Source organism: Lissotriton helveticus, chromosome 5_1 (assembly GCF_964261635.1).
Source record: "Lissotriton helveticus chromosome 5_1, aLisHel1.1, whole genome shotgun sequence".
In the NCBI taxonomy this organism is placed as follows: Eukaryota; Metazoa; Chordata; class Amphibia; order Caudata; family Salamandridae; genus Lissotriton; species Lissotriton helveticus.
The window spans coordinates 579,355,345-579,643,702 of record NC_136065.1 but is presented as its reverse complement, the minus strand read 5'-3'; the positions used below and the strand labels follow the sequence as shown (position 1 = coordinate 579,643,702).

General features: G+C 45.3%; 1 protein-coding gene across 2 annotated transcripts; it reads right to left on the bottom strand.

The window, feature by feature from the left end:
- Positions 1-103,089: 103,089 nt before the first annotated feature.
- Positions 103,090-256,636, bottom strand: PANK1 (pantothenate kinase 1). Of its 2 annotated transcripts, none has more exons than XM_078642922.1 (7): positions 256,168-256,636; positions 205,739-206,091; positions 129,106-129,359; positions 122,438-122,614; positions 111,711-111,834; positions 106,400-106,525; positions 103,090-103,703 (listed from the first exon to the last, which is right to left on the bottom strand). In XM_078642922.1, exons 1-7 carry the CDS (start codon positions 256,400-256,402, stop codon positions 103,644-103,646), a joined length of 1,329 nt encoding a protein of 442 aa, XP_078499048.1. In that variant the 5' UTR covers positions 256,403-256,636; the 3' UTR covers positions 103,090-103,643. The 2 variants fall into 2 exon arrangements, with proteins under 2 accessions (XP_078499048.1, XP_078499049.1); XM_078642923.1 differs by lacking the exon at positions 256,168-256,636 and adding an exon at positions 254,998-255,210.
- Positions 256,637-288,358: the final 31,722 nt, after the last annotated feature.

Genomic DNA, 288,358 nt, shown 5'->3' with positions numbered 1-288,358 from the left:
TGTCTAACCCAGGGTGGTGTGGAGTGCAAAAAAACGATGGATTTAGGCCCAGATCCTTGTACTGGGATGAATGTATGACACTGTTCTACATTCTGTCCTTCAAGTGTGTTTTTTGCAATTTTCACCCCGAGTGGGCTGGGTATGCTCAGACGTGAGTCCCAGGCTCTCCACACCACTGGAGTCAAGCTATCCAGGCTGATGAAGGCTGATAGCTAGAAACCGGTCCTTGGATGCTTGATTCTGGTCTGGGAAAGACATGGCTTGGTAGTTCAGACTGGACTGTTCCCATGAGGCACAGGGTCAGAGCTGATTTGCATATAGCCAGTGTCTAACCCAGGTTGGTGTGGAGTGCAAAAAAACGATGGATGTAGGCCCAGATCCTTGTACTGGGATGAATGTATGACATTGTTCTACATTCTGTCCAACAACTGTGTTTTTTGCAATTTTCACCCCGAGTGGGCTGGGTATGCTCAGACGTGAGTCCCAGGCTCTCCACACCACTGGAGTCAAGCTATCCAGGCTGATGAAGGCTGATAGCCAGAAACCGGTCCTTGGATGCTTGATTCCGGTCTGGGAAAGACATGGCTTGGTAGTTCGGACTGGACTGTTCCCATGAGGCACAGGGTCAGAGCTGATTTGCATATAGCCAGTGTCTAACCCAGGGTGGTGTGGAGTGCAGAAAAACAATGGATTTAGGCCCAGATCCTTGTACTGGGATGAATGTATGACATTGTTCTACATTCTGTCCATCAACTGTGTTTTTTGCAATTTTCACCCCGAGTGGGCTGGGTATGCTCAGACGTGAGTCCCAGGCTCTCCACACCACTGGAGTCAAGCTATCCAGGCTGATGAAGGCTGATAGCCAGAAACCGGTCCTTGGATGCTTGATTCCGTTCTGGGAAAGACATGGCTTGGTAGTTCGGACTGGACTGTTCCCATGAGGCACAGGGTCAGAGCTGATTTGCATATAGCCAGTGTCTAACCCAGGGTGGTGTGGAGTGCAAAAAAACTATGGATTTAGGCCCAGATCCTTGTACTGGGATGAATGTATGACATTGTTCCACATTCTGTCCATCAACTGTGTTTTTTGCAATTTTCACCCCGAGTGGGCTGGGTATGCTCAGACGTGAGTCCCAGGCTCTCCACTCCACTGGAGTCAAGCTATCCAGACTGATGAAGGCTGATAGCCAGAAACTGGTCCTTGGCTGCTTGATTCCGGTCTGGGAAAGACATGGCTTGGTAGTTCGGACTGGACTGTTCCCATGAGGCACAGGGTCAGAGCTGATTTGCATATAGCCAGTGTCTAACCCAGGTTGGTGTGGAGTGCAAAAAAACGATGGATGTAGGCCCAGATCCTTGTACTGGGATGAATGTATGACATTGTTCTACATTCTGTCCAACAACTGTGTTTTTTGCAATTTTCACCCCGAGTGGGCTGGGTATGCTCAGACGTGAGTCCCAGGCTCTCCACACCACTGGAGTCAAGCTATCCAGGCTGATGAAGGCTGATAGCCAGAAACCGGTCCTTGGATGCTTGATTCCGTTCTGGGAAAGACATGGCTTGGTAGTTCGGACTGGACTGTTCCCATGAGGCACAAGGTCAGAGCTGATTTGCATATAGCCAGTGTCTAACCCAGGGTGGTGTGGAGTGCAAAAAAAACGATGGATTTAGGCCCAGATCCTTGTACTGGGATGAATGTATGACATTGTTCCACATTCTGTCCATCAACTGTGTTTTTTGCAATTTTCACCCCGAGTGGGCTGGGTATGCTCAGACGTGAGTCCCAGGCTCTCCACTCCACTGGAGTCAAGCTATCCAGACTGATGAAGGCTGATAGCCAGAAACCGGTCCTTGGATGCTTGATTCCGGTCTGGGAAAGACATGGCGTGATAGTTCGGACTGGACTGTTCCCATGAGGCACAGGGTCAGAGCTGATTAGCATACAGCCAGTGTCTAACCCAGGGTGGTGTGGAGTGCAAAAAAACAATGGATTTAGGCCCAGATCCTTGTACTGGGATGAATGTATGACATTGTTCTACATTCTGTCCATCAACTGTGTTTTTTGCAATTTTCACCCCGAGTGGGCTGGGTATGCTCAGAGGTGAGTCCCAGGCTCTCCACACCACTGGAGTCAAGCTATCCAGGCTGATGAAGGCTGATAGCCAGAAACCGGTCCTTGGATGCTTGATTCCGGTCTGGGAAAGACATGGCTTGGTAGTTCGGACTGGACTGTTCCCATGAGGCACAGGGTCAGGGCTGATTTGCATATAGCCAGTGTCTAACCCAGGGTGGTGTGGAGTGCAAAAAAACGATGGATTTAGGCCCAGATCCTTGTACTGGGATGAATGTATGACATTGTTCTACATTCTGTCCATCAACTGTGTTTTTTGCAATTTTAACCCCGAGTGGGCTGGGTATGCTCAGACGTGAGTCCCAGGCTCTCCACACCACTGGAGTCAAGCTATCCAGGCTGATGAAGGCTGATAGCCAGAAACCGGTCCTTGGATTCTTGATTCCGGTCTGGGAAAGACATGGCTTGGTAGTTCGGACTGGACTGTTCCCATAACGCACGGGGTCAGAGCTGATTTGCATATAGCCAGTGTCTAACCCAGGGTGGTGTGGAGTGCAAAAAAACGATGGATTTAGGCCCAGACCCTTGTACTGGGATGAATGTATGACATTGTTCTACATTCTGTCCATCAACTGTGTTTTTTGCAATTTTCACCCCAAGTGGGCTGGGTATGCTCAGACGTGAGTCCCAGGCTCTCCACACCACTGGAGTCAAGCTATCCAGGCTGATGAAGGCTGATAGCCAGAAACCGGTCCTTGGATGCTTGATTCTGGTCTGGGAAAGACATGGCTTGGTAGTTCGGACTGGACTGTTCCCATGAGGCACAGGGTCAGAGCTGATTTGCATATAGCCAGTGTCTAACCCAGGGTGGTGTGGAGTGCAAAAAAACGATGGATTTAGGCCCAGATCCTTGTACTGGGATGAATGTATGACATTGTTCTACATTCTGTCCTTCAACTGTGTTTTTTGCAATTTTCACCCCGAGAGGGCTGGGTATGCTCAGACGTGAGTCCCAGGCTCTCCACACTACTGGAGTCAAGCTATCCAGGCTGATGAAGGCTGATAGCCAGAAACCGGTCCTTGGATGCTTGATTCTGGTCTGGGAAAGACATGGCTTGGTAGTTCGGACTGGACTGTTCCCATGAGGCACAGGGTCAGAGCTGATTTGCATATAGCCAATGTCTAACCCAGGGTGGTGTGGAGTGCAAAAAAACAATGGATTTAGGCACAGATCCTTGTACTGGGATGAATGTATGACATTGTTCTACATTCTGTCCATCAACTGTGTTTTTTGCAATTTTTACCCCGAGTTGGCTGGGTATGCTCAGACGTGAGTCCCAGGCTCTCCACACCACTGGAGTCAAGCTATCCAGGCTGATGAAGGCTGATAGCCAGAAACCGGTCCTTGGATGCTTGATTCCGGTCTGGGAAAGACATGGCTTGGTAGTTCGGACTGGACTGTTCCCATGAGGCACAGGGTCAGAGCTGATTTGCATATAGCCAGTGTCTAACCCAGGGTGGTGTGGAGTGCAAAAAAACGATGGATTTAGGCCCAGATCCTTGTACTGGGATGAATGTATGACATTGTTCTACATTCTGTCCTTCAAGTGTGTTTTTTGCAATTTTGACCCCGAGTGGGCTGGGTATGCTCAGACGTGAGTCCCAGGCTCTCCACACCACTGGAGTCAAGCTTTCCAGGCTGATGAAGGCTGATAGCCAGAAACCGGTCCTTGGATGCTTGATTCTGGTCTGGGAAAGACATGGCTTGGTAGTTCGGACTGGACTGTTCCCATGAGGCACAGGGTCAGAGCTGATTTGCATATAGCCAGTGTCTAACCCAGGATGGTGTGGAGTGTAAAAAAACAATGGATTTAGGCACAGATCCTTGTACTGGGATGAATGTATGACATTGTTCTACATTCTGTCCATCAACTGTGTTTTTTGCAATTTTTACCCCGAGTGGGCTGGGTATGCTCAGACGTGAGTCCCAGGCTCTCCACACCACTGGAGTCAAGCTATCCAGGCTGATGAAGGCTGATAGCTAGAAACCGGTCCTTGGATGCTTGATTCTGGTCTGGGAAAGACATGGCTTGGTAGTTCGGACTGGACTGTTCCCATGAGGCACAGGGTCAGAGCTGATTTGCATATAGCCAGTGTCTAACCCAGGTTGGTGTGGAGTGCAAAAAAACGATGGATGTAGGCCCAGATCCTTGTACTGGGATGAATGTATGACATTGTTCTACATTCTGTCCAACAACTGTGTTTTTTGCAATTTTCACCCCGAGTGGGCTGGGTATGCTCAGACGTGAGTCCCAGGCTCTCCACACCACTGGAGTCAAGCTATCCAGGCTGATGAAGGCTGATAGCCAGAAACCGGTCCTTGGATGCTTGATTCCGGTCTGGGAAAGACATGGCTTGGTAGTTCGGACTGGACTGTTCCCATGAGGCACAGGGTCAGAGCTGATTTGCATATAGCCAGTGTCTAACCCAGGGTGGTGTGGAGTGCAGAAAAACAATGGATTTAGGCCCAGATCCTTGTACTGGGATGAATGTATGACATTGTTCTACATTCTGTCCATCAACTGTGTTTTTTGCAATTTTCACCCCGAGTGGGCTGGGTATGCTCAGACGTGAGTCCCAGGCTCTCCACACCACTGGAGTCAAGCTATCCAGGCTGATGAAGGCTGATAGCCAGAAACCGGTCCTTGGATGCTTGATTCCGTTCTGGGAAAGACATGGCTTGGTAGTTCGGACTGGACTGTTCCCATGAGGCACAGGGTCAGAGCTGATTTGCATATAGCCAGTGTCTAACCCAGGGTGGTGTGGAGTGCAAAAAAACTATGGATTTAGGCCCAGATCCTTGTACTGGGATGAATGTATGACATTGTTCCACATTCTGTCCATCAACTGTGTTTTTTGCAATTTTCACCCCGAGTGGGCTGGGTATGCTCAGACGTGAGTCCCAGGCTCTCCACTCCACTGGAGTCAAGCTATCCAGACTGATGAAGGCTGATAGCCAGAAACTGGTCCTTGGCTGCTTGATTCCGGTCTGGGAAAGACATGGCTTGGTAGTTCGGACTGGACTGTTCCCATGAGGCACAGGGTCAGAGCTGATTTGCATATAGCCAGTGTCTAACCCAGGTTGGTGTGGAGTGCAAAAAAACGATGGATGTAGGCCCAGATCCTTGTACTGGGATGAATGTATGACATTGTTCTACATTCTGTCCAACAACTGTGTTTTTTGCAATTTTCACCCCGAGTGGGCTGGGTATGCTCAGACGTGAGTCCCAGGCTCTCCACACCACTGGAGTCAAGCTATCCAGGCTGATGAAGGCTGATAGCCAGAAACCGGTCCTTGGATGCTTGATTCCGTTCTGGGAAAGACATGGCTTGGTAGTTCGGACTGGACTGTTCCCATGAGGCACAAGGTCAGAGCTGATTTGCATATAGCCAGTGTCTAACCCAGGGTGGTGTGGAGTGCAAAAAAAACGATGGATTTAGGCCCAGATCCTTGTACTGGGATGAATGTATGACATTGTTCCACATTCTGTCCATCAACTGTGTTTTTTGCAATTTTCACCCCGAGTGGGCTGGGTATGCTCAGACGTGAGTCCCAGGCTCTCCACTCCACTGGAGTCAAGCTATCCAGACTGATGAAGGCTGATAGCCAGAAACCGGTCCTTGGATGCTTGATTCCGGTCTGGGAAAGACATGGCGTGATAGTTCGGACTGGACTGTTCCCATGAGGCACAGGGTCAGAGCTGATTTGCATACAGCCAGTGTCTAACCCAGGGTGGTGTGGAGTGCAAAAAAACAATGGATTTAGGCCCAGATCCTTGTACTGGGATGAATGTATGACATTGTTCTACATTCTGTCCATCAACTGTGTTTTTTGCAATTTTCACCCCGAGTGGGCTGGGTATGCTCAGAGGTGAGTCCCAGGCTCTCCACACCACTGGAGTCAAGCTATCCAGGCTGATGAAGGCTGATAGCCAGAAACCGGTCCTTGGATGCTTGATTCCGGTCTGGGAAAGACATGGCTTGGTAGTTCGGACTGGACTGTTCCCATGAGGCACAGGGTCAGGGCTGATTTGCATATAGCCAGTGTCTAACCCAGGGTGGTGTGGAGTGCAAAAAAACGATGGATTTAGGCCCAGATCCTTGTACTGGGATGAATGTATGACATTGTTCTACATTCTGTCCATCAACTGTGTTTTTTGCAATTTTAACCCCGAGTGGGCTGGGTATGCTCAGACGTGAGTCCCAGGCTCTCCACACCACTGGAGTCAAGCTATCCAGGCTGATGAAGGCTGATAGCCAGAAACCGGTCCTTGGATTCTTGATTCCGGTCTGGGAAAGACATGGCTTGGTAGTTCGGACTGGACTGTTCCCATAACGCACGGGGTCAGAGCTGATTTGCATATAGCCAGTGTCTAACCCAGGGTGGTGTGGAGTGCAAAAAAACGATGGATTTAGGCCCAGACCCTTGTACTGGGATGAATGTATGACATTGTTCTACATTCTGTCCATCAACTGTGTTTTTTGCAATTTTCACCCCGAGTGGGCTGGGTATGCTCAGACGTGAGTCCCAGGCTCTCCACACCACTGGAGTCAAGCTATCCAGGCTGATGAAGGCTGATAGCCAGAAACCGGTCCTTGGATGCTTGATTCTGGTCTGGGAAAGACATGGCTTGGTAGTTCGGACTGGACTGTTCCCATGAGGCACAGGGTCAGAGCTGATTTGCATATAGCCAGTGTCTAACCCAGGGTGGTGTGGAGTGCAAAAAAACGATGGATTTAGGCCCAGATCCTTGTACTGGGATGAATGTATGACATTGTTCTACATTCTGTCCTTCAACTGTGTTTTTTGCAATTTTCACCCCGAGAGGGCTGGGTATGCTCAGACGTGAGTCCCAGGCTCTCCACACTACTGGAGTCAAGCTATCCAGGCTGATGAAGGCTGATAGCCAGAAACCGGTCCTTGGATGCTTGATTCTGGTCTGGGAAAGACATGGCTTGGTAGTTCGGACTGGACTGTTCCCATGAGGCACAGGGTCAGAGCTGATTTGCATATAGCCAATGTCTAACCCAGGGTGGTGTGGAGTGCAAAAAAACAATGGATTTAGGCACAGATCCTTGTACTGGGATGAATGTATGACATTGTTCTACATTCTGTCCATCAACTGTGTTTTTTGCAATTTTTACCCCGAGTTGGCTGGGTATGCTCAGACGTGAGTCCCAGGCTCTCCACACCACTGGAGTCAAGCTATCCAGGCTGATGAAGGCTGATAGCCAGAAACCGGTCCTTGGATGCTTGATTCCGGTCTGGGAAAGACATGGCTTGGTAGTTCGGACTGGACTGTTCCCATGAGGCACAGGGTCAGAGCTGATTTGCATATAGCCAGTGTCTAACCCAGGGTGGTGTGGAGTGCAAAAAAACGATGGATTTAGGCCCAGATCCTTGTACTGGGATGAATGTATGACATTGTTCTACATTCTGTCCTTCAAGTGTGTTTTTTGCAATTTTGACCCCGAGTGGGCTGGGTATGCTCAGACGTGAGTCCCAGGCTCTCCACACCACTGGAGTCAAGCTTTCCAGGCTGATGAAGGCTGATAGCCAGAAACCGGTCCTTGGATGCTTGATTCTGGTCTGGGAAAGACATGGCTTGGTAGTTCAGACTGGACTGTTCCCATGAGGCACAGGGTCAGAGCTGATTTGCATATAGCCAGTGTCTAACCCAGGATGGTGTGGAGTGTAAAAAAACAATGGATTTAGGCACAGATCCTTGTACTGGGATGAATGTATGACATTGTTCTACATTCTGTCCATCAACTGTGTTTTTTGCAATTTTTACCCCGAGTGGGCTGGGTATGCTCAGACGTGAGTCCCAGGCTCTCCACACCACTGGAGTCAAGCTATCCAGGCTGATGAAGGCTGATAGCTAGAAACCGGTCCTTGGATGCTTGATTCTGGTCTGGGAAAGACATGGCTTGGTAGTTCGGACTGGACTGTTCCCATGAGGCACAGGGTCAGAGCTGATTTGCATATAGCCAGTGTCTAACCCAGGTTGGTGTGGAGTGCAAAAAAACGATGGATGTAGGCCCAGATCCTTGTACTGGGATGAATGTATGACATTGTTCTACATTCTGTCCATCAACTGTGTTTTTTGCAATTTTCACCCCGAGTGGGCTGGGTATGCTCAGACGTGAGTCCCAGGCTCTCCACACCACTGGAGTCAAGCTTTCCAGGCTGATGAAGGCTGATAGCCAGAAACCGGTCCTTGGATGCTTGATTCTGGTCTGGGAAAGACATGGCTTGGTAGTTCAGACTGGACTGTTCCCATGAGGCACAGGGTCAGAGCTGATTTGCATATAGCCAGTGTCTAACCCAGGATGGTGTGGAGTGTAAAAAAACAATGGATTTAGGCACAGATCCTTGTACTGGGATGAATGTATGACATTGTTCTACATTCTGTCCATCAACTGTGTTTTTTGCAATTTTTACCCCGAGTGGGCTGGGTATGCTCAGACGTGAGTCCCAGGCTCTCCACACCACTGGAGTCAAGCTATCCAGGCTGATGAAGGCTGATAGCTAGAAACCGGTCCTTGGATGCTTGATTCTGGTCTGGGAAAGACATGGCTTGGTAGTTCGGACTGGACTGTTCCCATGAGGCACAGGGTCAGAGCTGATTTGCATATAGCCAGTGTCTAGCCCAGGGTGGTGTGGAGTGCAAAAAAACGATGGATTTAGGCCCAGATCCTTGTACTGGGATGAATGTATGACATTGTTCTACATTCTGTCCTTCAACTGTGTTTTTTGCAATTTTCACCCCGAGAGGGCTGGGTATGCTCAGACGTGAGTCCCAGGCTCTCCACACTACTGGAGTCAAGCTATCCAGGCTGATGAAGGCTGATAGCCAGAAACCGGTCCTTGGATGCTTGATTCTGGTCTGGGAAAGACATGGCTTGGTAGTTCGGACTGGACTGTTCCCATGAGGCACAGGGTCAGAGCTGATTTGCATATAGCCAATGTCTAACCCAGGGTGGTGTGGAGTGCAAAAAAACAATGGATTTAGGCACAGATCCTTGTACTGGGATGAATGTATGACATTGTTCTACATTCTGTCCATCAACTGTGTTTTTTGCAATTTTTACCCCGAGTTGGCTGGGTATGCTCAGACGTGAGTCCCAGGCTCTCCACACCACTGGAGTCAAGCTATCCAGGCTGATGAAGGCTGATAGCCAGAAACCGGTCCTTGGATGCTTGATTCCGGTCTGGGAAAGACATGGCTTGGTAGTTCGGACTGGACTGTTCCCATGAGGCACAGGGTCAGAGCTGATTTGCATATAGCCAGTGTCTAACCCAGGGTGGTGTGGAGTGCAAAAAAACGATGGATTTAGGCCCAGATCCTTGTACTGGGATGAATGTATGACATTGTTCTACATTCTGTCCTTCAAGTGTGTTTTTTGCAATTTTCACCCCGAGTGGGCTGGGTATGCTCAGACGTGAGTCCCAGGCTCTCCACACCACTGGAGTCAAGCTTTCCAGGCTGATGAAGGCTGATAGCCAGAAACCGGTCCTTGGATGCTTGATTCTGGTCTGGGAAAGACATGGCTTGGTAGTTCAGACTGGACTGTTCCCATGAGGCACAGGGTCAGAGCTGATTTGCATATAGCCAGTGTCTAACCCAGGATGGTGTGGAGTGTAAAAAAACAATGGATTTAGGCACAGATCCTTGTACTGGGATGAATGTATGACATTGTTCTACATTCTGTCCATCAACTGTGTTTTTTGCAATTTTTACCCCGAGTGGGCTGGGTATGCTCAGACGTGAGTCCCAGGCTCTCCACACCACTGGAGTCAAGCTATCCAGGCTGATGAAGGCTGATAGCTAGAAACCGGTCCTTGGATGCTTGATTCTGGTCTGGGAAAGACATGGCTTGGTAGTTCGGACTGGACTGTTCCCATGAGGCACAGGGTCAGAGCTGATTTGCATATAGCCAGTGTCTAACCCAGGTTGGTGTGGAGTGCAAAAAAACGATGGATGTAGGCCCAGATCCTTGTACTGGGATGAATGTATGACATTGTTCTACATTCTGTCCATCAACTGTGTTTTTTGCAATTTTCACCCCGAGTGGGCTGGGTATGCTCAGACGTGAGTCCCAGGCTCTCCACACCACTGGAGTCAAGCTTTCCAGGCTGATGAAGGCTGATAGCCAGAAACCGGTCCTTGGATGCTTGATTCTGGTCTGGGAAAGACATGGCTTGGTAGTTCAGACTGGACTGTTCCCATGAGGCACAGGGTCAGAGCTGATTTGCATATAGCCAGTGTCTAACCCAGGATGGTGTGGAGTGTAAAAAAACAATGGATTTAGGCACAGATCCTTGTACTGGGATGAATGTATGACATTGTTCTACATTCTGTCCATCAACTGTGTTTTTTGCAATTTTTACCCCGAGTGGGCTGGGTATGCTCAGACGTGAGTCCCAGGCTCTCCACACCACTGGAGTCAAGCTATCCAGGCTGATGAAGGCTGATAGCTAGAAACCGGTCCTTGGATGCTTGATTCTGGTCTGGGAAAGACATGGCTTGGTAGTTCGGACTGGACTGTTCCCATGAGGCACAGGGTCAGAGCTGATTTGCATATAGCCAGTGTCTAACCCAGGTTGGTGTGGAGTGCAAAAAAACGATGGATGTAGGCCCAGATCCTTGTACTGGGATGAATGTATGACATTGTTCTACATTCTGTCCAACAACTGTGTTTTTTGCAATTTTCACCCCGAGTGGGCTGGGTATGCTCAGACGTGAGTCCCAGGCTCTCCACACCACTGGAGTCAAGCTATCCAGGCTGATGAAGGCTGATAGCCAGAAACCGGTCCTTGGATGCTTGATTCCGGTCTGGGAAAGACATGGCTTGGTAGTTCGGACTGGACTGTTCCCATGAGGCACAGGGTCAGAGCTGATTTGCATTTAGCCAGTGTCTAACCCAGGGTGGTGTGGAGTGCAGAAAAACAATGGATTTAGGCCCAGATCCTTGTACTGGGATGAATGTATGACATTGTTCTACATTCTGTCCATCAACTGTGTTTTTTGCAATTTTCACCCCGAGTGGGCTGGGTATGCTCAGAGGTGTGTCCCAGGCTCTCCACACCACTGGAGTCAAGCTATCCAGGCTGATGAAGGCTGATAGCCAGAAACCGGTCCTTGGATGCTTGATTCCGGTCTGGGAAAGACATGGCTTGGTAGTTCGGACTGGACTGTTCCCATGAGGCACAGGGTCAGGGCTGATTTGCATATAGCCAGTGTCTAACCCAGGGTGGTGTGGAGTGCAAAAAAACGATGGATTTAGGCCCAGATCCTTGTACTGGGATGAATGTATGACATTGTTCTACATTCTGTCCATCAACTGTGTTTTTTGCAATTTTAACCCCGAGTGGGCTGGGTATGCTCAGACGTGAGTCCCAGGCTCTCCACACCACTGGAGTCAAGCTATCCAGGCTGATGAAGGCTGATAGCCAGAAACCGGTCCTTGGATGCTTGATTCCGGTCTGGGAAAGACATGGCTTGGTAGTTCGGACTGGACTGTTCCCATAACGCACGGGGTCAGAGCTGATTTGCATATAGCCAGTGTCTAACCCAGGGTGGTGTGGAGTGCAAAAAAAAGATGGATTTAGGCCCAGATCCTTGTACTGGGATGAATGTATGACATTGTTCTACATTCTGTCCTTCAACTGTGTTTTTTGCAATTTTCACCCCGAGAGGGCTGGGTATGCTCAGACGTGAGTCCCAGGCTCTCCACACTACTGGAGTCAAGCTATACAGGCTGATGAAGGCTGATAGCCAGAAACCGGTCCTTGGATGCTTGATTCTGGTCTGGGAAAGACATGGCTTGGTAGTTCGGACTGGACTGTTCCCATGAGGCACAGGGTCAGAGCTGATTTGCATATAGCCAATGTCTAACCCATGGTGGTGTGGAGTGCAAAAAAACAATGGATTTAGGCACAGATCCTTGTACTGGGATGAATGTATGACATTGTTCTACATTCTGTCCATCAACTGTGTTTTTTGCAATTTTTACCCCGAGTTGGCTGGGTATGCTCAGACGTGAGTCCCAGGTTCTCCACACCACTGGAGTCAAGCTATCCAGGCTGATGAAGGCTGATAGCCAGAAACCGGTCCTTGGATGCTTGATTCCGGTCTGGGAAAGACATGGCTTGGTAGTTCGGACTGGACTGTTCCCATGAGGCACAGGGTCAGAGCTGATTTGCATATAGCCAGTGTCTAACCCAGGGTGGTGTGGAGTGCAAAAAAACGATGGATTTAGGCCCAGATCCTTGTACTGGGATGAATGTATGACATTGTTCTACATTCTGTCCATCAACTGTGTTTTTTGCAATTTTCACCCCGAGTGGGCTGGGTATGCTCAGACGTGAGTCCCAGGCTCTCCACACCGCTGGAGTCAAGATATCCAGGCTGATGAAGGCCGATAGCCAGAAACCGGTCCTTGGATGCTTGATTCCGTTCTGGGAAAGACATGGCTTGGTAGTTCGGACTGGACTGTTCCCATGAGGCACAGGGTCAGAGCTGATTTGCATATAGCCAGTGTCTAACCCAGGGTGGTGTGGAGTGCAAAAAAACTATGGATTTAGGCCCAGATCCTTGTACTGGGATGAATGTATGACATTGTTCCACATTCTGTCCATCAACTGTGTTTTTTGCAATTTTCACCCCGAGTGGGCTGGGTATGCTCAGACGTGAGTCCCAGGCTCTCCACTCCACTGGAGTCAAGCTATCCAGACTGATGAAGGCTGATAGCCAGAAACCGGTCCTTGGATGCTTGATTCCGGTCTGGGAAAGACATGGCGTGATAGTTCGGACTGGACTGTTCCCATGAGGCACAGGGTCAGAGCTGATTTGCATACAGCCAGTGTCTAACCCAGGGTGGTGTGGAGTGCAAAAAAACGATGGATTTAGGCCCAGATCCTTGTACTGGGATGAATGTATGACATTGTTCTACATTCTGTCCATCAACTGTGTTTTTTGCAATTTTCACCCCGAGTGGGCTGGGTATGCTCAGAGGTGAGTCCCAGGCTCTCCACACCACTGGAGTCAAGCTATCCAGGCTGATGAAGGCTGATAGCCAGAAACCGGTCCTTGGATGCTTGATTCCGGTCTGGGAAAGACATGGCTTGGTAGTTCGGACTGGACTGTTCCCATGAGGCACAGGGTCAGGGCTGATTTGCATATAGCCAGTGTCTAACCCAGGGTGGTGTGGAGTGCAGAAAAACAATGGATTTAGGCCCAGATCCTTGTACTGGGATGAATGTATGACATTGTTCTACATTCTGTCCATCAACTGTGTTTTTTGCAATTTTCACCCCGAGTGGGCTGGTTATGCTCAGATTTGAGTCCCAGGCTCTCCACACCACTGGAGCCAAGCTATCCAGGCTGATGAAGGCTGATAGCCAGAAACCGGTCCTTGGATGCTTGATTCCGGTCTGGGAAAGACATGGCTTGGTAGTTCGGACTGGACTGTTCCCATGAGGCACAGGGTCAGAGCTGATTTGCATATAGCCAGTGTCTAACCCAGGGTGGTGTGGAGTGCAAACAAACGATGGATTTAGGCCCAGATACTTGTACTGGGATGAATGTATGACATTTTTCTACATTCTGTCCATCAACTGTGTTTTTTGCAATTTTCACCCCGAGTGGGCTGGGTATGCTCAGACGTGAGTCCCAGGCTCTCCACACCACTGGAGTCAAGCTATCCAGGCTGATGAAGGCTGATAGCCAGAAACCGGTCCTTGGATGCTTGATTCCGGTCTGGGAAAGACATGGCTTGGTAGTTCAGACTGGACTGTTCCCATGAGGCACAGGGTCAGAGCTGATTTGAATATAGCCAGTGTCTAACCCAGGGTGGTGTGGAGTGCAAAAAAACGATGGATTTAGGCCCAGATCCTTGTACTGGGATGAATGTATGAAATTGTTCTACATTCTATCCATCAACTGTGTTTTTTTCCCAATGAAAATGTGGCATAACTATTCATGGCATTATTCGCTTTTCTAAGTAGCCTAAACAACTCATTTCAGGGTTCAATCCCATCAGTGCATTGGTTATGACTATGTATCATTAAAACTCAAATCATCCAAAAATATGTTTCACACAATATTTACACATTATGCATATTTTGGAAAAACTCTACAACAAAATCTACCTCAACCTGAAAGCATTAGCGCACCCAGTGGTGACTCAGTTCACAGTATGCACTATACAGCAGTAATATGTTGAATGAAAAAATACAGAAACAGAACAGCTGAAAAAGCGAAAACGCCTAGGGAATGTATATGAAGTAAAACATGGGAAATTTAAATGCAAGTTGGAGTAAACATTTGAAAAGAAAATAGACTGAATCGCTAACATGGATTTCCTTAAAGAGCTTTTACCATTATTGTTGAGCAATTGAGCAGTGTGTTTGCCTGCAGAATTAAGGACAATAAAATAGGACCAGACAGGGGCCCATTTCCAAGTCAGTTTTTATTTACTGCTGGGTCTGAAACACGGCAGGACCCATCCCACTTGTTTTGCATACATTGGAAGTAATTAGGATCAATAACCAGATTGAAATCTGGTATTCACTACCATGTGTTAACACCAGTGCGAAAAAAAACTGTTGTGATGTCACCAGGGCAAGCCCTCGCTTCTCTCGAGATCCAAGCTAGTGGCAAAATTGTGACTAGCAGTCTAACCTCCTTTGTTCAGCCTCTCTCTAGACCCACCCACCAACTCTCTAACCACCCAGCAACCACTTGGCGGACCAACACTCACATAGGAAAAAGATGCTGTGCAGCCTACAGTGGTGGCTCCTCCGCTATAGCAGACGAGCGTCACCCCCCCCCCCCCCTTCCCCCTACCAACAGGGTTAAGCAGAAGACATAGAAAATTATAATAAACCCTAGTTTAATATTGTTTTTTTTTGTTTCCAGGCCGAGCCATGGAGGTGGGGCTGATGGGGTTATAGGCACAGAAGCGAGTGGGGCTCCCGTCAATCCTGAAGCTGCTCTCATGCATGAGAGCAGCTTTAGGATTGGCCGCAGGAGAGGCTTGGAGCCTGTGCCAGCAATGGAGCCATGAGTGTAGCAGAAGACCGGTGATGTGGCAGGCTGCAGGTGAGTTCTTTTTTTCTCCCTTTTGGTTGTTGTCATCATCTCTCCCCCTCCCACACCCCCTGCCCCACCCCTCTCCTCCTATACCGTCCGCCCTCCACTCTCAATGTGAGAGCAAAGAGTGCAGCATTGGGCCTAAAGGATGAAAGACAGCACAGATGGCACTGGGTGTTGGCGGCAAAAGGCCAAGTATTTCTTTTTATATTTGGATGAGGGGTATTAAAATATAGAGGTTGTAGTGTTGCGCTCCAGTCGTTACGTGTGAGCGTGATGACATGGAGCGCAGCCGCCCGTTTGTACGGGCATTGAGCGCCGATATCGGAGCGATCCAGATGCGTTTCCCGGCCCTCTTCTACATTAATTAATAAATGCACTTGTGAACACCAGTACAGTGTGTGCCTCATCATAGGGATATACTAGCACCATTACACAGGTGTGGGTGACAAGAGTCCACATTTTGTTTTGTTTTTTTATTTGGGCAGGGGTAGGGAAGGTAAATGTAATGGGTGGGGAAGGTAAATGTAAGGGGTAGGGAAGGTAAATATAGAAGTTAGAGGTCGCTGGCAGGAGCCAAGTATTCCTTTTTTAACTTTCAAAGAAAAAGCTATGCTTGGTATGGCCCTCCATTACTTCTCTGCCCCTGTGTAGATGCTGAAAATAGGGGAGAGGATGATTTGGGGAGCCAAAAGTGCATGACATGCATATTTTTCACTACAGGAATCTAAAGGACATCATAGACAACTCAAGATTCGCTCTTGTTATCTCTTCGATATCACTTGGTGAAATAATTCCCATTATCCACCACTTCCCTCCGTTAATTCCAAATGTTCATGTTCTTTTTTTTTATTAAAGTTTCAGAAAAAACTTTATTAAGGTAATTTCAGACAATAAACACAATGTATCACAAAAGATGTTACATAAGATCAAGCAGTAATACAATAACATTGGATAGAGGTCATAAAGAAAGGGGGAAATAAAAAGTAAACAATTGAAATTAAGTCATAACCCGTAAGCATGACTAAAGAGTCGTAAAATGTATATCATTAAAACATTCAAGGAGTTGAGATCAATAATATGAATTACATAATGTATAAAAAATACAAGAGGAAAATGAGACATAAATGGTATGTAGTAATATGGAACAGTCAAGAGGCAGTTTTATGGAGGTTTAGGGACTTCCTGCTGCAAAGGAGATAAAGGCAAAGAGCGTCTAGCGCTGTCATTAAACATTGAGGTAACAGGATCCCACATTTCTTTTCTTTTTGCAGCCAGGGTTGGTGGGTAAACAAAAGTCGTGTCTAACCTATGATTATAGCATACAGCATACCACCAAGCCTGATATGATATTTTGGTGAAGTCTTTCCAGTTTTTGGTAATTTGTTGAAAAGCAACCGCTAACAATAAATCAATTATTTGTGTATGCAATGTGCATTGACTCCAAATGTGGGAGACACTCCCCTAAAAAATGTGTGAAACAGAAAAGGGATGCGTGGAAAAGAAAATTCTATTTATCTGGGACCACACCTGTACCCAAAAAGTATGGATTAGGGAGCAATCAAAAAGCATGTGGAAAAGATCTGCATGTGGCATGAAGCAGGACCAACATAAATCTGTGGAATTTGAGAACGGTTTGCTGAGAATTAGTGGTGAAAGTAATAAGCGATTATAGATAAAATATAATGTTTGAGTAGCATTAGCAGCTCTAGACGATTTGCGCAGCTTCAACCAAATTTTATCCCAAATATCAATGGGCCAAGAGACCTGTAAATCCTCTTCCCATTGCTCCTCCGTCTTAGTTTTAATGCGAGAAGAAGATGAGGTTAAAAGAGAAGCATAGCTTTTGGAAGCTCTGGCTGTTTTAAGGAGAAGTGAATATAATAAAGGTATACTAGAGGGTACTGGATAAACAAGAGAAGGAGAAGCAAGGTATGCAGCATGGGCATCTTGAAGTGCAATGAGTAACAAGGCATATTTAGTACGAAACGAAGGAGGACGATGAAAGGAGGAGACAGCTGAAGCAAAGGAAAGAAAATGGCCATGATGGTATAGTTGGTGAACCCAGATAAGGCCGCGAGATCTCCATGCTTTCCAGAAAATAGGTCTGTTATTAATAAGGATAGAATCATTGTGCCAAATAGGTTGTTCAAAAAAGGATGAGATGGGCAAACTTGGAAGAATTTTGTACGTATGCTTAATAATAGGGGTAGTGGAAATAGTAAAAAGGACGATAGGTGAGAGCATCATCTTGATCGTATCCAATCTTCCCCACCAGGATAAATAAAGGGGGTGCCATTTGGACGTAAGGGCAGTTAATTTTTGAATACAGTCATCTAGACAACGAGCAACTGTACCTGCAAGAGACGTCGTGAAATTAAGTCCCAAATATTTAATAGACTCGGTGGTCCACGTAAAGCCTGAAACAGAGAAATCATTTTTAAGAGTAAATTTCGTAAGGGGCAAAATCTCGCACTTGTCCCTATTTAATTTGTAACCTGATACGTGAGCAAAGGAATCCATCTCATTTAAAAATGCAGGAAGAGAAGATCTGGGTTGAGACAAGAACAGTAGGACATCATCGGCATATGCAGCCATCTTGATGTTTGATTGTCAAAAAGTGAAACCATGGATGTCATTATTCTGACGAATACGTATTAGGAAAGGTTCCAGAGCAAGGTTGAACAAGAAAGGGGAGAGAGGACAACCTTGTCTAACCCCTCTGTGAAGAGAAAAGTAAGAGGATAAGCCGCCATTTGCCGATATGGCCGCCCTTGGGTGAGAGTATAAGAGCGAAATCAATGTGGATATTTTTGATCCAAAGCCAAACCATTTCAGGGTCTGAAAAAGATATAACCATTCGACCCTATCAAAAGCTTTCTCAGCATCAAGAGCTATGGGTGCAAGAGACTGAGATGAATGTGAAGTTTTGGAAAGGATATCAAAGAACAATCTAGTGTTGTCTGCAAGAACTCAGCCTTTAACAAAACCAGACTGCTCCTTGCCCAGAAGTTCAGGTAAATGGGACTCCAAACGTAGAGCCAGCGCTTTCGAGAACATTTTATAGTCAACATTCACCAGAGATATTGGGCGGTAGTTTTTACAATGCTGCGGATCCTTGCCTGGCTTGGGGAGGATACAAATAAGGGCATCAGAAAAAGTACCAGAAGCGGAACCTGAAGCAAGGAATGTGGATATTAGAAAATGTACTTTGGGAATAAGTAATTTGAAAAAGTGAGAAAAGATTCAACTGTGAAACGATCTGGTCCTGGGGCCTTCCCATGTTTCAGAGTTTTCAATGCTCGAGAGAGAGCTCTGTTTGTGATACATCTAATTCCAATGGCGAGAGATCTGGAGGTGAAACAAAGGGAGAGTGAATCTTAGAGAAAAAAAACAAGATATAGAGTCTGCAGAGGCAGTTGATTCAGAGGAATAGAGTGATTCGTAAAAATGATGAAACTCCTGTAAGATATCGTTATCTTTATGTTTAAGTGAACCATCTCTGCCCTGAATGGTTTCTATATTAACCCTATTTTGTTTAGCTTTTAAGTAATTTGCTAATAATTTCCCGGCTCTATTCTGACCGCCGTAAAATTTAGCACTAGACTTGAGCAAAAAATTAGAAGCATTGTTCGTGGTGTCTTTATTAAATTGAAGTTTAACAGCAATAAGTTCACTTAAGCACTCTTTGGATCTTGAAGTGTAATAAGCGTGTTCTAAACTTTTAATTTTAGAAAAGAGATCCTTGGTAATTTGCTGCGCCTTTTTTTGTTTGCGAGAGACATATCGAATTATGAAATCCCTGGCTGAAGCTTTAAAAGCGTCCCAAATTACCGGAAATTTAATTTCGTCAGAATGATTTATCAAGAAGTATTCGTGAAAAAAGGAAGTGAAAGAAGAGACAAAGTCAGAGTCAAGGAGGAGAGAATTGTTGAAGCACCACTTCTTGGCAGATTTAGGTTTACAAAGAACATCCAAATAAATGGAAACTGGCGCGTGATCAGAGATTAAAATAGAACCTATATCAGAAGAAATAAGGAATTGAGAAAGGTGGTGTGAAACAAAAAAATAATCCAGTCTTGATTGAGTGTGATGAGGCGGGGAGAAAAATGAATATTCTTGTAAAGAAGGATTACATAATCTCCATGCATCGATTAGTTTAAATTGGTGAATGAGTTGTGTGAGAGACTTGTGGGATTTGTGGGGAATATAAGCAGTGGATGATTTTCTATCTAGAAATGGGTCAAGAACTTCATTGAAATCCCCAGCCAAGATGAAGTTGTCAGCATAGTGTTGTGTGATGTGTGGAGCCAGGGAGGTCCAAAAGGAGGCGTCACCAGTCACTGGGGCATAAATATTTAATATGGAAACGGGAGCTTTATCTAAAGTAAAATTCACCAGGACCCATCTACCTGATTGATCAGTGCTGCTTGTAATAACTTTAACAGAAAGAGATTTATGAAACAGAATCATGACACCGTTGCGCTTACCGTCTCCTGGGGAAAAATAAACCTCACCCACCCAACCTCTTTTTAGTTTAATAGATTCTTCGGCTGAAAGATGGGATTCCTGTATACATGCTATATCAGCATTAAGTTTAGCAAGGTGGGATAAGACTCTTTGCCGTTTAATTGGTGAATGCAGGCCTCTAACATTCCATGAAACAATTGTCAGAGGCATACAGTAGCGATAAAGATATTAATCATTAAAATCCAGTCACAAAATACAGCAAAATACCATGGAAGGGTCATGCAAACGTAATTTAAAGAGGAATACATAAAAAACCAAGCGTAATATAACAATGATAAATAATAAGCAATCTGCAAAAAATGCCTGTTAACAAATGTTCGGAAGAGGAATATGAAAGGAAACCAAAAAGATAGATAGGAGAGAGAGGGAATGAGACTTAAGAGAAAAAGAAAAAGAGAAAGAAAAAAAAATAGATAACTGGTAAGAATGAAGCTTGGAAATTGAAAAGTCCAATGAGATAGAATGAGAGAATGGCATAGAAAAAAGTGTGGATATAGATAAAACCAGAAAGAGAAACAAATGACAAAAACACTGGGATAAAGGGAAAAACAAAAAACGTACATAACATCTGGAACACACAAAGGGTGGAAGGGTGGATGCGACGTGAATAATGGCGCGATCACAGCTCAAGGGGAGGACGAAGGAAGGGAGAGGACCCGATGAACCTGAAGAAGAAAGGGAAGGAACTTGACGGAGAGGAGGTGATCTGTATGAGAGAATAGGACAAAAAGATTAAACGTAACAAACAAGTAAATAACATATTATAAATGCTACAAAATAGAAGCAACCATCACAGAAAGGAACTTCTCAACAATAAAGCAGATTTGCTGCTCTGATAAAGATTACTTAGAACCAGAAGTAGAAGCGACATCCATTTTGTCGTAAGAGTGTGAATAGAGAAAACTTTTTAACTTCAACGGGTCATCATATACAGTGGTTTTGTTATTGAGAGTTACTTTAAAAAGGCAGGGATGGAACAATCCATATTGTGCTCCCATGGATCGCAGTTGTGGCCGAAGAGCCAAGAACTCTTTACGTCGATCTGCTGTTGACTTAGCGTAATCCTGTGAAAAAAATAAAGGATGCCCGGACCATTTGATTCGGTTCAAAGCTCTCGCTGCGGATAAGACTTTTAGTAAGTCAGTGTATTTAAGGAAGTACTTAATAACTCCTCTCGGTTTCTTCATTGTTGCGGAAGAGGACATACCTCTAATTGGGCCCAGACAATGTGCCCTTTGAATATTGAGACTGGTTCCTTCCGGCAGATGAAGGAGCTTCGGCAAAAAGGATTTGAAGTAAGCAATGGGATCAGACCCCTCCAAACCTTCCTCAAGGCCGTATAGGCGAAGGTTATTCCGCCTACTCCTGTTCTCTAAATTTTCAATCTGCTTATGTAAAATCGAAACCTGTGCGCATACTGGATCAAGTTTGGATACAGAGGACTCCATTGAGGCAACATGTTGCTCGAGTACATTGATCCTTTCATCCACAGAAAGCCATTTATCCGAGAGTTGTTGGAGTGTAGATTGAATCTCTTCAATAAAAGGACGCAAGGCCCTTTTTTCATCTAATAATAAGTCAATTGTAGTAGATGAAGACGCCTGTGAAGAAGGCGAAGGAGGATCCTTCTTTAATCTTTTGGTGGTGCCTTTTTTTGTGATGGGCTTTAAAGATGTTGAGGATGTAGAACCTTTTGAAGACATGGAATCAGGTGAATCCTCCATCTCTAAACACTGGTAATGAGAGCCTGTGTGAGTTAAGGACTTCTTTGCAATGGGGGAGAATTTACGCAGGTCTTTAGAGAACCCCCTCATGTAGAAGGTGAAAAGTCCAAAATTATGAGATGCAGGGGTTCAATGCGACTAAGTCTGATTATAATAGTCAGCAGGAGCACAAATTGTGTATGTGAGTGGTTGAAATTTTAGAAACGCACTCGAAAGACAACCCAATCAAATTGAGAATATATAACCTCATAGCGCAAAAAGTGGAAATGCTAGGTTACATAGAGCCAAGTTTACAAGAATAAGCATGCAGAAAGCACAGGTAAATATATTCAACAAACGTAATGGCAACAAATCATACTAGCATCACATCAACCTAGAACACAGATGAGATAAAATATGAGCTCAGTACTTATATGCAAATAGTAACATAAATCTTGTAAAATAAGTAATGCTTGCTGAGCTTAAGCGCATGAAAACCACTTAGAGATAGTAATGAGATCCAACATGCGCACGAGAAATAATGAAATATAACTTCAGTACTGTAAAAGGTTACTACATAAAGCATAGCGTCAATAAGAAAGCAGGCATAAGATAAACAAATTCAAAACAGCGCACTTGAATAACTTGGGGAAATAAACATGCCTGTATTATTAAAATGTCAGTCTTGTGTGGTGAAAAGTCACTTCATGAATAAGGAGGCAGCTTATGGCACATACCGGACAAAAATGGCGGCGTTCTGTTATGAGGAGCAAGTATGAAATTAAAGGCACAATAAATTAACATCCCACAAAGTAAAATGAAGATAAGTAAAGATTTGAGCAGAGCAAGCCTCCAGTAGCGCTGTTATATGAAGCAGAAAGAGCTGCACAGATCCGCGTAGAATACCGCTAGGAGCCTCACTCCGTCCGCGGAAATCATAAAATGGCGGCCATTGAGTCGGCAGCGCCACAGCCACTCACTTGCGGTTTTTTAGGCAAAATTCGCTCAGCAAGGTCCCAAGTCCAGAAGAGAAGGCAGCAGGGAACCTTCTTACATCATGACCTTGTCTTACAAGTGCCCTCAGTAGCAGGAGGAAGAACTCCGGGTCCGTCTCAACCTCCGTCCCGTGGAGAGCTACGAAAACGCGGCCATCACCATCGGGCGTAAGCCACGCCCCATTCATGTTCTTTACAGTTCACAAACATGGTCATTTGAAAGGATTTTGATAAGTTGTCCCTCAGCCATGAAGAGGGGCCAGCACAAGCCAGACCACACACAGGCCCAGGGCGAGATAATGCGGGTTGTATCATATGAGCTCACTGTGACACACTGCCGACTGTTTGGGAGTTTGAGTTGTCATTTTTTCTTTTGCTTTTCAGTTCCTTTTTCTCTATCTCTTTCTCCCCCTGGTTTTCCCTGCTGCATATACTGCTCTCTCACGCCGAGCATGCTCGCCTGTGGTGACGTCTAATACTTGTACTCCTAGTTAAGTGATGCTCTTTCCTCCTTGTTTCTTGGACTGCCCAATGGATAACTGTGGTGTGAAACCTCATGCAGGAGGAGGTTAGCCTCAGAACTTAGCAAGAGAACTCTGGCGTTTGAAGAACCCAGGCGGTGTGTGTAGGAGAGTAGGGTCTGCTATCCTATGGTCACCCCAAATTTTTGCTTTTTGCTTCACTGGTTTTAGACTACTGAGGCTGTGGGCCTGCTAATCAGACCCCAAGCCTGCTGTTCTCTCTCTAAATTATTAATACATGTGCTATAGGTACATACCACAATTGGAAATGGACTCCTTGTCAGCCCCTGTACCATGCACTATAGGTGCTCAGGGCATAGGTGCCACCAAGGCCTACCAGGGGCTGCAGCATATCTTTTGCCACCCCTGGCTGGTTCTTAAATTGACACAACTGGCTGATCACTCAGCTGGGGCAAGGTGGTGTAATCACCTCTTGCTTAGATATAGTATACCTATATCTAAACCTATATCTGGACACATATAAACCTGTGAGTCACTCCTATGGAAGGCCTTATCAATCCTGGAGGCAGAGTGCGTGGTTTAATGTGAGATGGAACTCTAGCATGAGCTGAGCCTGTCTGCAGCCATCGGGAACAAATCCCTAAGCTGTTTCAGGATAATGCCATACCATATACTCTTAAGTGCATTATAATCCTCGCGGTTATATAGCAACTTTGGTTTGGCTTTATCAAAACATGTCGTGTAAGGTGTCATACGATTTGGAATACTATCCCCTCGCCAGTTCTGGCGACGGGGATAGCATTCCACCCCTCTAGAGGGGTGAGACATGTTACTTTACTTAAATGCGGTTAATATCTGAAAGGGCCAGAGATCCACAAAATGGATGCTTCTGCCACAGACACAAGTCTGACCCCCTGAAGGTGACCGAAACTCAGCCAAAGGGGCCTGGACAAAGGGTTTCCCGTCGCAGGGAGGTGTTACACCCCCCCAGACAGGAGATAGTGGATTGTAGCAGGGAGGTTTGAAAGAAACCAGACACTGCCTGGGGAGCACAAGGCTGCCCCTTGCATAATCCGGCCAAACCGGTTCTGGGGCACTCCAGCCCTCGTGCCAGCGCGGCCTGGATCAAAGGAAGGGGGTGTATCCACCCACTTCCTGGGTCCCACCCATAGGAGGGGACCTAGCAGGTAATCCAGCCCCCCAGATTCGAATAAGAGTGGGAGCAGTGCCAATGCACTTCAGATTATCCTGATGAAACATAAGAAACGAAACTCTGGACCCTTCGACATCCTACTCAACGTAGAAGACTGAAGAATCTCCCTTGTGGTCAAGGAGTGACCACCCTGTGCAAACAGGCACCATCCAGCCCTCGACGTCTGCTTTGTTGCAGTTCCCGCCGGAACTCAAGCAACAGAGATCAACAAGATCAAGCTTGCCTGCCTTTTAACAGCCCGATCCACAGTCCCTGCAGAGCTGAGACCCGTGGATGCGACCGGAAGCGTGGGGCATGCCATCTTGGAAAGACCACGAGACACTGACCGTGAAGCCCACGAGTGACCCTCGAAGCTGTACAACAGGGTTTGAGAAGCCCCAACCCTGAGCCACTTTTGCACCGAAGTTCAGCCCTCCACACTCGACGAGTGCTGCGTGGGGCCCTTCTGCTTCTTTTGGCTCAACGCGTTGGTCTGGTCCGTTGCCAGCTGGCTTGTGGCCCCTGTACCAACAAAACTTGAAATTCGCCCCCACTCTGACCCTCCTGGTTCGAGTGAGAAGCAATCTCCCGGTTTCGCGTGGATTGCTTTTGGCAAGTGTTGTTTGCTCCAATCTTGAAGCCGACAGCGCCGACGGCGAGAACCTGCGTGGGACAGATCGTGACCCGCTCCTGGACGTCGTAGATGCCCCAGAGCCCACGTGACAGCGGAGAGAAGCTCCTCGACAACCACCTGATTGCGCCCGACATTGCCTGGTACGGTCCTGGTTCCACCCTGGTCACTGCTGAGTGACCCAGACTCTGTCCCCTCTGCTTTCAGGTACTTTTCGACTTGAGTCCACCCTTGGACTCCACCAGACACTTCTCTTTCACCCCGCCTGCAGCCCTTTCAGCTCCAAGCACCAAGAGCCTGCGTGACGAAACCCGACTCAACTTCGACCCTGTGCACCCACTTCCTGTGGGTGAGGTAACATTGCAACGCCAGTGTTCCCACACTGGTACACACATCTAGGGTCTGTGTCTTAAGTTTTGTTCCTCTAGGTTCAGCGGAAGTGTCCTTAAACTTTAACTTTGTAACTTTTACGCACCATTGGTTAACATTGATGCATGCGTGCACTTTCTGCACTGCACCCGAATCCCGCGGGCTTTTCCCGACTTCAGCATTGCTTGTCCCGACTGCTCCAGCGATTCCCTAGGCCTAACCACTGATCGAATGGTCTCTCTTATACCATTTTTTTAGTATATGGTTTGAGTGGCCCCTTGGCCTCATCCAAAATTGTGCAACTTTGTATGTTATACTGTGCTTTTGATTTAACGCTTGTGCCCCTTTATTCATAAAGAATACTGGGGATTGTTTTTAGTAATAAATACATATATTTTTATAATATATACTTGTGTGGTGTCCTTTCATTTGATATTACAGGATTGTATGTGGTAAAACAGCTCGCTTAACACGACCTCTTAAGTTAAGCCTTTAGGCTGCTTAGTCCATGCTACCCCTAGGATAGCTTGTCAGGTTGACTTACAACCAGACACCATAAGGGTTGTTTGGACTGATACAAGGTGGTTCCAGAATTGGAAACATCATATATCAGGCCAACTTCTCACATTGGTGAGCAGCGGTGCGGATTTGAGCTTGCTGTTTGTTTTACCATTGCAATCTTTTTATCAAATTGAAAGATCACATCAAGTACCTCTAGGTACATATAAATCAAAAGCTTAGCATATTTAAGTTCTACTGAACTTAGTAGGTGGAGATTAAAGGGATTAGCACACCCTGACTACAACTCACTAGCAAGGTACAGTAGGGAAACACTTAGTGTAGGTAGGTGCATCACTTACACCACACTAGAGTCATGTCTGACACAGGAAAAGCCTCAGGGTCTGTTCCTGTGACAGTTGACCTTACCCAGGCAACTTCCAGCTATGACAAACTAACCCACAAAGACTTGGTTGCCTTGTGCATCTCAAGAGGGTTAAAAAGGGGCAGAAGTCCCACCAGTCCTTCCCTGATAGCCATTCTAGAACAGGATGACTTGGAAAAGGCAAATGCAGTTCCCTTAGAATCAGGAGATGGAGTGAACCCCCCAGCCACTGATACCACCCCAGAGGAGGAAGATGAGGAGGTAGAAGAGGAGGAGGACTCAGAGGTAGACGACCCTGAAGATGAGGATCAAGGGGTTAACCAGGTTGTAGTTGCCAGGCTTAACCAGGCCAACTTAAACCTACTGGGAAATGGAGAGGGCCAGCACCTCCCCAGATCCCACCAGAGCATTCTCCCAGGCAACAGAAGAGTGAGATCTCCATCAGGGGACTCTCATATTTCTAGTGCCTCAAGAGAATCTCAGAGAGGTATGACTGCCTCTCAGAAGATAGAGCATAAGGCCAGGATGAGAGCTGTCAAACTCCAAATAGAGAGGGAGGAGGTAGCCCTGGCTCAAGCTAGACTTGCCTTGGCAAGAGAGCAGAAATTGTGTGGCTTAGATGTCACTGGTGGCAGCAATATTCCTAGAGAAAAAGACAGGAGCTATGATAATAGAAACCTGACAAAAATTGTGGCCCCCTACAAGGAAGGGGATGACATCCACAAATGGATGACTGCTCTTGAGAGAGCCTGCATGGTACAGCAGGTTCCTCAGGATCAGTGGGCTGCAATTTTATGGTACTCCTTTTCAGAGAAAGGGAGGGACAGGCTCCTCACAGTTAGACCTGAGGATGCCAAAAACTACTCTGTCTTGAAGAGTGCTCTTATTGAAGGGTTTGGCATAACCACTGAGCAATACAGGTTGTTGTTCAGAGACACCCAAAAAGCACAGACTCAAGACTGGACTGATTTTGTAGATTGTGCCACTAAGGCTCTGGAGGGTTGGTTGCAGGGAAGTTAAGTTTCAGACTATACAGGATTGTACAATCTTATCATGAGAGAACAGATCCTTAATAACTGTACAAACCAGCTGTTGCATCAATACCTTATTGACTCTGATCTGACCTCTCCCCAAGAATTGGGAAAGAAGGCAGACAAATGGGTCAGAACAAGGATTAAGTAGAAACCCCAGAACCAAGGTGGTGACCAGAAGAAAACAGACCAGAAGGGTGGAAATCAGAAAGATAAAGAAAAGGACCGGAAGTCTTCAGGCCCCCAAAATAGTAATAAGGAGGGTGTTTCCCAAAATGGAAACAAGAAAAAGAAGAATAATGGCCCAAAGAAACCTTGGTGTAATACCTACAAATCAGTTTCACACTGGGGCAGTGAATGCACCAAGACAAATCCAGTCCCCACCACTGCAGCTCCTAAAGCACCTGCACCCCCTAGTTCAGTAAGCAGTGGTGGAACACAGCCAAAGGGTGTAGTAGGGTTGACCCTGGGTACTGAAGTAGGATCTGGCCTAGTCAGAATCCCTACTCAGGCAGTTCTCCTATTTGATGTGGACTTAGCTTTGTCCACTACAGTGAGTCCCAGTAACCTGGGCAAATATAGGCAGACGCCTTTAATCAATGAGAAACTGGCTCAGGCCTACAGTGACACATGTGCCAGTGTCACAATGGTGACACCTGACTTTGTGGACCCTGGACAGATTGCACTAGGTGAAAGTTACCTAGTGACCAATGCAAGCAACGCCACTACTTCCCATAGTGTGGCAGTTGTGAACTTCTCCTGGGGAGGGGTAGATGGCCTAAAGAAAGTTGTTGTGAGTGCAGACCTCCCAGTAGACTGTCTGTTAGGCAATGATCTTGAAAGCTCAGTTTGGTCAGAAGTGGAGTACAGGACTCATGCAGAAATGCTAGGGATTTCAGCTCATGTCCTTGCAGTGACAAGGTCTCAGGCTAAGAAGTGCCTTTCTGAACCAGTGGTGGATCTTGAAACAATAGACCAACCACAACCCAAGAGAAGGAGCAAGAGAGGAAAGGCTGAGCCTTCCACCTTGCCCCAGGTTGAGGATCAGGTTTCACAGGAAACTGATTCTGCAGTCCAAGAGGAGACTGTCTCTGAGGAACTTGAACCTGACCAGGTTGAGTTTCTGGGGACAGGGGGACCCTCAAGGGCAGACCTGAGGCAGGCTCAATTAGATTGCCCTTCACTTGAACCCCTCAGACAGCAGGCTGCTGCTGAGGCTGCAGGGGATGCCCAAGGTACCCATACTGTGTATTGGGATGATGGACTCCTTTACTCAGAGGCTAGAGACCCCAAGCCTGGTACATTCAGGAGGTTGGTCATACCTCTGAAGTTTAGGGGTTTCCTTTTTACCTTGGCCAATGATATTCCCCTTGCAGGACACTTAGGCCAGAACAAAACGTGGGACAGGCTTGTTTCACACTTTCACTAGCCTCACATGTCAGAAAATGTCAAGGAGTTTTGTCGCTCCTGTGTCACTTGCCAAGCCAGTGGTAAGTCAGGTGGCACAACAAAGGCCCCCCTCATACCACTACCTGTGGTGGGGGTACCCTTTGAAAGAGTTGGAATAGATATTGTGGGTCCCATGGATCCTCAAACAGCATCTGGGAACAGATTTATACTGGTGGTAGTGGATCATGCCACCAGGTATCCAGAAGCTATTCCCCTGAGGACCACCACAGCACCTGTGGTGGCAAAAGCCCTAATTGCAGTTTTCTCAAGAGTGGGCTTCCCAAAGGAGGTATTATCAGACAGAAGTACTAACTTCATGTCTAGCTATTTGAAAGCAATGTGGAAGGAATGTGGAGTAAACTACAAGTTTACCACACCCTATCACCCACAGTGCAATGGGCTTGTGGAGAGATTCAACAAGACCCTCAAGGGAATGATAAAAGGGTTACCAGAGAAGCTTAGGCGGAAATGGGACATTCTTTTACCCTGCTTGCTCTTTGCTTACAGAGAGGTCCCACAGAAGGGGGTTGGCTACAGCCCTTTTGAACTTTTGTTTGGCCACCCTGTGAGGGGTCCACTATGCTTGGTGAAGGAAGGATGGGAGTTACCTCTAAAAAAGCCTAAGCTAGATGTAGTGGACTATGTACTTGGTCTCCGCTCCAGGATGGCTGAGTATATGGAGAGAGCATCCAAAAACCTGGAGGCCAGTCAAGAATTACAGAAAGCTTGGCATGACCAAAAGGCTGTTCTGGTTGAGTTCCAGCCAGGGCAGAAGGTGTGGGTGTTGGAGCCAGTGGCCCCAGCAGCACTCCAGGACAAATGGACTGGACCCTACCCTATCATTGAGAAAAAGGGAGAAGTCACCTACCTGGTTGACTTTGGAACCCCTAGGAGCCCCCACAGGGTGCTCCATGTGAATCGTTTGAAAGCATTTGTGGACAGGGAGGACATGAGCTTGCTCATGGCCACAGATGGGGAACAGGAGGAAGAGAGTGACCCTCTCCCAGACCTGCTTTCTTAGAACCCTGATGATGGTTCAGTTGATGGAGTAGCCTTGGCAGGCAGCCTCACTGACCAGTACAGATGGACTGCAGACAGATTTTGCAAGCCCACAGACACTTGTTTGCACTCACACCCAGCCAGACAAACTGGTGCACCCATGAGGTGGACACTGGTGACAGTCTGCCTGTCAAGAATAAGATCTACAGGCAACCTGACCATGTCAGGGATTGTATCAAGGCTGAAGTGCAAAAGATGTTGGAGCTTGGAGTGATTGAGCCATCAGAGAGCCCATGGGCCAGCCCAGTAGTCCTTGTGCCAAAACCTCATACCCAAGATGGAAAGAGAGAAATTAGGTTTTGTGTGGACTACAGAGGTCTCAATGCTGTCACTAGGACAGATGCACATCCCATTCCAAGAGCAGATGAGCTCATTGACAGATTGGCTTCTGCCAAGTTTCTGAGCACATTTGATTTGACAGCTGGCTACTGGCAAATCAGACTAGCTGAGGAGTCAAAAGCCAAGACAGCATTCTCTACCCCCAGTGGACATTATCAGTTTGTGGTGATGCCCTTTGGTTTGAAGAATGCACCTGCCACCTTCCAAAGGTTGGTGAATCAAGTCTTTGCTGGGTTGGATGACTTTTGTGCAGCATATCTAGATGATATTGCTGTCTTTAGCTCCACCTGGGAGAATCACCTGATCCACCTGAAGAAGGTTCTGGAGGCCCTGCAAAAGGCAGGCCTGACTATCAAGGCTACAAAGTGCCAGATAGGGCAGAGTAAGGTTGTGTACCTGGGCCACCTAGTAGGTGGAGGTCAGGTTCAACCACTGGAGAGCAAAATCCAGACCATACAGGACTGGGCTCCTCCAGTTACCCAGACACAAGTCAGAGCCTTCTTGGGCCTGACTGGGTATTACAGAAAGTTTGTGAAAAACTATGGGTCCATTGTGACACCATTAAATGACTTGACATCCAAGAAGATGCCAAAAAAGGTTCAGTGGACAGTTAGCTGTCAGAAGGCATTTGATGACCTGAAGAAGGCCATGTGCTCTGCACCTATCCTGAAGAGTCCTGACTACTCCAAACAGTTCATTGTACAGACAGATGCTTCTGAGTTGGGGGTGGGAGCTGTGCTCTCACAACTTAATCAAGATGGTCAAGACCAGCCCATTGCTTTTATTAGCAGAAGGCTGACCCCCAGGGAGAAACGTTGGTCAGCCATTGAGAGGTAGGCCTTTGCTGTGGTTTGGGCCCTGAAGAAGTTGAGGTCCTACTTGTTTGGAACTCACTTCCTAGTTCAGACAGACCATAAGCCCCTCTTGTGGCTCAATCAGATGAAGGGTGAAAATCCCAAACTGCTCAGGTGGTCCATTTCCCTACAGGGGATGGACTTTACAGTGGAGCACCGTCCAGGGACTGACCATGGTAATGCATATGGTCTCTCCAGGTACTTCCACTTAGAACATGAAGACGTATCTGGTCAAGGTTAGTTTAATGTCCCTGCGTTGGGGGGGGGGGCTGTGTAGGAGAGTAGGGTCTGCTATCCTATGGTCACCCCAAATTTTTGCTTTTTGCTTCACTGGTTTTAGACTACTGAGGCTGTGGGCCTGCTAATCAGACCCCCAGCCTGCTGTTCTCTCTCTAAATTATTAATACATGTGCTATAGGTACATACCACAATTGGAAATGGACTCCTTGTCAGCCCCTGTACCATGCACTATAGGTGCTCAGGGCATAGGTGCCACCAAGGCCTACCAGGGGCTGCAGCATATCTTTTGCCACCCCTGGCTGGTTCTTAAATTGACACAACTGGCTGATCACTCAGCTGGGGCAAGGTGGTGTAATCACCTCTTGCTTAGATATAGTATACCTATATCTAAACCTATATCTGGACACATATAAACCTGTGAGTCACTCCTATGGAAGGCCTTATCAATCCTGGAGGCAGAGTGCGTGGTTTAATGTGAGATGGAACTCTAGCATGAGCTGAGCCTGTCTGCAGCCGTCGGGAACAAATCCCTAAGCTGTTTCAGGATAATGCCATACCATATACTCTTAAGTGCATTATAATCCTCGCGGTTATATAGTAACTTTGGTTTGGCTTTATCAAAACATGTCGTGTAAGGTGTCATACGATTTGGAATACTATCCCCTCGCCAGTTCTGGCGACGGGGATAGCATTCCACCCCTCTAGAGGGGTAAGACATGTTACTTTACTTAAATGCGGTTAATTTCTAAAAGGGCCTCAGATCCACAAAATGGATGCTTCTGCCACAGACACAAGTCTGACCCCCTGAAGCTGACCGAAACTCAGCCAAAGGGGCCTGGACAATGGGTTTCCTGTCGCAGGGAGGTGTTACACCCCCCCAGACAGGAGATAGTGGATTGTAGCAGGGAGGTTTGAAAGAAACCAGACACTGCCTGGGGAGCACAAGGCTGCCCCTTGCATAATCCGGCCAAACCGGTTCTGGGGCACTCCAGCCCTCGTGCCAGCGCGGCCTGGATCAAAGGAAGGGGGTGTATCCACCCACTTCCTGGGTCCCACCCATAGGAGGGGACCTAGCAGGTAATCCAGCCCCCCAGATTCGAATAAAAGTGGGAGCAGTGCCAATGCACTTCAGATTATCCTGATGAAACATGAAACAAAACTCTGGACCCTTCGACATCCTACTCAACGTAGAAGACTGAAGAATCTCCCTTGTGGTCAAGGAGTGACCACCCTGTGCAAACAGGCACCATCCAGCCCTCAACGTCTGCTTTGTTGCAGTTCCCGCCGGAACTCGAGCGACAGAGATCGACGAGATCAAGCTTGCCTGCCTTCTAACAGCCCGATCCACAGTCCCTGCAGAGCTGACACCCGTGGATGCGACCGGAAGCGTGGAGCACGCCATCTTGGAAAGACCACGAGACACTGACCGTGCAGCCCATGAGTGACCCTCGAAGCTGTACAACAAGGTTTGAGAAGCCCCAACCCTGAGCCACTCTTGCACCGAAGTTCAGCCCTCCACACTCGACGAGTGCTGCGTGGGGCCCTTCTGCTTCTTTTGGCTCAACGCGTTGGTCCAGTCCCTTGCCAGCTGGCTTGTGGCCCCTGTACCAACAAAACTTGAAATTCGACTTGCGATTCTGGTTGCTCCAGATTTGCACCAGCTCCCCTGAAAAGGAGCCCCCACTCTGACCCTCCTGGTTTGAGTGAGAAGCAATCTCTCGGTTTCGCGTGGATTGCATTTGCCAAGTGTTGGTTGCTCCAATCTTGAAGCTGACAGCTCCGACGGCGAGAGCCTGCGTGGGACAGATCGTGACCCACTCCTGGACATCGTAGATGCCCCAGAGCCCACGTGACAGCAGAGAGAAGCTCCTCGACAACCACCTGATTGCGCCCGACATTGCCTGGTTCCGTCCTGGTTCCACCCTGGTCACTGCTGAGTGACCCAGACTCTGTCCCCTCTGCTATCAGGTACTTTTCGACTTGAGTCCACCCTTGGACTCCACCGGACACTTCTCTTTCACCCCGCCTGCAGCCCTTTCAGCTCCAAGCACCAAGAGCCTGCGTGACGAAACCTGACTCAACTTCGACCCTGTGCACCCACTTCCTGTGGGTGAGGTAACATTGCAACGCCGGTGTTCCCACACTGGTACACACCTCTAGGGTCTGTGTCTTAAGTTTTGTTCCTCTAGGTTCAGCGGAAGCGTCCTTAAACTTTAACTTTGTAACTTTTACGCACCATTGGTTAACATTGATGCATGCGTGCACTTTCTGCACTGCACCCGAATCCCGCGGGCTTTTCCCGACTTCAGCATTGCTTGTCCCGACTGCTCCCAGCGATTCCCTAGGCCCTAGGCCTAACCACTGATCGAATGGTCTCTCTTATACCATTTTTTTAGTATATGGTTTGAGTGGCCCCTTGGCCTCATCCAAAATTGTGCAACTTTGTATGTTATACTGTGCTTTTGATTTAACGCTTGTGCCCCTTTATTCATAAAGAATACTGGGGATTGTTTTTAGTAATAAATACATATATTTTTATAATATATACTTGTGTGGTGTCCTTTCATTTGATATTACAGGATTGTATGTGGTAAAACAGCTCGCTTAACACGACCTCTTAAGTTAAGCCTTTAGGCTGCTTAGTCCATGCTACCCCTAGGATAGCTTGTCTAATAAGGTTGACTTACAACCAGACACCATAAGGGTTGTTTGGACTGATACAAGGTGGTTCCAGAATTGGAAACATCATATATCAGGCCAACTTCTCACAGTGTGACAGTTGAAACCTCTTGCCGTTGGATGAGGTGCCAAGAAATAAACACAATCTTAACTTCGATGTCGTATTGTCTTACCATGCGCAAACACCACAATTCTGGTGATGCAGGACGGGATGCGATGTGGGGCACCGCAACAAGACGAGTAGCTGCGGATCTGTGGTAATGCACGGAAGTTACTATGGACGGATCTGCTGCCGGATCGATTGTCAGCGGAGTGCTGTTTCTTCAAGAACGCGGTAGAGGGAGTCTCCGACCCAAGAAGATGCTCCATGTGCGGTGCTGTGTTGAAGAGCTCTAGCGGAAGTGGGGTATGAGATCGTATGAGTCCATGCAGAAGGTTCAGTTAAGACTGCAAGTGTACTGTTGCAGTGCGCGTTCTTCTTTAGCCTAAGGTATGTGCTGTCTGCTTTTTCGGTGCTCAGAGGAACGTCTGTTTCGCCCTCTAGCACCGATTGCATATCCTGTATTGTTGAGCACATAAAGAGCCCAGAGGAACGTCCCTTCGCCCTCTGGCTCATATGTCTTTTTGAAATGCAGTGCGCATGCGCTAAGTTATATTGCAGAGGTTGGCTTCAGCACGCTAATCAAGTTTAAAAAAAAAAAGAATAGCAGCTGAACCGCATACTTTCAATCACCTCTCAAGTGCCTCAGAGGTCTTCATTTTAGATGTAGAAATCATGGAGGAAGGCCTGTTTCACCCTCCAGTTTCCGTTTCTTTTATGTACAAGGGCTTAAAACTGTAACTGTGTCCGGAGACTAAAGCCTACGTCCTTCATTATTTTGTCACAGGTTTTGTGTTCTTACTGTGAATGTAAACAGCACGCCATGAGGTGAAACCTTAAATGACAAATGAAAGGTACTGTTTTTTTCATTTGTTTTCAATACAGTTAAAGAGTTCTGTATTTAGAACTGAGCTTTTGACGTGATAGACCCGCTTGTACTATTGTGCAAGTTTGAAGAATTGTTGCTGAAACTATTTTTAAATTTTTTTGTTTAATTCATTCTTGCTGACGCACTCAGCTCCGGTGTATATTTTGAAAGTGTGCATGATCAATTTGAATTTACTTTCATTACTCATCAGATTCTTTTCTATGGTTGTTCAGTGTTTACACTATTGCTGCTGTGACCATTTTTATCTGTTCTCTCTGACTCACCCACCCGGCGCAAGTATACGTTTTTGAAAGTGTGAGTGGTCTAAAGGGCTCAATCTTACTGTTATAATGCAGAACATTACTGCACCACCTTTCTTCTTATCTTCTCCTGGTGTGCCTATAATTAAGTGGACAAAATTGAAGAAAGTTTTTTTCAATTATGTATGTGTGTGTGGAACAAATCTGAGTGCGAAAAGGAAGCATGCATTGTTACATTGTCTAGGTGCTGAGGGGCAAGATGTTTTGGAAGATCTCCCTGAATTACCACTAACGAAGGCTCGTGATCTGAATGAATTTGTGATCACCATAGCTAGATTAGATCGTCACTATCGTCCAAAAGTTAGTACCATTTTGGAAAGATATAATTTTGGTTTACGCACTCAAGAACAAAATGAGTTGGTAGAAGAATTCATCACTAGTATGAGGAAGCTAGCTTCCAATTGTAAATTTGGTTCAGCAATTGAAGATAGAATTAGGGATCATATCCTATTGCGTTGCAACAGCGACAAGATTTGTGAGGAGCTGTGGATGAAAGATGAACCGCCTTTAGAAGAAGCTCTTATTGTTGCAAAACGTGTTCAGCATATGTTGAACTTAAAACTGATAAGGTTCCGAAAGTAACGGAAAAAGAAGAGGTGACTGATGTGTGCTAAGTCAGAACTCAGAAGTATAGTGGTAAGGAGGTAGACGCTGATGTGAAAGGTCAGAACAAATCAGTCCCTGGGTTTAATGGAACTTGTTTCAGGTGTCGGATGGTAGGTCACATGGCTAATGATAGATGTAGTCCTGCCTGGTCACAAACCTGCAACCACTGTGGCAACAAGGGACATTTTAGCAGATGCTGTTGTAACAAGAGTAGAAGAGGATTTAAAACTAAGACTCAAGAAATATGTCAAGAAGTGGTGATTCAAGTGGAGAGGAATTGTTTCCCTCTGAGGTGGTTGGCACAAATGGTAAGCAGATTTATGTGAAGTTTAACTCCTGCTCTCGTATTACCATCATCTCCAAACAAACATTGCTAGAATTGTTTGCGGGTGGATAGGAATTGTTGCCCATGGACATACAGACTGGAGATTATGGAGAAACAAAGATAGAGAGGCTTGGGTATTTTGAGGCAGACATAAGGATAGGTGTTAAGGTAAAGTCAGGGCAGATTTACGTATCCTGCAAAAGTGATAACCTCTTGGGGTGGGTTCACCCACCAGAGTGAAGTAGGGGTAAATTTACATCACAACAAAGTTCCCCAGGTCCAAGTTGATGAGGTATGTCTCAGTAAAGACAAATTTATAAAGGAATTTGAAAGTCTTTTTCAAAGAAATTAGGGAAGTTACTAGGGTACAAGCATAAGATCAAGCTTAGACTAAATGCTTACCCAACAGGAGGTAAAGTTCGTAGAGTTCCCCTTCAAATGCAAGCTGCAGTGGAGGAAGAGTTGAGGAGATTGTGTGACTGTGGAGTGATTGAACCGGAGGAGGCGATTGAGGGGTTGGCTCCTATTGTTGTTGCACACAAAGGCAATGGTGACATTCGTGTTTGCGTGGACTTACGTGCCCTAAACCAGGAGGTGATAGTGGACAAGTTTCTGTTTCCCAATATTGAGGAAATGGTAACGACTTTCGTTGGGGCCCGGATTTTCTCAACTCTAGATTTGGAGTTGTCCTGCCACCAGATTGAACTTCACAAAGATTTGCAAAACATCACTGTGTTTATTATCCCCGCTGGAACTTATCGTTCAAGAGAATGCCTTTTGGACTGATTTCAGCTGCAGCAGTGTTTCAGAGGATCATGGGTAGGATCCTGAAGGGCTTGCCCGGGGTGAAGTGCTATCAAGATGACATTCTCATATTTGGAGCATCCGCTAGTGAACATTATCACTGGGTGAAGAATGTTTTGAGGAAGTTGCAGGAAGCAGGTTTAACCCTCAAGATAGAAAAGTGTGAATTCAGCGTTTCAGAGGTCAGTTATCTGGGATACAAAATCTCAGAGTTTGGAATCAAACCATGCCCGAAACTTGTGGAGACTATCAAATCATTAGAGGCTCCCATGTCAAGGGAGGAACTTGCTTCTTTCCGTGGCATGGCTGAATATTATAGCAGGTTCATCAGAGAATTTGCCAGTAAGACCTTTTGTATGAGAAAACAGTTAAAGAAAAATGTGGAATTTGTATGGGACACACAATGTATCAATGAGTTCACTGTTGTGAAATGAGAATTGAATGATGCAACTTGTTTGAAAGCCTTCGATCCCCTGGGTGACACAAGAGTGGTATGTGATGCCAGTTCCAAAGGTTAGGGGCCTCTATTATTTCAGATCAAGGTTGGAAAGGATATTGTGATAACCTGCTTGTCACAGACTTCGAGGGATGCAGAATGCAATTATTCTGTCATAGAGAGGGAATCTCTTGCTGTACATTGGGCTATTAACAGGTTCAGACCGTTTTTGTGGGGCATCAGATTCACTGTCCATGCTGATCACAAGCCTTTAGTTGAGATAATTTCCAAGACGGGGCTCAACTCAATCTCCGCACGTATCAGGAGATGGGTAGTTAGCTTGCTGGAATCCAGTTTTGATGTACAGTATGTTCCAGGAGCGAGCAATCACTCTGCTGATTGCTTGTCCAGGTTGGTGAATGTCACCATGACTGAATTGATCAAGAGAGATGACATGGATGAGAAAGAGGTGGTGAGTGTGTGTTACTGACTGAACTATTTCTGAAAAAGAATGGCTGGAGGAATTACAACTAGATGAAGAGATGGCTCAAGTTATCCAAGTTGTGTTATCAAGTAAACCAAGCACTACTGAGTTGGGATGCCACAAAGGGAAAAGGGGTAAGATTCTGGAAGAATTGGCTGTTGACATGAGGGTTTTTGCTGGGAGGGATGAGATTAATCCCACCCATGAATCTGAGAGAGAGAGTGTTACAACTTGCTCGTCACAACTTGCTCATCAGGGTCACATGTGCATTGTGAAAACCAAGGGGAGACTTCAGAGAGATTTTTTGGTGGCCCTCTCTTGACCATGATGTTGAGGGTATATTAAGGGATTGTATGGAGTGTGTACCTCGTGACAAAGGTCTAAAAACCAATCAGTTACCCATGGTTTGTAGCGTCCTTCCAAAATATCCTTGCGATGAGGTTGCAATGGACATTTTGGGCCCTACGAAGGGAGAACTTGTAACTCCGTACATTATTGTCTTAATGGACCTGTATTCCAGGTGGGTCAAAGTGTCGTGTGTGCAACACATTTCATCCTCAGCAGTGATCAGATTTCTCAAGGATGTATTCAAAAGAGAGAGTTTTCCCAGATATTTACTCACAGATAATGGGGTACAATTTTGTTTACATGAGACTGAATGTTATTTAAAGAAGTTTGGTACTGAGCACAAGAAATGGGCTTTGTATCATTCTGAAACAAATGGTGCCATAGAAAGGCTGATTAAGACATTGAAAGAGGACATACAGCTGGCAAGGGTCAATTATCTGGATTGGAAGAAAGAGTTGTCTAATAGGTTAGCTGGCTATCATTTCTCTCGCATGGTTCCTCTGGTAAATCTCCTTTTGAATTTTTCAAGGGAAGAACTCCTTCACCAAGTATGTGTCCTGGTTTGATGTTCCGGAACAAGGCTGTGTTGATAATACACCAGGAGAATGGAGGGAGAAGAAGATTACTGCCCAACAGAAGACAAACATTTTGACTCTAGCAAATGTGTGAAAAATGTGGTGGTTAATGTGGGTGATTTTGTGAAAGTTAGAGCGCCAAAAGGGTGTTCAAATTGGTCCAAGTGTACAAGGAAGTTGCAAGTGATCAAATGTTTCAACAATGCTGTGCAGACACATGATGGTCGCATATGGAAGAAGTCCAGAGTTGCTGTTTTTAGGCAACCACTTGTACCTTCACTTCCTAAATCATCCAATCCACAACAGGTTGGAAGTGGGTAGGGTAGTTCAGACTTGCAGGTTGCTTGCAGTAATGTTCCGACAACACACAGGAGGAGTGTTGGAGAGATCAGGAAACTGCCCTATCTCAAGGATTTTGTAGTGTAATTCTTTGGTTGGAAATTCTCACACTTCCTAGTTTATACATATTACATGTTATTCTCATGTGTTATAAGGCTATATTGTTCTAGTATGTTTGAGGGTGGGTGTTAGGATTTTGTTCATGTTTTGTATAATTCTGCCTTGTTTTGTATGGAAGGGAGAAGTGTGGCGTGTAACCTTCATAAAGGATGAGGGCAGCCACAGAACTTAGGCAGAGAACTCTGGCGTTTGAAGAACCCGTGCGGTGTGGCAGTTGGATACCACTCGCTATTGGCTGAGGTGCAAAGTAATAAACACAATGTTAACTTCGAATTTGTATTGTCTTAGCTTGCGCAAACACCACAATACCCTTTACTGTATTTTACCAATTCTCCGTTATCACTGATAGTATTTCTGATGTGAGCTTACAATTTGTATGTGTTCACTCATGCTGTACAAATGCATAGATTTACAAAACCTTTAAAAAATGTGTTGCAAAAAAAGTTGTTCCTCAGCCAAATGTTCAGTCATGTTGGAGATCTTGTATCAGAATAAAGGATGCTGTTACTTGGGCCACTGCATGTACAATACAGTTCTTCCTTAATAATGGCTAACCATTGGTTGAATTCAAGAATCTTGCAGCTTATACCCCTTTGAGGGGTAATGACCTAAACCCATAGACTTCAGTATCTTCATCTTGGTAGGTTTTAGGCAAAATCAAATGGCTAGGATTGCTCAAATGATAAATAAGTACAAATGACTATGTATTTAATATGGCAAGCTAAAAATCAAATACACCTTTGTTAGGGTAAAGCATGTGGTAGAAGTATAGCTTGACTAGAAAAAAGCACAAGGAATTGCAATTTTAGAATTTTTTGAAGATGGTGTTTATTCTTCTTCAGTACATTTCTGGTTCAATGGTTGTTACATTTTCAACAGTTGAAGACTGTCCGACAGTTCAAGGCAGCCAACATGTGCTTTGCTTTGTAAGGAGGTGGCCACCAGCAGCGGGTTGGGCACAGGCCTGCAACCAACCAACTAAGCATGGGCGTAAAATCCGTTCCACTCGCGGATTTTCAGCAAATTCGCAATCCGGGAACTCTCGCAAACTTGCCGAAAATTCGTAAATCCGTGCGAAGCGGATTTTTTGCTTGGTCGCACTTGCCAACTAGAATACTATACAATTTCGCGGGAGTAAACACTTGCGAACACGTAGATGCGGCGGGCAGCGACAATCTCGCAATTGCGAGATTGCAAAATTTGCAATTTCGCACAAGAAATCCACCAGCAGGCAGCATAAACCTTGAAAATTATGATTTTTATCAGAATAACTCCTCAGGTTGACATTTGCCTGCACTTTTCTTTTGCAAGGAGTCCATTTTTTTGGGGGGGGGGAGGAAGGAAGTGCCCCACAGTCTCCAACTTCCTGTTCCTGTCCAGCAGGCTCCCCCCAGTGCTTTCTTCATGTGCTGGTCACTTTGATTTGGATCTTGACCTGGAAGGATTACTTTTTGTGGATGCTGCTGGATATTTGGATTTTTGCAAAACTGAAAGCACTCAGCAGGTGCAAAAGTTCAATCTTATCATTAGTAACCATTCCCTGTAGTGCTTCCTGAGGGGCCCCTTCAGAGTTCAGTTGCCTACTTGCAACTATTCTATGACCCTGCTCTGACCCTCACAGCAGGCTCAGAGAATAGCTACAAGTATACAACAAAGGTCCTGATAAAAAAATTACACTGCAACAGAAAGCAATTACAGATAAGGAAGCAGGTGCCAGCCTGGAAGTTCAAATTCAGTGACACATTAATCAGCCCCTAATTCATTCATGTCAGTTGAGGCAGGGCAGGTGTGCTTTTCCCCCCATAATGTACAGTGATGAACTAGAGGGTGGCATGGGTGAGCCATAGGGTGGCATGGGTGAGCCAGAGGGTGGCAGTGGTGAAACAGAGGGTGGCAGTGGTGAAACAGAGGGTGCTGTGTTGAACCAGACGTAGAAACAACATGGTCGCGACCGTTGCTACCCGACAAGTAAGTTCGCGTTTGCAAACTGGTAAAAAACCCTTGCGAAATGGCAGAAACACTTGCGAACACACAAAAAAAAGGAATCCGTGAAATTGGCGAGAGTTTGCGGATTTTGCAGATTGCGAATCCATAAATACGCAATTTCGCAGATTGTCAATTCGCAAAATCCACCCATGCTTACAACCAACTCCCACTGCACATACAAATGGCACTGGAAAAGGCAATCAAGCAAGAATCAAACATGACGGGTGACGTAAATGATGGGGTGTGTTGTGTGCTGTATTATGTGGAAGTTTGACAGTGGTGTCAGAAGTGGAATACTCTTTTTTTATTTATTTATTTACAAGAGTTTTATATAGCGCTGGCTAGAGCCGAAGGTATCAGAGCGCTTTACATGAGAATCAATAATGTAACAGAAAAAGTTAAACAAATACACAATAAATCAAAAAATAGGCAATACAATTAGAAGAGGAGAGAAAGGAGAGAGAAAATTAATGGAGGGGCGGTGAGAAAGGGTCGGATGAGGGAAGAGACAACAAGGAGAGACGAAAGGAAGTGTGTCTCAAGACCGACTGGGTAGGTGACGACCAAGGAGGGAATCCCCGGCCCATCTCCCCTATAGCTAAACCAGGTAGCTCCATCAGGCATCAGACAAAATAGTTCAGCATCAGTACATTGAGAGAGGGTAGGAGGAAAGACATAAATAGAGGGAGGGTGAGGGAGGAGACGACAGGAGAGATGAAAGGAAGTTCAAAATGTCGTTCAACAGAATAACAGAAAAAGATCAACAGTTACACATTACATCCAATAATCAGCAATACATTAGCAGAGGAGGGAAAGGAGAGAGAAAAGTAGTGGGGGGTACGGGAGGTGAGAAAGTGAAGATGAGGGAGGAGACAACCGTAGAGACAAAAGGAAGTCTGTCTAAAGACCGACTGGGTAGGTGATGGCCAAGAAGGGAATCCACGGCCCATCTCCCTTATAGCTAAACCAGGTAGCTCAATCGGGCATCAGACAAAATAGTACAGTTCGCTGAAGTACATTAGGGGGTTAAGTATCGGTTCCGCTGAGTGAAGAATCCCTTAACACTGTGGACTCTCTCAGAAGGGTATCTGGGACTCCAAGGCATGAAAGCTAGGATCTCTCCCCAACAAGGGGAGAAGGAGTGCATTGGCAAGGGGCACAATACAGGAGGCCAATTAAGGCCTTTTTCTGCTATGTGTAAAACCCTTAACACTGTGGACTCTCTCAGAGGGAAATCTGAGACTCCGGGGCAAAAATGCTGGATCCCTCCCCAACAAGGGGAGAAGGAGTGCTTTGGCAAGGGGCACAATCATTGAGGCCGTTTAGGGACAGATGGGCGGTAGAGGAGGACCTATACAGCAGACAGGTGGAAATGAGAATAGGTACGTTAGTACAGATGCCTACTGCCCTAGAGCAGCTAGCGATGAAGGTAGAAGGGAAAAACCATAAAATAAAATAAGTAGTCTGCCGAACTGAACATAGCTAAACCAAAGTCAATAACCCTCATGTTCAAAGATGGGAGGGCTAGTAAAAGAACTGAGTTAAAGGGTGAAAGAGTGTAGGCAGAATAAGGAGCACATAGAAACATTAGAAACAGATGATAGCAGAGGGGAAGGGAGGGTGTAGCCAGGGGGGAAGTTCAGCTGCCATTATAATGTCAGGCCGGTGCAGGCAGTCTTCAAAGGGATGGTCGGGGGGGGTTGGAAAGACCTATAGGATTCAGCGTGTTAACAAGGGAATAAGTAAGGAACAAAGTTACACAGAGTAAACAAAGGATAGATGCAGTATTGCACAATACAAATCATGTAGTTCAATCAATCAATCAATCAATCCATTTATAGAGCGTGCTACTCACCCGTGAGGGTATCAAGGCCCTGGGAGGGGGGGGGGTGGCTACTGCTCGAAAAGCCAGGTCTTGAGGTGCTTCCTGAAGGAGAGATGGTCCTGGGTCAGTCATAGGTGGGTGGGGAGGGTGTTCCACGTCTTGGCCGCCAAGTAGGTGAAGGATCTTCCTCCGGTGGTGGTTCTGTGGATTCGTGGAACGGTGGCGAGGGCGAGGCTGGCGGAGCGGAGCTGGCGGGTAGGTGTGTAGAACGTGAGGCGGTTGTTGAGGTATTCCGGACCCATGCCGGAGCGCCAAGAAACCAATTGGTGTATGTGCGCGGTACCAAATACCTTTAACATAACATAACATAACATGTCGTGGAGATCCTTGTGTGCGTGGGTGAGGAGCCTGAACGTGATCCTCTTGTTGACGGGGAGCCAGTGCAGATCTCTCAGGTGGGCGGAGATGTGGCTGTGTCGGGGGATGTCCAGGACGAGTCATGCGGATGTGTCCTGTATGCGTTGAAGTTGTTTCTGTAGTTTGGCAGTGGTCCCAGCGTAGAGAGCGTTCCCGTAGTCCAGTCGGCTGGTGACGAGGGCCTGGGTGACAGTCTTTCTGGTTCCAGTGGGGATCCAACGGAAGATCTTTCGGAGCATGCAGAGGGTATTGAAGCAGGAAGAAGTAACGGCGTTGACTTGCTGGCCATCGTGAGGGAGGAGTCGAGGATGAATCCCAGGTTGCGTGCTTGGTCCGTGGGCTTGGGGGGGGGGTGCCCAGAGCCAGGGGGCCACCAGGAGTCGTCCCAGGTGGAGATGGATGGGCCGAAGATGAGGATTTCCGTCTTGTCTGAGTTCAGTTTCAGACGGCTGAGCTTCATCCATTCTGCGACGTCTTTCATGCCTTCTTGGAAGCTTGCTTTGGCGGTGGCGGGGTCGTTGGTGAGGGAGAGGATAAGTTGGGTGTCATCGGTGTAGGAGATGATGTTGAGGTTGTGCTTGCGTGCGATGGCTGAGAGGGGGCTCATGTAGACATTGAAGAGGGTGGGGCTGAGCGAGGAGCCTTGGGGTACGCCGCAGATGATCTTGGTGGCCGCTGCGCGGAAGGGCGGGAGACTGACTCTTTGGGTTCTGTCGGAGAGGAAGGAGGTGATCCATTCCAGGGCTTTACCTTGGACTCCGGCGTGGTGGAGGCGGGTTGTCAGGGTGCGGTGGCAGACTGTGTCGAAAGCAGCCGATAGGTCGAGGAGGATGAGGGCGGCAGTTTCCCCGTTGTCCAGCAGGGTCCTGATGTCGTCGGTGGCTGCGATGAGGGCGGTCTCGGTGCTGTGGTTCGCTCGGAATCCAGACTGCGATGGGTCGAGGGAGACGTTAGTCTCGAGGAAAGCGGTCAGCTGCTTGTTGACGGTTTTCTCGATGACTTTTGCGGGGAAGGGGAGGAGCGAGATGGGGCGGAAGTTCTTGAGGTCTGTGGGGTCTGTGGTGGGTTTCTTCAGGAGGGTGCTGATCTCCGAATGCGAATAAACAGGGGTGTTGAACATGACGTAAAAAGGGAGGGAGGAACAGCGGTTACAGCAATATTCTTGGGCGGTGCGTGATTCAGTGGAGGGGAGAGAAGATCAAAAGTAGTCCAGGTGGAGTCCAGTGGGGCCGGAGATCCGGATCAGGTCATAAGATGGCGGACCGGGACAGTAGTGACCCTTGGGGATGGTCGCAAAATGGAGGGGAGCAGAAGCGACGAAGACAAAAAGTCTAGATGAAGTAGATTCTTACCTCCGATCAAAACTTCCAGGTTGTCCCAGACGTCTTACGGGAAGCCAGTCAGGCAGAATGGTACTAGGAGAAGCAGTCAAGTCAGGACCCGGACACCATGAACAACCTTATCCAGCAGCTGGTGGAGAGCCAACAACGGTTGCACCAAGCACTACAAATACAAAAGTAAGACCAGGCTGATCAGTACGAATTTCAACAAATGATCCAGGTACAAGGTTCCCAATGGGTATCGACCCAGAGAAAAATCAAGAGGCTTTTCTACAACCCAGTATGTTCAACCTCCATTCAGATGATTTTTTACGGTATTTGGGGGAGATGAGCATAATGCTGCTGGGCTCATGAATATTAGGGGCATAGCCCCTATAGTTATAGGAGAGATATAGGGCACATACTAATCCACAAATTGTGATGGAAATAGCTTGTATGGTGAAATCAAGAAAGCAATTAGAGAGCCCATATAATACAGTTCTGAAATCTACACCTTGTACCCTCAGAAACACCAAGAGAATATTATTACTGCATGAAAAGGTTGTGTATATATGGCTACATACAATTTGGTTGGGGCCTACTTCTGAGAACAACACAGTAGCCACCCTTATTCTCAAGGATGGGTTAGAGGTTGTAGTCAATAGTGGGTGCTTGTAAACCAAAAAATATGTCCTGCCCACCTGAGGGGGACCCATTAAATATGTCCTCATCCACCTGACGGTGACTCAAACATGTATACATGGGGTTAAAAAAACCTACCCCACCACTGAACTGGGTTATAGATAGGAAGTGAACTGATTCCCTTAGCTGTTGTTTTCCTTCCAACTTTACCAGAAACCAGTGGTCTTGGGAACGACATTTCTGATTTTTTCCATCTTTTTATGGAAGCACTGAGAAATCAGCCTGGTGAAAAAAACCTGAACGTGCCCAGTGACAAAGGGGAACAAGCATTTACAATGCAATAGGTCTCCCAGTATTAAAGTTTGAGCTATTGGCATTGTATATTACAATGTGTTACATTAATTTGTTATCAAACTCTGAACTGTTGTATAAAGATGATTTGTGTCATGTGACTTCCCTACCATCTCCTGCATGGCCTGCTGCCTGCAATGTCGTAATGCAAGAGGATGTTCCTGAAAGAACTTTACAATCTACTTCAGCAAAGACAATCAGACACTGTCAGACACAGAGACGAACCAACACTGTCAACAAACCATAGACAAACGGACACTATCAGAGACACCCAGAGAACAACCAACACTGTCAACTAACCATAGACAAACAGACACTATCAGAGACACCCAGAGAACAACCAACACTGCCAACTAACCATAGACAAACAGACACTGTCAGACACCCAGAGACGAACCAACACTGTCAACTAACCATAGACAGACACTGTAAGACACCAAGAGACGAAGCAACACTGTCAAATAACCATAGACAGACACTGTATTACTCAGAGATAAACCATCACTATCTAATACACATAGACAAACAGACACTGTCAGACACCCAGAGACGAACCAACACTGTCAACTAACCATGGACAATCAGACACTGTCAGACACCCAGAGACGAACCAACACTGTCAACTATCCATAGACAAACAGACACTGTCAGACACCCAGAGACGAACCAACACTGTCAACTAACCATAGACAAACAGACGCAGTCAGACACCCAGAGATTTCAAATTACATTCAGTATCCCTCGAATAATAATGAATGCGTTAATAAAGCGGATTTATTTCGAGTCAGATCGGTAAAACATTTCGGTATAAACAAACACTAGAGCTTTCTACCAACTTCCACTGTAAGAGAATTCTTAGCGCAGAGATACTCCCATGTGGAGTCGATTCTAGCCGCTTTACAAACCCGCTAATAATACACTTGTTACGGGCATAAAAAAAAACCTGGCCAAACGGTGTATCTTCTAACAGTAATACAAGTCAAACAACACTCAGTATGCTGGAGAGAGGAAATTGTGGTGCGCTTTCTGTGTTGAACTAAAGATGATAAAAACGTCTTCGTCAATTAGTACTCACTTCCATCAGAGCTGCACTAGGGAGGTAGCAGTCAGACAAAAAACAAGTTTCACTTTCAGTTCGCCACTAAATTGGAAATAAAACTGAATGTCCAGATTAGGCTGCCAAAAGTTAAATGGTGAGCCTTGATCTCTTGCTTTTGCATTATGTGTAGTAAACAGAACTTCCAAAGTGTTCACATCATATGCGATCTGAAGCATGCGAGCAGAGTGCCACCGTAAAATAACGCCTGTGTTAAAAACCAGAAAAGCTCATGCTTCCCTAACTCTGAGCACTAAAATACGGTCCCTACTCAAAACGGACCTACGGAAAATGCAGAGCACATCCAGATTAATAATTTGCCCGTGCCGATGGAGGAAACTGATTACTCTATATTAACTATAGAGTGTATACACAGCATGCTGACCATTTGACAAATTAGAGGTGCGACAACCCCACTAATACCAGGGGTATGTTTTGACAGGCAGCGTGCATTGCGCCCCCCTCATGTACTAGACGAGAAAACAAACTGCATATATTGTTAGGACAATGACACAAGGTACCTTTTGTCTTTGATATTAAATTCAATGCGGCGTTTTCTGAGGCTGCAAATTGTATTTGAAGTCAGAGACGGTTCTAAACAGATGCGCTACAAAACATAGTAAACATTATAACTAGATGTTGCATCACGACCCTGCGGATCTACCGTAGCATTGGACTACAAACTCTGAGAAGCATTAGTAGCAAATGACGTAACACCACTCTCACGCCATTAGGTTCCACTATGCTCGGTTTGTGCCATGTAATTGAAACTACCTGCAAGGCTTTAAGTTTTGAAACAGATCTGCGACAGTTTGAAAGGCAAACTCCAAACTACATGTTGCGCCCATACAGAAGCAGTGTGTTGAATGCTAGACACTATACATAGCGTACTCGTGCACCGAGTGCTGACAGGCTAAAAGGCAACACGTCCCCTCCCACTATGCACAGAAGTTAGGATGGTATGGCTCTCACGTCATACCTACTTGCTATAAACAACACCTATAGGGCAGAAAAAACACAAGGCTCGTGCACCGCACAGATTCGAGTAGAACATCTACTAAAGGTCACAACACCCCTGTCCCCCCCGCCCCCAGAACGGACTCAGTGGATGACGTCGTACTGCACCCTCCCGGCATACATTGAACTCGGGCCGTGACGTCACAACGTGGCTACTGTCACCTTCTACAAGCCAAGAGCGCAGCTGCGACCCTCTCAGCGAATTCCCAGCCTGCACACAGACCAGGGACGCGTATGACGCCATACCCAGCAACGCCTGCAGACCATAAACAAAAGACAAGGCCCGTGACGTCACATCAGTCGGACTGCACAGGGGCTGAGGGGTCCGAGGTCAGGCCCTCCTGCGGGGGCACAGTGACGTACCGAGAGGGGGCTCGGCCGCCTGCAGCACTGAGCCTTCCCAGACATCAGAAAGTGAACCGAACACCCGTTCCCCTACACCAGCACAAAAGCTGCGCAGGCCCCGGAGCCCCCGTACCTTGGTGCGAGTAGGGTGCGGATCCAGGGGGAAGGAGGGGGGTCGGTCTAATGGTGTCTTTGTGTGTGGGGGGGAAGGGGGTAACTAATTGGACGAGACGCAGCCGCTCCGCCCCGCTGCTACCGCACCGAGCGAATGAGAGCGACAGACAGGAACTGGGGGGATTTACAGATCAAATAGGGCCTCCCGGTAGGGCTGTCCTGCGCAAATGCCTGAGTCAAGTGACGGCGTCAGGCACGGGCTGTAGATCATGGGTCCACAGCGGCGTCGTAGGGTAGCGCCTTGAAGTGCGGCGGAGGTGGAGAAAAATACCTCTTCGCACGAGGTCAGTTTAACGGCGTACTCTATATGAAGGGGTCTTTCAGGCGACATCTAACAACAACTAAATGGCCCAGCGGAGGCGGGCGGCCATGAAACACAACGGTCTGCCACACTTTGAGGACCCCAAACGTGAGACGAAATCGGCCATGAAAAGAATAGGAGGTGCCTGCCCAGGAGAGGAGCGGTGGCGGCTGAAGTCCGGAGTGGCGGTAAGTGGGGGTGGGGGGGCGCTCGGTGCACTTGTGGGTGTGTGTATGCGACAGCGGGGGTAGGTTCTCTGTATGTGTGGGTGCGTGCGTGCATGGGCGCTTGTGTGTGTGTGTGTCTGTGTATGCGTCTGTGTATGCGCATGCGTGTTTGGTGAAAGAGCTTCCCGGGAGACAGCAGCTGAGCGCGTTCGCGAGCGCGTGCCCCGCTCAAATAGCCTCCTTGAAGAGGCAATGCGCGCGGCCAGCCCTGTCTCCTGGGAAGCATAGTCACTGACAAAAGATCTCCTGGCGGACACAGCGCTGACGCGCTGTTAAACGCCAGGAGACCTAAAAAAGCCATAATCAGGTCTGAAAATAGAGGGGAAAAGCCCACCAGCTCCTGGCAACCAAATATCAGGCAACTCAGGTAGACTAGGTTCTTGAGAATGTGTATACTTATCATAAAAACAAGTACAGCACAACATGCTGCAGTATCCCTTATCACCAGCCAAACAAGAGGATGAGGATATTAGGCCTGGGCGAAATTTACATTTCAGGTATTTCATGCTACACTTACTACACAAAATTCCCAAAGTTACACCATTATGCCACTTCATGTAATTCCACACCATTCGCAGTAAAAATGTACAGCAAAAAAAGCTGTTCACAGTAAACATTTAGGACAAATGTTTGAGAACAACAGTGAGCAGCTGTCATTTGTGGTGCTTTCTTTGCACTATTGTTTTAGAGCAAAATACAATCTCTCATAAACATTGACACAAGGGCACTTTTCGCACTAAAATATTGCCCTAAATACCATGTTTTACTTTGTGTAATTACCTGTAAATGTGTGTGATTACACAAAAACAAATTATGTGAATTTCACACACCCCTAGATACACCAACCCCTTCAAGTCCCTAGATTCAGAAATAAAGAGGATTGGTCTATCACATAGTACGAATGGAAAATGCTACCCAGTTTTCAGATGCTTTTCCCTTGCAAGGAACTACTATCTTTAATACTCTTCACTCTATAAGAGCATTCATAGTCTTCAATAGGATTTAGTCTATTTGAATTACTATTAGCGTGGCAACTACAAACCTTGTTCCATATAGCCCAGGAAAAATGGGAGGATTGAGAATAGGCTACATTTTCCCTGGTTGATACTTTTTAAATCTTTGGGAATGTTTGCAGTCTGTCAGGGAGCAGCTGCTGTCAACCTTCAAAAAGCTTAGACACTACAAGAGAAACAGTACAACCAAGGAACTTATGTAGATATGCATGCTTCACCCTGGAATAAAAGTTCTGGTCTGGTTTTCTACCTCAAAGCGTGAATTGCTAGCTCAGTGGAATGAACCATCATTGACTGGTCTTCACCAGTCATGATAGATCCAAACTGAAGGCTCTGTCCGACTTAGTATAAACTTCCCTACGATTATGGATCACAGAGCCGTACAACGCAATCCCCTGCGCGCAGAGGTATTGCTCAAAAGGCTCCGGATCCAGCCTGGCACCTGGGGAGAATTCCGAAGTTAAGGAATCTGCAGCTAGATGTCTCTTCCAGATTGACATGGCTGGAGTTTCCGCAACTGCTTGGATGTTAAGAACCCCTGGGGGAAGCCTTACACAGTTGGCATGCAATATATGTATTATATAAAGCCATAAGAGACAACATCCCTGGGCAGGATTAGGATCAAAATGGAAGAGGAATGGAAGAGCCACCTCACGATGGAGATGCAAACATGTTAAAAATTCTACGATTAACTTAAACTAGTACAGCTTAAGATCCTGCATAGTATCTACATGGCCAACAATAAAACCCACAGGGTATATCCCTCCTGACAGGCGAAGTGGCCCATGTGCCTTGGGGAAGATGCAACTTTTACATGCATTCTATGGCCATGCCCAATAATGGGAAACTACTATTCTTTAGCTCACTTCGCCACCCCAGTTCAGACACAGCTATAAGCAAATCAGTCTTGGCCCTGTGCCTCATGGGAACAGTTCGGCCCGAACACATGTCTTCCCTGGACCGGAAACAAGCATCCTGGTACTGGTTTCGGGGTAACACCCTTCTTCAGCCAGGCTAGCTTGAATCCAGTGGCAAAGTGAGCAAGGGACCCACGTCTGGGCATACCCTGCCAACTTAGGGTGAACAAAGCAAACACAAGGAGATGGTCTGGGCATACCCTGACAACTTAGGGCAAACAAACCAAACATAAGGAGATGATGGACGGAGCGCTGAATCTTTTCAGACACACCCCCAGTCACAGATCTGGGTTGAATCCATCATCATTCTTTAGCACACTTCGCCACCCCAATTCAGACACAGCTATATGCAATCAGTCTTGGCCCTGTGCCTCATGGGAACAGTCCAGTCCGAACTGCCAAGCCATGTGTTCCCTGGACCGGAAACAAGCATCCTGGGACCGGTTTCGGGGTAACACCCATCTTCAGCCAGGCTAGCTTGAATCCAGTGGCAATGTGAGCAAGGGACCCAGGTCTGGGCATACCCTGCCAACTTAGGGTGAACAAAGCAAACACATGGAGATGATGGACGGAGTGCTGAAACCTTTCAGAAACTCACCCCCATTCACAGATCTGGGTTGAATTCATCATCATGTTTTAGCTGACTTCGCCACCCCAGTTCAGACACAGCTATATGCAAATCACTCTTGGCCCTGTGCCTCATGGGAACAGTCCAGCCCAAAATGCCAAGCCATGTCTTCCCTGGACCAGAAACAAGCATCCTGGGACAAGTTTCGGGGTAACACCCCTCTTCAGCCAGGCTAGCTTGAATCCAGTGGCAAAGTGAGCAAGGGACCCACGTCTGGGCATACCCTGCCAACTTAGGGTGAACAAAGCAAACACAAGGAGATGATGGTCTGGGCATACCCTGCCAATTCAGGGCAAACAAAGCAAACACAAAGAGATGATGGACGGAGCGCTGAAACATTTCAGACACTCACCCCCAGTCACAGATCTGGGTTGAATCCATCATTATTCTTTAGCACACTTTGCCACCCCAATTCAGACACAGCTATATGCAATCGGTCTTGGCCCTGTGCCTCATGGGAACAGTCCTCAAAGTGAGCAAGGGACCCACGTCTGGGCATACCGTTCCAACTTAGGGCGAACAAAGCAAACACAAGGAGATGATGGACGGAGCACTGAAACGTCTCTGACACTAACCGCCAGTCACAGATCTGGGTTGAATCCATCATCATTCTTTAGCTCACTTCGCCACCCCAGTTCAGACACAGCTATATGCAGGAGGCGCCTGAAAACATGTGCAGGGCTCCCGCTGCGTGGGACGCTTGTTCTGGTTGCTACTGACGCCGGGGACACCGGAGGGTGCCAGGACTCCCCTATCCAGCCTGCTTTACGGCTTGTTGCCGCCACCCTCATCTGGCTACTCCGGGAAGCACTTCAAATCCCGGCACGGCTCCCACAGCGCCGGACGCCCGTTCTGGTTGCTGCTGATGCTGGGGACACCGAATGAGGCCAGGACTACCCTAGCCAGTCTGCTTTGCGGCACGTTACCGCACTGTCAAATGGCAGCGGCAGGGGGCACTTCAAAACCGGCACAGGGCTCCGGCAGCGTGGGACGTGCGCGGGCCTGCCCTGGCTAAGCCCGGGTCAAGAGGGGGCCTTTCTGCACCCATCAGCAGCCAGAAGAAGCTGGGATGGATGTATGACATTACAACGCATGCTTTTACCACGCATGCCTTTACAACACGGTATTTACAACGCATGCCTTTACAACGCATAGCGCTTTGGGGTGCTGGATAGTGAATAGTTTAATTTACTATTCCAACTCCAGTCCCCGTGGATAGTAGGGAAGGTGTTGGATAGTAAATTAAATCTATTCCCTATCCTAGAGCGACCCCCAGCGCAATGCGTTGTAATGGTTTGCGTTGTAAATACCGCGTTGTAAAGGCACTACGTTGTAAAAGTTGCATTGTAAAGGTTGTTCACCGGCTGGGATGGGTCAGGTCCCTTGGTTTCAGCTCGTAATCCCTCGGCTTGGGGCCCACCTGAACAGGGCTTCTTTGACTGCATTATCAAGGTCAAGAATAAGGTACTTTGCATATTTCTCTTTTAATTGGGGGCCTAAATTCCCTGATATTTTGTTTCTCAGCTCCCCTAAGAACTTTGACTAGGAAATGTGCCACGCATTTCCCCAGACCCCCTAAGAGGCCGTGCCCGTACTGCGTATTGTGGCATATATAAGATCAGTGACTCTAGCCCACGCAGCAATGGGCAAAAGGAAAATGACAGTTGGTCAAGGGGGGCCCCCAAGAAGCAATACGGTGGTGACCATAGATTCTTTTTTGACTAGAGCGGTAAATGTTAAAGGAGATAGCATTGACCAAGAGAAGGCTTTCTATGGAGACAGAAATTTGCACTGGGCTCTAATGTGGTCAAGAATGGAGAGGCACTGGAGACAATAGAGGATACAGTCGGGGACAAGTGCCCCCCTGTTTTTGTGCCCGCATCAAAGGAGGCCCCTCCTGCTGAGCTGGCCATTCCTACATGTATTCCCACACCCAAACTGCCAGTGAGCGATGACTTAATCTTGGATTGTCCCCCTACCAAGAGGGAGGGAACTGGCTGCAATAGAGTCATGAGGAAGTCTCCGCGGACAAAATCTCCACCACCAGCCAAACCCAACCTCTAACTGTTGTTGAATACCCTCTTTGTAAGACTGGAGACAATGACTAAAGATCTTTTAGCACCTATAATATCAAAGTTGGAAGGGATTGACACGAGACTCAACTCTTTTGTTCCCACTTGTAATAATAGTCTCATAGGGCCAGAGTATTCTTGACCTGCCCACTGAATCTTCTCCCCTAGTTGCTGTTTTAATGGGGGTTCCATCACTAACACAAGGCATAAAGCAAACTTCTCTGGACCTTATTCACAAGACCACCCACTGGTGGAATAACAATGTGATCAATGGTCCTATATATCCTCTGACATTATTATGGCCGGAAGAGTGGGTAGGAACAGGAAAAATATAGAGGGGGACTGCGTAATTGTGAATTTCAAACACTCTGCGCAGGCTAAAGCGTTAACTGGATGCCATTATAGGAATAGCACTAAAACTACAATTAGAACTGCTGCTTTAGTCTTTTTATCATTTTAAGCAATCTTCAATGGCAGTTGCCCTTTTAGTTGGTTATTTTATAGAAAGGGGGTTATACCCAGACAGAGTCACTGGGACCTGGGTTCGATTAGTACTGAGAGGAAGGGGTCCCAGTGTGTACAAGAAGCAATTAAATACAATTCAAGTGAGTTAATCAACAAAAATTACTTTGATCCGCAAAGTTTAATTCACAATGGGATGCAGTATATTGAATATACATCGCATAGAATACAATCAGCTGTATTGAAAGTCATACAGTGCCCCGAGGAGGGAAGTGATAGTGAGTAGGTAAGGGAAGTGATGGGATTGTGTGACAGTAAAATCAATCCTTCAAACACTTATTCATGCTATAATAGGTATAGCAACAACTGCCATTAAGTCTGGCGACATTATTTGAAAAAGGGCATACGACACAAGGTACAGTGTATATACAGAATATTGGCGTGAAGTTGCCGCAATTGAAGCAAACAGTCGACGTTTCGACCCTCTGAGGTTGCAGGATCGTTTAACCTTGCCGTGGGGTCTTCATCAGGACCAGGGGGGGGGGCAAAGGACCAAAGGGTCAGTAATCCACTTGGTAATCTCGGATGAGGAATGGAAGACAGTGGTGCTGCATCGATTGCTGGCGTCCTGTTTGGTCTCAGGATTCGGTAAGTTACGACATCAAAAGGAATGAATCCATGATTTGTTCGGTCACGATGAATCTAAGAAATCGGAGCTCTTAGATTCATCGTGACCGAACAAATCACGGATTCATTCCTTTTGATGTCGTAACTTACCGAATCCTGAGACCAAACAGGACGCCAGCAATCGATGCAGCACCACTGTCTTCCATTCCTCATCCGAGATTACCAAGTGGATTACTGACCCTTTGGTCCTTTGCCCCCCCCCCTGGTCCTGATGAAGACCCCACGGCAAGGTTAAACGATCCTGCAACCTCAGAGGGTCGAAACGTTGAATGTTTGCTTCAATTGCGGCAACTTCACGCCAATATTCTGTATATACACTGTACCTTGTGTCGTATGCCCTTTTTCAAATAATGTCGCCAGACTTAATGACAGTTGTTGCTATACCTATTATAGCATGAATAAGTGTTTGAAGGATTGATTTTACTGTCACACAATCCCATCACTTCCCTTACCTACTCACTATCACTTCCCTCCTCCCTCCATGGGGCACTGTATGACTTTCAATACAGCTGATTGTATTCTATGCGATGTACATTCAATATACTGCATCCCATTGTGAATTAAACTTTGCGGATCAAAGTAATTTTTGTTGATTAACTCACTTGAATTGTATTTAATTGATTCTTGTACACACTGGGACCCCTTCCTCTCAGTACTTTTAGTTGGTTAAGCATGCCCAAAACATAAACGTGGACACGATTCTATCTATGACTAACAGTTTCCAACCCTTAGGTAGCTCACAGGGCCTGATGAAAACGATTGACTAATTCCGGTGGCAGAAAAGATGCAGGGCAATAAATTGCCATTCAAGGCCACCAATAACTTAAACCCACCTGCATCTATGAAATGAAATGAAAATAATTTTTATAGAGCGCACATAGTTGCCCTGGGGCGTCCAAGCGCTAAGACTAAGGGTGTTATCTAACAAGGCGTAGAGCAGAGGAGGGCTTTACTTATTAAATAGAATGTTTTTAATTGTTTTCGGAAGGATGTCAGTTCCGGATTGGACCTTAAGTGAAAGGGGAGAGCATTCCATAACTTAGCAACATTAAAAGAGAAGGAGCGACCTCCCGCTCTAGTTCTTCTGATCTTGGGCACCGCAGCCAAAAAAAGCATTGGATGATCGTAGTTGTCTTCTGGGATGATACGGGGTGATTAGTGAAATGTTAATTGCTGGACCGGTTTCCCAGAAGGCCTGATGGGCAATACATAGGGACTTGAAACTAATTCTGTCCTTAACGGGAAGCCAGTGCAACTTTTTCAGGCCAGGTTTGGCAGACGTCCTACGAGGGATTTGCATTAGCGTACGGGCGGCACAGTTTTGGATTATCTGCAGTTTTCGCAGAGTAGAGTCAGGAGCTCCCAGATAGAGGGCATTACCGAAATCCAAACGAGATTGGATCAAACCCTGTATCACCGTTTGTCTGGCTTCGAAAGGTAGTAGTGGAAGAATTTTCTTAAGAATTCTGAGAAGGCCAAAGCAGGTAGCGGCTAACATGGTTGCTTGATAGTCGAATGTTAGAGGCCTATCGAGCCAGATACCTAGACTCTTGATAGCATTCTTAGGTATGGGTGGCGGGCCTAGATTAAAGGGCCAGATGGAACTGATTGATGCTGGAGCTGCATTACCCAGCAGCATGAGCTCTGTCTTGTCTCCATTCAACTTGAGAGAAGACAGAGTCATCCAGCTTTTTACTTTCTCCAAGCAGCCCACCAGGTCCACCTTGGCCGAGGGGTCATATTCCTGTTCCAGGGAGACCACCAGCTGAGTATCGTCCGCGTAGGTGATGATCTTGACACCATACGGACAGACAATCTCAGCTAGTGGTCTCATGTAGACGTTAAACAAGGCGGGCTCAAAGAGGAACCCTGTGGGACTCCGAAGCCCAGGGGTTTGCTGGGGGAGATATTGTTTCCTTCATATACCTGAAAGGTTCTATCGCTAAGAAAGGACTTGAACCATTCCAGCGCCCTACCTAATATTCCAATATCACAGAGGCGCTGCAGTAGGGTTTTATGATTTACGGTGTCAAAAGCAGCGCTTAGATCGAGGAGGAGGATGACTGCCACTGATTCTCCTCGATCCAAGATTTTTCTAGTTTCCTCCATGACTGCCAGCAGGGCTGTCTCCGTTCCATGTTTGGGGCGGAAACCTGTCTGCGACGGGGCAAACAGCTGATTACTCTCAAGGAAATTTGTTAAGAGTCCATTTATGTATTTCTCTACAATTTTGCTAGCCCATGGGAGGAGGGAGATAGGGCGGTAGTTGCTGAGATTGTCAGTATTCATATTGGGCTTCTTTACAAGCGCCCGCACCATAGCCTGTTTCCATGCAGGTGGAACCGTGCTAGTAGCAATCGAAGCGCTAAGGGCAGATTTATGAGTTCTGGCGCATCTCTGCAAATCAGCAGGGATGCGCCAGAACTGATGCGTCACGCAATTCCCTCCTTGCGGCATCACAGATGCGCCGCATTTACAATGCGGCGCACCATGGTGCAAGGAAGGGCAGATGCGTGACGCATCTTGTGGTGTACGGGCGGCGCATTGCTGGAGTAGCATCGCAAGTGCGACGCAACTCCTGCAATGTACAGAGGCCACCCATACATAAAGTGGTGCGTCAGGATGTTACCCAGCAGCGTCGTAAAACTGACTCAGTGAAATCTTGTAGATTTCACTGCGTCAGTTTTACGGGGCTTTCCTATGAGGGAACGCCCACCCTGCGACAGAACGCCCACATGAAACCTGACGCAGGTTTCATGTGGCGCAGGGCTTTACAACGTGACGCATCTGCCTAGATGCGTCACGTTGTAAATAGGTCGCAGGGATGCGCCACGTTTCCGCGCCGTTGCGTGACGCAACGGCGGCGTAAACGTGGCGCAAGTCCGACATAAATCTGCCCCTAAGTACTTCTAGCAGGATGGGAAGAATGGTCTGAATAGCGGCCACCAGTATGCGTGGGGGGGCAGGGTCGCTAGGGGATCCTGATTTTACTTGCATCATTAGGGTGGCAAGTGATTCTGGTTACATCAGGGGATCTCATCTAGCAAGGGTGACCGGCTACATATGGTGCCCTGTACAAAACTCGACGGGGTAACCACTGAGCTATTTAAATCACTGTCCGGGAAGGATGAGTAGATGATATCGATTTTATGGAAAAAGTATTATGTAGTATGTATGTAGTATGCTTGAACTAACGCCATACAACCCCCCAATTCTCTCCCTACATCTGTCACCTCTGCTGTCCCCTGCATGAAGGTACTCTTGTGGAACATAGGTCAAAAAGGGGCAATATATCCTGGGAAAATGTTCTTGTAACACACCACATTATTGCCCTGTTAGAAACTTGGGGGTCTAAAAACAGATTTTTTCTGGATGGCTTTATCTCATTTTGTAAATATGTTACCCCCACGAATATGGGAAGAGCAAGGGGGGGGAGGGGGTCTTCTTTTAATGTTCTCACTTAAACTTTCCTATAAAGCCACATTGATAGATTGGTGATCACCCCATGTGCTAGCAGTGGAATTGTCATGTAAGAATCTTCCCACCCTGCTAGTTGTTAATTTGTATAATTCCTTCTCTAGAAGTCACAAGACAAAACATCTTCTAGCTTTAGAGGAATTCCTGGAACATTATGGGGAAGGCAAACAAGCCTACCATGACACGCTAATTCTAGGGGATTTTAATACTCACCAATGCTGTCTTACTTGCATTTCCATGATGGAGCAGGGGGGTCGTTTACCACCAACAAACCACTTTGAACATACACCATCAGGCATCTTTTTAGAAGGTCTCCTCTCAGCCTATAATTTACATTGCTTACAGCAAACAGATGTGTCCTCTTTGGTCCCTTCCTATGCAGGAAGTGGCAGCCCAAGTATAATTGACTACATCAGGCTCTCAGCACCATTAACCTCGGCTGTGGAAAACGTGAGCATTTCTTGGAACTGCCATAGTGACCGTAGCCCTCCAACATTGGATCTATCCTTTCTGGCCACTCCAAAACGGGTGGCCGCTAGCCACATCTCCAACACAAACATTAGCACTAAAGATCAAGCACGCAGGCTGAAGTGGGAAATTATTACCCCAGAAAGCTTCCTAGACAACCTGTATGCCGCTTGTGCCACAGAGATCCAAGCATGCATGGATTTCACTTTACATGATAGAACTAATCTAGAGGCTTTTGACAAAAATACCAAGCAGATAGCATCCAACCTAACCATTGAGAGCAGGGTAAGATGCCGGAAAGTCAAAAGGTGGTCTGACGGCACATGTTCAGCGGCTCACAAGGAGCTAATGCAGGCTCTAAAGCAAAACCAGAGGGATGTAGCATCAGTTAGGGGTTGTAGGAAGGCTTACAAGTTCACAGTTCTGGAGAGGAAGAAGCAGATAAGAGAGCAGGCCCTTGGCCAACAAGTGTCTTGGCCGACAGCTCTAGATTTTGTTCCGTATCAATAGCCCTTTTTTTCTTCGACATGCCAAATTCTAACAGAGACTGTACAATATCTGCTAACCACTGGGTCCTGCACTTTGGAAATATTTACAAAGGCACCCATTTAGAAGAGACTGCAGGACAGATGGCTACTGGCTTAGCCAGTACTCCTCTCCACTTCAGCATAGATGAGGTCTATAAAGCCATCAACGCAACATCTGGAGGCAAAGCTCCTGGTCCAGACGGGGTACCTGTGGACCTATATAATGCCAACATCACAGTTTGGACAAACACATTAGCTCATGTATTGCAGCCTGCTCCTGTGGCTTTCCCCCTATTAGATTTGGGGGTCTCTAGCTGGCAGAGGTAGGTACCTTTGACCAAATAGGGACCCTTATGTCTAGTCAGGGTAAGGGTGTACACTCCTAAAATAACCCCTGCTCACCCCCTTGGTAGCTTGGCACGAGCAGACAGGCTTATCTCAGAGGCAGTGTGTAAAGCATTTGTGAACACATACAGTAAACCAGTGACAACACTACGGATGGATACCACACAAGTTGGAGTATAAAAATAAGTATTTTTACATAGACTTAACACAAGACCTCAAACGACAAAAATCCACAATACTGTATTTTAAAAATGGTAGAATTAGCTTAGTTCTCTTTAGATGGTAAATGGGACACTTTAAGTTCAATGTACCTTTGGAAGTGCGACGCTAAACAACAAAAGTGTTGCAGGGAAGGTGATGCATCGGTTCCTTCCACGCAAGAACGGTGATGCGTTGGGCCCCTACTGATGCATAGGGGATGTGTTGGTTCTTCTCAGTGTGGGGAGATGATGGGTCGGTTTCTTACTGCGCTTCCATGGAGATGCGACCAGCAGTGCCATGATGCGATGAAGATCCGTTCCAATGAACAAAATGGCGTCTTCTTCTTGATGCAACACGATGCATGCACGCCCGACGGCCGTGCAGCGACTCAACGATTCTTCTGAGCCGCAACGGGCCCTGCGACACGCTTCTCCGGTGATGCAGCGGCATCTGATGCAACGTCGATCTTCTTCTCTGGTTGATGCGAGGGGCTTTGGCGATGCGATGCGACAGCTGCAGCGGCAAAACCCTTCTTCAGTGATGCTACGACAGCGGCTGCAACACGCTTCTCTGATGATGCGGCGGCGTCTGATGTGACATCGATCCTCTTCTCCGGCGATGCGAGGTGCTTCTGCGTTGCAAAGCAACAGCAGCGGTGGCGGCGACACCCTTCTTCAGTGATGCGACGGCAGCGGCTGCAGCGGCGACACACTTCTCCTTCGTGAGTCGCACTTCCAGCTCCTTGCAACACGTAGTTCCTCAGAAGGCCCAACACAACAGCAGGCACTTCAAAAGAACTCTTGGGGAGCTGGTTGGTGAAGTCTGTTGTCCCTGAGACTTCAGCAGGAGGCAAGCTATATCTAAAGCCCTTGGAGATCCTTCACAAGTTGAATGAAAGTACTAAAAAAGTTCTTTCTCCTTTCTTTGGCAGTCAGGCAACCACTGCAGGCCAATCACCCAAACAGCCCCCAGCTTAGGGATAGTCTCCTCTTCAGTCTCTCTGGTTTCTCTCCTCAGCAAAGGTTTCTTCTTGTTTCCCAAAAGTGATCTATAGTCCTGGGGTCTAGGTCCCCTCTTTTATACTCTTTTTCCCTTTGTTCTCTGAAGGCAGAGAGGCCTTTGCCTAGTCCAAACCAGTTCTGGTCAATCCTGGAGCACTTTGTTGACAAGACTCCTTCTTTCCTTTCACATTGTAGGGCAGGGACATCAGACGCACCACAGGAGGTGGAGCCGGCATTGTGGATGGAAGGCACAGCCCTATTCAGGTCTCAGGTGCAACTCCTCCCACCCAATTACATGCAGATCTCTCTATTCAGCCCTGTGCTGACTCGCCCTGTCTCCTGGAATCCCCCAGCCCCTGTCACTCAAATTCCAGACAAGGAATTCACAACCTAGCAGAGGCAGGCTTGGATAGTCAGGTAAGGAAATACCTACTTTCTATTAATTAGTGTTTTCAAACACAGAATGTTAAAACCAACTTTACTAAAAGATGTGTTTTATCATTCTGAGTTCAGGCATACTAAACTCAAATTTCTACCTAGTTCCCTGAGTCAGTTAGGATTATAAGATGTTATAATCAAACTGCCCATTCTGGCCTATGGGGAAAAGGTAGCCTTGCAATAGTGAAAAATGGAAATGGCTGTAATTCACTATTAGTGCATGCCACACACATCAGGGCATGTCCTACCTTCTACCTACAATGCACCCTGCCCTTGGACCTACCATAGGGGTAACTAATATGCAGAAAATGGAAGGTTTAGGGACTGGCAAGTGGGTGCACTTGCCCAGTCAACATGGCAGTACCAGACTGCACACAGGCTCTGCAATTGCAGACATGAGACACACTTTACAGGCTGCTTCTGTGGGTGGCACAACCAGTGCTGCAAGCCCACTAGCAGCATTTGATTTACAAGCCCTGGGCACACTCAGTGCACTGTACTAGGGTCTGACAAGTAAACCAAACCAGTCAATCATGGAGTCACTAATCCATACATCAATTTACAATAGGGAGAGCATATGCACTTTAGCACTGATCAGCAGTGGTAAACTAACAAAAACAGGTCAGACAAAATACAGGAGGAAGGCAAAAAGTTCATGGATAACCCTGAAAAAAGGGCTAAGTCCAACACCCCCCTCGTGGACAATGGCGGTTATCATCCCCATTTTCAAAAAGGGTGCACAGGATGACCAAGCATTTTATAGACCAATCTGGCTTTTAGACTGCTGCTAAAATTATGGGGAAAGTGATACTGGATCCTCTAACAGAGTGGCTTGATCATTTTAATGTTATCTCTGACTTACAGTATGGTTTTAGGGAGGGTAAAGGGAAGCTGGACCAATGCCTTAACCTTAATTTAGTGATTGGGAAGTATACTATTGCTAAGAAGGGAGTTTTACATATGGCTTTTATGGATCTAACGTCAGCTTTTGATTGTGTAAATAGGACTAAGTTATGGCTGATTTTATGTGATTTGGGTGTAGATACAGAGTTGGTGGCTTTTTTATACACTGCCCATGAAAATACTACGGCTGCGGTTAGATATAATGAAGATGGCGGTATGATGGATTCCTGGGCATTCAGGAGAGGGGCCCGGCAGGGGTGCATCCTGGCCCCCTTTCTGTTTACACTTTATATTAACAAGTTAGGAGATTTTCTAATATCCAGCTGCAAAGACAACCCCAGGGCTGGCACCAAGATGATCCCTAAATCCTGTATGCAGATGACACGGTCCTACTTGCCAGAACCGTCTTGGGCTTCCAACAACTTTTAAATGGTTTTATAGCTTTTATGGACGCATTAGACCAGACTACAAATTTTACGAAATCACACACTATGTCTATAGGCTCCTGAAAGGCTGCCAAGTTTCGGTTTTTCTGCTAGGGGGCTGAGTTAACTAAAGTGCCCATTTTTCCATATCTAGGGGTACTATTTGATGAACAAAGGTCCTGGTGTGCACAAAGAACACACAAAAAAAATGTTTTAGCTAGAGCGGCAGGGGCTACTTTGAACTTTGCAAAAAGATCGGGGTCAAATTCCCTTCCCTGCTAAAGATCTGTAAGTAAAAATGTATTCCCATGGCAACATATGGGTGTGATGTCTGGGGCTACAAGAACGTAAAGGGTATTCAGGGGGCTGAGAACAAATTAATGCGTAAACTCCTTGCAGTCCAGCCAGCAACTCCGGCATTTATTTTACACGAGGAACTGGGGGTGGGGTACATCTCGGACCAGATAGCGGTAGCCCCACTGTTGCGCTGGCTTAGAATCTGGGCCTGTCCGACTCCAGATTTAAATCAACTCATAATCACAGACTGCACTGCATTTGAGGGGGTTTACACATTCCATGGCTAAAATATATAATGGAACAGACAAAATGGCTTGGATGTCCCGACCTGTACCTGAGCCATGGGCCCTTGGGCCAAGCTGCTTTCAGAGATATTAAACACCAGTTCCTGGACAAACGGCAGGGACTCAGGAAAGAGGAGTTAGCCAAGCCCTCCGTGAAAAAGTTTGCCACACTGAGCCTGAGCCAACAGATAGAACCGTACCTATTCTTTGTTAGCAAAGCATATTATCACTTTGTGCTGACTAGATTCCGCTTGAATTTGGTTCCCTGGCTATTGGCAGTTCCTCAAGGATATGCAAAACCTGGCACACTAACCGCCACATGCATCAACCTATTTAGGAAATGCAAACGGTGCGAATCGGTAAATTCGGCCGTTTGCGCTTCCTAAATACGTTTTTGGGATGCATGAAACAATTTTTCAAAATTCGTTTTTTTTTGCATTTCCTAAAAATGCGAAATCATTTAAGGAATCGCATTTGTGCGATTCCTTAAATGCAATGCATCAATTTTTTTTAAAATGCGAATTTTGAAATAGGAAGTGCAAATTAACACGAGGTTGACCCTCGTGTTAATTTGCGAAATTCTTTAAAAAAGCACAAAAATGCATTTTGGAAAGTGTCATCTTACAGACACACATGTCCTTAAGACATGTGTGTGTGAAACATGCACTTTAAAATACATTTCAGGGGTGCGGGGGGGGGTCCTTTGGACCCCCCTCTGCACCCTTGCAATGCATCAACAAATTGCGAATTCCCAAAAAAAGAAATGCAAAACGGCATTGATTCCTTTGGGCCTCTAGGCCCATAGGAATCAATGTAATGCCATTCCTTAATTGCGATTCGCAATTAAGGAATCGCAAATTCCGAAAATTAAGAAATCCTAAAAAAAATTAGGATTTCTTGATGCATAGGATTTTGCAATTCCTAAATTGCGATTCCTTAATTTTCGCAATTTAGGAAATGCAAAATCCTACAATGATGCATGTGGCCGCAAACCCCTGCCCATTTGACAATTTCTCAGAGCAAGACACTCTACATTTAATCTTTTTTTGTGACTACTATGACCCCTTGCGAAGATAGTACATACTTCTGCTGCTCAGAGATTGTCAGTCAGTCAGAATAACTTTATTCGGCTTACTCAAAAGCCATACAAAGCAGGAAAAATAAAATACATTTCATATAAAGTTATCATAATCACACAAAAAACATTAAATGAATAGCAATTTAACATACAATTAAAAAGTATATCATTTACACATGGGTATAAAGAAGAAAAAAAAAACATTTGACTCTAAAACTAATCTTGGCAAACAGCTTTCGCCCTTGAGGCGGCTACCAGAAAACTAGCAATGCAGAAAGTAACATGGGGGTTGGGTAATAATTGTAAATAAAACAAAGCCGGTCTTACTTGGGTGAAGCCGGCCTTTTTGAGAATGGGCAGCAAATATTTTTTCCGGGGTTCTGAAAACAGCCCGCAAAACATAACAAAATGCATCGTGTCCTGCACTGAGAACTGGTCACAGCTACAGGGCGGAGCTAATTCTGGTTTCTGCCAGTTTTTAAAAGAACCTAGATAAAAATGTAACAAATTAAATCTAAATTTGGTTAAAAGAAACCTATGGAAGGGGATTGTTACAAAACCAAGGTAGGGTGCAAGTGATAATGAGTTGACCAGTAAACAGTGGTCCCTCACTGCCGGTTTTACCAATTCGCGTTCTTCACGGCATGCTTCCTTCCTTTCCAGAAATGACTTTTTTACAAATTCAATATCTTGGATCTTAATATCCTCGGGGGAGGAAAAAAGATCCGGACGACCAAGATCTGAAAATGCCCTACTCAAGTAAGCCACCCAAGGGATCTTTTTGGATCTGTCCAAGGACAGTACGTCAGACATAATCTTGTGGTTCAGTGGGAGTTCTTCATTCATCCACATTTTCAGCCAAAGTATCAGGGGGGCCATGCTCAGTTTATCAGAGAGAAACTGTAGGCCCACTTCCTTATGGATCGAATACGTTGGGGTCGACTGGGGAACAGAGAGTAGGGTTCTGATAAATCTATTTTCCGCTTTTTGGATTGGTTCCACATTTACATAACCCCACAATGCGGACCCATATAAGGCAATGGCTACGGGTTTACTGTTATAGATTTTTAATAAAGCTTCCATGGGCCTAGCCCCTAGCCTGCCGGCGAAGCCCAGAAGCGCTGATGATGATCTGATAACAGCCAACCTCTTAGCTCTTACCTGCGGACCCCAGGACCCTTTCTGGTCGAACAGTACACCTAAATAGGGGAATGTAGATACCCTAGAAACTGTGTCCCCCCTGCATGTGAATGTTTTATTTCTCTTCTTACGACATTCTCGGCCCACCACCATTGTGTGTGACTTGGTTACGTTTATCTTAAGATCTAATTGCTCCATAAACGAACCAAAGGCGTTCAAAAGGCACTGGAGGCCAACACCCGTGCGGGCAATCAGCACGGCGTCATCCGCGTATAGGAGCGCCGGGATCTTAATTGCTCCCACACGCGGGACGTCGGCTTCCTGTCCCCCCAGGTGTGCGCCCAGGCCATTAATATAGATGGTGAAGAGCAGGGGGGGCTAAGATACAGCCTTGCCGCACCCCCCTTAATGATCTAAGGGGAGTGGTACACCTGCCCTCATTTGTCACGCGTACACTGGAAGAGAGTTCTTGATGCAGGGTAGCTATAAAAGTGACCAAGGCCTCGTCAATCCCCATCTCCAGTAAGATGGCCCACAACTTCGACCTGTTGACTAGGTCAAAAGCCGAGGAGAGGTCCATAAATGCAAGATATACGGACCCCTCCTTGGCCACAGTATATTTGGAGATGAGCAGATGTAAATTTACGCACTGTTCAATGGTGCCCTTTCTTTCCCTAAAGCCATATTGAATTTCAGCCAACCCCCCACAGTACTCAACATTCTCCCTCAACCTGGTTAGAAGAACTCTACCTAAAATTTTTACTGACGAATCCAGGAGGGATATAGGCCTATAACAGGCTGGATCATCCCGCAAACCCTTTTTAAAAATTGGAACAATAGTAGAGGTATCCCAAGAAGCGGGTGCAGAATTACCATTAACGGCATTAAACACGTTTGCCAGAACTTCAGCCCATAGTTTAGGTGAGTACAAGAAAAAGTCAGCGGGCACACCGTCAGGGCCAGGTGCCTTATGCTTTTTAGTAGCCAAAATAGCTTTTTCCACCTCATTTCGATTAAAAAAGATGGGGTGGATGACTGAGGTATTCAACGGAACATCATTAGCCGCATCAACAGTGTCCCCATAGACATTTTTAAAGTGTAACAGCCATTTATCATCGGAGACGACACAGTCCATAGATTCATTGCTGTCGTACGAAAAAAAGGGCTGTTCAATGGTCTCCCAAATTTTTTTACTATCTTTCAGGACTGCCACCGAAAGGAGACTGTCCCATGCTTCTTGTTTAATAGTGTCCTTTCGTTTTTTGACAGCTAGCTTGTAGATCTTCCTCAATCTGGTGATCTCACTTTTTACCCTAGGGGTATTTTTTAGGGCTACCAGCAGTGATCTATGTGCTTTAGAGCAAGCTGAATCAAACCAACGCTTAATTCCTGGGGTACCTTTTTTTGTCTTTGCTATAAGATCCTGTGATACCTGTCCGCATATTCCTTCAAATGCCTTGACAATTTCTTGACCCTGGGCACATGGATTTTTACAAATCTCAACCTGGTCCTTAATTTTAACATAATTTTCTGCGTAAAATTTCTCCGGTACCACCTTGGCCCATTTCAAGCGTCTACCTTGATCTGAAATCTTCAGAGGATGGGCAGGCCTGATTATCAACGGGGATGAACCCATGTGGCCTCCCCACGCTACTTCTAATTCTACCGGGTTATGATCGCTAAAGTGTGATTGTACTGTGCGATAAGAAATCGCCCGGTTTAAGATTCCCAAGGATATACATATGTAATCTATGATTGTACCTTGGGAAATGCCAGTAAAGGTTGGCAATCTAGTGCCCCCATCTGGTTCGTACAGATCAAAGTTAGCGAGAAGATCTTCCAATTCCTCTCCCTCTGCAGTGTGTTCGAAATGGGGTCCCTCTAAACCATCATCCCGTTCCATACTGCTTTTCGTACAAATTAGGTTACACGGATGAATATTAAAATCACCTAGTAAAATGTATTCAGTATCAAATTTAGTATTCTGACTGACCAAATTTAAGATATTGTCTAAATCAGTGATGTTTTGACCTCTGTGGTCGCAGTTCCCTGAGTTATAAAAATTTATAAAAATAGTCCTGCTAATGTTATTAGTCACTCTTTCAACCATCAAAATGTTTGGCGAGTTGGTGCTAATCTGCCTACAGCTACCCTTTAAGTCTAATGAGAACAAAATCAGCAGGCCTCCCTTTGCCCTCCCCATACGACTAGGGACAGCTGGTTTAGTGAAGCTAATAAGCCCGTCCCACCAAAGGTTGGCAGAGATGTCCCAGGTTTCCTGGAGGGCAATAATATGGTGACCTAAAACAAAGTTTAACCATAACTTATCCTGTCGCTTACTGCTTAACCCTGCTATATTCCAACTTATCAACTTGCACGAGTCTCTGGATAACTTAGGTTCAGAGTACCCCACCAATACCCCTGCATTGCTATGTGGTGGTTGAGTTAAATCATTTGAACCTGCTTTCACTAGGCTCTGTGGCTTGTCTCCGGCAATGCGCTGATTCACGCGGTGCTCGGGCTGATGTGACATAGGAGGGTGGACATGTCTAGGTCTGATTTGGTCTCCCTGCCCCGTCTGAGGGATGAACTCGTCAGGATATAATCCCTTAATATGTGGACTATTCCTATCTAATTGTTGGTTTAAATCATTATTTCCCAGATTAGTGAGCTCTATATGTCAGTCGCAGTCGTTTAAGTTGGACAGGACTCCGTACCTGTTCCCTGTTCCAAAGCCCCAATCAAATGGGGTAGCTGGCTGACCCCAACCATTCACTACTGTGTTCCACATAGGCTGTGCAGTGTTGGGGCGCATCAAAAACTGTTCGTTTCCCGGCCTAGCCATAAAGCCATGTCCATATCCTCTGTTATCAAATCCCGGGGTGCTTACTCCCCACCTATTTGTGTTTGTGTTGGGCCAATTTGGCCCCGGGGTTCTGGCCATTTGCCCAGTCGGGAAGTTATATTGCCCTGTCCCATGGCTAATCATCGGGTGTGAACGGTCGTTGTTGAATCTAGATTTGTTTTCCCCACCCCAATAAGTGGCTCTTACGTGCCTTCTAGGCCTGGGAATATTAGGGGAAATGACATTATGATTTCTATTAAGAAAGAATTTCAGGGTAAGCGGAATTATTGAGCCGCTTCTACGTTGAGGTGGGAAGATGTTAGCAAGGATATTTGGGAGTACTTCTGCGCTGGCAAAATTTAAAACTACGCAGTCCCCTTTAAATTTCTTTTGTTTATTCCCAATCCATGGTACCCTCCTTGACGTGACAATTTCCCCTGCTAGCTGATCAACTCCCTGGGATGCCATATACATATTATTGGAAAGCCAATGTAGGGCTTTGTCTTTTAATCCTTGAGGGGTTTCTTTTTGCTCGGGGGATAGGACAGGAACGTTCGCTAATACTAGGACTAGGGGTGAGGCTGCCATAATAAATTGTGTTGAATCCTCCCCTAAGTTCAATAGTGCTGGCACAGCAGGTACTAAAGTTGGCGACTCTCTCATTACAACCTGGCTGGGCTCAGATAATGTTAACTGCCCTGCTATAGTGGGCTGTACTTGGCCTTCCATGAGGCATGTATCAGGACCCGTACCCACCTCTGCTGTGACTACTGGTTTAATAACATGGGTGGCTAAATTTTCCAAATCGTTGACCACCTTAGTTTGCGACCCACCCATCTTTTTCACTTCAGCTGTTAGTTTATCTATTTTCCCAATGAGTGGCTTAATGATGGTCCTAATTTTAATGTCTATCATTTCCGAGATCCTATTAAATAGGTCATCGTCAATGATTTGCCTAAGCTCTTCTGGGTCTGCATGCCCCACATTTTTCACTTTATGTCTAGGTGGCGGGGTAGCCTTTTTCTTTCCTGTCTGCTTGGCCCCACGTTTAGCTTGTGACTTTCTACAGTTTCTCACTGGCCGGGCAACAGGCGACGGAGGTGGCAGGGCTTCCGCTGTGATATTGTGCTGTTGCTCGGAATCAGACACTACATGTAGTGAGAGATCAATTAACAAATCAGAATTTTCTATCACGTTGCTAATAGCTTGGGAATTTATATCAGGAATCAAGATTGTGGGATCAGGAGAACGAGTCCCAGACAATTGTGCATCAGGGGCAGGACTTAGTGGACGCAAAATTGGGGATTGACTCAAGCCTAGGGATTCCCTTCTTTCGTTATTTTTTTTCTTCACCAGTTGAACTAGGAAGGAATCTAAAGTATTAAGTGGTTCTGACGACACAGGGGCCGATTTTCTAGGCATGTTTATAAAGCTCAAGAATACTAGCAAGGGTCAAATATGGCACTCGATAGTGTGGAAGGTATGGTAAAACTAGGACACAATATTAGCAGGGCTATTATGTAAAGTAAATCATAACAAAGCTATACAGCATAAAACAGATTCAATTAGTCAGCAAGAACCTGCGTTAATTGAAATAAGCAAGGTCTAACCCCTTTCCTGTGTCGGAGAAATCAGTAACAGTCAGTGTCAATAAAAACGAATGTCCTCGTTCAACACAGTACCTTAGTTTGTTCAAAGTGAGATGTAAGAGAGGTGGCCCGGCCCGGCCTCCTTCGGCCCCGGACGGCCACAGACGGTCCCGCCCTTGTCCCGGGCTTCTCCCGGGCTTCTCCCGGGCTTCTCCCGGCGCTCCCGCGCGCTCTCGCGCAGCGGGACACTCACATCAGAATTAAGCTGCCTGCAAAGGAAGGGGAGGAGCCTGCAGGGAGAGCGTCCCAGGTGTTGGCAATTGGGAGTTGTGGGCGCTCCTGGGACTTGGAGTCCTGCGCCCACAACACGCTCGCAGCCCTGCAGGTCTCAGTGCCCAAAAGATAATTTACAGCAGTAGCGCTGTGCAGGAAAGGCCTCCGGCGAAGCGGGACCCGCGCAGCGGGTACCGCGAGCTGTAGAACAAAGGAGGCAGAAAAGCCCAGCAAATGCGGCAACGCAGCAGCCCAGCGTCTGGTCAGCAGGAAATGAGGCAAGGAATCCGTCAAAGCCGGTGAGGAGGCGACTTTTCTCCGTGTTCAGAAGCCAGGGGAGGAGCCTGCAGGGAGAGCGTCCCAGGTGTTGGCAATTGGGAGTTGTGGGCGCTCCTGGGACTTGGAGTCGTGCGCCCACAACACGCTCGCAGCCCTGCAGGTCTCAGTGCCCAAAAGATAATTTACAGCAGTAGCGCTGTGCAGGAAAGGCCTCCGGCGAAGCGGGACCCGCGCAGCGGGTACCGCGAGCTGTAGAACAAAGGAGGCAGATAAGCCCAGCAAATGCGGCAACGCAGCAGCCCAGCGTCTGGTCAGCAGGAAATGAGGCAAGGAATCCGTCAAAGCCGGTGAGGAGGCGACTTTTCTCCGTGTTCAGAAGCCAGGGGAGGAGCCTGCAGGGAGAGCGTCCCAGGTGTTGGCAATTGGGAGTTGTGGGCGCTCCTGGGACTTGGAGTCCTGCGCCCACAACATGCTCGCAGCCCTGCAGGTCTCAGTGCCCAAAAGATAATTTACAGCAGTAGCGCTGTGCAGGAAAGGCCTCCGGCGAAGCGGGACCCGCGCAGCGGGTACCGCGAGCTGTAGAACAAAGGAGGCAGAAAAGCCCAGCAAATGCGGCAACGCAGCAGCCCAGCGTCTGGTCAGCAGGAAATGAGGCAAGGAATCCGTCAAAGCCAGTGAGGAGGCGACTTTTCTCCGTGTTCAGAAGCCAGGGGAGGAGCCTGCAGGGAGAGCGTCCCAGGTGTTGGCAATTGGGAGTTGTGGGCGCTCCTGGGACTTGAAGTCCTGCGCCCACAACACGCTCGCAGCCCTGCAGGTCTCAGTGCCCAAGAGATAATTTACAGCAGTAGTGCTGTGCAGGAAAGGCCTCCGGCGAAGCGGGACCCGCGCAGCGGGTACCGCGAGCTGTAGAACAAAGGAGGCAGAAAAGCCCAGCAAATGCGGCAACGCAGCAGCCCAGCGTCTGGTCAGCAGGAAATGAGGCAAGGAATCCCAGGCTATCCCCCTGGCTATTGGCAGTTCCTCAAGGATATGCAAAACCTGGCACACTAACCGCCACATGCATCAACCTATTTAGGAAATGCAAACGGTGCGAATCGGTAAATTCGGCCGTTTGCGCTTCCTAAATACGTTTTTGGGATGCATGAAACAATTTTTCAAAATTCGTTTTTTTTTGCATTTCCTAAAAATGCGAAAGCATTTAAGGAATCGCATTTGTGCGATTCCTTAAATGCAATGCATCAATTTTTTAAAAAATGCGAATTTTGAAATAGGAAGTGCAAATTAACACGAGGTTGACCCTCGTGTTAATTTGCGAAATTCTTTAAAAAAGCACAAAAATGCATTTTGGAAAGTGTCATCTTACAGACACACATGTCCTTAAGACATGTGTGTGTGAAACATGCACTTTAAAATACATTTCAGGGGTGCAGGGGGGGGGGTCCTTTGGACCCCCCTCTGCACCCTTGCAATGCATCAACAAATTGCGAATTCCCAAAAAAAGAAATGCAAAACGGCATTGATTCCTTTGGGCCTCTAGGCCCATAGGCATCAATGTAATGCCATTCCTTAATTGCGATTCGCAATTAAGGAATCGCAAATTCCGAAAATTAAGAAATCCTAAAAAAAATTAGGATTTCTTGATGCATAGGATTTTGCAATTCCTAAATTGCGATTCCTTAATTTTCGCAATTTAGGAAATGCAAAATCCTACAATGATGCATGTGGCCGCAAACCCCTGCCCATTTGACAATTTCTCAGAGCAAGACACTCTACATTTAATCTTTTTTTGTGACTACTATGACCCCTTGCGAAGATAGTACATACTTCTGCTGCTCAGAGATTGTCAATTTGCCCAAGTCAGGTCTGCACTGTTATATCTTCAAATGTTATCTGCTCCCATGGTCTGCTTTGGAGTGTTGAGCTTCCTAACAGGGGCCAATAGACACAGGAAAAAGTTGCTGTTGCAGTAGCCACCCTGTCTCTCCAGATTGTGCTAAGGGCCTTATTACACGACATTATGTGCACATTATGATATAATACCTATAGCTCCTGGTTTTATGCTTAGCACTGTTGCACTTAACATGATGTATCCCCCGTGTTCTAAAACATGATGCTTGAAATAATGCTTGTCGCTTTTTTTTATTGACCTGCAAAGCTCTTTTTTAATGTTTATTTATGTGATTTAAGTGTTATTTACAGAATGTACCCTGATGAAATGTGTTCTTTTTAAAAATTGTTTGCTTTTATGGCTCTTAGTTACCGAATAAAGTACCTTTTGACTTTGGCATAACCTCAATAAACCAGCATTTAAAACTGGATTACAAAAGAAGAGAAGATCAAGTTTAAAGTCCTCTGTACAGCTCATAAAGCCCACTGGACAAAACGCCAGGGGAACATGAACATTTGTGTACACCCTGCATCCCAACCATAAATCACAAACCAGCTGCATAGCATTAGATCTCTCTGTAACTGTGCAAGTGGACAAAACACGGAGGCAGACTCTGAAGAATTTCCGGGCCAATGCTCTGGAACACTTTGAAATCACCTTGAGTGCAGTATACAACCATCTGCAACTCATAAAACCCCTTACAACATACAGGTTAGCCTCTTACTAGACATCAGATCTAATAGGAGTGCAAGGAATATCGAACAAGAGGTTGTGCCCTGCCGAAGAAAAGATTCTTGCTACTGCACGATGTGGAACGTTCACTTTAAACTGTAACACACAATGAAGTAAACCTGAGGTGATCCACAGCGGTATTTAAGTCGCCTAAAAATAGAGCATACTAGATGGTGAACAATAAATAACTGAGAGGATTCGGAGAGGTATTAAATAGAAAATGAGAGTGAAGCGTAATTTGAAATAGCTACAATTTTAAATAGTGGGTTTGACCGCCATATTGGGAAAATACTGCAACTCATACTTTCATACAAGATGGAAAAAAGAAAGAGGGCGAGGCAGAGATATTGAGGAAAGAGACAGACAGAGTTCATACAGCCTGGACTGTGGCCATATCCTGAGCATAACTTGCCACCAGTGGCCAGTCCCACTGCTACCCATGGCCTTTAGTTGTGTGCACAAGAAAACGGGCACAGGGCCTAACCTATGCAGGTGAACAAAATTACACCAAATTTGGCATAAAGCTAGATCTTTACGCAGAAAGTGTGCTTTTTGTGATTTGTTGGAAATCTGTTCAGCCATTTTGTGAATTTAAGACTCCTCCCTGGCCCTCCTGGGCTCAAAATAAAAATTAAAACAAGTTTTTGGTGCACCATTCCCATGGAAGCTTTTGACACCTCCTGCGGGTATCACACTACAGCCAGTGAGGTCCCTGTGCAGTGCCGCGGAAGCGTTAAACAGAAACAAATAAGAAAAGGAAAAATGTGTGGTGAGGTCTGTGGCCGATTGGGTGCTCGCTGGGTTTTGCCCACTTGCAGGGGTTGAGCAAAGACCATGAGCAGAAGGGGTTGGCTGCACATGGATGGCTTGGTGCAGCAGTGCTTAATTTGAGCCGGGGCTTTCCGTTGCTAAGCACCGGCACTTATTTAGTTTCCGGTGCTCAGCACCGGCACCTAATTGTCAACACCATACATAGAACAGTCCACCACGTGGTGGTGCTGCTCACCTAATTTAGAGCTGAGCAGAACAACGGTAGTTTAGGAATACAATATACATTGCATTTGCTAATACCTGCCTCCTCAGCCACTCCTTTAGCTTTGGGGACCTGGAATAATCTGAACTGTCGCATTTACATGCGGCAGAGATTGTTAGTAGTTGTTTTGGCAGCGAGGATAAGGTCGATCGGTGGTGCAAGCTGCAGTGGCCTCCTGGTCAGAGCCCTGCCACTTAATATTTTACATATTAGGCACTGGTGCAGGGCCATGCAGGTCAGGCCCTGTGGACAACCCCATGATGCGCATGGCTAAAGGTTGTACAAGGTGAGGAATTGGCCGCAGGCATATGGTTATATGATCTTACTTTATGTTACAAAAATATCACATTGAATTTGAAATTCACTGAAAAAACACAAAGGTTAAAGTGGAGTTATACATAAGTATTCGTAATAGATTTAAACTTATGGTAACAAAAATGTTAAAAACTTTAGACATGTGCTGGAAAAAACAAAGGTTAAGGAGAAGTTATACATAGGTTTTCTAATAAGAAAAAACTTAAATTAAAAAAACTACGAAATTCACCAGTTTCACATAGCTGAAATTACATAGTCAGAATTTCACATATTGAACCCTCGAACCCACAAAGAATATTATAGAGAAAATTAATTGTTCATTTTTCATTTTACACATCCATAAAAATGAGCAATGTTTTAGTTCTTACATTGAAAACAAAGCACCTTGCAGTAACATTCGTTCACAGACATGTTGTGTATAGCTCACTCTAAACCTCCTTAGCAAGTATCTGTTCAGTCAGATTTTATGTCAGGCACTCGGGCCCATGTAAGACCAGCAGTCAAACTAGATTGACTCCTCTATAAGATAAATAATGCTGAGGAAGAGTACGTCGTATTCTAGATGCAACAATGAGTCCCCTATGTAAGGAACATCTGTGTATATATCTCAACACAAAAAAATAAATGTTTTAAACTTAGAAGTGATTAATTTACTTTTGTGGTGTAATGGTACTCTCAATATAGTGGTTGCAGCGCTGGGAATCAAGATTCTGCTATGTTATGTATATTTGTAAAGCACACTATCACCCACAAGGGTATCCTGGGGCTGAGCAGGTGTGTGTGCCTTGCCCAGCCTATGGTAGGTTGGTTCATTGAATAGAGAGGTCTTCAGCTTCTAGTAGAATAACAGATTTAGGGAGAGAATACTAAAATCATCTGCCTCCGCATTCAGAGTGGCCACCGTACCCGCTGAAATTCAGCTTCTCTTAAGATGCTTGAACTCGTCTGTCTGCAGAGGGATGAGCCAACAAGAATTAAACCACAGCGCTGCGGCGGCTATTCCGCAGCAGCGCTAAGGGGGCGGGGCGGTCGCACGGCGGCCGCATGCTGGTGATGGAACCGCTTCGTCATCAGCCGCGGTTGGGCTGTGCTCATGACGGAGGAGTTCCGTCATGGCCCCGCCCGCTCAATAGAACGCCCAGCAAAGGCGCGGAATCCACGCCGCGCAGGCGCGGCGGCCGGGCCATGACGGAACCGCTCCGTCATCAGCACAGCGCCACCGCAGCTGATGACGGAGCGGTTCCGTCATCAGCATAAAAAGGGTTAAAGTCGGAGAGAGAGGGTATGTGAAGCCAAGCTATATGTCGGAGGACTCCAGGAACCAGAAAGATTTCTTTAACATGCACTCAGCACTGGTTTCAGTAGAGCTTTCTCATAAGGCAGAAGACCGAATATAGCAATGGCATTTCTGTCAAAACTTTGATTTTGGGAACCGCAGTTGGGAGATGCAAATCATATGCCTTCAACTGCCTTATGCAGAACGCACATGAAAAATTAAACTTCATCTGACAGGGGGCCTGAAAGTCAAGGAATATTTCCCTCTGCAGATATATCAAGAACACTTGGATTTTGAAGGCCAAATTATATCCAAGCATCTGTAACTAAGAAGAGAGTAGGCATCAACACCAGAATCATCTTGCTCCCTGCGTCTGAAATCCAGGTTGGGGATATCAAATGTATCTGAATCTGAGCAAAGAGTTCTTCCATCCTTACGAACCCTAGGGCTCTAGGAATAGGGTCAGCAAGTGGCTGGTCTTCAAAAGACCCTTTTAACTTCTCTTTAGCCGGAGCCCCTGTAGTTATTGAGCAATGAGGCATCATGGCTTGGACGAATCTGGCTTGCAACTCCTCTATGGATTGTAGTCCCTCAGCCCTATGCTAACTGGGCTCCCTTGGGCCTATTTCTTTTGATTGCAGAGAATCACATATTTTGTATACAAATAAACTCAAGAATGCTCCAATTGCAAATGTATCTTCCTTCTTTAATTATATATATTTCTTTTTTTTTGGTATGATTGAGCAAAACATCTTGATTTCTTTAATTACATCCAAAAGTCATGTGGCACCGAAGAGCTATTTTACAAAAGCTTCATGATCCAGTCTGGAGCCTGTGAATATTCGTAAAGCGTGAAATCTGCAGGAAGAAGTTTCCATCAGAAAAGTCCATAGGATGTGAAGAACTCCTCTATTTTGCATCCTTCGATTGCAGGATCAAGACAAAATACCTCAGGCAAAACAATTCTTAAAAGGTCTGTTCTAAGGGATTCTTGGATTAGAGTAAGTTTCTATCGGATCTAACTAGGGGATTCATTTTGTTCCATGATTTATTTCCATTACATCCAAAATACGTCCACTGTGTTTCTGACATTTGAAGTGAAATGAGATATGAGATGTAGAGATGCTAGTCGAACGTTCCTAGAAGACATGTAATGTAAAGGTAATCTTTGTAAATATCCCAGACCTTTGTTTTAGTAGGCCTTATGGATAATACAGAGCATTTTGATTTTAGATATAGGCTTTCTCCCTCCATCAGAGTTGAGCTGAGTGGAAACCGAGAGATTTGAATCTAATGATTCACAGGTTCGTATTTTATTTCTGAGGTTAATTGAGCAGGTCCTAGAATTGAGAGCGAATTAAATGGGAAAGACTACACTGTCTGAGAAAACTTTAATATGAAAAAATATTGACCTCCTACAAATCACTGAAAAAAAGTTTACAAACGGAAATTGATAGTACTGACCCACCTGCGTAGAAATATGTACGCCCATTGATTGGGCACCATGCCACGCTTTATAGGAAAGGCTCACATATCCACCCAAGGCAATGGTTTCTCCAGGCAGTGCTAGGATATGCTGGAAGGCCATGTAGAAGATCAGGACATCCTCCCAGAAATCGATGTCAGAGCCAGGAAAGAAACGTGGTTTCTTGTAAAATGACATTCAACGTCCTTCACAGCAAGACAAGTCTCTTCAAACAAGTTGGGATGGGCCCAACTGTGAGGCCTGGACGTAACCAGGGAAGCAGGCACCAGGCAAGAAACCCTCAGTTCCTCTAACTTTGCCAGGCCCACCAGCGAAAACAACAGGCATTAAGCAGGGAGAGGCAACCAGAGTTGTTTGTTACACAAGGAACATTATGCTTGCCAGGACTCAATCCTTCAAGCACAAGAATCACCAACAGGCCTTTATCAGAAGAAGATAGCAAAAGAGGCACAAAGAGCAAGATACACTATAATGGTTACTCTGCTCACAGTTGTTGGTAACTGGGTGAAGAGTGCTATCTACCAGTATGGTTGAACATTCTACCTGAGCATTGGATGGCCTCTATAGAGCATCTAGAAAACCTGAAGAACTGAGGGTAACAAAAGATTACCATCTTTTGAGGACCCCACAAATAAGAGAGGATTGTAATTATTGAGGCTATGGAGCCTTTCGTGGTAACAGTTCAGATACTGGCAACTAGCTCAAAGAAAGGAAAAACACATGGATGACCAACCAAGTTAAAACAAAGCCTGCAATAAGAGAGTCCATGAAGCCAGGGAAGAATGAAAAGCAGAGAAAAAAGAAACTGTAGTGAAGCTAGAACCCAAATGTGATGCTGAGGAGCTTATTAATCACACAGAGGTTTCACAAAATAAAGTGACAACAGACAAAGTACCCACAGAGGACTTTGAATCTGGTGTTTACCCTTCACCACGGGTGAGGTTTAAAAAGAGCAATAATAGGAAACAGAAAAAGGGGTGGGTGTCAAGTTTGCAGTGGAAATCACGCGAGCAGACAGGATGCAATAGGAAAGATAGATGGTGCCTGTAAGGCTAGAATGGGGTGATAAAACTAATTTCTGGGTGTTGATTGACTGGATTTTGTGATGAGTTGGTCAGTACAGAACAGCCAGAAGACTGGAAACTAAGTGCACAATAATTTTTATTTAACTTTTAAAAGTGCTGTTGTTCTTCAGTCTGTACTTGTGGAATAGATGTACCTCACCACATGTGATTTCATCATGATCATGATGTTATTTCTGTAGGCTCCTGAGGAGACCTATTGGCTTCCCAGGATTTGATACACGCTTGGAGGAACACAGATAAAGTGGCAGGTAAATATGAGAGATTTTTTCCATTATACATTGTGACCTCTAGCTCCGAGTGGGTTACCTAATGGAGGTGCTAATCTTGAGGCCCTTTTGCTGTTGATAGATATCTATTTAATCAACAACGCCTAATCTCGTTCAAGTCAAGGCAAGAGAAACCCCCTCAACGATCTTCTGCTGCTTGAAAAGAAAAGAACCATTAACTCACCAGTAATTCTCAGAAGTGCCAAAAGGTGCTCCACTCTTGCCCACAAAATCGAAGCAAACCTCCCGGCTTCCCTTATAAGTTCTAAGTCTCCACATTAGACCTTCCGTTAACACTGTCAGTTCCCACAGGGTCCGAAGAAGCACCTAGGCAGGCTGTGCATTTGCTGAGTTGTGGCTTGTGCAGTGCAATGCAGGGGGGCATCTCCTTCCCTCTCCCCTAGACTGTCTCCACTGGCAAGCGTTGAGGCTGGCTTCCCCTCACTGTATGGGTGATCCATCAAACGAGTTTTCTTCTGCTGGCTCCAGATAAGCGCATTCCACCCTCCTGCTGTCTTGAAGTTCTTGTATTTCACTCATGGCTGTTGGCATCCCTGGTTCTCGTTCCAGTTTCCTCTTCCTTAGTAGTCTGTCTAGCTTCACCCGCATCCTGTAGGAGAGGATCAATGAAAAGCTGTCTTTGCCTTTTATGGCATAATCTCCTCTTTCTTCCTGTCCCCTTTCTCTTACCACTCCCCTCGTAGTCCTGCCTACTTCTTTCTCTGATTTTCTTTCTACATGAGGTTGCTGGGAGCACGATAGCGGTCAGGAGCTGCATGGCAAGCAAAGCTCAGGTATTTGTCTCTTTCTCAACATATGGCATCCCATAGAGTCTTCCATTCAATAAGTAAGACTAATGGATATTGGGAGATGTAAAACTTGAATTAGTATTACAATGGTAAACATTTATAAAAAAAAGTGACTTACCTTTGGTCACGCTCTTTCTGGTGGATTATCTATCTAACGACAGACTCCTTACCTTGTGAATACCCAAGGCTTCAGACTGGATCCGGAGAGGTTTCTCAGCACTTCCCTCGGGCATCATGCACTTCTGCTTGGGGACAGTCCCACCCCAGATGTGATGTCAGGACTCCTACATACCCACCACTTCTATGTGCTAATGTTAGTTTATTTCTGATCTACGTCCACGCTGTCTAGTGCTGCGTCATTGGAAATCAGATTGTAACAGTGTGCCAATCTTTAGGTCTGAATCTTATAAAGATAGGCTAGATGAGTCCATTCCACAGAAAAGGGAAAGAGGTTGGGTCGGTGAGGAATCTGCAGTTCAAAAATCCATCAGAAAGAGCATTACCAAAAGTAAGGAACTTTTTTCTTCTGACGGATACTTCTAACCACAGATTCCTCACCTTGTGAATAGATACCAAAGCAGTACTTCCACAGATGGTAGGTTTATGGAATAGCTCAGACAGGAAATCCTGCAGGACAGACTGAACAAATTGCCCATCTCATGAACGTGCAAACTGATGCCTACTTACTGCCTATCAGATATCAAAGTTTGAAACGCCATGCAGCAGCGCAGTGCTACCAGCTTTTGCTCTGGTGGAATGAGCAAGAATACCTTCTGGAAGTTTTTGCATGTACAGCCTATAACAGGCCTGAATGTATAAGACAATCCATCTGGAGATCGATCTCTTCTTATACTTTTTAAGACCCAGAGAGACGCACAAAGAGCTGATCGCCCACCCAATTTTTCTTGGTGCGATCGAAATAGCAGCTCAAGAAAGCTGGCAGGGTGATATTCTGCTCTATGTGGAAGGGTGTGATGACAATGGGTAGGCATTTGTCCTGAGTGGGAGGAAGGTCGTAAGGCATTGTCAGTCAATTCCCACACACAGAGGTGTACGTTGTGCAGGTTTCGGGTGAAGCAGGACCCTGCCTGACTGCTGCGACAGGACATCCTCCTGAAAGGAGGACAGATGCTCATGGTCAGTAATTCAAGGTACCACATTCTCTTCGCTAAGTCCAGAGCCACTAGGATGACTTGAGCCCAGTCCTTCCTGATCTTCATCAAAACCTTGGCAGGAGTCCCGGTCTCCAACTGAAGTATAAGACCTCTCAGAACGAGAACTGCCTTGGGAACTCCAATGCACAAACATGTAGACCCTGCATCTGCTCTTCGGTGGCGATTAAGTTAATCCCAGAGTTCTACATCATTGTTGAAAGATCCCCTGTGCCACCTCAGCTGCCATTCATGATGTACTATGCAATGTCGACTGAGGTAATTTGTCTTGGCTTTTAAAGATCCTGCCAGGTGCTGTGCGACTAGGGAGATGCCCTGGCTCTTCAGCCACTTCCAGAGGCTCAGGGCCTCCTACAACTCCACTCCACCTTGTTGGTTGTAGTACTACAATGCAACTGTGTGGTCAGTAAGAATCTGCACCCGATCCCCCCCTTGACGGCCGGGAGAAACTCTTTCAATGCCAAGTGAATTGCCCTAAACCCCAGTAAGCTGATGTAGAGACAACCTTCGCTGGAGACCAGGTCTTCTAATCTCAACTTCTCCCAGATGAACCACCCAACACAGAAAAAATGAATCCCTTCTGATCATTAGCTCAGGGTGGGCCAGGGAGAGGAGACTACCACCGGTCCACTGCAGGTCTTTTGCAGTATTTTCCAACACCTGGATAGAATCCGAAAGGTTCCCTTGGTGCAGACCGCTGAGACTTCAGATCATTCTGCAGAGCACGCAGGTGCTACCTGGAATGATACACCAGCGGGATGCAGGAGGCAAAGAGGTCAAGAAGCATCAGAGCTGCTCTCACTGAGATGCAGGTCAAGGGTTGCAACATCGGGATCAGAACCTGAAAGTTCTTAACAAGTTGAGGTGCAGGAAAGGCTCGGAAGAGCAGGATGCCCGGGATGGCTCCAACGAAGATGAGCCATTGTGAAGGAAACAAGTGTGGCTTTGGCACATTGATAGAAATACCCACCATTGTCTACACGGCAGCAGTTGTCTGGAGCTGGTCTGCGACTGTTGGAGGCAAGCCCACTTTCAGCAGAAAGTTGTCAAGGTGTGGAAGGCGAGTATTCCCAACCTCTGCAGATGAGCAGCAATTACCACCAACACCTTTGTGAACACCTGAGGTGCACTGTTATGGCAAGAATGGACCACTTAGAGCTGAAAGTGCTCTTGGCCTACCTGAAACCGAAGGTGACATCTGTGGGACTGAAAATAAGCATTCTGCAAATCCAATGCCAATGACACCTTCCAATCGCCTGGGTCCAGGGCAGACAGAACTTGGGTCTGTGAAGGCATTTTAAACCTAACCTTCCAGGGGAAGAAGTTTAGAGGAAAAGATCTATGATAGGGCAAAGGTCTCCATCCTCCTCCTGCACTATAAAACAAGAAATCTCAATCTCGGAAGTCAGAACCCTCTTAGTCACTCCCTTGGCCAAGAGAGCTTGAACTTCTTCTTGGAGTATAGACAAATAGTCTTCCGGGAAGTGTTGTTGTGTGGGAGGCATGTTGGAGGGTTGTGACAGAAAAGGGAGGGAGTAACTGCTCTGCACTATTTTGGGTCACCCACTGGCCAGATGTGATGCTCTTCTACAAGGGGAGTTAAAAAGTAATGTGGCCTTCCACCTGGTGATCATGTGGTGTCGAGAGTGGCTTCAAGCAGTTTTGATGCAGCTGTGGGGGAGGGGCGGGGGATTGGGTAGATTGCTGCTTATTGGGGTCTGGAAACTGGCAGCTGGATCCTCGGCCTTTGCCTTGAAAGGCTTGTTCCTGTCAAGGCATGATTTGATGTTGCCTCTGCTGGTACAGTCTTCCGAAGCCTCGAAAGGGTCGAGACTGCAGGGGAACTGCTGAACAATCAGCATATTGTAGCTCTGCTGCCCTTAAAATGCTTTCGTTAGGGCTGAACCAGCGTTGCCTCTTTAGATACATGTGCCATCGAATGGATTGTTTATGAGTGACTGACATCACTCAAAATTTCATTGGAGTGGTTCTACGCATGGCACTGACCACCACAAGGGGCTCGACTGCTTTACCCAGGCAGTTGGTAGTGTCCAGCCTTGACCTTTTGGATTACTTCACAGCATCTTGGCCGTCTTATATGATGCGCTGAATAGGAGGTTGAACATCCTTTCGTACAATTGACAAGTTGTTCGTCACCATGTCCCACAATGCATGTATCACCCCATGAGACAGCAGGTATTAACTGATGATAGAGCAAGACAAGCCGAGGAGAATATCCTATATTTTTAAACATAAAAATATATTTATTAAGTTTTGTATTGAGAAAGACAATACAATAAGGTGGTGTCAATACAGTAGCTAAGTACGCCACTGAAATCTTAACAGAGGCAGTAGAGAACGGAAACCCAAGAGTAGCAAACCAGGGAAAAAAGGGGAACGGAAGGGGGGATGGGTGTAAAATGACAACAGAGCATGCTGTCTGGGCGTGCGCTTAAAGCCGGAGGGAATGAATACAGCATCCATGTTCCCATCATCAGAAGTTAGAGTCAAAGAGTAAGCCAGGCATACACTTGAATCAACTTGCATGTTTGTGGGAAAGAACCCCTTCTTGGTTATTGTTAGACCTGTCCGCTCTTTGGGTAGTCCCTCCTAATTAATTATTTATTTTTGTCCCCTTTTTGCCCCTCAAAACCTTTAATTTTTATGTCCGCTGGGTTTTCAGGTGTTGACCTAGGGGTTAGGTGCTCTTTGACCTCATAGTCATTTCTTGAGGCATTGGCACCTTTCTGACTAGATTCACTAGACCCACAAAATGGTGGCCAGTAACTGCCACAACTGCCAACTCAGAGACTGGACCCATAGGGTAGAATAGGAACATTCCGGAACCTCCTGGACCCTTCTGGATCTTCTGAGGTCAGCCTATAAAAGGCCAGGGAAGCCATTTTGTGTAATGACCAGAGAGCTTGAGGAGTGAGGCAGTGGCCTGGGGAGGTGGGCGCGCAAGCAGTGGTTAGTTCATTACTAAAGTCGACAGCCTCTTCCTGAGGACGTCCCCCCCCTAGCCTTTGACCGAGCCCTGACGTTGGTTCATGGTCTTTATTTGCCAAAGTTCCTAAAATGATCCCTGAGGGAACCGACCTTGAATTTCCTGCTGGCCCTCTTGATCCCCCCTCCCTCCCCCCCGCTTTTTAGGACATCGCCTGCTTGTGGTAAATAAATAATTAATTACCGGTACTATTTTTGAATACATTGAATAAAACAGATAGCTCAATAAATAAGAGACAGGATTCGAGGTATCTGAGTCTAACAGGCTTTAATCATGCATAAGGGGAGGGACAGGAACGGGATAGCCTGCACGGAAATAGAATGGATGGCAGCTGCTCTGCCTCATCGACAGTGCAGCATTTATATAGTATAATACATTACATTACATTACATACAGTAGGCGTAGCAGTAGGCATAACTCGTAGCAGTCGCGAAAGATAAGAACAAAATGGGTGTAACAAGAAGGCGTGTACAGGGCGTATACATAGACATGTGATGTGAAACGTCATAGAGATGTCATGAATGGGCGGAAACATGGAGGGGGCTACCTGAGAGCAGCTGGGACCTTTAACCTAGTGGTGCGCGCAAACGGGCAATGACGTGTTACCAGGGAGAACTGGGGGCTATGACTTCTGCACTAGAAGAGGAGACTAAAGTCTGCGGTGTCAGGACGACATGTACCTATGGCATATCTGGTATCTTGTGTTTGGAGTACATGTTGATAGAATCCAAAAGTTATCAGGGCAAAGGCTACTTGACACTAAGACTGGTGCATGCATTATTCTACATGTATTGCGTGTGCGAGGAATATTCTATGAATATTAATACAGTATTTCTCTTGCATGGAGACAGAAAGGCTAGACCCTGGCTGAAACTATTGATGCGATTCAGTAGCTTAGGAATGCAAAGAAGGAGGGCTGAACTGATAACTAGAAGCATAACATACTCTTGGCAGACAGGCAGGCAGAGCCAGGCCGGGCCGGGCACTGTGCGGCAGGAAGTAAGCAAAGGGTCAGGGATGCAGGTGGGGGCTGCATCGCTCCTCGGAGAGGGTTCAGGAGACTGGAGCTTGAATCTGGTGTCCGGGCCCTTTTGAGGCCTAGGAACGGAGACAATGCGGTGAATTAACGTGCACACTGTGAAACATGGCAACATAGGCCTAATACTCGTTGCTTTCACGAGAACTGGAAACTGGCATACTAGAGTTGGACACAACTATGATTGCGTCTTTAATCGATCATAGGGGGATATATGCATATTGATCATGCACATATAACATAGAGTGGGGAACACGTAGGCACATACAACATGGCAAAATTTACTTTTCCACATTCCCTCCTTGTGCCCTACGTTTCCATCAGGAAACATCAATATTCATGATACCATCTATCATTTCATATAGCATCATTTGCTCGTCTCGAATTGTCTTAGAACGGGACTTAGGACTAGGAATACAGGATGTAGCACACATGCCGCAAATCGCAGGGCCACATTGTAAACAGAGGCAGCAACTGAATATGATCATTACTGCTATACCTAGGAATGACAATACTTTCCATCCCCAGGCAGATATGATACTCCAGAGCCAACCGGACCATGTCCAGGTGCCTGGATCTTGGTGTAACTGATGGGCAATTTTATGAAGTCTGGTTATAGCTGAATAAACAGACGGCGCGTTATTAGGAATGAAAATGCAGCAACTAGATCCGATGACTCTACAAGCTCCTCCTCTATCGGCCAGTACGACGTCAAGAACGAGGCGATTTTGGAGCACGACAAATCTAATGGCAGATTGCTCTTCGGTTAAGTTACCTAGAGCGGAAGTAGTCTCATTCACTACTGCTTCAAGGGTTCTGGTTAACCTACGTATTAACTTACTATTCTGGACAGGGCCTATAAAGAAAAAGAAACCTTTATTGAAGTCTTGATATTGTTCTAGAGTAGTTTCAGTTTGATCGACAATTGGGGACTCAGTCTCCCTTCTATGTCTTACGTGTACTAGATGTGTGTTTCTGTGATAATCGGATGGGGCTAGAAAAACTGGTGGCAGTAGAAAGGCAATGTAACATGTTCCATCCCAATCGAGGGGCAGACGAACATATGCGGTCTGACCACAAACAAAATAAGAATGACGTGAGGCTTTGAAAATAGATTTCCCACTGTCACTATACTCGACCACAGTAGTACAATCACTATGTCCTACATGTGCGGAACCATTCTTTCTGACACATAATTCGCCTTTGACTGGTAGTACTGAAATAGCAGGCAAATCTGGAGTAGTATCGGACTGAACATTCAAAACCATGAAATTCGAGGAATAATTACCTAAATCATATACTTCATTTTCTAGATCTAACCCTGTTCTATGGGAAAGACCTTGCTTGTCTGGGAAACATGTTCGATTCAGAAGGGACATATCAGTTGAGGATGACGTTAATGTGGCCCATGCTCCACACGAACCATTGTGTGAAAACGGATAAGGAAAGAGTGGCAGAACTCCCTTCGGTGTCTGGAAAGGGGGAAGTCGACCACACACCCAACAATTAGTGGCATTGCTGGTCTGGTGTGAATAGTGTAACATTCTGATAAATGTGTTATTACGCATAGCAAGACGATAGGATAACTCGTGAGGAGGCAGGTCACTAAATGTGTGCTCTACTGTAACATTAGAAAACATATGTACATGTGAAATAGGAAAACATAAATGAAAAGCATAACTTATGCAGGTAACCATAAGACTCAAAAATAATAAAAAGAATAGAACGATAATACATCTTTTAGAGTTTTGACTAACTCTCTCACTATGTGGGTCTATCTCATACATGTCAGGAACCTGTCTAACCGCTTCACCCGAGAGGGACTTAAACAATTAAACTGGCTGACTTATTTTACTAGACCGGAGTTTTGCTTTATACTCCTGCTGCGGAGTTTTCTCTAACAGGGGAAGTTTAGAGTCTGTGTCTGGACAGTCCTTAAGAACGGGGCAGTCTTTGATAAATGTCTTTGGCCATAATCCATGGAATTTCTTGATGTGGCTGGTATGCACCCAGCCCTTGCGTCCTTCGAGCTTGACGGCGGTCCTTGTTGTTAATAACACCAGCTGGGGCTCCTTCCAACGGGGCTCCAGCGGACTTGAACGATCAAAATTGCGCACCAGGACGAAATCCCCTGGAACGACTTCATGTAGTTTCACCTCAGTGTTGTCTGGAAATGCAGCGGCAACCTGTGAACGACAAGAGTGTAGGGCAGACATCAAGGAAGCTAGGTAATCTGTCAACATATTACTGGAAACGTCTGTAATCTTTCGGGGCATAGGTGTACCCCACATATTAGGAGGACGGCCGAATACGACCTCGTACGGGGACAGACCTGATCTAGAATGTGCAACCATTCTCATATAAAAAAGAGCAACTGGCAGGGCTACCAACCAATCTACACCTTTCTCTGCGCATACTTTTGCAATGCGGATTTTCAATGTCTGATTATGTCTCTCAACTAGACCAGCTGCTTCGGGGTGCCGTACACAATGGAACTTCCACTGGTACCCTAACAGAAGGGAAACTTGTTTCATGAGCTCGGATGAGAATGGCTGGCCGTTGTCTGAATACACGACCCTGGGTAAACCATAGCGGGGGAAAAACTCACGAACCAACTGCCTGGCAGTGGTCGCGGCAGTGTAATCTGGAACAGGATATGCTTCTGTCCATCTGGACAAAGCACATACAACTACGAGGACATACTTGAAACCTCGACATCGCTCCATCTGAATATAATCCATCTGGAGGACTTCAAAAGGGTGGTCAGGAGGATGGAATCCACCTTGTTCCACCGGGACACTTTTACCTGGATTGAACTGACAACATATCATGCAGGTACGGACTTTCTGCTTGGCTGCTGCTCGTAAATGCTTGTTGAACCAAAGGTTCTGGATACTGTCTAACATGGCCTTTTCTCCTAAATGTGCTGGACTATGTGCGGTGTTAATAATGACTTGAACCATAGAGTCGGGGAGAAACCATGTGGCTTTTCCCTTCGTCAACCATCCTTGATCTGTCTGGACCCCTCCTTGTTCAGACCATTTCTTGATTTCATCGGGAGTAGCATGTAACTGTATGTCTATGACATCTTGTGTAGGGTCCTTAACTGTCATACAAGTAGTCTGATCTGGAATGAGTGTCTGTGTCGTGTTAACTGGAATGTCTGGAGTCTGAGCTGTGAGCTTGGCTGTTCGATCTGCTAGATCGTTACCCTGGGAAATGATATCAGTGACTTTCGTATGTGCCTTGCACTTCATGATAGCAATAGCTGTCGGTAAATGTATTGCATCTAACAGGGCTTAAATGAGGAAACCATGCTGAATTTTGGTTCCATGAGAAGTCATGAAACCTCTCTCCTGCCAGAGCACTCCAAAGTCGTGTACGACTCCGAATGCATAACGTGAATCTGTGTATATGTTTACTTTCAGGTTCTTAGCTCGTATGCAGGCTTGGGTCAGAGCGACTAGCTCTGCTGCTTGAGCAGACAGGGTGTCAATACGATGTGTTTCTATAACTTCAGTGTCCGTAGTCACTGCATACGCGGCTACTAGTTCTCCTGTACTTGTTCTCATACATGAACCATCCACATAAAGTGTCAGGTCAGGATCAGGTAATGCAATATCTGTCAAGTCTTGTCTTGGCTTTGTCATGGTGTTAACGACTTCCACACAGTCATGTGTGGCAGGATTTGAAGTAACTGACGGTAACAGTGTAGCGGGATTTAAAACGTTGCAGCGTCTGATTTCTATGTGTGGCTGAAACAGTGTCAGTTCATAACCTGTTAAACGTGCAATTGTCAAGTGCTGAGTCTGAGTTCGGTTTAAAAGAACTTCCACGGAGTGTGGAACTTGTACTGTCAGGGAGTGTCCTAACACTATGGAATCACTTTGTCTGATAGCTAGAGCTGTGGCTGCAACTGACTTGAGGCACGCAGGCAAAGCCTGGGCCACTGGATCTAATGTGCTAGAAAAATAAGCACAGGGCTTGTATTGTCCTGCTTGATCTTGTGTGAGTACAGATAATGCAGTACCTTCGCGTTCTGTAACAAAAAGTGTAAAAGGCTTACTGTAGTTCGGTGTTGCTAGAACAGGTGCTTGGCATAAAGCTTTCTTTAACTCATTGAAAACAAGTGTATGTTCTTGGGTCCAAGGGAGGACAGTCGATACGGCTGCCTCCTGTGTCGTTAACTGTATCAGTGGCTTGGCTAGATATGCGTACTGAGGAATCCATTGTCTACAGTAAGAAGTGAGGCCGATAAAAGCTCGTACCTCATTCTGAGTCTTGGGCTGTGGAAGATGTGCTATTAACTGGATGCGGTCAGGTGTCAACTGCCTACCCCTCTTGGACAGTAAGTGTCCTAAGTAGACCACTTGCTGGACACAGAATTGTAGTTTGGAAGGGGACACCTTGTGCCCCATCTCGGCCAGGAAATACAGGACTGTAAGTGACGCACGCTCGCAGTCACGTTCAGAACGGGCTGTGATCAGTAGATCATCGACATACTGGAGCAGGACAGTGTCAGTTGGCATGTGAATGTTGTCTAGTTGTCTCTTAAGTGCTTGACTGTAAATGCTAGGACTTTCTGTGAAACCTTGAGGTGCTCGTGTGAATTTATAGCTTCTTCCATTTAAACAGAATCCGAAAAGGAACTGGCTGTCTGGATGAATGGGGACACTGAAAAATGCGTTCTTGAGGTCGATAACTGAAAAGAATGTGGCTTCAGAGTCAATGGCTGTCAAGAGGGATGAAATATCTGGGACTACTGGGTACTGGGGTATGATACACTTATTAAGTTCTCGAAGGTCAATCACTAATCGATAAACTGGAGGTGCATTTGGGTCAGTACGTTTCAGGACTGGAATGATAGGAGAATTACATACATTGGAGTCAGTTTCTACAACCACTCCTTGAACAATAAGCTCGTCAATAATTTTGGATAAGGCCGCTACAGCCTCAGGTGGCAATTTGTACTGTCTGATTCGTGGTAAAACAACACCTTGCTTCAGGGTCACACGATGGGGTGTGATATGCATACAACCTACATCAGTTGGACCTTGCGCCCATAAATGCTGTGGTACATTCAATAATCTTGGATCAAAATCACGTAATACATAATGACCTTTAAAATCTCGGAGGAACAGGCGGACCCCTTCTGGGGAGCAGCATATAACTGCTCCTAATTCTTTCAACGTCTTAATGCCTAACAAATTTTCTGGACAAGATTTTGTTAGCAACAAATCAGTAGTTCGGGACAGTGGACCAACTTCTAGAGTAACTGGTTTCGATATTTCATTAACAATAGGCTTTCCTGAAAAACCAAGGGAAACATTTCTTGAGCCTGAGAGTGGAGCCCCTGGAACCTCGTCATGACTGATGGTAGTCCTACTTGCCCCTGTATCAATCAGAAACTTTCTGTCTTTCCCCAATACTTGACTATGTACATAGGGACCCTCTTGATCTACAGGAATCTCGATGAGAGGCAAGCCAACCTCCCTCTCTAGGCTGTTTCATGAATATGGCTGATAATCTGGATACTCTGACTGTGCGTACTGGTACATCTGCTGTGTAACATGCTGTGTTGCAGCTATAGGCTGCGGTGCTGTAACTGTCTGTTGTGCATTCTGTGGTGGCTGGGAAGTCTGTGAAACTTGTTCTTGTCTAGGCGGACGTGGTCTCTCTTTAGTCTTACCTGTAGCTATGTTATGTTTCAGAACTGCACATTCGTTTATAAAATGACCTGGCTGTTTACAATAATTGCATGTCCCTTTAACGGGAGCTGCAGGATGACTGACTTGATTCGGACCCCTCTTCTGACTGTCTTGTGGAACAGATTGTGCAACTAATACTTTCATTTTCGTGTCTTTCATACATCTTCTTTCATGTTCCTGCTCTTCCCTGATTCTGTTCTGGTGATACTGGAGCATTTGAAGCATCTGTGACGGAGTATTAGCTTGCCAGGTGCTTTCGACTTTCAGTACTCGATTTTTAACTTGTGGGCTTGAATTCTCGACTAGTTTGGTAACAAAAAGATGAGGGTACGATTCACTACTTGTTTTCAGACCACTATTAATAATAAAACATTTTTCAAATCTAGAATAGAAATCACTAGTATCTTCATCTTGTTTCTGTTTACAGGCTGAGATGGCATCCCAATCTTCCGTTTTCGTGGCTAGTAATCTTGGCAAAACTTGTATCAGTAACTCGGGCAAAGCTTTAGCTTTATCCCCAAGACCGGTACCTGGTACTCGTGAATTATCTTCAGCTTCTAGAGCTGTCCAATCTATCTTTTTCTCTCCCACCTCCCATTCTTTTTCTTTTAGTTTTTCATATATGCCCGCAGGCAACAGGACCTTTAACATTTTAATGATATCAGGGTATGTGTATTCTCCCATACGGAGCATGTCCTTTAATTCACGGTGGAACCCTGCTGGATCTTTATCATGACAGGGAATTAACTTCTTCATTTCTAAGAGTTCCATTTTTGTGATGGGGGTGTAAACAAATACTCGTTCTAGACCACCACCCTCTTTCTTGACTGGATGTACTTCTCGTAACGGATTCTGTCTGTCTATGTAGAATGATTTACTTACTGGGGGTGGAACGGGAACAAAATGCGGATTCAGAAACGTTCGGTATTTGTGGCGCTGTTCTAGAATGACGCTAATTAAATCGGTACCTAGACCTTTCCATCTGTTTAGGAGTAACTCGTTTAATACATCATGTAGAGGACCTGGATCAGAATGTTGATCCTCATACAGTGTAATGAGTTGCTGGATCATATACATACCCACCAGTCGTTGCTCGGCTGGGGGCAATTTCAGGAACATTTGTGCCACTATTTTGTCTGAAAAAGTGGTAGAATCAGTAGTCCATCGGACTGCTGATCGGACTAGTTCTTGTTCATGCATTGTACTAAGCTCGCTATAACCTATTCGCGATTTCAGAATATGATCGGTAGCTTGGAATACTTGCTCAAGAGAACACTGTTCTTGTGCTGGAGGAGGAACTGCTTTCTTGTAATCTGGACGTGAATGTCTGTCGGAAAGTCTAGTTCTACCTACATACGCTATTCTGTCCGGATTCTCGCTGTCTACCTCTTCAGTAGAAGAGTCGTCTTCTTTCTCGGTTGCTTGTTTTGCTTCTCGTTTCTCGTGTATCTTTATAATTTCCCTACGAATTTTCTTGTACATACTCTCTATACAATTTTGTGTCTTGTGTCTTCCCTCGGCTATATTGTCACTCCACCTGGTCAGGACTTTCATTTCTTCTTGATCTTTTTCTGGACAATCCTGCTCTCGTATTAAACAGTTAATCAAAAACTTTAAAAGCATGAGCTGAGTCTCGACTTTTCTTTGAACCATGGCTTCGTGAACACTTTCTGGATTCACTCCGGTACGGATAAAACGATATATTCCGTCTAGATGTTCTCTCATATCGGGCAGGGTGTCCAAATAGTCGGTCACCCGTCTTAAACGTAATGAATATATGACCATGTTACCATCGCCTGGAACAGGATCATAACGACATTCGGTAAGTGCTCGCTTGATATCGACGTATGTATTCACTTTTGGCGTACGCTGTAACGCTAGTTCATGTAGCGTCAGACGTCTGGGTTGAGGCGGGGTACGAGGAGCATCTCCCCCCGCGGCTCCTAAACTAGAGTCGTCGGTATATACTGTACGTGCTGGTAAAGTGACTGGTAAAGCGGGTACATGTACTGTGGACTGGGCCGGGGGTGCTGTAACATTAACGGGACCCACGGGACCAGTGGCTGGAGGAGCAGGAATTACATTATTAACGGGAGCAGGCAGAATAGGATTTGTATATTCTGGGACTGTATCGTCCAAATAGGACGAGAGAAAAATATCAGCTGCGGTCGGTTTGTGACGTAGCTTAATCGGGACTAATGGTGGCGGAAAATTACTGGATGCTTCCGGGGTTGCTTTTGGCAAGCCCTCGGCAAGAAGAGGATACATACCCTTAATAAGGGCATTCCTCTGTCTGTCTGACTGTTCTGCTCTAACTCGTTCACCTTCTTCTAGAAGTTCCCTTTCTTGGGCTCTCTCTGAGGATTCCCTACTTAACTCTGTTTTTCTGATTTCTTTTTCGGTTCTTCTATGAGATTCTTTGCGCCATAACTCGATGGCATCTTTCTGGGACTGTCTGGCTTTCTTTTTCCATAATGCCTCTTCTACTCGCATGATGCACTCGGCATCCCATGTACCTGATACAGGCCATCTATATTTCTCTTCTAGATCCTTGGTATAGTCGACCCATAAATCTAAATACAATATGGCACTTAAGCCATGCTTATGATACATAAAATGTCCTGGACTGTCCCTAGGCGGGACAGGAACTGATTCTTCGAGTAACCCTTTTCTGGTCTTTAACTGACGTAACTTGGAAAACAGAGGCATTCTAGACTTGAATCCGAACACAATACAATACACGATAAACACAATAATGAATAGAAAACAATTCACTCATACCACGACATTGAAAACACATTAAATAACATTAAAATAACAGTTCGGAAAGAATATTACCTGATATACTGGGAACAGAACACATGAATTTCTCGAGAACGAAACTTACTAGAATTACTAGATGCACTGCTAAAACAGTACGAAACATACCGGTCCCATAAAGAGACACGTCGGACCCGTATCCACCTAGGTGAACACTTCGGACTGGATCTGTGTACCCAAACCCTCTGGACCAGAGACAAATTAATTGACCCTGTCTAGATACTACCCCAGCAACGGTACTCACCGGGCAGCAAGAACGGAAGGCCTCGGACTGGACTGGACTGCTACGACGTCGGACTACGAACTTCGGACTTCAGTTACAGGTGGGCCTCCGGATACCTCGGACCTTGTACTCTCGGCTTGGGCTCTGGTCGGGACTCGCCGCGTTCCTCACCGCCTCGTCTGGATGCTGGACCGCAACCTCCGTCTCCTCCGTGGGCCTGAGGGATACTTGAAGCAGAAATATCTGCACGTGCACGGTATGGTTCCGTCACGGCTGCAGAGGGTCAGGGGGCCTGCGTGGCTTCGCCGGCGCGTGGGGAAAGGGCAAGTCCCTATTCGGGCGCCATTATGTGGTAAATAAATAATTAATTACCGGCACTATTTTTGAATACATTGAATAAAACAGATAGCTCAATAAATAAGAGACAGGATTCGAGGTATCTGAGTCTAACAGGCTTTAATCATGCATAAGGGGAGGGACAGGAACGGGATAGCCTGCACGGAAATAGAATTGATGGCAGCTGCTCTGCCTCATCGACAGTGCAGCATTTATATAGTATAATACATTACATTACATTACATACAGTAGGCGTAGCAGTAGGCGTAACTCTTAGCAGTCGCGAAAGATAAGAACAAAATGGGTGTAACAAGAAGGCGTGTACAGGGCGTATACATAGACATGTGATGTGAAACGTCATAGAGATGTCATGAATGGGCGGAAACATGGAGGGGGCTACCTGAGAGCAGCTGGGACCTTTAACCTAGTGGTGCGCGCAAACGGGCAATGACGTGTTACCAGGGAGAACTGGGGGCTATGACTTCTGCACTAGAAGAGGAGACTAAAGTCTGCGGTGTCAGGACGACATGTACCTATGGCATATCTGGTATCTTGTGTTTGGAGTACATGTTGATAGAATCCAAAAGTTATCAGGGCAAAGGCTACTTGACACTAAGACTGGTGCATGCATTATTCTACATGTATTGCGTGTGCGAGGAATATTCTATGAATATTAATACAGTATTTCTCTTGCATGGAGACAGAAAGGCTAGACCCTGGCTGAAACTATTGATGCGATTCAGTAGCTTAGGAATGCAGAGAAGGAGGGCTGAACTGATAACTAGAAGCATAACATACTCTTGGCAGACAGGCAGGCAGAGCCAGGCCGGGCCGGGCACTGTGCGGCAGGAAGTAAGCGAAGGGTCAGGGATGCAGGTGGGGGCTGCATCGCTCCTCGGAGAGGGTTCAGGAGACTGGAGCTTGAATCTGGTGTCCGGGCCCTTTTGAGGCCTAGGAACGGAGACAATGCGGTGAATTAACGTGCACACTGTGAAACATGGCAACATAGGCCTAATACTCGTTGCTTTCACGAGAACTGGAAACTGGCATACTAGAGTTGGACACAACTATGATTGCGTCTTTAATCGATCATAGGGGGATATATGCATATTGATCATGCACATATAACAGAGTGGGGAACACGTAGGCACATACAACATGGCAAAATTTACTTTTCCACATTCTGTCTGTGACATGCCCCGCCGGTCCGTCTTACCGGTCCCTGGAAGCGCGAGTCTGGTGTGAGCTAGGTGTCCTGCTCAGTCCGGAGAGACTCTGGTGGGGAGAGTAGCGTCTGCAGAGGTTCCGCGACACTGAGCAGGTCCGTGGTGGTGTCCCACCCTCCAGAGAAGAGGGCGGAGAGGCGTCAACGAGTGCGCAGGCCCAAGGGCGAATTCCCGACTGCCTGTGGAAAGCAGGGAAGCGTCATCCAGTGCGCAGGGCCAGAGGCGAGTGCCCGACTGCGGAGGAAAGAAGGGGAGGTGACGCCAAGCTGAGACACTGCTCACCCGCGCTTGCCCAGCGACGCGATTGCCAGAAGGAGGAGGAGACGACTAAAGGAGCCGCATCGCCGCTAGCCCAGGCAGGCCTCCCCTCGGTGCCGGTTTGAAAAGCGCTTGACCCGGCCCACGAGGGAGGCGCTGTCAGGAGAGGAAGTCTGGTGGCAAGGGCCGGTTGGCTACAACGGCACAGTATTCGGCTGGCCACAAGTAAGGTGGAAGCTGAGGGCTGTTGTGTGACTGAGAAACGATAGAACAAGATTCCAGGAGGGAGATCTTCCCCCCCCCCCCCCCATTTTTGATAACTGGAAGCCCAGCTCTGGTAGGATTGGGGAGACTGAGACTAGAAGTCGTCAGAGTTAGGGATAAGAGGAACGAGTAAAGCAAAGGAGAGCGACTACACCGAAGGAGTTAATTGAATACTCTAAAGGTTGATAAAGTTGGAGATTGTGATTTAACCTGTTGTTTTCTTTCAGTGGTGGAAGGGGAAGAAAACTCTGGCCTTGCTTTTATCAAACATCTGAGACAGTCATAAATAAGCTGATTGTAGTATTTAGTCTTTCATCTGAAACCCTATAGTTACTCACCTGATCGTGGGGAAAGTGTAGCTCTCTGGGTACTAAGGTACCAAGCCAATTTAAGATGTCGGGGTGTTCCCAGGGAGTTAATAGTGTACTATGAATTAATTGTTGGAGAATTAATTAATGGAAAACCGGAAATGCAGAAGTAACTTAGAACAAAAGGAGTAGGAAAGTTTACAGAAGCAAGAAATGTAAATGCACTGAATTCACTGTAATGTGGTACTGATTTAACATCTGAGCAAAACAAGGGCATACAGAATCCTTTTATAAAACAGCTCGTATTTTTCCAAAAACTGGTGTGGTGTCCTTATTTTTGAGTGGATGGACGTTATGTAACTAAAGGGTGTGACGCAAGCTTAACACATGAACCTTTGAGATAAGCCTACCTACTTTGTGCCAAGCTACCCTATGTAGACTGGTAACCCCAGGCCCAACAGTTATCAAATTAGGAAGAACATTTTATTCCCAAACATCTTCAGGTATTTAGGGCCATATGTATCAAGCACAAATGCACGAATTTCGGCGTTTTGCGGTCGCATTTTTGCTAAAGGCTATGTATGAAGCAAATCTGCAAGCAAAATAAGGAATCGCAAAATTTGCGATTCCTTATTTTGCGATTGCATTTAAGGAATCGCAAATTTAGCGATTCCTTAAATGCAATGTAAAAAGCACCAAAAAAGTGCAATTTCGCCTCAAGGAATCGCAAATTACCACCAACTTCAACTTCAAGTCCTTTTGACACCCTTGCACCCTTGAAATTGCATTCTCAATTTGCGATTCGCTAATTGCTAATCGCAAATTGAGAATGTCTTCCCATTCATTCCTATGGGCCTCTAGGCCCATAGGAATTAATGGGGAGGTATTCCTTAATTGCGAATCGCAATTTGAGATTCTCAATTAAGGAATATGTAGGATTCGCAAAATTTATTGTAAATCCTACATACATAGCATTTTGCGATTCTCAAATCGCGATTTGCAAAAAATCGCTATTTGAGAATTGCAAAATTACATTTTGATACATATGGCCCTTTGATTCTATCTGGGGGTGTAGTCGGGAACGCATTGGGATTCAGTTGGCTGGTAGAGACCTGTACCACCAGGCTTTCTGGTGAAGGATGCTGGAGGAAGAAGTTAGGATCCTCTGAACCTGTGTTGCTTTGCATTCTGCCTGTTTGCTGGAGGGCAACATCCTGGCTTTGCCCAGGTGCCAGACAGTGTGTACATAAGGGCCTCACTGAAAGTGAGAAGAGCGAAGGATCTCTGTTAAGAAATTGATCTTGACCTCAATGGTAGGCAGGTTGAGGTCTAAAACTGCCACTATCATTAGGAGAGCAGCATGAAAGGAGGTAGACTCTTCTGTAGCCAAGTTAGGAGAGGGCGAATGAAGGCCAGCGTCTTTTGTCGATATTCCTAAGCCATTGGCATATTGCAAATCCAACAGCAGGTTTTCGTTATCATATGGTGTACTAGATCGGCATCATCAAGGGCATATTCATGCCATCATTGCTGAAGCAACTGTGTGTAAGAGTGTGGACATATGCCATGTCAGTGCGATGCCATTAGAAGTTGCTCTGGGCTTGCTTCCGAATCAGACAGAACTACTGGTTCCCCCTCCAGCATCAGTGCTATCAATACTTGAAAGAGGCATTCGGGTCTGACCTGAAGCCAACACTGACCTCAGAGTGAGGTCAAATGGTACAGTTGACATCGGGGTAGATCCACCAGTGGTAAGACAGACTGTGGGCCACTTCGGATGCTTGGAGCCTGAAAGCGCACAAGACCCATCCAGTGAGATACCAAAGAGTCAGTCCAGGGCCTACTTAAACTCCTTTATTTCCTGCGGCATCGCAGCAGGGCCAGGGTAGTTGAGCTGAATTGGAAGGAGGGTTGAAACCAGTTGTGAGGTGGGAGACAGAGTTCGCGGACAGGATGTACCCGGGGAGTCTTGTGAATCTGAATGGTGAGAATACAGTATGATAGACAGCCGTATTTGGACTTGTGTTTCTACGTTTATTTTGTACTTACCAAACCATCTCGATTTCAGTGATGAGCGTTCATGTGATTGGAATGAGTACTGAATGAGCTTCCATATCCTCGTCCTTTGGAACTTCAGGCGATGTTCACCAACGTATTTGGCCTCAAGGTCTCGGATGCCTTTAGATTCCTCTTGGCATATTGCTCGCACTATGCGGAGTGGTGCTTGCAGCCCAGAAACCAGAGATAGACCTTGTGAGGGTCTGTCACCAACATCGGTTTATGACAGTCCTTCCACGGTTTGAAACCTGTTGCTTTAGATGAAGGCATCTTAGCACACTGGAATTTTTTTTATGAAAAATTGTGTGTAGTCTCAAAGGAACTCAAAGAAGAAAGCTCCAGATCCACGTCAGAAGGTGTGTAAAGAAGGGGATTGACATCAGCATGCAGAATTAGCAGTTATGTAAAGGGGTCACATCGGGGCGGATCAGGAATAACCACATGTTAAGTCACATAAAGCCACCTACCAGCATGTGAGGAAATTGCTGAGAAAAATCTCTGCATCCAGTCTGGCACGTGGAGGTATTCACAGGGTGAGTAATGTGTGGTTAGAAGTATCCCTCAGAGCTGGCTATATTTGAACTAGCAGAAGAGAGGGACGTCAACCCTTGCCTGTTTGTCTAAATATGTGAAAGCGTATCTACGCTCTTCTCACAGCATTTGTGCATAGGGGGAAACGGCTTGGGAAAATGAGGGACTGATCACTGGAGTGAAGTCTTTACTGCTGGTGCCACCTCTCCTCTTTCTTAAAGTATCAGGATGATTTATCAGCTCAAGCTTCTAGCTTTGTTACACACTCCTATTAAAAAATGTAACACAATCTGAAACACTGGTTTCCATAAACAATGCTTAATCAACTAACAGTCCAGCTATTTGCTTTCCCTTATTACCTATTTGATTAGTTGCACCTCATTCAAAGTTAGTGAAAGTTTCATTAAATGTTCGTGCTTTCATCAATATCTACTATATTCGTAGCGCATGCCCTGGTTTTAAATATAATTCTTTGCTACACAAGTATGTATTTGTAGATTTTTATTTTGCACCGTTCTAATGTTAAGAAAAGCCTGTACGAAGTTTTTACACAAATGTTTTTAGATCATATTTTTTCCTAGATTTCTCCGACACAAACAGTGGCTAGCATGGTTATTGCATGCACATGGTGTCTATATAGGAATTTTATTGCATTGTGTACTTACTTCATTGTCTTGTATTTGCAGGTATTCAAGGGGTTCTTTGAACCCGAATGCTCCCGGGGATCTGGATGGCCAGCTCACAAAGGCTCAGAGCCAGGGCTTGAGTCGGGGGTACACGTGGATGGACGGCGTCCCCCCCCTCTTTAAACAGGGTGGACGCCGTCCCTCCTGACAAGAAAGTGGGCCCCACAGAAATAAGCTGAACCTGTCCTGGTGTCATTTTCAGACACTGAGACATGTTCAGCATGTGACGTCATTAGGTCATTTGCATATTGTCAGTCCCCTCATTTCATTTAATAGGACTTGTGCTCTGCTCAGAGTGGAGTCTCGAAGCCAGGCAGCAGAACCTTGGGAATGTGAGGTAAGGCCTTTCCACACTGGGCCAGAAACACGAGACTCTCTCTGGATGCTAGATTGCCTAGAGAGGCTTGACGAACTGGGCAAAAGATTTTTATCCTGTTCCCCAAGATGGCTGCCGAGATCTCATGATCTCGTGAAATTACAGCCTTTGTTTTTCCTGGAATGTTTATACAGGCAAGTATTTAGCGGGTGCAGCCCTGTTTCGCGCTATTGCACAATTATTCAAGTTATAGTTTTACTGGCACTTGCCAACACATTTTAACTCCTCCCATTGGGCAGTCTGTCGAAGATGGTCTTGCATAATTTTCTTACTGCTTAGCAACAACACAAAAATGTCACGGTCTGGGTTTTACCCTCATGAACAGAAAGTACTTTGACCACAACGATTGCTCCGGAGAGCCTAGTTCGTAATAGGGACCTCTTCGTTATGGAATTCCGAGGTATGCATCAGTTTCTCCTCTTCTGACTCAGTTGCATTGATTGGTAAGAGTTAAAATGTAAAGCCTTGTGCCTTGTCTTTAGAGAGTTCTCCCACATTGGGCCCTTGTCCATCCAAAAATGGATTAATCCTTACTTTCCGCCAAGGGCTCTCAGACTTGTCCCTTAGTTTGAAAGAACCCAGGAGGGCGGTGGTTCATTTAGTGTTTTAGCTGCTAAACTTTGGAACTTTTAATTTAGTGGACTTTTGCCTTCAGATTGTTAGTTCGGGTTGGGCAGCCATTCATTCTATAAATGCTTTAAACATTGACATTGTTCTGTTCTTTACATTTCCAATGTTTTATCATAAAACTACAAGTTTGTAAAGACAGAAACCATCTCAAGAACTGGGAGTTAGTACCTTACTTTGAACAAGCCAGGTCGATAGCCCATGATCCGTGTATAAAGTAAGTTCTTCCTTCTAGATAGTAATTTAATTTCTCAATGGTGTACTTGTTGGCTACTATCCTAGCATAACGCTGTTCCCTAGGAAACCGTTTTCTATTAATGAATAAGATGGGCCTTTCTTCCCGATTCTGGAATATAAAGGGAATTGCTGGTATTAAACCAAGAGCCCTAACAATGTTCTAATGTTCCGTTTGATGGAGGGACAAGGAACGCACTGAATTGACTTTATTTGCTCCCCCTGTGATTGTTCAAGGTAAGTTGGAAAGTAGGCGGAGCCTCATGCAACTCAAACTCATGAGGGGTAGAAAAGGCTGTTTTCCCTTTGTCTTCAGCTTCAAGGGAATCGGTCAGTATCCTTTAGTCAGAGCTGAGGTGGGAATGTACTGAACCTGCCCTAGACGTTCTAATAGTTATCAAATTTTTATATTTGCTTGACTTATCGGAAGTTGATTCAGAAGCAGACCGAGTAGACTCCTTAGGTACTAATAAAATGTCAGAATTCCACTTACAATTTTACTGACAATTTCAATATTTTCTCGACCTCTTAATCAATTCTCACAGAGCCTCCAGAATTTATTAGCATTTTTGTTGCAGTACCTAACCAGGCTTGATTCGTATCCAGTGTCAGAACAATTTGTTTTGCTCTGGCAATTTGGAAAACATGTGGGCATAGGAGCTAGGTTTTTGTACAATGCTTGGCACTGCTGTGAATTTAACTATTGCCCAAGTCCTTCTGTCTCTAAGTCTGTCCGATAACTTTAGTTAATATGTAACAGGTCATTCTCTAGATTTAATAATGACCTTGCCACTAGGCAAGCATCATTTGTGCACTCAAGGGTAGCAGCAGTAGCACCCAGATATGCAGTCGAAATTTACTAAACTTGGCCACTTTATTGTACTGAGTTTGTTTTGGAATTTAGCTAAATTCTCCTATATCAATTTCACCTACAACCCAGACTTAAAAGTGCCTAGGGGCCCTACCATATCCTTACCAATGCCCTCAAAAGTGACTCCTATTATCAACATCTTTTGCATAGCTGCTTATGAGGGTCTAGACGTATTTCAAGAAAACTGGACACTCATTGAAATAGTTTTTATTCTGGTGATAAATGATCAGCCAATAGAACTGCACCGGGATGGTTGGCTAGGTTTTAATGGGCACCAAATGTACACCTAGTAAAAAAAGTGTGAGCCAAGAATCCAATTTGACAGAGCTTTCCCACGGTATATACAATTATTATTTTTATTTTTAAAAGAAGAAAATATGGTCCTATTTTGGTTTGGGTATCCCAATTCTGGACTGGCTCCATGTCTTCTGCAATGTGGAAACCTTCAGTTTGGCAAACCTGAACCTGTGTCTGCCCAGCCAAATGTCCTGAGAAAGCAAAACACAATTTACAGGGGGTCCATATTCCTTGCCTCGCCTAGGTTCACTCTTTGTTCTATGTACGAGTTCTCTAAGGAATATCCGATGCTACAAAAGGGACTTCTCGCAATCACCCTTTGCTTGGTTGTAGGGGAATGTTAATAAGGCCATGAAGATCTTATTATCAGTCACAATATGAATTCTCCAGGAAGTTCTGGAACCACATCACCTTTTGCCTGTGTTTCTAATACTGGGGGCTTTTTATTTGTAGTTTAGCCAATGGGTATTCACACTTATCGCTGTATGCACACTTGCTAGGTATGTGTTCGCTTCTTATATATGGCAGATCGCTACCACCCAGAGTCCAGTATCGCAGATACCGCTTTACCATTGTATTGGGTAATAAAAGGATTCAGCTGGACCGGTATCAAAATATATGTGACTTTTATCCATCCTACCTGAAAGGATTTTTCCCCCTCTTTTTGGGAAATAAGCAAGCTAAATGGCCCCACTTCATACACTCAAAGCACTGGAGTCCCTGCCCAATGAGGTAGTTCTTGGCAGAACAAGAGTTTACCCCTATCTCAGTTTGTTGGACTGTAGGTTATTTAAAAGGGTAAGAGTTTGTGGGAAATGTGAACCACATCATAACTAGGTCTTCCCCCTTGGGCCCTAAAATAGGCTGTGGCCATTTCGAGGACCTAACAGTAAGCTCATGTGGTTGTCATAACCTCGTCTGACTGGTTATAGGCTGCTCGATAACAGATGTTATCCTTTATTTCCTTCTGTGTAGAGGGTTTGCGGGATCAACCTTATGTAGTTGATTTGAGAGATCAACCATTTTGTCCTTCCAGTCTCTAATCGTTAAAAAAAAAAAAAGGACTTATGGGCCAGCCTGGCTATTTCCCATTTTCCCTGCTACATCATAATCTATAAGTCTTGGAGCCAACACTCAGCCTCTCTAAATTCAATTACGTCATCGTTCTGTATGGTCGGAGCATGTTGAATGTATTGTTTATAGTCTTATAGCACTTCCTGAACCAAGAGGTGTGCTATGTAATTTCCCCACCATTTAACAGGCCAACATGCAGACTGTGCAATGCTTTCAAACTTCGGGGCTGAATTTCTTAAGACTGCAGATGGGAGCACTAATGGGGTGCCTCTTCTTTGAGCAAGTGCTGTGCTTTTGATTGGGTCAAAATAATCAACTGAATAAACAGAATCATTAGACTTTCTGCAACTGTTAACCGTGGGTTTTCATAGAACTAGGCAAGACTACAAGAGAAGTGGAATGAGAAAAGGGACATGAACAAAGAATCTACGTCATTAGTCAAGGAGTAGTGAGCCAAGTTCGCTGCCTATTCAGAACCACAAAGAAAATAAGGTTTATTGTATACATATTCAGGGGAAATAAAAATATCTACTGCATGTTATATTAAAATGTATTTGGGATCATTGTATTGCACAGCCTGGCCTAGCCAATAAATGGTTGTCAAAAACTCATCTGGTTAAGGTTAATAAGAGTTTTTCATCTGCCCACTACATCTTTGGACACAGTACAAGAAAGCACATGATCCTTAACTCCATGGCTGGGCAGCCAACTTATCAAACACCTCAATGCGAAAGTCTCTTATGTGGTAATTTAATCTTACTGCAGTAGCGAAGTGTGGTTTCATTTGTCCATGCAGGGCATAAGAGCTGTGCTCATTTGTTTCTGCTAAAAAAAATGTACAACATTATAATTATATGCTTAAGGTAACATCAGAATTGTATTCCAAAAAGCAATCCTGTTTATTGCCTTCTTCAGAGCTATAAGCCAGGAGTACTGAAAGCTCTGCAAGCAGGATGCAGAAACATTATTGTTTTAAACAGAATTCATCAACCCGAAAAAGCATTTTCCAACTACAAATATAAAGTCACAATTTCAAACGAAGGTCAACGTTTTCATGTTTTTTTTTTATAGATAAATCGATTTTGCATGACTCTTTTTTTAAATACAAGTGCAGCAGAATCAAAGATCTTAGTGTTACAGTACATGCACCAGCTTTATAGTTTCATTTGAAACCAAGATCTAAAATCATGAAATGTCATGAAAAATACAAGAGGAAAATGCCTTGGCTGGCGGAAAAAGGACATTTGTCATATGAATCAGTAAACCCAATAAGAGGAAGAAAACATGGTTTCTCACATGTAGGTCCTATTTAAATAGTATACAGCTTATTAAATACATAAAATTGTTTCACTATATTTGGCCATTTCGCACATTTGTTTCATTTAAAAATACAGTCAACAGAAAACAATTATTTTATCCCAAGCTCGAATTTTGATTTACAACTTCAAAACCCAAAATCGGATAGTTGGCTAAAACGATTTTACATTATTTACAAATCCAGCAGGAACAACTGTTAGAATGGCTTCATTCCCCTCCCTCCGGAGCCTTTTAGTAATTTCAGCAGCAGTTTCAGAGAGTGCAACACTTCCAGTGTATTCTTCATTGATGGTCTGTCATTTTCAACAACTCCAGTAGTGCCCCAACAGCTCCGAAATAACCCTAAGAAAAGGAACAATGATAAAGATGTGGCAATTATTATAAACACGTTTGAAGAAATCATGTGCATAAAAACTGCTTACAGGTAGAGAAACAATGGAAACTAGGCCTTACAGGTTTGTTAAACTAGAAATTTGTTCATGAACTTCAATCTGTTTTAGCATTACATATGCCAGTACCAAATGGAGAAATTACCAACACTTACTCAACTACTGTGGTAGGAGAAGCATTTCGCTTGGCTGCAAAATTCACATGGGATTCTTTTTACACTTACGTCTGCATGCACCAGTTTCTGTTGTATGTATTACCATCCTCTAAGCCCTACCACAATGACACATACATAGTTTCTGCCAGGACAACATAATAGACGTTTTAAAACATGGACAATGCGGGGTATTGCCCAGGTAACCCACCTTCCAAGGGCACTCATGGGAAAGGGAACCTTCTCTCTTTGACCTCTGTCTATTCTATTTATCTATCTAAACCTCTTCTCCTCCCCTCTACCTCGGACTTGGTTTCTCCACCTTGTCTTATCTTAAAGATGTTTGGGCTCCTAGGCAAGATAGTTTTTAACTCTTTTGTGTGACCCTGCTAAAGTTAAACATTTAATTTTTTATTGTGGAGCATCATGAGCGCTCGAGTTAGCAGGAAGTGGGTAATACAATTTAAGCAGCTCAAAACTAAGAAATAATTGGCATATTATCTGTGGAAATACTTCAGAGGTCAGAAGTGTAAAAAGTGTATCTAATGCAGAAAGCTGCTCTTGATGTAAATTTATGTTTGAGTTACGACGAGAAGTCGTTTATCTTTCTGTGGAAAATGAAAATAGAAATTTAGCGATAATCTCGTTAGTCTCTTAAAGGAAAACAACTTGTGGACTTACAAAACAGAGTCACATGAGTGATAACAGGAATTGACAAATCCTTACAGGAGCCTTACGATCTGAGTGTATAAACTATTTTTTAACTTTAGCTAAGCAGATCTATGTAAAACTGTTAAGATCATAGGTCAAAAGTAAAATCTGTGACCGGTGTTTAACCATTTTTTTTCAGTCATTTCAACTCTCAATTTCCAGGAAAATTCCTACCTGACCTCTCTTCTACTGAGTGTGTGATGTATTTCTAAGTGAGCATTAACATTATTTGTAAATGAGATAGGTCTGGTCAGTAGGGGAGTCCTTGTTATCTTCACTGATGGTCTTGATTCTTGAAGTCACATCTTGAGGTCTAACTGTCTTTACCAGTAGGGAGAAGGTAGGGCTTAGCTAGACACCATAGTAGGACAGCCCTGCGCATGGACTAGAGAAGAATTTGGAGCCTAAATGGAGAGAGGGTACTTGCTGGGAGGAGCCTTGGGCAAGACTGCTCTCACCAGATATGGACGGTTGCAGGTCCCTTGACATCTAAAGTGATCTTCCACCACTACCAAGACTTTTTTTAAAGATACATGGTGACATGTTCAGGGTACAACAGGAGTTGTAATACGTACACTATGGGTTAACCCTGTGCAGACAATTTACCCATTCTTTCAAGTCCACTGTACAGACCTAGACTTTGTCTGAAGAAGCAGATATGATTTTATATAGCGAAACAATGATAAAGGGCTCCTTCACAGGGAACAGGCTGAGTATACAAAGGTCAGAGAGGGTCCAAATACTACCAGAGCCCTTGCTCACAGAAAATAACTTCGATCTGCACCCTGATTAAGCAGTGCAAGTGCCACCAACTGTACGGATTTCCGGAATCAACAATGTTGTCAAAAAGCAGTGGAGTAACTAGGGGTAAGATGACTGAGTGAGACGGGGTGGAGTAAATGTGGCAGCATGGAGGAAAACGTGGGGGTAGTTTATAACAGCTGGTCCAACCAAATAAGAAACCCCTGAAGTACTTTAACCCAGAAAAACGCAGACTCTTCTGTCACAAAAGTATTGGTCGGTAGTCCATTAATGACTAGTGGCAACGAATAAGTTCTGCTTCTGATGTATGGTTGGGATGGAAAGCCGTTTTGCTATCAGAACTTCAAGCTATACACGGTGTGAGAATCTAATCCATAGTGTATGAACCAGGACCTGAAGGGAGACCCATTACATTATCTTATGCTTTTTACATCAAGTGGGAGCTCAGTAAAGCTTGTTTGCACATATTAAAGCCCAGGAAAATACCCAGCATTTGACACATCCACATGCTCGCATGTCAAGTGAAACATCTGCAGGGTAGTTTGCCTAGCATTCTCAGCTCTCCAAGAACTTTCTTTATGGTGAGTCAATGTGATTCATCATTTCAGAAATGACCAGACCCTACCATGGTATTGACAGCACTGAAGATCCAAAAGAGGGGATTAGAACACACTATAATCTTAAAAGAACTGATGCATGGCTGGTCTCAAGTTTCCTTTGTATGGAAAAAGTGAAACAACACGAAACTCCAACCCATTAACATATAATAATAAAGCAAAAGGGAGCAACGTTTAAAACACAACAGACACAATGAACCTCACAACTTTAAAATATTAAAGCAATCTGTACATTAATGCATGCATTTTATACAATCAGGGCCAGCTAAAAGACAAAAAAAGGAAAATAATTCACCATACACAGAGTAAAATAAAACGTCTTTACACTTGTTATTAAAAGAAATTTGATTGTAGGTTTGTGTAACTTCAGCACTGTTTTCCAAACTCGTGTTGTACTTATGCTGTACCTCATGCTCCAGAAACAGGGCTTTCAACTGTCCGTTTGACCAGTAATCCATGGCGTAGGCAAGCAGCTTCATGGACACCATATTGATTCTCAGAAAGTTTCCAACAAAAACAACCCTATCGATATTCTGGAAGTTTAAAAAGAGAAAGACATACATAAATGCGAAGCAAACATGCAAAGTAAGTTGGTTGTCATGGACTCAAGGTGTCATCACATTAGTGGCATATTATTCTTTAAAAGTTGCAGATTCAAATCAGTCTTCGCATCATTCAAAGGTACATAAAGAAACATATTGTGGGATGCTTTCAAGCTACAAAATGTTGGCACATTAAAATGTGCCGTGTTGCCAATGTAAGATGATGGAGGGCAATATATAAACATTTAGGTACCTATTCTCGTTCCTCACTCGAGTCAATTTTTAGAAGTGCTAAATATGTGTGCAGGCTTCCCAGTGAGATGCCCCGGAGAGCTGAAATGGAGAATGTAAGCAACCAGACAGTGATGCACACTTTTTAAATCAGCGATGCAACTTCCTAGCTCCTAACATGGCAAAACAGCTAAAGCGCAATGGGAGGGGACAACACTAGGTATGAATCCAAACAATCGAGTGAAATTCACCAGGAAACGGGTATTCGAAGTGTGAGTTTTCACAACACTCCACAGACAGAGGTCACACTTCAGTTTTAGGCTTTACTGTAGAGAAGTCTGAACATGACCAACAAAGTGCCCGGACTAATTTTGAAGAGTATGTGTACCCATGGAGAGGAATTCAAACACTTGTGCATGCTGAGGACCTTCCTATGTTCCCTTATGAAGTTCTCTCGATGAAGCCACAAATTCAAAACAGAATGCAAAAAATCACACCATTGGGTATCGTGGTTCCTGTGGCCCAGGAGAGCCTGCAACCATGTTCTTCTGTTCACAGGCCAGATACAAGGAAGTCTGTAATTTTTGTCTACACCCAACTAAGCTTGAGTGAACTATCTGCCAGAGTCCATTACACCTTCTTACACTAGGCAGCTGGTTAGAGAAATAATAGAAGTATATACATCTAGGCAGTGCAATTTGGTAGCCCGTAAGAAAAGTGTAATGCTGCCACATTATCAGCAAACAGTGCAACATCTGGTTTTCTCCTGCAGCACCGAACAGCAGCACAGAGGAGCGGACATCTTGGACAAAGAGAGACCAACTGGATTGTTGGAAGAAATGGCAGTCTGTTTTAGAGTACTGTACATCAGATTGGTCAACATCTTAAAACTCAATTTCTTTGATAAGTACACTCCGCTCCAAAGCCTAGATGAAGACCAAAAACAGCATGCTTTTTTAGTAAAATAATGTAGTTGTGTGGTTAGTGTGCACTAAAAATCCTGCAGTCAAAAAGAAATGATTCAACACCATCACTATATTCACCTTCCAATGAGAATTCGAGAGACATTGTCCGCTTATTAGATGTCGTGAATTTGCACGGAACTGAGAAGCTTCCAAATTAAACTTTGAAGAGGCAGTTGTCTTGGAATGCAGCAGGATGACGCGTAAGCAAAGCCACGTGGTTGCTTTCAGCATTGTTGACTCCATAACAAAAACAATAGATCTGCCTACTTACTCTCTCAAAGGACCACCATTATATATCCCCTTCACACTATGAATATTAAGTAGCAGTACATACTGGGGGATGGGGTGTGGCCGAGGGATGGGACTCATGATTCCATTATTGGGACAAAAGTTGTTGCATAGGATGCATCTACAGGCCATCATGAGGCAACAAGCCCTCAACCCACATCTATACAAAAACACCCATGAGCGAACAAGCTTGAATTAGACCAGAAGCATCATACAGGGCAAGATAGCTTTCTGTAGAAAGAAACCCCTTCCGTACCACCAAATCCAACATGGCACCACGACAGAAAGGGGGACTGATGTCCAGGATCCTGTGTAGATTTTGTCCTGCCCACCAGTAGCCAAGGTAGGCTAGATGTCTAGTGGACAGCAACGTCGATCATGATAAATAGTAGTAGTACTGATCGGACACTGAAGGAAAGAACTTTGAACTAGATGTTTACCGTTCTTCTCACTACAAACTGAATACATGCCCTATACGGACAACACATAGGGAACTCTTGGAAACTAAGACACTGGGTAATTGTAATTTAGTACGTACGTAGCACACAATATACATTTAGAAAGATATACATTTAGCTTTTTGTATCTAAGGGTGGCTTTTCACACACTTCAAGGGTTGCCATTGCACAACAGAGTTTAATTAGTTGTATGAAGATGAGCAGTCAGAAGAGTGAAGTGTCCATGCAAAGTGAGTGTAACAACGTTACAACGTTAGTGAGAAGGGGGTGTGAATAAAGAAACTTCTCCTCTGAACTCTCATGTTGGTCAGACTCTACAAGGGGCTGCGGAGGCAACTTGCCACATGGAAATGGTGACGAAATGTCCTCTGTGGCCCTCATGGCCTTACTTTTCAGGTCCTCAATGCCCCACCTCACGTCCTAGTGTTTACCTTTTTTTTTTTTTAGGAATGTGACACAAAACCCTTGGTTGCACTCTGTGCCTACATGCTTCTCTGCAAGAATGTTTCTTGTTTCTATTTTTAAATGAGGGCCTCCCTTATATTGTGTTTTTCAGTTTTCTGCAAAGCCATTGTTTATTTTCTCTACTTGCACCTGCTGTGATGTATATTTTCGCGTTCTAGAGCCAGGGAGGAAATGAGCCACAGGAAGACAGAAGTGGCATACTATCTGCACACCATCATAGATAACCTCCATGTAATGTACACAAACCAAGTGGTGATACTTTCTTGATGCCATATTTAGTTTACGTTGAGGTGCAAAGAAGTGGCTGCTTTTCAATACTAGTATTAGATGTTTTGGACCTGTAAGATACTGACAGCAAATGTATGGTGAAGATAGAAGGTTAATGAAGACAGTGGCAGCCGCCATCATTTCTACAGCAATGTCAGTTTTATTAGCTGATTGAGTGACTCATGATACACAAATATCATAATATACACAAGGCAGTGCATTCCAAAGAATCAACATTCTACATAGGATATCACAAGTAACCAAGCAAAGGCTGGCCAACAATTTGGAACACGTAAAAAGAGGAGGAGAAAGGGTAATTTTGATGTACTAAGCAAACAAAGCCACGCTATGATCATGTTTAACTAACAGGCATATCTGGACGATCTATCCCGTAGGAACAATTGGATAGAAAATGCGCTTCAGAGATATCAAAAACTGGGGGGGTAGGTTGTGTGACTGCCCAACTAAGGCCATGGCATCATTAAGAGATGTTTATCCTGAAGGAACCTATGAAAGGCAAGGTAGAGGGAGGGGTTGAGTGTTATTCCCATTAGATAACAATTAGTAACATTTGAAAATATCAAGCTCTGCAAGAATCCATGTTGTGTTGATGTTTGTCGACTCTGTAGATACTGCTGCAGTTCTCCATGCTTTGATAGCCCTGTACAATGCTGCTTGAACTCCATGCCACAAGGCAACACTGTAAAGAAGCTTAAAACAGGGAGAATGTGGGTGTTCTTGAACTGGCTCGAAGAAGTCTCCTCTTTACCGCTATCATGCAATGCTTTCCAATGGACATTTGTAAGACTTCTTCACATTTAGGTTAAGCAAACGAAACTGATGAGTTATTGCTGTATACATTTGCCACTATATACAAGCAACGCAAAGCCAACAGGTATGGCTTTAATTTCCAACATGGAAAAAAATGATGTTTGTATGTGTTAGCAAATCAATATTAAGTCTGAACTACAGTGTATGCCAATGCCTGCTTATCTTCCGTTTTTGAAAATATTATTTTACGTTGAAGAGTTTGGTTATTTAATCTTCAAATCTCCTAGTTAGAAACCTATAATTAGGTATCCATGTTCTTTTTAATATAGATTGTTCTTTTATTTGCATTTCAAATAAATGTAATACATTCTGTTGTTATTTTAAATAAAGAGGTGTAACTGATTTAATACCAACACCTTTAACTCTCGATTCAAAGTCTGAAGTGACGCACACAAAAGACATTGGGGATGAATGAACCCTATCTGATATAATAATCACTGACTAAAAACACTGAAAAAATACCCATGAGTAAATCATCTATCCTGTATAAACCCTTGCAGGGATTATGGTCTGAAATGGATGGGGAGAGTGGAGTGAGAAGGTGTAATTTGTATCTTCAGCATAACGTGTTTTTGTTTTTTTAAATGTGACACATTCATTCGGTTTAATGCACTACAGTAAGAAAATGTATTGAATATCATCTTAGAATGTGAATAGCACACACTGAAAATCGACTCAACTGTGGTGCACACATTTGTCACCAAAGATGATCAAAAATGCAGTTAGATTAGACATAGCACTCAGAATTGGAAGGAGGTTCACATTGTTACAAGACCAGTTAGCCTACTTGGTTTGATTTTGTTTGGTTCTTTCGTTAGATAGCATTAGTTCCATTTATCGATTACATCAATAATACATTTCAATGTTAAAAACAAATTCAACAAACAACTCTATCACTAACAGCGAAGAAAAAAAACTCTCCTCAGATCTTTCTGTAGAAGTAAGCATGTTGAACTGAAGTACTGACCTACAACGAAGCAGGCAGCAGGTATAATAAATCCAACACCAGAAGAAGCATCTTAACCACATTTAAGGATAGGTTCTCAGATAAAAGGCTTTGAGGTTTTAGTTACAACCCCGTAACAGTTATTTATGGCATCCAAGTTTAGCCTCTAAGTAACAGGGGAAACGAGGAAAATACTGTCTGGCTGAACATGAAGGCATCAGGACTGGGGCAGTAGATCCTGCTGATCCTCTCTGTTGGGGAAACAGACTTTACAAAACATTTGAGGATCAGCTCTCAAAAATAAGCAGAGTCTATCAGTATTACTAGGAGCTAGATTCTCTGCAATTTGCTTCTTGTATAATGTGTAACAAAATATAAAAACATAGAAAAATAGTTTGGTGTCATTACTAGTCCAAAAGCAGTGATGTACAGTCCAAAGTTTACTTTTACCATCGGTACAGTATGTTTCGCCCTCCAGTGACAAATATCAAGAGTGCAGATAGGAAAAAGCATTTGCAGTCAGTGATGTACAGTGTTCCAAATAAAAATCATTGTAAAAATAGGTTTATGCCGTATAAGATTTACTAAAAGTCTTCAAAAGAACTACGCACATTTACTTTTGTACAGGAGAAATCTTCCCAAGTACCTGATTGGACAAATAAATGTAGTTAAAATCTTCAATGCTGAATTGTAAGAGACAGCGCACAGTGAAAGTCTTCACTTACCTCGTTCAGGGCACACATGCGAGCAATGGAGCCAATGTTATTAGTGATGGTGACCAGTGTTGCTTTAGCCAAATCTTCCTTACTAATGGAATCCCGTTTTTCTTTGCTCATCATGTGTCCAAAACTGTTAAGAGGCAACAAACCATTGTGAAGACCATTATAAGGGTAAATCAGTTAGAGATGCAAAACAGGAGATTTACTCACTGCTGTATAGGTCATTTGTGATTCTGAAACAGTTGTATTACAGTTAGATTAGGAGTAATATAATTTAATTTAATTTTTAAAAGAGACAGTTCAACACTATCACTCTTAGGGGCACATGCATCAACCTATTTAGGAAGTGCAAACGGTGCGAATCGGTAAATTCGGCCGTTTGCGATTCCTAAATAAGTTTTTGGGATGCATCATACATTTTTGTGAAAATCGCAATTTTTAGTGATTTCCAAAAATGCGATTGCTTTTAAGGAATCGCAAAATAGCGATTCCTTAAAAGCAATGCATGATTCTTTTTCAAATTGAGAATTAGCAATTAGGGGGTGCAAATTACCACGAGGTTGAACCTCGTGGTAATTTGCGAAAAGTTATGAAAATGCTCATAAATGCATTTTTTAAACTTTCATGTTACAGACACACATGTCCTTAGGACATGTGTGTGTGAAACATGCACTTTAAAATACATTTCAGGGGTGCAGGGGGGGGTCCTTAGGACCCCCCTCTACACCCATGCAATGCATCAAACAAATGGGATTCGCAAAATAAAAAAGTGCAAAACGGCATTGATTCGGAATCAATGTAATGCCATTCCTTAATTGCTATTCGCAATTAAGGAATCGCAAATACCGAAAATTAAGAAATCCTAAAAACTTTTAGGATTTCTTGATGCATAGGATTTTGCAATTCCTAAATTGCGATTCCTTAATTTTCGCAATTTAGGAAATGCAAAATCCTACATTGATCCCTTAGTGCAGTAATGCCTAAACATAAACAAGATATGTATGAAATTATAGAACTTATTTTACATCAGAATGACAATGAGGCTGACTGGAGCCAAAAAAGAGTTACAAATCTATGTGCCTCCGTTACAGAGCGCTGCCTATACGCAACCAAAAAGCACTGCAGGAGACCGATTAAAGTTCTATGGATTTTGCCCACACTGGAATGAAAGGTCACTGGATTGTAAATGTTATGGCCAAATCGAATCTTGAAACTAACCGTTCTAGGACCTTTGTTTTGGCACGTGGACCGAAGAATCTCAAGCGCTGCAGCTAGGCCACACTGGGTAAACTCATAGCCAGAACACACAAATGTCCCTATTTAGGCGTCACCTTTGACTCACAAGGAACTTCTAGACAGTCTGTTGAAATGGAACCTGGGATTCCCAAATGATGTTGAGTTTTTATTCAACTGGCAGAAAACCCATAGGTCCACTCTTTGAGATCTACAAAAAAAAGTGCTTACCTGTTCTAACCTATGGCTATGGGCTCTGGGGGTTATTAGAACGTGAGCGCCCTGCAGACAGATGAAAATAGGGCCTACAGATACATCCTGACACTGCTAGTTAGTTGAATACAATAGTTTTTGGAGCACGCAATCACGTATAAATGTCTAGATACAGAAATAATATAAAGTATCAACACAAATTGTCAATGGGGCTCTTGCAGTTCTTTTCTTTATTTTCGTCACACTCCAATCCCCTTGTGCCAACGCGTTTCGCCATGGTTGGGTTACCCTACGGCTTCATCAGGGCTTTATCTTCTCTTAGGAATGGTGCCTCGCTGTAGTCATATATATCTGGACAGCTCCGTCCTCAATTTGGTACTCAAAATACTCTCGAGTAAAAAGACTGTTGCTTCATAATCATCAATTTGATATCACAATCCGGCCTTGGTAAGGAGCAGGGGCTACTTGTTGCCCAAAATCACGCTCCTCTCTACTCAATCCAAATCAGGTCCACAAATCCAAAGGTTTTCTTCCTAGTTTGTAGCGATTGCCCTCATAATATCTGTTTGCTGCCTCTCAGTCGCGTGTGGCCCGTGTGCAGGCCAGCGTCTCAGCCTTCCGGGTTTGCGCCCCTATTTTGGCGCAAACCCGGAAGACGGAGGCACTGGCCTGCACATGGGCCACACGCGACTGAGAGGCAGCAAACATATTATGAGTTGTTTCAACACTTTTAATGTTAATTTTTATTTTCGCTTATGCTAGTATGACTTGATAGTAACCCTCCTCTTTGGATGTTTTATATATTTTATGTATTTAATATCTGTATTTTTTTGGGTTTTATGATTGTTTTTTAATGATTGAATAAAGCGAATATGATTATGAAAGGTCACTATTCCTGCAGACAATTTGGATGAGTCTACACTCCTTCCTGACTTCTCTGGTACTCTACGCAATGCACATCAAGTAGGCTCAATCAGTGGTGGCATACTAGAGGCCAGCCCTCTCCTTTGCCCACGATGAATGGAGGCCTGCAGGGCATAAGCAATATGTGACAGATCGTTGAGCGTGTACGATGTCCGATAGACGTGCCATGAGGCATAGTCACTGGTAATCTTGGAGCAGCACTCGGGGGAAGGAGTTGGCAGACTAAGTACATCAAAGGAGACCTAGATGATAGCTGGATGCAGTTGCAGCCTCCTTCCTGTCTGTGGTGAAAAGGACTGGAACTATCTCTGGTTTGAACCCCTAGCAAGATGGCAGAGGCTGTGGGCCACGCTCCACGACACTGTGCTTTGTGGGCAGGTGCCTTCCAATGGATGAACATGTATATTCCTTCTAAATGGCTACTGATTACTACATTGGTAAACTGCAAGCCGTGATTTGTAGTAAAAGCGCTGAAAGTAAAAAGAAGAACCAAGTCAGTGGTCACTAAGCACCAAGCCACCTGTACAAAATGGGAGCTAGGGAACATAACGAGAATGGAAGAAGCAAAACTATCTAGGTGAAAGAGAACAATGCTTCATTGTATGAAAGAGGAAACATTGTTTACATTGCATGCCATTACAACGCAGTCGGTACAATGACCGTGTTGTTACATCGCAAACCATTCCAAAGCAAGTCGTTACAACAACTTGCTGAAGGGGACAGAAGATGTTGGATTTAAAATCCAACACCTTCCCTACTGTTGCACAGACTGGAGTTGGAATAGTAAATTATACTATGCCAACATCCAGCGCCCCCGACAGAAACGACTTGAGTTGTAATGGTATGCCACAACGCGGTCATTGTAAAGAGCGCGTTGTAATGACATGCGATGTATCGCATGCGTTGTAACGTGGCCTATTCGTATGAAAGTGAAGCCTGTAGACCTCAACTTGAAGGTGACTACTTGTGTGCTACAGCAGCAAAATTGCCAAGGACTGCCAGCAAGGTACCGAATCACCAGGCAATGATCAAATTGAAAAGAAAAAAAGAAGAAAGAAATCAGAAGCTGAGAATTTTGAGGAGCTATTCTCTGCAGAACTGTGCCACTGACATTGTGCTAAAGTTAGATGTAAAATGTGAGCTATTGGATAACCTGAAGCAGGGTGGCCATTCCATGGTGTTAAGCATTCTATTTTCAATCCAGGTGGAGTCAACCATCCTCAAGAGAAGAAGAGTTTTCTGCATTTAGTGAAGCTTCTAGAAGAGTCTGCATAACACCAGGAGAGGAGGTCTTACAGAATCATCCTGAGGAACTTGGAGAAGAGCGAGGTGCTGGAAGGTGCTTTTACTCTGCGGATTTGAGGGACAATGCATAGCAACGTGGGATTCGGAAAACGAGAGGACCTGACCTCCCTCATTCCTGACTTGAATCTGATACCTTAGCAAAGAAAAGAATCCAGAAGAAAGCTTTTTTCTGCTTGTGGCGTCAGAGGAAGGCAGAGACTCTCAGGATGTCGTACAGAGACCAATTGCGTGGTAAGCTGGGCACTTTCAGGAAAAATCCTCTTGCAGCTTGTTGCGCCCCGGCAACCTCATTGGAGGTCAGCCAACTGCACTTTGGAGTCCACTTCTTTGCTCTGCACATGGAGGGAACAACTTCAGTCTTTCTGTACTTTTCTCAGATCATAGACAGCAGTTCCAGTCCTCTGCTCTTCCGCAGGCCCAGAAAGTGTTCTGAGGAGGTGCCCTAGGGTGCCACTTTTATGCCTGGCACCAGCTAGTGGTAGAGGGTGACTCCTGGGCAGTACCTAGCCGCTGGGGTAAACGTCCTGCAGGGAACCCTATCAACATTTCTACAGCTCCTGGTTGCTCTACTCTACTGAAAAAAATCCCACACAGCCCCTCATTTTCAAATTTCAAGATGGGGAACCATTCTCCCCTAGTGCAGAGTCAGAGGGGTGGTCAAGGATAATGAGCAGTCCCCTCTTCTGTGGTCACTCGCAACTGATTTTGGTGGTAACTTTGCTTCTACTTGGTTTGGCACCTATTTGACTATGGGGGGAAAACCTGGGACTTTCCAAGTGTCAGCTACCATTTACTTGTGACAGGGAAGGCCCCTTTGAGGTTAATTAAGTTCTAGGGACCACCCCAAGTGCTCTTCCTCTCAAGGAAAGAAAACATCTCCCCTACCCAAATAAGCCTCAGTCCGCTTCAGGGACGGTAAAGCTAACTTTATAAAAGTTACATTTTCCATATAGTTGATACAAATCTGACTTCGCATTTACATTGCATTTTTGTTTAAATATAAATATTTCTTTGAAAGGAGTCTATGGGTAGTACAGGTCTAAAGATATAAATTTAAGTGTGTAATTGATGCTTTGACTTTTCCTATGTACCAGTTACAGCCTGACTAGTGACTATTTCGTTTTAGGCCTAGTCACATGTTCTACTGTCAAATATTATGCACACTACCTTGTGGGCAGCAAGGTGCTTAGTGGTGACTTATAAAATATTTAACATAAGGTTTTCCTAAATGTAAAGAGGTTGATTTTGAGAGGTATGTAAAGCAGGGTTCAAGCTGCTGCGGTTAGGGTACACAGGGTAGGCCTAAAGCCGTGTTTTCACCACCACTGTAGTGGATGACAAAATAGATGCTGCAGTCCACAAGTCACATTTAACTTTCCATGCCATGGGTGTATTTCTGTAGAGTATACGATAGCCTAATTGGAAAGTTAAATGTGCTAATCAGATTTTAGGCAAATTTCAATATATTTTAGAGGTGAGAGCACATACTCTGGCCAGCAGTGTTCCAAAATAAAGATAATGTCCAGGGGGTGATGACCAAAAAAGGGCCACTTTGCAACAAGTGATAATAAAATGTAATGGAGTTACACACATAGTAATTAAATTCTATAATCAATATATTACCTAGAAAATATAGTTACTAATCCTAAATAGTAACTACTCTATATGCTTTCCAGCCTCTTGTTTCACAATGAGCGACATATCACCTTGCAGATTTTTGTGGGAATGTGTCTGAGCTTTTCTAATGAAAAAAGGTGATTGGCTTTCCAAACCAAGTGCCCGAGATGCACCAATGGCAATCACCTACATGCCTCATCAGAATTTCTTAAAGTCCAACACAAATTGTATCTCACTAAATGGACACAAGCCGGCTGAGTGAAAGGAATAAAACTGAACATGCAAGAAGTTTAAGGACAAAGTACACAGAAAGGACTACAATAGGTATGCTACCTTTAACAATCCTACATTCAAGCTTCTCCGACTCCCAATAAGTGGGAACTCCCTGAAATATAAAACAAAATAGCAGGTAATTCAAATGAAATGCTTCTCAAAATGGACTAACCGGTTGGGTTTTCGTGTCCAGGGAATCCTGCGTACAAAATAAATTTTACATAGACTAAGTAAATAATATACATAGTACGGTAGGTTGCAGTGTCTAAACTTTGTGACTCAAAGTGATTTTTTAGAAGTCCATCTCCAGGCTCTGTAGGAGGTGTAGGCCAATAGTTTTAGAAGCACAAAAAACGTGTGGACAAAGCATGTTCGTATCCAAAACACACTCCGCACACTATCCTCCTGCGCCAATGTCTTTTGGGTGCCTTGTCTCCATTCTTGACTGATGAACCAGTAGCTACTCAGACAAGAGATGTGTTAAGCAGAATCATTTGGATAAGGGCAACACACATGACCAGTGCTAGACTCACTGTGGTGTTCAAAACTTAAAGATCAGACTCAAACTCATTATAACCACACAATGTGACATCATGGTGAAAAGCTCCAGAAAAAGAAAGGAAAGTTGGACCACTAGACAAGAAGAGAAATGCCAAGTTGGAAATGCCGGAGGCTGTCACAGAACTTTACCCCCAAGACAAGAAGGAAATAATCATGAAGATATAACGTTTGACCTCCTTCATATGGCATTGGAAGACTAGAGAAAGCAAATCACAGACTTATGAGACTTCCAGAGAGAGAAAAATAAGAAAAACTGTGGAAGAAATTTAGAAGAGAAAGAAGAAGGAAGTGAGGGAGACGGGCCACTCTGTGGAAGGAAGAACCCATCTATTCAACCAAGGAAGTCACTATCGTGAAGTAGAAAAGTGGGGCATGGCGAAAGTAAGCATAATCGGTCCCACACTGCCATGGAAGAAAAACTTTCTGCGAAACACTATGAGAACCAAACTAAGGGATTATCAACAGTGATATCCATAAAGAGGTTGCGCCAAAGGTTCCCAAGATACAACTCAATCAGCAAGCTTTGAAAAAAGACAAGTGCTAAAAAACAAGTCTCAGAGCACCCTAATGGGGTAAAATGTTTCTGAATCGCTAAGTTCCCCGTTTATCCACACATTGGTTAACATGACTAAAATAAAAGTACGTTTATCATTATGTAGTGAAGTGCTTGCAGTACATTGTGTGTTTTATATGATATTTGCCCCATTAAAACAAATTGAATTTTTCTCCTGCTGCTGTCCTCCCTATGCTTACTACCTAAAATTCCAATCAGCCCTTCCTCATCCAATGTCATTGTCTATTTGAGCAGATAGCCTTCCGGAGTCGAACTCCCATCTGCAGACAATCAACCCATTTGCTTCTGGACTGCAAGGAGTTTTTCCTCGCTTGCTGTTGCGCTCCTTCACACCCTTCAGGGATATAACCATTAGGAATCCCTGACAACCCAAAGTTTTCAATCCTTTTTCTGAGGTTATCCAGACCATGTCTTAAAGTAAAAGGAAGTGTTTAAGTGTATGTTTCTCTATTAGGCACATTAGAGCCTACAACCAGTTTCTCTCTACCTCGTCCCCTTTCAGTCCAGCACCCTTAGTCACAGTACATCTTTTCGCGAACTGCACCACCTTATATGCCTTGCGGCTTTCAAAACACAATGATAGGAAATGAGCCACAGCACAAAGGACTGCCACTCAGACTACTAGTGATATGTTAGTCAGGAGGCCGAGCCTTGCATGGACCTGCAAATTTGTCATCCTAGAAGAACACCTATATAAAAACTGCCTATAGGTATCCCTGACCAGTTCCTGCATAGTGCAATGTCCATGGGCTTGGTGTGGAAATCTGGAGGTGAAGTGCTGGCATTTTGTATTAACTGGGGTTGTAAACAAGTCTATGTGTGGAGTACCTGAATGTTGGCCGTACCTCTGAAGTATTTTAGGGTTTACTTGCACTTGTGGAACTGCTGATGCGTCCCACTGAGCAGACGGTTGATCTCTGTAAGATGCTCTACCAGGTGGTTAATGTTGCGGCAAATTGCACAATGCCAAATCTGTTAAGCCAACTGCGAGAGCTGCAGTGTAATTCTCCCTGATTCTTTAGGTAGTACATTGCGTCAATTTTGTATGAACTGATAAGGAACTCCTTTTGACAGATGATTAATAAGACTTTTAGAGCCCAGTTGATGATTAATAGCTCGAGACAGTTGAAGCACATACCCTGGTGTTGAGATGTTTACATCCCCTGGCCATTCAGGTTTTTGAGGTGCATACCTCAACCTGTGAGAGAGGCACTTGCGGTGAGGGTCACTTGCAGTACTGGGTAAAAGTTCCTTATGCAAATTGGTGCTGTTCTACTATTGCAGCGAGCAGTAGGCTTTGGCCTGAACCAGCACTAGATCTTCCCTGTCACCCTACACTTAAGGACACTAAGGTGGCACATACGAAGTTTTGCATAAGGACTAATGGTGATAAAGGACACCATCCATCTCCTTTAGAGGATGCATGACAATTCTCATTGAGAGCCGATGACTGCTCTGAAAAAGGGGTAGCCACTGCTTGACAGCTGCGACTCCGCTGAATGGAATAAGCCTTCCCCATAACTGCATCCAAAACGTACACTAGGAAGGGATGAATATGAAGAGGCTGTAGGTGGAATATGCTGAATCCTGGGCTGTGGAGCAGGGGCACCGCTATTTGAGTGTGAGCTAGACACTTTAGCTTGGTGTGGCTCTTGATTAGATCAAACATTGAGGTAGGGAAACACATGAATGCCCCCCTTTGCAAATGGAATGCCACCACTGAGAGGCACTTTGCAAACATCACTTCAGCCTTGGTGACTCCCTAAGAAAGACGACTGAATTAGTAGTGTTGGCCACTTACGACAAAGCAAAGATTAAGTTGATTATCGGTTTGGATAGGTTTGTGGCAACAGCTGTCACTTGAGTTCTTGCACGGTCATGTCATTTCCCAGTTAGAGAAGGGGGATAACATCCTGTGGAGTGGTCAAGCAAAAATGCTCTGACAGGATGTAATGGTTGATGAGCCCGAGGTCGAGGATAGGCCTCAGGGAAATGTCCTTTTTGGGAGAAAGAAAAAATACATAGATGCCACTTTCTTGTTGTAGTGGGGCACTCACTATGTGGCACCCTTCTGCAGGAAGGCATGTACCTACTCTTGAAAAAGTGAGAGCTGTTCTGTGCTGAGAGCTTGTGAATGAGGTGAGAAATTGGGAGTGTGTGCGTGTAGTTCTGGGCAACTGTCATGTTAAATGCGGCTAGGGCCCACTTCTCAGACCTGATCTTCTCCCAGCGAGTAAATCACGTAACGTCCATCAAGTGACATGTGATCGTGGGGACAGATAGCAATTCATTGCTTGAAGAGGACAGAACCTTTTTGCTGCGGTTACCTTTACTGTTACCCCTATTGTTACCTCTGTAGGAGCCCAGCCTGCTGCACCTTCCCACTTACTAAAGCAAGGGCTGCAGTTGCCTTTGATAAGAGTAGGATTGCCTGGGCAAGGCTGTCTTCGCTGGTTTGATGTTTTCAAAAGGAGCCTCTAAATAAGGTGAATTAAAGTGTGTTCATGGATTTGGCTGCCTTTGTCTCATTCTAGATCTTTTCAAGCATCTCCTCAACCTGAGGGCCGAAAAAGTGCTAGCCATCAAAAAGGAAGTTAATGAGATGCTGTTGCACCTCAGGCTTGAACCCGGAGATACGCAGCCACGCATGCCTTCCGAGCAACATGCTGGAGTTGATGCCACTGGATGTAGTATCTGCAGAATCTAAAGCACAACGGATGATGGAGTGAGTTATCACCTTACCCCGGCGTACTATCTCCTCCCCATGCTCCCTGCTCTGTGAGATGCTCACAAAGCTCTTGCATCTCCTCACATTGTGCCATGTCGTACCGTGAAAGGATAACCACAGAATGAGTTCATTTCCAATGAGCTGCCGCACCACGAACCACCCCACCCTTTTGCTAGCCGTATCAATCTTTTTGCTCTTCTTGTCTGGAAGAAAAGCATCACCGGTGCCTTATGAAGAAGCATGCTTGTGATATATGTGTGTGGATGGCGACTGATTTAGGCGGAGGAGTGTGGCTCACTGATTAGAGCGGCAGACCCTGATGCAGAGGTCTGGCCCGGGACCAGGGTTCAATTCCCGATGCAGCAGGGTCCTGAGCCCAAAAATGTCCACGGACTTGATAATTCTCGCCTCGGTGCCTATTCTAATCATGGGGTCCCACGCTGCAACTCTGGGCAATAGTTGCTTAATCTCCACTACGGCGGCCCACCCGCTGCGGGATGCCTGGCTTTCACCCTGGGGATACCCAGTAGGGGTTATCTCACAGGAAAAAGCCAGGACGGGTTCCCAAGGCAAGCACCTTGATGCCTTTGGGTGATACGTGCGCTATATAAGTTGCAATACAATACAATACAATACAGGTGTAACCTGCCCCCTAATACAAATTGGATCCTTAGCAGAGGTTTTTTTTCTTCTTTCTACACCCGGAGATATAACTCGCACTCTCACAATCTCCTTAAAATGATCAGGGGAGAACTTTTAGCATGCCCTTTAATAGGTCGATGCCCTCAGCTGGTGGCTTGTTCGGGTCCGAAGACTTGCTCACTTCCGAAGGTTGGTGCCGGTTGAAGCTTGAAGGCTGCGGCGGCTCATGCCCTGTCTTATATAGGCACCCATGCTCTACCACAGCATGGCATTTTAGGGTGCCTTGGCCGAGAGATGAAGTATGACACCTAGTTGGGAGAAGGTTCATGTTCCTGAAAAAAAGATTCTCTAAGTGGACCTGGTAAATAAAGAGGAACATATAAAGTACTATGTGGAAACTCTAGGATAGAGGGTTGATCTGGAATGTCAAATTTTTTGATTTATTGATTAATACAAGGGGGACATACAACAGACTGATTTCAACCTCTCAGCCCCCCTCTTTTTATATTCTGGATTATTTGTTTCAGGCAAACGTTGAGTAAATAGAAATATACATAAAGACTTCCCCAAAATCTTGTGGCTCTTCAAAAAAAATTATGATAGACTATATCCTCATAAAGGTCAAGGACATTCACAGTGTGCTGCTAAAATGTTAATACATACCTTGACGCAACAGCAGACCCCTGAAGTCCAAAACGCTCATAATCTCCACCATAGATATCTTTCACCAATTTATCAACATTAGTACTATCTCCTTCAGCTGCCATTTTGAGCGCATCCTCAAAAGTCTCACAACCGGTCAGCAAACAGCATAAACCCAGGAATGTTCCACCACCAAGACTAAACGACAAGAAAAATAAATTAAGTGTGATGCAACAAAATCCAGAGGGTGTATAGAAGGGTCATTACATAGATAAACAAGTATGCAGGAATAGTTTTTCCATTAATGGAAAAGACAATGATCAATTTAAAGATCATAAATTTTAAATAAGATGTGTATTTGAAGAGGAATCTCTAGCCATGCAAACACAAATAATAAAAAAAGGATAATGAACTAGATACATACTGAAAATGGAACTTTCAGTGCTAGCTTCTAGGAGTAGGCGATAAATTGCGCTTCGCCAGCGGAGTTTTGGCCACTCCACATTATGAGACCGTTTGTGGTGAGAAATCAGGAGCTCGAGTAGAAAATCTACTTGAGTTGCAGCAAAACTGACTCAAGGTGTAGCGCCCTCTGGCGTGCCACATGAGGAAGTTTGCGCTCATTTTTCATCACAGAACAAACGCGTGGTGCTAAAAATCAGTGCGTGCCATTTCAGACCTCTGGTGGCACTCTGTGGAATCTTACAAAGTTTTAATTTAAATCTGGGGATTGAAACTAAGCGAGTTCCGGCCACCCCTACTAGCTGCTCTTGGATGCGTAGCAGTTTACGGGCCTTCCTCCAAAGATGCCTTAACAGAGGTGAAGTCTTCATAGCTGATGTACATTTGAACATTTTGGAAAGGCATGCGTGCATCCCACATAATGTAGCACTACACAAGCACACAAACTGAGCTAGCACCAGAGGCAGAACATGAATACATGTGCACTGGGTATCAAAAACGTAACCGTGACTTGGGCCACTGAAAACATGTGCCTCCAAAAAGTCATCCTCATTCAACAATTGTTTTATTTCTCAAAAGGTTTGGAATGGACTACAACCAGGAAAAGCTGAAGAATGAAACAGCAAGAAGCAAACTAGTGTTAGCAACGAGACAGTAATACAAATATATGAGGATGTTTTCTAGAGATGCTACTGTGTTAAATCATAAGGGTTTATCACAACGTGGTGCGATTACTTCTATCTTCCCGTACTTGATAATGTACAAATGTTGTTGCTGCTGTTGGCATTGCAACTAAAAAAATGTTTTTTTTTATTGCAATGAGAATGCAGAGTGTTGGCTTGTTAATTAGTGCCTCTCGGGATCATCCGCATCTTGGGGCAGATCTGGAGATTAGGTGAAGAAGGAAAGAATAAAGTTACATACACTTCAACTCCAGAAAGGGAGGACTACAATCTACAGTATTTTCTGTCCACTCAGACACAAGCACGTCATTCTAAATATGTCTGGGTACAAAGGAGATCCACAACTAGTGTGTGTCTCTCAATCTCCATCCCTTCCCCAGAACAGCCTAATTTGGAAACTTCAAAATGTTTTCATTCCCATCCATGCTGGAGCAATTTTCAGACTGCTAAGGCGGTATGCCTTGTGTTGGCAGATACGATCAGGTGAACCGCAGGCAGCAAAGGCAATGGCCCGGAGTCTAGCTGTAGGAAGCCGGCTCTCTGTGTAGTGTACTAAAAAGGAAGCACCATGTATAGAGAGTCCGGTGAACCTTCAACTGGTATCCAGAGGTAAAAAGCAGATGTACAAATGCTCTTTTTGGGGTAGCATGGGCGAGAATAGGCTTATCAGAGGATAGTGCTTAGCATTTGGAGTACTCACGAAGCAATAAATGAGAAACATACAAAAGAATAAATCAAAGACCAATTTATAAAAATAGTATGGTTTTTTTATCTAATTTTAAGACCATGAACATAGTTCTAAGGTAAAAATTAAATGTAGGGGCATTGGAAGGGAAGACGGGTAGAAGTCAATGGGCTACCTACCTTTAGGGTGTCTACACCCTCTAGTGATCACTTCTTGTGGGAAGGAGCACTACCCTAGCTCGGATAGGTTGTTTCTCCACAATCACATGATGGTGTAATTTCGGAGAGGGGTTCACATCACCTTCCCCACCCTAGGGGTGGTGTAGGCTAAGTGGGGACCCTCATCCCACACAAACTAATTTTCACACCTTTCCTCCCGCCAAAAGTGGAGCAGGAAATGGGACCTGACCTCCCCTACTATTTGGGGGCTCCTGGGTTGGATTTCAAAGGTGGCATCTTCAGTGAAGCTACCCGCTAGGGAAAACCATCCTGTCCTGGCACAGAGGGCTGTGAACCATGTTGACTCTTAGGATTTCCCTGCACCAAAACATGCAGACTGCAATGGCAATATGAATAGTCTTGGTGAGGGGTCCTTGGGGTGGCATAACCAGTGCTGCAGCCCCAGAGGACCTCATTCTTTAGTACCCATGCCCTAGGTACCAGGGTACCGCTTACTAGGGACTTACAAGAGTAACTGAAGTCGTGCCAATCATGTTACAATGTTTGGGAAGGAGATCTGGCACTGGGAACCTGGTTAGCAGGGGCCCAGTGCACTTGTAGATCAAAATCACATCAGGCAACAAGCAGGGGCTAAACATGTCAAAAGCGGCACTTTCCTACACCAGCTGCATAGTTCGATGGTCAAGAAACAAAGATAGTGGAAATGAGTGTTCCCTGGCTTATTGATTTAGATTCAACATAAACATGGTTTTGTCTAGGGTGGTCCTAAAGGATATGAGGCAATGAACAGTCCCATCAATTCCGAAATATTTATATGTAGAGTGTTTTCTGGGACTAACCAAAGGCCATGCACCTTCAGGTGACTCTTAGCTGCTGTCCAACTATAAATGCCATTGCAACTAGTGGAAGTCATTTTAGGGGAACCAAGCAAACGGTTGGGGATCATGGTACCAATAAAAGAGATCACATCAAATCTCCTGGGATACATGGATAATAGCCAGCTGACAGTAGAGAGCATGATTCAAGGGACTGAAGATAAAGTCCCATCCATTAGGAGAAGATGGTATAAAGTTAACAGGAACCCTGAACCGATAACCCACTTACAAAACGATCCATATGTACTGGGTATTGACCTTCAGGACAGAAAGAAGGATCAAAATCAGTCCAATATTGCTCAGTGAGGAGTCACTTCATGACCATTACATCAGTGTAAGACCCGGATTAGAAGGAATTTGTTCTAGACTTAGGCTGCTTCCTTCTCTAGCCAAATGTGGACCAAGAATATCCCTTGTTTTGTACAGGGACTGGCAAAGTTGTGAAACCACTGTGGGGCTATAAAGCGTCCCTTAAAAGAAGATATTGCACTTCGAAAGGGAGAGGCAACAGGTTTAATGGCTATCATGGGCAAACAATTTATTCATGATCGCTTTCCGAATCTTGTAGCAAACTGATCTTTCCCATAAAGGATATGGAGGGCATGCTCTTGTGCACCAAAACAGAGGCAAGAACTGAGATGGGAGGCCTGTCGGTGAATGTCCATGCCAGGTTTTATGCTATGTCAAAATGGACCCAAGCATGCTGCAGAACTTTTTCATTTCACAAACCCCTGTGTGAATTTCTGTTAATTTCTGGCTGCTACTTAAACATGACTTTGAGTAGACATCTACTCAAACAAGAAAAACGAGCATCAAATACCATCACACACTTGATTACAGCGGAAAGAGCATGTAGCCGAAGGAATGATGCAAGAGTCTGTCTAGACATGATGCAGGAGGAGAATCCGCAATCCATCCAGAATAATGATGAGACGGGGACATGGAAGAGGGCAGATGATGACCAGCAACAAATAAGTTCAAAAATATATTTAGGCTGCAGAAACTATTTTGAATCTTTTACCAAGTCCTACTCTCAAATCTTTAGCAGGCTGTTCATAACTTTTCAGTAGTCTGTAGGTCACTTCCAATTTGGACTTAATGAACATCAGGATAAATCAAACCAACACTCATTTACTGATCTTGACAACCTAACTCTGCCACGGGTCATGTTGCAGCAGTAAACCGTTAGGGGAAAAAAGGAAAGAAAGGGTTTCTCTAGAGGGGAAAGATGGTGAATAATGGAACTGCAGAACAAGGTCCCAGAAAACTAAAAGACCCACTTGTGATATGTGACTTCCAAGTATTGTCCCACAAGACTGGTGGCATATGGTCAGTGCAACTCATGTTTCTTTATCCGAGCCAGGAGAAAGGTGATAGCTCTAGCACCGAGGTAGGTCTCTGCTGTGAGTTGGTCCCTGCAGACATAGCTTGTGAAATCGAGATATCCTGCACAATGACTGCTGTTGCAGTCCCTTTCTCTTTAATAAAAGAGGGATTTCGGAGAGAGATGCATGGTTAAAACTTCTAGTTAATCCTATTTTTCACATCTGTGATCTTTTTACATGTATACCCACAGTGGCGATTCTCGTTTTTTTTGTTGTCAAATGTGCAAGGAAAAATAATATATATCGACAATCTAGCAACCCACAGAGCCTCCTGAATTTCTTAGTGTCATTAATCTTTCAAGCAAGGTGTCCCTTTATTTGTGAGAGATGACAGAAAGGACCAGGTGATTGTAGAAGATTGCCACAATAACCTGAGAAGAACATCTGCCTCCAAAATGTCAAGAAGACTTTTTTGGAAGTGCCAGTCTCTCTGTCACAGTAAGAGTCACTAGTGGCATGGGCCTTCATGGGCTCAAAATGAGCCAGGTCAGCTGAAGACTTTTAGAGCCCACCAGAGGTCATATTTAGATTCCCAGTAGCAGTTTCAAAAAGATTTTTTGCTGAAATTATTTTCAGCAATCCTAAAAAGTCTGTAGTTACAAAGTGGAATCTTCGCTCTTTTGGAGTGTTTGGTTCTTAGCAACTGAAACAAATATCATAATGGTTCGAGTGCAAGTTTGATGTAATCAAGAGTACAAACAGAGTTTTCCAAAGTGACCCAAATAAAAAAAAAAGCAAACTTGCAATTTCAAGCTTCCAAACAGAAATAAAGAGCGAAAAAAATACACAAAATAAAAGCATTTAATACACATTGGTTAAATAATTAGCTATAAAAAGCAAACAAATGGTGCTAAAAAATCTAAAAATGGCTCAAAGCTGTTCATTGCTACTTCTGATGGTGAGGCACAAAAGTGGGGTGAATTAGCATAAAACAGATTTGACCAAGAATGAAAATGTCGCAAAAGTTACTCCTGGAAAGGAATGAAGTGCAAAAAAAAGATGAGTGTTTGGACAAGAATGAGCTAGTGGCCTGAGTTAGTACCATGCATTTTGAGGAAGACACGTCCCTGGAAGGGGTCAGAGAGAGCGAGAGAGAGAATATTTATATACACACACGTATATGTATTAATGTGTATATATATATATCATACATATATATATCATACATGCCAATAGACCCGATTCAGGCGGGAGACTACAGATTTTTCAATCCAAAAATTGCTTTATTTTAGCTGTCTCCCGTTTGAAATTGCATTTTCTACAATAGAAGCCAATGGGGCATTTTCATTCTCCCGATTTTTTATTTTAAATCTCCCACGTTCCTGTCCTTAAATGTTGGCATGTATGATATATACACACAAACACACATTCAAAACTGGGGTCTGGGTCTGTATGAAGAAAATGATGTACAGCTCCATATATTTATGATAATACTATGAAGGTAATGCCACTGTGAAAAGATTGCAATGTTGGAAGGGATTTGGTTCGGAGGATGTCCGATACCAATCGCTCTGGGGACTGGAGCTTTTTGACCGGGACATTGTTTAAACAGCATCAGCTGACATACGAACTGCCGTGACTGTGGTGTAATACTATCTGCAATGCACGGGGCTGCTGTCAAGAGCAATTGAGAACTTTTGCCTTAGAAATGTGAACTGTTCATAATATCAGCGAGAGTTATAAGTCCCTGATGCATTCTGGTTATTTGATGCTCCCCGGTCACGTGAATTTTGTACACCTATAAAAATGCTTGCACCATCGCACTTTGCTTTGAGCTTCCTTTTCTGTGAACAAGGCAGACGCCGAAACTAGTTAGAATTTGGGAGCCTTTCAAGCTGCATTTTCCTGGAATAAAGCTCTTTGTCTCCAGAGATGGGCCTCTGTTCTTCTGTTCATGTGCTATGATTTACCGGGCCTCTCCGTGCCCGCCAAAGGACGCCCTGAAGGGTCGGGGACTCCTTTTTTGTGGATATATATATATATATATATATATATATATATATATATATATATATATATATCATACATATATATATATATCATACATATATATATCATACATGCCAATAGACCCGATTCAGGCGGGAGACTACAGATTTCTCAATCCAAAAATTGCTTTATTTTAGCTGTCTCCCACCTGAAATTGCATTTTCTACAATAGAAGCCAATGGGGCATTTTCATTCTCCCGATTTTTTATTTTAAATCTCCAACGTCCCTGTCCTTAAATGTTGGCATGTATGATATATATACACAAACACACATGCAAAACTGGGTTCTGGGTCTGTATGAAAAAAATGATGTACAGCTCCATATATTTTTTGGAGCAAGCCTGAGGCAATTCAACGAAAAGCTAAAGGTATTATAGTCGTCTTGTCTGCGGCATTTTGGGACTCGCAGTTCGAGAAGTGGAGCTAGTTACCTGGTCCCTGTAACACGTTTGTAGCTGTCCTTGGAATAGACGGCCAAGATGCTGACCCCGGAGCCTATGTTAACCAGCAACATAGGGTACGGATTGTCAAGGCAGTAGGGCTTTTTCTGACAGAGTTCAGCGTCGGTTGCATTCTCAAAATAATAGCACTCAGAAGAGCCATTGAAGCCCACAGAGTCCACGTACAACAGGCCCTGGATCAAGCAGTCGAGTTCATCCAGTTTATGCAGTTGGAGGTCAGCTATCTGAAAAAAGCAGAAGAGGTTAATTAATGAACAAACATAAGTTTGACGAGCACACAACATGGCACCGCTACAAAAGCAAACTTTGCCCTTTTGCACTCTGCCACAGAAGGCTCAAGCCAATAAACCGCCAAAGTACAGTCTGGACACGATTTCTCAAACGGACTGGAATGTAGGCGCGAGCTGGTGCCTAACGGGCAAAGTACAACAAAGTATCCCGACATAAATGCTAGATAAAACGGTTCTCTAGAGATTATCAACCAACACAATCATGGGATGCACTCTTGATTTCACGACTTAGGCTGATTGACAGTGTATGTGGGTAAAATGGCACACATTTGAACTCGTACAGGCCGATGCATTCGTTTGGGCTAATTCACCAGTTCCTTTAATGATAGTACACACGTTCATGAAAGTCTAATTTTTTTTTTATCAATTTCACCATTTTCAATTAACCTTATTTTTTTTTTCGCCACATCGCCTTTCTAACTTCGATGACTTTAGGCCTGATTTCGAGCTTGGGGAACGGACGGATTAATTAAAAATCAAGCGATTTATCTTTAAAATGCACTACTGAACTAAGGCAGTTCTGACAACTGAAAGATGCAGTGAAATCTAAAGTTAATGCGACACTGGAGACAAGTTAACAGACCTGTTGATATAGTCTTTAGGTGTTGGAGTTTACTATACATTTTTATAATTATGTTATCAACTACCATGTCAAAATATGAGGCTCACATAAGACTTTAATTGTAACAAAATAATACGACTTGGCAGAATTAATTTGCGTCATTAGTTACCTAATATCGAACTCTCCTAATGACATTACAAAAACAGGTAAAAAGACAAGATACTTATTTTCTACAACCCTCTTTCTGGTGAATACTTTAACCAAAGATTTGCCACTTTTCGATCTTTCACCTTCATAGCTGCCAAGGTTTCAGATTGCTTATGAGTGACATTTTCATAGTTTCAGTGTAATTATGAGTGACATTCACTGACTACGAGTGACACTTTCTCGCGAGCAAAATCAAGCAATGAAGACAAGAGAAACATCATGATAACAGAAATGACACCCTTTCGAAGCAGACCTTAAAACTGCTAAAAAGCACCAGAAAGCCTAACGTTACCATTAATGAGAACCAATGTGGGAAAGAAAGGCTTTACTTCGATATTTACAAACCTGCGCATGCGTGCTCTGGATGGCAACAGAATGTGTGTCAATGGTCTGCACTTTCCCGACCCTCTGGACAGGCACGTTCGTACGGCCCCGTCTGCCGAAGCAGGCTGCCTGCCTCTGCAGGCTCGGCTCCCTGTGTTCCCAATCAGACACAAGGCCTTCACATGACAGCCAATTGCATTCTTCATAAAGGGGAGGGGATGTAGCGTAACGGCCAGAGCTGCCGACTTTGGTGATGGGGAACCAGGGGGTCAATTAGGATGGCGGACGGATCGCCACCGCCATGCAGGCGGTGGCGATCCGTCCGCCATCCTTGCCCGCCCGCCCGCCACCTATTTCCCCCCGCCAAATTACAATGGCGGGGGGGACTGTGGCGGACGGGAAGACCATCCGCCGCTTTTCCGCTGAAAAGCTCTAATATGGTGGCGGTGTCTATTAGACACCGCCAGCCATATTAGGATGTGCTGGGGGCTATGCCTTTCCGTGGCGGCAATGCCGCCACGAAAAGGCATACAGTCCTTGCTTTGGGGGCCCATTGCGGGCCCCCAGGGTGAAGGGGGGCGTGGGGGGTGCACATGGGGTGTACCTATGGTACCCCCCTGCATTTCAAAATACAACATGGCAGGCACCGCGTGGTGCCTGTCATGTTGTGCTTTGAAACGCACAACATGCATTTTTAAATCTGCGGCGGGCGGTGCTTTCCACACCGCCCGCCGCAATGTTAAAAATGCGGGATGCACCCGCCACTGTGGCGGGTGCATCCTAATTCCACGGACGGGACCTCCGCCCCTGTGGTGGATGGTCCCGTCCTCAGACAGGATGGCGGACGGACTTTGTCCGTCCGCCATCCTAATTGACCCCAGGTTCGAGTCTCTGTGTCTGCTCAGCATCCTGTGGTTCTGGGTAAATCACTTAATCTCCCGTGCCTACCAATGCTGTTGAAGCAGCTCTGGTGGAATGAGTCTTTAAGCTCTTAGAGGCTTCTTCTTGGTCGTGGCTCAGCAGATTTTGATACACAGGTTCCTGTTTCTGCACTGCCTTCACTTTATTGGCACCAGCAAGGCCCACATGAAACTGGCTGTCAACATCGCTCAAAGTAAAAAATAAGACCCATCAGCCTTTCAAACCAGTGAAGCCTCTCCTCTCTAAAGGGATGTGGCAGTGAGGAAAATGTAGGACGTATGATGGACTGGCCCGCACGGAAGTCAGAAACAACCTTTGGAAGAAAAGAAGCCTTGGTTCTCAGCAGCAATATGTCAGGAGGGAGATGAACGGAGGTGACTGCATATCAATGATGCAGGTGTGGGTGTGACTGTAGTAAGAAAAAAAAAGCGCTCATGTTAAAGAACTTTAGAGAGCAACTGTACAGGGGCTCGAAGAGCAAGTTATGGTCCCATTGAGGAATGATGAAGTACTTTGATCAGGAAGGTTTGTCAGGCAAACAGAAACACTGAAAAGCCCATATATTACCTTTGGCTGTGCCTAATACAAAGCCTTGCAAAAATTGGGTCAGAACCACCACCATTACCTATGTAAACACTAGAGAAGCAGAGGTAAGGCTGAAAGATAGAATGACAAATTGGAAATGTTACGATCCCACTGTGAACTGAAAGTAAAGGCTATGGGACTGCAAGACGGGCAAATGAAAGTACATATGCTGCACAACCAAATATACCAGCTAAACCCCCTGCTCCAGGGCTGAAAGAACCTCAGTCAGAGTGAATCTGTCCCTCCATAAGAAAGCATTCAGGGGCTGATGATCCAGAATTGGCCTGAGCCCTCCATCTTTCTTGGGCATCAGGTATACCCTTTGCCCCTTCTTAAGTCTGGTACTATCTAAATGCCTCCCTTGGTCAAAATGGAGATGACTTCCTGCAGAAGGATTGCAGCATAACCCGTTAGAAACCTGACTAGGAATGAGTTTGGTACAAGGGGGGATGATTTCAACAGGCAAGATGTATCTTTTTTTAACAATATACAGCACCTACGGATCTGAAGATTTGGATTTTCAGTTGTGTACAAATAAAAAAGGTTACCCGCCTACTAGTCTTGTAAAGGGAAATCAAAGGGGTTTGAAAGTCCTTGTGGCAGGTGAGCAGGATGTGGGGATTTCTGCTCTTAGTGTGGTCTATATCAGTCACCACTATGTTCTTTAGAGCCATGAAAAGTCTGAGTCGGTTGCTGAGCTGGTTAAGAGGGCTGCTGTTGGCAACAGATAGGCTAGATCCCATGAGTAGTCCCTGAAGTTTCTGTATTGTTGGTAAAACTGGCATGTCGATGAAATCAAGCCTATGAAGCAGGCCATAACGTGGCAGTATTTAAAAAACACTTGTGTTGAGTTATGCTTTTCTCCAAAGAGACTGGATCCATCTAAAGGCATGCCCATGAGGCATACTTGAACATCACAGGAGAACCCCAGCAGCCTGCATCCAGGCAAAGCAACTAACCACAACAATGATGTTCATGGCATGGCCCTCACATTCCATTGTGTCAAGGCCTGCCCTCAAACCATATTTCACAACATCTTGTCTGTGAATTGTTTGGGAAAAATCGTTTCTAAACCTTTCACGTATGGCCAGCAATTTCGCACTGTCCATGTTCCAAATGGCATGTTTATGTCAGCTAAAGAGACCAAGAGCATTTAGGGGCTAAAGTACCAAGTTAGAGTATGAAAACACTCTTTTGCAGAACTGGTCAATGTGCTTCGAATGTATATATGCAAGCACAGAAGGGAATACATATTGGTTAACATTGTGTGTGGCCGCTTGAATATCCAAGCTTTTCAAGGTTTGATTCGAAGTGAGAAACGTCAGGTCTCTGTGGCGCGACCTATGTCATAACCACAGGCACTGAAAGAACTGGACACTGGTTTGGCCAAGAGACCATCATGTTGTCTGTCAGGGTCTCAATAAATGTCAGCAAGGGCTTCAACATGGTCAGCCCAGGCTGTAAGACTTTCGGCAACAAATGTTATTTTGCCTAGATAGTTGGCAGATGCAAGTCAAGTACTGCTGCTGTCCAGGAACAAATTTGCATCAGTGTAGTGTGGAGGAGTAAAGTGTCAACCTCATTCTTGAGGGCCTGAACGGAGTCTGAATAAGAGCCGAACAGAGCCAACAGGCTCCTGTAGTACTGGCTCGAGATCATCCAATGTTAGGGGGTTGCGCCTCATCGATTATTTTTATAATGAAATGGGTTTAGCGCATGTCATTGCCAGCTCCGGGTTAATGACCTGCTTCTGGGACAGATGACTCCAGAGGAAATAGGTAGAATATTTACTGCGCCACAATGTCGGGTTCATTAAAGAGGTGTCTTACCAGATCTTTTTTTAAACTGAAGAATGGTACAGGCGATCCTGGTGGGTATAGGGAGATTGTTCTAGATCTTAGGTGCACAAATTGAGAAGACCTGTTGCCTAAATGTATCCTTCCAGCACTTTTTGTTTTATCCCCAGTGTGATGGCGTCATGGCTGAAAGCCATCAGTGAAGTTGAATTTTTCAGCCAAATAGACAGGGCTGTGGGTCACAATGGGTTTGTGAATTCTTTATCATGCATAATTAGAGTCCCCGGTCTTTACACAGAATCCTTTTTGCTTGTTGCCTCATAGAAATGTACCCACCTCCCAGGGTTAAAGTAAACAAGTTAGGTGATACAGAAGGCTAGATTTAAATAGTGTCATGTGGCAGTATCCTGAATCAACGATGGGTCAAGGATAATGAGAGCAGTGCCTTCTGAGCTTTGAATGATGGAAAGGTGGAACTCCTTAAGTGGGCCAATATCAGCAACACAACAGTTGATAAGGAGGCCTCATTTAAGAACTGGGAGTGATCTGGGTATAAACCTGGCTGTTCACATATGTATTCCCACTTTGGACATGGAATATAGTGTCATCACAATGCTACTATCATATAGGTATACATTTCCTCTAACTGGGCACGCTATGTGAGTATGGAGTGCCCAGCCAATACAACCACACAATTGAACAGAATTAGATCAAATGAATTCCCATTGTGACACATATGATGTCTGTGTGCACAGAAAATTTAAAGAGTGTATGACAAGGAATGATTGATAAATAAGGTTCGTTCTGTTTCAGGTGCCAGCAACATTTGGATTCTTTTTAACTGCAGGGTAAAAACCCATGATCTGGTTCCAGCTACAGTCATAATAATGTCCTTATCTGCAAGCGTGAAACACTGGGGCACCCTCATGCTGCTTTTGAACCAGTCAATACATTATGTCCTAGCATTAAGATAATTATACCATGGGGAAGCTATCCAAGCCGAGCTTCCCCATGGTTATCGGGCATAACAGAACTACCAAAACATTTGGACTTTTCTTAGCTCTATACAGGTCATCAGTGGAACTTTAGGTATGGTTTGCCTCAGCATACATACAATGCACAACCATGGGATAAAATCTTGAACTGTTCAAGCAGATATGTATTGACATTCATAGACATTTGTTTTTAGCCAAATGGGCATCACTCAGAAGTAAAAAAACTGAAAATAGAATGTGTCACAAGGATTCAGAAATGTATTTTGTTGAATCTAGAATTGAGAAATTATTGGATTCAACACATTTTGGTGATGGTTCCCATTAAAACGGATGACCTCTGTGTGGCCATGCTGTGTATGAGACTGCGTAGAGTTTATATTGTTCATTTTTTTGTCTGAGTGAGCTACATAACTTAGCAGTTTCCCTCGTTATTCAATATGTCAATTGCCTTGCAGGTTGTTTTAGGGGCGTCCCAATGTGTGAAGCTGTCAGTGGAAGCTAACTGTTTCGGTTACAGTTAAATGTTGGCATGTTGGCATGTGAATGGTTTGTGCTGTTCTGTTAGGGGAGAGTAGAAATTTTTGGTTTACCAACTAAACGGCAGACAGGTCTGTCTAACTTGTTGAGGTTGGTTACGGTTGTATGAGGAGTGCGTTGCATTGTGAGAGGCATTCACTTTTTAAGCGCATGGCTTATGTGCAGGTGTGAAGAAGTATAAGGCGACAGGAAGATCTTCTTTATTTTAGGTTCATCATACAGCAGCATCCTACCCACAGGGCACCCAACAGCAATTGACACTGAGGTCCTGGTAGCTAGGCACCAAGAATCGTCTACATTCTAGAGCTGCATACATAGGTGTTCCACATTCAATAGTTAGGAGACAGCAGAAGCATACAAGGCAATAAAATAGGTAAATACCACCCACCCCCCCCCCCCCCGCCCAACACAAAGACGGCGCACGAGGAATGAAATGTTCAGTTGAAGGCATAATCATAGAGTCAGGGGAGCTTTACATATGCGAGTACTCCTATGCAGAGGAGAAACAAACTTGGAAGACAAAGGTTGAGTATGACGATTAGAGGAAGTAGAGGAACGTACAAGAGCAATTCTACTCAAGTTCCAAATGCACCCATCATCAAGTTTTACAGCATTAAGAAACAGTTTGATTACCTTACGAGGAGTAGAGAACATTGTACATCCAGACTTCTGCAGAAATCATAATCTCACACAATCACTTATGTTAACTAAGGTAACAGCATGCCTCACATCAAAGTTGGCTTTCGTTTTTGCTGACTTGAGATCCTGCAGGGCCCTCCACTGAGGATCCTCAGGAACCTCAATGTAACCCCATTTCCCTCTCATCCATGATTGAAACAAATGAGTGTTGGGCGTATGCCCCCTAAACAACTCAATGGGAACTTTCTCGGTGGTGGAGTGGGGAGACAAACTTTGCTCGTCGCCAGTGTGACGAAGTACAGGGAGACAGTAAGATGAGAGGAAGATCTTCTTTATTTTAGGTTCATCATACAGCAGCGTCCTACACAGGGCACCCAGCAGCAACTGAATACCACAGCAGGTTTAATAATCATACATGCTAGCATTTCAATCAAGTTTAACAGTTTCACTCCAGTGGTGTTGCACATACGCCTCTATGCCACCTGCATTTTTGTTTCCTACAATGGGGGGTATAGGTTGCCTGCTTTCGTGTCTTTCCACCTGTGTGTGGAGGAACTGTGCCTTAAGAATAAGGAAGAAGCCTGTGAAACATCCCCACCAGCAGATCAAGAACGCCATACCGGCATCCACAGTACACCACTTTGATGATGTTTTGCTACCAACGGAGCAGACCGAGGGCGGAATTACCCCCAGAGAAGATTTCCCATGCCTTTGCAACACCCGCACCATGCTGGAGACTCAGATCGGGGATTGGTCTTGATGTGGTACTCCTGCATCTCGACCTCCAGAAAATAGCGGACCACGTGATGGGAAAACCGAAAAAAGCAGATCCACTGTGGAGGACATAGAAAGTACGTTGAACTCGGACCACTTACGGCTTAAAAACATGATGGGAAACTTGGAACGCGGTGTTGAGGATGCCGGGGTCCCAACAGAATAAACTTCACTTTGTGAGAGTGGCAGAAGGAGCGGAGGGGAAGGCGCCCAAGCATTCTTTGGACATTTGGCTGTTGTCGCTGGTGCCTTGTCATTGTGCTTTGTCACTGAACGGGCCCACCGGGCACTAGAGTGAGGCCTCCTCCAGAGATCCAGCCAAGACCCATAAGTGCCCGCTTCCGGAAATATGCCGGTAGGGGCAAGATACTTCGACATGCCACCTCTCATAGCACCTACACATCAATTCTGCAAAAACTTGTATCTTTCCAGATTACATATTGCAAATGCTACAACAGAGAAGGTCATTCCCTAGATTTAAACAAAAGCAAAGAGCACTGTAACTCACATATATGCTCTGGTACCCAGCAAAACTCAAGGTCATCCATGACAGTAAGACTGGCTTGAAGTATGGAACCCTCATGATAACTGCCTTGACGGCCCAGACTCGGTGGTCCGTAATTAACAATTGGTCGGACCCCGCAATAATGGCATAAGCAGATATTGGAGTGGCCACAGACGCAGACTCAGATCTGACAGGATGATTGAACATGAGCGTAAAGGGGGTGGGGTCACAACTGTTGTTGGGTTCCTTGCTACTGAATTTCTTTTTGCTTGATGTGTCTGTTATAGGTATCAGTGCTATAGGATGCTCAGGGAGCTTTAATGGGATCACGCTCCCTTTCCAAATTGTTTTGAGTTGGAGAGGAGTAACAGACGCTTCAGTTCCAGAAGAGTGGGGTGGAGGGAGTTTGGTTTAGGAGTTTGTTTGTTTCCATTTTGTTTATTTTAGTCTCCTTATTCCACAGCGCAACATCCTTAGCTCTAACATTGGGAAGGAAGGTAAAGGTTCACCATGATACTTTCCGATTGCTATCATAAATACAAATGGGATGAATATTAAGATTAAATGAGGAGTGGTATTTTAATATCTCAAACGACATGCACCACATGTCATTCTGCAGCAAAAACGCACCTATTGAGTAAGAGATGTGTGATCTTTAGCCATAATGGTTATACGAGATGGTATTACTGGGATACACTACCAATTCTCGTGGCTCAGCAGTTCTCATTGATAAACACTTTCGAAAAAAAATTATGAGGACCTACACAGACAGATTGGGGAGAGTCACTATTGTGGCTGATTGATTTATACACCACCCTTTTGGTGGAAGACACCTTAAGAGGCACTAACTACATTAATTCTTCAGTTACCTGTGGACATAACAAAAGTGAACATGGATTTAAATTCAATAAAGAAACCCAATCGGGACACTAGTGTTACAACTACCACTCGCAGATCACCTGTATTGGCTGACTGAGCCTGGTCATTGAGTTTGGCAGATTTCTGGCATTTTACCCATCCCAATAACTCAGAATCTACACAACGCTCCGCTTCGCATGGATCACTAGTGATACTTGACTATTGTTCATGTCTTTAGCTAACACTGGTTAAATGGAGAATGTGAGCATTTCTTCAATGTGACCCGACGGACCATGCACCCATTGAAATAAGCATCCAACATAGGAGGCCTAAAAGAAGGGGCTGAGGAGATCGAGCTGGCGGTGGTTACACAAAACTCAGTGGGGGGGGGGGGGGGGGGACATATGCAGGACCAAAACTAAGGAATATTTTGAGAAGAACAAGAGATCCGTGTCCTCTCAGATGAAACTCTAGGAGGCCCTGAAAACAGTGATTAGATGAGATTATCTCCTATCAAACTATGGCAAAAGAGGGAGTAATCAAGGGAGGTCGAAGCGTTTGGGACTTCCACTGGTGAGCTGGAGGAGGTGCTTGCTGGCGAGATGAATGGCCAGGCAGAGTGACCTCTTTAGCTTGCCTGCCTCATGCTGCAACAGAAGATGTTAGGCTCTGCTGCATTGGCACATAGTTATCTGCAGTATAAACTGTATGATTTTCGAGATAACACTGGACAGCTCCTTTACTGGCTGGCCAACAGGGATCTGGAGTTGAGGCTGGTGCTCACAATACAATTCCAAGATTTGGGGGGGGGGGAATACTCCTAGACCTAGACCAAATCGTTGAGAAGTTTGCTTCTGAATATGGGTCCCTGCATGCTGCTCGGGCCCCCAAACTACCCTATTGTGGAGGACTTGCCAATCCCTCATTGTCTGACTGATCGCTGTAAGCCCCGTCTGGCTGCTGAGGAAGTGGCAACAGCCATCACTGACCTGGCCCCAGGCCCCAACGTGTTCCCACCAGAGCTTTTCACATCTCAAATCGCACTGTTTGAGGAGTCAGCAAGGGTGCGGGTGTTGCCATTTGACCTTTGAGGGGCTTCATTACATCTGTATTAAAACAGGTAAGTCCCCTACGTACTGTACGTCATATTGTCCCATATCCCTGATACGTTTAGAAACCAAGACACTGGCTAACGTACTAGCAAAGAGGCTGACCAGCTTGATTTGCATGCTTATTTATTATTATCAGACAGACATTATGGTGGGCTGTAGAACACGTCATTGCTTGTGGCGAATAAAAATGGTCTTAGCCACGTCTGGAAGTGCTGTAATGGATACAGCTTTAGTGTTGATTGACTTTGAGAAGGGCTTCAATTCTGTACGTTCGGCCTTCATGTTCAGAATGTGGGAGTGCATGATAGATAGGTAATTTTTATTGTACAAATAATTAAAAACATTGCAATCAGGCCATATAAAAAAAAACAATGTAAACTGCATATATTCCAATATTATAAAAGAGTATATAAAATATTTTAACACTCTGTTATACTAAAATTTAAAAGGTTTAAAGACTGCTTAAGTGACTATAAACATGAAGCTTTAAAACACTTGGCACTGCATTATAGGGTGTAGTTCTGTGTGATAGTCGGAACCCAAAACTGCTTTTACTACCGTCAGATATTTCATGAAGCGTGCCACCAGCTGCACCTATTCGCCTTTCATGCACTAGACCAGGGCAGCATGACATGTCCGTATATTTAAAATACGCCAAATAGGCCAAAGCCAATATATTCACAGTGTGCGTAGTTTCTTGAAGATGCACAGTATAAGGCTTAGAGATTCCTCTACTGCTCCGCATGCTCGGCACTGTGTAGCTAAAGTCTCTTTGTACTCTCACCGATATTTGTATGCCAACAATGGAATCAATCCCAACCGCAATTTCATTAATTGACGCTTCATTATTGGTTTCAAGGGGGAGGACAGGTAATGTGGCAAGGTCCTACTAGTATAGAGTTTTAAGGCCCAGCTTCCATGACGTAAGTTTTTCAAAGTTTGTGTATCGCTGTCGGCCAACAGTAACTTTGCCTGTTTTGTTTAAAGTCTTGCTGCCGCTGACATGGGTATGGGGGCTAACCATATTTCCTTTGCTTCCAATACCTCAACACAATGAGCTAGAAATTCAGACCATGTGGACCCTCGGGTGTTATTGTCCAGATGTTTTTCTTTAATGTGTTATCCCGGGCTTGTTTGGCTTTTAGACAATAGGCTATGAATCTAGCTTTCAGGATCCACTTTTGAGATAAAAGGTTGAATTCCCTACGCATTTGCACATGTGAGGTAGCGGTCGGTAAAAAGAAGACTTAACGAAAAAGGCTGACTGTGCTCTGTCTGTGGGCGTGCATGAACTATGCCCCCGTTTCCCGTTGCTACATGAAAATGTTATATGCGGACCTATGGCGCATTTAGATTGAATGAGTCCTTGTACTCCCTGTTCATTATATAGAGACGGGGATGTCCCCATTCACCCCTTAGTTGCTTTGACCATTGAACCTTTGGCAGAGTGGGTCTGTAGGGATGCTCAGTTGACCGGGTTTAGCGTTGTAAATGTAAATGTAAATGTATTGCAACTTATATAGCGCACGTATCACCCGAAGGCATCAAGGCGCTTGCTTAGGGAACCCGTCCTGGTATTCCCCAGTGAGATACCCCGGCAGGGTATCCACAAGGTGAAAGCCAGGCATCCCACCGCGAGGGGCCGTAGTGGAGATTAAGCAAGCTATTGCCCAGAGTCGCAGAGTGTGACCCCGTGAGTCGAGTAGGCACCGGAGCGAGAATTGTCGAGTCTGTGGAATTTTTTTGCCCGAGACCCGCCGAGGCGGGGAATCGAACCCTGGTCCACAGCCGATCTCAGCTTCCGGGTCTGCCGCCTCTAACCACTGAGCCACGCTTCACCACCGCGTTTGTTGGTTTTTTATACAATGGCATCCTTCTTTATGTTCATGACCTTTAGATGTCAGTACTTATGTTGAGGCAGATGCTACAAATCTACAGGAGGCCTTTGTCTCCACGTAAGTTGCTGTATGTGCAGGGGGCTTTGAAGTTTGGAAATGTGGGATTATCCACTGAGTTGTAGCTGGCCACAGACCATCTTAAGTATCTGGGCATGCAGGTCTCATGGAAGGAGCTGTGGGATTGAGATTCGAACATAAACTAGTGATTGAGTTAAGCAAGGTATGAAAACATGGGGTTCAATTCCTCTTTCAGTGGCTGACAGAGGGGCCCGGTTTAAAACTATATCCCTTCCACATCTATTGTATGTGCTGAAGAATTACCCCAGCAATATCTCAGATGCTTTCCTGCTCTCACTGCAGTCTGAGATCCAGATGTTTTTTGGGGCTGGGAAGAAGCCCAGAATAGCATTCAGAAAGTGTATACAGAGATCACATTCACTAGAGTAGCTAGTGCAGTCCTACGATATTCAGTAGACAACTTTATTACGGTCTACAGCTCTGACCTGCCCTGGAGGCGTAGGCGGGGGAAACCTACCGCATTACCAGCCCATAACTCATTGGAGTCATGCTAAAGCGCCTGGCTGATATAGCATCTATTAGATGTACAGCACATTAGTGAATAACACTCCAGAACCTATCCTTCAATTGAGGGATAATTGGTCTCAGGGTGTGGGTGATCTAGTGGACATGGACTTAAAGTCAAGATGGTCCCCTGGGGCCTTGTGGTGTCCATGCGCCTGTAACTCATCTATATGTAATATCTACACAAAGTTCATTCTAGCCCATCATGATTGGACAGTTTTAAAGCTGAAATAGAACTACAATGTTTAATATGTGAGGAGACCCTTGGTACATTAAATCACACAGTCTCTGAGTGCCGGTTAAGCAGAGATACTGGTCAAACATACATGACACAATATTTCAGATAGTGGGTAGGCAGGTAAACCTAAACCCAATAGGAATGGTATTGGGGCTAAAGGACGAATGGGGTGGGCCCAGGATCATCATATTCGTTACATTGGCTCTTCTAGCCTGCCTTGAAGGAATGGTTCCAGGGTATGACTACTGTGCAAAGGTAGAGGAATGTGAGTGCAGAAAAATATCATAACATATGGGACATGTGGTGGAACTATCAACAAAGTCTTTGTGTTTTTATATGGTCTATAATGTGTTCATCAAATAATGTTAATATTGATTATGCATGCCTGGGGAATATGTGTTGAACGCTGCATTGTTTTTTTTAATTTATTAAACACATTTATTTGTTATTAGTTATTGGTATAAATATTCTGAGGTCATAAGTATTGCATTTGGTGTGCAAGTTATGATTTGTAATGGCAACAGCAACAAAAGATTTTCTATTGCGGCCATCCAGTCAGATTGCAGGCTTGGATTTTGGTCTACCAACACAATATGGATGAACAGAAAAAAGCTCCCTCATCCAAATAGATATGTTCATTTTTTTGTTTATTTAAAAAGAAGAAATAGTCCACAAAATTGCCCACTAGTACATTCTGAGGACCATCCATTAACTAATGGTTCAGATATCTCTACTTTTTAACCCTTTCAAGTCCATCCTGAAATATTTTTTAAATGCAATGTTTTCTTAATCTACCAAGGGCAAAATACGCACCAAAAGAAGTCCGAAACGGTCTCGAACCGGAGTGCAGTAATTCAAGTTAGAAGCATACGGCGGAAAGAAAATAATCTAACTATAGGGTCGATGCACATGAGCATTATCACCAAGAGGAGAAATCACTTTACCTTGTGACTCGAAAGACTTCTTTGAAGAAAAACAACTTGAACACATCCAGACCCAACAATAGATAGGAGTATGTAATGTATGTGTATCTACAGTCACACATGCCTTAAAAAAAAACATACACAAACACACTAAAAAAAATGAGGTCAGCTAATGTGATTTTCTGAAAACTTGAACATTCCAAAATTCGCAAATTGTATGACTGTCAATTAAGTAAAATGGTGCCCATTTCTGAATACAAATTGGCAGCAAAGTATTTGGGACTTTCCTAATCCCTCTGTGTTCATATCTACTCCCTTTGGAGACTAGACAATTTATCATACGTCGACTCTTAGTGAAGTTTTTCCACTCACCTCCTTGCAATGCACCATGCTGCCATCAATTACATCATTTCAAATCTTACAGCGATGTCACAGAACACGTCATGAGTAGTGTAATATGAGAGGTAATTAGCAGGGCATAGCAAGGGAGCATGTTATGGGTACCTTGGGGCACGAGTTATAGTTACTAGAGATAGCTGGTCAATTACAGTGTTTTGTTACTTTAAAACGATATGTCATCATGAAATTTGCACCCAACTATAACGTCACTTTAACCAAAGGTTGTTTCAGTCGATTTCTAGTGTTTTTGTTTTTTAACATTAAGTAATATTTTATTACCATACGTTAAGTCAACCACGCAGGCAGAAGCGACCACCCACTCCCAGTCAAGCAGCCCTGCGGCCAAGACCTGCCGCCGACCCCCGGTGGGCAGCCAACTGCCTGCTGGGGGAGTGGGTCGTGCCCACCCTCTCCCCGAACCACTATTGGCCCTGGGGACCCCATCCATCAGGGCCTTTTCTTTATTTAAAAAGAGGAGGGGTGCGTAACCTCCCTCCGATCCATGGTACTATTGGGCCAGAGACCTAATCCCGGGGCATGTTTTTTTTTTTTATAAAGGGGAGGGGGTGCCCAGGCCTCATAATTCCCCAGGGCCAAGAACATTTATATTAGGAAAGAGGGATGTACAGCCCCCCTCAAGAGCCAAAATGGGCCCCAGCAACCCTATCCACTGGGACCATATACCAATTACATGGGAGGGGCCATGTGGCCCCACCCTCCCGGAGCCTTAAGAGGCCCTGGGGAACCTCATCTCCTAGAGCCAAAAACATTTATTTTGGGTAAGGGGTGCTTGGACCCCTTCCCGAACTGTAAGAGGCCCCAGAGACCCAATCACCCAAGCCCAAAAAATTATACCTGAAAGATCACTAATCTTTAAAAACAAACAAAAAAAAAACATTATTTTGCCCCGAACCCCAACTCTATTAGGCCTAGGGAAGAGAGGTATCCCTACCCTGCTCTAATAAATATATTATTTAAATACAACTCAGGACAGGGTGCTAAGTCCCCGAGTCATCTAATGGCTGGTAGCAACATTTTTCTTCATGTTGGTGGCAGCTAATCAGTGGCCCAATGGTAAAAAGATCCCCCCCTCGACTAATCAGAAGGCTCTATTGTTAACCCAACTGTTCAGAAATAAAAACAACAACATATTTCAAGGGGGGGAGGGTATATGTGTGTGGGGGGGGGGCGTGGATTCAGGGTTCCAGATCAAATCCTTCATGGACAACCTCCCCCCCCCAAAAAAAAAAGTGTGGCTACTATTACTCGCCCCCTTAATATGCACTGCTAATTACTCCACATATAATATCCCTCATGACATCTTTTTATGACATTATTGATAATATCACTGCAACATTTACTGTGTACACAAAGGTTAAATAGAGGTTATGTTTAGAGGCCGACCTGAGCGTTGGAAAGGCCCTGGGGACCCCATCCCCGGGGGCAGAATTAATTTTTGAAGGGATGTTTCTGCCTCCATCTTCCTGAGCCCCAAAACGGCCCCCGGGACCCCATTCCCTGTGATCAAGGCTTATTTGTGGGGGGCGGCGGAGTGCAGCTTCCGTCTCCAAGCCACAATACAGCTCCAAGGAGCACAAGTTTATTTTGGGGGTGTGGTGGTTTGGAGGCATGGAGGACCTATCCCTAAGACTTTCATGGGTCCCAGGGATGAACACACACTCGGTGTTTAAATAATTTTTGGAGGGGAGTCGTCCCAGAGACATTCTAATGCCCCAGGGATCCCATCCCTGGGACCTGATGACAGCAGTGTCTCAGGCGCTCCATTCCCTGAAACAGTGCTCCTCCATAAACAGAGAAGTATGGTTAGGGAGCACTTCAACTCCCTGATTGCGTTCTTGTGAGTAGAGAACATAGGTTTGCTCCCACCCGGCGGGAGCAGATAAAAACTGCTCCCACTGGATGGGAGCAAACAAATGCCATGGTTGAGATGGGAGCAGGCAGGGGCTGCAGCAGCCTTGGGGCTCTCCCCGACCCCAAGTGCTGGAATTGCTGTGGGTGTCCCAGGTGGGAACGGGGCACACACACAACTTCAAATGGGGGTATTCATAACCAGGGGAGGAGAGGTTGCATGAAACCCTCCCATATAAATAGAGAGGTGGATCTGGTATTGTGACCCAGGGTTCATACATGGCCCAGGACGGTGGGCCGCACCCCGTCTATCAATAAAGATGCAGTTCAAGGAAATAGGGTCCATGAGGCCTCAAAAAGGCACGGGGGGGCTTTACACTCCTCTCTGTTATGTTGTGAATAACATGTATATTGCTTTAACACTGTTCATTCCACATTCCATTCCGAGTGTTCCTTTTAGATGTATTCTAATGTGTTCAGTTACTTCTTACTGCTGACCTGTCTGGCTGTGTACCTGCTCCGCTATTGCATTAAATCCTCTTTCTACTTAATTGATGTGTGATTCATCAATTCAACAACTGGCGACGATCGGGATAATTTTTTTACCTTACTGAAGAAGCCTGTACACCGCTTTTATTTATAATTTTTGGAACCCACATTTTCTATTGTGGACGACGTGGAGCAGAGACGACGTTACTACAATAGGACAGCGCGCTGAGGACGGTAATCCTTTTAACACGTGAAATTCTGGTGAGCGACTATTTATTTATAAAGAAATATATGAATAGTCTGTAACTTTGGATATACTGCTCGCGCTAGTGCATCAGCGCTCGAGCACTCACCGTTGCTGGATTCAAAGCGCAGATCGAATGCGCGTGTCCTCTAGCCTAGAAGTTCTCTTTGAGAGTCGCGCTGCTTCCCTGTGACGTCATACGTTCGCTGCGAACGTGCCGCATCACTCTATGCGTAGCGGCCATTTTGGATTGGGCAGGCCTACTCGTTATGAATAAAAGAAAAACGGAAGACGTTTTTTGTATTTAACTTGCCGATTTCAACACCTGAAGTCGGAATTACAAGGCGGTTACAGGTAACCTTTCTTGAACGCTTGGAACAACGCTACTTATCTAATTTTTAGACACTTTTAAGAATATCAACAATTTTAAAACAATTGGTGGTGAAGACTGGACAGTGTAAAAAAGGAACTTATATTAATCTTCTCATTACTCACTGAACAATTCCACCACAAACAGCTTTACAGCTTAGTGATAACTTACCTCAGCAAGCATCAATTATTTATTAATTCTTATTTTTACGTCAACATGAGTCAACAAACATTTTCTTTAAGTAACCCTCAGGAATTCTGGTGCAAAGGTTCTGAACCAACTTTGAAATGGCTGGAATGGAAAGACTATTTTCTTAATTATATAGAGACTGTAGATTCCGATGGTAAAATGTCTGCTGATCAAAAGAAACGTATTCTTTTACATTCCTTGGGTCCAAAAGGGCTCAAATGTTATAACCAAATGAACAAGCCCATTGTAGGGGGAGGGGATAGTAACGTTTTTACAGTAGCTCTATCCAATTTAGACAAATATTTCTCCCCGAAGGTATGTATGGGCATTACACGTTACAAATTTTTCCAAAGAAAACAGTCAAAAAAATGAATCCGTGGATGACTATGTTGGAGAGTTAAAAAAAAAATGGGTAATGATTGCGCTTTTGGGGGTTTACTGGAAGATTTGGTTCGTGATCAGGTTGTAATGCACGCTAATAATCCTGCAATTCAGGAACGTCTTTGGATGAATGGTGATGCTTGTCTAGAAGACATCCTAGCATTAGTTTGTAAAGCTGAGTCTTCTAGTAGATGTGCGAGTGCTCTAAAATCAGAAAGTGTCAATAAAGATGTAGTGGCTAAAATTGATGCAAGCTCAAGAAAAAACAGTAATTTTAAACAAAAGAATGAAACATGGGCAAAGCCTAAATATAGTAATGAACCTCCCAAATGTTATAGATGTGGTAGTTTAGAACATTTGGCGTTTGCCAAGTCGTGTCCTGCCAAAAAGAGTAAATGTGGTGCTTGTGGACTGTATGGTCACTACACTAAGGCATGTAGAAGAAGGACAAAGACTGTCAAGTGTATTCAAGAGGACCTTGCCTCTGAGGAAAACACTTCTAGTGATGAGGACCAAGCATCAGATTGTGCTGTAGTCTTGAAGAAGAAACTACTCCTCAACATCAGGGATGGTTGTTTGCTTGTTGATAACAAACCTGAATGTTGGATACATATAGGAGGTGTGCGTATCAAAGTATATGCTGATTCTGGTTCGCCCTATACAATTGTAAACGAAGATATATGGCGTAATACATTTGTGGACAAAGTTGGTCCAAAACTGTCTCCTCCAGATATTGAACCAGAGGGTTATAATGGTGGGAAGATAGACATTGTAGGTTTTCGTTGGCTAAAATTTGAGTTCAAGAACCGTAGATCATATGGCAAGATGTATGTATCAAAAAAAGGTCCATCAGTTTTAGGGTGGAAAGACCAGGGAGATCTACATATTATACTTGACCCCAACTCAGTGGAAAAAGTATTAGTTATGGATGAGGGTACCAAAACAGGTGAGGAACTATTAAAAAAATTTCCTGCAGTTTTTCAAAAGACAATTGGCAAATTAATAGATTTTGAACACAAGATAATTTTAAAGGATTCTGCTGTACCTAAGATCCACAAAGTTAGAAATGTGCCAATCGCTTTAAGAAAAGATGTTGCAACAGAACTTGAGAGATTGGTCTCTTCTAACATTATTGAACCTATTGAAGCATCTGCTTGGGTTTCTCCCTTGGTGGTCGTTAAACGCTCCAATGGTAAATTAAGATTATGCGTGGACCTTCGCCATTTAAATAACAATATAGTGGTAGATCAATTCCCTCTGCCGAGGATTAATGAGATGTTGGCTTTGCTTGACGGGGCTAAATGGTTTACTACAATAGATTTATCATCTGCGTACCATCAGATTCCTTTGTTCAGAGACAGCAGAAAATATACTGCTTTCATAACCCCACAAGGTTGTTACCAATTTAAAAGGATGCCTTTTGGCTTGGCTTCGGCCGCAGCTGTTTTCCAGCGTTTAATGCACAGGTTGTTTTCCACAGTTAAGAACACAAAGTTTTTTCAAGATGATATTCTCATTTTTGGAAAGGAAAGAGCTGATCATGACAACACATTGAATGAAGTATTAAGTATTCTGAATGACAAAGGTTTAACAGTTGAATACACCAAATGTACCTTTGCTAGTGATCATGTTACTTACCTTGGCCATGTTATAGATTGTGATGGGATTAAACCAAAACCTAACTTAGTTGATGCTATCAAATGTGCTCCTTCCCCCAAAGGAAAAGATGATGTCAGATCCTTTATTGGTCTAGCCGAATTTTGTTCAAAGTACATCCCAAACTTTGCGACCAGAACATATAATATAAGACAGTTGTTAAAGAACAAGACAAAGTTTGTTTGGTCTGTAGAATGTGAACAAGATTTCGAAGACATCAAAAGCTGTATTACAAATATTGCTTCACTAAAAAGTTTTAATCCTGATGCCCAATCTGTTATCACCACAGATGCCAGCATTAAAGGTTTGGGTTCGGTTTTATCCCAAGTCAGTACGAATGGTAAGGAACAAATAGTTGCTTATGCTTCCAGGTCACTCTCGCCTACAGAAGAAAAATACTCTACAATTGAAAAAGAGACTTTGGCATGTGTATGGGCGGCTAATCACTTTAGAGCATTTGTATGGGGTACTAAGTTTATTTTACGCTGTGATCACAAGCCATTACTCAGAGTCCTAACTACTGAAGGTACAGTTAACACCTCAGCGAGAGTTGCCAGACTTGCTATTAAGCTGCAAGATTATTGTTATAAAGTGGAATATGTGCCTGGCAAAGAAAATTGTATAGCTGATTTTCTTTCTAGGATGCCTAAGCAGCTTGATGAATGTGAGGATGATTTATGGAATTCATTCCAAGTAGCCTATGTACAAGATATGGAAGGTGCAGGCATTTTGAAAGAGAAGTGGGTTGAAGAATATTTAAAAGATGAAGAGTTATCTTTAGTGAAAATTCATCTAGCTGGGACCTGGCCGAAGAAAGTTGATGGCAAGCATCCTTTGAAGCCTTTTTGGGAAGTTAGATTAAATTTAAGTATTGAAGATGGCAACATCTGGTTTGGAGAGAGAGTCATACCTCCAAAGACTTTGCGGTCGTCCATCATGGCTTTATGTCATGAAGGGCATTTTGGCATAGTCCGTTCTAAACGCACTGTTAAAACTTCATTTTGGTGGCCAGGTATGGATGCAGAAATAGATAAGTTTGTTAGGAACTGTAAATCTTGTCAAACAGCTGACAAATCTCTGGTAGTGTGTAAGCCTCCTATGGGCAACATGACTGCACCTACTTCTCCTTGGGAACATTTAGCTATTGATATCATGGGTCCCATTGGCTGTGAACAAAAATATATTTTGCTATTGATGGATTTGTTTTCAAGGTGGCCTTTTGTAAAAATTGTAAGTAAAGCCGATACTGAGACTGTTTTAAAATTTTGGACAAATCCTTCACTTTGGAAGGCATTCCTTCAGTTTTACTAAGTGACAATGGTGTCCAATTTACTTCTAATAAGGCAAAAGAGTATTTCAATAGATTAGGTATTAAGCACAAGACCACGGCTCTATACAACCCAAACAGTAATGGAATGGTTGAGCGCTTTAACCGTGTTATTAAAAGTACTATTCAGATGTCAGAGAAGAATAAGGAGTGGGAAGTTCAAGTTTTGAAGATGGTTTGGTCTTACAGAACCTCGATGTGTGAAGCTACAGGTTTTCCTCCTTTTGTACTTATGCGTGGCAGGAATCCACGTACCAAGTTTACTCCTGGATGGTTGTTTAAGTCTAATGTGGTGAATTGGTCTGAAGATGTAGTAAGAGAAAGGAGCCAAGCTTCACATTTTAAAAGCAAAATGTTGTATGACTCTAAGCATAAGGTGAAGGATGTTGATTTAGTTGTTGGTCAGTGGGTAAGAGTGAAGAAACCTTGTAAATCTTCCAAGGAGGAAAGTGGTTTTTATGAACCCATGCAAATTATAGAAATTTTAAACAATTCTGTTCGTCTATCTGATGGACGAGTTTGGAACCTCAAAAGAATTGCCAAATGTCCTCCTCCTCAAGTTAATTCTTCTTGTCAAGTCTCATCTCAGAAGTCATCTGATTTGTTTGATTTAGAGGATTTGTTTTGTGCTAAGTCACCTGATACTTTTGAGACATCCAATATTTCCAATTGTCCTGTTTCAGATGTTTCTGGCCAGATTTCATCTGATTTGGGTGCTTCTACTTCTTCTAGTTCAGCATGTGATGAAGAAGTAAATGTTTTTAGAAACCCTAGATGTGAAAAAAGGCCTCCAGTTTGGTTAGCGGATTACATTTCTGAAAGTTTTCCTTTGTAATGTTAAATTTAATTTTCTCTCTTTTTCCCTCTTCTCAGTTCCATATTTTATTTTATAAAGATGGGGGGTGGTGTCGGGCATCGGGTACATTGTTATAAGTTTAATTTTTATATTGTTCAAAGGGGGATGTGTTATGTTGTGAATAACATGTATATTGCTTTAACACTGTTCATTCCACATTCCATTCCGAGTGTTCATTTTAGATGTATTCTAATGTGTTCAGTTACTTCTTACTGCTGACCTGTCTGGCTGTGTACCTGCTCCGCTATTGCATTAAATCCTCTTTCTACTTAATTGATGTGTGATTCATCAATTCAACACTCTCCCCTAAGGAAAAATAAAAATTAATCCCCCAGCCCTGGTCCGGGGGAATGAACCTGAAAAGAACGGGAGCCAGCCCCTAACCTCCCCCCCTTTTATTTTTTTAGGGGACAACCTATCAGATCATATATTTTGATCTGTTGGACCTGGGAACCCTCCACCTCTCTATATACATATACAATTTGAACCTTAGTGTCTCAAAAAACTCATGAATGGGTTTACACAATCACAAAAAAGCTCGCTTTCTGACAAAGATCTACCTTCATGACAAATTTGGAGCAATTCCATTCAGCCGTTTTTGCAGCATAGCTGTTTATTCCTATGGAAAATTGAAAAGGGGCACACTGTTTTGGGATCCCCTTTCTTTTTGGCCCCTGCTTGACTAATCACTCAAACTTTCCAGTAAGAATCCGCAGTGAATTAACTTTTTTGGAAAGTTTGTGAAGATCCTTCAAACAACACTAAAGTTAGTGGTGCTTAAGAGGCGTTTCTGACCTCCAACGTGCGGGACACCTATTCCAGGATCAGTGGCAGTTTCCAGATCCAAAGGCACAGCGGCACTTTGCTCACCTTTCAAACAGCGTTCCAAGCCCACCCCTCGCCGCACCCGCTTTGCAGGTGCGGCATCGACGCAGGCTGTGGACACCAGGATTGCAGGGCATCTCCTTTGGCGGTAAGGCGGCTGTGGGCGCGAGGCGTCAGCGGGGCTGCGAGCGTGCAGGGACTTCATTTCCCAGAAGTCCCTGCTAGACCGACGGAGAGCTTCCGGTCCGCTCTCCCTGCTGGCCCGCCCCACGCCCCCTATATTACAACTTCCGCCTCCCGCAGCGCGGGACGCAGCCCGGGCGAAGACAGGGCAAAGACCGGGCCGTTTGAGGCCGTTCGAGGACGGCCACGGTCCAGACCCCCTGCATTTATTCTGTTCCATCATATGCAAGGTAGGCGTCTCAGTGATACTTACCCTACATTCCAACATAGAGTGGCCAGACTTAGGATTCACCAATTACATTCTGTGAGGCTTACCTCGCGGTTTTTGACTTATATCGTAGTCGAGTACTATGCGTCCCAAAACCAGAAGCAACACCAAAAAAGCTACAGTAGTGGCACAAGTAACCGGTCCCATAGATCTCTTCATATCCCGGGTCAATGAAACTATCGATAAGAGCATTATCCTGCTGGAGAAAAGAGTCTCCCTGGACCTTATGCAGGCTAAACGTTCCTCCCTGGGTTCTCTTGCAACTGCAAGTTCCCCCGCCAACCAGGCCATGAACAACTGCTCTCTACCACTACCCCTAAATACCGCTCCCACGCTGACTGTCCCAAACGCTGTTGATCTATCTGTGACCCAGTCAGACTCAGATATTTCATATGTCGACCTTGAGGCAACGCCAGACTTAGAAGCCTGCCAATCACCAATTGACAGAGCAGAGCGTAACTAGTCAATCCATCCTACCCGATATTGAAGCGACCTTAGAACCGACGAAAACAAGGAAAGATACCCCCATTTTCACCAAGGCTATGCCAAACATTAAGGAAAAACCTCAAGCCAAAACCAAGAATCATAACTTGATTACGCCCACTCCTAATTCCGCGGCAGGTATACCCTGTTGGGTGGAAAATATGGTAACAGACCTTAAATCAGACCTTGAGGCCACAATAGCGGCACAAATTAAACCTTTAATATCGAAGCTGGATAGACTCACCTCACTAATTAATTCGAAATGTGGCGGTTATGGCCCCGCTCAAACGCATGGGGTAAAAGAAATAATTTCTAAAAATACATCCTGTACCAAACACGCAATAGGCACATTGACTAAGCCTCATACTCTACCAGCTAGTAAGGCGTCAGTGACATGGCTCCCAACCCAAAAAGGGAGTAAACCAGATGCTCCCCCAGTCACCCCCATAGCAGTAGATCCCGCCCCCGATACACTAGCAGCACCACTGGGTCCAACCAAAACAAACAACCAACAGCCAAAAGGCACAATTGGGAACACCACCATCCCAGCAGCAACTCCCCTCTTAGAGAAATCGTATGAATCTAAGACAAAGCAGTCTCGCCCAAAAATAATTAACTTACCGCTGGAAACTTCCCCCTTCGTGGTGGTGTTAACATCTGTACCACCACTGAAGGAGGGTGCAAGAGAAACTTTTGTAGAGTTGAAGAACAAATGCGCCCAGTGGCTCCAACTTCATAAACCCTTACCTGCTTACATCAGGGGTGACATCCTCTCTGTACGTAGAGGAGAATGGGTGGGCAGAAACATGAAGACCATAGCGGGTGATGTTATTACCATCAAATTTAGGGAGATAGGGGCAGCAAATTACATCTGTAACACACCTAGCAGTGGACCTGCCACCCAAATAAATCCTCTTCCCCTGTGCTATTTTCTACCCACATCCTCCCGACAAAATTTTCCCCGCTCCACAGTCCCATTAAATAGAGGGCTCATAAACCCCGCAGAACACATAACGCACCAATGCCAGCAGCCCCCACACATTCCCCGATTCCCACAAGTTCCACAACAAACAACTTTCCAGTGGCAACCACCTCCTCAACTTCCTCAAACTCTTCATTACACTTCTCAACTACCTTCTCAACCCCCTCAATATCTATATCACACTTCCCAACAGTGGCAGCAACCCCCTCAACCCATGCAACAAATTATTCATCAATGGCAGCAGCCTTGGCAAGGTCGGCTCCACTCCTCCAATCTACTAGGCCCTAACCATCAAGGCAGAGAAAGGGAGGAATGGAGAGGTCAAGAACAGTGGAGAAACCGAAGTGATCCCCCACGCTGGGATGACTGGAATGGTCTTCCCCTAGCAAATAAGTATAGTGCCCTTGAGTGCGTCGACTGACTACCACAGCTAGAAGAACACTCCCCAAATAGCACCGACCTACCGGGACCCCCGGATTCCCCACCAGTCCCTTCAAACCCAGAGATTTTTAAGGAACCAAAAACAGCTAAAATCTCAAGGAACAATCCCACAATTCTAAGCCTGATCTCCTGGAACATTGCAGGATTAAGGACAAAAGTGGAGGATGGGACAATTATGTACCACGCGCACAGTCACCAAATAATATGCATACAGGAGACGTGGGCACAACAAGAACATCACTTACAGGGGTACAAGACATACTCTTCCCTGGCGAAGTCGGGCCAGATGGGTAGACCAAAGGGAGGATTATGCATCTATCTAGCCAACACTATTCAAAATATAAAAATAAAGGTCATTGAATTGGACTCTAATTTACAGATCCTTGGTCTTTTTCTGCAGAAAAAAGAGTCAACAGTTATTATTAATTTTTATAATAACCTGGACGAACCAGAGTTTCATGGAGTCCTGACCCACCTCCATGAAATATTAACCTCCCTCAGAACAAAACAAGGAGAAAGAGGCCCGACAACCATAATATGGGCAGGCGATTTTAACCTTCACGCCTGTACCCAACCAAAACAAAAGTGTTCTGGCATGGTGACAGAGGAAGGCCTTTCCCTCACTCACTTTTCGCATAACAACATGGGCAGACAAATGAACGACCTTTTATCAGAGTTGGACCTCCAAGTAGCGAACACTTTGGACCATGGAGCTAATTCACTAGCACCGACATACTTAGGAAGAGGTTATAGCACCACGGTTGATTTCATAATAATATCAGCATCCTTGCAACCAAGAGTGAAAAACTTCGAAGTCAAACCGAATCCCCAAAGCGATCATGCAATACTAAAACTGGAAGTGATAATAAACTACCAACAATGCCCTCCAATGACAATAGCCAAGGCACTGATTCAGGAAAATATAAGTATGGACAAACTAAACGGGTACTCAATAAAGTGGGGAAGGATAAATCCAGAAGAACTGACTAAAGAGCTGATAAAGTCAGTCTACCCTCAAATTAAAATCTGTTTGGACGCATCAACAGAAGACGAGGAGCTTCTTAACAACTTTGCCCAGATCATGGATAAGTTAAAGGTTTTACTTACAGCAAAACAAACAAGCATTTACAATGCAATGGTTTTGCCTTTGTTAAAGTTAGAGCTATTGGCATTGCTCTTGACACTCTGAAGCTCCACTCTGCACTCTGAAGCTCCACTCTGCACTCTGAAGCTCCACTCTGCACTCTGAAGCTCCACTCTGCACTCTGAAGCTGCACTCTGCACTCTGAAGCTGCACTCTGAAGCTCCACTCTGCACTCTGAAGCTCCACTCTGCACTCTGAAGCTGCACTCTGAAGCTGCACTCTGAAGCTCCACTCTGAAGCTCCACTCTGAAGCTCCACTCTGAAGCTCCACTCTGAAGCTCCACTCTGAAGCTCCACTCTGAAGCTCCACTCTGAAGCTCCACTCTGAAGCTCCACTCTGAAGCTCCACTCTGCACTCTGAAGCTCCACTCTGAATCTGCACTCTGAAGCTCCACTCTGCACTCTGAAGCTCCACTCTGCACTCTGAAGCTCCACTCTGAAGCTCCACTCTGCACTCTGAAGCTCCACTCTGAATCTGCACTCTGAAGCTCCACTCTGCACTCTGAAGCTCCACTCTGAATCTGCACTCTGAAGCTCCACTCTGCACTCTGAAGCTCCACTCTGCACTCTGAAGCTCCACTCTGAATCTGCACTCTGAAGCTCCACTCTGCACTCTGAAGCTCCACTCTGAATCTGCACTCTGAAGCTCCACTCTGCACTCTGAAGCTCCACTCTGAAGCTCCACTCTGAATCTGCACTCTGAATCTGCACTCTGAAGCTCCACTCTGAAGCTCCACTCTGAAGCTCCACTCTGAAGCTCCACTCTGAAGCTCCACTCTGAAGCTCCACTCTGAAGCTCCACTCTGAAGCTCCACTCTGAAGCTCCACTCTGAATCTGCACTCTGAAGCTCCACTCTGAAGCTCCACTCTGCACTCTGAAGCTCCACTCTGAAGCTCCACTCTGCACTCTGAAGCTCCACTCTGAATCTGCACTCTGAAGCTCCACTCTGCACTCTGAAGCTCCACTCTGAATCTGCACTCTGAAGCTCCACTCTGCACTCTGAAGCTCCACTCTGAAGCTCCACTCTGAAGCTCCACTCTGAAGCTCCACTCTGAAGCTCCACTCTGCACTCTGAAGCTCCACTCTGAAGCTCCACTCTGAAGCTCCACTCTGAAGCTCCACTCTGAAGCTCCACTCTGAAGCTCCACTCTGAAGCTCCACTCTGAAGCTCCACTCTGCACTCTGAAGCTCCACTCTGCACTCTGAAGCTCCACTCTGAATCTGCACTCTGATGCTCCACTCTGAATCTGCACTCTGAAGCTCCACTCTGCACTCTGAATCTGCACTCTGCAGCTCCACTCTGCAGCTCCACTCTGAAGCTCCACTCTGAAGCTCCACTCTGAAGCTCCACTCTGAAGCTCCACTCTGAAGCTCCACTCTGAAGCTCCACTCTGAATCTGCACTCTGAAGCTCCACTCTGCACTCTGAAGCTCCACTCTGAATCTGCACTCTGAAGCTCCACTCTGCACTCTGAAGCTCCACTCTGAATCTGCACTCTGAAGCTCCACTCTGCACTCTGAAGCTCCACTCTGAATCTGCACTCTGAAGCTCCACTCTGCACTCTGAAGCTCCACTCTGAATCTGCACTCTGAAGCTCCACTCTGCACTCTGAAGCTCCACTCTGCACTCTGATGCTCCACTCTGATGCTCCACTCTGAAGCTCCACTCTGAAGCTCCACTCTGAATCTGCACTCTGATGCTCCACTCTGAATCTGCACTCTGAAGCTCCACTCTGAAGCTCCACTCTGAAGCTCCACTCTGAAGCTCCACTCTGAAGCTCCACTCTGAAGCTCCACTCTGAAGCTCCACTCTGAAGCTCCACTCTGAAGCTCCACTCTGAATCTGCACTCTGAAGCTCCACTCTGAAGCTCCACTCTGAAGCTCCACTCTGAAGCTCCACTCTGAATCTGCACTCTGAAGCTCCACTCTGAAGCTCCACTCTGCACTCTGAAGCTCCACTCTGAAGCTCCACTCTGCACTCTGAAGCTCCACTCTGAATCTGCACTCTGAAGCTCCACTCTGCACTCTGAAGCTCCACTCTGAATCTGCACTCTGAAGCTCCACTCTGAAGCTCCACTCTGAAGCTCCACTCTGAAGCTCCACTCTGAAGCTCCACTCTGAAGCTCCACTCTGAAGCTCCACTCTGAAGCTCCACTCTGAAGCTCCACTCTGCACTCTGAAGCTCCACTCTGCACTCTGAAGCTCCACTCTGAATCTGCACTCTGATGCTCCACTCTGAATCTGCACTCTGAAGCTCCACTCTGCACTCTGAATCTGCACTCTGCAGCTCCACTCTGAAGCTCCACTCTGCAGCTCCACTCTGAAGCTCCACTCTGAAGCTCCACTCTGAAGCTCCACTCTGAAGCTCCACTCTGAAGCTCCACTCTGAAGCTCCACTCTGAAGCTCCACTCTGAAGCTCCACTCTGAAGCTCCACTCTGAAGCTCCACTCTGATGCTCCACTCTGATGCTCCACTCTGATGCTCCACTCTGATGCTCCACTCTGATGCTCCACTCTGATGCTCCACTCTGAAGCTCCACTCTGAAGCTCCACTCTGAAGCTCCACTCTGAAGCTCCACTCTGAAGCTCCACTCTGAAGCTCCACTCTGCACTCTGAATCTCCACTCTGAAGCTCCACTCTGCACTCTGAAGCTCCACTCTGAATCTGCACTCTGAAGCTCCACTCTGCACTCTGAAGCTCCACTCTGAATCTCCACTCTGAATCTCCACTCTGAAGCTCCACTCTGAATCTCCACTCTGAATCTCCACTCTGAATCTCCACTCTGAAGCTCCACTCTGAATCTGCACTCTGAAGCTCCACTCTGCACTCTGAAGCTCCACTCTGAATCTGCACTCTGAAGCTCCACTCTGCACTCTGAAGCTCCACTCTGAAGCTCCACTCTGAAGCTCCACTCTGAAGCTCCACTCTGAAGCTCCACTCTGAAGCTCCACTCTGAAGCTCCACTCTGAAGCTCCACTCTGAAGCTCCACTCTGAAGCTCCACTCTGCACTCTGAAGCTCCACTCTGAATCTGCACTCTGATGCTCCACTCTGAATCTGCACTCTGATGCTCCACTCTGAATCTGCACTCTGAAGCTCCACTCTGCACTCTGAATCTGCACTCTGCAGCTCCACTCTGAATCTGCAGCTCCACTCTGAATCTGCAGCTCCACTCTGCACTCTGAAGCTCCACTCTGAATCTCCACTCTGAATCTGCACTCTGAATCTCCACTCTGAAGCTCCACTCTGAAGCTCCACTCTGAAGCTCCACTCTGAAGCTCCACTCTGAAGCTCCACTCTGAAGCTCCACTCTGAAGCTCCACTCTGAAGCTCCACTCTGAAGCTCCACTCTGAAGCTCCACTCTGAAGCTCCACTCTGCACTCTGAAGCTCCACTCTGCACTCTGAAGCTCCACTCTGAATCTGCACTCTGAAGCTCCACTCTGAAGCTCCACTCTGAAGCTCCACTCTGAAGCTCCACTCTGAAGCTCCACTCTGAAGCTCCACTCTGAAGCTCCACTCTGAAGCTCCACTCTGCACTCTGAATCGGCACTCTGCAGCTCCACTCTGAATCTGCAGCTCCACTCTGAATCTGCAGCTCCACTCTGCACTCTGAAGCTCCACTCTGAAGCTCCACTCTGAAGCTCCACTCTGAAGCTCCACTCTGAAGCTCCACTCTGAAGCTCCACTCTGAAGCTCCACTCTGAAGCTCCACTCTGAAGCTCCACTCTGAAGCTCCACTCTGAAGCTCCACTCTGAAGCTCCACTCTGCACTCTGAATCTGCACTCTGCAGCTCCACTCTGAATCTGCAGCTCCACTCTGAATCTGCAGCTCCACTCTGCACTCTGAAGCTCCACTCTGAATCTCCACTCTGAATCTGCACTCTGAAGCTCCACTCTGAAGCTCCACTCTGAAGCTCCACTCTGAAGCTCCACTCTGAAGCTCCACTCTGAAGCTCCACTCTGAAGCTCCACTCTGAAGCTCCACTCTGAAGCTCCACTCTGAAGCTCCACTCTGAAGCTCCACTCTGAAGCTCCACTCTGAAGCTCCACTCTGCACTCTGAAGCTCCACTCTGCACTCTGAAGCTCCACTCTGCACTCTGAAGCTCCACTCTGAATCTGCACTCTGAAGCTCCACTCTGAAGCTCCACTCTGAAGCTCCACTCTGAAGCTCCACTCTGAAGCTCCACTCTGAAGCTCCACTCTGAAGCTCCACTCTGAAGCTCCACTCTGAAGCTCCACTCTGAAGCTCCACTCTGAAGCTCCACTCTGCACTCTGAAGCTCCACTCTGAAGCTCCACTCTGCACTCTGAAGCTCCACTCTGCACTCTGAAGCTCCACTCTGCACTCTGAAGCTCCACTCTGCACTCTGAAGCTCCACTCTGCACTCTGAAGCTCCACTCTGCACTCTGAAGCTCCACTCTGCACTCTGAAGCTGCACTCTGAAGCTGCACTCTGAAGCTCCACTCTGAAGCTCCACTCTGAAGCTCCACTCTGAAGCTCCACTCTGAAGCTCCACTCTGAAGCTCCACTCTGAAGCTCCACTCTGCACTCTGAAGCTCCACTCTGAAGCTCCACTCTGAAGCTCCACTCTGAAGCTCCACTCTGAAGCTCCACTCTGAAGCTCCACTCTGAAGCTCCACTCTGAAGCTCCACTCTGAAGCTCCACTCTGAAGCTCCACTCTGCACTCTGAAGCTCCACTCTGAAGCTCCACTCTGAAGCTCCACTCTGAAGCTCCACTCTGAAGCTCCACTCTGAAGCTCCACTCTGAAGCTCCACTCTGAAGCTCCACTCTGCACTCTGAAGCTCCACTCTGAAGCTCCACTCTGCACTCTGAAGCTCCACTCTGAATCTGCACTCTGAAGCTCCACTCTGCACTCTGAAGCTCCACTCTGAATCTGCACTCTGAAGCTCCACTCTGCACTCTGAAGCTCCACTCTGAATCTGCACTCTGAAGCTCCACTCTGCACTCTGAAGCTCCACTCTGAAGCTCCACTCTGAAGCTCCACTCTGAAGCTCCACTCTGAAGCTCCACTCTGAAGCTCCACTCTGAAGCTCCACTCTGCACTCTGAAGCTCCACTCTGAAGCTCCACTCTGAAGCTCCACTCTGAAGCTCCACTCTGAAGCTCCACTCCTCCACTCTGAAGCTCCACTCTGAAGCTCCACTCCTCCACTCTGAAGCTCCACTCTGCACTCTGAAGCTCCACTCTGAATCTGCACTCTGAAGCTCCACTCTGCACTCTGAAGCTCCACTCTGAAGCTCCACTCTGAAGCTCCACTCTGAAGCTCCACTCTGAAGCTCCACTCTGCACTCTGAAGCTCCACTCTGAAGCTCCACTCTGAAGCTCCACTCTGAAGCTCCACTCTGAAGCTCCACTCCTCCACTCTGAAGCTCCACTCTGAAGCTCCACTCCTCCACTCTGAAGCTCCACTCTGAAGCTCCACTCTGAAGCTCCACTCTGAAGCTCCACTCTGAAGCTCCACTCTGAAGCTCCACTCTGAAGCTCCACTCTGAAGCTCCACTCTGAAGCTCCACTCTGCACTCTGAAGCTCCAGTCTGCACTCTGAAGCTCCACTCTGCACTCTGAAGCTCCACTCTGCACTCTGAAGCTCCACTCTGCACTCTGAAGCTCCACTCTGCACTCTGAAGCTCCACTCTGCACTCTGAAGCTCCACTCTGAATCTGCACTCTGAAGCTCCACTCTGAATCTGCACTCTGAAGCTCCACTCTGCACTCTGAATCTGCACTCTGAAGCTCCACTCTGCACTCTGAAGCTCCACTCTGAAGCTCCACTCTGAAGCTCCACTCTGAAGCTCCACTCTGAAGCTCCACTCTGAAGCTCCACTCTGAAGCTCCACTCTGAAGCTCCACTCTGAAGCTCCACTCTGAAGCTCCACTCTGAAGCTCCACTCTGAATCTGCACTCTGAAGCTCCACTCTGAATCTGCACTCTGAAGCTCCACTCTGCACTCTGAAGCTCCACTCTGAATCTGCACTCTGAAGCTCCACTCTGCACTCTGAAGCTCCACTCTGAATCTGCACTCTGAAGCTCCACTCTGCACTCTGAAGCTCCACTCTGAAGCTCCACTCTGCACTCTGAAGCTCCACTCTGAAGCTCCACTCTGAAGCTCCACTCTGAAGCTCCACTCTGAAGCTCCACTCTGAAGCTCCACTCTGAAGCTCCACTCTGAAGCTCCACTCTGAAGCTCCACTCTGAAGCTCCACTCTGCACTCTGAAGCTCCACTCTGAAGCTCCACTCTGAAGCTCCACTCTGAATCTGCACTCTGAAGCTCCACTCTGCACTCTGAAGCTCCACTCTGAAGCTCCACTCTGCACTCTGAATCTGCACTCTGAAGCTCCACTCTGCACTCTGAAGCTCCACTCTGAAGCTCCACTCTGAAGCTCCACTCTGAAGCTCCACTCTGAAGCTCCACTCTGAAGCTCCACTCTGAAGCTCCACTCTGAAGCTCCACTCTGAAGCTCCACTCTGAAGCTCCACTCTGAAGCTCCACTCTGAAGCTCCACTCTGAAGCTCCACTCTGAAGCTCCACTCTGAAGCTCCACTCTGCACTCTGAAGCTCCACTGAAGCTACACACCGCGCAGGGCAGCTCTGGATGCTGATGCGAGAGGCCAGCTGGGAGGCGCGCTGCTCGTCTTCCTGCTCGTGCTGACTCGGAGAGAAAACTTGTTTTCATTGGGAGAGCGGCCTTCAAAGACCCGGTCACTGCGCCTCTCCGAGTGTTTAGCTTGGGATAAAATGGGCGCAGTGTTGTGGTGATGACAGTAGAGCAAGGGAGGTGCCGGCAATGCCGGAACAGACTCGGGAGCTCCACTCTGAAGCTCCACTCTGAAGCTCCACTCTGAAGCTCCACTCTGAAGCTCCACTCTGAAGCTCCACTCTGAAGCTCCACTCTGAAGCTCCACTCTGAAGCTCCACTCTGCACTCTGAAGCTCCACTCTGAAGCTCCACTCTGCACTCTGAAGCTCCACTCTGCACTCTGAAGCTCCACTCTGAAGCTCCACTCTGCACTCTGAAGCTCCACTCTGAATCTGCACTCTGAAGCTCCACTCTGCACTCTGAAGCTCCACTCTGAATCTGCACTCTGAAGCTCCACTCTGCACTCTGAAGCTCCACTCTGCACTCTGAAGCTCCACTCTGAATCTGCACTCTGAAGCTCCACTCTGCACTCTGAAGCTCCACTCTGAATCTGCACTCTGAAGCTCCACTCTGCACTCTGATGCTCCACTCTGAATCTGCACTCTGAAGCTCCACTCTGAAGCTCCACTCTGAAGCTCCACTCTGAAGCTCCACTCTGAAGCTCCACTCTGAAGCTCCACTCTGAAGCTCCACTCTGAAGCTCCACTCTGAAGCTCCACTCTGAAGCTCCACTCTGAAGCTCCACTCTGAAGCTCCACTCTGAAGCTCCACTCTGAAGCTGCACTCTGAAGCTCCACTCTGAAGCTCCACTCTGCAGCTCCACTCTGAAGCTCCACTCTGCACTCTGAAGCTCCACTCTGAATCTGCACTCTGAAGCTCCACTCTGCACTCTGAAGCTCCACTCTGAATCTGCACTCTGAAGCTCCACTCTGAAGCTCCACTCTGAAGCTCCACTCTGAAGCTCCACTCTGAAGCTCCACTCTGAAGCTCCACTCTGAAGCTCCACTCTGAAGCTCCACTCTGAAGCTCCACTCTGAAGCTCCACTCTGAAGCTCCACTCTGAAGCTCCACTCTGAAGCTCCACTCTGAAGCTCCACTCTGAAGCTCCACTCTGAAGCTCCACTCTGCACTCTGAAGCTCCACTCTGCACTCTGAAGCTCCACTCTGAATCTGCACTCTGATGCTCCACTCTGAATCTGCACTCTGAAGCTCCACTCTGCACTCTGAATCTGCACTCTGCAGCTCCACTCTGAAGCTCCACTCTGCAGCTCCACTCTGAAGCTCCACTCTGAAGCTCCACTCTGAAGCTCCACTCTGAAGCTCCACTCTGAAGCTCCACTCTGAAGCTCCACTCTGAAGCTCCACTCTGAAGCTCCACTCTGAAGCTCCACTCTGAAGCTCCACTCTGAAGCTCCACTCTGCACTCTGAATCTGCACTCTGAAGCTCCACTCTGCACTCTGAAGCTCCACTCTGAATCTGCACTCTGAAGCTCCACTCTGCACTCTGAAGCTCCACTCTGAATCTGCACTCTGAAGCTCCACTCTGCACTCTGAAGCTCCACTCTGATGCTCCACTCTGAAGCTCCACTCTGAAGCTCCACTCTGAAGCTCCACTCTGAAGCTCCACTCTGAAGCTCCACTCTGAAGCTCCACTCTGAAGCTCCACTCTGAAGCTCCACTCTGATGCTCCACTCTGATGCTCCACTCTGATGCTCCACTCTGATGCTCCACTCTGATGCTCCACTCTGATGCTCCACTCTGATGCTCCACTCTGAAGCTCCACTCTGAAGCTCCACTCTGAAGCTCCACTCTGAAGCTCCACTCTGAAGCTCCACTCTGAAGCTCCACTCTGCACTCTGAATCTCCACTCTGAAGCTCCACTCTGCACTCTGAAGCTCCACTCTGAATCTGCACTCTGAAGCTCCACTCTGCACTCTGAAGCTCCACTCTGCACTCTGAAGCTCCACTCTGAATCTCCACTCTGAATCTCCACTCTGAAGCTCCACTCTGAAGCTGCACTCTGAAGCTCCACTCTGAAGCTCCACTCTGAATCTGCACTCTGAAGCTCCACTCTGAAGCTCCACTCTGAATCTGCACTCTGAAGCTCCACTCTGCACTCTGAAGCTCCACTCTGCACTCTGAAGCTCCACTCTGAAGCTCCACTCTGAAGCTCCACTCTGAAGCTCCACTCTGAAGCTCCACTCTGAAGCTCCACTCTGAAGCTCCACTCTGAAGCTCCACTCTGAAGCTCCACTCTGAAGCTCCACTCTGAAGCTCCACTCTGAAGCTCCACTCTGCACTCTGAAGCTCCACTCTGAATCTGCACTCTGATGCTCCACTCTGAATCTGCACTCTGATGCTCCACTCTGCACTCTGAATCTGCACTCTGAAGCTCCACTCTGCACTCTGAATCTGCACTCTGCAGCTCCACTCTGAATCTGCAGCTCCACTCTGAATCTGCAGCTCCACTCTGAATCTCCACTCTGAATCTGCACTCTGAAGCTCCACTCTGCACTCTGAAGCTCCACTCTGAATCTGCACTCTGAAGCTCCACTCTGCACTCTGAAGCTCCACTCTGCACTCTGAAGCTCCACTCTGAAGCTCCACTCTGAAGCTCCACTCTGAAGCTCCACTCTGAAGCTCCACTCTGAAGCTCCACTCTGAAGCTCCACTCTGCACTCTGAAGCTCCACTCTGAATCTGCACTCTGATGCTCCACTCTGAATCTGCACTCTGATGCTCCACTCTGAATCTGCACTCTGAAGCTCCACTCTGCACTCTGAATCTGCACTCTGCAGCTCCACTCTGAATCTGCAGCTCCACTCTGAATCTGCAGCTCCACTCTGCACTCTGAAGCTCCACTCTGAATCTGCACTCTGAATCTCCACTCTGAATCTCCACTCTGAAGCTCCACTCTGAAGCTCCACTCTGAAGCTCCACTCTGAAGCTCCACTCTGCACTCTGAAGCTCCACTCTGAAGCTCCACTCTGAATCTGCACTCTGAAGCTCCACTCTGAAGCTCCACTCTGAAGCTCCACTCTGAAGCTCCACTCTGAAGCTCCACTCTGAAGCTCCACTCTGCACTCTGAAGCTCCACTCTGAAGCTCCACTCTGAAGCTCCACTCTGAAGCTCCACTCTGAAGCTCCACTCTGAAGCTCCACTCTGCACTCTGAAGCTCCACTCTGAAGCTCCACTCTGCACTCTGAAGCTCCACTCTGCACTCTGAAGCTCCACTCTGAAGCTCCACTCTGCACTCTGAAGCTCCACTCTGAATCTGCACTCTGAAGCTCCACTCTGCACTCTGAAGCTGCACTCTGAAGCTCCACTCTGAAGCTCCACTCTGAAGCTCCACTCTGAAGCTCCACTCTGAAGCTCCACTCTGAAGCTCCACTCTGAAGCTCCACTCTGAAGCTCCACTCTGAAGCTCCACTCTGAAGCTCCACTCTGAAGCTCCACTCTGCACTCTGAAGCTCCACTCTGCACTCTGAAGCTCCACTCTGAAGCTCCACTCTGAAGCTCCACTCTGAAGCTCCACTCTGAAGCTCCACTCTGAAGCTCCACTCTGAAGCTCCACTCTGAAGCTCCACTCTGAAGCTCCACTCTGAAGCTCCACTCTGAAGCTCCACTCTGAAGCTCCACTCTGCACTCTGAAGCTCCACTCTGAAGCTCCACTCTGAAGCTCCACTCTGAAGCTCCACTCTGAAGCTCCACTCTGAAGCTCCACTCTGAAGCTCCACTCTGAAGCTCCACTCTGAAGCTCCACTCTGAAGCTCCACTCTGAAGCTCCACTCTGCACTCTGAAGCTCCACTCTGAAGCTCCACTCTGCACTCTGAAGCTCCACTCTGAATCTGCACTCTGAAGCTCCACTCTGCACTCTGAAGCTCCACTCTGAATCTGCACTCTGAAGCTCCACTCTGCACTCTGAATCTGCACTCTGAAGCTCCACTCTGCACTCTGAATCTGCACTCTGAAGCTCCACTCTGCACTCTGAATCTGCACTCTGCAGCTCCACTCTGAATCTGCAGCTCCACTCTGAATCTGCAGCTCCACTCTGAATCTGCAGCTCCACTCTGAATCTGCAGCTCCACTCTGAATCTGCAGCTCCACTCTGCACTCTGAAGCTCCACTCTGAATCTGCACTCTGATGCTCCACTCTGAATCTGCACTCTGAAGCTCCACTCTGCACTCTGAATCTGCACTCTGCAGCTCCACTCTGCAGCTCCACTCTGCAGCTCCACTCTGAAGCTCCACTCTGAAGCTCCACTCTGAAGCTCCACTCTGAAGCTCCACTCCTCCACTCTGAAGCTCCACTCTGAAGCTCCACTCTGAAGCTCCACTCTGAAGCTCCACTCTGAAGCTCCACTCTGAAGCTCCACTCTGAAGCTCCACTCTGCACTCTGAAGCTCCACTCTGCACTCTGAAGCTCCACTCTGCACTCTGAAGCTCCACTCTGCACTCTGAAGCTCCACTCTGCACTCTGAAGCTCCACTCTGCACTCTGAAGCTCCACTCTGCACTCTGAAGCTCCACTCTGCACTCTGAAGCTCCACTCTGCACTCTGAAGCTCCACTCTGCACTCTGAAGCTCCACTCTGCACTCTGAAGCTCCACTCTGCACTCTGAAGCTCCACTCTGAATCTGCACTCTGAAGCTCCACTCTGCACTCTGAATCTGCACTCTGAAGCTCCACTCTGCACTCTGAAGCTGCACTCTGAAGCTCCACTCTGAAGCTCCACTCTGAAGCTCCACTCTGAAGCTCCACTCTGAAGCTCCACTCTGAAGCTCCACTCTGAAGCTCCACTCTGAAGCTCCACTCTGAAGCTCCACTCTGAAGCTCCACTCTGCACTCTGAAGCTCCACTCTGCACTCTGAAGCTCCACTCTGAATCTGCACTCTGAATCTGCACTCTGAAGCTCCACTCTGAAGCTCCACTCTGAAGCTCCACTCTGAAGCTCCACTCTGAAGCTCCACTCTGAAGCTCCACTCTGAAGCTCCACTCTGAAGCTCCACTCTGAAGCTGCACTCTGAAGCTCCACTCTGCACTCTGAAGCTCCACTCTGAAGCTCCACTCTGAAGCTCCACTCTGAAGCTCCACTCTGAAGCTCCACTCTGCACTCTGAAGCTCCACTCTGAAGCTCCACTCTGAAGCTCCACTCTGAAGCTCCACTCTGAAGCTCCACTCTGAAGCTCCACTCTGAAGCTCCACTCTGAAGCTCCACTCTGAAGCTCCACTCTGAAGCTCCACTCTGAAGCTCCACTCTGCACTCTGAAGCTCCACTCTGAAGCTCCACTCTGAAGCTCCACTCTGAAGCTCCACTCTGAATCTGCACTCTGAAGCTCCACTCTGCACTCTGAAGCTCCACTCTGAAGCTCCACTCTGCACTCTGAAGCTCCACTCTGAAGCTCCACTCTGAAGCTCCACTCTGAAGCTCCACTCTGAAGCTCCACTCTGAAGCTCCACTCTGAAGCTCCACTCTGAAGCTCCACTCTGAATCTGCACTCTGAAGCTCCACTCTGCACTCTGAAGCTCCACTCTGAAGCTCCACTCTGCACTCTGAAGCTCCACTCTGAAGCTCCACTCTGAAGCTCCACTCTGAAGCTCCACTCTGAAGCTCCACTCTGAAGCTCCACTCTGAAGCTCCACTCTGAAGCTCCACTCTGAATCTGCACTCTGAATCTGCACTCTGAAGCTCCACTCTGCACTCTGAAGCTCCACTCTGAAGCTCCACTCTGCACTCTGAAGCTCCACTCTGAAGCTCCACTCTGAAGCTCCACTCTGAAGCTCCACTCTGAAGCTCCACTCTGAAGCTCCACTCTGAAGCTCCACTCTGAAGCTCCACTCTGAAGCTCCACTCTGAAGCTCCACTCTGAATCTGCACTCTGAAGCTCCACTCTGCACTCTGAAGCTCCACTCTGAAGCTCCACTCTGAAGCTCCACTCTGAAGCTCCACTCTGAAGCTCCACTCTGAAGCTCCACTCTGAAGCTCCACTCTGAAGCTCCACTCTGCACTCTGAAGCTCCACTGAAGCTACACACCGCGCAGGGCAGCTCTGGATGCTGATGCGAGAGGCCAGCTGGGAGGCGCGCTGCTCGTCTTCCTGCTCGTGCTGACTCGGAGAGAAAACTTGTTTTCATTGGGAGAGCGGCCTTCAAAGACCCGGTCACTGCGCCTCTCCGAGTGTTTAGCTTGGGATAAAATGGGCGCAGTGTTGTGGTGATGACAGTAGAGCAAGGGAGGTGCCGGCAATGCCGGAACAGACTCGGGGGCGTTCCCGGCGTCGCGTGACGTCGGCAAAAGGCAAAGAATGTCAGGAACGCCCCCGTGTCTGGTCCGGCATTGACGGACAGGCCCCTCGTCCAATGGCAAGGCTCCGTTTACGGAGCCAGCCAATCAATGACGAGGGCCGACCCAAAGCACCCTACAGTTCTCAACAGGATTTCGCCTGCGCGAAAAGCTGCGCAGAGCGCAGCTTTCGCTAGGCAAAACCTAAAAACTGGACTACCACGACCTAAAGGCTGGTTCAACCAAGAGTGTACAAAGGCTCATACAAAGCTGAAGCTAGCCCTAAACAAAGACGAAAGGGATCAACGCTCTATAGCCACTCTCAGAAGCGATTATCACAAAAGCAGGAAAAAGAGAAAAGAGGAACTTAAGCAAGCACTCTGGAATGAACTCCATACCAGTGCACAGGAAAAAAACTCCCAAGCCTTTTGGCGAATTATAAGAACTCCCTTCTTGGTTGATGACAAGTGCCCAAAAATCGAAGTCGCAATAGACGCTGCAGAATGGGTATCACATTTTACTAGAATCTTTCAAAAACCACCCTCTGTTCAAGAGACGGAAGAGGAGAAAGAAACATTTCTACCATACCCTATAGATATAAACTTCGAAATCTCCGAGATCCTTCTGGCACTGAATTCAACCAAAAAAGGAAAAGCTCCAGGCCCAGATGGAGTTCCAGCGGACTTTTTTAAATATAAAACAGAACTCTGGGCACCAATCATAACAAGGGTGTGCACCGCAACGGCAAAAAAAGGAATCTTGGAGTCATGGACAAGGTCCATTATGGTGCCAATATTTAAGAAAGGAAATCGCCGGGACCCTGCTTGCTATCGCCCAATTTCATTGTTGGACTCATTGGGGAAAATGGCAGGCAGAGTGATCCTAGAGAGACTTCAGGATTGGGTAGAAGAGAGAGGTATAGTATCTGACCTCCAATTCGGATTCAGAGAAGGCCTAGGAACCGTGGAACAAGCCCTAAATCTTTCGGTCATTTTTGGAAAATACGTACAAGCCAAAAAAGAAAAACTCTATATGACCTACGTGGACTTGTCCGCGGCTTTCGACTGCGTCTCCCATACCAAATTATGGTCCCTTTTAGCACAAATGGGGGTGGATCCGCCACTCCTGAACTTTTTAAGGGAACTTTATTCTAACCCATCCTCAAGAGTCCGATTTGGCACAAAGGGGGAACTGACAGCGTCATTTAGAGTGGAGCGTGGGGTCAGACAAGGATGTGTCCTGGCACCCTTCCTCTTCTCCCTCTACACAAACAACTTGGAGGTGGAGCTTTTGAAGGGTGCCCGAGATCTCCCGCAGGCTAAACATCGCCCGATCCCCGCTCTGCTCTACGCGGATGACGCTGTCCTCCTAGCACGAACCCCCCGTGAACTCCAAAAATCCCTCAACAGATACTCTCAGTTCATGAGAACCCTAGACCTTCACATAAATGTGAAAAAGACTTTCGTAATGATGGCCGGGGTCGGGACAAAACACCAAAAAACCATCTATCTTGACACCCAAAAAATAGACTCCACAAACGAATACTGCTATCTAGGAGTGACGATAGATAACAAGCTCTCTTGGAAAGCAGCAGTAGAAGCAAGGAAACACTGCTTTAAAAGAGCATTGGCCGCACTGGTGTCGTTCTCACAAAAACTAGGAAAACGCCCACCCATGGAACTGATGACTATATATAAAGCCAAATGCCAATCTACAGCTCTATACGGAGCAGGATTATGGGGTCACACGGATGTTACTTCCCTGCAAATCGCAGAAAACAATTTTTTTAGATTCCTCTTATCAGCCCCTAAGCGAGCCTCGACCTACGCCTGCCACATAGAATTGGGCGTTCCATATATCGAAGACCTCGCGAAAATACAACCGCTACTTTTATGGCGTCGCATCTGGACTTCAGAAAAAAACGACCTTACAAAAACAATATTAGCAGATGCAATGTCCCTGGACTACGCCCTAAAAATCAAATGGCTAGCCTAAATCCAGAAATTCCTAATTGATCTCGGAATAGAACAATATTATCTAAACCCCGAAAAAATTGGAGAACTTTCAAAAAACAACTTAAAAACACGAGCCTTGGACCACCTGGGAAACTTGAGATTGCAATCAGAAGCAGGGAAAGGATCCGTTCAGCACGCAATAACGGTCCAAACCACCTTTTTAATTCAGCCCTATTTAACTCTTAACATTGGCAATTTCGACCGATACCTCCTGATAAGATTTAGACTGAACATATTTCATAAACTGGTAGCCTTTCCAACCCCAAACGTCTGGGACTCAAATCCACCTCTTTGTCTCTGTGACGGGGAATCAACACAAACCACTCTTCACACCGTTTTGTTCTGTAAATTTTATCAGGAACACCGCAAAGTTTGGTTACTGACTCTTTTAAAATCTTGGGGTCTTAGACAATGTCGAGCAGCCATGCTGAGTTTGCAGCTTTTGGACACTGAAGCCACGTGCTACCACGTTCTTAATTTTTTGAAATGTATATACAGACACAGAAAAAACCTCTAAATAACAGTACTGTATAAACTACCTAATCTTTTATGTATATTGCATGTTATTTGTAAATACACCGTACAGTAGATTTTTTTATTATGCACTGCTTTTATGGATCTCTAAAAAAAATCCGAATAAAGTTTATTATTATTATTACTAAAGTTATTAGCAAACCCCCCAAAATAAATTCTATGGAAACGTGGTTCTAACTATTTATTGGCGACTGACGATGGGTGAAACAAACACACACTTGACAATGGATATGTGTAGGACCCAGTGAACAGTAGACTTAAGAGCTTAGATGCTGTGAAATACGTTTTTCAGTATTTTAGTGGTATGCCCGTTTAAGGAGACCATATTCAATTCAGGTGGCTTCGACTGATGTTCATACAGAACAGAATGGCCTAAAAAATGTATCATCTGCTCGAGAATTCTTGCTTTTTCCTTAAAATGGAACTGTGTGTATCAAACTTTTCAACTTTTTTAGGGAGTTTAAGAACATTTTACATATTCATAATTTTTCTTAGGGTATAGTTGGCTGTGCATTTAATTCGCTTTTTTATAATATAGCCCCTAAAGTCCCGAGCTCTTATGTCCTCCTCGACCATTTGAGTTTATTTCTCACTTGCGGAAAATTTGCACTTGTGACTGCTGTTATCTCATTGGTGTTTGCACATGGGTTTTTGTATCTGCTTTTAAATATGTTAAGGGAAATAACTTTGCTGCTTTATGATGCACTTTATATAAAATATGTTCTTATATGATGCTACTGTGGTATGATATTTTTCTAAATTGCACTTATATTTAACATGATTTTGTCTTTTACTGCCACAGTATATTTTCTAGCTATACGATTGTTGCTATGCTGTTGCTGCTATATGATGCACTTTATTTAGAAATTGTTAGTATATGAAAACTGCTACTTTATGCTATTCTCTCAAATTGCACTTTTTTACTTTGACTGATTTGTTAAGGTAATGGGCATATTTATTTTTTGACAGTTACTTAATTGTCCTAGGGAAAAAAAATAGGAACATTTATCTTGCTTTAAAATTTTCGTAAACAGGCAAAATTAACAGTTGGTTCAGTATGTGATTCGTTTTTCAGAATTCTACTTGGCTCATAACTTCACTGCTTCCAATTGACTGTCCTTATTCATTTTCGATTTAATTGAGGGTGTTATAGTGGGGAAGCTATTAGATCTTATTAGTTATGATTATGTAGGTTTATTGATTAATTAGAAGTCTGAATCAGAGAATCTTAAAAGCCCCACCAGGAGCAGCTCCCTTGCTGCTCAGCCCTTTCAACTGACAGTCATCCACCAGGCATCCCCAACATTCTATCATTTCATCACACATACCAACATTCCAATATTCACTCACACTGGCTGAGCAGCAAAGACACAGGGAAGGTGCATTGCACTAAAACCAAGGAGCCTCAAGAGTTGATTTTGAAATACTCTGATATCTTTAAGATGAACTAATCTGTGCAAAACTGTGTAGTGGCGTAGATAAAATGGTTTTTAATGAAGATTGTTTTGTAATTATTGTTGGTATTTTTAATATGTCTATCTATGCACGTCTTAAGTGGATCTCATTAGAGATCCAAATTCTTAACATATTGAATCGAATTGTCTAGACACTGAAAACCTGCATCGAGCCACACCAGGACTGGAAGTGAAGTGTTTACCACACTTTTGACCCAAGAAAGAGAGTTCCTCTAATGCGCCAACAGCTACATGCATGCACTAATTATAGCATGGCTATCAAATATGAACCTAGATGGCCGCATCACACAGCTGACTATGTAACACTGCACAATTTCACCCTGCCGCAGACCTCACCTTCAAAGAACACTTAGAAAACCAAGGCAGCAAAGTACCTGCTCTTCCTCCTCAAAAAAAACAGAAACCCTTCCTTTCAGAAACCTATTTCACAATAGTTTAAGTCCTAGTGGTCTCGAACCCTGGATGGAGGCAACGCTCTGCTCAACCTCTTACCTGAAACCACTATGACACACCACAATGGCATACTACAGGCCCAGGCACAACTCACCAAGGGTTTAAAGTAATTTAACCACTTCACCCCCACAACAAAATTGGTTCCCCCTTAAATCCAACATAATCATCGAGATCAGCCCCATCCCCTAAAAACTATAAGAAATGATGCCACGACTTACTTGGCCAGGAAACGAACCACCTGAGGCAGACAGCAGATTACCAGGACCCAAGACACCACCAGAGTAGAAGCCAAAATAAGCAAGCAGTTAAACGGGAAGCAAGGCCTTCTCTGTCTACACCACTAAGATACGGAATAGCATCCCCACCGACAGGCTGCACCAGTTCTCCCGCTCTTCAATAAGAAGGTGAAGACTCATCCCTTCAAGAAATATTATGTCCACACCCTAGTGGAAAGTATCTGCAACTTGCTTCCTATCCCTCCGATTGCATCCATTGTTTAGCCCTCTGATGCTCTCTCGCTAAAGTCGCACTGTATAAATATTCCAACATTCATACATACATCTCTGGTAAGTGCAGGTAATTCCGAAGAAGAGCAACTGCTGAACAAGTGTGTTGTTCCTTGAGCCATGGATTAAGGAAGTCGGTGATTGTTCACCCCCTTAGTACTGTTCAGAAAGCAGGATCCTTACACACAGTTTGTTACAATTCCCCATGTTGCTGTGCATTTAAGTATTAATAAATTAATGGTGCATGGCTATATTGTACCTATTGCAGTTACAGAATTGTTCGCTCCTCACGTTACCTACAACAAAATGGAAGCACTGGCTATTATTTTCTTGTTTCACCACATTTCTTAGAAAGCACCATTTACTGGTAGGAGCACATTCTATGGCAACCCCATTAAAGAAAATACATTTTGCCCTGCAACCGGGATAAATTCTTACTACCACGCAAAGGGACACGTCCAAAGAAAACCTTTAATCGTGTTAAAAAAAAAATTGCTAAATTAAGTGGGGTTTATTTTTCAGCTTGAATTGTATTCTTATTCGGGGCAAAATTGCTAAAAATTGCTTTTAGATCCGCTTCTGTGCAAAGAATGTAAACAGAATACTGAAGGATAAACGACAAAACCTCATGTAATTCTCTTGTAGTGTACACATGACCAGAATCAATTACTTACATGGAGAAAGAAAGAAACGTGGACCTTTATTCTGAACACATTTCTGATGCATAATCTATTTATCGCGATAATTTCAGCTGCTGCAGCTACATTTGGAAAAAATCACGGCCATCACAGATTCAAAAATCCACCCCTCCGTGCACATTCAAAACACCACAAAGGACAAATACAATCACAATGTAACAACAGGTTAGTTAACAGTTACATTTTATGCCGTATTAATTCATATTATATCAGCCACATTACCTTCTAGAATTCTCTGCCAAGACGTTTGAGGAGCTTTTATCAGCCTCGATGATAACAGTGCTGCAATTCCGACGTAACCACAGAAACAGGCTTTTCTGCTCATGTTCTCTGGTTGCTAGGAAACCGCAGCTGGGTGCTTGCCTGCGAAAGCTACAGAATTGAATGGGTTTCAAAACCATTCCACATTTCAAACACTGCAGCCGTTACGTTTCCCCATTTTTTCACTGAGATGAGGCCCTGAATATTGTTCTGAATTCAGCCCAAATCTAGATAAATAGCCCGCTCATCATTTATTAACATAGAGAGGCAAATGTTGGCCTCAGATGTGATTGGTTATGTGTGCCCAGTAGAGACTACGTCCACGAATTAAGGCTGAGCGTTCATTCGGGCGAAACAACCAGTCCCCTTCAAAGCATCACAACTCTAAGTACCTGTAGGAAAAAAAACTTCTAGAGGCCAAGGAGCCACCTGAAGCAAAACGGGGCACCACTTGAATGCCCCTATATATATTGAAACAAAGGTACTGGGACTATATCACAGACTCAGTGCTATCAAACCTCAGAACAGGGACTCTAACCTCGAAATTTTTTGAATTTAAAGTGACCATGCAATTAGAGCCCCTTATGGATGAAATTTACCCTCCATTGGCCAAAAGCCTATACTTAAAGTTCCGGTATGGTATTTTGCAATTAAAAGAAAGGACAACTAGCTGGAACTGCAATAAGGGGTTGGCCGGGGCCGCTGGCTCCGATATATGTGAGTTTTGCGAGATGGGGCTGAAAGAGGATGTGTCCCATGTTTTATTTATATGCCCAGCATACCTTAAAGCCAGGAAAAAATGGCTAAAGCCAATCTGTAAAAAGTTAGGCCTCCGACAAATTAAGGTTGGACTTAGAATTTTTAAGGGAGACACTGCCCAACCGATTGTGTTCAGCCTGAGCCGTTTCCTTTTATGCGTAGCCTTGATTAGGAAGATGAAAGACCAAAAAACTTAAGGAAATAGGCTAGTTTACCATGTTACTGAGTCACCTGTTGACTGCTAAAGTGCTGCTTGCTTTACTGTTCTGGTTTTTAACAAAACAGATGTTTAACTTATTGTTTTATTATTCTGTATATTCATTCAGTGTTCTTGTACATTAGAGGGGCCAACTAGGACCAAGCCACCCCCAAGTGGACAAACTGGGAAATGAATTGAATTCTATGTATTATATGCAAAGGAAGTGTGTCGATATTTTTATCCACCCGATATTTTTTATGTATTTAAATTGTGATATGATGTATTATGATTGAATGTATTGTATCTTACAAGGTTTCTTAAACCGAATAAAGATTGAAAGAAGAATGCCCCTATATTCATGAAGCAGGACTCTTGGGATTCCTTTTCTGGCTGCACTCAGATAAGTGCAATAACAACAATAGATGGATAGAAAGTTGAACAATGTCAAACGTTCACCCCAGTACAGAGATCTGGGTCTAAACCCATCTCTGTATGGAAGGTCCCCATAGTGTTAAGTGGCATGTCAACATCATGCAGGATTTTTGCACTCAAAGCCTTGTTTTTTTGCACTCAAAGCCTTGTTTTGTATTTTTGTAAATGTTTTACATGTATATTATTGTTAAGGATTGACCTTATTACATAGGTTGTCCCCCTCTCTCTCCTTCCCTTCCTTTCTTTCCCCCTTTTCTCTTCCTATTTCCCTTAAATTCCCTTTTAAAACAAAAAAAAGCTTATTTCCATAAGTATAGTTTATTTACCCCTTTTGGGGTTGTTGTTTACATGATACTGTTTTATAAGCTCTGGTTTTCTTTTTGATGCCTTCCTTTATGTACTTATGTTTTACTTTGTATTTTCTTTTATTCAATAAAGCTTTTTTGAACTAAAAAAAAAAAAAAAAAAAAAAAAAAGATCATGCAGGAGTTCACTCTGGCCACACGAGGGATTTCTTTCCCATGTGGTCCTCTCCATCTAGCCTAGCTGGACCCCGATATGCACTTCTTGGCATTCACTAACTTAATAAGACTGCCACTTTTCCGTTTCATGCATGTCCAATGCACTGCTGCCTGTATTTTTATATTGGATGCTATAAATCTCCCTGCAGCCTTCCACGTTCTTAAACCCTTTTTGTTGTTTTACCCTGCTAGCTTGACGTTTTAGTCAAGAAGCTCCTCATACATGCAACCTATTGTCTATAGGCAGTCTATTGCCACCTCATTTTTCCCAGCCCGTACACATTCTCAAAACATCCAATAAATCCATTTTCTCAGTCTCTTACATTCACCCTAATAGATAGCAATCTCCTATGTCTTTTTCAGATTCCAACGTCCCAAGCACCACTCCTCCCCCTCACTCACAACCTCACTTCCAGAAGTCTTCTCTCTTTGCGGTCCTTCCTTCTCAAATCAAAGTCCTCGAAACTTCATTCATCTACCCAACTGCTTGCAAATATCCTATCTAGCATGTGACATTTTAACAGCACTGCAGTTTCAGCATATTAAATGTTTCATGTAGCATATCATGATAGCCCATTTTACTTACCCCTGCTTGCCTAAGTCATGGTCTTCTCCTGAAGCTTCCCACATCAACCCTCTCCTTAGCCTTATTCTGGCTTCTCTACCTCATTCAGACGTAGCTCTGCACCACCCACATCACACACGTTCGTCATTTTGGACCACAGAACAGCAACTTGGGCTTCTTAAAACTAAGTACTAACAAGCAATGCCAATAGGTTTCTCCTTTAAAAGGCAAGTGCCGAACTGCTGCTTTTGCCTTTGCTGGTTTGCTTAGGTGCTTTTACACATTCTTTATGTATTTGCTAAAATGGCGGTCAGTAAATGAAAAATGCTGGTGAATCATGACGTAGATGTGCGCTGGGAGTACTCAACAGCTAGCTTGGAATATAATAATGAAGCAAGTGATGGAGCAAGGATTCGCATATAAAGCGACTTGCTCGTATTCATGAACCTCGAATAACCCTAACTATGTAAATAACATGTTTGTCTTACTAATTCGTCCCTTTTTCTTCATCATTGGGTGTCCGAGTGAAGCTTGCTTATGTGTTTTCTAATCCTAATACGCTTGCAAAATAAAATGGCTGCTGCTACGCGGGAATTTCTACTGCGCATGCGTCTGTCATAACCACGTGACATGACGTACTCGCAGCTTTGGAGGGAATCTGTTACTTCTGCGCACTAGAGCTAATATGGCTGCTCTGTGTTCTCACATGTGAGAAGCTTGCACCGCTGCTTTTGCTAAGCCGTTTGTTCTGCTTAATCCTAATGCTATAGTTAATTATAAAGTAATGGGTATAGTGTAGAGATTCATGGTATACAGTGTACTCATTTTATTCTGTGTTCTAAAATTGTTTCCTTTACTTTTCATGTATCGTAATCTTTGGGCCTGGGAGGTGCTATTTACTCCATTTTAGAAATCCTTTCTGCGCATGACAGTCTGCAGCGAGAGGATGAACTCTGTGTTATTGAACTCGAGCCAGATGGCAGCCACAGCCAATATGTGCCTGGGAACTCATGTCTGACCCCACTAAGAAGAAGTCAAAAGACTACAATGTATTTGTCAATAGAACGTTCATTGTTATATGAAATGAAGATATCCTGAGATCCTGAAGTTGATGGGCGTGAACATAAATTTGAATAGGAGACGGCAAAAATTCGAATTATTAGGTGGTGTGATGACCTGTCCTCTGCCTTTGTCCAATCAAAATTGGGGATCCTTACACTTGCAACATTTGGGGGAGGTACACTGACCTGAAAAATAGTGTAATTAGCGTAGGTTTAGCTAGAGAAATTGTCTGACTTGTCCGAATAGCTGACCTGACACTGACCCAACGCACTCAATAGGTGACTAAGAACAGAGGGCTGCGGAGCACTCTGTTAGACAGACTCGCTGACCCATTCGGGGTTCTGGGAGGTGAAGTGCTGGCGAAGCACTTTGCTGGTACATGCTATAACCCAGTCGGGGTTTTGGCTGATTCCTTGCAGAGAGGGAGTAGCGCAGGCGTTGCAACTAAACTGCAGGTGCTGGTCTTAACCTTTGGTGGTCCCGTCCTGATCCAAATCTGGTCTACCATGTCCTGGGTTCCATACTGCACCTGCTGGCCTACTGGCAACTGCATTCTTTGGGGTTCTTCAGTCTTTTCAACTGACCCGTGGCCAGGGTTGGTCTTCACACCATTCTAGGTACATATAAATCTGTGGGAGTAATTGTCATTATAATTTGCGTCCTTTTCTTTACCTTACCTAATTTGCAAACTTTGAATATATATGTATTCCCTTTCTTACCTTTCCCTTAGTAAATAATATTTGCGTTTTCTGATCTGTTAGCGTGTTCCATTTTCTTACCCTCCCGTTTAGCTGAATGTCAACGTCTAATGATTGAATAAATAGCGTCCCATTTCTCTACCCTCCCTTGAAATTGATTATGTTTGATTACTCTATTTATTAATGTGTTCCTTTTTCTTACCTTCACTATAGTCATATGCTAAATTAGGTTAGTAATTGCATATTATGTTCCCTTTTTCCCCACCTTTTTGATAATTTGCTTAAACTGTATCCTCTAGTATGTTCCATTTCTTTACCCTCCTTTAGTTAAGTTGAAAAGTCCGTTTTCTCAAATAGCATGTTCCTTGTTTTCCTTTCCTTTTAATTCAATTGTTGCTAAATGGTTGGCATAATATTTATTTTGCATAGCTATACACGGTTTCTGATGTTGGTCATTGATAGTCTGATTACTTTTAACCTATGGCTTATGACTTTGATGAGGAGTAGATAAAGATTTTTAACCCTTCTCGAGTCTGTGGTTATTATATGACTACAATTGTTATGGTATTTTTGACTGTTTGCCTATCTTTACAACCAACTCCCTGATCCATTGTGGTCATAGGTACCAGTGACAAGGATTGGTAAGTCAATGGTATAGGAATCAGTAGTATTAAAATATACTGGTAGTAGAGTGTAGGTTACCCGATTGAGTAAATAGTGATAAATTGAATTATGGGCCCAGGTGAGTATTGATAAAATTGTAGTCGGGTGACCTGCTTGCTCTATCACAAGAATGGGAAAGGTTTAGAACTTTCTTGGGAAGAAGATCTCGGGATTGATTGGCCATCTTCTTTGTGGAACAAAATATTGTCCAAAATTAGGAAAACTTCTAGAGCGGCGAAGGTCACGTAAATTTATTTTTCATTTACAACAGGCTTCTGTTACACCCAGTTGAATTACATAAACTGCGTGTGACAGTACCGGACACCTGCTGGTCCTGCTCCTTCCCACTCGCGTCCTAAACCACCAACTTTTTACTTGCCCACAAGTATATAACTCATGGACATCTGTTTGGGCTCAAATCAACTCTATTATCTTCGACTCTAGTTTCCCTTTCTCTATCACACATTTATTTCTCGGTAGTTTATCTCCTATCTGGGAAGATCATACTTCCAATACAAAGATTGTGGACTTATTGTTGGCTGTTGCCTTTTCAGCAGATCACTAAAAATTGGAAGGATTTTACGAACTTATCTTTCCAAGCTTGGTGGTATGCAGTTTGTTATCATCACAGATCGGATACAGCATTTTTTCATCCTTTTCATCTAGTCATGAAGCTTTTTAATTTATGGTCACCTGTTAAATCGTTCATCTATTGCACTGCTAAACACTCTTTTTCTTAACTGCTGCTCAACAAGAAGTTGTTAGGCCTCCATGATATTCCATATCTTAGTTAATGATATTCTATAATATATTGTTATATTATGGCTAATGTAATGTTGATATATGGTTGTTATATGCAATGCACTGCTTTATTAGCATATTGATGTTTTGCTGCTTTATCATTCCAACCTAGAAATGTTTGCATGATAATTTTATATGGTCTTCTTTTCTTTCTCTTTTCTGGTTTTCCTTTTTTTTCCTTTTCTTAGCATCCTTCATAATATATTGTAGTGTATCACTTATTTTCCTTTTTGAACAAAATTTTTAAAAAAAGAGTTGGAAAGGTTAAGGGATTAAAGGACAAGTAGAGAGCCCCTGTGGGATTGGGTATTGTGGGTGGGAGAGAACCAGCAGGGGAGAGATAGGAAAACGATGTACTTCCATCGAGTGTTAAAACAAAACTAAACTAAACAAGCATTGGCTAAGCCAATAGGCTGCTTCTTTCAATGGTGTTACCTAAACATTTGGACTGCCAATGTTTTTTGCTGATGCTGATTGACATTAGCAAAAAGAAAAAAACGGTTATTGGTAGACGTGAAACTTCACATCAACCCACACGTGTACATCCAAAATTTACAACGGCTACATTGTTACTATGCATAAATCTTGATGTGGTGGCCATTTTTGTTTTTAGTAGATTTACTGGTAAGACAGATGGGCAATGACCATGTTGGAGCTGTAGGTTAAGTTTTTGGATTTTAAAGAAAGGAGCAGCCCAGCATCAAATTGCAGTTGCCAATCACTTCAGAAGATGAAAATAACTAAAGAGGAAGAGGGCGGAGGAGGAACAGGGCCTGAGAAAGCAACAGATGATGATCAGGATAGGGCAGAACAGGGCAAACAAAATAGGGGCAAATACAACAGAAGACAAAGCAAAAAAGTTATTAGACCGCGCAAACAGCTTCACATTTGAAACAGTTTACAACCCTGCAGGAAACGGCTTTGCAAATGTTTAAGGCAAACAGAGGCAACCTTACGTACTGCGACGTGAAAATTAAAGTATACCCACTAAAGATGTTATCGTTTATATATTAATATGTATCAGACCTTTATCTAGTTCTTACCAGTATTAACAATAGATAATTCTAAATTATGTTTTTTTGGGTAAAGGATTGCAAAGTGAAATATATATATATATACATACATACAAATACACACACAAATCCGATATTTCACTGTGCAATCCTTTACCAATATATATATCTGGTGTGACCAAGTAAGAAAATAAGTGTTATTTTCTGGTTGACAGAAAAATCCCAGATGCTTTAAAATAAAAGCTAGATGCGTTAGCAAAACTACTGTCTCAGAACAAATGTAAATAGCTCCTGTACAGCTCTTAACTTGAGACAATAATGTAGGCTATGTACCATCTAAAGGATTCATATTTTGAATAAACATTGCATTAACTTAAATATTAATTGTAATTCACTTTATTGCGCCAACATGAAGCCACAGTCTCAGATTTGGAAAGAAGGGTGGAAACACTACAATATACATAAGAAGGTGAAGATCAGTGAAAAGAGCAAAAATAAGTATAAGCCCATCAACATTTATTTTCTGATTTATTCAAATAAAATAGATATTTAAAGATGTACATTTCACCTGCCCCGTAGTGTCCTCTAAACCCCCAAACTCTCCACAGAACTGTTTACAAACCATAGAGAGAATTGTTTTTTCTCCGACAACCTGGAGCAAACCCTTAGAGATATTTAAGGCTTGAGGTGGACAGAGTCCTATTAGGGAAAGCTAGTTCATCATGTACAAAGTGTTTGTTCTTTTGTGTTAAGTAATGGAAGGACACACTGACTGCCCCTCAATTCTTTGTAGAACAAGCATTTGAAATGCAATAGGTCTCGCATTTACGAGCCCCATTGCTTTCTTGCAGTGAGAGAAGCAGAAACATAAAATGGTAATAACTACCATTTTATGTTTCTGCTTCTTGCACAGCGAGAAAGCAGAGGGTATGGTTGAGCGGCTGCTCTGCAAGAACGGTGATGGATTAAACCCAGATCTCTTGACTGGGTGTGAGTGTTTGATTGGTTCAGATGCTCCGTCCATCACCAGCCCCTTTTGTACCACTTTGTTCGCCATAAGTTGGCAGGGTATGCTCAGACGTGAGTCCCTTGCTCACTTTGCCACTGGATTCAAGCAAGCCAGGCTGAAGACGGCTGAAATGCCAGAAACTGGTCCTCGGAAGCTTGTTTCCGGTCCAGGGAAGGCATGGCTTGGCAAGTTCGGGCTGGACTGTTCCCATGAGGCACAGGGTCAGACTGATTTGCATATGGCCATGTCTGAACTGGGGTGGCAGAGTGGGCTAAAGAACGGTGATGGATTAAACCCAGATCTGTTGACTGGGTGTGAGTGTTTGATTGGTTCAGATGCTCCGTCCATCACCACCCCCTTTTGTACCACTTTGTTCAGAAAGAGGAACATGGAAAAAAGAGAAAAGGAGAGCACTGGGGCTGTTGCAGAAAAACGTCCAATTCAATTGTCAATAACTGGGATGGAAGCAACGGGATACACACGCAAACCTTTATAATGAATAAAACATGACTTAAGAAGTCCACACTAGGAGATATACTAGATAATGCTGGATGTGCATCCAGGTTTTTGGTAACTTAAGAACTACTCCATTTGTGTAAAGAACACAGCAGTCCACCAGGCTTGTCCACACACCCCTGACCTCATAACAGTGGCAAGGGCAGATGTAAGTATGTATAAGTGAATTTTCTAAATAATAGGCAGGTCATTGGCTTTTACGGAAATTTAGCTAAAACGATGGGAATGGGACCTACTTTCTTTTTACAGAAAGAACATAGCAGTGATTTTGCCCAAAAATCTTCTTTGGAGAAGTGGGGGAAAAGTAGGCCAGAAAGCCTATTTCAACTTTGAGACAAGCAGAAGGTCACTAGACACTAGAGCATGTTAAGCCAGAGATAAGATAAAAGTTAGCTCATATAACTAACTCCTTGCTCCAGTATGAACTGATGAGAGGGTTACATCTGCCCCTTTTTAAGTTTAGTACGAGAAATTGCTCAAAGGCAACATTTCATAAAACATATTGCACCAAAAGAAGTTACACAGCAAACAGTTAATCTCTTTCTTGTTCTGGGATATTTGACATTTACAGCAGTGAGAAGAATGTTGCTAGGTTATCTACGCTTCCCTTGAACAGTCCCTGGCTCTGGCAGCATGTTAAGATAATGCATTATTGTTGTTGTCTCTTTTTTAATAGCATAGACAATGCTGTGATCAATTATAGAAATTATTTTTAGGACTAGGTGGACTACTCTTACCTCCAGCATTTTTGTATGGCACACCTTCTCCGCTAGTGACCCCATCACTTGAGCGGCAGAGATTTCACATGTGCTCTAACGAGATGCCATCATTAACGGACTCAGTGGTTTCCGGAACTAAGACCCTTGCAGCAGGCTGTAAATCCTGCACCACCATAAAAGGCATATACTGGTGCTGCAGGACACCTGAAACTTTCCCTCTCACGCTCCATTCTTCTGGAACCACTAAACCTCCAGGAACTTCTGGCATGGTTACATATGCAATCTTGTATCAAAGATGAGGAATACGCACAAATCTATGCTGCCAACAGGGGAAAATGTGTTTGATCAATCGGGCAGGGGCTGTGTTTAGTAAGTGATTCTATAAAAGTACAGATGACCATCTTTTTAATGAAGGAAATATTTTTGCTCAGTGTGACTCCTAAGAAAGGTATACTTTCAATTGGTTGTAGTAATGACTTTGATGGGCTGATTTTTAGATCTAAATGCATGAGAACGTCCAGAGTTGTCGACGGGGGAAGCAAGATGGAGACAGCCTAGAGGTCGACTGCAGCACTGGCGAGCTGTGTCAGGTCGTGAATAGAAAACCCCCTTACATGACTACCGAATGCAGCAAAGCAGCAAATTAGCAACTATCTAAGGAAATGGGAAAGGAATATACCCAATACCTCTATGTTGGGGCTGTGGAGATTCCATCACAGGTTCTGGGCGACTCTCACAAAGATCGGACTGCGGATAATAGAGCTCTCCATTTGGAAGTATCTGCCTCACCAGGTGAACCTGCGGAGTAGAGGAGGAATGGCTCCGGAGCTAGCAGCGAACGTCACAGGATCCAAGGCGGCTGCGGAAGCCTGAAAACTGCGGGTTGAGGCTGTGGCGGGCTCGGCCGCGATGGAGCAGATTGTAATGGAGCAGACGCTGGGTGACCCAGGACGGATACTTACACCAGACCCGCCGAAGAGAGGGAGAGGCGGGGTCACGGGGAAGAACCATCCAGCCGGCCCCTTGATAGTGGATATGCTGACGCGCTGTAAGGCAGCAGGGGCAGCAGCGGCGCCTGATGTGGTGAAGGACGCAAGAAGGAAACAAAACGATGAGGTGAGCCCAGGGAAAATTCAGCACGCCTCTCAAGGCAGCAAACCTAAACCAGCTATATCAGGTACTTCTCCTATAATAGACCCTTCCCCAACATTGACATTGATAAAGAGGGGAATACTCTGTTAGGCAACACGGGGGAGGTTGTTATAGCGGATACACCCAGTGAGACCGTGGCCCCCACAAGGCTGATCCAAAATGGCAAAATCAGCAGCGAAAAGAAAAGGCATCTGCATCTGGAGGGGCAGAAGATGAAATGGGGTTTCACCATCCGGTTTCTGTGGTGGAGATCGGTGATGTGATGGTGGCATTGGATCTTCTAACAGGCGACAAGGACAGACCGGATCCGGAAAAAGATAAAGAAAAGGAGCCTAGTGACTGTTTTTTTTCTGTCTCTGAAGGGGCTGAATGGTCCGAAGATGACCGGAGCTCATCACCAGGGGATTGTAATCTGGACTCAGACCCTGAGGACAGTGATTTAGACCCCCCCCCACAACAACTAAGAAACCCAATTCTCAGTCAGACGCACAAGGTCGAAGTAGAAAGGACCTGAAATAGGATTATTCATCTGCTACTCCACTCTCTGGTAAAACCCCATCGGAATCTGCTGCAAACACCCCCCATGTTGGAGATTATACATCAGGCCATCCTATCTCACAGGGAAGAAACGCGCCAGGACAGTCGCAAGGCACGAGGACGCTATGAGAAAGACGCAAGGGGTCGTAAGGAAGCTCTCCAAAGCATGCATAAATGTAGGAGACAGGGTGGTGAACCTCGAAGAAGGAATATGCTACTTACCAGTATGCATCTGCTCTTGGCATGTAGGGCTGCTGATATTCACATCTTATGCATAGATCGCCGCCTAGTGTTGGGTCGGGATGATTGCACATTGTTGTCCTGGAAGAGTCTTCGAAGTATCACGAGATAGGTGGCTCCTCCCCTGAACTACAGTGCGCATGGGCATCCTCTCCATCCTTAGATTGTTTTTCGCCATTGTGGCAGGGATGGAGTACGATACAGTAAGTGATGTCCATGCTAGAGATGAATTCTGAATGCTACAGCTGCGACAGGCACCGGGGAGGAGGGAGGGCGATGTGAATATCAGCAGCCCTACATGCCAAGAACAGATGCATACTGTTAAGTAGCATATTCCGTTCGAGGCATGTGGGCTGCTGAATTCACATCTTATGCATAGAATGTATAGCAGTCTCCTCTTAGCGGCGGTGGCCTGTGCCAGCTGCAGCAGTTTGAAAAAGAGTTTTGAGTACAGCCTGTCCTACAGCAGCTTGCTGTTTGGAGTGTACATCTACGCAGTAGTGTTTGGTAAATGTGTGTATGGTAGTCCATGTGGCTGCCTTACATATGTCTTCTAGAGGAATGTTTCCTAGGAAAGCCATGGATGCCCCTAACTTGCGTGTGGAATGCGCTCTTGGGGGAACTGTTAACGTGCGTTTAGCTTTTTGATAACAGATTTGTATGCACTTAACAATCCATCTGGCTATACCGGATTTGGAAATGGGGTTGCCTTTGTGCTGTGGTGAAAAGGCAACAAACAGTTGTTTAGTCTTTCTGAAAAGTTTTGTCCTGTCTATATAGTACAGGAGACCTCTTTTAACGTCAAGGGTATGTAGAGCCCGTCCTGCCACGGAATCTGGATTAGGGAAGAATACTGGCAGCTCTATAGCTTGATTGATGTGAAACTGGGACACCACCTTTGGCATAAATGTAGGGTTAGTTCGCAGCACTACCCTATTAGCGTGAATTTGTATGAATGGCTCCTGAATAGTTAGGGCTTGCAGCTCACTAACTCTTCTGAGTGATGTAATCGCAACTAGGAAAGCTACTTTCCACGTTAGGAATTGTATCTCACAGGAGTGTAGAGGTTCAAAAGGTGGTCCCATTAGTCTGGTGAGAACCACGTTGAGGTTCCAGACAGGTGAAGGTGGGTGTCTTGGAGGAATGATTCGTTTGAGTCCCTCCAGGAAAGCTTTAATAGCAGGTACCCTGAAGAGTGAAAGGTGCTGCCTGTTTTGAAGATAAGCTGCCACCGCAGCTAAATGTATAGGAATGGAGCTGTAAGCCATATTGTATCTGTGTAAATGTAGGAGGTAACATATGATGTTCTGAGTAGATGCATCTAGCGGATTTATGTCATTATTTTTACAATAGATGACAAATCGTTTCCACTTCGCCGCGTAGCATGCCCTGGTTGTAGGCCTCCTTGCCTCTTTGATAATATTCATAGTCGGGGGCAAGTTGAGGTAACCAAACTCTATGACCTCAGGAGCCATATCGAAAGGTTCAACTGTTGCGGATCTGGGTGCTGAATGTCGCCATGGCTCTGCGTTAAAAGGCTGGGTGTTAATTGCAGCCTTTGATGAGGAACCACGGAAAGTTCTAGAAACGTGGAGTACCATGGTTGCCTCGCCCACGTTGGAGCAACTAGGATTAGAGTCATTGAGTGTTGTCGCAGTTTGCGTGCCACTAGTGGTATGAGCGGGGCTGGGGGAAAAGCGTACGCAAACCTGCCTGACCAGTTCATCCATATCGCATTGCCCTGAGACTGCGGATATGGAATCTGGCGGCGAAGCTTTGGCATTTTGCGTTTTCCCTTGTGGCGAACAGGTCTATTTCTGGGTGACCCCACCGTTGGAAGTACGGCTGCAGCACGGAGGGATGTATCTCCCACTCGTGCATCTGGTGGCTGTGTCTGCTGAGCAGGTCCGCTATCTGGTTGTCCTTGCCCGGGAAGTGTTCCGCCATGAGGAAGATGTTTCTCTGAATGGCCCACTTCCACATGCTTTGCGCCAGATGGGACAACTGTGGTGAGTGTGTCCCTCCCTGCTTCTGTATGTAGTACATGGCAGTCATGTTGTCCGTCCGGATTAACATGACTTTGTTGCACAAGTGTACCTTGAAAGCTTTTAGCGCCATGAAGATTGCCATCAGTTCTAGCAGGTTGATGTGCATTAGCTTCTGCTGCGTTGTCCATAGTCCCTGCACTGTGTAATGGAGGACATGCGCTCCCCAACCCAGGAGAGAAGCGTCCGTCGTCAGCACTATTTGTGGTACAGGCTCTTGGAACAGTCGTCCCCTGCAAAGGTTTTACGGTTTCCACCAATGCAGAGAGCTGTATGCGCGACCGGTCACCAACACTAGGTCTTTCAATTGTCCCTGAGCCTGGTTCCACTGCCGTGCTAAGCACTCCTGGAGCGGACGCATGTGTAATCTTGCGTGAGGGACTATGAAAATGCAGGAGGCCATCATGCCTATCAACTGCATAAACACCCGTGCTGTGAGCGAGTGTTGTGGCCTGAATTTCTGAATGAGTAGCTGAATGCTGTTGATTCTGGCTGAGTTTGGCTGCACCTTTGCTGCCAGAGTGTCTATTGTGGCTCCCAGGTACTGCTGTACGTGGGCGGGCTGAAGATGAGACTTTGGGTAGTTTAATGAGAATCCGAGGCTGTGTAGGAGGTGAATAGTGCGGGACACGTGACTGGCACATTGCTGGGCTGAGTTTGCTTGGATGAGCCAGTCATCCAGATCGGGGTAGACGTGAACATGGTTTCTCCGTAGGTGTGCAGCCACTGTCGCCAGGCACTTGGTAAACACCCTGGGGGCTGTGGTCACCCCGAAAGGCAGTACCTTGAATTGGTAGTGCTGGTTTTGGATGGTGAACCTGAGATACTTCCTGTGTGCTGGATGTATTGGTATGTGGAAATACGCATCCTTTAAGTCTAGGGTAGCGAGTAAGTCTCCCTGACTGAGTAGTGGTAGAACTTGCTGTAAAGTGAGCATGTGAAAATGTTCTGACAAGATGTATTGGTTTAGGGGCCTGAGGTCTAGTATTGGCCTGAGAGACCCGTCCTTTTTGGGGATTAAGAAGTACAGAGAGTACACCCCTGTACCCTGTTCTTGTATAGGGACGAGTTCTATGGCCCCTTTTTGCAGCATGCTGATAACTTCTTGCTGCAATAAGTCTATGTGCTCTGCGGACATAGGACGGTGTTTTGGGGGTATGTTGGGAGGAGTGGATGTTAGCTCTAGACAATAACCATACTGAATGAGTTGTCTTATCCACCTGTCTGTGGTAATGCTTTCCCAGACTGGTAGGAACTGTTGTAATCTGCCCCCGACCGGTGTTATATGGTCCGGGGGCAGCGACAAGGCGTCACTGCTTAGTATTGGCGGAGGATCTGGTGTTGTAATTTCCTCGTCCTCTGCCTTCACTGCTGTTGCCACGGTATCCACCTCTGCTTGTTTTAGTATAGGTGGTTTGCGTGTTCCCTTTGTTGTATTGAGTCTGCTGGGATGCCTGTCCTCTTGAAGCTCCTCTGTTATTGGAGCGACGAAAGGAACCACCTCTGAATTGTTGAGACTGCAAGGCCCCCATAGATTTGGCTGTCTCTGTGTCTTTTTAAATTTTTTCTAAGATGGAGTCCACATCAGGGCCAAATAAAAATATCAGGGTTTACAGGCTGATTCAATAAAGTTGTTTGAATTTCTGTCTTAAACCCTGAGATACGCAACCAAGCATGCCTTCTGAGCATGATACTAGTGTTGATGGCCCTGGCTGCAGTGTCAGCTACGTCCAGCGCACATTTAATGGAAGCGTTGGATATGAGTTTCCCTTCCTGTATTAGTGTTTCTGCACCTTCTTTGTATGCATCAGGCAAATGTTGTAGCAGTTGCTCCAATGTGTCATAATGTGCCCTATCATATCTGGCTAATAGGGCCTGTGTGTTGGAGATTCTCCAGATATTAGCTGCTTGTGCAGCCACCCTCTTCCCAGAAGCTTTTAACACCTTAGACTCTTTGTCCGGAGGAGGAGCATCACCAGTAGTTTGGGAGTTGGCACGTTTACGAGCATTGGAGACTACCAAAGAGTCCAACGGCAACTGTCCCTTAATGTATGTAGGGTCCACAGGCGCCGGTCTGCATTTCCGTTTAATTCGGGGGGGTTAATAACCCTTGCACTGGTGGTCTCCTTAAAAATGTCTCCTGCGTGTTTGAGGACACCCTTTAACATTGGCAATGTTTTAACTGATTTCTCTGAAGTGGAGAAAGTGTCAAACAAGAAATCCTCCTCAATTGGGTCAGCATGCATGTCCACATCATGATTATGTGCTGCCCTCTTTATCAGTGCGCTTAACGCCGCTGTATCCTCTGTGGGCGAAGTCTTTACAGGATAAGAGGGAGTATCAGGGATAGGTTGTGATTCCCCCTGGTCAACAGTGTCTGTCCAGGTTTGAGCCTGGTCATCTTGATCATTGTCCGCAGGGTAACTACATTGTTCTTCATAGTTGTACCCTAGCTCCTCAGTTGAGCACAATGCCTCCGTCCTTGCGCCTAGACATGCACCCCGGCCCGTCACCCAACCACTTATCTCCTCTTGGACGGAATACCTATGCCATTACCTTCCCACACAGCCTCTCCTTCAAAGCCAAAAAACGCTTCAAACAGAATTTAATTAGACAACACCCCGAAACCCTAATCGTGGACACCTACCACTGCTCAACGAGAGGGCTGAGAAAAACGGACTTAATTTCCTATACAACCCGCCCAGACGTTTGGGTCACCAACTTTAATTCACTCCTCCCTGTCTCCAAAACCACCTTATCAGAACACAACCGGAAACGAACTATCTCCCCCCTGAACCAACAGTCCCTGACCGGAGACATCTCCATCACCATCTTCATGAATGGCACCATTCTAATCAAGGCGAAAGACGACAACCTAGAATTCTTCGACTCCCTCTTCCACACTCTTAAGACGGCCACGGCTCACTACCCTTTATAGCCGCGCCCCACCACCCCCTATGACCCTCGCCAAACTTCTAAGCCGCAGAGCATGCTCCATTCACCCCAACAATCCCCTCCCCTCGCTCTTAATCTCGTCACCAGCCATCCGTCCCTCCCAGCCCCACCCCCCTCTCCCCTACATCCCCAAACCTCCTCCACCTTCTCCCAAACTTCCAGAACTCCCCCACCCCCCGACTTCCTTCCCCCCTCCCCACGTCTCCCACACCCCCACAGGTTCTCAGTCTCCTTCCCATAGAGATCCCAGTCCCCCCTCCGTCCACGAGTCACAACCCCCTGCACGATCCCTCACTCCCACTGCTCACACCGTCCCCCTTAGTGAAGACAACCACCTCCTCCAAAGGGACCTCAAACCCCCTCCCTCCCTATCCCCCGCCCATCCGAACTCGAAACACGAATCAGATCCTCCCACCCGACTATCCCCCCTAATAGTGACTCGCCCCGCAGCCCCTCCCCCCACCCTGCCCTTGCCCAAAAGTTTCCTAAAGCCAATTCCGTGCCACCCTCTCCCGTCACACCTCTCAACAGTAACTCGCCCCAAACCCCCTCTCCCTCTCTAGTCCTCCCACAACCGAACTCTAACTTGGACCCGGTCCCCCCGTCACAGACCCCCCCTTCCAACGTCCTGCCCCATTACCCCTCCCACGCCAAACCCAACTTCACCCACTCGCCCCCCTCCTCCCCAGCACTTAAACTGACACAACGCCTGGACTTTCTAGAAGACCACATCGCTACTCTGATCTTTGGCCTGAAGGAAACCCTATCCTCCCTAGAGAAACTCCAGCTTCCCTCCCCGAACGTTCCACCTCCCCACCTCCAGCCGCCCCCCTGCCAGGATTGACACTTTTACTCACATTGGGTCCAAGCCCCCCACAGGCTCCCAGCCTCTTCTCTCCAATCCCAGGACTGAGTCACGAGTTGACAGTCCTAGAAGAACGGTTCCCTCCCTTTCACCACAGGAAGTGATCTCCCTCATCGCCTCCTATGAAACCCCTCCTAATCAGCCAGCCCAAGGAATTCCCCCTTACCACTCGCCCTTCTCCTCAATTCAAGTCATCACTGGAGTGGGGAGGGACCCGCCCCGCCTTAAAGCTGCCAGACCACCACCCTATCTCTCCTCCTTACCCAGAGCTACTTCTGTCAACCCTATCTCGAAGGCTGACCCCCCAATCAACTGTATGCTCATCAATTGCCGATCCGCCGTCAAACATGCAACAGAAATAGCCGAAACCATTCTCTTCCATGACTTGGATGTAGCCTTCATCACTGAAACATGGCTAAACACTCTATCCAGCCCCATCATGGACACGCTGGTGCCGTCCGGTTTCTCAATTATACACAAAGACAGGCCCGTACACAAAGGTGGCGGAATAGCTATTATGCACAAAAGTGACCTCTCCATCACTGAATCTCCCTCCGTCATATACAACTCCTTTGAATGCCTTTCGGTCAACCTCAATTCACCCCACCACCCTCCACTCCAATGCCTTCTCCTCTACCATCCCCCGGGCAACACCTCCGAATTCGGCGCTCAGCTGACGGATCTGATCACGCAAACCGCTCTCAACAGCGACTTCAGAATAATTCTGGGCGACCTTAACCTAAGATGGAATATATCAAAAAACCCGCTCATCCAATCTCTCACCACCCTTATTCATGACCATGACATGACCCAGCACTGCACAGAGGAAACCCACCACAGAGGAGCAACCTTGGATGCTATCATCGCGGATAGAAAGACAATTTCAATTGACCACATCATCCCAGTGGACTGGTCAGACCATCACGCCATTCTCTTTCATATCAATCATTCAACGATTTCCGTCCCTCCCACTCAAACCTCCCCCAAGTGGATCAGAAACTGATCGAGAGTCCCCCCTGACAAGCTAGAAAAGGGTCTTAGCTCACTCCTTCCGAACTCGACGGAACTCCTTTCAACCACAGAATCACTTCGCTTTATCATTCCAACCTGGAGCTCGTCCTAGACCAGCTGGCACCGAGGAAACTAAAAAAACAAAGAAGCATCCCCTCCAGATCTTGGTTCTCCACTGACATTAACGAAGAAAGAAGACACCTAAGATCCCTGGAAAGAACCTGGAGGTCCAACCCCTCCTCCCACAACCGGGACAAGCTCAAGGCAGCCCGCAAAAGCTACTATAACCATATCAAGAACAAAAAGTCGTCCTCCTTCTGTGCGGCCCTTGACAATGCCAAAAACCACCCCAAAGAACTCTTCAACATCATCAGGAACCAAATCTCCATTCCTGTAACAGTAGACATGGTGGCGTCCAAATCCCAATGTGACGACTTTGCCAGCTTCTTCAACAAAACAATTGCCAAAATTGATCGATCACTCGGCACTATGCCCTCCTCCCACCCCTCTGCAACTTCCCATTTAAGACCAACAAACACAACCACTCGCTGGTCCTCCTTCCAACCTATCCAGGTTGAACTGATAAGCAATCTCATAGCCACCGCCAAACCCTCAACTCACTACCTTGATCAGCTTCCCCCGAGATTGACCAAAGACTTGAAGCTCACTCTAGCCCCTATCTGGGCCAAGATCATCAACAGCTCTCTGAGCGAGGGCTCCATCCCGGACTGCCTTAAAATAGGTCAAGTCACGCCACTACTAAAAAAACGGGCGTGGACCTCCAGGATATGAACAATTTCAGACCAGTTTCGAACCTTCCTCTCTTATCCAAAATCTTGGAAAGATGCGTACTGTGTCGCAACTATCCCAGCACTTAGAGAACACGAATCTTCTCGACCCATATCAATCGGGGTTCAGAAAAGGCTGCAGTACTGAAACCGCAATCCTTAATGTCCTGGACGATCTACACATGTCGCTCAACTCCAACCAATGCAGCCTTCTCATCCTCTTAGGCCTATCGGCTGCATTTGACACAGTTGATCATGCCCGGCTACTCAATGTCCTAAAGGAGAGAGCAGGCCTCAAAAAGACTGTCCTAAAATGGTTCTCCTCCTTTCTCAACAACCGCACACAAAGAATCAAAATTAAAAGCTGCGAATCGGACATTCTTCCCATCAGTAGAGGAGTCCCTCAAGGGTCAGTACTCTCTCCACAACTCTTCAACATCTACATGGAGCCCCTCACCTCAATTCTAAGGAAAGCGAACATCCCCTTCCACCTATATGCGGACGACACTCAACTCTATCTGGAAACCACGTCGATCACAGACATGCACAGACTGAACCACACACTTACTGAAGTTCAACTCTGGCTCTCATCCAACCACCTCAAACTCAATGAAGAAAAAACAGAAGTGCTCCTCATATCAAACAAAGAGGAAAACCCCCAAATTCTTGAATGGCTCAAATCCTTAAATGCCCTGAATGTTCCTCTTGTTCCATCGAACTCCATAAAATCCCTAGGGATCACCCTTGACCACAAACTGGATATGAAAGAACACATCTCAAAAACTGCCAAAAGTGCTTTCCTGTACCTGAAATTGCTCTACAAATTGAAACCATTCCTCCCCACGAAAGACCTGAAACAGGCCACGCAGGCTCTGGTACTCTCCAAAATTGACTACGGCATTGCCACTCTGACTGGAACAGCCAAATCGGACCTGCGACCTCTGACCTCTACCCTAAATGCCGCTGCAAGAATGGTCACGGGAACAAAGAAATATGAGCACATCACCCCAGCTCTTAAGGATCTGAAGTGGCTCCCTATTGACCAACGAGCCAGCTTCCGTACAGCCTGCCTCACACACAAAGCCCTGCATACAGGCAAACCTGAATACCTGGCCAACAAGCTCAAAAGGGCCGGTCAGTCTAGAAACCTCAGAAGCTCCAACACGCTCCTACTCATTCCTCTGAAATCCCAGAAACTCACAACATCTAGCAAATCCTTTGCGGGTAATGCTCCCAAGATTTGGAACTCCATCCCCCCACACATCAGAATGACCGCATCCTTCCCGAAGTTCAAGAAGTTACTCAAAGTCCTCTTCCTCGAACGTTCCGGAGCATACTAGAACTCCACCTGGACTTTGAAGTTCCATGATCTCTGTGACCCCAGAGCTGATTGACTTGCTTATGACTTTCTGCCCTGTTTTACGCTTGGCTGCTATTGTACAGACTGTACTCACTCATGTGCCCCTTGCCTTGTTTTCCGTCCGCATTGTCTGTCTGATGCCTCTGTACTTGCTGTGAAGCGCTCAGATACCCTCGGGTCCAGCTAGCGCTATACAAAACTTTAATAAATAAATAAATAAGTATGCATACGTGTCTTGGTCATGGTACTGCACACTCTCAAAAAGGACAGGTGATGTGGAAGAGTCACTTTTCTTCTTTAGTGGAATTTTCTAGGATTCCAGTGGATTTTCCGACCTGATCTTTCTTTGATAAATAGAAAGTGTACCAGTGTCGGCGTCGATATGGAGCTTCGACTGTTCATCATAGGAGGGCTCCTGATACACAACGCTTGCTTCTTGAGGATGACTCCTTCTTCCAAGTGTCACAGTTTTGGAATGTTCGAACCCTTTTTTCGGATCGGTAGCCTTAGGCCGTGCTGTTGGGGGCAGTCCGAATTTTATCGGCGGCTTCTGTCCTGGCGCCGATATGCGACCGAAGGACTTTGCTTTGTTGTCGCGCTTTTTACTTTGCGTCGACAGTTGTGCTTGCGTCGGATGCGTGCTCTTTTTTGTCGATTCGACTTGCTCCTTCGGGGCGCCTTTTGTTTTCGGCTCGAGGGCTTTGACGAGCTGTTGTTTTTCGACTCGGTGCCTCAGTTCGAGGGCCTTTTGAGAGTTGAGTCCTTTGTTTGTGTCGCGGTCTGTCGACGCCGACCTCGTTGGATCGACAGGTTTGGCTTTAGCGATGGACTTTAGCTCACCAATTTTTGGATCGACACCCTTTGCGGGTGACCTTTTAGGGTCGTCGACACTTTTCTTCGACGTCGATTCTGACGTGTTTGCACTCTTCGATCCGATGACTGACTTTAGCAGTTTCGGTTTCGTTTGTTCCTCGGTAGCTTTCGGTTTCGCTTTCGTTTGGGCGACCGATGGCTCATGTGATATATTCTTAGCCGGGCCGAGAGGCAGGGCTATAGAATGCTTAATATGATCTTGGCTAAGGCCTTTCGGCGATGCCTCGACCGGAGCCTTGGAAAGTTTAATAGTTTCTTGTGTAGGCCCAGTACCCACTGTTGGGCCTGGTTCATCACTCGAGTCGTCATCGACGGCTCCGATGGGGGACACGTCGTCCCTTACCTCTGCGACGTTTTCATCTTCAACGACGTGCTCTTCGTCGTCTTCATAGTAGGTGGAGTCGTGCTCCGAACCTGGATCCGACGTCTGTTCTGGATCCTCAGTCTCGACGACCTCATCGTCGTCTTCATCGAAGATATTCACCGGGTCGGGCGCTGGCTTCGTCATCGTTTGTCTTGCTGCACGTCGGAGCCTAAGCGTTTTCTTCAACCGGAACCGAGCACACGCTAGACAGTTGTCCTCGTTGTGGTTTGGTGATAGGCACTTGTTGCACACCGGGTGTACATCGATGTGCGGGTATGTTGAATTACAAAGGGGGCATCGTTTGAACGGGCTCCGTTCCATCGACGATCAAGCCTGTAGAGTCGAAAAGGCCACGCGGCGCTCTTCGACGTCCTGCTTCGAAAGAAACTGGAACAAGAACTCGGCACCGATCGAAAGAACAATACCGACGACCCAGAAGGCCTTTTGGCCTTGTATAAAGTTTTCCGAACTAGAGTTAAGGAAAGTACATCCGAACCCAATGGCGCAAAAAAACAATCTGAGGATGGAGAGGATGCCCATGCGCACTGTTGTCCAGGGGAGGAGCCACCTATCTTGTGATACTTCGAAGACTCTTCCAGGACAACGTTGTGCAATCATCTGGACCCAACACTAGGCGGCGATCTATGCATAAGATTTGAATTCAGCAGCCCACATGCCTCGAACAGAATAGTTGCGACTGAAGCAGAAACGGCCACAGCCTCCACTCAAGTAGAGGCTCAAAGCGCGCAAATTAAGAATATCCAGTGGAAGCTGGAAGAATTTGAAAACAGACAGAGGAGAAACAACCTCAGGGTCTTGAGGGTTCCAGAGGGGGCGGAAAGGTCAGACACTAGAGCCTATATAATTGATCTGTTTAAATCTGCCTTCCCAGAGCAGCTCGAGTGGAACTGGTCAGCCGAAATTCAAAGGGCACACCGCACCCCGTTTAAGATACGAGCCTCAGCAAGAGAGGGGGGATAAGCCACGGGCAATCCTGGTATTCCTAGGGAATTTCCTCCTGCGGGAGGCAATTTCAGAGAAGGCCAGACCAGAAACAAAGATCAAGTGGGGGGGGGGGTCTAGTTTTTTGTCCGTTCGACTTCTGCCACACCACGGTAGAGAGGGGCTGGATACTGAGGCAGTTAATTAAACCATTTCAAGAGAAAAATATCCAGATCTACCTTATTAATCCAGCACAATTGAAGGGGATTCTTGATGGACAGACCGGGTATTTTGCGTTTGAGATAAAGGCCAAAGAGTATCTGGATGCTGTGGGTAATCACAGGGAATAATCTCCACTGTTGAACTTGCAGTATTACGGTCTATATACGGTCACGGTTTGGTGGGGTGATGGGGCTGTTAAGCAACAATATGAATTATGGTTTGCTGCTTTCTTTTTTGTTTTTGGTATGTTTGATTTGTTAGGATGGGGGGCAATGTTAAAATACTGAGATTGATTTAGAAAGGACCCAGGCCGCTATTGCTGCATACATCACATGCACAGACCCAAGTCTGAGCACTTAATGAGGGTGGCGGGTGCAGGGGGGAAGGGGGTGGTGAAGGATGGGGGTGGAGGGGGTTGGGGGGGGCAAAATAAAACAAGCATTTACAATGCAACGGTTTCGCCTTTGGAAAAGTTTGAGCTATTGGCATTGTAAATGACAAAATTTTTATTTATGTGTTGGTTTTGAAAACAGATAAATAAATGGCATTGTCATTTACATTGGCAATAGCTCTAACAGCACTGTGCTCAGGTGATGCAGGCAGCACTTTGCACTCACGTGAAGCAGGCAGCACTTTACACTCACATGAATCAGGCAGTGCTCCATGGTGGTATGAGCCAAACAGCACTATACACTAATCGACACAAACCAGGCAGCACTGTGCTTGGGTGATGCAGACAGCACTTTGCACTCACATGAAGCAGGCAGTACTGTACTCTCATGTGAAGCAGGCAGCACTTTACACTCACATGAAGCAGGCAGCGTTCCATGGTGGTACGAGTCAAACAGCACTATACACTAATCGACACAAACCAGGCAGCACTGTGCTCATGTGATGCAGGCAGCACTTTGCACTCACATGAAGCAGGCAGTACTGTAGTCTCATGTGAAGCAGGCAGCACTTTACACTCACATGAAGCAGGCAGGGCTCCATGGTGGTACAAGCCAAACAACAATATATACTAATTGACACAAACCAGGCAGCACTGTGCTCGGGTGATGCAGGCAGCACTTTGTCCTCACATGAAGCAGGCAGTACTGTACTCATGTGAAGCAGGCAGCACTTTACACTCACATGAAACAGCCAGCGCTCCATGGGGGGTACGAGGCAAACAGCACTCTATACTAATCAACACAAACCAGGCAGCACTGTGCTCAGGTGATGGCGGCAGCACTTTGCACTCACATGAAGCAGGCAGCGCTCCATGGTGGTATGAGCCAAACAGCACTATACACGAATCGACACAAACCAGGCAGTACTGTACTCTCACGTGAAGCAGGCAGTACTGTACTCTCACGTGAAGCAGGCAGCACTTTACACTCACATGAAGCAGGCAGCGCTCCATGGTGGTATGAGCCAAACAGCACTTTACACTAATCGACACAAACCAGGCAGCACTGTGCTCGGGTGATGCAGGCAGCACTTTGCACTCACATGAAACAGGCATGTACTGTACTCTCACGTGAAGCAGCCAGCGCTCCATGGTGACACAAGGGAAACAGCACTTTACAATGTTCAAAGTAGGCAGCGCGGATATGAAGCAGACCTCACTCTACAGTGACTGAAGTGAAGACGTGAGTGCTCTAGGGTAATACAAAGCAGGCAGTGTTTTACACAAACTGATATCAAGCAAGCAGTGCTTTAGGCTGAATCAATGTAAACACAGCTTTCAACTATCACGAAGCAGGTAGTGCTCTATGGTGACAAAGTAGGCAGCACTTAATACTGACTGGTAAGATGCAGGCATCACTTTGCACTGACTAAAACCAAGGGTTAGGAAAGAGGGAGCACTTTAAAAAGGAAAACAAAATGCAGGCACACTTTACACCGACTGACACCAGGGTTAGTGGGATGTTGCAAGGGCTAGTGTGCCGGTGCAGGGAACTCCCCGGACAGGGCTCCGCCTCTTACCCTACCTGCTTCTCGCCAGCCGGGAGCACCGCGACGTCCGCCGGTGAGGCCCGTGTGCCGTGCCCCGCCTCCTGCTCGGCTTTCAGGCTACGTTGCAGATGCAGGATCCGGTAGCGGAGCTTCTCGTTCTCGGCGTCCCGGGCTGCTGGTCGCTTCTTCCTGCCGTGTCAGGCGGCTGATCTCCCCGGTCAGCAGGCGGATCGCCTCCTCCTGCGCGGCCATGTGGGCTGCCATGTCCAGGGAGGCCTCCAGAGCAGCAGCCGGGAGCCCGGCCGGAGACGAGGGAGGCGGGGATCTGCTGTGGGAGGGGAGAGGGAGGCGGGGAGAGGGGAGGCCGTGTTACATCGGTTAAGTATAAGAGGCTTCGATTTACTGGCCTGTTCCTCACAGACGTCTACAGTTAGAGGGGTGGTAGTTCTAGCTAAATCCACGTTGGGAGGGGCAAAGCGCTATAGGGCAGATACTTTAGGGAGGTGGGCACTGGATGAGCTTGATGTTGGATGTACAGTTTGTGTGATCTATGGTTCTAATCAGGGTGATCCTGATTGATTTGATTTTTTGAAAGTCGAACTAGCGAATTGGACTAGATCTATTATAGTGTGCGGGGATCCAAATATATCCGCTAACTTTATAAATAAGGGTACTTATGTAGGGCGAAAGTCTAGGGTATTCCGAGGGCGAAAGTCTAGGGTATTCCGAGCACGAGCTCTTTAATTAAGTCACACGGGCTAGCAGATGTCTGGCGGAACATGGAACCTAATAACCCAGGGTTTACATATTTTTCCTGTCCATTTCAGAAATATACTAAATTGGACTACTTTTTGGTATCTTCAACAGAATTGAAGAGGGTTAGTATTAATACGCTTCCGAAAATGATGTCTGATCATAGCCCATTAATTTTTTTATTTGATTTAGAAGCATTTAATAAAAAAATATTCAAGATGGAATTTTGAGAGGAAGCTATTAGAAGACACCAGATATGTGGAACATTTAAGGAAATGGGTCCAAGATTATTATGATACGAACTGTTTTAGTGTATCCAGGAATAATGTCTGGGATGCATTTAAGGCAGCTCTGAGAGGGGAAACAATTAGCTTCTCTGCTAGGCTCAGGAAGGAGGCTTTGCTAGAAAATGAGACTGACTGGCCAGCTAGCAGCAGCAGAAGAGCAACATATGAGGGATATTGGGCAGGGGAAGGAGGTGGTGGGCAGGCAGCAGAGGATTCTCACTATCAAAGCAGAGCTACATAAGTGGATAGCTCAGAAAACTGCCGGTGACTACCAGACCAATAGGAGTAAGCTCTATGAGACCGGAGAGCATGCGGGTAAATTACTGGCATTTCGGATTAGGCAGGGAAGCACCAAGAATATAATCTCAAATATTCGGGAAGGTAACCAGAATTATTCGGAACCAAATGATATCCTGAAAGTCTTCAAAAACTTTTATCAAACACTGTATAAAGAAGAGATTGGTCCAGATGCTGTTAACCGTGAGTTCGAGGAGATAGGCCCCCAGCTGGGTAATGCGGATAGAGAAATGCTAGATAAAGATTTGGTAATAGGTGAAGTGCTGGAAGCACTACATGAGCTAGCAGCGGGAAAGCCAGACAGTATCCCGTTAGAAGTTTATAAAAGTATCCAGAATGAGATCGCCTCAATACTGCTGGACCTATTTAGCGGGATAATGTGCATTGGTCTAATTCCAGATTCCTTGAAGGAAACAAATATCATTGTGTTCCACAACAAGGGGAAGCCCAAAGAGAACCCAGGATCATATCGGCCAATATCCCTCGTTAATAAGGACACCAAGATCTATGCCAAGGTTCTAGCTAAAAGGCTGGGAAGGATCATTGGCAGTCTGGTCTCCCCGTGGCAGCAGGAGTTCATCCCAGGCCGAGGGACAACTGACCATATCAGGCGGGCCATTACTCTTTTCGATGTACAGGCTGCCAAGGGGGGACGGATGGCCATGATTCTTCTTGACGCAGAAAAGGCCTTTGACCGCGTCACGTGGAAGTATTTATGGGGGATATTGGATCGAAGGGGCTTTGGCCCTAAAATTATGAGAGCTGTCAAGGCCATGTGTTGTGATCCTAAGGCCAGAGTCCAGTTAATGGGAGAAAGCTCAGAAAAAAATCACATTTGTAGGGGGACGTGTCAGGGGTGCCCCAGTTCACCTATTCTTTTCGTCCTGTATATAGATCCGCTGGTACGGAGGATTTTGGGCTGCAACGACATTAGGCCAGTAGTTTTTAACTGGTTTGAGACAAAACTGCTGGCCTATGCCGACGATTTGGCCATAATTACCCCCTAACCAGATAGGGCTATGGCAGTTTTTACAGGGATAGCTGGGGAATTTGGTCGCAGCTCGGGGTACCTTCTGAACGAAAGCAAGACCCATATAATTTGTACCAACAATATCAGAAGAGACGATACAAGATATTCTGATTCAGCAGTCTATTTAGGAGTCAGGGTTAGTTCAGTGACAGGCTCAATCATAAAAGATAATTTTAAACCGCTTTTAAAATCAATGAGGACAGACCTTAAAAGAATAGATGCCCTACATTTGTCTATAATAGGGAGGTCTAATGTATGGAAAATGACCATGCTCCCCAAGATCCTGTATCTCTTTCGCTCTATCCCGTTTCTGATAGAGGAGGGCCTGATGAAGTCAATAGAGGCAGTTTTCATGAGCTGTATCTGGCAATATGGTAAAATCAGGCGCTAAATGAAATATCTGTCTCTTTCACAGGAAAAAGGGGGGCTAGCAATTCCGAATGTCAGATTCCACCAGTTGGCTTGCCTGCTAACCCTGAGGGCAATATTATTTGATCCTGCCACAAATATGTCTGATACCCTGTTCGGCAACCAAATCCCACCCTCCATCTTTGAATTGCTGTTGGGCCTTGGGGCTTCTACTGCGGAAAACTGATCGGCGCTATTATAAGAAAATGCGGTAAAAGGTGTTAGATAGTGTTTGGGAGGTCAGGAAGTTAGTGCGAAGATCATTGGAAATTCTGAAAATTAACTATTATTTACCACTCTGTAACTCCTGCATCCTTCCACAATTCAGCAATGACAGAGTGGGGAGGCTTTGGGAGCAGCAAAGAATTAAAAGATTAGGTGACATTCTTGAAGGGGACATCCTGATGAGATTTGACAATATTCAGCAGAAATTTGGCATCCCGGCTAATCAAGGGTTTAAATTCTTGCGGATCAATAAAACTCTAATGGCTATTAGACCACGGATTTCCCCAGGGAGCAGAATTAATATGATGGACTAGTACTACCTATTAAGTGGTGGCACTAAGATTAAAATGGTATATAGATTCCGATTGTTGGAGATCCAGGATGACCTGGAAAAGTTTGAAGCGCCTGGGCAATGAAACTGGGGGACCTGGATGTTGATGTGGACAAAGCACTGCAATTAGCTGGGAAACTCTTCCGCTCCACGAATTTGAAAGCCCAACATTACAAAACCATTTTTAACGTATACTTTACACCAGCCAAACTATATGATAGGGGTAAAAGGGAGGAGGAGGATAGATGCCCTAGGTGTCTGGAAGGGCATGCTAGCCTACTACATATGTTCTATCAATGTGAGAAATTAAGCACAATCCGAGGGGAAATCGAGAAGTTCTGGGAGGGGCTGCTAGGTGTTAAGATCAACCTATCCCCTACCCTAATGATAATAGGAACTGATAGTAACCTGGGGTTGGAGAAGGAAGCCCTTGTTTTTATATCTGTGAAGGTCCGCCAGATTCTCATCTCGGCAGGCTGGAATGACACTGTAGCACCTTCCTTCCAGATGTGGCTGGCTAGACTTCTGGGGATACATAATATTGAATCTTCCCTATATGTGCATAGAGGCAGGAAAACAAGGGAATTGGGGCTGAATATCGGGCCCCTATTAAGAGGTGGAGGCACTCTTGCTTATAAATATGGTCAGTCTAGCAATGATGACAGTGAGTGGATGAGGGCTCCCATTATATATTGACCTCTGAAAGAAGCCGCTCCTGCAAAGTGTTTAATGGCACCATTATCACGAAGTAATGAAATATTATTCTCTGTCTATTTTAACTGTTTTTAGAAAGCCCTATTCTAGTTTGTATTTTATATAATTGTATCCGTTTTAAATCTGTGTATATTGGATTTTCTAACAATAATGCAATGTAAAATATATTTATTGTTGACTGTACCAGGTATTTTTTGAAAAAAATAACGTCCAGAGTTATCCTCAGTTTATGCTGAAATTATAGCACAGAACTGGCCCTTAAAAGTAACCAGGCATCCAACTCCAGATAGACAAATATGTCCTTCCATCTTAAAGCAGCTACTACAGTTGTCATACACTTTGTCAACACGGTTGGTGCTGATACGATGTCACACAGAAGCAGCCAGAACTTGTAATGGAAGGGAACTGAGCTAAATGTCAAACATTTCCTTTGAATCTTAAAAGTTGTGTGTAGAAATATGCACTGTGTAAATCTATAAATGCCACCAAGGCTCCTGGAAGAAAATAAGAGAAAACGTGTTGAAGAGCTAGAACTATCAACTGCTCCTTTATAAATGTGTTGGTATACTTCAGATCCAGGATGGGACAATAATCCAGGCTTGAGTTTTTTTTTTACAGTACCACGAAGGAATGGAAGTGGATGCTCTTGTTCATCTGGAGCATTGGTACCATCAATAGCACCTTTTGTGCCTTCCGAACAACATGCTTTGATGTAGAACTCTCATCACATTTAAAGCTTGCAGGACAGGAAAAACTGTATTTGATTTTGTAATAAGTCTTGACAATATTAAGCAATCCATTGTCTTTTCTAATCCTCTGGTAAAAAGGGAACTTTCACCGCGCACTTGACAGAGATTGCAGAGTGAGAGTTTTTTAGTATAGAGTTGGGAGCATTAAGACAGGCTAACGAAGGGTAATGGAGTGTTTGTCTCTTAGGTTTTTATATTTGAAATTATGGGTGGAGGCTACTACTTTTAGTGCTGCAGCCGTCTCCTCCAAAATGGCATATGGGAGCATCCATGAAGTCTACTGTCTATAAAACTTGAATTGACCTTTGGAGTTTAGTGTGTCAGATTTATCTTCAGAAGAATGAACTTCGTTGCCTGTATTGGTAAACAAACAAGCAAGAGCCACAAACGTGTTTATGCATAATGTTCTATTGTGCTTGAGGGATCTGTGAAGTGAATCTAAGCCACGAGGCATGCCTCACTGAGACAACACAACATGTCGCAAGCAGCTAAATAAGCAGAGTGCTTGCTTAACCTGATAGCCTGGTCCAAAGTTATCATTCCTTCTTAGGAACACATTCACAGTCCTCTTTATTACCTCTGGGAAACATATCAATGACACAGTCTAAATAGTTGCTTGCATTTCCACTACCATGAGCTAACAAAGAAGTAGGGCTTGTAGCCCTGAAACCTACAGACAAAGCTCTCTGACCCTGTTTTCTTGCTACCTTTTTCAAGAGGAGCAGAAAAGGCCAAAATAGTGTCACAAAAGCTTTTATTAGCCGCCAATACAACCTGTCAAACAGAAAACGAGATCTTTTATAGAAATAAAAGATTGGAGTTTGGGGGCCTACAATTCTTTCCCAGGCAGCATTAACCTGGCTTCCAGAGATTAGATTCAGAACCGTGTGCATGGTTTGGACATAACACTGGAACTAAGAAGCCCAGTAGATGTCTGGCATGTGCTTTAAGAAGTTACAGCACAAATTTAATAGAGGTGTCACATACTTTGCCATATGAAGCCTTCTCGCTGCCCTGTTAGTCACCTCATGAACCTTTATGCCGAAATCCACTGGAGAACCTTAATTGAGAGGGAGTCTGGTATACTGGCTTCATAGGAATTCATATTCAATAGTAAGTAAAGATGAGTTTCTTCTTGACACGTAATTATGAGGGGTGCAAGACATACAAGACTGTGAACTACAAGTCCTTGCACTTGTACATTATTATGTGCAACAAGAATGGCATTCTTCTTCTTCTTGATGTTTAATAGACTTCTCCCTTAACTGTTCCCTTAACAGTTGCCCTTAACTGTTCCTTTAACAATTGAGGTGACAGTAGTGGTGGTGATCCCTTAACAGTTGCCCTTAACTGTTCCTTTAACAATTGAGGTGACAGTAGTGGTGGTGATGGTGGTGGCAAAGGAAAAGGCGGAAAAGGGCCAGAATTGAAGCAGTTAATGGAATCACAGGTCTGGAAGAAAGCAGTGAACTTGAAGGATTGGCCAGTAGTGACATCATCATCATCACAGCGTGATTTGGCATTGATGGACACAGTGCTGTTTCCTGAGCAGATAAACCCTCAGGTCCCCTTGATTGATGCCTCACCCTCCACCACTGACATGAGTAGGAAGAGGATTTATGCTCCAGTAATAGACGAAAATGTATGAAAGCTCTCTTGCTTCTAACCTTTTTGATTTATTTTAGGAGTAGGGCATCTACAGATATAAACCCAAGCCTTCCTCGAATTCTTCCCCTCACAAGAAAAAAATATCTGTCGACAGAAAACCTGTATGGAGGCTTAATAAAGTAAATACATTTCTCAGAGTAGGTAAACCATCTCATAAAAAAGTGAAAAAAGATGCACTCATCCTAAATAAATACTGAGGAAAAAGTCTGAAAATACCAGAAGTTGAGTGAAGAGGTTACTGGATTGGGACACTGGGTTAATGGAAAAAAAGTTCCACCAAAAATTGATGAGCGAAAAATAGCCTTGTTGGTGGATCATTCACAGCGAGGCTAAAATAAAACTGCCGGTCTGACTGGCTGCACGATGGGAAGACTGGCAGATGCACTGATATAAGGCACATGAGTACAGCTTTATAAAAGGTTATACAGTATGGCCCACCATCTCAGACCATGGAAGGTTACTCCCAAGTGCAGGGAGAGGACCTTATGCTTTGGACTGGAAATCCTCTTCTCACCTATGAGAGTAACCTTATCCAGCCAAGGTATTGCACCTAGTACTGGAAATCACGTACTAATAGATGTTGTTGGACAACTTAGAAGAAGTCCATTGTCAGTAAAGGATAAATGAAGATCCAGCTATAGTAACCATAATCGGTTTGAGCTGACAGGTTATAGTTTCCTAAAATGACGGCAGAGTTGCTGTGAATGTCAATAACAGACAAGTGGCTCTTACAAATAAAGTTTTTCTTCTAAGTGGACACAAGGTTGCAAACACAACTGTGAACAAAAATACCTCGGAGATTAAAAAAAAAAGTATTCAGGGAGAACCCTTCTAGGTGAAAGTGAAGCCAAATCGTTGATAAAGCTGTAACACTATAACACAGGCTCCAATTAGAAAAAAAAACCTAATTAGGAGTCTATGTTCACATGAACGGTTTGGAGTGGGCAGAGCAGATTAAGCTGGATGGCAAAACGTGTGGATTCTGGATGCAAATGCTTACGTATAGTTTTCATTAAAACACTAGCTCAAGAACTTTCATACTGTGGAATTGTTGACATTGGTAGACATTTTAGTAGGTTTATATATTTTTTAAGTTAACTAACCATGGAACCCTTTTTCCCATTAAGTACTGGTCACTTTTTCCACATACCGTTCTAAAGTCCTCCTCAAACTTGTAAGCCCCACCTCCTGTGGCACAGAGTGTAGTGTGCAAGCTGGAGAAGTTCTTTTCACTCCCCATCTGAATGAACCTGTGCATTGCACAACTTGGAAAGCGGATAAAGTGTAGGTTCCCTGTGCGCCCACACATGGTCAGGTTTTTCAGTTCAAGGTGCACATCTCTGATCCCAGTTTTACCATAGGCTGTATTGGAGGTTAAATACTTCCTAATGCTTTTCAGGTTCTCCACCTCCTCCTGTTCCTCTTCAGCAGTAATGTCTTTTGGTTCAAAGTACACCAGTTTCACCAGTGTGCCGCCAATATCCATTCCAAACCACGGAAAAGCTACAGGAGAGGAAAAACATAAAAGACACTCCTAAATGTGGGCATCATATACACAACAGGCAAAAAAAACAGAATGTGCAACATGTCTCATTTCAATAACTGCTTCTAGCGCTTCCTATATTTATCACAAATAACGTAAACTTATTAGATGGAAGCAGCTATGATTTAGTGTTTTTTAAATACATTACAAGACTATTTCCAGCTCTAATACATTGATGGTATTGAACTTTCTAATACTATTCTTACTCCATAAGTATAAAAGCTATTGTATGATGGATTGAATTTTGAAACTTTAATTCAGGCATCTGTGATTCCCTGTACAACTATTACGATACAGAATGCAGCTGTCAGTGTGAAATACTTATGTACACACTAAACTCTAATTTTGGACTTTCAGGCATCAATATTAATAGCTGTGCTTCCTACCACTCAGCATACACAAAAATGATGGCTGGAATGCTTTAATTAATATCAGCCACGGGTAATTGCTCGGGCCGCATCCAAATTCATCTTTCTTTTGCACACCATATCACCACACTTTAGACCAGCTATATGCAAATCAGTCTTGACCCTGCTCAATGGGAAGTTCAGGCCAAGCTGCCAGGCTATGACCCCACTGAACCGGAACACAAGCAAACTAGTTTCGCCCTTATTAGGGTTCATCAGCCAGGTATGGTAAACAATGTTTACCACAAATCTTTTTCCCCCGCAGGGAATCACAACCCAGCTGTTACAACGAATTCGTTGTGATTCCGCATACCATTACTCTGCAAGTCGGAACAACGACTTGCGGGGGGGGGGGGGGGAATGGTGTTGGATTTAAAATCCAACACCTTCCCTATTGTCCGCACAGACTGGAGTCGGAATAGTAAATTATACTATTCCAACATCCAGCGCCCCCCTTCGCAAGTTGTTTTTCCAACTTGCGGAGTAATGGTATGCGGAATCACAACTTTGTAACAACCGCGTTGTGATTCCCTGCGGGGAAAAATACAGTGGAATAATAACATACATTCGCCAGGTATAGCTTGGTTCCATTGGCACAGTGTGCACAAGACCCACGTCTGGTCATATCTGTTACATTTATGGCATTGAAAACAAAAGTGATGGATGGACTGCTTTAATTAATCTCTGCCACTGGCACTCACTTGAGACGTATCCCACTACATCGTTTTTCGCCCACCATGCCACCTCAGTTTGAACTTAGCCACATTAAAATCAGCCTTGACCCTACTTCAGTGGGAACAGTCCAGCTCGACCTGCGAGGCACGGTCCTCCCTGAACCGGAACACAAGCAAACCAGGACTGGGGTCACCCTAGCCAGGGCTCATCAGGGTATTGCTTTATTGCTTCCAGTGACAGAGTTGGCAAGTGACCCATGTCTATCAGAGTACCCGGATACTGCAATCATTTTGTAGGCATCCACAGGCCTCATATTTTTGTGTTTCATAAGCCTATAAGTATCTAGACAGGTCTTCCATATGATCAGACTGGCTATTCTTCTAGTCTGCAGTTCTGTGCGATGGCCCACTTCACAAGTACTAACCTCAAGTCCAGAAAAGCTCTCTACTATTTATTGAGACCCTGCAGATGTTTTTGAAAGCAATTTGTTGAAGGTAATATGATTTAATAGTGCAGAAAACACTTCTTACAATGTCAGTACAAAAGAAAATGTTTCTGCAACTTCAGACCATGTGAAGGACATCTCCCTTCTTTGTTTGGCAGCTGAGAATTGATGGAGCAGTCTCTCTATGACTGTGCCATAGTCATTGCATTGTGTAGTTGAATTGATGTACATATTTAATCTGTATAAGCCGGTACTGTGAGGAGGCGATTAAGGGCAGTCTGCATCTTTGATGAGCCTACCTACATCAGACTTCTAAGCCTTGTTGAAGTTTGTGAAATGTATCTAGCAGGTTTATCACTAATAACCTGTACACTGTGGAAATGTTATTCCTGACCTCCGCTATCATGGATGTGATGAGCGATACAGCCAAGGAACTGAAAACATGCAGCATGCTAAGGGATGGGTGTCGTGTGTGACAGAGCTCTAAATGGCATTTAAAGTTATTCTGAAGAAGGTCAAATTCATAAAATGCTTTTATAACACTGCATCACTCCAAACCGTTTAAGGGTGGCTTGTTTCTCAGTGCTCATAGCTCTTTTCAATACACAGGGTCAGATAGAGCCATACATCCAGCCAATAACAACATGCTGCACGGTAATATAATGTTAAGTCAATAATACACTGTTCCCCCCCCCCATCAAATGTTGGTTTCTAAAATGTAGCAATTGTGATTCTGTGTCTTTCTTTATTACACATAGGTACATCTTGAAAAGAGAGAATGCACTCAAGAATGGAATGTGGAATCATGAAGGGAACATTCTGCAGGCATTAGGGTAGGGCCACCACTTTAACTAGTGCCATCGTTCCGACCACTGACAGAAGTAGGCGGCTGTATTTTAAAACATCTTTCCAGTCCTTTGACCATTGGGAGAATATGGTCTGTCCTGACCGTGATCTCTTCATTGTCAATGTAGCTCCCCATATATATTTTTTAAAGCCTGTGGTCACCCTATTCCGAGGGTTAGACACGCACTCTTTCATGTCCACCATTGGTTGGACAGGGGAAATGCTAGACTTGGCCCAGTTAACCCGATTTCGGAAAATGAGACGACTTATTTAGAATCTGCTCCACTCTCAGGCTTGAGTGTTTGGGAAGACTTGGGTAAAGGAAGGCCAACAGTATATAGGAATTGGCTTCTAGGTCTGTGGTCCATCTGATACATGGTAGGGTGAGAGTACCTTCAAGGGATTTTAATGAGTGCGAAAATTTTAAAAACACTTAGCGAATCGAATCAGGTGGGCTTAGTAATTTGAGCCCGCTAATGCAATTTATGCAGCGACATAAAGTTATATGTATTCAAAAACTGTCAATTATTGTTAATCAGTGAGTAGAGTGAGCAAAAGAAGAATTTAGGAGCAGGTGTATATAGAATTTTTTTTAATCTTTTTCTCTTTTCACATCAAATTAAAATGTTGGGTACAAGAAAGGCAAAGATGAAGAAGGGTGAATACAAAAAATCTACACAATCCTTACTACATCAATTGCTAAAGCTTTTCACCTATCACAAAATTAATTGAAAATTCAATGGTAGATAAAGCCACAGTCGACGTTTCGGTCTCTATTCTTTCGTGTAGGAGACCATCCTCAGGGCATGAATTTCATATCTTGAATACCCTCGTTTTTTCGAAAGCCCGAACCAGATTGACTAGACAGGTTTACTCACAGCAACCTTGTACCTGTGCGGTGCAAATTACTCTATCCACCTGGGATACCGGCTGGCTCCCATAAGGATACTTCATTGTAACACGCCAATTACCGAATCAGCCGCAGCAATAGGCAATTCATTCTCGGGTTCGGGCTTTCGAAAAAACTAGGGTATTCAAGATATGAAATTCAAGCTTTAGCAATTGATGTAGTAAGGATTGGGTAGATTTTTTGTATTCACCCTTCTGCATCTTTACCTTTCTTGTACCCAACATTTTAATTTGATGTGAAAAGAGAAAAAGATTAAACATTTTTCTATATACACCTGCTCCTAAATTCTTCTTTTGCTCTCTACTCACTGATTAACAATAATTGACAGTTTTTGAATACATATAACTTTTTGTCGCTGCATAAATTGCATTAGCGGGCTCAAATTACTAAGCCCACCTGATTCGATTCGCTAAGTGTTTTTAAAATTTTCTTACTCATTAAAATCCCTTGAAGGTACTCTCACCCTACCATATCTTTTGCCCAAACCTTCAAGGGTATACTGGGTTGCCCACTATCAACTCCCATCTGATACATGTCAACTTCATATCAAGAAGGTTTGCTGCCAGAGGCTAAATCCCTGGTGCAAAACACAGAAGTGAAAGTGGATACCATTGCCGGGTACCCTGCCCAATGCAGAATGGGTATGACAAAGCCCAAATGATCCTGAGCCTCACCACAGGTTCTTTTAGATAAATATCCGATTCAGGAGGAACATATATTCCCAGTCAAGGTAATCAAAGACTTTTTCTAGAAGTAATCTGAGATGCAGTAAGTAAGGAAGAGGAAAACATAAGTAGCCATTTTACCTGTGCCATCAACTCCATCAATCAACCAGGGGTTTTAGTGCCCTGCCAACTATATTTGAGCACCCATGAAGTGATATCCCATGCCCAATGGTATGAGGGTTCATGCTCGCTACTCTCTCAAATAGGCAACTAGTATGCCTGTTCTTAAGAAAGAAGTGATAGAAAAATAAAGGGTTGACCCAAGAATCACTGGGGACCTGGTGTATTGAAATTAAAAAAAAGAAAATAAGAACAGTTGTCCCTCATATACATCTAAAACATTAATTATAGCTCAATTTTTTAATAAAGGATTTTTTCGCCATCTAAGAATAGGTGCCAGTGACAAACATGCTCAGTGTTCTCTTTAGTGTGATACGCATGACTAAAGTGATCAAATGTGCATATCATCTAATCCGACAAAGCAGGGCCCGTTTAATTACAATACAAAATGTAATTATGAGACTGGCACTAGTCAACACCGATTCGATCCCTTTTAGGGATGTGGGATCATCATCAGGACTCTAGGGATATGGAGGCCGAAATAGATTAAAAGATAGTTCACTCGTCCGAAGGAAAGTCAAAGGCCCTGTACCAATCACACAATCCGGCACCCTTAAGATTCCCCAAGCGGACCATTCTCCGCAGGGGCTCCATACTGGAACTCTCCACTACCTTTTGACCTTTGAGGCCACACAGGGATCACTGAATCGCATGGGGTGATTTTTGTTATTGGTCCACGCTCAAGTTTTCACAGGCACCAGCTACAACTATCAACTACATAACATTATAGGAATTCCATCCTTCCCCTATCCTCTGGACCATTGGAGCCCTGCAGCTATTGTTGAAACATACTTTTCTGATCCACTTCAAGAAGGCAATATTACCGGCTACTTCTCTAATCACAGCCTTGTTGTTCTGGGCCCTTGTGCACGGCTTCTCCATCACAAACGAATTCCACAAATATGTGAATTACCACGTCTTCTGACAAGCACTTGGATCCCAACATCATTAACTGCCTGTGTTTCCTACCAGCCTTCCTGTCACAATGGTGCTCTCTAGCTTTCTCTAATAACATGAACGCCTTACAAAACCAATTGTTATTGTTATTATTATTACTATTAACAATGTACTCATATTTTTCACTCACTCCGAGTGTTTTTTCTTTATCAATGTTGCCACTATCACAACAATATACATTTGTGAATTGAACAAGTCATCCTCTGCTTGTCATCCATTTGAAGAGAAAATTAACTAATGTTGCTCTGGAAGAAGCAATTTTTTGGGTGGAAAGATTGTTGCAATAATCTAAGCAGCAAAACTGTACGCTGTACGTTTGCCTTTTGGTGTAAACAAAGAGTATCCTTATGCATTTCATACATCACGGTTCTGTCACTATCTGTCTACTTAACAGTCACACAGTATCCACCAATAACTTTCAATGCAAGTGAACAGTGTCTAATTTAAAGAAGACTGTGTCCCTAGAGCTAGATGATTTAATGGTTCCTCCACAAAATACCTTCTTACATAAAAGAGGCAAGTGGCTGCAGCGTCTACTACAGAAATTGAGCCTCCAGGTACTTGGGTGACGCATGGAGGCATGTGCCAAACCAAGTCTGTTCCAACAACCGGCGCATGATTGAGAGAATATAAAAATATTATATCCAGACACACACACATACATACATACATACATACACACACACAGGCAGTATCTTCTGATGAATTAACTGAAGAGACACAGGGGGTTCCTAGGAAGGGTCTTTAATGCAGCATAGGCATGATGTGTTTCGGTATAAATACCTTTCTCAAATGCCATAACACATCACAGCTTTCCCTCCAATCTTACTTTTAAATTGTCTGAACACTCCCACAATTAATTGTAGTATTCGCCGTGTTCGCATTTCCTGCTTCTCTGTAGTCCACATTGGTAAACTGCAGTACCCAGCGTGCACCTCTCAGGATAACTGGGTTAAGTACTGATTTCCGGCTTATTCATCTCTTAGCGAGGGCCCGAGGAGTGCAATTAAAATGTCCAGTTGGCTATAAAAAAAACGTTGTTGCTGCAGGTTTCCCCTCCCCAGTCCCCAACGTCCAGCCGGATGTAGATATATATCCAAGATGACATTAACCATCTTCAGAGGAAGGTCCAAGTTGTTCAGCTGTCGCCGCTCCATCTCCAAGCATGAAGGTGGAGGATGTGAAGGCCTCCCCTCAATCTCCAAGCATGAAGGTGGAGGCTGTGAAGGCCTGGGTGCAGAACTCTGCATCAATGCTGTAGTAACAGTTCTTCCCAGAGGGGTAACCTAGCTTGAGAATCCATGCTCAAGCCCAAGAGTTCTGGATACCACACTCTCTGCCCAATTCAGAGCCACTAGGATGGCTTGGGCCTGGTTAGTCGTGATCTTCTTGAGAACTCTGGGTAGGAGTGGCATTGGTAGAATGGCATACAGGAGTCCAGAGTTCCAGTCAAGGTGGTACGCGTCACAAAGCAAGAGACACATTGGAAACTCTAAAGTACACATGTGCTGACATTGCATGAGAAGGAGCCATGGTTCTCTACGTTCGTGGAAGCGGCGTTGTGCCACCTCTGGGTGTGACAGCCATTCATTATGCTCGAGGCGCTGACGGCTGAGCTGGTCCATTCTACCATTCATGAATCCTGTGTGGTGATTCATGTCCAGGAAAATTCTCTGGTGGTCCAGCCATTTTCAGAGCCGCAAGGCCGACTTGCACAGGTCTGTGACTCCAGCTATTCTGTTTGTTGCAGTACCAAATGGCAGTGATGTCGGTAAGAACCTGTATCAGCCTCCCTTTGATGGACAGCAGGAAGGCTTTCAGTGCCTAGTGGGTGGCCCTCACATCCAGAAGGTTGATGTGGAGCAGAGACCCCACCAGAAACCAGAGGCCTCTGATTTCCACCTCTCACAACCCAGGAGTGATACATTAGTCACCTCTGTCAGCTGTGGAAGAGAGAGGGGTCTGTGTTGTGTGGCGTTTAGAACTCTGAGTGAATTTTCCCGACTCATGCACTTATATAGGGTCAATTCACATTGCCCTTATATAGGCATAGAAATCAATCCCTTATTAGGCATAGTCCATGCGACCCAAATACAGTCATGGCTTCATTCTAACTAAGGGATGGAGCTGATTAGAACCTAGAGAAATCTTGGGTAGATTCTTGGCAAAAACAACTAAACCTATGCTACACAATACTTACTTCTTCCCGCGTACTCGACTTAGGTTAGGTACATTGGGGTAGACTTATTTAGAAGCACCAGTTGAGTATTTTTAGTCAATGTTATTTATGTATGTATTTTTATACGGCTTAGAAACCATACAATGCTTTTACAGTATTATTTTCTAATACTATTCTCGCTGTAAGCATTATACTTTGTAGTCTGCTTAACGATTGTAGCAGTTCACTTCTCTTGTATGAGAAAGAAGACTGTTCAATAAACCTTTTTATTGAAAACGCCCATCTCTCTATTTCTCTACAAATCAGTTGAAACGAAGCATGCACGATTGACTGAGTGAAATACTTATCTATTGTTTCTACGACTCAGAGATATATTTCTTATTCTTGGGAAACAAAGTTGTCATGTTTATGCGGTTGTCAGAGACCAATACCTTCTTGTGAATTCGAGAACGTTTCTAGTAACCTCTGAGCTAGCTGGCACTCACTATTAAGTTTAGTATATTCGATAGAGACCTAGTCGACCTCAGTCCTACGTCTAATCTAAGGGATATATTATTCCAATGCGCAGAGCCTATTGGGAATATAGGAACTACACTACATCTGCAGCTTAATTGCGGTCCAAACTCCACCACTGCAGATCTTCTGTAGTCTCCTCTGAAATCTTAACACTGTCGGAGAGGTCCCCTTGATTTTGGGCACACTGGGACATCAGATCCCAATGCAGCGTCTGCATATGCCACCTAGAAGCTGGATGCAGGAGGCAGGAGGCAATCAATTCCAGAAGCCTCCAAGCCGACCTCACTGAAAACTAGGACCTAGGCTGAAAAATCCGGAACATAGCCTGAATGTCTTGTGCTCTCTATTTATCAGGAAAAGGCATGAAACTGAACTGTGTCCAGAATGACTCCAATGAAGGGGGGTATCTGAGAAGGAGCTCCTTCAGCATGTTGATAGTGAACCCTAAAGACAACAGGATGTTCACTGTAGTCTGGAAGTAGCGGACGACTGGCTGGGGCGAGCCTGTTTTCAACAGTCAGATGTTGAGGTAGTGGAAGACTGGCACCCTAACGTCCCCCTGAGGTATGGTGCCACCACAACCATCCTTTTTTTTAACACCCAAGGGACATTGGAAATACTAAAGGGGTGCACAGCAAACTGAAAATGTCCCTGTCCCACCATGAACCGCAGGTAGCATTGATGGGCTGCCAGGATGGTATAGGCGCCATGCAGGTCTAACACCATCACCTAGAGTTGGGGGCAGACAAAACCTGGGCTTGGGTGGGCATTTGGAATTTCTCCGTCTGGCGTTGTCTTGATAGCCTCTTTGGACAAAAGGGCTTGCACTTATTACTGCAATATAGCTAGATGGTCCTCTGTCAGTCAATGAGGAGACGGTGGAAGTTGCGGCAGCAAAGAAAAGGAATGGAAGGGTGTAACCTTTGTGTATGACCTGCAGACCCTGCCTGTTCAAGGTAATGGCCTGCCAACCCAGGTAGTCGTAGTGATCTTAGAAAGATACGCTAACGAGGCTTAGAAGATTGGGATGAGGGAAGGGTGGGCTGTGCTGGCCGCTGACCTTGGCTGCAGTGGCTTTGGTACCTCGGCCATGATTGCGATACTGCTGGGTTCCCTGAAGTGGTTGGACACTCTGCCAGAATGGGGCGCCTCCGCCAAAGCCATGAAAGGAACTGTGGAACTGCTATGGTTGATGAGGTCGGGAGGAGAGGCCAGAGGAACGAATCATAGCCATACCCTCCTTAAAGTGTTTGAGAGCGGAGTCAGCCTTATCCCCGAATAGGCAAGTCCAGTCAAAGGGCATGTCAATCGGGGGGACTGGACAACGCCGGAGAACCCAGCGGAGAGCAGCCATGCATGGTGGCAAATGGCAACACTGGAGCCAATAGCCCACTCTATGGAATAAGTGGTGTCCATGAATTGTGAACGTGTTCTCATCATGAATCGCCTGAAACAGCTTAGGAAGAAGGTCTTCAGGCACACCAGGGAGGACTTGTGCCACAGAGTTTCAAAGAGTGAGGAAATAGCCCACCAAGGAACGGAATGGCAGGCCAGGCTGGTGGAAGAGAAGGCACGTTTCTGGAACATTCCCATTCTTCGATTCCCTGTCAGAGGGAGTTGACAAAAAAGTATTGGTGTTGGAACTACTTGTGGAGGCCTGCACCTCAAGGCTGTTCGGTGAGGGGTGCTGAGAAAGAAAAGAAAGAAAGGTTGCCAGAAGAAGGGCAATGGTGCCAGGCAACCTGACGATTGGCTGGTAGGCCAAAACACGATTTAGTCCAAGCAAGGTAGCCATCAGACTCTCATGAAAGGGCAAGAGAGATTATGAGGACATCTGTCTAGGCTGGAAAACTTTGGCCTCCCTACGCACTAATATGCCGTAGTAAATAGATTCTTCTGAGGCTGGCCCTGTGGGGGGAAACAGTGCAGTCTCTGGGGAGGTTCAAAGGTGCCTGCTCCTACATCGCAGCGAAGACCTGGAACCAGCTCCCAGTGAACATCAGACGCTCCCCGGCCCTGCACATGTTCAGGAGGGACCTCAAGACCTGTTTTTATAAACACTTCTCCCAATATCCCTACCTCTCTAGAAAATAAGTAGCAAAAAACCTATTGTGTGAGGAGTGACTACCTTTGTAGGTCACCATAACTGAGATCTATTAAAAGATGCATAAAACCGTAGGCGCAATGAGCACGTTTGGGCACAAACTTTGAGGACATTGCAAGAACAATGTAAATCTTGCCTCAATGGCTAGTGTCGATCCTAGTCATATCCCGCAACAATCTCTTTTCAGCCCCCCTAGCTAGCACGTACATTTAGGAAATCAAGACATTGTTAGGGACTTCTAGTCATTCAGTTTCTACTCCACAAGAAAAAAGACTAAGAAATGGAGATGATCTAATGGAGGATGAAAAAAAACTGAGTTCAGCTTGAAACATAGATTATTGCACTACAGGACAACCCAATCTTCCCTAAAGAACTGAGTACTATAGTCTATTCACAAAAATTTTCCCAGAGGAATTGTTTCCACCCTATCAACGATGTGATCCTGTTGTATACCATTTATTAACTCATGAAATTAAACCCAGGCGTAATGATGTAGAAAAGAGTATAATGTACTTTAACTCAGTCAATATTTCATCATATATATTGTGCATACATTTAGTACAAACCACATTATATGCATCACAGTACAAAGCAGCTCATACATATGTTTGTATAGTCACCCTGGTGCAGCCACAAGACCCCACAAATTTACTAGTATCAACTCATTGTAGGGATCTAGAGAAGCACAGTCAATCCTCTTAACAGGGTGGGTTCATAAATCCAAGGTTCCTACAAATAAAATATTAACATTCAAAATATTAAAATGTAACTTTAACACAACGTAAGATGTAACATATAATGTTAAGAAGGATAGATTGTCGACATTTCAGTCTCAAGTGGCCATATAGATCAACTTGAACCATGACATAAGAAATTAGGTTCTTAGCACGGGGTGGGGCAACAACCTCAAGTTATCATCATCCCCTGCCAGGGTGAATCCTCAAACTCACTATATTGACCCGAGCTCATGTAAAATGTAATTAATGAAGTGACACAAAAACTACAAAATAGGAAACTGGAGATACAAATGTTTTAAGTTTTAAGTAGAAATAGCATAAAGTGCCAGTGATATTCAAAGGTTAATGTACAACACAGCCTAGACGCAAATAGGCGCTGAACACAATGTAGCGCAGGTCAGATAAACTGATTTGAGAAGTTTTTGGGAGGTGAGAAATGAGTTGTCTTTTTCTAATGGTATCATTTGGAGGGGTGATAAGGTTGTTCCTGCTTTGGGCGTGAGAGACATTGTGGTGAGACAATGGTCATGAGAGTCACAATGGTATTATCAGGACTAAACAATCGGTCAAAAGACTGTTTTGGTGGCCTGGTTTAGATATTTTTGTTGAGCGCATTGTCAGGGATTGCTTTCATTGTGCTAACTGATAAATCCTTGAAAACTTTGAAACCTAATATTAAAGGTCATATTGTCCCCAATGGTCCTTGGGAGTCTATTGCAATGGACATCATGGGTCCGATTGGTCCTTTGAACAAGTACATTATTGCTGCCATTGATCTATTCTCAAAACGGCCTGTCATAAAAATTGTAGATAAAGTTAATACTGACAATGTTTTACTTTTCCTTGATGAAGTTTTCACTGAAGAAGGTTTGCCTATTAGGGTGTTTACTGATAATGGGGTACAATTTTTATCCAATAAGGCTAAAGATTACTTTCAGAAAACTGGTGTTGTACATTGTACCACATCTTTGTATAATCCGAGCGGAAATGGTATTATAGAAAGATTCAATAGGGTTTTGAAAGGCGCTATACAAATGTTTGGTGTTGAAGATGGTAAACGGGAAACTCAAGTAATGACGACAGTGTGGAAGTACATGACTGATTGTGCTCCTTTTCAGATTATGAGAGGTAGATTACCAAGAACCAAAATAAATATATCTTGGTTAATTTCTTCTTCTAGGTGTCAGGTGAATCTTGATAAAGTTAAGAAAAGAATGGAGAAAACTCATTTAGTGAACAAACACAAATTTGATTTAAGTAGCAGTTCCAAATCAGACCCTATTGTACAATTGTAGGTATGTTGGTAAAAGTCTAGAAACCATGGAGGGTATCAAAAGGTGATAGTCAATTTATGGGTCCATTTGTTGTAACCATTTGTTGTAAAAGAAGTCTTGAAGAACGCTGTCAGACTTTCAAATGGGAAAGTTTGGAATTTTAACAAGATTGCTGTGCTCAAAGGTAACATGAATTTGTACAAAGAAGAACTTGTTTCTAAAAAATAAATTGTGATTTTACTGATATCACAGGTGAGTATTTTATTGAAGTTGACAATAACTGTAATAACTATAACATCAATACTGAACATAATGAAACGGCTGATGTACCATCTGATTCTTGTAATTCTGATTTTACTCATCAAAATGAAAGCCTTTCGAATTCTAAACGTTCACGTAAAAAGTCTGCTTGGTCATCAGACTTTAGAACTTTGATTCAAAATAAGTTATACTCATGATTGTTTTTTTATTTGTCTGTGTTTTTTTTGTGCAAGGGGGGAAGATGTGTTGCGTGACAATGTAACGTTGTTATTATTTATTTAATATCGGCAAGGACCTTGGTTGTACACTATTGATGTTCTAGAGTCCAGAGTCCGTGCCGAGTGGTTCTGTGGGCAGTTAAGAAGCGGTTTGCGTTGCTGGTGGATGTCCTTGGTGATGCTGCTCCCTTTCCAATAAAAGTTGATTCCAGCTTCACTCCGACTCAGCTCTACTTAACACTCTCCCACATAGTACCCTGTGGCATTAGAAATGATGTGTGCAACCATTTGGAAAACCAGTTACTATATAATAATTATCTACCAAGAGAAATTGATCAACTATAAAGCCTAGACCTTAGTCAACATGGCAGGTAAATACCTTTTTTTTCTTCTACTTGCGCTGTAACCATTCTGACAAGGGAATACTTTCTAAAATAGGCAACGTTGTACCTGGGTCTCAACATTACACAAAAATCACTTCTTGCAATGTTTTAGAAATTTAGCACAGTATCCAGACAGCCTGAAACAAACTCATCAGGGAACACTGTGTGTAGAGTAGGCACATGTCCTTTCCCTAAGCAGCAGAGTTTTAAAATAAACACATCTACAAAAATAGAAAGATTTTTGTACTTACAACAACGACTACCAGTGCAGATTGGGTTCATAGGAACACGTCCATCACACCAGAAAAATTAAGGAAGCATGTCTTAGATTACAGCCCTTGCTGAATGAACAAATCTACACTCCAGCCTATATTTGTGAACACCTTATCAAAAATAACCGAGATCAAAACTATTATTAAGGTCAACTCCTGTTTTGCTCACGAAAGCGGTCTTTGAAGCCGGTCATGGTCGTCTTAGATTTGCTGCTCCAGCAAATTCCTATTTATATTCTCACCAGGATCACCCTTCCACATGAATTTTATCAGACAGGGTGATTTAAAATAGTGCTGACATATACTCCTACCAACAATTAAAATCTAGAACCCGCTTATGCTCAGGTTCAGTTGCCCAGATTATGTTCCTTTTTCCCCAAAAACGGGCTTGTCTCTTTTCCAAAGTAAAAAATAACAATAACAGACAGCTTTGCCGTTTAATCGGTTACACAACCTTACACAAAAAGGGTATCCAGAGAACAGCCACTAAAATGTAATATTCTATTCAGTTTCCAAGTTGCCAAAATCAGTGGCCCGATTATGTTCTCCAAAATATAGTACAAGAGAAAAAAGTTTTCAGTTCTAATGCCGCCCATTGATATGTAAGCAACGTTTTAGTATCAGTGCGCAATTCCAAAAATCTCTCAGGCACTTGCATGCCTTACTGATAACTGGACAGCAGGATTTTTTTTAAACTAGTTTTATTGGGCTTTTGTGTTCCTTCTTGACAGCAACACACAACTGGAGCTTAGGTGTGACTGTTTGATGGTCCATCCTGGCATGATGGGAGGGAGGAGCTGGGCACATCCATGCTATACTTGAATAGGCTGTGTCCTGTCGACACACAAAGTACTGCATAACCCCCTGTAGTGAGTCTGGAGCCTGGGCAGGAAGGGAGGACATCTGTGTACTTCAAAGGCATGTCTTTGAAGTCTCCCGCACTTCAAAGGCACCACTGGGTATAAGTACTGGACCTCGGCTATCACTTCGGTACACTTCTGGACTTGTGGATACACTGTCAGGAAGGAGTGATGAGCTGCTGAAGGACTGCCACTCTGCTGGACTGTACTCTGCTGCACTCCTGCTTATCTGTGCTGATCTTCTGCCCTCTTGCCTGGTTGAGAAGACTGGACCTGCATCACTTGACCCCAAAACCCAGAGTGGCTCTAAGGGCTAGCGGGCTGTCCCCCTGATCTGAAGCCTCAGGGACATAACAGGCTTTCAACCCCCGCACCAGGACTCTCCCATCTGTGAGTCAACCCTGCCAAGTGGTGCCACCCCAGTCCTGGAACCTTAGAAGTGGGCCTAAGGTGCTTGCCAGCGGAACCGACTTGTCTTCCCTGCTGAGCGGTGCATCCCGTGCAGAACCGACGCAAAGCCGCTGATGCATTAATTGGAACAGTCACAAAAGATTTGAATCACCACCGCCTCCTGCATCTTGGAACCGACATATCAACTTCAAAACCGCCACTGTGCAACAATTGACTCACAAAGACTCCTCGTATCCCTCGTTGATGGGAGCCTCGATGCCGAAGCTCCGCATCGCAGCTTCACCGCCCATCGGAACCAACACTTTGCCTCTGCTTCACTTCGCATCCTTGACACCATCACAAGCCCCGTTGACAGGATCCTCAATGCTACAGGACCTCGCACCGCAGCCTCAACACATCTCAGATCAGAGAGGAGGGTAGAAGCATCACATTTTATAAATTCTTCCCTTTGCTGGTGGCGCTTGCGGAGTGGGGACAGAAGTTGTCAAACAAGACAGTAACTTTTCATGTGGACAACAAAATGGCAGTAGAATTGGTGAATTGCTAAAGGACAAAAGACTGTTGAAACTACTGCAGAAGTTAAGCTGCTTAATATACAACAATGAATTTAGAGCCAAACATGCCAGGTGTGGACAATAACATCGCAGGTGCTTTGTATTGTTCACAGTGGCAGAGATTCTGTGGTTAAGCGCCCGGAGCGGATCTGCAGAAAACTCCGGTACCACATAAGGGTTGGGATCTAGCAGGCTGAGGATTATAGAATTGGATGAAAAATTCATTGCAGTGAGCACAAGAGCTTCTTACAAGTGTGCAAGGAAGGTATTTTGATCAGTGGTGCAATGTACAGGGAATGGGATACAGAGAGGATAGTTGCTAGGCAAGAGGACGTGGTGAGGTTCATTATGGGTCACATTGGTAGAAAAGTGTCAACCACCACCATATCAGGAAAACTAGCAGGAATAAGCTTCTATGGTAAAAAAAATTCTGGGGGTAGGAGCCCTCAGCAGGGGAGATGGGTAAGAGGATTTTAGCAGGATGGTCAAAAGAATTAAAGAGAGGTCAGTTTAAGACAGAACCAGTGTCTATGGAAAAGCTGATGCGCTTGATCGAGGGACTTGAGAGTTGTTGTTATTCCCCGTTTGAAGGTCTACTGTTCAAGTTGTGCATGTCTTGGTTGTTTTTTTGGGGCTACTAGGTAGATTAAAAGAAAGAGGTATAAGAGTTGAGCATACAGATACGACAAAGGTTAGTAAAAAAAAAATCTAGCCAGTTCAAAGATGGGCCAGGCTGGGAAAGGGGCAAAGGGAATATGCTACTTACCAGTATGCATCTGTTCTTGGCATGTAGGGCTGCTGACATTTAGATCTATGCATAGATCGCCGCCTAGTGTTGGGTCCGGATGATTGCACATTGTTGTCCTGGAAGAGTCTTCGAAGTATCACAAGATAGGTGGCTCCTCCCCTGGACTACAGTGCGCATGGGCATCCCCTAAATGCTCAGATTGTTTTTCGCCATTGTGGCAGAGATGGAGTGTGATATAGTAAGTGATGACCATGCATGAGAATAAGTGAATTAATTCTGAGTGCTACAGCTGCGACAGGCACCGGGGAGGAGGGCGGGCGATATAAATGTCAGCAGCCCTACATGCCAAGAACAGATGCATACTGGTAAGTAGCATATTCCGTTCGAGGCATGTGGGCTGCTGAATTTATATCTATGCATAGAATAAATAGTAGTACCCTCCTTAGCGGCGGTTGCCCGTGCCAGCTGCAGCAGTCTGAAAGAGAGTTCTGAGAACAGCCTGACCTACAGCAGCTTGCTGTTTTGAGTGCACATCCACGCAGTAGTGTTTGGTGAATGTGTGTATGGTGGTCCATGTGGCTGCTCTACATATGTCCTCTGAGGAATGTTACCTAGGAAAGCCATGGATGCCCCCAACTTGCGTGTGGAATGCGCTCTTGGGGGAATTGTTAACATGCGTTTAGCCTTTAATTAACAGATTTGGATGCACTTAACAATCCATCTGGCTATACCGGATTTAGAGATTGGGTTGCCCTTGTGTTGTGGAGAGAAGGCAACGAACAGTTGTTTAGTTTTCCTGAAATCTTTAGTCCTGTCGATGTAATACAGGAGAGCTCGTTTAACATCTAGTGTGTGTAGTGCTCTGTCAGCTACTGAATCAGGATTTGGGAAGAATACAGGTAGTTCAGTAGTTTGGTTAATGTGGAACTGTGACACTACCTTGGGCATACATTTAGGGTTGGTGCGCAGCACTACCCTATTAGCATGACTTTGGATGAAAGGCTCCTGAATAGTAAGGGCTTGCAGCTCGCTAACTCGTCGTAGCGACGTAATTGCCACCAGAAAAGCCACCTTCCATGTGAGAAATTGTATCTCACAAGAGTGAAGAGGTTCAAATGGTGGGCCATGAGCCTGGTGAGGACTATGTTGAGGTTCTAGACAGGCGAAGGCGGGTGTCTTGGAGGAATGACCCTTTTCAGTCCCTCCATAAAAGCTTTAATGGCTGGCACTCTGAAAAGGGATAGGTGCTGTCTATTTTGAAGATAAGCCGCCATTGCAGCTAAATGTATCCTGATGGAACTATACGCTGGATTACACTTGTATAGGTGCAGCAAGTAACTTATGATGTTTTGTGTGGAAGCATCAAGTGGATTTATGTTATTATTGGAGCAATAGATAACAAAACGCTTCCATTTTGCCGCGTAGCAGGCACTGGTGGTAGGTTGCCTAGCCTCCTTTATGATGTCCATGCAGTCAGGAGGCAGGTTCAGGTAGCCAAACTCTATGACCTCAGGAGCCATATTGCAAGGCTCAACTGCTGCGGATCTGGGCGCTGAATGTCTCCATGGCTCTGCGTGAGGAGACTGAGAGTGAGTCGTAGGCGTTGGTGTGGAACCACGAAAGTTCTAGGAACGTGGTGTACCACGCCTGCCGTGCCCACGTTGGAGCAACCAGGATGAGCGTCATGGAGTGTTGCCTCAGTTTGCGTGCCACCAGCGGTATGAGTGGTGCTGGAGGAAAGGCGTACGCAAATCTGTTCGACCAGTTCATCCATATCGCATTGCCCTGAGACTGCGGGTGTGGGAACCTGGCGGCGAAGGTGCGGCATTTTGCGTTTTCGTGAGAGGCGAATAGGTCGATCTCTGGATGACCCCACTGCTGGAAATATGGTTGGAGCACTGAGGGATGTATCTCCCACTCGTGCATCTGATGGCTGTGTCTGTTGAGCAGGTCCGCTATCTGGTTGTCCCTGCCTGGGAGGTGTTCCGCCATGAGAAACATGTTTCTCTGAATGGCCCACTTCCACATGCACTGTGCTAGGTGTGACAATTGTGGAGAGAGTGTGCCCCCCGTTTCTGGATGTAATACATCGCAGTCATGTTGTCCGTCCGGATCAGCGCGACTTTGTTGCAGAGATGCAACTTGAATGCCTTCATTGCCATGAAGATCGCCATCAGTTCCAGTAGGTTGATGTGCATCTTCTGCTGTTGTGGTGACCATAGTCCCTGCACTGTATAATGGAGGACATGCGCTCCCCAGCCCTGGAGAGATGCGTCCGTTGTCAGCACTATCTGTGGCACAGGCTCTTGGAACGGTCGTCCCCTGCAAAGATTTTGTGTGTTCCACCAATGCAGAGAGTTGTATGGACGACCGGTGACCAACACTAGGTCTTTCAGTTGCCCTTGAGCCTGGTTCCACTGGCGTGCCAAGCATTCCTGAAGCGGACGCATGTGTAGCCTCGCGTGCGGGACTATAAAGATGCAAGAGGCCATCATGCCTATTAGTTGCATGAACATTTGCGCTGGGAGTGAATGTTGTGGCTTGAATTTTCGAATCAACACGTGCATGCTGTTGACCCTCGCTGAGTTTGGTTGCGCCGTGGCAGCGAGCGTGTTTATTTCCGCGCCTAGGTATTGTTGTACATGTGCGGGCTGAAGGTGGGACTTTTGGTAATTGAGCGAAAATCCTAGACTGTGCAGGAGGTGGATTGTGCGTGACATGTGGTCGGCACACTGCTGGGCCGACTTTGCTTGTACGAGCCAGTCGTCTAGATACGGGTAGACATGGATGTGTTGTCTCCGAAGATGCGCGGTCACAGTCGCTAAGCACTTCGTGAACACTCTGGGGGCTGTAGTGACCCCGAAAGGCAAGACCTTGAACTGGTAATGCTGGTTGTTGATGGTGAACCTGAGATATTTCCTGTGACTGGGGTGAATGGGAATGTGGAAGTAGGCATCCTTCAGATCTAGGGTTGCTAGGAAATCTCCTTGACTGAGCAACGGGAGAACCTGCTGTAATGTTAGCATGTGAAAGTGTTCTGATAGGATGTATACGTTTAGAGGTCTCAGGTCGAGAATGGGCCTGAGAGACCCGTCCTTTTTGGGGACTAAGAAGTACAGTGAATACACCCCTTTTCCCTGTTGTTCCAAAGGCACGAGTTCCATGGCCCCTTTTTGCAGCATGGACATGACTTCCAGCTGCAATAAGTGCATGTGCTCGGCGGACATAGGACGGTGCCTTGGGGGTATGTTGGGTGGAGTGGAGGTTAGTTCTAGACAGTAACCGTGTTGTATAAGTTGTCTCACCCACCTGTCCGTGGTAATGCTTTCCCAGACTGGCAGGAACTGTTGGAGTCTCCCCCCGACGGGTGTTACATGGTCGGGGGGCAGTGACAAGGCGTCACTGCTTGTTAGCGGCGGAGGATCTGGCATTATTATTTTCACGTCCTCTGCCCTTGGTGCTGTTTCCACGGTATCCACCCCTATTGTTCTTGTTATATGTGGTTTGTGCGCCACTTTTGGTGTACTGTGCTTGTTGTGACGCTTGTCCTCTAGAAGCTCCCCCGTTACCGGAGCGACGAAAGGAACCGCCCCTGAACTGCTGAGACTGCAGAGCTCCCATGGATTTCGCAGAGTCAGTGTCCTTCTTAATCTTCTCAAGAGTGGTGTCTACCTCTGGACCGAACAGGAAGTCAGGGCTTACTGGCTGATTGAGTAGGGTAGTTTGAATTTCAGCCTTAAAGCCAGAGATACGGAGCCAGGCATGCCTCCGGAGCATCACGCTAGTGTTTATGGCTCTAGCTGCTGTGTCGGCTGCGTCTAACGCGCACTTAATGGACGCGTTGGAGATCAACTTCCCCTCCTGTATAAGCATTTCTGCTCCCTCCTTATAAGTATCAGGTAGGTGTTGCATGAGCTGCTCTAACGTGTCATTGTATGACCTGTCATATCTTGCTAACAAGGGCTTGGGTATTGGAGATCCTCCAAATATTAGCAGCTTGAGCTGCCACACGTTTCCCAGAGGCTTCTAAGATCTTTTATTCTTTGTCCGGAGGAGGAGCATTACCCGTTGTCTGAGAGTTCGCTCTTTTGCGAGCATTAGCCACCACCAAGGAGTCCAGCGGGAGTTGGCCCTTGATGTAGGTAGGGTCCACGGGCGCAGGCCGGTACTTTTTTTTCAATTCTTGGGTTCACCACCCTTGCTTTAGTGGGCTCTTTAAAAATGTCACTGGCATGTTTGAGCACACCTTTGAGCATAGGCAGAGTTTTCATAGACCTTTCTGATGTGGAGAATGTATCAAAAAGAAAGTCTTCCTCCACGGGGTCAGCGTGCATATCCACGTCATGGTTATGTGCCGCCCTCTCAATTAGTGCGTTGAAAGCAGCAGTATCTTCAGTAGGTGAAGTCTTGACAGCAAATGAAAGAGTATCAGGAGTGGCATGTGGGTCAGGGTCCACAGAATCAGCCCAGGGCTGGGACTCATCTGGATCAGCATCCATGGTATAATTGAACTGGTCCTCATTGTCCCCTCCCTCCATATCCTCAGTGACATATGTGGGAGAGTAGGTATAGCCCTGATCATATGATACATTTAGAAACAGTGTCCTGATTGGTTATAATGTATAGGCAGTTACTTGTGCATGCATACAGCATTACTCAGAAGGGAAAGAAGGAGAATCCACATTCATTTGGAGCAAGATAGTTAATCATCTTTATGTCACATAAGTAATGGTCGAAGAGTTATACAGTTAAGTACAGCACTGCATAAATAAATTGAAGACAACCACAAAAAACTTGGTGCTTAAGAGTGATAGTGATGAAGGTGGCGACGCAAGTGGAAAAAGTGAACAGCAAAAACGGCGCACTGTGATGAAGTGCAAATTATTTACAGTGGGTGGCTCGAGGGTAAGTGACAGCGTGATATCACAGTACATAAGATTTTTCAATTGTTTGTTGGGCCACAGGAAAGGAGTACGCCTATGAATGCGAATCCGATTTATGAATTCAATGTATTAATGTTCTTCTTTTATTCTAGGTTACATGGTGGGACCGACCCTGCCGGTGTTTTCAATTTGGATTGTGGGCGGGCAAGCAAACAGATAGGCCTTGTGGACGAAACGGGGGTTTTCGTTTTGATGAGATAAACATAGAATGGCAGGGGTGTTATGAAGTGGGGTAAATTCCTTCCCCATCTGTCAGATTTGATATTGGTAAAACTGTGTCTGGATGTTTTGGTTGTGCATTTAGTAGAAAACGACTTGGTGCATTTGTCGGGCTTTCGACTACAGAAAGAAAAAGGATTTGGACTGGATTGGGAGGTTGCGGGAACTCATGTTTTCTGGATAGCATTGGCTTCAAGAAGGGTCTGGTGCGGGGTGGTGAAATATTTAGCAATTGAGAAAGCAAGAAGGAATGTGAATAGGGAGATGCAGTGTCTCTGTATGGCAAGGGGAGCAGATTGGATAGAACACATGGACATTAAAAAAGAAGATTTTCTTTTCTTTATGCAGGATGGAGTTCAACTTTCTTTCATGGGGAATGAACTATACTTATTGGAAGTCAGGGATAGCGTAGCCATGGCATTGGCAAGGAAGAGATGGTGCTAAAAGGCTGTTATGGTGAAAGCCATTGACTTGTTTTAATGATAGATATAATTGAAAGGGGGGAATACAGGGGAAACGATGATTGGGTTGAGTGTGAAGGACAGCGAATGGAAAGAAAAAGGATGTTGAGGAATTAATGTTTGGATGATGGCTTGGGGCCTGTTTATTGTTGAAGGGGAGGTTTAGGGGTGGGAGATGGGTCAGGAAATTGATTGTATTAGAGAGGTGGGGGTTTGATAAAATGTTTGTAATGTTAAAAAGTTCACAGTCTGCATGCATGCCTGTCCAAAGAAAGCGGCCTTTTGCTCTCACTTTTGATCTGGTTTTTTAGGTCTCGCGACCTATCGATGCACGCATGCGCATCGAGCGGAGCGAGAATTCATGTCGGCAAAATCCTCTTCAAACTAAGGGCTTTCAGCCCGGCGTTTTCTTGCAGTTCACGTGAACATGCACGAGCATTCACGGCCAGGGCTTCTCCTCCCCTAGCAGCACTCCTCCCACACCAGCAACTCCCCCCTCCCACACCAGCACCTCCCATCTCTCTCCCCGCAAACACAGCCTTGCCGTAGCAGCACTCCTCCCACACCAGCACCTCCCCCCTCCCACACCAGCACCTCCCCTCTCTCTCCCCTCTCTCTCCCCGCAAACACAGCCTTTCCTTTCATTTCTCCTCCCCCTCCCCAGCCCGTAGCAGTTGCCGTAGCAGCACTCCTCCCACACCATTACCTCCCCCCTCCCACAAAGTGTATGTTGTTTCATCTGTGTGTTTGTTTCGCATAGAATTTTCTATTTTTCTTTCGATTTGGTGCGGGAACTAATTGTTCATTGCCCGGGTAAAGCATATTGCTTCTGTTTTTAATCCAGCTCTCATCATAATTGGTTCTCCAGGGCTTGCAGAAGTTCGTGGGAGTGAACCGTGCCGTTTTGTGAGAGCTGTGTGCGGTATAACTCCCCACCGCAGACCCCATTATGGGGCACCCGGCCCTTTCCTTCCAGGCAACGTCAGGAGATGGCTGAAAAGGAAAGAAAATAGCAGAATGGAGAGGCGAGCCTCGAGTTTCTTGGCATGGTTTCATCTCTTCCCCATGCTTTGGAACAGACGTTACTCACAAACTGCCCACATTTGTAAACCAGCATTGCTCAACCTCAGCAAATTATGCAGTGTCCTTCACCCCTCCCTCGCTGCTCGCTCGTCTCGTATTGCACACGGCCCATGTTTGGTAACAGAGTCTCTGCCTCCCGCGCTCTTTACCCCTCCTCTCTCTATCCCTCTCTCTCTCCCACCCTGCCGCTCATTTTTTTTTTGCTCCCCTCCTCTCCTGTCGGACCATGCCTCCCTCCTCTCCTACCGCCCCTGCAGCCTCTCGTCCTTTTCTCCCCACTCCTCCACTCTGTTTTCCTAAAGCCTCCCTGTTCAGCTTTCTTCTCTCTTTCTCCCCAGTCTCCGCTTCCCTCCTTCCTCCGCGCAGCTTCTCTTCGCACCCCCGTCTTTTTCACCCACTCTCTTTGACTTTCCTTCGACAATTCGCGCTCCCCGCCCGCCTTTCTGCTCTCGTTTTCCGCCCATAGCCTCTCCCCCCTCTCTAGCTTCTGCCTCCTTATGTCTGGTACTTTCACGTGCTCTCTTCTTTCCCCCTGTTTTTCAGATGCACTTAAAGGGAACAACACTGCGGTGTGAGGCGCTGGATGTAGAAACAAGCATTGGCATAGCCAATAGGTCTCGCTTGTGGGACCTTATAAGTATTTAGTAACAAGGATATTGTGCTGCAAAACAAAATACTTATAAGGTCCCACAAGCGAGACCTATTGACTATGCCAATGCTTGTCTGCGCCTTCTCGTCTGATGCCCACTCTAACTTTTAGTTGAAAAATGGTGTTACTTATTGCTAAGGTCATATTTTATTTAAAAAAATTAGTAAAATAAAGTTAAATGAACACGGTTAGGCCATGAAACTATAACTCTAGTGAGTGGGCAGAGAAAAAAACGCAAAATAAATAACGTAATTCGATATAACCTGCGCCACACTTGGACAGCTGAGCTTTTTGGGGCAAAGGTTTACTAATGATTTTAGATATCATTTAGTTAGCAAATGTTCAGTGCTGGAGGCTGAGTGCCAAAATTAATAGGACACGCACTGCACTCATGCAGCATTTCACTATAACTAATGAAACATTGCACCAGAGTAGATTGCCCTTCACAGCTTGCTACATTAATTATTTAAATGCACCAGTGGAATATTTTCCTAACAAGACCAACAAAAGGCCCGGATTTACACAGTCTTAAAAACAGTGTTGGTGTACGTATTTGTTCATAGTGGTCATCGTTGGCATTTTGTTTGCGGCAGATTACCCAACAGGCTGTACTACAAGAGAAAGGACGCTTGTCAAAAAGGCGCAGCTTCATGGGACACAAGTTCTGTGTTTCATTATGCTGCTAAATTGGTTCAGTGTTCAGTCCAGCCCCCGCCCTGAAATGCACATCTTCTCTATTCATTCTGTACCTCGATTTGTGGCTGGTGGGAGTATGTCCCATTTAAATGAAGGCGCCAGTGCTTTCGACACAACTGATATGGGATTTGATACATTTCCAGACTCAATTGAGGTTTGGGGATACCCCCAAGCCTGCGTGATGCACAGCTAGTGACCTTCAGGTCTTATTAATATTTGACCGTTCCTAAGCAAAGTTTTACACAGTGTGCACTTAAATTCCAACACAATGTAAATTTGGTTATATTTGATAACCTTGTATTCAGCTTATTTTTAACAAAAATGAAAATGAAACTTTTGTTTTGCCACACCTTTGTGTAGCTTTTCAATATCAAGCTTTAACGATCATTCCACTAAGTACAATGTCTGTGAGTTCCAAACAATCAAAGATTACCATTTTGCGTCTAACCCAGTTTTGCTTCAATGCCAATGCATTTCGAGTCTTTATAAACCCTTCTTCAGGGTTATTCTGTGAAAATCATAATTGAAACTTGCATCAAAATCAATATACGGAGATCCTTCGTATGGAACTAGAATGAAAACATGAAATTATGCTGAGAATATATTTTACAAGGGTAGTCAAGAAGGATTTGCACTCTAAATGTCTAATGTTGTGCCATGTGTACCGCATACAACAAATATGTGAATGTGACATGCCTCTTAAGTTGCTGGGGCCTTCGTGCAAAGACATCGTCATGATGGAGTTTGACTATCAAACAGCCAGGTGCTATTCATCATCTGCTACTACTGGGAATACATTTCGACCTGATGGCTCATCTGGGCAGATAACCTCTAATGGATTTGTGGGACTCCCAATACTTAAAATGGTGTGGAGAAGGAGAGGGTAAGCTGATTTCTCGAATCAAAGCATCCAAATGAGTCAAGAAAAAAAGTTGACTTCACCAAATGATCCAACAGCTCAGTTGTAGATCAAACCTCAAGGAAAGGCAGTGCTACTGAACAGTGTCTGCAAAAGAGATGAATGGTCAATGTTTTCAAGCACCTTCAATTTGGAATCATCAACAAAGCAGCAGTCGGCATACGATCAGTGGAAACGGATCACCAGGATCGAAGAGGTATTAGTGAACTTCTATTAACCCTGGATGTAAGATATTCGAGCAGCATCATCGGAGTAGACGCTAGTTGCCTCTTAATTGGAGACCAGGGTCAAACAGATGCACAAGCAAGAAAGTCTGGTAGCCTAGCCACAGTTTATTGGAGAGTTAAGGACTAAAATCCACCATAAAAAAGCAAGTGCACTCTTACTTCTAATAATCGTTTTCCTAACCACGAGCGCCTTATTTGTTGTCCGTTGCCAGCGTCACTTCCAAAAGCCACTCACAACCATCGAAAGAAGGCAAAAGAAACATCACTCTGCTCTCAGCTGAGTGGAGGAAGGGAGCAGGAGTTCAGCCTACCTGGGTGTGACAGGCCCTATTTGTAAATGTTCCATAAAAGGAATAAAAGTAAAGAGCGAAAAAAAAACTCTTGGATTACATTGGGGTCCTTGTTGCTGATCACTTCAACAATCAACCGAGCACTCTCCTGAAACAGTCTAGGGGAGCTGTTTAGGGGACTGAATGTTTGTTGCAGAAAATGTTAGCTAACTTGCATACTTTAATTTAATACTTAGTTTTCTGTTTCGTAAAATAGTAGAATGGGAGTTAATTTTGACTAACTCCATTTGGATTGGTTTTCTGATTTGTCCCTATAGCTAAGCACTCCTATGCCTTTTGTCCAACTCAAGAGAGAAGGGTTTTTTATGACACAACAAATAACTTATGGTCTGATGGTGGAGGCAGATGACGCACAGGTACCTCTTTGATAGAGTACCACACCCCTCCTAACATCAATGTTAATGAACTGAGAGACTATCTTGGTTTCTAGCCCTTCTTGCATTCTGATTTCAGTGAGTGTTAAACATAATTTCCACAGCCCTCCCGGTCCAATGTCAGGGGTGAATACCCCAGTGCTTATGGTTCACAGATGTTTTTTGAACTAGATTTCATTCATGTTTAAACAAAGTGGTGAACCTCTTCCTGACCACCCTTCCACTGAATAGCCAATAACTGCATGAGAGACAGCAGAGACACCAGAAAAAGATGGCAACCTTAATGTCTGTCACACAAGACAGTGTGCTAATCCCTCATTGTTCACCATCTCATGCCAACAGATAAACTATATGTATGTTGCATTATTGTACAATCATTTGTTGCACAAGGGTTATTTTCCTAGTTAGCCCCTTGCGTGCTTCTGTCTGCCAACAGCCGTCGCGCGTACTACCTTCGTAGTGCTGCGCACGTCTGTTGGCCGACGCAGCCCCGTCCACTCCGCTAAACGAATTGCCGTCACGGTTAAGCGGTTAGGTACAAAGAACACAGAAACTGGCTTTGAATAATGCAAGGTACAAGTGGACTACATTACCATTTTTAACTACAATATGTACTCCTAATAAATATTAAACAATTCTAGTATGCATACATTTTACAGAACTCACGATTTGATTATTGATATAAAAATAAACAATCTGTTGGGCAATGAGACAAAAAATAGCATTTAGATTCTGGTTATTCACTCTTACTTATGATTAGTGAACATTCTGCCTTTTTCTGTAACATTTAGTTTGAGATTTTGGTAATAAAACTCTCTAACTTTTTATCGATCTAGTTATTGACGGGTCCCAGTTACCATTTCATTTACTCTACTAATGTGGTAGGCCTGATGTCTAAGATCGCCAGATCTGAATGGGGGTGCAAATTCCCCCCTTCGGCCCCCCCGAACAGGCCCACGACCTCACCAGGGTTCACTTACAAATGGAGGGGGGCACACAGAGATTTTTAATTAAAAAGAGAGGAGGGCCACTTGCCCCGAGGACCACCATCTGCCTGGGGCAGCCCATTAAAGTGAACCGTCACCCCCAGGGCTAGCTCCTGCAATGTCCCGGGCTACCCAACCCCCGGGACATAGCCGTTTGCTCTGACTTGGCACAAGATTTGACAGCTCCCGCCAACTCAGAGCAAACACTCTGCTTCCCCTGTACCTCCTTGCTGACAGCTGAGGCTCTGTTTCCCTGCCCCCATCTCAACGAGAGGAGATTTGCTTTGACACACAGGGAGCTGCAAGGTTAGCAGCTCCTTGTGTGTCAAAACAATACCGTCAGGGAGTCGGTAGGGACCGTGGGGGGCATTGTCTATCTACGGAAGAGTTAATCTTGTTAAGATGACAACCCTCCCAAAGATTATCTTCCTATTTCAGAACATCCCTATGGCATTTAAGGAAGATTGGCCCAAAAAAAACCCAGTCAAAAATCACTAGTTTTATTTGAGCTTCTAAAGGCGTGCGAATCTCATGGAAAAAGTTAAGACGACAATATGATAAAAGGGGCTTGAGGTTGCCTGACATATCCTATTATGCCTGGGTCTTCCTATTAAAAGGAGGGAAAGGTCTATTCAAGGTACCAGATTGCTCGTAAGTTGGGAAGATGTTCATAGCAATGCTAAGGGACATAAAAGGGGGAGAGTATGGTTTAATCTATAAATACTGAGACCAGCGTTATTTCAAAAAGATACGTCTGAAAACGCTACAGGGCTACGCAATAACATGGTATAAAGTCAGGACAGAACTAACAAGCATTGAAAATGCAAAAGGTCTCGCCGTCGTTTAATTTAAAGCAATTCAGTTTGTAATTAGGCGGCTTTTTAGCTCCGCTTTTATTAGTGTTTTTCAAACTTTCATGTACATAACATGCATATATGTATAAGTATATGTATGCATGCTTATATTTATGAGAGGTAGAGGTAGGGAGTGTGTAGTATAGCGTGAGTAGTATAGCGTGAGTAGTATAGAGTGAGCAGTAAAGAGTGAGTAGTAGTGAGTGAGTAGTAGAAAGTAGTGTAATAGAGTGAGTCGAGTAGATAGAGTGAGTAGTAGCGAGTAGATAGTTGAGTGAGTAACAGAATAGTAGAAAGTGAGCAGTAGAGTGAGTAGTAGAGAGTGAGTAGTAGAGTGACTAGAGAGTAGAGTAGAGTAGTAGAGCGAGTAGTAGAGAGTGAGTAGTAGTGTGAGTAGTAGAGAGTAGTAGAGAGTGAGTAGTAGAGACTGAGTAGTAGAGAGTAGTAGAGTGAGGAGTAGAGTGAGGAGTAGAGAGTAGTGGAGAGTGAGTAGTAGAGAGTAGTAAAGAGAGAGTGGTACAGAGAGAGTAGTACAGAGTGAGTAGTACAGAGTGGAAGTGAGTAGTAGAGTGAGTAGTAGTGAGTAGTGAGTAGAAAGTAGTAGAGAGTGGGTAGTGGAGAGTGAGTAGCGGAGAGTGAGTAGCAGAGAGAGTAGCAGAGAGAGTAGCAGAGAGAGTAGCAGAGTGAGTAGCAGAGAGTGAGTAGCAGAGAGTGAGTAGCAGAGAGTGAGTAGCAGAGAGTGAGTAGCAGAGAGTGAGTAGCAGAGAGTGAGTAGCAGAGAGTGAGTAGCAGAGAGTGAGTAGCAGAGAGTGAGTAGCAGAGAGTGAGTAGTAGAGAGTAGTAGGGAGTGAGTAGATAGTATAGAGTAGTAAAAAATGAGTAGTAGAGAGTAGTAGAAAATTAGTAGAGAGTAGTAGAGTGAGTAGCCGAGAGCAGTCTCTGCTGCACTCCCGAGCCCAGGCACCAGGGGGCCTCTCAACTGAGCGCAGTCTATGCTGCACTCATGAGCCCGGGCACCACAAGGCTCTCCGCTGAGAGCAGTCTCTGCTGCACTCCCGAGCCCAGGCTCCAGGAGGCCTAAGCCGAGAGCAGTCTCTGCCGCACTCCCGAGCCCAGGCTCCAGGTGCCTCTCAGCCGAGAGCAGTCACTCCTGGGCCTGGCAACAGATTATAAAACAAGAAGGGAGAAAGAATAAGAACACTGATTTTATATTATGACCACAAATAATCTAGCCTTTTGATGGTTATTGTGCCAGTGACAGCTGAGCCAATCTATGTCAAAGGTGGAATTGAGAATCCCCGAATCTGTGGCATTATATGCCCACTGTCAGTAAAAAGTTCATGGAGGGTCGTAGCAGAGTTCTAAGGAGTCGAGAGACCCCCATAGTTTGCTGTGCGATTTACGCCATGGTGACGTGGAGTGTCTCATTGTCTGCTCCTCTTAGTGAAGACAGCCACTCTTTCCACAATTTAAAGGAGACTTCATTCGAACTCTTCCACTTACTTAGTATAACTTTGCACCCTAGTGTGAGCATGAGATCTATTAAATGCTGATCTTCGACCTTACCAAGATGAGGATCTATAGCCCCAAGCAATACACAAGCAAATTCTTTAGGTGGGCGGTAGTGAAAGGTTCTTTGAATGTACTTGTAAATCTTATCCCAGTAAGACTGTAATAACGGGCAATAAAAAAATCATGTGTGCCAAGTCACCAACCTGAAGTTCACAATTCCAGCAAGTGGGGCTATCAATAAGTTTAAGTTTAAAGAGTTCCTCCGGAGTCCAATACGTTCTGTTTATTATCATTAGTTTTGTTTGAGAGAGTATAGGCGAACCTTTACTAATAAAAGGAGTCAGATTTATCTTATCCCAGTCGAATGGTATGTTTGAAGAGTTTTCCTCTTTTTCCCAGGCTGCTTCACAGGCAACGGTGCTGTGGCAGAAGAACTTGCCAGGAGAACAGATCGAAGACTTATGGCAAGTACCTTGTGACATGTTATACTCCACAGTACGGCCCGCAAATTTAAGGCAGAACCACCTTTTTTGTCTTCACAGGGTTTATTGGACACCATACAAAGTATCTAAATTGGGGAAAGGAGTTATGCCAAGATGTCCTAAATGTAACAAAGAGAAAGGTGACGACATACATATGTTTTTAGAATGCCCGGCGATTCAAGGTTTGTGGCTGGATGTGAATAACACAATACTTTAATACTTGGAGAAACTCTCCAGGTAAGCAAATCTTTGGTTTTCTTGGGGCTCCCGGAAAATTAAGAATCTTTGATAAAAAATACCAAAAAAATTGATATTTTATCTAATATTGCTCGCTCGTTGGGAAATATGTAAAAATTAGGTTAAAGCAACTCCTCCAAATAAAATAGAATGGTGGGCGTCAATAAAGTATACCAATAGGTTAGATAGAGCAAGTAAACTTAAGCAAAATGAGTTTTGGCTCCCCTACGAGAATTGGGAACAATCATTTATATAATAGTCCAATGATTAAGCCTCCATACCATATTGCTTATATACTCTGGTGGTGGCTTTACAGACGATTAGGAGAAATAGTCACCTATGGTTGAGTACAGAAGGCAAGGAGTAGAGTGAACAATCCCGGTAAACAAAAGATCACCGGTTGGCGCCATCTCGGGGTTGATCAAGGAGTATAACTCTTGTAAACTTGGGCAATAAGGACAAAATAAAAGTATTTTCTAAGAATTTGAGTGTTAAACATATATACTAAGCTACTACAAAAGTGTAATTAGTATACTAGGTGCACTACTAATGAGTGATACTATTTTTATTATAAAGAAGAAGGAGAAGGTGGTGTTGATGGTACTCATCAAAACTCAAGGCGGCAGTACAGTGAGGGGGATAACTTAAGAGTTTATCAATCCGAGGGTTATAAGAAATGCAGACTGTAGTACAGAAGAACCAGAGGTGAATTCATTGAAGGACTGAAAGAAGGTGGTGAGGGACAGTCAGTCTGACCGGCTGCCCCAGGACTGGAGTTAACTATAGTTTGAATCTGAAAATATGTCCAGAACAGTTATGTTCTCTCTTCTCCCAACTTTTTTTTTCCTTAATCTTTTCTGCTCAGTTATAATTTTAAGATTTAATAGATAGTTTTGGTACTCAATTTCAAGATGTATTGTTTGTTAAAGGGGAATGATTAGTCACAGTGAGATTAACATGGAGGGTGCCTTGTTTGTATCTTTTGCCCAGTAAACCAGATTTAAAACACACATTTTCTGCTTGATTGACTGACAATATTTAATTGCACGTTAAAATAATGGACAGCAAGCTGTTTGCAGGCTTTCAAACTCTAAATAGTAGGGGGTCCCTGTAAGACTTGGCATCTTTTGGCGTGTTTCCCTGAGTTTTTGCTCTCTGACCTCCCGGTTTTGACTGTTTTTGCTGGCGTAGTGTTTCTGTGTATTTTTCTTACTGCTGATCAGTGGTAAAGCGCAAGTGCTCCTGTGGTAAATTGTGTTATGGATTGGTGTTTCCATGATATTTGATTTGCTCCCTAGTAAAGGGAACTGAGTGTGCCATGGCCTCTGAATAAAATGCTACTAGTGGGCCAGCAGCACTAATTGTACCACCCACGTGAGTAGCCCTGAAAAGGTAACTCAGACACGCCATTGTGGAGTTTGCACGCAGTATGTAACTGCCATGTCGACTAGGCCAGTTCCTCACCTTCCCTTTTCTTACATGTCAGCCACCCCTAAGGTAGGCCCAAGGTACCCCTGGGGGCCGGGGCAGTGCATGTGAAAGGTAGGACATGCCCTGGTGTGTGTGGCATGTCCGGATAGCGAATTACGGGCAATTTTGTTTTTCGCTATTGCAAGGCTACCTATTTCCCATAGGACAGAACGGGGAGTTTGTTTATAACATCTTATAAACATAACTGGCCCGGGGAATTAGGTAGGAAAACAAAGTTTAGTATGCCTGAACTCAGAATCTAGAAATGCATCTTTTAGTGAAGGTGATTTTTACATTCTGTGTTTGAAAATACCACTTTTAGAAGGTAAGTATTTTCTTGCTCAGTCATCCAGTGCGCCTCTGATGGAATGTGGATTCCCTGTCTGGGTTTTGGGTGACAGAAGGCTGGGGAGCAGGAGTGGCTCCAGATAGTCTAGGTGGGTAAGGAAGGGCTGAACAGACCTGGGCTGCAATTGGGGAAGGGGGAGGAGATTTTCTTGCACCTCAAAGGGCCTGGTCTGCTTCTGACAATGCCGTCTCCTCCTCCTGCCAGAGAGTCACACCAGAGATGGCAGAACTGGTTCTGGCTGGGCACAGAGACTCTCTGTCTGACAGAGCAAAGGATTTTGGGATATAAATTTTGGGGCCCAGACCCCTGAACTTTAGAACTCTTTTGGACCAAGAAGACTGCCAAGAAGTAGAGCTGGAGAAGCGGTGAGGAGTAACTACCACTTTGCTGAGTTGGCCTGCAGTGGCTACTTCCATCTTGGGCAGTGAAAGGACTGGACTGAACTTTCTGCAATCTACTTTTGGGAGTTTCTCCAAGGGCTTGAGGTACAGCTTGCAACCTGTTCAAGAAGTCTCAGGACCAGCAAAGACTTCAAGCTCTTCTGCCCTCAGCACTGGGAACTGTGTGTTTTGTGCTGCAACAGAAGGAAAGCAACCCGAAGACGTCTACAACGCCGATGACGACTCCATGTCCTGACGGCACCACAGAGGGCACCGCGACTCTAGTCTCACCGACGACACCTGCCGACGGCGTGACTGAGCCACTGCTCGCACTGCGCCCTGTGGGCACCGCACTCCACACTGCCTCGCTTCACGACGACGCCTTGGTATCCCCTTTGATGCCGCCCCACGCCGAAATCCACACCACTGCTTGCACTGTGGTTCGAGGGCACCGCTCGTAAAGTTACACGACGCACCGCTCTCATCTCGCACTGCAGCCTTGGCCTACCGAAGCCGGCGCCATTGAGTCCAGTGCATCAGCCAACAGCGCTTCAGCAACAATGACGCCGCTGCTTGCACCACGACCTGCCAGCACTGCGACGAGCACTGCATTCACTTCACACCACGACCCAGGTCTCACCAACAATGCTATCTGATGCCGCCACCGAACCGCTGCTCGCAGCGCGATCTGATGGCACCGCACGCCACACCGGTGCACTTCGCACAGCAGCACCCGACGCCTGTCAACGCCAGCGCTCCTGACTTCAACAGAGGAGTTCGATCTGCAACGCGTGTGACTTTGAGGGCCCCGCCGACTCCTGCACCAACCTATGGAACAGACGCCTGCGGACGCAGTGCTATCGGAAGCTCAACAAGAGGTCGCCGACGTCCTGCATTTCTAAAAAGGTACTGTTTGTGGGTCTTCCCGACACCGTAGCTGGCCCACGACACAGCGGTCAGCAAGAACTGTTTGGATTTGTTTGCACACTGTGATAGCCCCAGGCGGAGCTATTGACGTCAAGGAACTGTTTTTCAACCATATTTTGGTGAGCGAAGATTTTTAAGTACTGTATTGTAGATTTTTATCGTTTTTGGTCTTGTCTTAAGTATATAAAAATATTGGATATTTTTCTAAACTGGAGTTGAGTCCTTTTGTAGTGCTTACACTGTATTACTGTTGGGTATGTGCAAATGCTTTACACACTGCCTCTAAGATAAGCCTGACTGCTTGTGCCAAGCTACCAAGGGGTTGAGCAGATGTTATTTTAGGAGTGTAACTCCCTTATGCTGACTAGAATGGTGGTTTCTGCCTGGCTTTGGCACATGCCCTCGCCTATCTAAAATCCCATTTCTAACAGGCCCCATATTAATGAAGGTATTATCTCGCACAGGCTGACATCTCTGATTTCAGTTTTGTCCCTAAGGAAATAACATTTAATTACTAAAAAAACAGCAGTAATGATTCACACTCTAATGCCAAAAATAGGAAAATGTCCATAAATCTTTAACAAAGGATGATAATAAACAGCAGAAATACACACCCTATATATCAGGTGTTAGGAGACTAACAAAAAATTAAATGTAGGCCAGCACCTTCTATTTCCAAAAGATGACATCTTCGTTTTCTGGCAAGAATAAAATACATTTCAATCTCGACTACTGGTCTTTGTCTAGATTTTCAACCACATAGGTATTACCAGTAGGCCTGCATGTGTGTGTTGAGAATAAACCTCACCCAATTAAACATTGTTCTAATAAAGGGTGAGATACAAATGTGCAAAACAGATCGTTTTTGTTTTGTAGAACATAGGAATAACACCCAATAAATATGGCCCTCCGGTTTTTAGAGAAGAGCTATTTTTGTGTGTCAAGAGTATCATAGACCGGACAGTCTTAGGAGTGTCTCCCCCCCCAACGTTTTGCCTTCCTCCTCCACTCTTCTGACGCAGTGTTTACTGGTATTAGTACTCTGTGCACTTTCGCACTGCTAACCGGTGCTTAAGTGCTTCTGCTCTCTCTCCTAAACATGGTAATATTGGCTCATACACAATTGGCATATTTACAAGTTCCTAGTAAAGTGCACTCCATCTGCCCAGGACCTATGCATTAAATTAAATGCTACTAGTGAACCTGCAGCACTGCTTGTGCCACCCACTTGCACTAAGTGCAAGGCCCTTTAGAAAGGTTGACTGATCATCATTCATTTGCTTATACAATGGGTTGCTACACTGATGTTACTGAGCGGAATTCTGTGCACAGGCAGTATTATTATGTTTTCAAATCACAATAAAATTAATATTGTAAAAACAACTGCTACATTTTGCCGTAAAATGTGCCTTTTCTTGCTGCATCATTTAGTCAATCCTGTTTCCACAAGGAGCACGCCTGTGCATAAAGTTTTTGGGGCTACTAAATTAATGCGCTTCTTGAGAACAAAGATGGAGTTTTGGTTTCAGGAAATTACTTTTATACTGGCATTGGCCCAGCAGTTCCCCCAACAATAAAGTTTTGGCAAACAAAAAAATAAAAAATGTTTGGCACGGTGAAGTAATACTGTGTCTATTCTTTGTCTTTTTCCGTGTCTTTGGAGAACCTGCAGCTTCATCTGAAAAGTTAAGTTTATTTTTTTACTCTTGTATACATCTTACAAATGCACACATCCAAAGACTGATTTAGAATACTTCTACCTTCTAATTTGGACAGTATTTATGAAAAAAGGTTTGACCCAGTCAACAGATATTGCCACTCAGTGGAGGACTCCTGCCCAGGCCCTAACTCAGGTTGTGGAGGACAGCTCTGAGGCAGGATCAGAGACTGAGACAGCACATACAAAGACAGCATCGAGGGAGAAGAAAATGGAGCAGAACCTGGAAGTGATTTTTCAGTCGGGGGAGTTCCATCCAACGACTCGTCTTCCAGCAATTTTGTGTTACATGATGATGGCAGTCCCTTTGCAAACACCATAGCAGTGTAGATCAACCCAAAGACCAGGCACGATAGGCAGCAAACACTTACTGGGTGCTCTCTTGGCATGCTCCCAATTTAGTTCCGCCGTACATTCCGTTGTTCACTGGCTCTTCTGGATGTAAAGTCGCTATGGCCACATTTTTGACAATTGACTAGATACATCTCTTTTTGGACGTTGACTTCCTTCAGCAAATTTTACAGCAAATAAATATGCATGCCAAACAATTTGAGCAAGCATGGGGGCACTCCAGGCCTCATTTTAAGGCTCACCAGTGGATCCCACTTCAATTGAGGAGTTAGAGATATTTTTGGGCCTTATGCTCAAAATGGGGTTAGTGCACATACTAAGCTTGCAGTCCTACTGGTCTACTGGCACGGTTTGGGTAACACCCATCTTTGCACCGCACACAGAGATTGGATTTTGCTATTGCAGTGTATGCAGCATTTCAATTACAATTCTGCTGCATTGCCTCAAGACCATACAGACCACGACAGGTTGTTCAAAATTCGGCCTTTATGGATAATCGTCTGTCAGGTTTAAAGAGATGTATGCTCCTGGAAAGAATATAGCCATTGATGAGTCCTTGATCCTGTACAATGGGAGGCTGGTGTTCAGGAAGTACATTGCAACCAAAGAGTTCGCTATGGCACCAAGTTGTACATGCAGTGCGAGCGCTCTACTGGCTACGTGTATGGTTTGAAAGTGAATGCAGGGAAAGACTCCACTCTAAACTCTATAGGTTGCCCTCCCACACTAGGAATCACAAGAAAGATTTTATGGGATCATGCACAGCCCCTCCTTCACAAAGGTTATAACATTTATGTAGACAACTTCTATACAGGAGTCAAGCTGTTCAGTGAGCTGTACAAAGCTGGCACTGTGGCATGCAGTACAGTTTGTTTTTGCTGCAAAGGATTCCTACAGGATCTTGTTTGCAAGGAGCTCCAAAAATCCCAGAGCACTGCGTTGTGTTTCAAAGAACTGCTCGCAGCCAAGTTCTCTGATAGGCAAGATGAGTACGAGCTCACTACAATTCATGATAAGAGCTCTCACCCATCACGGCGTAATGGTTTAGGGTCAGATGGTCGAAGTTCACAAGCTCACCTGTATACTTGATTACAACAAAATCATGAGTGGAGTAGGTAAGAATGACCAGGTTCTTCAGCCATACAGTGAGAGTTTTAAAACAAACATGCACTTGTTATAAGAAGCAGTTTACCCATCTAGTCCAGATGGCAAAACACAATGCGCATGCTGTTATTGTAAGTCCACCGTGGGAAGACTGGTGTCTTTCCTTGACTTTCAGTTGAGCGCCGTCTTACTGCTACAGAAGCAGCAGCCTTTACTTCATATGATCTGGGGGACGTAGTAAGGCTGTAGCATCAACAATTTGGTGACCGCATTTCTGAAACAACTAAATAGGCTCAACCATGTAGTCATTATAGAGTCTGCTGTAAGCAAGGCAAGAGGCAGGAGAGTCGTGGTTACTGCCCCAGTGCCCATCTCAGCCAGCCCTATGTTTTCCTATGTTATAGTCTCCACACTGCACATAATGGTGGACAGAACATAAGCCACATTTTCAATGAGTACCCTATGTGGCAAAAACAAAGTCCTGACTATTTCTTTAAGTGCTTTTTAGGGACCTTATGTATACAATACAAGGATGATTGTTCAAGAGAACTAGAGTAGGTGTAGTAAGTCAAACAAACAAATGTCCAGTGGGACTCATTCACCAACACTTCTACTTCCTTTGAAAGTGTGCAACTAGTAGCTTGTATCATAATCAATGAAAAAAGGATACAGGACACAATTTCTTGAATAATAAGGATTTTTACTATTCAGACGATATATATTTCAGCATGTATCAAAATGAGTGCAGGTAACGCACTGCTCAGACAGTAAGCTAATATGTATATAACAACATAGAACAAGACAGTGAACACATTCCAAGGTTGTATGTGATTTTATTTTAAACAAATGTAAGGAGAGATCCTGTCTGCTCAAAGAACCATAACATGCTTTGAAAACAACTTATGGAGGGGATGTTGAAGAATCGACTCCTAGTTATTCTTCAGGTCTCATCAGGACAAATTGCGTCTGACTAAAGTTCCCTAGAAAACCATGGACTCTTGGGAACCTTGATCAGAAATGCTGTAAGCATAATGTGCAAGACTACTTCAAAACTGAGTCAACAATGTATATCAGACAGCTCAGTTAGACAGTCAGTTCTGGTGAGGTAAACAAATTATTCAGGAAAAGCACACTTTTGTATTGTGTAGAGAAAGTGGTCACACCTACACATACAGGAGTACTCTTGGAAAAAGCCAACAATGTGAAATGGGGCTCGGTTCCTTAGATGGTCCTGTACAGATGATTGGATTACTCAGGAAATCAGTGGATTGTATTGTGTCACACCACCAACAGCAGTTCTTTCTGTGGGATGGCAAAGCAAAATTGTGCTTGTCCTGTAGCTAGCAACGGAAGGCGTTAGTGTAGGTTCACTTGGCGAGTATACAGGATTAGTCAGGACTTTGATGAGGACAGAGACATGAACGTGTAGGAAAAGCTTAGGCTAGGTGTGCTTTCACAGGGACATTACATAGTTAGAAGGCAGATAGTAAAGGTAACACAGATACACATACCATTACTTAATCTACACCTACAGATTCAAATCCATTGGCGCCACACTCACCCAGATACTGAATTACTCCTACACAGAGGTTTCCAAACCACACAGAACGAAGCAGGCAGCCTCCTCTCTCAACATCCCAAGACCCACAAACCCTGCACTTCAAACAGCTTCACTGACTACCCATCCACAACTCTATTCAAACTCCTGAAACACACATTCAAAGCCTAACATAGCACTGGTACAGCATACCTCAATACTGCCTCAGATTTCAAAAACCTTCCAGACAACTTCGCTAAGCCCGACTCGTACTCACACACAATTAATGCATATGCAGCACCAGAACAGGGAGAGCAGAGTTCTCCTAACTGGCTCCAAACGGGAGGAATGGCCTGCCTCTACACGTATACACCACCTCTAAAATTAGTGCATTTTGCACAAAGCTGATTGCTTAACTCTTCAACTAGGTTCATCCATAGATCAGCCCTGACTGCTTGGTGACAGGATACCCTCTTGGGTGATAGCGGGCTTAACAAGAAAAATTATTACATTACAAAGAACTATGTACCCAACGCTACATATATGGAAAATATGTTTGTCCTGCTTGCCATGTTCATCCTGCTTCAAGACTTGGTACATTTAGTTTACTGTATGATACGTGCATTACAGTCACAGCACAGCACATAACAGTGGATGTGACATATGCTATATTCACACTGACTACTTGTTTGTCAAAAACTACTGTTCTTCGTCGCTTTTGGCATGCTCTTTAGGCAATTTAGGCAGTATTCCTCTCCATATTTGCATTAGTTTCAAAGGTGGATATACCCACTCAGTCCAAGCAATGCAGGCCTAGGAAGGCATTCTTGGGCATCCCAAATTGCATCCACAAACAGGAAGGAGTTGGATTAACCACAGTGAGTGTGCTAAAGAAGCATGTAAGACACGTCTTCTTGAGCCTCATGTTGCTGTCACAGGAGCCATTAGTAAAGGTTCTCTAGGCATGCGTTCGGTAATCTTCAGAATGGAGGTGGTTACTTGACCTGTGGTAAAAATGTAGTCAAACAGTTTTTTCATTTGTGACGGTTGTAGATGCACCAACTGTCAACATGTCTAGACATATGTGTTTATAGAGGCTTGTTTGTGTCATGATTGCAGGCAATTAGGCTGATGACTGATTGAGAGGTTGTCTTGAATGGGGATCCCGTCCTTTGGCACATGAATGTGATGGGCCCCTGATTGCACGGATCTGTTGGATCGGACCAGTGGTATAAAAGTCTTGAGTGTGGTGCATGAATGGCGTGTGAATGAACACTAAAGCGGTTGGTGCCTTGCTGAGGCTTTATGACTCACCTACTGTGGTTCAGGTTTCACTATTCAGATATTTTGATATGTATTTGTTCCTTGAAGCTAGCATTTCCGGAAGTGCTAAAACCAAGTGGTGAATTAACTTTAAAAAATGAGTACCAGATGTATATCTGTGGTGGTAAAGATACTCTGTCGCAATTGTGGTAGAGTATCCTTATCGTGAAGACAATGGTCTGCCCAACCAATATTTATGGGGACGGACATTGGTGTAACCATGGGGAAGACTACTGCATCACTGCATGGTAGCACCCCTCCCATTTCCTGACTGAGTCAGGGCCAACTGTGGCTGACCTCTAGCTCCAACCACCAAATTTAGATGAGCAGACCTACAGGTCAGTTTTTAATACCCGTTACCACCTGAAAAACCATAGTGGTATGGGGCAGTGAAAACTGTCTAATGCCCCCTTTGCCACGGGGGATAACTCCCATGGTGAGAGGGGCCTTTTATCCAAAAAGAAAATTTGGCTTTGTGATTTTGTTTTTGAAAATTAGAAAGAAAATTGATGGACCGCTGTCATGTTGATGGAGGAGTGAGTCAAACATAAAAGGGCATTGACGGGAACTGCTATGACGGCGGCTCCTGGCAATGCTTTTTAATTGGCCGTCTGCTTAGTGGTCATTTCTAAATCTGTGGGCAGAGTAGTCTCTTACTTTGGCAGCCAAAATGTAAATATGGCCCTTACTAAGAACTCCTCGTGGAGGTGTCCATCATGGTGTAACCTCTTCATTGATTCTGTTCACTTTCCCATAATGCCGTCTAAAACGTGAAAGTGCATACATGGCTAACATTCCTCGCTTGAATTACATTTCTTTTTTTTTAATTTCTGTTCTGTAGAGATCCTCAAATTTTCAACCAAGCAGCATTCCTTGATGTCTCCACTTGTGTGGCTGGGCCTAGTGCCTGCTACAGGAATGGCTCAAATCAAGGTCAATGGGAGCCCTCACCAGGGGACTGGCATTGACCTTGTTTTGATCCAGATCTGTCGCAGGTACTAGGCCCAGCAACACAAGTGGGGCAGTGTTTTTATCGGCACTGGTGGGGTAATTCTGGGTGGCAGGAATTTTGTAGATTCCAGAGGTTTCCATTATTGCGCCAAATCAGAAGCAAGCAGTATTTTTGACAACTCAAGACTAGGCTTTTAACACTCTAATTATGATTTTCAGTGCCTTCTTGCCTGCCTCTTAGAGCTGGGACACTTGTCACTGTAGCCGTGCACTTTAGAAAACCCTGCATTCATTAATTCATTCAAAAAGGGCTCAGCACGCGGGCAGTTAAAAGCATATGTTTTTTACACATCAAGTAAGTAAGCCATACTTGCCTCGCCAATGCTTTTCATTATAAACAGATTGCCCCTAAGGAATCAGACACAACTTTTCCCAGTAAACCAATATGGTTAATGGCTTGAGACTATATACAACACTGGCCTACTGAAATGTGCCTAAGATGGCAACTATGAGGCATACATTAAAATTGCAAATATGTACAAAATTACAGTTGGCAAAACATAAAACCACTTTCAATGGGCCCAAAAGGAATCATCACAGCAAAATTATACTCCGCGAAAAACTACTCCCAGGATTTGTCAGATAGGGTGACCTATACCAAAACCCTTGCCTACTTTGTGAGATTACAAGTAACAAAATACCCTTCTACAGCCAGTAACATAATGTGATAGCAATTCGCTGTAAGAGGCGCTTTGGCTTTACCTATGTTTTTTAAAATAAATAAGCCAGGCCTACTGCCTTTTTAGAAACTTTACATAATAAACAAACCAGATTTAACTCATCTGGCATACCATTTCCCTGCACAGCTATATAGCCTATAGCTGTTATCATTGGCTTATTACCATAAGCAACTCAGGCCCACTGTACTGAGCATAGACTTTACCAGAAGGCAAACATCAGGCATACAGTCATAAATTTGCAAATGTATACAAAATTACAGATGGCAAAGCAAAATACAATATCTCCTAAGAGAGCCTAACAAGGATTCTCCCACAGCATAATTTATATCAACGGTTTGTTACATGGGGTAACAAACTCCAAAACCAACTACGGTAATCTGTGAGATTCCATGTAACAAAATCCATATCTGAAGGATTTATTATAGCATAATAACAATCTACACTCTCATGCCTATTGACTTCAACAAATATTCCCAATGAATATGCCAGGCCTAGTGTACTTATCATAATATTTCATAAATAATAGATCAGGCCTATAGCCATGATCATTTGCTTGCCAATTTAACCAATACAGCTATATCAAGTAGGAGTTTTGCCATAACCCAAAAAGTGCAATACGAGCAGTATTTTTAGTGGACACACAAATTCAACCTAATCAAATCCTGCGCTCAGGGGACCCAAAATGTCAGTGGCGCCCAAGTCCCTCTGTCAGTACTCTAAAGCTTTTTTGTTGATCACAGACAAATGAGACCTAAAAATCCATTTAGATTGATATAGTCCGGGGCATCCCATTCTGCTCTCAGAAGTCTAAAATTAATGATGGAAATGGAGGGTGCTGGGACTGCAATATATTACTTCTAACTGCCCTCCTTCCACCTGTGCTGCAGCCAGAGAAAAACAAAACTGCATAAGTTACTTAGCTATCTAAGCCACTTTAACAGCCCTTCTCTACAGAGACTCCTAAAAGCTGTTGTTAGGTTGATCTCATTACTTCTCGTGACAAAGTCACTGTCAAACAAGACCTACTGACAATCATCAAAGCAGAGAAGGAGCGTTCAAGTCCATTTTCTTCCCTTGCATACTCCATAAGTCAGACAGCATGTAAATGGTTTGAAGGAGTCTTCAAAGACCTGCCCGAGAGAGGGCCAATGCAGATGATAACTGGGGTCTGTCTCACCATCCCCGCCTGTTTTTGGATCTTAGGGGATTAAAAGGAAGCAGAGCAATGGCAGGTGATGTGCTGTCATTATCAGCCATCCCCTCCTCCACTGCCCTCTAAGGATATAGATATCGAGCTCTGCCATGCCCTGAAGCACCTCTGACACAGCCTGGGCAAGCAGGAAACATGTCCTGCGCTCCAATAGATATTAGAGCACAAAATATATTTCGAAAAAACAAGGGGAAGGGAGTGTGAAGGGGGATGGAAGAGGATGATGGAAACCATAATGTGTATTGCTCCTTTACAACTCCATTTCCCTGTATAATAGTTCTTCTGGCTCAGTTTAAGCGGTGGAAAACATGGATACAGGGTGTATACAGATTAGGAATAGTGAGCTTCGGAGTTCCAAGTAACATCATAAAAAGCAATATCTCCACTTTCATTACCTACCATATCACCAGGAACCTCCGTATGCAAATAAAAATATAACTACTACCGTAATCATGTACCGGAGGCAATTTTATTTTTATTTTTTTAACAATATAATCTCACAGCACTAAAGGGCGAGAGGAGATCTAGAAATGTGGGGGGGGGCAGAGAAGGCTAGTTCAACCGCATATGCAAAGGTCCAATAAACATGTGCTGTGCTTTATTGAAAGAATTATTTCTAAACATGATCCTCATAACATAAAAACAGGAAAAATTATGTACGTTTCCGCTGGCAGCGCAAACAAAGAGTTAGTAGGCCCTATGCCAGCGGGCAACCTGAAGCTGATTCTCTATCCAGATTGAATGCTATTAACCCTAGCTTCACCCACTGATCAACAGCGTCAAGGTTCTCACTGACCCAAAGCTGGGAGTCTTCACAAAGTGGCGGCTATTACAGACCTCCTTATGGGGAAGAATCCAAATAATAAAAATTGTGGTAGCCCTCATTTCCACTATCTATTCGGCATGCCACGGACACCTGTCTCTTGTAACAACTGCATCAAATCGACTGCCAGATTCGACACAATATCAGGCATGGGGGAAGGCCAAAAGACTCTCAGCAGCCAAGCTGCATGCCACCGTTACAGCTGGAGGACTCTGCCTACCCTGCCTTGAATTGTACCAAATGACACTACACCTTCCCCAGTTTGTGGACTACTTCCAACCTACTTTCAAAACCCCTAACTTGCTGATTCTGCAAAAAATATATTAAGGAAACTTCTGACATTTCCACACAATAAAAGAAGAGCACAAAGGCTTCTGCTCATAACAACCCTATCTTTCAGGCACATTGAAGGTCTGGAAGTCGGGCCACAAACTTTTGAATTAGATGGAATTCTTCCACTCTTTGCCCTAAACAGATATCACTTTAGATTAGAAGGTAGATCAATTGCCGGATCTTTGGTTCTGGAAGGGTTTTGTGGATCTGGACCACCTAATACATAGTGGGCAATTTGTCGCTTTTACGGACCTCCAACACAAATTCCATATGGAGTCGCAATTTCTTCAATATCAACACTTGAAATGTATTCTTCTTCGGAGGCTACATGGCAACCCTCAAACACCAGGTGATTCCACACAGCACAGGCATCTGACCAAGTAGGGAACACATATTAAGCTAATCTCAGGTCTCTATGAAACACTCATTGATCACATACTCAAACCCCACCTCAAGTTTCCTGTAAAAACGATGGAAGCCCCATCTTTCTGACTCTCTAGAGGAAACCATATGGATCAGTGGCGGCTGGCAGGGAAACGGGTGAGGGGGAAATTATTATTTCAGTGCTCAGACGGGGACAGGGAGCCTGTGCATGTTCCCCACACAGGCAATAATGGAACATCCAATGAAAGACTTATGTATAAACTGAACAATCAGAAGGAAGATATGGGATTTTACAAACTTCTCACCTAATCCTCACCACAGCATCTACCATCCTGTGCAGACTCTGTTTGACAGTTTGAGTATCCAATCTAAACCCAGGCATAGTCTTTCCAGAGACCAGCTGCATCAGATCATCACGCTTAAAGTGGGACGCTTTACTGCTTCAGTTCCCTTCTTCTCATGTCTAGCCATGTGTTATTCAATTGCTTAGATTCAACTGTTTTCCGTTCCTTAGACACTGACCAAACATGGTTTGTTGTTCTTTTCAGTGGTTTCAGACAGCCAAGACAAACTCTGCCTTATAGAGATCTGTACCTTCGATGGATCAGGTTCAATCCATTGAGTGGAATATCAGTATTGTGTAGTGCCACTTTTTGAATGTTCTTGCTCACATGCTACTGTGTGGTCAAAATGAATGCATTTTATTGTTGTGCTGTGACCTACTATTATTTATCGTAAAATCTAATAAATATAATTATTACAAAAGTAGCAATTTTTCTGTCCATCTTTTGGTTCCCATTATGTACATTATTGGCTTGGACAATGGCAACAAAAGGCAGAAATGGGACGGATTCAAATCTTAAATACTGAACTACAGACTACAATGAGAATACGTGGTGAAATGAGAAGCCAAAAGTCTGAAAAACAAAAACCAGTTTCAGAGAAAACATGTTTTTCAAGTTAGCAGAGCGGGCTGGGAAACCCTGCATTAACTAATCAAAGAGACATAACTTCCAACCATGGGCCGTGCTTTGCTGTAGAAACGCAGCTACTGCAAGAGATAATGTCACAGGAAAGCTTGTAAAAATGGCTGCGTTTAGAGTTGTCTTCTGAAATGCCGGTTCCTGAAGGCTGTCTTACGATCTGGGTGTTTTTCCTTCAAGATCATATCCTGAAACGGTTTCCGCCCAAGTAGTTGTGAAACCCTCTTCTGAGTTGGGTACAGCATAAAACGGTTGAGTGAAAATTTCAGTTGTTATAGGAATACAAATACTTTTCTTAAAGAGAAATAGCATTACAAAACAAAGCACTGGCAAAGCAACTACCCTGACGAGTAATGTGTGAAGATTCTTATGGAGGGTTAAGTAGGAACAGTTGCCTCCTTCTGTGCAAGTGCAGCTGGCAGGACTGAGAGCCTATGGCACGAAGCCCCTCAGAGGAGATGGGAAAACCTGCTTCTCCTTTGGACAGATCTGCGATGGCTGGGTATGCCGTAAGGAACGACTTCCATATTATCAAAGCCATAATGTAAAGTCAATTACACCTTGATAACCATCCATGAAATACTCTACTCCTGTATTGTTAGCAAGAGAGGCCACACTGCCTAAAGACAGACTCTCAAAGGGTGTACTCCACTCAAGCCAAAACCACATTATCCATCAGCTGGTTTTCTCACGTTTTAGTGGAAACAAATAATGCAACTATTAGGGATCACAAGTTTATACTAAAGGAAAAAAGTATTGTTCAAAAACGATCTCCAAATAAACTTGACCAACAATAGTCAAGAAAAACACTTTATAAAACCCAGGCACAATTTCTGCATAGTCTGATAAAATGACAAAAATAAGATGATATGCATTGTGGAGTGATCCTGCAGACACTTTGCAGCATTACGTTCCCTCCTGCAACACTCTTTAAGCCAACACCCATACCGATCCATCAAAAAATACAAGATATCAACTCGCTCTATTTTCAACTACAAAAAGAAAAGAAATCAATTAATATTTGCATATGTTGCAATGGGAGGTTATCAACAAGACATGGACTTGTGACCTGTGCTCTATTCATTTTTTTCATGGGTCCTTTCGCATGGAAGCGTGCACTTCAGACTACAGGGAAGTTACAACATTTTAACGGATGAGGAAACCAGAATAACATTCAAGGATGCACTGGCACTGCTTACTCTGGCTTAGTTATACAACTCTAAACTGAATCTGCTATAAGTTGACCGCAAGTTATTTAAACTATAGTAATAACCCGATGCAAAGACTGACACTGGTCTATATGTAGAGAATAAAAGATAACCAGTGAACACAACAACAAAGTTCAAAGAAATAATTTGAAAAACAAACACTAAAAGGCAGTGACACATTAAAGATACAAACAAATACAACTATTTCTAGTCTTGGCAAGTAAGCACAATTCGAAACTGCGTAACCTGTTCAAACTGTTCAGGGGAAAAACAAACTGGTTCTTCATCTGCAGTTCTAGGGCGATCCTCACTTTCTCCTCTTCAAAATCTACCTTCATCTGCTGGCCTCAGTTATCCATTTCGTCAGTTCCACCTTTTATACCCAAGCTGTAGACACAAGTTCTCCTTATAATGGAATTAAGTTCAATCTGAACACTGACCTCTTACCTTGCTGTATGGAGGCCATTCCTTCCTGGCCCAATAGTGAAAAACGAAATCCTCCACTTTTGCACATTTCTCAAGTTCTTTCTGACCTAGGCTTGGTGCACTTCCATCTGTTAAGCCTTCAGCTTTACAGATATCATACTTCACTCCTCGGGTAAATCATTTAGTCAGCTCTGGTTTCGCCAATCTCAGCCACATTACAAAAAAAAATTGCTGCAGCTCTCCTTCCACAACAAATCTGTTTAAATCAATATTCTTTCAAATTCTCCAGACTAGACAATTGTCTAATCATGCATTCTGTCTCTTCCTCGTCCCCAATCTCCACTGTCCAAAACGTCACTGTCTTCCTTCCACTGAAACGCCACAAATGTAACCAGGTCTCACTTAGCAAGGCAAAGAAATTACATTCCAACTCCTCTGCATCGTTTACTGTGCATTATACCTAAATAGTTATCCTTTCCTTGTGTTAAAATTCACCCGCCCACGAAAAACTTGCGGTCCAAGGTCCAAAAGATGGCCTTCCTTCCATTCTACAACAAAACCAATACTCGCAACAGCTCAAATTACAAAATAAAAGTGACACCACGCGCACTGATTCAACAGGACTAATACAAGAAACTCTAAAATTCCGCATTTGAATTGAGAGGACATTTTTTCACACCCTGATCCTAAAGTATTGCACCAACGTACAAGCTTTTTGAATTGTCAGAGTTGTTGGGGCAACCGCAAACAAGATTCTTTGATAGCCACAAATCTACAGTGCAGCCTTCTGGCCCTTAAAATGTATTGTAGATTGAAAATACCCACTATTAACTCACTTGGTTTCCCCCATAACCATCATGTGCCTTTACTGACTTCACCCCAGAGATGTCTACTAACACATGTAATGCCTATTTTCCTTTCACCCAGCAGTGCACAATAAGGCAAGTCATGTTCCCTTCTGCTGGCCTGCAGTAAATCGCCCCTTCCTTTGTTACATCCTGGTAATCTCAAAAACAGCTTACTGTGTAGCAGAGCCCAGTTGTCTTGTAAATATGAGGCACCTTACAACCCACTCTTTAATAATTATTTTTCATATTATCTCCCACTGCCTTTGTGCCCATGCTCAACTGTATTCATCTAATTTTGGTTTACATTATAAAATGCCCCATTATGTGTTCTTCATTGGTGGTTCCTTAAATCTAACACATGCATGACCATTTAAGATTTCTTGTAAAACAACAAAAGTGTGTCGTGAGAGAAGTGTGTAAGCACTAGACACAGAGAAGAAATCTCCCTGAAGAAGTCACAGTGGAAATCAGCGGGGTTTTTTCTAGGAAGCCCTCACTCACCACCCTGGGTGGTGACATGCTTCATCATCGGGCCCACCAGGAGAAGCCGAATGCCTCCCTGGTGTGCTACAACGCCAGATTACTGCGGAGCAGGTTCTTTGTGGCAAAAGTGGCAAAAAGAAATGTGAATTAAAAATGTCAGAAACTGTACCATACGGAAAAAAAATTATTCAATGGTCAGTTTGACATAAGTAAAATATGTGTGGGAAACTTACCAGTTAATGACTCGGTTGTTTCCACTTAAAGTGGGGTCAACATGTTTCCCCCACTTTAAGTGGAAACAACCGAGTCATTAACTGGTAAGTTTCCCACACATATTGTGACTTCTTCAGGGAGATTTCTTCTCTGTGTCTAGTGCTTACACACTTCTCTCACGACACTCTTTTGTTGTTTTACAAGATTTTACAGGGGGACATAGAGTGTCCTTTTCCCTCTCTCTCAATTTGTTATTACCATTTAAGATTTCTATCACTACTTCCACAGTGAAACAGTTTGCAAATAACAGCTTCCATTTAATTCTCCTCTTCCTCAGCCTTCAATTGCAAACAAAGATGTTTGGGCATCCTCCTCCCCAGACAATGCTTCAGTGTTAACAACGTGCATTGTCCTCTAAATGCCATTTTCTACAGTTTTAGGATACATCTCAAATAACTCTCTGTTCAAAGTACAAATGAGGATCGCCCAGGAAGGTGTAAACCTTTCAGCACAAGTTAAACACTATGCATGCCAGCAAGACAATCTGCTGAGCTGTAGGTTTTCAAATAACAATCTCATCTCCAGAATAACCTGTTGGACCAGCAAAAGTCAAAAGGACAGAATAGGACATAAGGTGCATTTCTTAGAACACATTGTAATGATATCCAAGTGCTGCTGGCACCCTGAAGTAACCTCATATCTATCGTCTAAACCTACACTTCTGCGTTTAGCAACATGAAAATTTGGATTTTTGACAATAGAATGTCTGGTCAAAAAGAAAGCAACAGATGATCTGACCAACGCAACTTTGTGAAGTATAAGACTTCTTTAATGCTTTCACCATTCTTCAGCTTTCAAGTGTACATCAACAGGCACCAATCTCATCTCCAGGCCCACCAACTCTTGGAGTGGTTTACCGCAGACCAGTCCTTCAATCCATTGTTCATATATAAACTGGATATGTCTGGATACTATCGTTCACATTCACCACTCACTCTGCACAAACTGGAGGTGATCCCTCGCCCCAGAAAATCCGTGTCAGACATCGCGCACTACCTTCAGCATACCCATTTGTGTAGAACATAGCAAGGAACTTATGAGGCGTCAGCATGTGAACACACGCAGGTGTGAATGTCCCCAAGGAAAGCCAAGTAAGCTCTCCGTTGCAGAACACATGCAAAAAAGTGGGTCCAGTCATTAAAATATAGCGACTTGGATTCAAGTGAAGAGCGCCGCACTCAGTAAGACGACACTGAACGTCGATTAACGTTGCTCTTTAAAAAGTAGTCACAAAACAAGCTCATCAGGCTGCGTTCAGCACCTACAAGAGCGCACTTACTAATAAGGGACTTTGTTACCATTCAATAAACTTTGCAATTATACGAAACTTGCGAGAGCCTCCTATGGTAATTGTAGATACCGAGGAAAACATAAAGAATGGTGCATACAATTTACTAATGGTTGTAAAATGAAATCGCCTCTGAAAATACGCAGATTATGCGTTTTACTTACAATGTTTTTTCGAATGAATTAGCTTCATGGTGCCCTGTACGCCTACAACGTATTAAGAGAAGGGCATAAGTTTCGCGCGGAAGAGGTGTGTGTAGGCCCGGACAGCAGTGGGGTAGCTGTGAAGTCTTCTCGCTTTAATTCACATTTTCCGTGCTTGTACACACTGCGAACTGCAGACGCGGCCAAGCTCGTGTGGACTGTATTTACAATCACAGCGCAGGTGCCGGTAGCCATGCTCCCTGGGCTCCCATTGGCGGGCTGCTGGCCAACCCACATGGTATCAGTGGGCGTATGCGCGCATGTCGCCCTTTCATTGGCTAAGAAACCTGGTGTTCCATGGACGCTGATTTTCAGGCTTATCGGGCTCCAGTGAGCACACCGTAGACCAATGGGGCAGCTCGAGCAAGCAAAAAAAAACAAACACATCATAACTAGAAAATGTTTTTTTTCTTGTATGATCAAAATGGGCAAACAAAGCTTTTCTCTGAACTAATGACTGCAGGAAAAACTCGTGCATTTGACAGCTCAAGGTCTATTACAATATTAGATACACGGGAGACAAAGGCAAAATATCTGGACCACCACGATCAAAGGCGAAGTACATAAACAAAGATGATATTCGAATTAATGATACTGGATAAAACATCATCGTCGGGGAGCATCTGAACTCAATAGACCGCCGAGCCCACATTGCCAGATGACATCTATCTGTAAATGTCCGTGAATGTAAACCGGCTACGGTGCATTTTCAATTCAGCATGTCCTTAATTGCCTAATGCACCGAAATATATTTGAAATGGAAGTGTCTCAAAAGACAGCCGTCAGAACTCTAGTGCCGAGCTTGCATCACACAGCTGAGATGCTGCAGTGCGGACTGCCTGTGTGCGCACCATTGCGCCACCAAGAAAGCGGACACAGCCAGTGGCCAAGGCTGCTAGTTTTTGAAAATACTTGCAGAATTGAGAGTTAAAAAAAGACAATGAATAATACAGTACAATAGCTTCACCAGTGCAAACTGGGGAAGCAGCAGCACAAATTAAAGACCGGGTTAGAATAAGGACGGCAGACATGCGAGCAGCTGGGGCGCACTGGAGCGGGGTGGTTGCAGAATTAAGGCGGCGGCTGAAGGGGGTGAGCCTGGGGATGCAGACCGCAGGGAGGCAGACTTACGTGGTCGGTTTTTCCTGGCTGAGTCTAGCCTCCTACGGAGCCTGCACTTCTTGGCCGGGGAATCATGGCTCTGCGGGTGGTGCTGAGAGTCCCCCGCTCCCCCGGAGCTCCGCCTAAGGCGCTGCTGCACTGGTTCGGTCGGGGCGTAGAAGCCATTCTGCAACTGCTGTCCATTAAAGCAGGAGGAGGTCGGCACCGAGCTTCGGCCCGGGGGCTCCTCTGCACCGTCCCCCATTGCAGCAGCAACTGTCAAGATCAGGTCCAAACCAGGAGCCACCACCCCCTGCACAGTCTACGTCCCTAAGGCGGGGTACCTCCACGTAAATAAGAAATAGCCGGGGGCACAGGTAAAACTGGCGAGATAGACGCGCGCAGCAGTAGGCAAAGAGCCCTTGCTCTGTGTACCGAGGTCACCCTCGGTCATTGCTAGACTCCTGGCTGCCTTCCCTGCGCTTGCTTGGCAGCCAGTGCAGGCGTCAGGAGAGAACGCAGACACAGGTGGGGTGCGAGTGACGGGACTTCCGGCGGACATCTTAGAAGGGAGTCTTTCTTATTTAATTTCAACTAAATTATTTATTTGACAGAAGGGTATTTGTCTGTTACTGAACGAGGCGTGTTTATGTTCAACAGAGTACATTGGACTTCCATTTCCGGCTACTGTTGTTCGTCGAGGTAGGCTTACTATATTACACAATTTGCAAGTGTAATATATTTTTGTATTAAGATCCTTCACCGATGGACTTTGTTTTTCAATTTGATTCCCTTTATATCGCTTACAGTTCGTTATAAGACAGGGCCCCGAAGAACGATAGTTGACTCGTTCGCTTGTATATGTATTCACCACGTCTTTCTTTTGTTTCCATGGCCATGCCTTCCTTTAGTAGTGTTCAAATGACGGGCAGAACATGACATCAGATCTCGGTTCGTATTCAATTGTTTCAGGGGAAAGGATGATATTCACAAATCTTATTTGTGATCGTGTGGCGTATTTTAGAGCAATATCGATTGGATTCCTAACGATAGTTCTTGCAGTGCAGGTGCAATCTCCACGCATACCATTCAATAATTTTTCCAATACAAATATTTTTTTCTCACGGTTGTACTACTTCTGTAATTCAGAGCAGGGCAGACACATTTTATTCCATATTACAGAAAGGCTTTGGTATAGGTGTACAAACGTGAAAATAGATTTAACATTGTTGAACATATCTAACAGTTTTATTTGCTGATACACCAATTTACGTTTGTCATTAGGATTTTAACGTAAACACCAGTTTTCTTGAACAACCCTTTCTCAAACAAGCATTGGCAAAACCAACAGGTCTCGACCACCAGAGAGACATTGGCTGTTTCAACGTCTTCTTGAGAGAGCTATTGGCTTTTTCAGTGTCTTTAAACCATGTTGTATAGCAGTACAGCAGCTGTGGAGCATAGCGGAAAGTGAAAAGAAAAATAAACGTCGTAATGCTTCCAGAGCTAGCTGCCTCTTAGATCTTTTTTCCTATAGCATGGCCAGCGATAGCTGGAGACAACACTGAGGGAGGCTAGGTGGGAAGCATCACAGAGATAGTGGGAATGAGTCAGGGAGGGCAGCACGGACAACAAAGAGTGAGAGAGAAGTACTGGGACAAGGCTGACATGCTTCAGAAGCAGTGAGGGAGGATAGAGGTAAGCAATTGTAATGATGTGATGACGCTGTGATGGAGCGAGGTGGCAAACGCAACATTTTGTGTACCCCTCGTGAAGTTAATGTCCCATAACAATAACATTGACTGATTGCATGGTTTGTGGAAATTAACCAACCATAGAGTGAAGTGCACACATTATTTTGCACATTGGGGAGAACTAACGTTGCTTGCATGTTGCAAAAATAAACCCAGCTAATATGTATTGTTATCGTATTGTGAACTAATGTGCAGCTTATTCGTAAACAAACGCAATTTAAACGTGCTTTTTGTATGTGATGGAGAGATCGAATTGTAAGTATAAAACGCATTTATGTGGCTTATGTGCTAGGTAACAACTAATTGGGAAACATTAGTAAGGTGGGAGGTAAACAGAATGGGTTTAAATTAATAATTTAACATGAATCTGTGTTTGTTTCTATGATAGTTCCAAAAGTGACCTTTGAGGCCTGTGCAAAAATGGCTGCCTGGGTAAAACTGTGAGCAAGAGCTGGACAGCGCAGGCGCGTCAAAACCTGCAAGTCAGAGTGAACTGCCTGTGCTTGAGGAGGTTCAAGGCTGATGTGGCCCGGAACCTAGGATGTGTGCCAAGCAAGGATGATGTCCTGCTCAGAGCCTGGGAAGAAATATGGATGTTGCCACTAAAGGAAATGCCTAGGCCAAAGACTGTGTAGAGTACTACTCAGCCTGTACATGTGAGTATAGAATATAGAATGTTAGAATGTTAGATGAATGTCAGTTACAGTAAGAATTGAAGTACGGTCTGAGCAGAGATCATACTGCTCCTGGTGGGGTTCTCTAATTAATTATTTAACTTCAAAATAAATACCAACTTTCAACATACAACCTCGACTTCCTGATATATCTGTACATTACATCTGGCGACGATTTAAGAAACGGACCTCCGTGTAAATTTCAAAGACACTTTTTAAAAAACGAAACGGAACGAAAAGAAAGAAACTTAAAAGATAAGGATCTTTTACTAGCAGTACAAGTTGGCACCAAGAACCCCACTAGTGACGACCATCAATCGCCTTCTACTTTTATGTGCCAGGTACTGTTTGATTTATTTCTACCTTTAACTGCTGCTGACTGACCCGTGAGTGTGACACATTCCTTTTTTAGTGTACACATCAGTCATTCACACTGAAACCGGTTCGGGGATATAAAGGCGATATTAATTAAGAAATAACTGTGAGCAGTTTTACTTGTAAACTATGTGACCTGACATTGTTCGTCACTCTGCACTGCAAATCTATCAGCTGCATTGTATAACAGCCGCTTTTCCTGCTCATCAAAATAAACAACCTTTCATTTTCGAAGTGCTGGCAGCCTGCGAACATTTCATTTTCAAATTACCGGCAGCCTGGGAACATTTTACTTAATTTACTACGTGAACAAAAGAGATCGTTTTGCTTTCTTCCCGTTTTGACATTTAGACAAGTGACTTTCTCTCTCTCATATGTGGAGACGCTTTACAGTCAAATCTGCAGTCACCTCAACGGCATGTTTCACGTGAGCATTTTCTATATTTAAAAAAAATGTACATTTTACCAGATTAACATTAATAAGTCTTCACCATATAAATACTACTCGTGCTCTTACCGTTCTGGATTTGAACCTTTCAAAAATCAGCGCGAGACATCTTCTTGCATCAAGCCTTCCTGTCTTCCCACTATGACGACATTCTACAGCGTCACTAAAGTCCAGTGATTTGAGGAGCATTATACAACCATGAGCCACCCGGTTTAACCCCTTCGACGCTCATGACGAGCTGGGCTCGTCACGTAAAGTGCGATTACGAAAAACCCAGCGTACGGGCGGAATTCCGCCCGCACGCATGCGGTTAACGTAAGAAACGTGCCTCCATTTTTAATGTCTGTGATTTCTTCAATGACTTCCCTACAAGCTACGTTTTATGCCAATTGCTATGGTTTCGTGAAGTCGATTTTCATTCACTCAATTTTGTGACATCTTCTGATTCATCGACTCGCTTCAGGTACTTTGGAACAATTTTTACCAACTGCAGGTACTGTTTCTCTACATCCTTTATAACCGGTTGACATCATACACTGGACGCTTCGTTTTATCTTTTAAAAAAATATATATTTCAGCAGTTTCAACAAAGCGATAGGTACGCTATGTTTTTGTTTTAAAATGGACATTAGCTATTTCTTCAAAGCGATAGACACGCTTTGTATTTCACCTGTTTATTTCATTACAGTCCTCCAACACCGATGGACACGGTTTACTATATGTATGCCTATCACAGTTCTGTATAATTATTCTACAATGTTTGACATGTTTTTCAATGTCCTCTACTATGCCTATATTTCGTGTTTAACTCAAGGACCTTACTGTCCTTCGCTGTGCCTACATTCTGTTTTTACTCAGAAACCTCGCATTGGTTTGTTGGATCTTTTGCAGGTACTTATTAATTTATTTCCTATATGCTTCGAAATTGGATGATTCCTCACTTAAGGCTCATCTTAATCTGTCTCCTTGGAACTTTTAACATTTTTGACAACTGTGCTATCTACACCATCTAATGGTCATTTTAATCATTCGCATTTCATAAAGAATGATAGTATTTTAAAATGCAGGTTTTCTTACCCATGATTTTAACAAATGTTTAATTTTTCTCCATCAGCATATATTTTCTATTATGCAGATGCTATCACCTTTACTTAAGCTGCATATTTTGATTATTATATTACATTAATAATAAGTACTTAATGATTTTACTTTTACAATGATTTTAGAGTAAGAGTTTTAAAAGTTAAATACACAACAATAGTCGTTTTAGAATAAGCGCTTCATGGTATACATACAGGCATATCTAAAGTTAAGAAAGTTAAGAATGTGATGTATTGACAGTCATTTTATGTAAGCGTTGCATGATATGTATAAAGGCATATCAATTGTTTGAAATTTTAAAAGAGACATTTGAAGGAGGAAGGTTTAACTTAAAATTGGTTGTCTCTAAAATGTTCAATAATCATCAAATGATTATATTGTCACACCAAGTTATTAAGCTATGTATGTTCTTATTTTCAAGAGGTGTGTTCTCTTCTTACCGACTTGGTTTGAGGGAATTTGTTTCAAATTTCATATGTGCCGTGTTGGTACCTCCCACGCCTTTCTCTCCAACGTGCTTTGAGGGAGAACGTTTAGAATTTCATCGGTGCAGTGTGTTTTAAAATTTGGGAGTTTGTTTTAAATTTTAAAAGAGACATTTGAAGGAGGAAGGTTTAACTTAAAATTGGTTGTCTCTAAAATGTTTAATAATCATCAAATGATTATATAGTCTCACCTAGTTATTAAACTATATATTTTATATGTGCCGTGTGGGTACCTCCCACGCCTTTCTCTCCATCTTGCTTTGCGAGAGAATGACAAAGTTACATGTGGTACCTCCACATCTTGCACGCATCTCTTACTTCTTTAATGTGTTATGTCCACTTTTTGCGTGCATGCATCCCTTGCTTCCTTTATGTGGTATGTCCACATTTTGCGTACATGTTTTACTTCTTTTATGTGGTATTTGTGATCTAAATTCTGCACTGTTGGACCCGGCCTCGTGGCGTGGTTCGCCTCTGTCCCTTCGCACCCCGTGAGCGTAGTCCTGTACCCCGAACCCCCTGCGCAGCCCCCCTGTTAGCGTAGCCTGCACCCCGAGCCTGGTCGCCCTACTCCAGTTAAGCCTAGATCCCCCTAGCACCTCGACCAGGCCTGCCCTTCCCGTCCCACGCCCGGCTCCGAGCACTTAACATTGCATGCCCCACAAGGCCCGGACGCCATCTTCCCTTCCGACATCCCTGTCTCCCTGGGCCTAGCGTGACCCCGGCCCCCAGCGAAACCCAGACTCCAAGGGCGCGCCAGTCCCGGCTGGGGGGTAAAGGGCCCTGAGTGAGATAAGACCAAGGAGTTTTGATTGCACCTCCGGCCTCCCCTGGGAGCCTGGTTTCTCTCACACCTCTGGCCTTCCCTTGTGGGCCGGATTCGATCGCACCTCTGGCCTCCCCGAGTGCTGGCTCCAGACCCGCTGGGCGTCTGGGAATTCCCGGACCCTACTTTCAAAGGGATCAAATAGCCGACCACCGGACCTCGCCCACGACCAGCCCCCCAGGGCTTGCGACCTCCGCCTGCGTGGGTCCGGACATCAAAGGGCTAATGGACTATATCTGGGCCCGCCTGACAACTAGCGGGCAGTTGTATCTTGGACCTGAAGCCCTGCTGATCTGATCGCGGCTGACCCTAAGAAGAACTCATCTTGAACCTCTGAGCCCTGCTGACGCTGTCGCGGCTCCCTCCTCGCAACCAGGAACTGGACCATCGGAGCCCTGCTGACGCTGTCGCGGCTCGACCTCTAAGACCATCGGAGCCCTGCGGACGCTGTCGCGGCTCGACCTCTAAGACCATCGGAGCCCTGCTGACGCTGTCGCGGCTCGACCTCTAAGACCATCGGAGCCCTGCGGACGCTGTCGCGGCTCGACCTCTAAGAACACCGGTGCCCTGCTGACGCTGTCGCGGCTCCCCACGAACTTCTCCAGATCGAGCCCTGCAGACCTCGTTGCGGCTCGAGGAGTACTCTGGTCCGGCTGGACCATCGAGACCACCATCACGACCGAGCCGACTCGACGGAGGTGAAGCAGCCAGTACGACCATCATCGCCCGTACCCCCCGGCTCGAGGATTGAGAGCTGTGCGTAGGGTCCACCCCGTACTGCCCCAGAGACTAAAACACTGTCCGCTTCCCCCTTCCTGAACCCTTAACGACTTCGTGACCCGTTGATCACTGTGTACATATGAGTGCTGCCTTCTTGTATTTTCTTATATAAAGAACTTGTTACTAAGAACCCAACGGTGTGGTGTCTGTGCGTAAGTGTGGTGGGAGCTCAGTGTGTACGATCCTAGACTCGAAGTCCTCCCCGGTGAGGACCTCACGATAAGACTCGGCAAGATCTGTGGGAGAGGTGGGTCTTGGGGTGACAGGGTGAGCATAACCTGGCCCTCTGAGATTGCCCCTTCCAACATTGGTGGCAGCGTCGCGATAAGAACCTACGTCTATGGATCGTACAGTACTGACACACTACCCGAACAAAGAAGAACAACCATGAGCATCGCGGAAGGCGAGACTACCTTCCGGGTGGAGCTCCTGAAGAACTATACGCACCGACAAATGAAGCAGTTTTGCAAAGATCTCCACATCCCGACAACGGGATTAAACACCAAAGAAGACTTTCATCAAGCCCTAACCGCCTGGGTGGAGGCCGGAGCACAACCTCCAGCACCAACAGAAGCCGATGGAGGGGGAGCACCCCTGACCGAAACCCACGCCCCAGAGCAAGAAAGAGCAGAGTCCCCGACGCGGACTCACAGCACAGAGAGAGGTCTGTCTCGAGAAGAGATGACCGACCGAGAACGCGACCGAACCCTCGAGCTAGAACTAGCCCGTCTGAAGATGGAAGGGGAACTCAAGCTGGCCGAGAAGAAGCTAGCCATCGAGCAGCTGCGGCTGCAGGGAGAACTGGAGGAGAAGAAACTCCGGAGAGAACACGAAGGGAAAAGACTAAAGCTGGAGCACGAGCGCAGCATGAAGGAGATCGAACTAAAAGCCAGGACCGAAGACCACAGAACATCGGCGACCCGAGAGTCCGTTCCCCCGGCGGAACCCAAGGTACACATCCCCAAAGATGTGGTCAAAGAATATTATAAAAACGATGATATCCAACAATGGTTCAGGGCCTACGAGGTCGCCATGACCTCCCACCGAGTTCCGCAGAAAGATTGGGGAGCAGGGCTGTGGGGGCGATTCCTGAGTGAGGGGAGAGACACCCTGCTCGATCTACCCTCCGCCGAACAGACCTCCTACAGCCACATGAAGGAGGCCCTCCTCACAAGGTACGGACTCACACCTGAAATGTACCGCCAACGCTTCCGAGAATGTAAGAAGATCCCCGGCACCACATGGGTGGAATATGTCAACTTCTACAGCCGGGCCCTGGAAGGGTGGATCAAGGGCAGCAAAGTATCCACCTTCGAGGGGCTCATCGACCTCATTGCCTACGAACATTTGTCTCTGAACTGCTTTGTGGAACTCCGACAGCACCTCCTGGACAGCAAGTTGGCTGACCCCCGTAAGCTGGCCGTCGAGGCCGATCGCTGGGTGAGCACCAGAGTACCCCGGGGGCCCGTGGGAGACTCTGGCCGTAACGAACATGGATCTTCCCGCCAGAGGGGAGGGGGGAATCAGAACAGACAGAGAGGGTCCCAGGTAGGGTCCCCGCGCAGTCCCCCCAGAAACCACCCCGGCACCTCGCCTCCCACAGCGCGCAGGGTTCCCCCCAGCCAAGCCAGGGCCCGAGTCAGCCAAGCCTGCTTCCATTGCCAGCAACCAGGGCACTATGCCAATGACCCCCGCTGCCCTTTATTAAAGAAGCCTGCCGCTGCAGGGCCCCCCGTGCGCCACATCACCTCGGTAGCCCTAGAAGAGGAGGGGGAAGAGGAGTTCGAGGGAGCTGACCCCGCAGCCATGATGTTAGTCTCCCTGGGTGATAGGGAGATGGTCCCAGGAGCCCCCCTGCCCGACAACACCGAAAAGTACCAACAGCAGGTGACTGTCAATGGCCACCACATCGGGGCGCTCCGGGACACTGGTGCCAGTATCACCGCAGTCAAACGACACCTAGTCACTGAAGCCCAGATAGTTCCCCACATCTCCTGCCGGGTGATCGCAACTGATAACTCCGTCCGCACCTGCCGGATAGCTCAAGTCCCGTTCGAATGGGGGGGCGTCTCCGGAGAGTTACGAGTGGCGGTCTGCTCCGACATGCCCGTGGACTGCCTGCTTGGCAACGATCTAGAGAGCTCCCCATGGCAGCGGGTTGAGAAAAGGACCCACTTGGAGATGGTGGGCCTGCCCGAATGGGCCTGTGTGACCACCCGGTCGATGACCGCCCGAGGGGCGACCCAGAGGCAGCACCGGCTACCCCCGAGGACCCCGAGGTCCTTGCACGCTCTGAGACCCCTGAGCTGTTCCCCGGGGAAAGTTTCCCCCCCAACGCAGGCCCCCTCGGCCCTGGCGTCGAACCGACCCCGAGCTTGGACGACCTTCCTGAGATGGCCCAGTGGCGCCAGGAAGGAGGACCGTCCCGAGAAGAATTCTGCCTAGAACAGACCTCCTGCCCGTCCTTGGTTGGGCCGCGGCAGCAGGCCGCCGCCCAGGCCGCCGGTGACCAGTCCGGCTCCCACTTTGTCTATTGGGAGAACGGCCTCTTGTACAGCGAACAAAAGTCTGCTGAGCTAGGGTCAGCCCGAGTGCTGGTGGTACCCCTACGCTTCCACGGCTTCCTCCTGAACCAGGCCCACGACGTGCCCCTGGCGGGACACTTGGGGCAAGACAAAACGTATCACCGCCTAGTCACCCACTTCTACTGGCCGGGCATGCGCTCCGATGTGGAGGCCCACTGTAGGTCCTGCCCCACGTGTCAGTCCAGCGGGAAGAGCGGAGGGAATCGCAAGGCCCCCCTCCAACCCTTCCCCGTGGTCAGTACCCCCTTTGAGAGGGTGGGAATTGACATCGTGGGCCCCCTCGACCCCCGGACCTCCCTGGGCCACCGCTTTATCCTTGTCCTGGTGGACCATGCCACCCGCTACCCCGAAGCCATTCCCCTCCGAACGGTGACGGCCCCCGTAGTGGGGCGGGCCCTCATGGCCATCTTCTCTCGGGTGGGATTCCCCCGAGAAGTCGTCAGCGACCGAGGGACCAACTTCATCTCGAAATACATGAAGTCCCTCTGGCAACAATGTGGGGTGACGTACAAATTCACCACCCCCTATCACCCCCAGAGTAACGGTCTGGTGGAACGATTCAACCGGACCCTCAAGGGAATGATCATGGGTCTCGAAGAGCCCCTGAGGCGTAAGTGGGACGTCCTCCTTCCCTGTCTCCTCTTCGCGTACCGTGAAGTCCCCCAGAAGTCCCTGGGGTTCAGCCCATTCGAGCTCCTCTACGGGCACACCGTCAGGGGACCCCTCAGCCTGGTTAAGGAAGGGTGGGAGACGGCGCCCCTAGAGCCCCCTCCCGATGTGTTTCGCTACATCCTGGCCCTCAGGAACCAGACGAGGAAGTTCCGAGAACTGGCCGAGGCCAACCTCGAGGCTAGTCAAGAAGAAATGAAACGGTGGTATGACCAGAATGCCACTCTGGTCGAGTTTCAGCCCGGGCAGCAGGTCTGGGTGATGGCCCCCGTGGAGCCCTGTGCCCTACAAGACAAGAGGACAGGACCCTTTAAGGTGGTGGAACGTAAGAGTCAGGTGACATATCTCATTGATGTGCAGTCCCCCAGGAACCCCTTGAGGGTCCTACACGTGAACCGCCTCAAGCCCCACTTTGCCCGGTCCGAGTTGAGCTTGCTCCTCACCACGGACGATGGAGAAAAGAAGAAACGGAGCCTCTCCCCAACCTCCTGTGCGTGAAAGAAAAAGATGGCTCCGTAGAGGGTGTGATTCTCTCCTCCTCCCTCTCTCCCGAGCAGCGTGAGGACTGTCGCCAGTTACTGGGACAGTTCTCGGACCTCTTCTCCCTCACCCCCGGTGTCACCAGCTGGTGCGTCCACGACGTGGACACCGGGGATAGCCCACCAGTACGGCACAGAGCCTACCGCGTCCCTGACAGAGTGCGGGCCTGCATCAAGGCCGAAGTCTCTAAGATGCTAGCTCTCGGGGTGGTCGAAGCCTCTGACAGCCCATGGGCTAGCCCCGTGTTCCTGGTTCCGAAGGCTGTTCCCGAGCTGAGGTTCTGCGTCGACTACAGCGGGCTCAACGCGGTCACCAGAACCGATGCACATCCCATCCCCCGAGCAGACGAGCTTATTGAACGCCTCGGGGCTGCTCGCTTGCTTAGCACATTCGACCTGACCTGCGGATACTGGCAGATCGCCCTCACCGAGGGAGCTAGGGAAAGGTCCGCGTTTTCGACCCCGGATGGTCACTACCATTTCCGGGTGATGCCCTTCGGGATGAAAAACGCCCCCGCCACCTTCCAAAGGCTGGTAAACCAGGTACTGGCGGGGTTAGAAGAGTTCAGTGCTGCGTATCTGGACGATATCGCAGTTTACAGTTCCCACTGGCCCGAGCACCTCCAGCACCTCTGGGCGGTGCTGACGGCCCTGAGACGGGCCGGCCTCACCATTAAGGCAAGCAAGTGCCAGATCGGACAAGGGTCCATCGTCTACCTCGGGCACCAGGTCGGAAGCGGCCTCGTAGCCCCCCTCCGGCCCAAGATCGATGCAATCGTGGCATGGGAGGCCCCCACGACCCAGACGGAAGTGCGGGCGTTCCTAGGGCTCACGGGGTACTACCGAAGGTTCATCAAAGGGTACGGCAGCATCGTGGCCCCCCTCACGGAGTTAACCTCCAAGAACCAGCCGAAGAAAGTCAGCTGGACCCCCACATGCCAAGAGGCGTTCGAAACTTTGAAAGACGCCATGTGCACTGCCCCCGTCCTACAGGCCCCCGACTACTCCCGAGAATTTGTCGTTCAGACGGACGCGTCCGAGCATGGCATCGGAGCAGTTCTATCCCAGGTGAACGAGAGCGGCCTAGACCAACCAGTAGCATTCATTAGCCGGAGGCTACTCCCTCGAGAACAAAGGTGGAGCACCATCGAGCGGGAGGCCTTCGCGGTGGTTTGGGCCCTGAAGAAGCTGAGGCCCTACCTGTTCGGTACTCACTTCCGGGTCCAGACCGACCACCGACCCCTCCGGTGGCTAATGCAGATGAGAGGGGAGAACCCCAAATTGCTGCGCTGGTCCATCTCCCTCCAGGGGATGGACTTCACTGTTGAGCACCGGCCTGGTGCTGACCACGCCAACGCAGACGGCCTGTCCCGATTTTTCTGCCTCAGCGAAGAGAACACCCAAGAGGATGGGTAGTTCTCCCCGCCTTCAGCTGGGGAGGACGCGTGTTGGACCCGGCCTCGTGGCGTGGTGCGCCTCTGTCCCTCCGCACCCCGTGAGCGTAGTCCTGTACCCCGAACCCCCTACGCAGCCCCCCTGTTAGCGTAGCCTGCACCCCGAGCCTGGTCGCCCTACTCCAGTTAAGCCTAGATCCCCCTAGCACCTCGACCAGGCCTGCCTTTCCCGTCCCACGCCCGGCTCCGAGCACTTAACGTTGCATGCCCCACAAGGCCCGGACGCCATCTTCCCTTCCGACATCCCTGTCTCCCATGGCCTAGCGTGACCCCGGCCCCCAGCGAAACCCAGGCTCCAACGGCGCGCCAGTCCCGGCTGGGGGGTAAAGGGCCCTGAGTGAGATAAGACCAAGGAGTTTCGATTGCACCTCCGGCCTCCCCTGGGAGCCTGGTTTCTCTCACACCTCTGGCCTTCCCTTGTGGGCCGGATTCGATCGCACCTCTGGCCTCCCCGAGTGCTGGCTCCAGACCCGCTGGGCGTCTGGGAATTCCCGGACCCTACTTTCAAAGGGATCAAAGAGCCGACCGCCGGACCTCGCCCATGACCAGCCCCCCCAGGGCTTGCGACCTCCGCCTGCGAGGGTCCGGACATCAAAGGACTAATGGACTATATCTGGGCCCGCCTGACAACTAGCGGGCAGTTGTATCTTGGACCTGAAGCCCTGCTGATCTGATCGCGGCTGACCCTAAGAAGAACTCATCTTGAACCTCTGAGCCCTGCTGACGCTGTCGCGGCTCCCTCCTCGCAACCAGGAACTGGACCATCGGAGCCCTGCTGACGCTGTCGCGGCTCGACCTCTAAGACCATCGGAGCCCTGCGGACGCTGTCGCGGCTCGACCTCTAAGACCATCGGAGCCCTGCTGACGCTGTCGCGGCTCGACCTCTAAGACCATCGGAGCCCTGCGGACGCTGTCGCGGCTCGACCTCTAAGACCACCGGAGCCTTGCTGACGCTGTCGCGGCTCCCCACAAACTTCTCCAGATCGAGCCCTGCTGACCTCGTCGCGGCTCGAGGAGTACTCTGGTCCGGCTGGACCATCGAGACCATCATCACGACCGAGCCGACTCGACGGAGGTGAAGCAGCCAGTACGACCATCATCGCCCGTACCCCCCCGGCTCGAGGATTGAGAGCTGTGCGTAGGGTCCGCCCCGTACTGCCCCAGAGACTAAAAGACTGTCCCGCTTCCCCCTTCCTGAACCCTTAACGACTTCGTGACCCGTCGATCACTGTGTACATATGAGTGCTGCCTTCTTTTATTTTCTTATATAAAGAACTTGTTACTAAGAACCCAACGGTGTGGTGTCTGTTCGTAAGTGTGGTGGGAGCTCAGTGTGTACGATCCTAGACTCGAAGTCCTCCCCGGTGAGGACCTCACGATAAGACTCGGCAAGATCTGTGGGAGAGGTGGGTCTTGGGGTGACCGGGTGAGCATAACCTGGCCCTCTGAGATTGCCCCTTCCAACATGCACTTGTTATTCTTTTTCAATATTCAACCTACCTTCACTCTGGTCTGGCCAATCAGTATACCCTGATGGTCTTTGCTGTTTCTACTCCTTGTCTCCTCTATTCCTTTACTTATCTTCTACATCTTGCTCACTTAGCTCAGCTATTGTCTCCATAAAAGGGGGAAGACGGGTTTGTATTACCTTTTCGTTTCGTTGTGTTACTCCAGTATTTCTCTTTCTTAGTTCAAGCTTTACTTTCACGCTTCTACACTCTTCTTCTACATCCTCCTATGTGTTTTCAAAAAATGGTTTTATTAATTTTCACTCCACCTCTTCACATGTTTTGGAAATCCATTTATTTATATATTTTGCATAATACTTTGTATTATAACTTATCGTTATGTTTTTGTGAAGAGTCATCTTTTCATTGATAAAAAGGGAGAAGTTGTAGAGTACTACTCAGCCTGTACATGTGAGTATAGAATATAGAATGTTAGATGAATGTCAGTTACAGTAAGAATTGAAGTACAGGCTGAGCAGAGATCATACTGCTCCTGGTGGGGTTCTCTAATTAATTATTTAACTTCAAAATAAATACCAACTTTCAACATACAACCTCGACTTCCTGATATATCTGTACATTACAGACTGTCCTAAAACAAAGCCCCTTTATTTTTTCGCTGACACGTTGAGAATTGAATGCTGTAATGGTGAGATGATGCTCACCCACCCCGAAATTGTCCAATGAACAACCGAATAAGAAACATTAGATACTTTTTAGATAGATTAAGTTAGAGAATTAAGGTATAAAAAACCCTGGATTTGTCTAGTTGGGGTCGCTTTTTCCATTTCCATCGGAGATGCTGCCCGATTGCTGACCGATTCCTGGATGTAAGACTCTTATGAATTTACTTGTTTGCTTTGGAGGATTGTAGGATAAGATGAGGGTGTTAGTTAGGGATGTTAGGAGAGAATAACTTTGGAACTATTTGTTCTTTGCTAATTCTAACTGTCTTCCAAAATAAAGCGATTTTCTTGAGCTCAAATAAAATGATCATTATGAAATAAAGTTTAAGATTTTACTGAATAAAGATTTATTAATGCCTAAATGTCAGACATATTAAAGTTTTGGCTTTGAATAAAATTAGAGAAATGAAGAAGTAACAGCTGGTCTTTGAATTCTTCCTACGCCTAATTTTCATTCTAACAGATCCATTGCCATTATGGTGGTGTTTGAAGTCAAGAGGTGCTACAAGGGACTTGATTCTGGGACTAAATTTGCTCAGTTTGGAGTCGTATTGGGATAATCGCACTCCAGTGTATCAAAAGAATATCACATATCAAAGAAAATTGTAGCAATGGAATAAATCACAGGAAGGAAGAAGATACACGGAACAAGGCAAATTATATTCATAAGAAGTTTATGGATTTTGATAATATACTTTACAGGTAAACATATGGGGAGACATATGAACCAACGAATTTTGTGCATCAAAGTAAAGAACAGAGGTATAAGCAATATAAACACTTCAGTTCAATACTAGACATCAAACTCCTAAAGAATAAAGCAGACAACCAACAAAATAAATTAGCGATGGTTGTATGTTCGTGCATACGCAACGTTGATGGAGATGATGTAGATGTCGACGTTTCGGTCTATGGTGCTGCCGTTATGTAGACCATCATCAGGACCAAGCAATTGTTGGTGAAAATACCCCCTAAATTAAAACAATGAATGATACATTATTATCTATAAATTAAAAACTATTAAATGAGATTTTTAATAAAATTATCCCGTGTATCACAAAGAAAAAGGAAAAACTGCTAGCTACAGTTAGGTAGAATAGTACCCCTTCCTGGTACTTTCATTGCCCAACAATATTATAATAAAAAGCAGTTGGTGAATGAATCCTGGGTAATGTTAAGCCATTCGACCCAGGCTGATTCAAACTGACATACTATGTACACTTCCATGCAGTTGTCTGTAGTTCAAAATGACTTACTATGTACACTACCATGTAGTTGTCTGTAAAGTTATTGACAGAGCTTATGTCGACTAATGAACACATCAATCTAACTCGCATTTAAAAATACTGAGAACAATATGACCTTAGGTTAGTCAATGACACAATCATGAAAATCTCTTGCTCATACATTATGTGCATACCTAACCACATTTGACAATCTACATGAAAAAAACATTAAATTGACATGGTGTTGACACAATTAGTACTCCAATTCTGAAAGAAGATAATAACGATTGTCACCTGAAAATGCTTCAGAGCTTCGTATATTAATAAAGGTAACCGAGCCAGGGAATGAATCTAAAAGAAAATAAATGACTAATGTTGAAATTATAACTTCATGGAGGACAGATAAATAATTAAGACTAAGAAGGGACACACATACCTGAATGATGGCTTATTAAAAGACGCTGTATTACGTGACTTGAGCAGCCAGACGTCTTAGCTGAGACCTATGGTACAATCTGTAATTGTATAAAAAGTGCCGATATCAGCAAACGCACGTTATAAGGCGGCTCAGATGTGCCCTGATAGACTGAGTGGCCTTAATTGGCATATGGACTCACATATCGAAACTGATAGTTATCGATATCCTAAATCTTACAGAGCTCTACCAAGGAGCCCGAGCTAGAAGTACTAGCACAGAAAGTCGGGAACTAAAGGGCGAGTCCCAAACACTACATCAAGGCTTTGGAAAAAACCAACGTAAGCCCACCCGACAGACAGAGTACTTACTATTTCACTTGTTGTTCCGCGCTGCTCGAAAAAGTCAACCGGAGACGGGAAGGGTCGGAAAACTGTGTTGGTAACAGCACCGCTTTTAAACCCAGAGCCCGACAGAATCTATGGCGATAAACATAGGACTAACATCCTAACGCGACTGCGAGTGTAACATTGAAGAAACGTAGCAGCCATCTTGGACAGGGAGCTTGTAATTCAAATCATAAAGGGAGCATAAGTAAAAAGATCATTCAAATAAATTGTGATGAATGTGCGCCAGGGGGGGATAAAAAGTTCCTGTGGCTGGACTCGATCGAGCCAGCAACGGAGCACGCCATCTTGGACTAGTTAGAATGTAGAAGGTGATGTTGACAACTATGGTTAAAATAAATCAACCCCTTGTCAGGAAAAGTTATGTAGTCGTCAAATACATACTGGACTTTAATACAATGGAGTCTACCTGTTGAAATTTGTAATAATAAAAAATACATTTATACCAAAAGAGTGAGGGATGTGGAGGTTATGCATTTTAAAGTGACAATCGAACATCATATACAGCAGAAAATCAGCTTGTTTACAGTCAGCACAACCCATATCTGACAAGATGTCCCTAACACATAACATCATTCAAAAAAAAAATGCTGTTGTAAATTTGGTTCAGAAATTAATGTCCATTTGGACTTCTTGTGTTGGCATCTAAAAGAGAATCAGAGGGCCTATGTTAGGCATGCCAAAGTATGCCATTCTGTGCTAGAATTAAGCCCAAATCTCACCGACTCCGCTAGACAAATCCAGCATTGTTCTTTGAGAGTTAGCAAACGATCCACGTTGGGTTGTCTAATGGTTGGTTTGTCTGAATAATTTAAGTTTGAATAAAACCATGGTAAATGGTCTTTAAATCTGCAGGTGTAAATAATAGGTAAATAGGTTTAGACGCTCCACCTAAAATGCAACAGCGTTTCTCCAGTGTGATTCACCAGAGCCTTGAAGCCAAGTGTAAGTGATCAGGGTAAATGCGCAGTGTTATGGGCCCCACTGATGCATGAGTTGTGTGTTTTAAGGTTTCAGGGAAACGGTGAGTATTGATTAGAAATGATTTCTGGAGCCGCGCTGTAGCACTGTGATGTCATTTAGAATGATAAGGGCAGAAGTTCTAGAAAAGAAGATAGAGGGTTTTTCAAGGAATATCAGTTCGGTTTGGAATAGAGGCCAAGAGCTAATGTAACAGAGATACTGAAAATCCAATAAAGATAATAAATATACAAATATTTTATTGAGGCTATTCTTCACAATGGCGATGAGGATGGGATATTTGTTTGGGCATGCGAACACTTTCATGATTTCATTTATGGAAAATTGTTTGTAATTATCACCGACCATCAAGCTCTAGTCTCTACTTTTGGAAATCAAAAACAAAGATGCCACGAGAATTGAAAGATGGGGAATGAGACTGATGGAGTGTGATTTTAGAATTATGCATAAACCAGGAAAATAATATAACCCGGCAGATTACTTATCAAGACATCCATATAAACCAGAGATTGAGAAACAATTAGAAGTGGAGGAATATATATGCTTCATAGATCAGCAGTTCCGGGAATTGTTAAAGAGAATGAATTAATTGAAGAAACGCAAAAAGATGACACACTTTGAGAAGTTGAATAATTATATATGAAAATAAGTGGAGACTAATAAAGAATGGAAGTCGATTTCAATCAAATATTAAAAAATATGATATATTAGCATTTAAAAACATAAGTTCTGAATTGTCTGTGACCTCTTCTGGAATACTACTTAGAGGAAACAAAATAATAATACCAGAGAGTCTGCAACATCGTGTAATTGACTTGGCACATGAAAGTCATCGAGGCATCTCTGCAACAAAGAATTTTCTGAGAGAAAAATTGTGGTTCCCAAGATTAGACAAAGAAGTAGAAGAGGTTGTTCAGTCTTGCTACAGATGTCAATGTACCTCCCTGGAAAGAGGGATGGAAGAATTGCATATGTCTGAGTTACAGATGCTGTATGGTCTAATGTAGCAACAGATCTTTATGGACCATTAGACTCTGGGCATTACTTACTAGCGATAATAGACAAATATTCTCCTTTCCCTATTGTGAAGTTGATATCCTCAACGTCTACGTCAGCAGAACTTCCAATATTGGATTAAATATTCTAAACTTGGGGAATTCTAAACATTTTAAAAACAGACAATGGAGATGAATAAAAAGAAATGTATGAGCTATCTAGGAATAGTGCATAGAAGAGTAACTCCAATGTGGCCTCGAGCTAATGGAATCGTGGAAAGACTGATGAGTACAATTAAAAAAGCTGTGCAAAGAGCAAAACGTTCGCAAATATCGATAAATCAAGAACCTTGTCAAGTTTTGAGAGATTACAGAAATTCTCCGCATGTGTCAACTGGGAAATGTCCTTCAGACTTAATGTTTGGACAATCAAGACAAACTCGTTTACCACATCTTCCAGTAGTTCCTCCAAAAGTTCACAAGGAAGTAATGGCAAAGGATAAGAGGCAAAAGAAAAATGAAATATTACGCAGAAAAAGGAAGAAAATGTCAAAGTCAGGACTATCAAATTGGTGATCTTGTACTAGTTCGACAACAGCAAGTGAGGAATTCACAAAGTAGATTTCATCCTGTGCCTTTAGAAGTAACAAAGATTCAAGGAACGGCAGTACTGCAGGAAATGTCAACAGAATAATAACAAGAAAAAACATTCTTTAGAAAAATCAGGCCAAGTATTGAACAAGAAAGTGTACAATCAAATAACCAACAAAGCAAATGGATGCACAGAAAATCCGAAAGAATTTTGAAAAGTCCAGAGAGACTAATTGAAAACTGTTGAATGATTTTATTTACTTTTATTTTAGGGGGAGGGGGAATGTAATGATGTAATGACACTGTGATGTCATTTAGAATGATAAAGGCAGAATTTCTAGAAAAGAGGGTAGAGGGTTTTTCAAGGAATATCAGTTCAGTTTAGAATAGAGGCTAGGAGCTAATGTAAGAAAGATACTGGGCTCTAATATAGATGATATATATACAACTATTGTAGTGAGGCTATTCTTCAAAGCAATAACACTGGAAAGAATGAAATCAATACCACAAATAACAGAAGGAGGTAGGGCGGGTGAGGGTAAGCAACACTACGGACAACAATTTAAATAGGGAGGGGGGATGAGGGCACACAGCAGCATGAACAACAATGCGGGGAGGAAGGACAGGTGGTGGCAAACAACAAAATGGACAACAGATGAAGGGAGGGCGGATTGGGGCAAGCAACAATATGTATGGTGGATATGGCCCTTTCTGTAGGTCATCCCAAAGTTTTTGCCTTCACCCCTCCTGTTTTCTGAACCATATTTGTTGGCTTTTAGGACTGTGTGCTTTACTACTGCTAACCAGTGTTAAAGTGCTTGTGCTCGCCACCTAAAATATGGTACAATTGACTTACAACTGATAGATACATTTAATTTACGTGTAAGTCCTTCATATACGTTGCTATAAGTACACAGGGTCTCTAAATTAAATGTTATTAGTGGGCAGCAGCACTAATTGTGCCACACGCTTAAAGTAGCCTTTTTAAAGGTGTCTCAGGCCTTCCATTGTGACCCCTCCAGACCCCCTAGTTACCTTATAGTCCGCCCTTGTCTCCCTCTCCTTCTTCCTGCCTTCTGCGCTTGACCTGTGAAAATAAAAGAGACTAGGATTAGAGAGGTGGGCTCCAATACTAAGAAAAGACTATTGTGTCTTCAACACAGGAGACGAGACTCGGAAGGACCAATCCAAAAGAGGAACAGAGGGAGAAAAGGAAGTCATCGGCTGAAGAACAGAGACAGAAGCAGAAGAGCGTGGAGTAAGACATTGAGACAGGAGAACAGAACGTGTGAGGATCCTGCCATCAGGGTGCAGAAGGACTCCAACAAGACTCCACAGGCACGGAGCGAGGTTTGGTGGCCCCCACGGAGGGAGCGTACGAGCCGCCGCAACCCCACAGGCTTTCACTTTGAATATTCCCCCCTCTCCTTTTTCCCCAATGACGGTAATTTTCTGGGGAGACTCCTAGAGGGCAGAAAAACCGGGTCAGGGAATTAGGCTGGGTTGTGTTGTGAACTGCTTATACGTTATTACGTATACGAAAAGAGATTGAATTGGAGGAAACTCTTCATGACTGTCAATAATTGCTAATCCTAAGTATCATAAAACCAGTAACCACCCTAACCGTCCTGTAAGTAAGGAAACTCTAGGGCCAAACAGGGGTGCATGTGCAGTTTTTTCCCTTCACGATGAGTGCATTATGCGAATCCTCAAATCCACCATCCACTGGGTGTGGTGGCAGTTTCTATTCTTTTCTAGTACAAAAGAAAGTACTTTTACTTACCGCTGCTTATTTTTTTCCTTTGAGCCTCTGGGCGACACACTTTTTAGGGACCTCGATGCACTGTAAGAGAACAGAGTAAAGAAGAAGTCAACAAAGATCACCCAAAAGTGCCTAATTATTGGGAGAAACATAGTGTCATCAGTTTATATCATAAAGAGAATAAAATATACTTAAGAAACACATTCAGCCTCCTCGCATCTATTTCCACCCATCGCTCCCACAGTTGCTGTAAGAATTGGGATCGGAGGAAATGGAAGTTCTAGTGTCCAAAATGGCAGGGAGTCAAGGGAAGCAAGAGAGAATACTGGAAACATTTCTGTCAGTGGCTGAAGAAGACCGCAAGAAGCTACTTAATGCTTTAACAGAGCAGAGTCAGACACAGGAGACTGTCATTGGGAAACTAGCTGAAGCCCTATGTCAGTGTTTCCCAAACTGTGCTCCGTGGCTCCTTGGGGAGCCATCAAACCTAGCCAGGGGAGCCGCATTTTAATGCATTTAATGTTGAAGGGTCTGTTGGCTTCAGTTAAATTAATTAGACTTAAACGCATGATGATGCTGATTTGTAAGTGACATACCTAAAGCTGTAAACCTAGTGCTTAATTGATGGCCTGTCGAGGGAGCTGACCTCCATATTTCCCTGGATCCCCAAGTTCCAACACTCCCAAATTAAGCGGAAGATGCCCGATTAATTTTGTTAGACTCGTTAATAGTTTTGTTTTTAACCAAACGTATTTTACACCAATGCAAGTTATCATGAAAGTACAGTTGTCCTGTCTGTTAAACACACTAAGTATTAATAAATATTGACATTTGCACTTGAATCATTAGTACTTACAGTACACATTTCTTTCAGTACACACACATTTCCAGACAGGCCTGCTCTCTCCTCGAGCACAGGGAAGTAAAACACTGTATACCCGATAATGACCAACATTTGGTAGCAAGCAAGAGGGGCTTTTAAAAAAATAAATAAAATTAGAGGAATTTATTTTACTTGCATTGATTTGGAGGCAATTTTATAGAGGATATGTACACACAAAAGAAGCTACACTGAATTCAAATCTAATTCTGTAACTAGGCTTCCTTATGTGAGTTGCTAGGCATCTAAAAAAAGTGAAGGACTGTCCTCGCACACCACCAGGTGCCAAGCTTCATCATTAGCAGTCCTCGCTCTAGAAACCACATCTGGTAGAAAGCAGGCCTTCACCTGAAGACATGGAGGCACTTCTAAGAACGAAGTGGGGGGACCTGTGAAAAAGGGAGAGTTTAAAAATTAACGCAAATACCAAATGTAATTTATTTGTTAGATGTTGGCTTAATATTAAAATTAGAGTATGGGGACCAGAGGGTTTAGTACCCCATCCCCATCCATGTCGTCACCATGTTTCTGCCGGGTCGGCCCAATGGGTTCATGGCATTCATCAGGATGAAAAATAAGGGCTCCTATTTAGTCTCTTGGGATTAAGATGTGTCTGTCCACCACTTAGGCTGACCATTGAAGTATAGAGTTTTTCTTGAAACCCTAGATCATATGGTTGGGATGCCCCATGGGAAGGGGATATGAGGGACCCCTGTAGTCACACTTGCCTCAAGGTACGTCCCTCTTAGTAACCGTTCTTGCCTCTTCCCCACTTAGAGAAGAGACAGCAAAAATAAATCTCGATGTGGTTTAAAAAATTGCGAGTCACCCTGCTGAGACAGGTGTGTTTGCACATATGACATGGGTAGAAATGGAAGTGCATGCAAATATTCACCAAGCGCAGAAACATTTTGGCAATGGAGCCTGTTGGAACCGGGACCTCCGGCTCTCTTAGGGTAGCATGGCACTATATAGAAAGGCTAAATCTAGAAGGCCTTTGTGACGTGCTTGCTTCACACACACTACAACACCCCAATGCAAACCCACCAAAAATAACACCACACCGTCTATTAAATAGGTCATTGAGTAGCTTTATCTCTTTAAATTGAAAAAGGACAAGCGGGGGTTCCAATTATTAAATACATTAGTACTTGGACATTTCCTTTTAAAGAATAATTACATTAACTAGACAGTACATCGTATTTCTTACAGTAGATAAAGCACCAGAATTATAAATACAATCAGATTGACCTACAACAGGTAAGTATACTACACTTGGATCAATTGTAACGGTTTGTCGTCTATCGGGTCAGGTAAGTACATTAACTAATAATTTAACAGATATGAGTACTGTTCACAACAAGCATATGAGTGAATGAAATTCTGTTTCAGTGATCTTTTTCATCATTAATTTGAATCAAGCCAAAGGAGGCATTTGTTCTGGAGTCACATCAATTTCTGAAACGGAGTGCGCTGGCTCTTTATCACTCCTGTGCAAGTGAAATGCTTTGGGAGGCTCTTTTTCCAAGGGGGCTGAGGTCCGGAATCCACTCTTTCAAATTAGGTTAGTCACGTTACTATCGGTGAGTGAATTCCCTTGGGACCTGGTCCTTGGCGCACCCCGTTCCCTGTTAGACCCCCTCCTCTGCACAGCTTCACTCCTTTATCCCAACTGTGGTGTCCCCAGTTACCTCTGCGCCCGTCCTGCGCCCTTTTTTACATCATCCGAGGATCAAGCCTGTGGCCCGAGCTTTCCCCTACCTCCCGCTCAGGTCTTTGCACTTCACCTGAGGCGGGGCAGGGACCGTAACTGGGCCGTGTTGCGAACTTCCCCGAGGCCTTGCTGCATACAGGCCTCCCTCCCCACTCTCCCGACCTGCCACACAGCCAGGCGCAGGTCAACTCGGCCTCTCTGACAGTCTGCGGCAGCTTCCTTTCCAGCGAAGAACTCCGGCTCGACGGGGTGAGGTAATGCGCTAGGCGGGAGTCCGGTTGCCAAGCGACCACGCCCAGCATCTCTCCCCGAGCCAGCGCCGCTCTGCTTCTCCCCATGCCTTGCACGGGAACCGCTCGGCCACACTACCTTGGCACCACAGAGGCTCAGAGAGGCATAGAGAGGGGGGGGGGGGAAGAAGGGCACCGCCAGACACAGCAGGGGAAAGACTAGGCAGCATACAACGCCGGCCAGTACAACACCCCACAATAGGGCAGATCAGCCAGCCAGGGTGCGATTCAAGACCCCGCTTCACTTCAGGGGTAGTGGTCAGAGTTCCTTGTTCCACGTTGCCAAATCAACCCACAGCACCACCCTCCAAGGTTTCTAGGGCTGGGGCCATGTCACTCTCACCAGCTGTTGGCGTGGATTAGTCCTTTTTGTTAGATGGCCATACTGGAATGGTTTACTTCCATTCTTCTCGCAGGCAGGGCCAGATCAGCAGGCAAGAGGGCAGCACCCAACTAACTTGTAGCCCCTAAGAGCAATCAGATCAGCCTTAGTCACAATCCCCCTACTCTGTAGTCTGCACTCCAGCCAGCCCAGTTATGACAAAAATGGCCTCCAAGTGTCCTCCCTTATATAGCCTAGGCCTAGGTCACTAGAGTGGACTGGAAGATTCTGGAACCCTCTAATGTTATCCTATGGGCCAGAGCTCTGAGGTAACTCTAGCAGTCGTCCATCTTAGGAATCTTCCCCCCATCCACCATTTTAGGAAGGCGTACCTGTACCTCAGCACTGGATAGCAGTGGTGGGGCACCCAGAGACCTAAGGCCACACAAAAGGGATTGGTGGAAAAAAAAAATAAGGGAGGCAGAAAGGGACAAAAATTAGGGGAGACCATCCAAACACCCGTCCTCCCAGCTGAAAGTGGGGAGAGCTACCCAATCCCTTGGGAGTTCTCATCACTAAGGCGGAAAAACCTCGAGAGACCGTCAGCATTGGCATGGTCCACTCCAGGCCGGTGTTCCACCCTAAAGTCCATTCCCTGTAGGGAGAAGGACCACCTTAGCAACTTGGGATTCTCACCCCTCATTTGCATAAGCCACCGGAGGGGCCGGTGGTCTGTCTGAACAAGGAAGTGCGACCCAAACAGGTATGGGCGCAACTTCTTTTGGGCCCTGACCACCGCAAAGGCTTCCTGCTCTATCGCACTCCACCTCTGTTCCCGGGGTAGCAGTCTCCTGGAAAGGAAAACTACAGGTTGGTCCAGACCTTCTTCGTTGAGTTGCGATAGCACCGCCCCAATGCCATGTTCGGACGCATCTGTTTGGACGATGAATTCTTTGAAAAATCTGGTGCCCTGAGCACAGGTGCTCACTTTGCCACTGGAGTCAAGCAAGCCCGGCTGAAGACGGCTGTAATGCCAGAAACCGGTCCTGGGAAGCTTGATTCCGGTCCAGGGAAGACATGGCTTGGCAGTTCGGGCTGGACTGTTCCCATGAGGCACAGGGTCAGACTGATATGCATATGGCCATGTCTGAACTGGGGTGGCGGAGTGAGCTAAAGAACGGTGATGGATTAAACCCAGATCAGTTGACTGGGGGTGAGTGTTTGTATTGTCAACGCTCCGTCCATCCCCACCTTTGGTTTTTCTTTATTCGCCCTAAGTTGGCAGGGTATGCTCAGACGTGAGTCCCTTGCTCACTTTGCCACTGGAGTCAAGCAAGCCCGGCTGAAGACGGCTGTAATGCCAGAAACCGGTCCTGGGAAGCTTGATTCCGGTCCAGGGAAGACATGGCTTGGCAGTTCGGGCTGGACTGTTCCCATGAGGCACAGGGTCAGACTGATTTGCATATGGCCATGTCTGAACTGGGGTGGCGGAGTGAGCTAAAGAACGGTGATGGATTAAACCCAGATCAGTTGACTGGGGGTGAGTGTTTGTATTGTCAACGCTCCGTCCATCACCACCTTTGTTTTTTCTTTGTTCGCCCTAAGTTGGCAGGGCATGCTCAGACGTGAGTCCCTTGCTCACTTTGCCACTGGAGTCAAGCAAGCCCGGCTGAAGACGGCTGTAATGCCAGAAACCGGTCCTGGGAAGCTTGATTCCGGTCCAGGGAAGACATGGCTTGGCAGTTCGGGCAGGACTGTTCCCATGAGGCACAGGGTCAGACTGGTTTGCATATGGCCATGTCTGAACTGGGGTGGCGGAGTGAGGTAAAGAACGGTGATGGATTAAACCCAGATCAGTTGACTGGGGGTGAGTGTTTGTATTGTCAACGCTCCGTCCATCACCACCTTTGGTTTTTCTTTGTTCGCCCTAAGTTGGCAGGGTTTGCTCAGACGTGAGTCCCTTGCTCACTTTGCTACTGGAGTCAAGCAAGCCCGGCTGAAGACGGCTGTAATGCCAGAAACCGGTCCTGGGAAGCTTGATTCCGGTCCAGGGAAGACATGGCTTGGCAGTTCGGGCTGGACTGTTCCCATGAGGCACAGGGTCAGACTGATTTGCATATGGCCATGTCTGAACTGGGGTGGCGGAGTGAGCTAAAGAACGGTGATGGATTAAACCCAGATCAGTTGACTGGGGGTGAGTGTTTGTATTGTCAACGCTCCGTCCATCACCACCTTTGGTTTTTCTTTGTTCGCCCTAAGTTGGCAGGGTATGCTCAGACGTGAGTCCCTTGCTCACTTTGCCACTGGAGTCAAGCAAGCCCGGCTGAAGACGGCTGTAATGCCAGAAACTGGTCCTGGGAAGCTTGATTCCGGTCCAGGGAAGACATGGCTTGGCAGTTCGGGCTGGACTGTTCCCATGAGGCACAGGGTCAGACTGATTTGCATATGGCCATGTCTGAACTGGGGTGGCGGAGTGAGCTAAAGAACGGTGATGGATTAAACCCTCATCAGTTGACTGGGGGTGAGTGTTTGTATTGTCAACGCTCCGTCCATCACCACCTTTGGTTTTTCTTTGTTCGTCCTAAGTTGGCAGGGTATGCTCAGACGTGAGTCCCTTGCTCACTTTGCCACTGGAGTCAAGCAAGCCCGGCTGAAGACGGCTGTAATGCCAGAAACCGGTCCTGGGAAGCTTGATTCCGGTCCAGGGAAGACATGGCTTGGCAGTTCGGGCTGGACTGTTCCCATGACGCACAGGGTCAGACTGATTTGCATATGGCCATGTCTGAACTGGGGTGGCGGAGTGAGCTAAAGAACGGTGATGGATTAAACCCAGATCAGTTGACTGGGGGTGAGTGTTTGTATTGTCAACGCTCCGTCCATCACCACCTTTGGTTTTTCTAAAGCTAGAAGGGCATCCCTCCCCACAGGAGGCATGTACTTATACAGGCCACCCCCCAGTGACTTTCAGGAACCCCATGGGCTCTCAATGAGACCTCATAGGCAGCCAACCACTGTCGTTCCCTACGCTAAAACTAGCGACTACATCTTTGGGCAGGTAGAGTCTAGGCTCCCTGGTAACTTCTTTAGGTACGCTGCCACCAATTGGATTACTGGGGGTCCCTATCTGTAGGGCTTTAAGATCCAGTTCCCTTAAAGTAAGCTCATGGATAAACCTCCTTTCCTCCCGCTCCTTATCCAATCAGGCTAGCTCCAATTTTAGTTGTCTCTTCTCCCTCCTGTCCGCTAATTCTGCTGAGGACAGGGTCCTTCCAGACACACTACTACCCGCCCTCGAAGGTGTCCCAGGACCTGGCAACAGATTGCCATCTTCGGTTTGGTACAGCAGGTCTAATTCTGCGATGGTGTCAGGCTCCATTCCTTCCTCATCCCTCCCCCATCCAAGTGAGCTGCTACCCATGCTCTCAAGCTGGTTTGAAGTTCTACTTTCTTCGCACCACGCCTAAAGAACACCCCTTTCTCCTGGCAAAATTCCTTAAGCTGCGCCACTGAGTAAGTTTCTAACTCAGCCAGCTCGAACTCCATCTTGCCAGACGGGCCCTCAGTATGGGATACTTGATGGAAAGGCGTCAAATAGGAGCTACTTACAACCTCCACCTCAAGGAAGATTTGGAAAAACCAAAAAGGCCAATTGAAGAGACTAACTCTAGGAAAACAAAATTGCCAGACAGAGAAAGAACAAGAATTAGGTGTAAGGTGCATGGTGCACACTAAGTTGCTGTAGGGTGTATGCAAGCACAAATCCTTATCCCACCACTGAGCACCAAATGTTGGAACGGGTAACCTCCGGCTCTCTTAGGGTAGCATGGCACTAGGTAGAAAGGCTAAATCTAGAAGGCATTTGTGACGTGCTTGCTTCACACACACCACAACACCCCAATGCAAACCCACCAAAAATGACACCACACCGTCTGTTAAATAGGTAATTGAGTAGCTTTATCTCTTTAAATTGAAAAAGGACAAGTGGGGGTTCCAATTATTCAATAGATTAGTACTTGGACATTTCCTTTTAAAGAATAATTGCATTAACTAGACAGTACATCATATTTCTTACAGTATGTAAAGCACCAGAATTTTAAATACAATCAGATTGACCTACACCAGGTAAGTATACTACACTTGGATCAATTGTAACGGGTTGTCGTCTATCGGGTCAGGTAAGGACATTAACTATTAATATAACAGATATGAGTACTGTTCGCAACAAGCATATGAGTGAATGAAATTCTGTTTCAGCAGATCTTTTTCATCATTAATTTGAATCAAGCCAAAGGAGGCATTTGTTCTGGAGTCACATCAATTTCTGAAACGGAGTGCGCTGGCTCTTTATCACTCCTGTGCAAGTGAAATGTTTTGGGAGGATCTTTTTCCGAGGGGTTTGAGGTCCGGAATCCACTCTTTCAAATTAGGTTAGTCATGTTACTTTCGGCGAGTGAACTCCCTTGGCACCTGGTCCTTGGCGCACCCCCGTTCCCTGAAAGACCCCCTCCTTTGCACAGCTTCACTCCTTTATCCCAACTGTGGTGTCCCCAGTTACCTCTGTGCCCGTCCGGCGCCCTTTTTTACATCATCCGGGGATCAAGCCTGTGGCCAGAGCATTCCCAGAGCGGGAGGCTCAGGTCTTTGCACTTCACCTGAGGCGGGGCAGGGACCGTAACTGGGCCGTGTTGCGAACTTCGCCGAGGCCTTGCTGCATACAGGCCTCCCTCCGCACTCTCCGACTTGCCAGGGAGCCAGCCGCAGGTCAACTTGGCCTCTCTGACAGACCGCGGCAGCTTCCTTTCCAGCGAAGAACTCCGGCTCGACGGGGTGAGGTAATGCGCTAGGCGGGAGTCCGGTTGCCAAGCGACCCCGCCCAGCGTCTCTCCCCGAGCCAGCGCCGCTCTGCTTCTCCCCACGCCTTGCACGGGAACCGCTCGGCCACGCTACCTCAGCACCACAGAGGCTCAGAGAGGCATAGAGAAGGGGAAAAAAAAAAGAAGGGCCCCGCCGGACACAGCAGGGGAAAGACTAGGCAGCATACAATTCAGGCCAGTACAACACCCCACAATAGGGCAGATCAGCCAGCCAGGGCGAGATTCAAGACCCCGCTTCACTTCAGGGGTAGGGGTCAGAGTTCCTTGTTCCACGTTGCCAAATCAACCCACAGCACCACCCTCCAAGGTTTCTAGGGCTAAGTCACTCTCACCAGCTGTTGGCGTAGATTAGTCCTTTTTGTTAGATGGCCATACTGGAATGGTTTACTTCCATTCTTCTCGCAGGCAGGGCCAGATCAACAGGCAGGAGGGCAGCACCCAACTAACTTGTAGCCCCTAAGAGCAATCAGATCAGCCTGAGTCACAATCCCCCTACTCTGTAGTCTGCACTCCAGCCAGCCCAGTTATGACAAAAATGGCCGCCCAGTGTCCTCCCTTATATAGCCTAGGCCTGGGTCACTAGAGTGGACTGTAAGGTTCTGGAACCCTCTAATGTTATCCTATGGGCCAGAGCTCTGAGGTAACTCTAGCAGGCGTCCATCTTAGGAATTCCCCCCCCCCATCCACTATTTTAGGAAGGCGCACCTGTACCTCAGCACTGGTTAGCATGGTGGGGCACCCGGAGACCTAAGGCCACACAAAAGGGATTGGTGGGAAAAAAAAATAATGGGAGGCATAAAGGGACAAAAATTAGGGGAGACCATCCAAAAAAACTAACAGAGCCTTCATGCATAGAGGTGCTATTTAGCACTGTAAGTGGGATAAAAAAGTTTGAGAGGGGACCATAAAAAAGGCATGGTCAAAGAAGTGTAACTGGGAATATTTTATTAGAGGCACCGCCTTAGTAATACGAAACACCCTGTGTATATGATTATAATACCTTCATCAGCTTCATCACAAATGTTTTAAGGAAGAAAAATGCAAGCCCGCCCATCCTCCAAAGAAGTAACAGTGGGAAGCCATGGGCAATGGCTAATGGATCAAGGGAGCCACAGGTCGAAAAAGTTTGGGAACCACTGCCCAAGGTCAACAGAGAAGCCACACTGCTCTTCCCTGGGTGGTTATGCAGAAATATGTTAGCGGGGAGGACCTGGATTTCTTCTTCTTGAATTATGAAAGGATGGCAATGGCCTGGCTCATGGATAAGTGGGGACAGTATTTGTGTCCCCTCCTATCAGGCAATCTCCAAGCCGCATATCAAACTGCAAATACTCAGGGAACCACCCTGTATAATGATATCAAGAAGAACATTTTGGAAAGAATGGAGGTCTAGGAAACCTATAGAAAAAGGCTCAGGCAACTCAAGGAGAGACCTCAAGAACCCCCTTGAGCCCTATACTATCGAGTGAAAGAGATGACAGATCGGTGGCTAAAACCTCTCTCCGCTACCCAAGAAGATATAATGGAGAAGACTTATTTAGAACAGTACCTCGCTTCTCTCCATCTCCTCATTTAGAGGTGTGTTCGACAATATACTCACCTCACCCTAAAAAGAGCAGTGGAAGTACTGAGTGCTTTTAGCCTGACTCTAGAATTACAGAGGGGGTGAGAAGAAAGCAGTTTGGAGACATCCCAGTGGAAATCACCTGAAACAGCAGAAAACACTTTCCCAAAAGAAACTAGAAACAGTGACATTAACAACCGGTCCCCTCCCTTCACCTGCTAGGCTTTCTCCTCCTCCAGGACCTCAGTGCTTTCTATATGAAGGCACGGTTCACCCATGGGAAGTAATCATATTAGCAGAACTCTTAAGTCTTCCAGGGCAATGCCAGTCACGTTTTATATATTTATATCCTCGTGTTCGTAGCTTTGAGCTTATAATTGGAGAACGAGGACTACAAGCCCCAGAATCCATTTCGAATATCTCCACAGAATTTCATACTTAATCATGGACCTGGGAAATCTTTAGAGCTCTGTATGCCCCAAAAGAAGCTCCACCCCAAACAGCTCATCGTTGGCATTTGAAAATTTCAGAAAAGACTCGCTGCGGTGCTCTCAGCCCTCTGACCAGCGGTCGGGCTTAGCTCCGCCCCACCATTGCCTGAATCGACCGGCCGGGCTTGGCTCCGCCGGTCCGATAGTGGTGACTACAATCCCCAGGATTCCACGGGGGAAATCGACGACGCCACTACCCAGCGCGCCAGGAGGCGCATAAAACATCGCCAGTTCCCTCGTCCCGCGAGGACGCGCGCCGGACGCGCTGGACGAAGCCCGGACAAAGGGCGGACAGTCTGAGACAGTCCGTGACTGGCCGAAATTGGCCTTGGCCAGGACCCCTGCTCGTTTTATTGAGGCTTTATGTGTCACCTATTAAGTAAGACCTACCGTTGACAAAGTATTCTTTTATATACTATAGATGTTTCTACTTTATCAGTGTTGCTTTGGTTCGAGGGTGATACTTTGATATATAACATTTAAACATCGCCTGCCAAAATGTCAAAATTAAGGTCTTCATCTGTGCCTAATACTATAGACAACTATTTAGTACAGGTCGTGCGCAAAATTAACAGCACAAGACGTATATCATTGGGGTTGAGCTCACCACCGGTTACTTCAACGCAAAATTTATCTCAAGATCCTGTAGTTTTTGAAGTACCGGCACAAGTACATAATGGCGATGCCTCACCTTCTGAGTCATGTCTCAATATGGATCCTGATTCTGATTTAATTTTACCTTTGGCTGCTGATTTAGATGACGTCCGAGGTGACCAGTTAAATTTGACAGAAGTCATTTCACCTCCCCCCGTATCTGTGCCTGTAACTAGAGCCACAAGGGCATGTAGGAAGGGCCAGAGTAAACGGGGTGGGCTGCGTTCCAGTAGGAAAAGAATCGTATCTCCACTGAAAGACGTTGTCATATCTGAAGTGAACGGAGAACAAGCAGAGAAGGAGATATTAAGTGATGATATCATCAACAAGTTAGCTAGTATGATTGACTTAAAGATCAATTCAATAATTAAACCTTTGGTATCCAAAATTGATCGCTTAACAGCAGAGGTAACCAGACTAGGGGGATTGCTAAGTAAGACATTGGTGGAGGGAGATATTGTACCAACCTTAGCTACAATCAAGGCTGTACCATCGATAAACACACTTAGTGATGGGATAGGGAGTAATAGTGATGATGTGAGATCAATTCCGCTTCCCAACCATCAGGAAGCAGATAAAGGTATTAGGGCATCAGCCAAGAAAGACATACCACTAAACTCCATAGTGAATAGTGTAGATCAAGGCCCTGTTCAATTGATTGTGGAGGCCTCTCCTCTTGTTTTGGTTTTGGCAAATGGGAATCCGTTAAAATCAGGTCAAAAAGAATCCACTTCTTCTCTGATTACTAAAGCTTACCATTGGTTATGTAATAACATGCTGATATCTCCGAGAGGGAAACAACAGCTAGCTGGGAAGATCACTATGGCTAGAAGGGTGGACTGGATAGGGACTACTGCAAAAAAACTAAAGGGGGATTGTGTAGTCCTGCATTTTTTAAGTCCAGAAGTACTCCCTGAGCTTCTAAGGCATATATTTCCCCCTCAACGTAGGAGTGCTGAGATTGTCCCGCTGACTTTGGATTTTTTCTATAGGAGAAGTAACACAGATAATCCTAATATTTTAAAAACAAAATGGAACTTGGTGACAAATAACTGGGGTAGGGTTCCACAGTCAAGCGAGTGAGATATTAATGTTGAAAATAGATTTGCAGCATTGTCAGACCTGAATGACTGTGACTGACTTGAGAGGACAGGTAGTGTTAGACTTAATG

Excerpts from the sequence above, each read along its gene's own strand:
- PANK1 (XM_078642922.1), bottom strand. The coding sequence starts at position 256,402 with ATGGGGGACGGTGCAGAGGAGCCCCCGGGCCGAAGCTCGGTGCCGACC. Across the intron at positions 122,615-129,105 it reads AAACGTGTTACAGGGACCAG|TCTTGGTGGTGGAACATTCC; the intron begins GTAACTAGCTCC and ends CTTGTCGTTTAG. Across the intron at positions 106,526-111,710 it reads GCATGTGTGCCCTGAACGAG|AATATCGATAGGGTTGTTTT; the intron begins GTAAGTGAAGAC and ends TTAAACTTCCAG.